We start from the raw sequence: 288,358 nt of genomic DNA, 5'->3' as shown, positions 1-288,358 counted from the left end.
GCTGCCCTCAGCACGCCCCACACAAGGGATTAAATTAAGCCCGAAACCCAGGCCTATGTGCCCTTGGCTGGAATCAAACCTGGGACCCCCCCCACTGAGCCAAGCCAGCTAGGGTAAGGGATGAGTTTTAGATGAAAAGTCTCATCTTGCTGGACATTGAATACAGCAGCAAGCAGTCAGACTGCAAAAACACACAGGAGGAAAATTAGAAAGAATCCCTGCAACCCAGACAGGCTGCGTAGCCGGGAAGTTAGGTTGGAAAGTCAAATAAAAAGCATCCTTGTCATCGTTTCCCTAACTTGTTGACTTGTTTTCTATAAACGGAATTGTCAGGAAGATTAGACAGCACGTCCTTTAACCTACTCACCGCCGTGGTTCTGCCGCAGCAGCTCATCGATTGCTGCCAATTCTCTGGAAGGGCCTCTGGCCTGGCTCAGTCTTGATTTGCCCCGCGTACGGCCCTGGAAGTGGCATTCAGGGCGCTTACCCTGCCACCAGCCAGCCGGGTCACTTCCACATTCAGGGGCCACCGCTGCGGCCACAACAAAACGGCTATAGCGAGACTCAGCAGGGCCCCCGGGGAGATGGTCCTTGCAGGCCTGGCCGGTGCCGGGCAGTGAGGTCTCTTCTCGTTCGGACCCGTGAGGTTTCTGGGCATAAAGACGGTCAGTCGTCCTAAGGAACACGGCGCAGTGCTGTTGGCAGCGACATGAATAGACAGTCACCCACATATCAGAAACCAACCGGCCGGCAGCTTAGTGTGTCCGCTGCTGGAAGGGCGGGCGCGACTGTCAGAAGAGCTTCTGCTGTAGCTATTGATGCTGAGAGGCAGCCACCAGGACGCCCGGGAAAGGGCAGGCATGGCCACGGGAGCCGCTGAGCCGCCTTTAGAAAACACATCGCATCCTCCTCCCGGACAGCGGCCGGCGGGTGACGTTCTTCCCAGAACGAACAGGATGAGTACAATTCTGATCGGCAGTAGGTGCCACTCCTGCTCGGCAAGGTGCAAAGCTGCCCTGCTCTCCTGAACGGCAAGAGGCAGAGAGATTAAGAACAACTTTGATAAATGGACCCAAATGTTTTCATCTCCACTTTTGAGGAATCGCCAGACTGCTTGCCATAGTGGTTGTACCATCTACATTCCCACCAGCAGTGAATGAGGGTCCCCTTTTCCCACAGCCTCTCCAACACTTGTCATTGCTTGTCTTGTTGATAATAAGGTATGTGGCTGTGGACAGAGAATATCTGGGAATAACTAGCTTATTTATGGCTCTGAGATTTTGTACAAATCTCCATCTTTTCCCATTTGATGTCTTTACTGGAATGATAGGAGAATTACAGGGCTCATACATGAAATTATAGGCCACCTCTTTTTATGGTAATTTTAATTTCTCCTAAACTTTTAATAAGAAGGGGAAATGCCTTCTTGTGTGGTCCTCAGAGCAGCCTGGTGCTTATTTCTGTTTTTTTTTCTAAGTCTATTTCAGTTTCCTGTAATCCTTAAAGTGGGCAGATGCCTCTTTAGGCGTTTTCCTACGATAATTTTGTTTTGTAATTCTTTTTTTGGTAATTCTGTTGCTTTTGCTCCCAGGAACCAGGAGGCATATTGGAACAGGCTAGAACAGCCAGGATTACATGTTCTAACAGTTACATTTCTTTGTGAATCTATCAGGGTCCCGGAGAAAAGCGGGAACAGTTCCTGGGTCCTCTCTGGCTGAGACCAGCTTTTCTCCCAAGGGGGCTGCTACAATTCCTATTCTCATTTTCCTGGAAGTCAGCGGGGGCACAGCGGGTCCTCGCTCACACGGGCACAGGCATGCTTACAGCAGTATATGCACATAAGCAGGTTCATTAGCTTCCTGTGAATTTCGGGGACAGTATGTAAGGCCAGAGTCTCTAGAGGAAGCTGCCTGAAGCCAACTCCTGACTCACTCACTGCCTGTGAGAAATCGGCAAGTTACTCAGCCTCTCTGTGCCTCACTGCCTCAGGGGGCTGAGCCCCGTAGATAAGGTTCTGAGAAGCGTGGCCGGCACAGAGATGCGCACATTGTGTGTCGGCCACCGTTGTCCACAGATGCTCACTGGGCCCTGGTGTAAGCCCCGGTGGAGGTGCTTTCTTTCTCTCTTGTGATGCGAGTGCCTGATTTAGGCTTAATCGCAGAGGCACCCACTTCAGCACACACTTGCAGCTGCGACTGAGGAGCCGGGCCCTCCCGCACTGAGGCTCCTTTGTTTTCGAAATTTAGGTTGATTTCAATAACTGACCATTTGGGCCAATTATCTCTTTCACTTCCTGTGCTTTTTTTTTTTTAATCCTCAACTGAGGATATTCTTTCCATTGATTTCTAGAGAGATTGGAAGGGAGGTAGGAGGGGGTGGGGGGAGAGAAACATCAATGTGAGCCTTCTGGGACTGAGGAATCTGCAACAGAGGTACATGCCCTTGACCAGGAATCCAACCCAAGACCCTTGATCCGAGGGCTGATGCTGTGATCACTGAGCCAGACCAGCCAGAGCACTCCCTGTGCTTAAATTCCTGTTCTTATGTTTAAACTAGAGGCTCAGTGCACTAATTCATGCACCAGTGGGGTCCCTTGGCCTGGACTGCGGGATCAGGCTGAAACCGGCTCTCCAACATCCCCTGAGGGGACCCGATTGCAAGAGGGCGAAGGCCAGGCACATGATCGGGGCCGGGGAGGGACACAAGAGGTTAGCCAGCTGGAAAGGGACTGCGGGAGGGCTCCAGTCTGGCCTGTCTCGCTCAGTCCTGATCGGCAGGAACCTAACAGCAAGCTAAACTACCAGTCAGGGCATCTGCCCCCTGGTGGTCAGTGCACGTCATAATGAGCAGTTGGGCAGCCTTAACATCTCATTAGCATATTATGCTTTGATTGGTTGAATGGATGACCGGACACTTAGCATATTAGGCTTTTATTATACTAGGTGTACCAATTAATGATGCGGATTTTTTAATAGATGGAGTTACACATATGTTGATATATATGTGATTTGATATGTATGCTATTTTGTTGTATTGACAGCAAGCTTCAAAATTTTAAATGTCAAATTTGCTAAAGGTGTTAACATCATAGATATTTTTACACTTAAAAATGTTGAATTTCGTGCCAAAAAAGACCATTTATGGGAAGTTTTAATTCATTACTTTATTTTGAAGAAAAAGTTAACGTATACTTCGGGAAGCTTATGGTAAACATGCTCCATCTCAAGATACTTGTGAACGCTGGTTTAAATGCTTTAAAAGTGATGATTTTGATGTGAAAGACAAAGGAAGTCCAGATCAACAGAAAAAGTTTAAAGACCAACAATTACAAGCATTATTGGATGAAGATGCATGTCCAACTCAAAAACAACTTGCAGAAAGATTAAACATTGCTCAGCAAACAATTTCTGATCGTTTACAAGCAATGGGAAAGATTTTAAAGGAAGGAAAATGGGTGCCACATCAACTGAACAAAAGACAAATGGAAAACCGAAAAGTCATCAGCAAAATGTTGCTTCGATGGCATGAAAGAAAGTCTTTTTTTGCATCAAATTGTGACTGGCGATGAAAAGTGGATTTATTTTGAGAATCCCAAATGCACAAAATCATGGGTTGATCCAGGTCAACCATCAACATCGACTGCAAGGCCAAATCGCTTTGGGAAAAAGACAATGCTCTGCGTTTGGTGGGATAAGGAAGGTGTGGTGTATTATGAGCTTCTAAAACCAGGTGAAACCATTAATGCTGATCACTACTGACAACAAATAATCAGTTTGAAACACATTTTGATCGTGAAATGACCAGAATGGGCCAGAGTAATTTTGGCCCATTCTGGTCGTTTGAGGCAAAGTAATTTTGCTTCATGATGACGCACCATCACACACTTCAAAACCAGTTAAAGGCACGTTAAAAGATCTTGCCTGGGAAGTACTACCCCACCCGCCGTATTCACCAGACCTTGCTCCTTCAGATTACCACTTGCTCTGATCGATGGCACACGCACTTTCTGAGCAGCCCTTCAAAATGTATGAAGAAGTGGAAAATTGGGTCTCTGAATGGTTTGCCTCAAAACAAGAAAAGTTCTATTGGGACGGTATCCACAAATTACCTGAAAGATGGGGAAAATGTGTAGCTAGCAATGGACAGTACTTTGAATAAAGCACTTTTGATGTTTCTCTTGCAATTATCATGTTTTCTTTGATTACAAAATCCGCCATTATTAACCAGTACACCTAGTATAGGATACACCAATAAAGAGTGAGACCTGAAGCCCTACCCCCCAATAAGTCTAGAACCCCAGGTGCTGGAATTCGTGCTGTGCCACCACCTTGCTGTGGGCTCCAGGTGTGGATTTCCAGGTTCTGTAGGGAATAAACCTTTATCTTCGCTAAGTTTCCTGATGATTATTGCTGAACAGCATCTTGCAATCATAGTAAGAACCAAAAAAGACGTCCAACCACAACACTGGCTGTTGACAGGGAGACCAGCACAACACAAGCCCCTACTATGTGCCAGGCACTGTTCTGGTGTTAGGGCCACAAGTAACAAGACAGTAAGGTTCCCGGCTACAGAAAGTGAGGTGAGTAGATAATAAACAAGTAAAAATAAAAGCCAGATCATTTCAGACACTGATCACTGCGCTGCAGAAAGCAAACTGCTGGGATAGAGACGGGCTCTATCATCTTTATCACCTTAGTCCCCGCAGGTCCCCCACCACAGGCCTTGGCACATGCGAGGCCCTCTCCTGGAACTCTCCTCTCCTTCCTCAGCCTGGTTAACGACCACTTCTCCTGTCCCGACTTTCTTGACTGGTCCCATTCCCCGCCACAGTTCCCGAAACAATAACATCATCCATCTCTCTGGGTGGTATTCATCCAACCGCCACGTTGTGGTTACCTAGGTCTTCTCTAAAGCGCATGTCCCAGGAGGTCAGGCCATGCCTCCTCTTCTCGGCTGTCACCCAGTGGTTAGCGGAGTTGGTGCTGAACAATTTTGAATGTATGCGTGAAGCAGACTTAGAGCAGACGTCGCAGTTCCTTGAGATTTCCCATCAGCCTCTGGCGTAGGAAGCATCTCAAGGGCAGGGAGTGCTGCCCTAGACCTTGCCTCACACCAACCCCCCCCCCCCCTAAATTCTAACTTCCTCCCAAACCCAATCACGGAGCAGCCTGGGGTTTTCTTCTGTATTCTGGTTGGCAGGAGGCCTTGCCTTTGTCATCGCCAGGGCTGTCCTCAACACAAAGCGCCCCTCGCCTGGCTGAGGGCGCAGGCCCTGGGAGGCAGAGTGGGCGGGTGCTGTCGGGCAGCCCTGGGGACGGGCCTCAGGCTCCTTTGGGCTAGCCCCTCCCTCCCCCCTCAGGGAGAGGCTTCTGTTGCCAGGTGGGCACTCAGGGAGCTGGGATCTGTGGGAGCCTGTGTGCCTTCCCTGAGGTTTGTTTCTTTGTTTTAATATATTTTTATTGATTTCAGAGAGGAAGGGAGAGGGGGAGAGAAATACCAATGTGAGAGAATCATCGATCGGTTGCCTCTTCCACTCCCCTCCCCCGCCCCCCACTGGGGACCAAGCCCGAAACACAGCATGTGCCCTTGACCAGAATTGAACCTGGGACCCTTCAGTCCACAGGGCTTCCCTGACGTTTTAAGGTTATTCCTGAGGGGTGGGCGCCCTCTGTCGGAGGGTGGCGGGACTTGCCCGGTGGGACCTGGGTGCCGCCCGGGCCACAGTTGGGCCAGGGTGACTGACCCAGCACAGGGCCTTCTCCACGGCCCTGCGGTGGGGCCTGCTGCTGACACCGTGGCTATGGGATCAGAGACAAGACCTCAGGAAATGATGTGTCTCAATTTACATACACACAGGGTTAAAATATCCATTCATTTCCTACTTTAAACACAGAAAAAAAGAGAGAACTAAAATGTTTATGGAGAATCAGCCCCACAGCAAGGCATTGGGACTTGGTGTTGCAAAGTCCACGCGCGTCAGTGCCGGCAGATGGAAAAGCGTCCGGGAAGGGTCTGTGTCCCGCCAGTGCCAGCGGGGAGAGCTGGTCAGGCAGCAGGGCCCGGAGTCCCGGCACACTGGGTCAGGGATCCTCACCTGGGGTTGGACCCATGCCCTGACAGTCAACTTCCCTGGAACCGGGATGTGGGCCAATCAAATCCCCGAGTTTATTAGCAGCCCCAGAGGCCTGTTCAGGGTGCAGGGTGGTTTCTGACGCCTACAGCAGGGCACCTGGACCAAATGGTTCGCCTGCCTTCCCCGCCACTCCCCTCCCAGTGCACCTCTGGAAGGAGGCGGTCAGGGTGCGCAGGTGTGGACCAGGGCGCTGTGCAGGGCCTGCGTCTGGCTGTCCAACCCCTCACATCGGCCTTCACCTGGTCATGGGAAAACTACTCCCCAAGCCCGTTTTTCCATTTGTAAAGGGAAGAACTAAGGGTTAGTATGAGAATCAAGTGAAGTAATTAACATTAGACACAAACATTTCTTTAAAACTGCCAGGTTGACCTAAAGGTCATTAAAGGCTACCTTGAAAGCAGGGTGCCTGGAGGAATAGCTGGGGAAGATGCTGTGTCCTTTTTCTTTTTTAAATATATATTTTTTATTGATTTTTTACAGAGAGGAAGGGATAGAGAGTTAGAAACATCGATGAGAGAGAAACATCGACCAGCTGCCTCCTGCACACCCCCTTGGGATGTGCCTGCAACCAAGGTACATGCCCTTGACTGGAATCGAATCTGGGACCCTTCAGTCCACAGGCCGATGCTCTATCCACTGAGCCAAACCAGTTAGGGCTCCTTTTTCTTTTAAATCCTCACCTAAGGATATGTTTATTGATATGAGAGAGGACTAAGGAGGGAGGAACATCGTTCCATTGCCTCCAGTTTGCACCCCGACCCATCGACCGATCGGGGGGTGGAGGGGTGTCAAACCTACAACCAAGGTATGCTCCCTGATTGGAAATCGAACTCACAACCTTTTGGTGCAGGGGACGAAGGCCTGAGTGACTGAGCCACCTGGCCAGGGCAAGAAGCTGAGTCCTTTCAGAAACTGTCTCGAGGATTGTGTTCCAGTGAGCCCTAAACCCAGGCCTGGCCTCACACACACACAAAACAGACGGTTCTCCAACTGGCTGCCCTGCTGATCCCTCTGGGTGGGGAGAAGAGAGCATGTGACTGTGGGAACCATCGGGTCCAGCCCAGGGCGTAGAGGCAAGTTCTCACAGGAGAAAGAGCCCATTAGCAATTCTCTGATTTACATGTGTGTGGTCAATAGCTTCCCAGGTAATGGCCCGAATATACGTGTCAACCATGAATGTCTGAGCTGTCAATTTCTACGTCATGAAATAGATGACATGAAATTAAAGAATACTCATGGAAACATAAAGTCTTTGTTTATTATTGCTATAATCAAGGCAAAAATCTCTTAAAACAATTAGCCTTGATAATGGAAATATAATCAGAACCATTATTGATGAATTTACAGTTTGATCTCTGCTGCTCAGACTTCAGTTTCACCAATACCACCTCCCGTAACCCTTCGTTACACAAGAGGAAGAGAGAACACGGGCGCCAGAGAGCACAGCGTGGCCTTCTTAGTGACCGGACTTCAGACCAACCATTCGCTCACTGCGAACCTGTTTCAGCCTCTGCTCCAAAACACCGGAGGAGAAAGGGGGAGAATGGCCGCCCTCCGAGGGTCCGCTGGGACAAACCCCACAAAAGGAGCTGGTGCCCAGAGCCCTGCGGGGGCAGCGGCCTTCTCCAGTCTGTGCTCCTGGCAGCCCCGGCACAGTCCCTGAGCTGGAACTGCTGGGGCAGGGGAAAGGGGACTCATGACCAAGTCTCCAGGCTCACTAGGGAACGACCTGGCTCGAAGAGCAGGGACAATGGACCCAGCTTTACCCTAGAAAGACTCTGTCCCGTTTATTTTACCTTAATTTACATCTGTACAGGCAATAATAAAAGGCTATTTATTATACAACAATTCAGTGAATTTTACCTAGTTTCAAGAATAATGCATGCAATTACAAATGAGAGGTAGAAACACTGTATTAAAGACCTAAGAATACAAACATCATATAAATAAGTGTTCAAATTAACTGCTGGAATTTCATACAGAAAATAAGTAAATTACATTACTTCGTCCAAGTAAAGGGAAGCCTTGTTTTTGTTTTTATCATGTCACTAAATTAGATTAATGCCAAAGAGCTCCTGTGCAATTTGTCAGTTCAAATTTATTATCTAAAAGGATTAAGATAAAAGGATTAAAACTGGAGAGTGGTTTATTCAAGTATTCAAGCAGGTAAATAAAAGAAACCAAATAATGTACAAGGTAGGAACCATTTCTGGAGGGATGTTAACTGCCACATTCTCCATAACCAGCTATTTGGTAAACTGTCAGGATTAACATGAAAAACACGTATTAGGCTAGAGCTGCCGTTTTCCTAAGAGAAAACAAACCTCACTTCTCACTAATTTCATGTAGGCACCCCCATCATTGACAAGCCTTAGATCCCCAACATGACTTGGCCCTGTTAGAATTCTAGACGGTATCCCTTGATTGACATTGTTTTCTAACACTGCCCAATAAACCAGCTGTTAAGAAGCCAAGAAGTCCCAGCCATCAATGACATTCCGCGTGCACAATAAAGAACGCAACCAAAGGCCAACAGCTGCAACTCAAAAACATCACGGGAAAACCTGGGGTGCAGATGAAGAGGTTAAACACACGCAAGGTTCACCTGAACACAGGTTCTTACCACTGAAAAGTCTACTAGCAATTACATGTGATTCTGGAAAGGGTGTGTGTGTACAATCAAGTAAAGTATTTTTCAAACAAGTCCATTGTGCCTCAGTTAGTTTTAGATTGCAAAATCCAATACAGAGTTGTTTTAATAAATTAGTGCAATATATAAAAGATTTGGGAAGATTAACAATAACAAGTGTCCACATTAGATGAAATTGAAGAGTTCACAATTCCTTTTAAGAGCCATCTTCCGCATCTCCTTAAGCTGTTTCTTCCTGAGCTGTTTAAGGGTCATGCTCAGACTCAGACAACATACCCCGGTATCAAGCTGCCTGGACGATGTCGACGTGTACTTTACACCAGTAGACACGTGGAATTCCACACACTGCTCTGGTGAACTGAGCGAAGAGCTACTCATTTTGTTCCATCTTAATTGTCCTTAAGAATACATGTACTAATAATTCTAGTTCTAAGGTACATTTATTTACCAAGTTCAAACAGAGCCGAGTGAAATGCTCTTGCTTCTGCTTCTACAGAGAAAAGGGGTGACTTTCCAATAAGGCAGGTTTCCTACAAACAAGTCGTCGTCGTTCTGAAACCACTGCTCGTCTTTGGTAGTGACCAGGCACAGACCAGGCCTGGGACACCTGCTGCTGCTCAGGGCGTGGGAGAGCTGCCGCAGAGCGCCGACAGCCTTCTTTCGATACTAGATTTATCTAGAAACAGAACAAAGTCCGTCACAATGAAGATCGTTTATATTCAAAACCAAGGAAAGGAAAACTAACAGAAAATCACTAACTCTCTACCCACATCCTCATCTCTGTTCTGTTTTAGCCCAAGGTTAACAATTCTGAATACTTTTTTTTCTTTCTGCCTGGTAATTGTTCAGATACGATTTGTAGTTTAGTACTGCACATTGGTCAAATTTAGATTAGGATGTTAAATAAAGGACATTTAGATTTTAACTGAAGGCTTGCTCACAATTGCAAGTAATTTTTACAACTTCCATCCCTTGTAGCTCCTCAAAATGTGGTACGACCACATGCACTCCAGTGGGCCCACCACCTCCACCTCAAAACCCATATCACTGTGCTTATATGTGACAAATGACATATGCTGCCATCCTGGCATCCTACCAACCTCCACTCTGCTATCTACACCAAATACGCAGTACATAGGGTCTTGGGATTCTTCAGTCACTAAGCCCACAAGGCTTAAAATAATTGCATGTATTATTATCCTACCTAATAAAATAGTAATATGCAAATTGACCACACCTTCGCCACACCCACCAGCCAATCAGGGTGAGTATGCAAATTACCCAACAAAGATGGCAGTTAATTTGCATACACTGAGGGAGGGAGGAGTGAAGACTGAAGACAACTTAGAAGGAAGAGGGAGGAAAAGCGGAAAGCAAGGTGGCTGCCAGAGGGAAAGCCCGGGCGGGGCGGGGCGGGGCGGAGCGGGGCGGGGCGGGTGGCAGCGGCAGCGCACGCGGCTGGCCGCAGCGGCCACTTGCAGGATTCTTCCTGCAAATGGGCTACTAGTCCTATATAATAAAGAGGTAATATGCAAATTGACCATCACTCCAACACACAAGATGGCCGCCCCCATGTGGTCAAAGATGGCTGCCCCTATGTGAAAACAAGATGGCCACCACAAAATGGCCAGCAGGGGAGGGCAGTTGTGGGTGATCCGGCCAGCAAGGGAGGGCAGTTAGTGGTAACCAGGCTGGCAGGGGAGGGCAGTTGGGGCGACCAGGCTGGTAGAGGAGGGAAGTTAGGGGTGACCAGGCCTACAGGGAAGTGCAGTTGCGGGGGACCCAGGCCTGCAAGGGAGAGCAGTTGGGGGGGACCAGGCCTGCAGTGGAGGGCAGTTAGGGGTGACCAGGCCTACAGGGAAGTGCAGTTGCGGGGGACCCAGGCCTGCAGGGGAGAGCAGTTGGGGGGGACCAGGCCTGCAGTGGAGGGCAGTTAGGGGTGACCAGGCCTGCAGGGGAGGACAGTTAGGGGTGACCAGGCCTGCAGGGGAGGGTAGTTAGGGCAAACAGGCTGGCAGGAAAGCAGTTAGGCATCAATCAGGCTGGCAGGCAGAATCAGTTAGGGGCAATCAGGAAGGCAGGCAGGCAAGCAGTTGGGAGCCAGCAGTCCTGGATTGTGAGAGGGATGTCCGACTGCCCATTTAGGCCCGATCCTACGGTAGGATCGGGCCTAAACGGGCAGTCGGACATCCCTCGAGGGGTCCCAGATTGGAGAGGATGCAGGCTGGGCTGAGGGACACAACCCCCATGCACGAATTTCGTGCACCGGGCCTCTAGTATAATAATAAAAACAAAGTGTTCTGCACATGCAGACACACACCCACCAGCACAGCCATGCGGAGGGGAAAGCTAGGCTAACGGCAGAAGCATCAGCACTTCACAAGCATCGTCTCTGAGCCTCACACAGCTCTGCTCCTTTATCTTTCAGAAGAAAATGAGGCCACAGAAAGGCTAAGTGATTTGCCCACGAGTGGAAAACCACCACTCAGACCCCGGCAGCATGACTCCGAACTCTAAGCCCTTCCTAATAGGCCCATGGCAGACACACCACTTTCTAAGACAACTTACACTTCTGCACGTTTTCCACGTCCGCAGGGTCCTGGAGGATCTTGGTCAGGCCTTCCAGGAGGAGGGCCGCCTTGTGATAGCGGTACGCAATGTCCTCCGTCTGCTGAAACATCTCGTCCAGGGCCGCAGACTGCACCTGCGCAGCAACAAGACCAGAAGAGCCAGCTTTTCCAAGACAATGCACCCCCGTCTGGGCAATGTGGCTCTACGGGAGGCTATCTAAAATTAATACCATCTACCAAACCATATAAGCTTAAAAGACTCATCAGGTGAGCAATAGCAAAAAGGAGCTTCCTGCCCTAGCTGTTCTGGCTCAGTGGACAGAGCGTCAGCCTATGGACTGAAGGGCCCTGGGTTCGATTCCAATCAAGAGCATGCACCTCGGGTGCAGGCTCCTCCCTGGCCCGGGCCCTGGTCGGGGCTGGTGTAGGAGGCAACCAATAGACGTGCTTCTCTCACATCGATGCTTCTCTCTGACTTGCCCTCTCTCTTCCATTCTAAAAAAAAAGGAGCTTCCTGACAAAAGAGTTATTCTGTATGCAAACACAGCCTTCTTGTCCTCAGACATTCGTGACGCACAGGAATTTGTACTTCCAAACTGGCCCTTCTTCAGCGTCACTACAGAGTTTATTTTAAATTCACACTAGGGTAACCTGGCATTTCATTAAAGTAGATTTTGTTACAATAAAACAAGTAATGTTAAAAGTCATTTCTCAGCTTCTTCTTTTAGTTAAACTATTATCTGGTAGAGGCACTCACTTCTTCAGAGAGAGTATGTGAGCACCACTAAGTGCCAGGCACTGGGCACACGAGGAAGAGCCCCCGGTCTGGGACAGAGGCCTGCAGGACATGCCACGCCATTCTGATTCCCAGGATACGTGGTGTTCTGGGAGGAAGCCCCAGGTGGCACAGGACACGTATGGAGTGCACCCCACATGACGACAGGAGGAAGAGGTCAGGGAAAGCTGCCATGAAGTGATGCTCAGGCCAAGTCACAGCGAAGCAGTAGGAGTCAGCCAGGTGACGGGGAAGGTGAGTAGGGGCTTGCCATAAATAGGGGACAGCAGACTTATTCACAGGGCTATGCGTTTTCCCAACAGCATTGGGATTTTCTCTCTCATTATTAAACGCCTGGACTGTCAGTAACCCAGTATCCTAATTTACTTGTCAATATGCACTGTCTCCATCAAAACTTAACTTAAAGCTACTTACAGTAAGATAAATACATCGCATACAGAAAATCAGAGCCAGGAAAAGGGAGAAGAAATACATGGTAATAGCTCTAAGCTTGCTAAGCATCCAGGGCAAAGGGAGGGACTAGTTGAAGTCACATGGCTCTTACTATCGGATGAGAAGGAGCACATCATTCCCTCGGAGAGGGCATTTCCCTGGCACAACTTCTATAACGAACTATCGTGTGAAGTCTTAATTCAGTATAGAGTGATGCAACGCATGCTATTCATACCAACAGTTTATATTCCAAAGTTATTTTCGTATGACTTTTTATTATAACGGCTTTCAAAGTTAAGTCCAAGGATATACTAGAACAGTGCAATGCAAAGTAAACAAATTTGAGGGGAAGAATGGAGGTCTGTTATGTTAATGTGGTAAAAATAAGCTCAGTCAACAATCAATTTTTCCCCCCTTAAACTATATTTTTATTGATTTCAGAGAAGAAGAGAGAGAGAGAGAGAGAGAGGGAAACATCAATGATGAGAGAGAATCATTGATTGGCTTCCTTCTGCACACCCACTATTGGGGATGGAGCCTGCAACCCAGGCATGTGCCCTAATCAGGAATCAAACTGTCACCTCCTGGTTCATAGGTCAATGCTCAACCACTGAGCCGTGGCAGCCAGGTTTAGCACTATCCTGTAACAGTCCATAATTTCATCTGCATTTAGAGCAGTTTCCCCCCCATGAGTCAGAAGACAAATTCTTCCCAACTGTAAAGCAGATTTTACATTGTGTCTATAATTAAGGAATCTGAGCACATGCATTTTCTATGGATTAACAGCAGTATTTTTTTCCAATGTTTATCAAGCCACAATTTCTTATACTGGGGAAAATGCAGAAACAGATCCACTAAAAGCCTCAGGATGCAAACTGTGGGATGATCAGATCATGCTATTAGCAATTTTAAAGAGGAATAATGGACTGTTACCAAATGTGGTAACATGACTTAATGTGTTACTTCAACATTAAGTCCAAGGTTACTAAGAGGTGAGCACAATACTTGGGACTTGGCAGTGGTGGGGCATAAGCCCTTTTTAAAGGGCTAGATAACGTCAAGCAGGCATTCGATTCAAAAGACCCTCTTCCAGACGAGTGACAGTGCCCGGCAGAGCCTAACGAGGCTTACCATTTCCACGGCGCAGTTATAGATGAGCTTCTCCGCAGTGACGCTGTTCACCTCATCGATAAACCTCTGTTTGTCGGAGAAGAAGCGGTTCAGCTTCTCTGTAAGCTTCTTGCACATGGTGATGCACAATTTGTATCGTTCATTCAGATTTTTGACAACTGAAAAAGAATGAATTTTAATTTTCCTCCAGAGATAAAATCGCAGTGACACGCACCTGTCCTGTTGATTTAAGTGGCACTAAACGATCGTTTAAAAAATGACTGAAGGTTCGTATGCTCTCTTTCCGTGAGAGGATGGAGATAAAGCGCTTCTGACTGCTCTCCGTATCAGTTAAATGGCAAAAACAAAAACAGAAAAGCCGGCACCTTCTGCCATGTCAGAATATTTAATAACTGATTCCTCACCCACAACCCGCCTGGAGTCACGCGGAGGGGCACCCCAGCACGCCACCCATACCTTGTTTCACCGCCGAGGACGGGCTCAGCTTCCCAGCCTTGATCTGGGCTTTAGCAAGATGCAGCGACGCCGCCAGCAGCTGGGCCGCTTTCATGTACAGCACCAGCTGCTCCACCCGCCTGCACAGAAGGCAAGTGAGCGTTAGCCTGCCAGCCCCGCCAGCCGAGCTCGGCACGTCCCAGCACCATTACAACAGCCCTCCACGGGAGGGCACGCGCCGGGACATTTTTAATGCACATAGGACTCCGAAGGGCAAAGTTTCGGCGTGGAAAAAGATGTGTGTACTTTGAATACAACGATACACTCAGATAAAAATCAGTATGCTCTCTTATCATCAGTACCTTCAACAATATAATTTACAGGGAAAAGGCAACACTAAGGGTGCAGAGCCTCAAGTCTTGGCTCCTGCGGTGGAACCTAGCAGGACAAGGTGACTCAGTGAGATGGGACCTTCAGCAATAGCAGGCCTCCCTCTCAGACAGGACTACAGAAAGCTCCAGAACATGGGAATAAATGCAAAGGGCACCTACCCCCAGTCCTTGCTCAGCTGGCTGATCTGGTCCACAAGCACACTCTCCTGGACCTGGTACAAGGAGACGGCGGACGAGCACAGCTCCGGGAGGCCGCCCCGCGCCGCAGTCAGGTCCAGCACACACTCCGTGAACATCAGCATCATGTTCAGGTGGCGCAAGGTGTCTGTGTGTTCTCGCTGCAGCAAAGCCAGCTTGTCTTAGAAACTCTTAAGTTAAGAAGAGGTGCGTGCTCACCTCTGTGTGTAAGCCACAGCACTGCTGACACTTTCTATACTTATGAACATCAGAATGAGCAAAGGAGATAGACATTTTTAAATTCCAGGAAACTAGTGAGAATATAGACACAAATAAACCAAATGTGGATGTGAGCACGTTTGTGTGTATATCTGAGCACCCACAAAATTTAGCTTCAAAGATACGAAGTCACCGTGCTTTTACCAGAAAATGAAACACCAAATGATTCAATCACTATACACGAGACAAAACCATGGCAAAATAGATACCAAGATTGCAAGGATATTCTGCACAGGAAACCGTTCTTCTTGATGGTTCAGTGAATGCTACTGTCTTATAACTTGACTTCTGGTGGTTTTCAAGTTAACAGCGATTCCTAACACCAAAGCTCTGAACCTCTGTGACCTTTTCCGTTAGAGAGGGAAGCACAGATACACAATAGCACGCAGGGAAAGTGGGTTTCAAAGTTAGTGTTGTTAGATTGATTTTTACTTATAAATATATTTTCAAATCTGAAATAAGACTAAGTCTCTTCCTCTCCCAGAGAATCGTTTTCCTAGAGACAAGAGCATGACCCAATCGACTCCTGAAAGTCGCTCCATGCCAGCACCTGGACCGTGGGCTCCAACAGACACACACCCATGACGTCCCACACACGGCGGGCACAATTTACGTCAAAGTTGATGGCGATGGAAAAACCTCTGAAGATTGCTTTGCCAGTCTCAGATTGTATTACACGTTTTCAAAATCACTACAAACCCTGCCGCAAGATCACTCCTAAAGCTTTGAGTGCAGTGTTATGTGAAATATGTAATTCCCATTCACACAAAATGGAAGTGTTAGAGGCCCAGCACTGAGAGGAAGTTTCTTCTTCAGCTGGTCCAGAGGACGAGCCATTGTAGACTGAATGCAGGCGAAGCTGGCACTGTCCTCAGGGACAGGACCAGCACAGCCCGGAACGCTGCCCCGGAGCCCAGCGGAGGAGGTGGTCTCTGGCATCACAAAACGCACCTCTTTTCTGGATGGTGCTCAGCAAGCTTGCGATCACGGCGTGCTTTTCCCCGCAGAGCTGGGTCCCTGGAGACACGATGCTGCCCTACAAACCGCAGTGAGCACCAGTCTGCTGGGCAGGGTTACTTTCCAATGTTAGTAACTCACCTGCCTCACGGTTTATTTTTTTAAAACCTGACTTTAAGTGTGTTACTTTTATCTTATGAAGAAAAAGCAGCTTTAAGAATAAAAACTATGATTTTAGGAGAAACATACTTCAGAAGTCCTATAAGTAGTAAATAAACTTCAGATTAAAAAATTAAGAACACAAAATCAACCAAAGCTTACTATGGATGAGTGCCATGGTCAACATTATTCTGAAAATATCTCAGCGATGTTTTTCAAATGAAAAAGGTCAGTTTCAGAGAGGAAAAAAACTTCAGAATTCCGATTCTCTTCCCTACCTCCATCAGTGTCTCCTCCGGCAGCTCAGGCGCTTCAAAGGTGATGAGCCCCTCCAGGCTGGGGGGCGAAGCCCCATAAGGCGTGTATCTCAGGCTGGGGGCTGCCTCTGTTCCCGGAGGGGATGGCCCCCAGCATGGCCCGGGTGGGGAGCCCACACACACGCGGCTGCTTGCGGAGCACAGGGAGCCCCCGGAGCTGCTGGAGCCCACTGCAAGGAGACAAGACACGGCGGCTCAGTGCCAGCAAGAGTGCACGGCCCCTCATGCCGGCTCGCACTACCAGAGAAACACAGGAAACATGTAACGAGAAGCACTGATCCTACTGAAACATACGAATAGCTTTTATTTTGCCATGTCAACCTTTACACCTTGTCATTATGTGTATCTTATAGAGGTCATCATAGCTACTTTTTAAATATTGTTTTAAACAAATTTATAGCATATACATTTCTTCCTGTTTCTCCACATTTTCATAATTATAAAACTCAGTGGATGCAATAGTTGTTAATTAAATTTATATACATAATGCTTATCTGAAAGCATTTATACTGTTTCTGATCTTTTAATATCACAAATAACACTAATAAAATCTAAATTTCCCCTTCTTTGCAGTAATTTACTTGTGATTAATGCTCCAAAGAGGTATGATAAACAGGAATGTGATTACCATAGAGCAAATATCATAAACATGTAACAGCTTTGTAAGAACTGCCACCACTCTCTGCAGCAGCTGGGAGTCAGCACAGAGCCCGCTAACCACACAGCCCTGGGAGCCTGCTCTAAACGCCGGCTGAGTTAACAGGCATCTAATGTTCCTTTCTTAGAATGAAAGCTTATTATTAATACTTTTTCAATCTTAAAAACAAGATGATTAGCTCTACTTGCTCTCTTGTCTGTTCATATCCTTTGATTATTAACCTACTGAGTCTTGCTTTGTGACTTATTTAGCATGCGAGAACTTGAAGGACACAAGGAGCAATCTTGTAATGGCAAATGACAGCTCGTTTCAAGTCCCATCTAAATGTTCTCTCCAGTGTTGGTATTAATAACCTGTTTATAGAGCATAAAGGATAACACCAATCTAATATCCTGTCTAAATGTAGGATTAAGTGTCAAGATCGGGACCCCAAGTATAAAGAAAAAAAAAAGGTAAAATTAGGTTTTGAAATACACAAAACAAAGATAAACCACCTGTCATTCTCAAAACCTTTCCTGGCTGCGCTAAAACCAGCCTTCAGTATAACCACAGTTATATAAGTATATAACACAGTACTTTTACTTCATAAAGGTTTTTTTTCACCAATATTGCCTCATTTATTTCTTATAACCCTTTAAGGTAAAGAAAATAGTTATTTCCATGTCATCGGAAAAAGAAACTGAATTCCAGAGAGGCTCAGTGACTTAGCTATCTAGGTCACACTATTACGTCATTCTCACAACACTGTACGCCAAGCACGAGACAGAGACTACAGAAGGCGATTCTTCACCTGAGGTTGTCCTTGGTCGAAGGACTGTGTGGGTCCGAGTGGGGGCCGAGGCGCTGTGTGGAGGAGACCCCACAGTGAACAGGACGGCCCTGGAGCTTGCTGCCGCTCCCCCGGGAGGCACCAGGGCCACACCACAGGCTCCTGCAGGGCGGCCACAAAGAGGCACATTACTTTGATAGTGTTTATATTTGGGGGTGGAATTACAGGGAGACCTTCACTTTTATATTGTTGGTTTGTTGTTGTTTTTTACAATAAGCATTCATTACAGATATCCATTAAAACTATTTTATAGTAATCTTTCATGGCTACGAATCTCTTTCACATCAAAGCCCAGTATTCAGTTACTTCTGTGTACTTTTAAAGTACACGAACTGCCCTGGCTGGGTGGCTCAGATGATTGGAGCATTGTCCCATACATTAAAAGGTTGCAGGTTCGATCCCCATTGGGGCACGTGCAGGAGGCAACTGATCAATGTTTCTCTCTCACATCAATGTATGTTTCTCTCTCTAAAAAATAAAAATATATATAGATATATATAGATATATATATAGATATATACATATCAATAAAAACATATCCTCAGGTGAGGATAAAAAACAAAACACATCAACTGCAGTCAATTATCCTGTTGAGGATAATTTGAAAAAGTGGAAACCAAGAACAGGGGATAAAAATTTGAGGTAAAGCTGAAGGTAGATCAGGAGTCTCCATAGCAATAGAGCTACAGAAGGATGTTGAAAATTGAGTGCAAGTACATTTATGCCTTAGAATCACACCCTTACAACTGCAGGAAGACAGGGAGCTGCAACAGTACATTTATGCCTTAGAATCACACCCTTACAACTGCAGGAAGACAGGGAGCTGCAACAGTACATTTATGCCTTAGAATCACACCCTTACAACTGCAGGAAGACAGGGAGCTGCAACAGTACATTTATGCCTTAGAATCACACCCTTACAACTGCAGGAAGACAGGGAGCTGCAACAGTACATTTATGCCTTAGAATCACACCCTTACAACTGCAGGAAGACAGGGAGCTGCAACAGTACATTTATGCCTTAGAATCACACCCTTACAACTGCAGGAAGACAGGGAGCTGCAACAGTACATTTATGCCTTAGAATCACACCCTTACAACTGCAGGAAGACAGGGAGCTGCAACAGTACATTTATGCCTTAGAATCACACCCTTACAACTGCAGGAAGACAGGGAGCTGCAACAGTACATTTATGCCTTAGAATCACACCCTTACAACTGCAGGAAGACAGGGAGCTGCAACAGTACATTTATGCCTTAGAACTGAAGGGCCTGATGGGCTGAACTTGGGCTGAACGAAGAGAAGGTGAAAAATCTCCCATTCACCAAACTAAGCAGAATCAAGAAAAGTTGCCCAAAGCGTTTCCACACTCAAGCATCTGAAACACCTTACATTTCTGAGACAACAGAATGGAGGCAGGAGTTAACAACATACATCATAAATTTAAAGGAGAGATTCTGAATCAGATACAGAAAAAAACTGCCTCTCAATGTCCATCTTCTCTGCAACAGAGCATAGCACACTTAAAGCATCGACTGAACAGCAGAAAAGTGGGTTCATAAAACCTTCTAGGGAGCAGGGGAATAATAAGTGGGAATTAATTAATAGTACCTGTTACACAAGATGTACAAAATGACATAGGTATTCTTGTCATTTAATGTAATATCTTCATGATTTTATTTTATTAGGTCTAAAAGTATTTAAAGATGGTCATGGGTATATTTTCAGAGCCAATGACCCTATTTTTTTCACTAAGGCTTAACTTTTTACTATTTCCTACTAGCAATAATTTTTATTTCCAGAAACTGAAACTTCATGATTAGAAAAAAATTATAATTTCAAATGATGATAATAAAGTTCATGTGGAAGAGAGAAAAAAGAATAAAAGTTATCAAAGATGCATTTTATGGCTAAACATTTTTTAAGTATGTTTTTATTTATTTTAGAGGGAGAGGGAGAGGGAGAGGGAGAGGGAGAGGGAGAAGGAGAGGGAGAGGGAGAGGGAGAGGGAGAGGGAGAGGGAGAGGGAGAGGGAGAGGGAGAGGGGGAGGGGGAGGGGGAGGGGGAGGGGAGGGGGAGGGGGAAGGGGAGGGGAAGGGGGGAGGGAGAGGGAGAGGGAGAGGGAGAGGGAGAGGGGGGAGGGAGAGGGAGAGGGAGAGGGAGGGGGAGGGGGGAGAGGGAGAGGGAGAGGGAGAGGGAGAGGGAGAGGGAGAGGGAGAGGGAGAGGGAGAGGGGGGAGGGAGAGGGAGAGGGAGAGGGAGGGGGAGAGGGAGGGGGAGAGGGAGAGGGAGAGGGAGAGGGAGAGGGAGGGGGAGAGGGAGGGGGAGAGGGAGAGGGAGAGGGAGGGGGAGAGGGAGAGGGAGAGGGAGAGGAACATCAATCAATTGCCTTCTGCATGCACCCTAATCCAGGATCAAACCCACAACCTGGGCATGTTCCCTGACTGGGAATCAGACCGGCGACCTTTTGGTGCAATGATTCTCTCTCATCTCTGCCCAACCAACTGAGCCACACTGGCCAGGGCAGGCCTAAAAATTAAGAAAAAAGATCTGGTTTCACATGCACAAACTTGGACTTAACACATATTCATGTAGAACTCAAAAGCTCTATGAAATTTAATTTTTTTTTCTAAAAAGAATCAGAAAAAGTCATTCTACATAATATACTCATTCAGGCAAGCTGTTTTCAAAAATTGTCCCAATTTCTAGTGACTTTTGGTAAAAAGCACATAGAACAGAGAATTCTGAAACTCTTCCAATTCTGACATAATTTGAAACAGAACATGGGGAAGTTCATGCCTAAGGGCACTGTCCCAAAAAAATTAAGGCTGTGATGGTAAGCAAATAAGGAGGCTGGTACGTCCATGAGAGGAACAAGCCAACAAACAGACCATCCCGAGTTTAACAGAGAGAACCAGGAAAAGAGAGCGCCAAGAAGAGCCCCCCTGTGGTCAGAACGAGGCTCAAAGAATGGCTTCAGAGACCACTTCTGTAAAAGGGCCAGAATTTAATGAAATTTATGCCCCAACAACTTGTTAAAAACAATAGAGCAACCCAGCTGGCAATTAGTGGAGACTACCAGCTGGGTGTGATACCGACAGAGGTTGACAGCCTGAGAGATCAGAGAAATAGAACTCCTAAAACCAGTCACCCCATGGTAACCGCACACATGCCCGAGGCGGTACCCTCTGAGGAATGACATCAGAGGCTTCACACTATGGGTCAAACAGACGTCACTAAAATAGTCCAGCCAAGACTAGACACATAAACACACCAAACCCAACAAGCTGAAGGGGGTGGGAGGAACTAGGGGATCAGAATCCAGAATTGCTACAAAAGTATTATATAAAATGTTCAGTTTCCAACAAAAAAATCAGGATATATGCAAATAAGCAATAAAGAGTTACCAGACACAGGGGGAAAAAGGGGCTCAAGACACAAAATTAGCAAACACGTTAAATAACTGAAGGAAACCATACTTAAGAAGTAAAGAAGCCTCGCCACAGTAGCTCAGTGGTTGAGTGTTGACCTATGAACCAGGAGGTCACAATTCAATTCCTGGTCAGGGCACACACCCAGGTTGCGGGCTTGATTCCCAGTGGGGCGTGCAGAAGGCAGCCAATCAATGATTCTCTCTCATCATTGATGCTTCTAGCTCTCCCTCTCTGAAATCAATAAAAAATAAGATATTTATTTTTTTAAAAAGTAAAGAAAAACATGATGACAATGTGTCATCAAATGAAGAATATCTATAAAAAGAAAAATATAAAAAAGAACCAAATGGAAATTCTGAAGTTAAAAAAGAATAATAACTGAAATGAAATCACTAAAACAGCATATTTGAATTGGCAGAAGAATCCATGAACCTGAAAATCAAACAATACAGTTAATGCAATCTGAAGAACAGAGAGAAAAAAGAATGATCTAAAACGAACAAAGTCTTAGATAAATTAAGACACCATTAAATATATCTATATATGGATAATGAAAGTACCAGAAAGAGAGCAGAGATAGAAAGAAGCAGAAAAAATATCCAAGTAAATAATGGTTGAGAACTTCTCAAGTCTGATGAAAAAACATTAACCTACATATCAAAGTAGCTCAACAAACTCAAAGTAAAACCCAGAAACATCAACGGTAAAGTAGTAAAAACCAAAGACTCAGAGAAAATCTTGAGACTTATCACATCCAAAGGAACCCAATGATATTAACAGCTAATTTGTAATCAGAAATCATGGAGGCCAGTGAGCAATGGGATGGAAGATTTAAAGAACTGAGGGAAAAACTTTTAATCAAGCAAAATCCTTTTTAAAATAAAGGCAAAATAACAAAAAGACAGTCTTAAATAACCGAAAGCTGGAAGAATTTACTAGAGGAACTGCATTATAAGAAATACCAGAGAAGTTCAACAAGCTGAAAGCAACTCACCCACATGAGACTTTCATCTACACGGGGGAAGAAAAGGAATGTTGGTAAAGGTAATTATGTCACTATAAAACAAAATGTTTTGCATATTTTATCACCTTTCTTCTCTTAACTGACTTAAAAACAACTATATAAAACAACATGTTTATAACTGTATCATAGGACCTGTAAGATAGAAATGTAATATATTTGATAATGACAGCACAAATGTGGCAGGTGGGAGCAAAGCTGTATTGGAATAAGCAAGTGACATCAAATGGTGCCTCAAATCCACATATGCACACAAAAATGGAAGTGGTAAATGAGAAGGTTAATGTATCAAGCTATAATTATATACTTGATGTCTTTTCTTAGCTCAGTGATGGCGAACCTATGACATGCGTGTCAGCACTGACACGCGTAGCCATTTCTGATGACACGCGGCCGCTGAGGCAGCCGCATGCCAAGGATGAAACATTTGCGAAATAATGTTTTTTCCTCAAAGTGACACACTACCCGAGTTATGCTCAGTTTTTTGGTGAAGTCTGACACACCAAGCTCAAAAGGTTGCCCATCACTGTCTTAGCTTCTTTAAAAAACAAAATTTTAACATTGCATCAGTGGGTTTCTAACATATATAGAATATGTACAACAATATTAGCACTAAAAAGGGGAGGGAATAGAGCTATATGAGTAATGTACCTGTATTTCATTGGAATTAAGTTAGTGTAAATCTGAAGCAGATTCAAATACCTTATATGTATACTATAAGCATCCTATATAATAAAACCCTAATACGCAAATCGACCAAACAGTGGAACAACCAGTCACTATGGCGCCCACTGACCACCAGGGGGCAGACACTCAACGCAGGAGCTGCCCTCTGGTGGTCAGTGTGCTCCCATTGGGGGACCGCTGCTCAACCAGAAGCCAGGCTCATGGCTGGTGAGCACAGCAGCGATGGCAGAAATCTCTCCTGTCTCTGCTGCAGGCGGACGGTAAGGAGCGAGGAGTCCTGGACTGCAAGAGCCCCAGACTGCGAGAGGGCGCAGGCCAGGCTGAAGGACCTCCCTGCCCAGTGCACAAATGTTGTGCACCGGGCCTCTAGTATAGTAATAAAATAACTCTTAAAAGGTGAAAAACATTATTATAATGAATAAAATGTTACACTGGAAAATATTCACTTAATGTAAAAGAAAGCAGTAAAGGAAGAACAGAAGAACAAAAAAGACATGGCATGCATAAAAAAATGAAATGCATATATAAATATAACACATCAATAACATTAAATATGAATGGATTAAACATCCAATCAGGAGGTAGAGATTGTCAGACTAGATTAAATAAACAAGACCCAGTTGTATGTCTTGTACAGAAGACATACTTTAGATTCAAAGATACAAACAGGTTGAAAGTAAAAGGATGGAAAATAACAGCTCATGCAAACAACCACCATAATAAAGCTGTGCAGGCTATAGTAATATCAAACAAACAGACCTTAAAATTGTTATGAGAAGAACATTTTATAATTTAAAAAATATCACTTAAGCCCAGACTGTGTTGCTCAATGGTTGACTGTCAATGATTCTCATCATTAATGTCTGTCTCTTCCCCCCATCCTCTCTGAAATCAATAAATATACAATTTGTAAGTATCACTTAACAGAAAGATGTAACAATTATAAATATACTAGAGGCCCGGTGCACAAATTCATGCATGGATGTGGTCCGGCTGGCCCGCCCCAATTGGGGCCGATCGAGGCCGGGACAGCCAGGGGGAGGGGACAACAGGTGGTTGGCCAGCCCTGCCCCCGATCATGGTGGGGGGGGGGCCAATCGGGGCCGCAGTGCGCGTCAAAGCAACTGGTCGTTCCAATAGTCCCGGTGTCCCAGTCACTTGGCTTTTATATATATAGATTGCACCTAACAATAAAACCCCAAAATACATGAAGCAAAATGAAAGACAAAAGAGAGTAACAGATAATTCAATTCCCTGCTTTGAATAACAGAATAAGCTGAGTATTATGAAGGAAATATAAATCAGCCGGATCTAATAAAGACCCCTATAGCACACTATCCCCAAAGCACGGAATATACTTTCTTCCCAAGCACATATGGAATGTTTCCTTAGATGGGACCATATTTTAGGCTAAAAAACAATCCTAATGCACTTTTTTTTAGCAGAGACTCTATTTTTATTGCTGAACCTCAGTGCTTATATGGTGGCAAACCCCTGTAGGCTAACAATAAGTGTTTGTTGGCTGAATGAACAAATAAATCTAAGGTTGAGCTAATTGTACAGTCTGCCAATAAGCATATCAGAAATAAGGTAAGTTTTGTCAGTCAAGATAACATTCATTACACACATGCTCACCTATATTTTTCCACATTAAAGTGATAAATTTACCCAAATGTAAGATACCAAAACATTAAAATACCCAATAAAATACTACTAAAATACCTAAGCATTAGAAGACAATGTCTATACTTGGTGAACTGTAAAGTCTTTTACAGCTGTGTGTTATTCGTCTGAATTAGTAACAGTAATGATAAATTACCTACACACCACGTTACTGAGAGCTCAGAAACATTTACACTTTCCTTTCTGTGCCTTGACACACAGCAGATGATCAAAATTTTGTTGAAAAAGAAAAAATTATACAAGAAAAATATCACAAGAATATTAAAATTTCTACTTCAGGGACCTATAACAATAAATTATCTCTTATTACTTTCCTTATTCTAACTTTCAACATGCTTCTTAATATCTTTCTTCCCTATTCAATTATAAAATCTATGAGAACAGGGACTGTATACATTCTCTTGTTTCATCACCCTATGTACAACAGCACGCAGAAAAATCTCAAACATTTATTGTATGAGTAATGAATGTTATTCCTATTGCTAACAAAGAAAATGCTAATCTGAAAGGAACTTTGGGTAATCACTTCTGTACTCTTTAAAAACTTAACAAGTATTAAAGTATGACTTAACTTGATCCCATACGGCATGCTCAAAACTGCTCCGAAAGGTTGCACCAGTTTGTACACAATTTAAGGACATAGACATCTTCCACTGTAGTTTTCTACTTTCATCACAGAAACCTTTCAAAAGTATCACCCCTTTTCAAACTTTTATTATATAAGCTGTTTCCAAAGGGCACAGGTCTCTAAAAATCTCCCAAAATCCATATGCTGCTTTAGAATTTTATAGAGAAACATGTTTTTGAGCAAAAACAGGCATGAAAATATGCAATTAATATAAATGCCTAAGCAGAAAGGGTTTTTTGGTTGTTGATGTTTAGTTTTATTTTTTTTATTAATTTACAGAACATTCATTGCTGAACCAACTCTGCTTACACACATATATATATATATATATATATATATATATATATATATTATTGATTTTTTACAGAGAGGAAGGGAGAGGGATAGTTAGAAATATTGATGAGAGAGAAACATTAATCAGCTGCCTCCTGCACACCCCCCACAGGGGATGTGCACGCAACCAAGGTACATGCCCTTGACCGAAATCGAACCTAGGACCCTTCAGTCCGCAGGCCAACGCTCTATCCACTGAGCCAAACCGGTTTCGGCTCTGTTTACTTTTGAAATAAATACTCTGCCAATTTGGTCTAGATTGTTGGCAGAGTTAAAAATTACTCTGGACATGCTGAAACCTTCTTATGCGCGTTAGTGATTCTTCCGCTTTATTCTTTATACTTAGCAAATCACAAGGTATTTGAGATATTGAATAATAATTTCTTTTGTGTTTTCTATAGAAATATAAACATTTCTTAAAACTTCCCACTTTCCCAACAGTAGAGATGGAGATATCTTTTTTAACACCATTCATTAGCACTTCCTTTTCATTATTTTGTTGGCATTCCTTGTGAATAGCTCAAGTTATTACATAAGGTTCAGTGATACCAAACAGCTCAGAACAAATTCTACATATTTGCAGAGGCAGTTTCTCCCACGTCACCCTCTGGCCAGGTGGAGGAGTCAGAGGCAGTAAATGCATCAGAGGATCCAAAAGAGGACACAGAGTCCACGTGAAGGGAATCAAGGTGCGCAGAGTGGGCTCATTCTTACTGCAATAGGCTCAAGATGCTGGCGAATTTGATGGCTTATCTTGTTAATGAAAGGAAGATGACCCAGTAACCATCCTGGTGACAGCAGATGCTCCAGAGATAGTTTCTTCCTCACGGCCTCCCTTGTCGGAAAAGCGCAGGCCACCTTCCCAGACTTGCATCAACAAAACAGCAGCCATCTAAATAGCCACGAAAACACCCTTTCCAACGCAAAGGAAAGAATGCCCCTCCTGGAGGAGAAACCAAGATGGCGGCATAGGTAAACACCGGAACTGCTGCCTTGCACAACAATTTCAAAACTACAACTAAAAGACAAATGGACATCATCCAGAACCACAGGAAAGCTGGCTGAGTGGAAATTCTACAACTAGAAGGAAAGAGTGCCGGAAACCGAACATTGTCACTAGGTAGTTATGTGAAAAGGGAACCCGGGAAGGCTGGTCAACCTTGAAACTAAAGGTCAGAGCAAACCACTCTCTATCTAATTGACAATGGTAACTGAGGCAACTTCCCCACCAAATAATCATGTAAATCCTTATTGATAAGATAATCTGTCTGTTACTGGAATTTCCTGCCTAAGGGCAATGGGTGTATCTCAGAACCCCAATAAAAGGGATGGCAAAAGCCAGAGCAGCGGCAGTCCTCCCACTAGAGGTGGGCTCCCGCCTGGCCCCCATTTACCCAAATTGATTCTTTTCTAGCTTCTTTTCATTTTGATTGCGGCCTTCTCCAGAAACCGGACCTGAACGGGAACCCTGAAACACGCGGGACGTGACAAGGGATTCCCACATCTGGCGCCCAACGTGGGGCTTCTGGAGGAGATGATATTTTTCGCCTAGAGCGAAGGAGGAAAAATACACCGAGAAAAGGTGTGGAGATTCACCGGAAAAAGGTGAGGGAAATTCACCGCATTCAAAAGCCCACGGCCAGCTGCAGAGTCGCGATCTGTAAGTAGGGTGGGAAAGTCTTTTTCAACCAGGCTAATGGGGAAGAATTAGGTTATAAATATAAAGTAAACTTTATTATAGAATTTTGGTTTGTATGCTTAAAGAATGTGGTTTCTTGTTCAAATTAAAATCTTAGTTTGTATTTGGAATTTAAAATCTGTAATAAGAAATGAAACTCCACTGCTGAAGCCGTCTCCAGTGTGGAGTAATTCAAAGGTGGCAGGAGAGGGCAAGGCTATCTGCTCTCCCGCAATGAGATTACTCAATGCTTTGTTTAAAAATTATAAAAGAACTCGAAGAGAAGTTCAAATCTTGGCCAAATTGGGTGTTAGTTATTATTTTGGAAAGCAAAAAAGAAAGAAAAAATTTAAGATCTGTCTGTCTTTTAAGCATGAAAAGAAATTCGGCCAGATCTGTTGCTGAAACTTCCCTCAAAGTAAGTAGGATGTGGGGGAAGGGAGACACGTGGCGATCCAATATGGACGCCACTCCCCAAGAAAGCCACTTCTTCGCCTCATCTTCGCCATCTTTATTTATTTTCCAGCTAATGACTTAAAGCTTTTTACAAATTCATAAATGCATCCGGGATTTCTGTGCACATGTAAAGGGAGAAGGCCAGTTTAAAAACGAGTGCGCATAGTTTTGAGCTGAACTTGACCTTTTGCTGCGTACAGAATAAAAACCCGAGACTCTTTTGGCCTTAAAAATGGCGGAGATGAACCGGGGAAAGAGATATAGGCGGGCTTCCCAAGGCTCTTTTGAAATTTCCCGCCCAGAGGCACGTAACCACCAGGAAGTAGAAAGCAAGCTTACATGTGAATAGCTATGGGTTTGTTTCTTGACTTCCTCAGCAGGAAAAATTCTTTAAAAATTTAGTGGCTGTGCCAAGCCTATTGGCTGGAAATTTAAAACTTTTAAGTTCAAATGATCTAAATGTATTGAAATTTAAAATAATGAAATGTTGATCTGAGTATGCCTAGTATGAAGTCTAGATGATATAAGTTAATCTATTAATTGAATATGCCTTATATTTTATTTGAAAAGTATCCTTAAAAATGTAAAAGTATTATTGATTTGAGACATGCTAAGTTTAAGGTCTCTTTCCTTGCAATGAAAAAGTTTTTAAAGCTACACCCTTTGTTAATGGCGGAAGGGGTATACTATGCCCTTTCCCCAGAAGAACCAGTAGCCATTTTTTAAGGACCTACAAGTTTGCTTCCCAGGCAGAAAAAACATGGTTTAAAGTTATTTATTAGATTTTAAAATTTATTCTTAAAAATATAAAGGGTTATTAATAAAGAACTGCTAAATATTTGACTTACAAACTCTGGAAGTTTAATGTTCAGATTGAATTGGGAGAACTTACATAATTGTGGTAACTAAATGCCTAGAGTGTAGTAAAATGTGTTTTTGAGAAAATAAAATGTTTTCTCTTAAATAATTAAGAATTCAAAATATGTTACTTCTTGGTCTGATTTAAAAGAGAGGATTAATTCTGTGATCCAGATTAAATTTAATTGATATTCTTTAAGATAATTTAAGTATATGATCTTTAAATCATATATATAAATATATATATTATATGTTTGATCTTTCCAAGGTATTTCAAGGTTTTGAGAATAGCTTTTAAGACATTTCACGGGCCCTGAAATGTATTACAAAAGTCTATTCTCTCTTAAAAGAAATATATATTTTTAATTAAACTGATTGATACTTAAAATCACATGGAAAGCTTTATCAAATAAAAATTAATTAATATATTTTACTTACATACATATATATTAAATGTTATGGAAGTTTTTGCCTGTAAGAAGGGTAAAAACAATTTATTTCTTAAATATAGTCAAAATTTTCAACAGCAGTAGAATTTCTAGAAAGACAAAAGCCTCAAGCAGCCTTCATTTTTGAATCGGCTGGAGGTGGGACAGTGTTTATACTTTTGGATCAGACCAATAAAGTATCAAATAAGTTTACTGAATAAGCTTCTTTGCCTTTTTAATTAAAGATACCTACTTAAGTTACTTTGTAAATTAGACTTTTTAAAATACAATCAAAGTCTCATATAAATTAAGTTACATGAGAAGCCAATGTTTTTATAAGTACTTGAATCCTAACTTTATGTAGCCCCTGCATTTTAATTAAGCTAGAGGTGGGGCAACATATTCGGCTTGTGAATTCAGATGTAAATTTGCTTTATTTTTTAAATGAAGATACCTACTTTAATTACTTAAAAAAATTAGCTTATTAAATTATAATCAAGGTTTTCAGCTAAATGAAAAGCCAATATTTAATAAATAATTCTAATAAAGACCAGAAACAGCTAGTGATTGTCTGCAATGTGATTGAGCAGCCGCCATGATGGCCACGTGGCTTACTGCTCGCCATCTTGAAATAACAAAGGCCAACCCTCTTCCTTTAAATAAGCCAATGTCTTTGTAAGCAATTTAAATAAGTTTTTTAAGAAAGTTACTGAAGGCTTCCCATGATCCCTCTGTAGATGCAAATTAGCCAATGGGAATACTCTTAAAAATAAATTTCTTAATAAAAAGGAGAAATTTGAAAATTTTGAAATCTCTTTCACTGGTATTCCAGGATAAACTGAGGATTGTTACTAAAATATTAAATCCAATCCATACTAGTGGTCACCATAACCTTAAGAGAAATTGTTTCATGTGGCAAAGATTTTTAAATGAAACTGTATAGCCTGAAAATTATTTTGGAAGGAAATAAAGAGAGGTTTCCTTCAAATATCTTAGGGATTGTAATTGATAGCTAATGCATTAGGCCTCAGAAGGTAGAGATAAGAAAAGATTGTCTTAAAACTTTAAATGACTTTCAGAAATTATTAGGGGACATTAACTGGTTAAGACCTTATCTGAAGATCTCTACAGGGGAAATGACAAATTTATTTAGTTTACTTAGAGTTGACTCTAATCTTTCCTCTCCCAGAACTTTAACAGATGAAGCTAGGAATGAGTTGCTACGAGTTGAGCAGGCAATTTCCTTAGCTCAAGTAGCACGGGTACAGCCCGAATTACCTTTATTGGGACAAATTAACCCCACTGCAAACAGTCCCACTGGAGTCATCTTCCAAAATAAAAATTCTCCTGCCATTATTGAATGGGTCCACCTAGAACATCAATCCTCTAAAACTGCAGTTACCTATGTAGAACTATTGGCTCAATTATTATTTCAAATTAGGAAATGTTGTAAACAGCTTAGAGGGGAAGAGCCCCAGTGTATCTACCTCCCCCTCACTGGGAAGCAATTAGAAATGTTATTTCAGACTGGTATAAATTTGGCAAATTGTGTTAAGTGGATATTCAGGGGAACTTAGCTGTCACCTATTAAAAGACAAATTGGGGTATTACATATCTCTGTAGATACCTTTTCAAAAGTCCTATGGGCTACTGCATCTACAGGAGAAACGGCAAAACAGGTTATTAATCATTGCCTAGCTGCTTTTGCCGTCATGGGATTTCCAAAAATTATTAAAACTGGTAATAGGCCTGCTTGCACAAGTTGTCAATTCCAGGAATTTTGTAAAAGGTGGAAAATTCAGCATATTACAGGAATACCATATAATTCCCAAGGACAGGTCATTATTGAACGACAGCATCAGCGGCTAAAATCCCAACTTGAAATAACAAAAAGGGGGGATAATGGAGAAATCACCTGCAGGTAGGCTGCACCAAGCCTTAATTACTTTAAATTTTTTCACTTGTGATGATGAAGGTAGGACACCTATGGAACTACATTGGTGCCAGAATAAAACAAAAGAAAATGGTCTAGTTAAATGGAAGGATCCCTAATCTGCTTTATGGAAGGGACCTGATCCATTATTAACCTTTGGCAAAGGGTATGCTTGTGTATTCCCAGAGAATTTTTCCAAACCCGTGTGGATTCCTGCTAGAAATATTAAACTGCAACAGGAATCCAAGAGAGAAACTAACCAGACTAATGAGGACCTTGCGCCTGGAGTCACACCATGCAGCTGCAGACAATCAACTACCTCAGCCACAGAGGGCAGCGACTCCAAGCAGTCAACTGAAGATGAGGAGCAGGAGGAGGACGAGTCGGACAACAAACAGCCCGGAGGTCACCTGGGGCATGGTAAAGAAGACGGTACAGACGCCTGACGCCTGAGGACGTCTTTCTTGCCACGCTAGCAGTAATCAGCTGTACGGTAATATTACCTGGGACAAATGTGGAAGTTTTTGGACTTATGTTCCTGACCCTTCATGGGTAAGACCCCTTACGTGGGCTGATCCTCTGACTAATGTAGTCACCAATAATACAAAACATCTTGGTCATCCAGGAGGAAAATGGGTGGGGCAAGGAAGTGTAATTACACAGGTGTAGCCACCCAGCTTCCCTTCTGTATGACACAAAATCAAACCACTGCCCCTTTGTGTGTAAAATTAGAGAGGTGCAGAAAATGTAACTAAGACCTTGTCTATACAAAAAGAAATTGACAGCCAGTTTGAAAATTGAATTGCCATGCCTAGAGCAAAGTATCCTTACATGATATTTTTCTACAATTTCATTATAAATTTTGATATTTTACAATAGCACATTGTACAATTATCCCAAACAAACTTAAAAATCTAATTTTTTGAATGTCTGGCAACAATTTAATAAAGACATGAAAGGATTTAAGGCCCCCTGGGAAGGCACTTATGCATTCTATATTGGCCCTTTTTGCCAAGAGGGACCCTCTTGTAACAATCCAATTGTCCACAGCTGTTGCCTGAGTTTCCAGTTCATGCTGAGGTTGAAGCCTCGTGATGGCTGGTACCACGGATCTGTCTCTCGCACAATGGCGTGAGCTGGGCCCTCCATGGAGAAGAAACCTGGGTTCCCCAAGACATGTGATCAGTGCCGGGGCCCCGCCAGCAGGCGAGGGGATCCCAAGGCAGGTGCTGGGCATGGAGGCCACAGGGGCATAGGCTACCAAGGAGACAGAACTGAACCTCACATCACCCTGCTTGGCCTCGGAGGATGGCTGGTTAGTCAATGACGGGTAAGATTCCTCAAGGGAGGAACAACCTAAGACAGGCACAGTCGCAGAGGGGCCATCAGGAGAGAACTTGGGGGTCAACAGAGGTGGGGCACAGAACCTCACCCCCCCAACATTGCAGGGGCTTGAACACTCGCCCCTTCTGAGGGAGGTCTCCTGCCCCATGGCTGCTTCGCGCTTCCCATGCCCAGCTCAGATCGGAACCCAGGCAACATACAGAGACTTGGCCGAGCTCAGATCCGGGAAGAGACCCAGATAACAGAAAGAGACTTGGCCCAGCTAAGATTGGGACCCAGGCAACAGAGAGTTGGCCAATGGCAGCTGCCCTATATCAAAATCCAGCCTAAATCCAGGAATGATCAGGGCTTTCTCAAGGATGCAAAATATTCCTTTTCATTGATATTTACAGTGTAAACTAAGATTTTTGTTAGAGTATTAAATTTGACAGTAAAATAGTAATCAAGTTTTTCAGATTAATTTAATTGGCTAAATGAAATAAGTGAATATTTAAGGAAATTTAATTGTACAAAAAGCTGTTCCTAAAGTATTAACCAAAATTTCTATTGGTAGTTCATTTCATGGTAAAATTAGTTAACATGCAATGAACCTAAAGCAGTCATATTTTTGTGCAAAAATTTAAAGTTATCAAGACTGTTATAAAAATTTTCCAAAAGCCTCCTAAAAATTTAATAAAAAAGGGGGATGGTGGAAAAATACCATGTAAGAAAAAATATCCTGTAAGTAAATTACATCTAAAAAAATTTTTTTTTACTTTGAAAATTAATTTTCATACAGCAGGACACCCATGAAAAACATACATGGTGTCAAAATAGCCAAAGGAAAATTGTTTGGGCAAAAAATAATAGGATCCCAAGAAAAATTTATAGAAAAGATTCCTTTATTAACTTTTGGTCGAGAATATGTTTGTATATTTTCAGAAAACAACTCCAAGACCATGTGGATTCCTGCAACAGAGAGGAATTAACAGGAATGCTCCAGCCATGAAGACAAGAGGAGAAACAGTCCAGAGATGAAGGACACTGACCGTGCCTTGCCATACTAGCAGTCAGCAGATGTGCGTCACTGCAGGTTGCCCAGGTCCAAACCACAGAGGTCGGACCTGCATCGCCACTGTTTGTCCACCATCCAGATATCGTTGCTGACATGTACACTTGAGGAACTTTTGGACATTGAAACGTTGGACTCAGAACTTTGGGACATTGAAATTGGGACTCAAACATATTTTGTTATTATATGTTTATTTCTGGTCTGTAAATGCAAGATTTTTTAAGGAAGGAATTGGGGGGAGATGCCGGAAACCGAACATTGTCACTAGGTAGTTATGTGAAAAGGGAACCCGGGAAGGCTGGTCAACCTTGAAACTAAAGGTCAGAGCAAACCACTCTCTATCTAATTGACAATGGTAACTGAGGCAACTTCCCCACCAAATAATCATGTAAATCCTTATTGATAAGATAATCTGTCTGTTACTGGAATTTCCTGCCTAAGGGCAATGGGTGTATCTCAGAACCCCAATAAAAGGGATGGCAAAAGCCAGAGCAGCGGCAGTCCTCCCACTAGAGGTGGGCTCCCGCCTGGCCCCCATTTACCCAAATTGATTCTTTTCTAGCTTCTTTTCATTTTGATTGCGGCCTTCTCCAGAAACCGGACCTGAACGGGAACCCTGAAACACGCGGGACGTGACAAGGGATTCCCACAAAAGAGAAAAGCACACTGAAACTCACAGGAGGTGCGGAAGGCAGAGGTACGGAGGCACACGTGTGTGGAGAGGGCTGGCAACTGAGTAGTGTCTGGCTTTCTCAATCAGGAGGGAGATAAAAATCAGAGCTCCTAACTGCTCTGAACTCCAGTTCCGGGTGAGACTCTGGAGACCCAGACTCATATGGGGAGAAACTGGACTGTCTGGCCGTGGGCAAAACTCGAGGGTGGCTTTCTCTCAGAGGTGCTTGCAGCCATTACCATGGGACACTGAGACCCGGGGCCTCTTAGGGCAGGGCTGACAGGAAGCCATTGCTGTTTGCTATGACCTGAGATCCCGCCCCATGAAGTCATTGCTGTTTGCTCCGCCCTGAGACCCCGCCCCATCCAAGCTGAGCGCAAAGGCTTTTGCATATGGATGGCCTGGTCCTTTGAATTCTAAACTTACCTAACAGACTGCAACTGAGTCAGTGAGACACAGAACATCCAAAAGAAGGCCCAAGGCCCCACAGCAGCTTGCATTGCTTCACAGCTGGGCCTCATCTGGGCACCTCCAAAACCCAAACAAAGAAGAGGAATCTGCAGATCTCTCTGTAGCTCCTGCTGGGTGGCCTCAGGCAGAGGCTAAATTAGCACCTCCAGGGAGATCCAAGAGCCAGTGTACCCAGGGGTCAGAGTGGGACCATCCAGATTACAACTCCTCAGATCCATAAGGGACACACTCAGGGGGCAGACTCAGTGAGCACCAAAGCCCCACTGAAGCAAGTCTTGTCTCATAAGGGTGTCTCAAGCACAGAAGTTCTCCCATTGTAGACACAGCTGATTCTCACAGCCAATTGGCCTGGAGGTCAATTCTTCCCAGTGATAACAACAGCAATCAAGGCTTAACTACAAGACTGTGCACACAGCCCACAAAGGGGTGCACCAAGAGTGTCTACCTCAGGTAAATGGGGAGGCTGAGCCACTGGGCCCTATAGGACACCTAGCACACAAAGCCACTCTATCAACTCAGGGAAGCAGCCAAAAAGCGGAGACAAAGAAACAGGTCACAAATGAAAGAAATGGAGGAAAGCAAATGACTGAATATAGAGTTCAAAACCATGGTTATAAGGTTTTTCAAGAATTTTCTAGAAAAGGCCAATAAATTTAGCGAGACCCTCGAGGATATGAAAAAGGACCAACTAGAAATTAAGCATACATTGACTGAAATAAAAAATAATATACAGAGATCCAACAGCAGACTAGAGGATTGCAAGAATCAAGTCAAAGATTTGAAATACAAAGAAGCAAAAAATACCCAACCAGAAAAGAAAAAAGAAAATAGAATCAAAAAATATGAAGATAGTGTAAGGAGCCTCTGGGACAACTTCAAGCGTACCAACATCCGAATTATTGGGGTGCCAGAAGAGAGAGAGCAAGATATTGAAAACCTATTTGAAGAAATAATGACCGAAAACTTCCCCCACCTGGTGAAAGAAATAGACTTACAAGTCGAGGAAGTGCATAGAACCCCAAACAAGAGGAATCCAAAGAGGACCACACCAAGACACATCATAATTAAAATGCCAAGAGCAAAAGACAAAGAGAGAATCTTAAAAGCAGCAAGAGAAAAACAGTCAGTTACCTACAAGGGAGCACCCATACGACTGTCAGCTGATTTCTCAACAGAAACTATGCAGGCCAGACGGGAGTGGCAAGAAATATTCAAAGTGATGAATAGCAAGAACCTACAACCAAGATTACTCTACCCAGCAAAGCTATCATTCAGAATTGAAGGTCAGATAAAGAGCTTCACAGATAAGAAAAAGCTGAAGGAGCTCATCACCGCCAAACCAGTATTATATGAAATGCTGAAAGGTATTCTTTAAGAAGAGGAAGAAGAAGAAAAAGGTAAAGATAAAAATTATGAACAACAAATACATATCTATCAACAAATCAAAAAAATCAAGTTAATAAAAAATCTGATGAACAGAATAAACTGGTGAATATAATAGAATCAGGGGCATAGAAAGGGAGTGGACTGACAATTCTCGGGGGGGAAAGGGGTATGGGGGTGCTGGAAGAGACTGGACAAAAATCGTACACCTATGGATGAGGACAGTGGGGGGGGTGGTAAGGGTGAGGTGGGAACCGGGTGGAGGGGAGCTATGGGGGGGGGGGACAAAAAGAGGAACAATTGTAATAATCTGAACAATAAAGATTAAAAAAAAAGCCCCTCCTTTTCTAAGACTCAACTGGCATGACCATGCTGCTTGCTGTACTGTCTGCTGCTCCTCGGTGACATAGGGCCCTTGGGTCCTCAGAGACAAATTTAGGGGTCAGACCAGACTTCATAGTTGGCAGAGTGTCTGGAAGATGCCAGTGTGCCTGGTGAGGCGGTGGGTGTGGCAAACACCCCTCGATACATTTCAAATGACTGAAATCCAGCAAAGTAGTTCTCTACCCCAAATAGAATAAAATTAAAACCAACAACAAAAGGAAATTTAGTGGACTCACAAATATGTGGGAATAGAACTTCCAAATAATCAATGGTCAAAGACAAAAATGGCCGAAACCAGTGTGGCTCAGTGGATAGAACGTCGGCCTGCGGACTGAAAGGTCCCAGGTTCAATTACGGTCAAGGGCATGTACATTGGTTGCGGGCACATCCCCAGTAGGGGGTGTGCAGGAGGCAGCTGGTTCATGTTTCTCTCTCATTGATGTTTCTAGCTCTCTATCCCTCTCCCTTCCTCTCTGTAAAAAAATCAATAAAATATATATTTTTTTAAAAGACAAAAATGACAAGGAAAATTAGAAATTAATGTAAATGAAAGAAAATACACAACATACCCAACCTTATGGTATGTAGCTAAAGCTGTGCTTAGAGGGGACTTTATAGCTATAAATGCCTTTTAAAAGTGAAGACTGCCTGGCAGGTGTGGCTCAGTTGATTGGGCGTCATCCCATGCACCCGAAGGTTGCCAGTTCGATTCCTAGTCAGGGTACATGCTGGGTTGCAGGTTCAATTCCCCAGTAGGGGGTGTGTAGAACAGGAGGCAGTCGATCAATGTTTCACTTTTACATCAATGTTTCTCTCTCCCTCTCCCTTCCTCTCATTCTAAAAATTTACCTACATATCCTATATAATAGAAACCCAGCAACTGAACCACAGAATTACCAGAACAACCGGTCGACCAGTCGCTATGACATGCACTGACCACCAAGGGGCAGACGCTCAATGCAAGAGCTTCCCGCTGGTGGTCAGTGTGCTACCACAGTGGGAGCGCCACTCAGCTGACCCGGATGAGCGGCTGCTCCCACTGTTTACCCCAGGCCGATGGGCAGGAACCTAGGCTATGATTGTCGTCTCCTCACCCCAGGCTCCACCTCCTAGCTCCCTGCTGACTCCGGACGCTGCCATGCTCGCAGAGCTGACCCCAGAGGCTGGGAGGCGAGTTTGTGGCCACCGCGGACTGAGGCCTACTACACCGCTTCTCAGTGCTAGTGTCCCTGGGCCTGGCCCCAACTGGGTCCCCTGGAGAGGCGAATGCTCCGGCTCCACGGAAGATGCCCGACCAGGGAGCAGCCGCTCAGAGGTCGGGTCCACAGCCACTCGGCAGACAGGGATGAGCAGCACTCCCACAGCGGGCCAATCCCTGCAGGCCACGCCCCCCACCAGTGCATGAATCCTGTGCACCGGGCCTCTAGTATATATATAAAAGCCTAAGCAACCGTTATGACCCGACAACCAGCCGGTAGCTATGACACGCACTGACGACCAGGGGGCAAACGCTCAACAGAGGAGCTGCCCGCTCGTGGTCAGTGCACTTCCACAGCCAACCTCCCGTGGTCCCTCCCCCAGCCAGCCGGCCCCAATCAGCCCCGATCACTGGCCTGGCCGAGGGACCCCACCAGTGCACAAATTAGTGCACCGGGCTTCTAATATATATATATGCAATATGGTGCCAGCATACATATAGACACACAGATCAATGAAATAGAATTAAAAGTCCAAAAATAAATATTTTATAGTTAATTGATTTTTTTAGAAGGCTAGTAAAACAATTTAATGAGGGGAAGAATAGTCTTTTCAATGAAATGTGCTGAAGTGTGAATATCCACATGCAAATGAATAAAGTTAGATCTCTACACCACATTATCCACAAGAATTAAGTTAAGTGGATCACAGACCTAAATGTAAGAGCTAATCTAAAAAACTCTTAGAAGAAAATACAGAGGTAGGCAAAGTTTGGGTGTTATTTAATGAGTATCTAGAGAAACTCAAAGACAACAGGGAGACAAAAACAAAGACACCAGAGAAGAGTTTAGCTTCTGACACCTACAGCTACAGCAAACACTAAACAGCCTAACTCTTAGCTAGATTAACAAAAAACTTCACACTATTTAACTCAATTCCTTTTATCTAGTGAATTATGTCTGGCTTTCAACAAAAAATTAAAAGGCAAGCTAAAAGGTAAAAACCATTTGAAGAGAGAGCAAGTATCAGAACTAGACTCAGATATAGCAGATACTGGAATTATCAGAACAGAAATTTAAAATAACTATGACGAACATGCTAAGGGCTCTAACAGAGAAAGTAAACAACATGTAAGAACAGATGGGTGACATAAGTAGAGAGAGGGACACTCGAAAAAAGAATAAAAGGAAACGTTACAAGTAAAAATCACTGAAACACCAATGAATAATGCATTTGATGAGCTCATCGTAGCCTGGACATGGCTGAGAGAATCAGCTTGGAGATATGTCAATAGGAACTTCCAAAACTGAAAAGCAAAGAGGAAGAATGAAAGAAAAGAAACAAAAACCACAGAATACCCAAGAACTGTGGACGACTATAAAGGAGTGCCATATGCACAATGGGAATATCAGAAGGCAAAGAAAGAGAAAAGGAACAGCAGAAATATTTGAAGTACTAATGACCAAGAATTTTTCAAAATTAATGACAAAACCGAACCACAGCTCCAGGAAGCTTAGAACACCAAGCATGATGAATACCAAAAAGTCCACACCTAGGCATATTCCCTTTGGATTAGAGATCATGTTCAATCAGTTATCTGCCAGTCCAGATATTTCCTCCTTCGGATTATCATGGGAAAATCAATTAAAAAATTACAGTGTGTCACAAGAGACCTCTGCCTGTAGGTTCCCAAGTCATAGCTCCTAGGTCATACAACACCTTGGCCCCAGAGGAAACCAATTCTCAGAAATTCTTTGTGGCTTCCTCAAATTCCTACACTAGCTCTATATATTTGGCATGCATAAAGATGTGTAAAATAGTAAAAACTCTCAGATTTTAAAGAGACTATATATTTACCCATTTCTTACTCCTGTGCAAAGATCTTGACAAATATGACTTTTAAAAAATTATAGCCCCATCCAGTTTGCCTCAGTGGATAGAGTGTCAGCTTGCGCCACCAAAGGGTCCCGGGTTCGATTCCGGTCAAGGGCACGTACCTCGGTTGCAGGCTCCTCCCCAGCCTGGGCCCTGGTCGGGGCTCATGCAGGAGGCAACCAATTCATGTGTTTTTTTCACATTGGTGTTTCTCTCTGTCTTTCCCTCTCTCTTCCACTCTCTCTAAAAGACCAATGGAAAAATATCCTCAGGTGAGGATTAAAAAAAAAAATGATAGAGAAAACAATACTAAAGAGGCTACAAGAGTGATTCTGAAATTTAGGTTTACTTAGTAATCATGTGAGGAGCTTATTAAAGATACAGATTCCTAAAATCCAAGTCTGGGTTAGGCCTGGAATCTAAATGTGGGTCTACAGATGTAACAGCCCTTGGAACAGCTATGCAAGAGCCAGAGATCTCAGTGACCTGTGGGTCTTTACAGGAACTCCTTGCTGTATAAGAAATAGTTAAGAATACATGAGTATTTAGCCTAACTTTAGCCAGTATTATCCTACTGATAAAAAATGATCTTGGTCAGAATTCCTTCTAACTCATAGGCCATTGGTCATCAAGATATGGAACAAGTCCCTGTCTTGATAGGCTACTGAGAAAGACAAAAGGACAAGGACAGGGTGAAGAAATCTGTGCCAGTAAGCTCATGCTCAAATCAATAGAAGCAGGTAAGTAGAATAATTACCTCCAGCCCAGCCTAAGAGGCCATGTCCTAGGCCCTGGAATCTTTGCATGGGCTACCTTACACGGCAAAAAGAAATTAAAGCTACAGGTGGAACTAGAATTGCTAATCAACTGACCTTAACATAAAGAGATAATCCAGTGGGTCCCATGTAATCACAAGGGTCCTTTAAGTGCAGAATAGGGAGGCAGGTCAGAATCTAGACTGGCCACTGCTGACTTCCAGATGGAAGGGGCCGAGGAGGGATGAGAGCAGCGTCCAGAAGCTGGAGAAGGCAAGGAAACGCACCCTCCCCAGAGCCCACAGGAGCCTGCTGGCGCCTGCACTTTGCCCAGAGAGACCAATTTCAGACTTCTGACCTCCATTAACTGTAAGGTAATACATTGATGTTGTTTTAAACCACTAATCTTGTGGTAATTTGTTATAGCAACAATGGAAAATTAATGAATACATTAACAAATTACTTGCCCCCACCCCTCTCCAAAAACAAATAGTTTTTTTTCTTACCTATATCCATTGGTCGTTCTGTATTTAAACTGTCTGTGCTGCCCTGATGTCCACCTAAAAGTGTCTTGACTTGTTGATCGGATAGTTTCCCAGTACTGACAGATCTAAAAAAGAGTGATTTTAATCATGAAAAACCCACACGTAAATAATAAGGATTTAAGCCAAGCCATAAAAGGGTTAATGAGAAGTCAGAGAACAAGGAGACAAAAATAGATAACAATTCAAGGTAGAGATAAACTTCATTAACTAATATAAACAAGAGGCAGAAATAGGCTATTCAGGAAATTCAGCAAGAGCTCTGTATTTCCAGCTACAGGAAGCATCTACGGTTTTCAGACTCTAAAAACTCTATACAGTTCATATCCAGCTACTAATCTGGTCTGGTTGTTTTGTAACAGAAATATATGCACTATGGTAGTTTTCATGTTTATTTTTTAATTTCCCAATACATTTTTATTGATTTTAGAGAGGAAGAAAGAGGGATAGAGATAGAAAGAAACATCAACTGCCTCCTTCACGCCCCCCTACTACCATCAAGCCAGGAACGTGCCCTGACCGGGAATTGAACCGTGACCTCCTGGTTAATGGGCCAATGCTCAACCACTGAGCCACACCAGCAGGGCAGTTTTCATGTTTAAAGCTGGAAGGAAACGGTGTTTTTTACCTGCCAAACACTGCCTTGCTTTGCTGCTCAGACGTCTGCCTCTCACTTCCTGGTAGTAAGAGACAATGAGAGCATTCTCGTGGGTCATCCCCATCTTTAGATTGCCCTTCAGAAGGCCCATGACGAGGAACCAACGCTAGCAGGTTGGAAGATGCTTGTGTTTTGGGGATTTTGAAAGGAGCTGTGGTCTAAAGAAACATGTAAGCTGGTTATTACGGTGTGTAAAGCATTCCCTACTGGCAGGCTGCACAGCCCAGCAGCCAGGAGCACTGACTGGAGTTGTTAGAACTGGATTAAAATACTGGCCCTCCCACTTACAGCCTCTCTAACCATGGACAGCTCAGTGGGATAATGCACATAAAGCATTCAGCAAGTCAAGGGCCTACACTGTACCTGGCACATAGCAAGTGCTCATTAAGTTGTAGCTCTTCTCATCATAAATCCTTTCCATACTAGTTCCTGACCTATTGTAGAGAGCTCAGGTCAGCTATTCCATGGTATTGCTGCCTCTGCATCCATTCTCTTTGGCCAAGTGGACTGCAGGGACCTTAAACTGACACTTGCCTGCCTGTTAAGTGCACGCCCTAGCTAGCAGCCCGCAGTGTCACGAGCAAATGTAAGCTCTTGATGTGACGCCCCACCTCCCAGGATCTTCTTCGTGTACCCCTTAGGTAAGACCCCCATGGAGCTTACCAGAACCCTGCTCTTTTGGTTTCAATTGAGCAATCTAGCCTTAGTAAGGAACCCTGAAACACTCTACCCATGAACCCTAATAAAGGCATGCGCCCAGATCCTGCCTCTCCCTGGCTGCACGCTGTCTGGGCATCCCTGTGGGCCCCACCCCCAGGTGTGCAGGGTATCTTTCAGGAGCTGTGAGTAAAAGACCTCTATTTCAATTTTTCTTGTAGTCTGTTGTTGAACTGGCTCTCCACCCGTCCACTTCACAATGTTAACTTAACAAAGTCATAACCCCTACAAAGATTTAATAAACACACCTTGGTAGGAGAGCCAATTATTGTTGGTAAAGGGGTTTTAAAGAACCAGTCAGAACTCCGTGGAGAGGACCCCAGGTGTTTGGTGGGAGAAGTCCCCAGGCTGCCAGGCCGACTGGGCTGAGGGGAGTGACTGCACCCAGCCCCAGTGTGGGACGGGCACACGGGGTCGGAGTGCTGCTTTCTGAGCTTCTGCTTGTGCTGGTAGATGTCGGTGAGGCTGGGGGCCCTCTGCAGTCTAGCACCCAATAAGAAAGACTGTGGTGACTGAGCCTGCAGCACTGAAGAACCTACCAAGAAACAGATGCAGTGTTAACCCAGTGGGAAGAAGTACATGGCAAAATCATAAGGATTAAGAAGACAAGTCTTGTCTTTTTTTATTTATTTTATTGATTTCAAAGAGGGAGAGGGAGAGAAACATCAATGATGAGAGAGAATCATTGATTGGCTGCCTCCCTATTGGGTATCAAGCCCGCAACCCGGGCACGTGCCCTGACCGGAATCGAACAAGGACCCTTTGGTCTGCAGGCCCACACTCTATCCACTGAGCCAAACCGGCCAGGACAAGAAGACAATTCTTAAAATGAGAATTTAAATGAACGCCTTATTTTCCATGAGATATTCTAAAAGTGTTTACTTGGCGGGAGACTATTTTTTTGGCATCCTTTACAAACCAGTGACAAGAACATAGTCACTGATATTCTCAGGAGACACAAGTGGATAACGGGTATATTAGCTGCTTTATCAGCAGCTAGCAAATAACTCAGATTAATGCAAGGTCTAATTAGGACCAAAACAACAAACACAATGCACAGGATCATTTCCATCCTTTACATAAACACATATTTGGGTTTAGCAATGTGATTATTCCCTTTTCTCACACCTCAACTAAAATAAACTTTTCAAACAAACCCAGAATAACCCCTTATTAAAAAAAAAAAAAAGGTATGTAAGGAGAATTAGATAATACACTGTTCCTGAATTTGATTTTATTTGTTTAAAATTAACAAGCGTATGCCCCTGGCCGATGTGGCTCAGTTGGCTGGACATCATCCCATGCACCAAAAGGTTGCCAATTCGATTCCCGGTCAGCGCACACACCCAGGTTATGTGCCCAATCCCCAGGAGGGGGTGTGCAGGAGGCAGCCGAGTGATGTGTCACTCTCACATCAATGTTTGTCTCGCTCTTTCCCTTCCTCTCATTTTAAGAATAAAAAATCTTCAGATATTCTTGACTCTAAGGGGATACCTACCAGGGGCCTGGGAGACAGTCTTGATATGCTGAGCAGTTGGCAACAATAAGGGACTTCACCCACACAAACCTGGTTGCTGCCAACTTAAGGTCCACTAAGCCTTGAGCTCCACTTACAAATTCTTTGGCACTTCTAAACCAAACTACCACCGATAACATTAAGAACATACAAATCTTCTCAGAGATCTATAACCATCATCTTTCTAAAAATGGACATCAATAGGAGCTTTTGCTACTGGCCATTCTTGGCTAATTTCATACTGAATTTGATATTTAACTTTTCGTAACTGGGTTCTGCCAAACACACACAGGCACAGGTACATATACGTGTGTGTGTGTGTGTGTGTGTGTGTGTGTGTGTGTGTGCGCGCGCGCGCGCGCGCATATGCACAAATAAGTAAAATTAGTGGCAAAGTGTTATGGACCGGAAAGCTAAGTTGTATGCTTTCCCAAGGATCAGAGTTCCTTTAACTGGCCAACTCCTCAAATGCATGCACAGTAAGATTTGACTTTAAAAAGCATGATTTACACACATCTTTGGAGGCATATATGGTACATAATAAAGCAAATAAACATCTATATTTGTTTTTTATTTGATGCTAACTAGTAGTTCTTATCAAGAATAGTATTACTTGGGGAGAGGGGTGAGTTAGAAGGGGTCAGCTACATCGGCATCTATGTAATACTTACAACAATAAAGATTAAAAAAAGAATAGTATTAAAGCAACAAAATTACATTTCCTAGATTTTCATTATCTGTGTGACAATGACCAAAATTTAGCTAAGTTACATAATTCCTAAGACTTATTTTCATAAAAGAATCATATACCCAAAAAGAGATGGCCACACCAACTGGACACTGATTCTATTTTTTTGATAAGACTAGAAAAACATAACTAAAATCCATCCTATATAATAAAAGGCTAATATGCAAATTGCCCCCTCTACTGGGAGTTCAACCAGGGTGCTGGGCCAGCCAACCGCCCATGGCCCCTTCCCCTAGCCGGCCCCACCCCACCCCCGCTCGCCCCCTGCCCCAATTGGGGGCAGGGCCAGCCCACCAACCACCCGTGACCCTTCTCCCTCCCCCCCACGGCTGGACCCCACCTGTGCACGAATTCGTGCACCGGGCCTCTAGTTCATAATAGGATTACAGTTATTAATATGCCAACTCCATCTCCTACCTGAAGAGTTCCTCCTCCCGGACTCCTGGCCCTGCGGGCGCCCACAGCAGCACTGACTCCATGGCTCTGGAATGGCACCAACTGCAAAGAGGGAACAGGGGCAGGACAGAGAAATGCTTCAAAACCAGCTAAGAATGGAGACAGGCAACATATGCACAGATTGCACAGTACATTGTAGTTTACAAAATTTACTCAGCAAACAGCTCAGCTAAGCAACCAATGTGCTGGGTGCTTGGCATACTAGGATCAAAAGTACCTATAATCTTAAAACAAGATCAATAGGAAAGAAAGCCACGTACACTCAGCATCTGCAACAAGTATGTCATTAAAACAGGGAAGTACAAAGAGTTTGTCCATAATGTTGGAGGCTTGTGGAGCTGAATGACAGCCCAGCTACTGTACCTCTGAATCCACCCGCTCCTGCTCCCCAGGGCTCCCAGCCACTGACTACATATGTTCGAGGCATTAATTCAGGCCTGTTCAAGCAGGTCAGAAAATTTGGACAACTCAGTGCATGGGGACACTCCTTCAGTCGGGCTAACCTCTCTGAGCCCTCACTGTAGCCAGGACTCCTCCTTCCTTACTTTCCCTCACAGGATCGCATCTGCATGGCAGTCGTAGGGGGCTCCCTGTGAACTCCTGCTTCCTCTCCTTTATCTAGCACAGGTGTTCCCCAATCTCTCTTGCACATCTCTGCATCTACCTTCTTTGCATGTACCTCTTAATGACCCAAACCAATAAAAAGGAGAGCTGGGGAAGACTTCAGGGGATTTAAGTAGGCAAGAAACATAGGTCTACAAAAAGGAAGAGGCACCGACCAAGGGGTTAGGTAGGCAGGCAAAGGGTTAGCAGACTCTGAGAAAGAGCCTTTTCCTTGAGTTCAAGGATAAGTTTTGGAACATGTCTCTGGAGACCTTGGAGTGCCTTAGGAGCTGCTGAGGGATGAAACAGAGCCAACATTTTGTTTGAAAAAAATTTCAGCTAAAAACAGCTTCAAAACCATTGCAACAGGTGAGGTGGTGACACGTTTTGTGTGTGTGTGTTTTTGTGGGTTTCTTTTTTAAATATTATCACTGTGGTTTTGAAATCAGGGCTTCTGGGCACTGTCCTTGCTCTGCCTCCTCCCAACCTTCCCATTCCCTCTGAATCCTACCCGGCAGTCTTGGCTGAGGGTGGTGGCCCTCTCCGTTTAGAAATGTGTGTGCATATAAAAAAGCTTTGGGTTTTTGTTGCAATTTTGAGATCTGCCACCACTGGGCCCTCTCTGTACTACCTTTTCTTCCCCACCATAGGGATGCTATTTTACACAAATTCTGCAATCCCAGTTGCTCTGGTCTCTCTTACATATATTCTAAAGTTGAAGCATTTTCTTTGTCTTATTTCCACTAAACGAGTGCTTTAAGGTTTTTATGTTTGGTTGGGTTTTGTTGTTGCTGTTGTGTTTCTGCTCTGTTTTAACTGTTCCTCTTTCTTACATGGTTCCCAGGAGGTGGCAGACTGTAACGAGGCTACCGCCACATCCCTCCCTGGACACAGGCAGTACTGTTATGTACACGACTGTCTTTTAATCCTCAGAAATCTGAGTAAGTAGGGTAGGCGTTTTATGTATTTTAACCTAGGTTTTCTGACTTTGTGTTTAGAGCCCAAACCCAAAGGAGATACTTTTTATCCAAAAGATCCATTTGTATTATTATATTTCCAATGGACACCCTAACAGATTTACCCAGAGGTTCTCGAGAGGGACTAGGGGGAAGGGTATACCCAGGGGGCGGGATATGGTCCCAGCCAGCTGAGACTCTCTGCCACGGTGAGCCAATGGTCCCAAAGAGAGTGCTAGGTCAGATCTGGCAGTAAAAAATGTTGAGGACAACTGCTTTAAACTCATACCCAAAGGGGAAGGTGAATAAGGCCTGGAAGACCCAGTGGAGAGTCTTCGTCCGACTGTCTGTGCTGCATCTGCGGGCGCTGGGGAGCCAGCTCCCACCCGGAGGAAGCCCATAGGACTGGTGTTGGACCTTCGCACCACTGCAGACCTGGGAAGAAAAAGAAAATGACTCCCTCTGACAGGTTCTCGGACTCTCTTTATTTTTGTCTTTTCCTAAAACTTCCTAGAAATATGCCATGGAGTAGATTTTTTTTAAAAATATGTAACACAGTCACATGGCACAAGTATAAAATGCATAAAATTATCTAGTGAAGTCTCCCTCTCAACCTAGTACCCTTTCTCCTAATTCCCAGCACTTCCTCCACCTGACGCACAAGGCTACCCGTTTTCAGTCTCTGACGTCCTTCCAGAGCTCCTAATTCACTGCCGGCACACCCGGCACTGCACACACTGCCAGCCCTAGGACAGCACAGGTTTGACTGCGCAGGTCCACCTACATACATTTTTTTTCAACAAATACTGTAAATGTATTTTCTGTTATGATTTTAATATTTTCTTCTCTCTAGCTTACTTTATTATAAGAATACAGCATATGATATAGTATATAACATACACAATATGTGTTAATCAACATATATTAATCGACTATTTATATGGTAAGGCTTCTGGTCAACAGTAGGCTATTAGTAGTTAAGTTTTGGGGGAGTCAAATTTTCAATCGCACAGGGCATTGGGGCCCTAACCTCTGTGTTATTCAAAGGCCCACTGTATAATCATACTTTCATCTTTAGAAAAGATAATGTTATACATACCAACCATTTTCTCTCTCATTTTTTAAATGAACTATCAGCCAATAGTTCTTTTCTTTAATGCTCAAACTGGTGTCTAGTGGATTTTTTAAATGTTTTTATTGATTTTAGAGTAAGAGGAAGGGAGAGGCAGAGATAGAAACACTGATGTATAGAGAAACATCAACATCAATCGGTCACCTCCTGCATGCCTCCTGCTGGGGACTGAGCCACAACCTGGGCTGTGCCCCAACCAAACCAAACCAGTGACCTCCTGGTTCATGGGTTGATGCTCAACCACTGAGTAGCTGGGCTATACCAACCATTTTCAAATTTGAGGGTGTTACTACCCCATTATACTCTTAAAATTACTGATGATCCCAGAGAGATTTTATTCATGCAACATACAAGCTGATACTTACTGTATTAGAAGTTAAACAGGAATTTTTGGAATTATCAATTCATTAAAAATAAACTTACCATAGGGAACATAATTATGAAAAATAATTATATCTTCCAAAACAAAATAAGTTAGCAAAAAGTGTGACATTATTTTACATTTTTGCGAATCTCTAATATCTGATTAAATAGATGACAGATGGATTCTCAGAACTATTTCTACATTCAATCTGTATAACACTAGGTGTAGTATATGAAGGAAACCCAGACTTACACAGATATGTAACTGGAAAGGGGAGAAATATTTTGGTAGCCTTTTCAGATACTTCTCTTTGATGCTACATAAAAACTCAGCAAGTCATCATTTCTGAAAGACTAGTCACAGCATGGAATTAGGAACCACGTCAGTGAGATTAGGTATTCTGTTACATTTGATCACTTGGGAAATATTGGTTGAGCCCAGCTGGTGTCGCTCAGTGGTTGAACATCGACTTTTGAACCAGAAGGTCACGGTTCAATTCCCAGTTAGGGTACATGTCTGGGTTTTGGGTGCAATCCCCAGCAGAGTCGTGCAGGAGGCAGCCAATCAATGATCCTCCCTCATCACTGATGTTTCTATCTCTCTTCTCCCCCTCCCTTCCTCTCTGAAATCAATAAAAATATATTTAAAAAAAGAAAATATTGGTTGACTGAGTTATGCAGATATTCTAAATGTTGACACATTATATAATATCAAAGAGTCACATTCACATCAAAAGAGCACCATTAATCTTAGAAATGGCTGTCAATATGTAACAGGAGCTGTCAAGATCACAATGATGAATACAAGTTGTCCAAAATTCTAATTTTTATTCAGGAGCTCAAATTTTATGCCACTTGTTTTCTAAAGTTACAGACTTATTTCATTTTTTACAAAATGACTGCCAAATATCCATAATCATAGTTTTGTTCTTAAAAAATGGTGTTCATGGAAAAGTGGCTAGTTCAGCTCGCAACTAAAACAATCATACAAGTGCTTTTCCTTAAGACAACTATTCCAATGTGCCACAGAAGTACTTTATGCCTACATTCCACTCAAAGCTAAGATTTTCAAAGAAAAATAATAATTTTTACTGCTTCATTGAAGACATTCTTTGGTACTGCAAGTGTGTGATAGTAAAGAACACAAAGACTAAGTATAGATGGGGGCCACTAGTTTGAGATGTTTTAAGGCACCAGCAATTTATCCATCACTGGTTTTGCACTATCAGTATATGCAGTGAAAAAGCAAACAATATTCTAGTATTATTATGAAAATAGTTTTTTCCTCATGGACCCTATAAAAAGGGAGCCACAAACCACACCTGAGAATCACTGCTAATAACACTCTTCATCACTTTTTTTCACTTTATAATAAACTAAACAATCTTCTACTTTAGGACATGGAGAGCTGCTTTACTCTTTTTTGGAAGATGTTCCATTGTCAGAGATAATCTATAATAAATCAGTCCCTTACTGGTGGGCATTTGGCTTATTTCTCATCCTCTGCTATTATAACAATAACTTTGTATACAATTTCATACACAGGCAAGGACTGATTATCTATACAATAAGTTACCAGAAGTTGAAGTGCTGCTTAAAAGATATCCTAATAGCCGAAACCGGTTTGGCTCAGTGGATAGAGCGTCGGCCTGCGGACTGAAAGGTCCCAGGTTCAATTCCAGTCAAGGGCATGTACCTTGGTTGCAGGCACATCCCCAGTGGGGGGTGTGCAGGAGGCAGCTGATCGATGTTTCTCTCTCATCGATGTTTCTAACTCTCTATCCCTCTCCTTTCCTCTCTGTAAAAAACTCAATAAAATATTTTTTTAAAAAAAGAGAGATATCCTAATATATAAAAACTCAGGGTCCATAACATCCACAATGACCGGAGGCTCGACCAACCGGAAGTCAGTGCTGGGTTGCCGAAGTCAGTGCTGCCTCAGCTGTGGGAGCCCGGACCCAGCACTGATTGCCAAGGGGGGCTGCAGATCAGGCCTGGAGAGAGGCCCAGGGACAGAGAAGCAGGGTCTGATCCGTAGCCTCCATGGCAGCTGTTGATCAGCACTTGCCTCTCTCTTTCGCTCCGGGCCTGGCCAGCAGCTGCGCCTCTTTCTCTTTGGCCTCCGCTGGGGCTGCTGATCAGCCCTGCCTCTCTGATCAGGCCCGTTGATAGGCCCGGAGACGCTGACTGGCATAGAAACCAACCAATCAGAACCAAATCCAGGTGAACTGCGAGGAGCCAATGGCTGCCTAGGAGGCAGAGCTTTTGACACTGACTGGCATAGAAACCGACCAATCAGAACCAAATCTGGGTGAACTGCGAAGGCAGAACCTAAGGTGAAGGCTGAGGAGGGGTTTTAAGGGCAACAGCTGTTTGGTGTAAGGTGTAAGAAAGTGGTTCAATTTTTTAATGACTAGTTTGGCAGTATAGTGCATATGGCTGGCTATCAGTCCAGATATAGGGATTATGTATTTTTGTCTGCCAAGAGTATCTCCTCCTGATGAAAAAGGCTCCCCCCCCCCCCCGCCCATTTAAGCAATCCTATCCTATATAATCTATCTATACTACTAAAAGGGTAATATGCTAATTAGACCAGGTTGACTGGCCATCTTTCGGACATCCGACTTCCTTCTGGAGAAAGCCATGGTGGTGGGGGCCGAGGCAGAGGCCATTAGGGGCAATCAGGCTGGCAGGGGAGGGCAGTTGGGGCGAGATCAGGCCAGGAGGGGAGGGCAGTTGGGGACAAGATCAGGCCGGCAGGGGAGGGCAGTTGGGGGCGACCAGGCAGGCAGAGGCAGTTAGGAGCAATCAGGCCGGCAGGGGAGAGCAGTTAGGGGCGAGATCAGGCCGGCAGGAGAGGGCCATTGGGGGCAAGATCAGGCCAGCAGGGGAGGGCAGTGGGGGGCAACCAGGCCAGCAGGGGAGGGCAGTTAGGGGCGAGATCAGGCCAGCAAGGGAAGGCAGTTAGGGGTGATCAGGCAGGCAAAGGCAGTCAGGGGCGAGATCAGGCCAGCAGGGGAGCAGTTGGGGGCGAAATCAGGCCAGCAGGGAAGGGCAGTTAGGAGCGATCAGGCAGGCAGGCAGGTGAGTGGTTAGGAGCCAGCAGTCCCAGATTGCGAGAGGGATGTCCGATTGGAGAGGGTGCAGGCTGGGCTGGGGGAACACGTTCCCCGCCCCCGTGCACAAATTTCATGCACCAAGCCACTAGTATACATTAATAATTTTCATACGTATTGCAAAATGCCCTTTGTAAAAGTTTTCTCAATGGTGAGGATCATTTTCCATTCATTGAGCTGTTTATTTGGTGGGCCCTTTTAACCTAAAATCTTGTATCCACCAATGCTGAAAAAAATTTTTGTGATTTCCTAGAAATTTTCTTCCTCATTATTTTCTTTTTCTTTCTGGAATACCTATAACTAACCCTTGAAGAATATTTTTCATTTATATTTTCCAACTTTATTTGGTTCACCTATTTCAGATACTTCAACTTTGTCTCCCAGCATTTATTTTAATTATTATAATTTGTATTGTCCAAGAAGAGAGCTTTTTAATTTTTATTTATTCAATAGTATTTCTTTCTTATTTATGGATGCAGTTTCTAACCTTTCTCTAAAGGTACTAATTTTTAAAATAAGTTTATTTTCTTTGCATTCTTGCTATTTCCTTCAGATTCAGTTTTCCTATTTTTAGCCATATTCCTCACTTTCACCTCTCCACTGAGTTCTCCAAGATTTCGGTTTCTGAGAGTACTATGGGGCACAGCTGTTCTCACTGTCAGCAGGCATTCATCTTCCATTCTCTTTGCTTCCCAGAAATTTATTGACATCTCCCACCCACTGAATATTTATTCTTATTTTACTTTTTCTTTGTGGACTTATACCATTGTCATTCCTTTGCTACCTCAGTGAAGTTTCAGAATGTAGAAAAAATAAATAATATATAAATAATCTGCTACTACTGGTGGGATTCCATTTTTTAACACACTTTTCCTCAATTCTTAAAAATAATTATATTTGTGGACAAAATATATACATACTATATCACCCTGCCAAGCTTAAATATTATCTAAATAGATCCATTACAAAAAATTTTTTATTCAATTTTTTGTACCATTTTGTACACCTCCATTATACAGGGTGGGGAAAAAGTAAGTTTACAGTTGTGAGTACATAAAACATAGAGCTTATTCTTGTATTATTTTTATTAATCATTGTCCATAAGAACAGCTTTTGACCCACCCTATACACATACATAAGGGACAAAGTTGATTTTTTTTGCAATTACAGTTTACATTCAATATTATTTTGTATTAGTATCGGGGGTATAGCATAATAGTTAGGTAATCATCTACTTTACAAAGTGTTCCTCCTGACATTTGCAGTACTCAAGTGACACCATAGTTATTAAACTACCAGAGGCCCGGTGCACGAATTTGTGCATAGGTGGGGTCCGGTTGGCCTGCCCCAATCGGGGCCGATCTGGCTGGGCCAGCTGTGGGGAGGGGACACGAGTTTGGCTGGCCCTGCCCCCTGGTTGAACTCCCAGTAGATGGGACAATTTGCATGCTAGTCTTTTATTATATAGGATTATTGGCTATATTTCCTATGTTGTACTTTACACCCAGATGACTATATTGTAATTACCAATCTGTACTTCTCAATCCCTTTACCATTTTCACCCACACCCCCAAATCCCTTCTGCCAACCATCAGCCTGTTCTCTATATCTACAAGTCTGTTTCTGTTTTGTTTGTTTATATTGTTCCTTTAGATTCCACATATGAATGAACTTATATGGTATTTGTCTTTCTCTGACTGACTTATTTCACTTAGTATAATACCCTCTGGGTCTATCCACGCTATCACAAATGGTAAGATTTCATAATTTTTTAAGGCTGTTTATTATTTGTATTTTTTATCCTTTTCTTCTTTTTTTTTAAATAGATTTCAAAGAGGAAGGGAGAGGGAGGAGGAGATAGAAACATCAATGATGAAAGAGAATCACTCATCAGCTGCCTCCTGCATGCCCCCTACTGGGGATCAAGCCTGCAACCCAGGTATGTGCCCTGAGAGACCCTTTAACATTTCTTATAATCCTGGTTTGATGGTGATGAACCTTAGCTTCTTCTTGTCTGGGAAGCTCTTTATCTGTCCTTTGATTCTAAATGATAGCTTTGCTAGATAAGAGTAATCTTGGTTGTAGGTCCTTGTTTTCATCACTTTGAGTATTTCTTGCCAATCCTTTCTGGCCTGCAAAGTTTCTATTGAGAAATCAGCTGAGAGTCTTATGGGAGCTCCCTTGAAGGTAACTAACTGCTTTTCTTTTGCTGCTTTTAAGATTCTCTTTCTGTCTTTAACCTCTGCCATTTTAATTGTGTGTCTTACTGTGGGCCTCCGTAGGTTCACCTTGTTTGGGACTCTGTGCTTCCAGGACTTGTATGTTTATTTCCTTCATGGGAAATAGGTTAGGGAAGTTTTCTGTCATTTTTTCAAACAGGTTTTCAATTTGTTCTTACTCTTCTCCTTCTGGCACCCAATGATGTGAATGTTTTTATGCTTGAAGTTGCCCCAGAGGCTCCTTACACTATCCTTTTTTAAAATTATTTTTTGCTGTTCTAATTGTGTATTTTTTGCTTCCCTATATTCCAAATTGCTGATTTGAATCTACTCTACTACTGATGCCTGTAATTTATTCTTCATTTCAGTTAGGGTATCTGTCATTTCTTATTGGTTCTTTTTTATGGTTTCCATGTCCTTTTTTATGCTGTGAAGTTCTCACCTAGTTCCTTGAGCATCCTTATAACCATTGCTTTGAACACTGTATCTAGTAGTCTGCTTGCCTTCATTTCATTTAGTTTTTTCTGGAGATTCCTCCTGTTCTTTCATTTGGTACTTGTTTCTTTGTCTCTGCATTTTGGCAGCTTCCCTAGTTTGTTTCCATGTATTAGGTAGAGTTGTTATGTCTGCTGGACTTGGTAGGTGTCCTGCAGGGCCCCATGTACAGCTTCCCCAGTCACCCAAGCTGGGCACTGCAGGTATACTTCTGTGTGGGCTGTGTGCACTGTCCTGTTGTTGTTGAGCCTTAATTGCTGTTGGCGTCACTGGGAGGAACTAACCCTCAGGCTGATCAGCTGCAAGGACTGGCTGTGACTACAGTGAAGGAGATGCTGTACAGGGGCCAACCCTATAGAGCAGGACTTGCTTCAGTGGGTCTTGGGTGCTTGCCAAGTCCGCCTCTTGGGTGTGTTGCTTGTGGAGGTGGTAGGGTTATAATTTGGCATGGTCTGAAGCTGTCCATTGAGTACACTGGCTCTGGGGCCTCCTGGGAGGTACAAGGTTAGCCACTACCTGTGCCCTGCCTGGGACAACATGGCACACGCTACAAAGCAACCTGCAGATGGCTACCACTTGTGCTGGGCTTGGAGATGCCCAGGAGAGACCAAGCTGCACACCAAGGCCATTAGTGCCAGACCTGGGGCCACTTAGCGAAAGGTATGGGGTATGCAGAGGCCAGATACTGCTTGTTTGAGAGATTTTAGGAAAGTCCAAAGCATGAGGTAAGAGATGCCATTTGTATAGAGAAGCTACTGGAAATGGCTTGGGTGTGCCCACTAGTTAGGTAAGGCAAGGTCTCGGGGAATCACCAGGGTGGGGCAGACAGTATGAGCCAGGTTGATAAGAGACTTGGCTATGTAGCCACTTACCAGCTCTGTGCAGGAAGAGCTCAGAAAAGGAACAATGGCCTTTGCCATCACTTTTGTCTGGGAGCTGCCCCTCCAGCTCTCACCCTGATGCCTATCAACTCAGTTCCTCCCCATATGTCCCTGCTGCCTTCAAGCTTCTTCCCCAGCGCTGGAGCTTAGAGCAAGTGCGTCTGAGTAGGTCTGTGAACAGGCTCCTTAAGATGAACTGCTTAGAACTCCAGCTGCCCTCTGTCTCATTCAGCCACAATCCCCTTAGTTTTTATAGCCAGAAGTTATGGGCACTTTTCTTCCTGGCATTGGAACCCCCGGCTATGAGGCCTGGTGTGGGGGCTGGGACCCCTCGCTCTTCAAGGGGACCTCCACAGCCAAGATATCCCTCCTGATTTTTACCTGCAACACATGTTGTGGGACCAGACATTCCATGTCTCTGTCCCTCCTACTAGTCTCGATGTGGTTTCTTCTTTATATCCTTAGTTATAGGACTTCTGTACAGCTTGGTTTCAGGTGGTTCTAAAGTATGGTTGTTCTGTAGTGGTAATTTTGATGAGGTTATGAGTAACCGCATTTACCTATGCTGCTATCTTGACTGGAACCCCCAACATATTTATAAGAAAAGCCCGTAGACAAAGGGTCCCGGGTTCGATTCCAGTCAAGGGCATGTACCTTGGTTGGCAGGCTCCTTCCCAGCCCAGGTGCGTGCAAGAGGCAACCAATCGATGTGTTTCTCTCACATCGATGTTTCTCTGTCTTTCCTTCTCTCTTCCACTCTCTCTAAAAGATTAATGGAAAAATATCCTTGGATGCAGATTAACAAAAAAAGAGAAAAAAATCCTAGCTTACCTTGGAGAACCATGTAGATTTGTGCCAGAGCTGGCAGTAGATGTGAGATTCTGCTCCATGCGCTGGTAATTCCTTATCTGAGTAGGAACTGGAATTGGTGCTGTTTCACTGTGAGGTGACACAGTAGGCACATACTGTCTGCAACCATAAATTATTGAAAAAGAAAGAAATCCAAGTTAAGACCCATTGGTAATATTTAGAGAAAAATTCTAGAAGAAGCAAAATGATCAGTTCTACATGTAAATAAGAAATGATCATCTTATAAAAATATATAAAGCAAAAAATTGTCATTTGTCATTAAAAGAACTCTCCTGGCATTCATATGCATATTTAAGACTAAGATTTATAACAAGAACTGAAAAAACATTCCTCTACAATAAGAAAATTAGGTTGGCAAAACTTAGTTTCATCTGCTCACATTCTGCTATTCATTACTCTATGAGAGAAAAATACATTTCTAGGAAAATACGTTGGGAAATGAACAGGAAGTTCAAAATCAAAGATGACTGGAATGTTTACAAAAGTTATGAATGCAGTAAACATTCCCAAGGAACTCTGACTTTTATGAAGACTGAAAATACACTGCAATTCTCAAAGCATAGAACTGATCTGAAGTCCACATTTTTAAATGTTAGAATTTCTTAATAGCCTCTTTTATTGATTTTCATAAATTAAGAAACAGTATGTCCTGAGATGATTTTCAATTCCATTTACAACATAATACTGTATAGGGCCTTAAGATAGATGACTTACTTCATTCTTTGCCCTTCTATAATTCTAAAAAACACACAAAAATCTCCCACTTTTCCCCAATTATAACATTACAGATGTAAGAGATTGTATAGTTATCTAAGCAAAACAAAGACTATCACCTAGCTTTATGGTAGAAAATTTTAAACCATTAGAGCGGTGGTTCTCAACCTTTCTAATCCCGCGACCCTTTAATACAGTTCCTCATGTTGTGGTGACCCCCAACCATAAAATTATTTTCGTTGTTACTTCATAACTGTAATTTTGCTACTGTTATGAATCGTAATGTAAATATCTGTGTTTTCCGGTGGTCTTAGGCTCTACAGCAGTGGTTCTCAACCTGTGGATCGCGACGCACAGGTTGAAAACCACTAGCAGGGTCGCCTAAGAGCATCGGAAACCACAGATATTTACATTACGATTCATAACAGTAGCAAAATTACAGTTATGAAGTAGCAACGAAAATAATTTTATGGTTGGGGGTCACCACAACATGAGGAACTGTATTAAAGGGTCACGGCATTAGAAAGGTTGAGAACCACTGCATTAGAGTATTTCCTATTTAAATCAAAAGAAAATCTCATCAGTAGCAGTGATATTAGTTGCTTTCCCAATATCCATTCACCTACTGTTTCTTACTATCAGAACTCAAATTTTTTGGAAGGTATGATATGCCCAGTTAAATTATGACATATCCCAGACTTCTTTGCAGCCATGAGTAGTCAATATGTCCTTCTTGGTCAATAAGATGTAAGTGGAAGTCTTTTATCTATTCTTCCTCCTACCTGGAATGTGGGTAGGCTTACTGAAGTTTCAGCAGCTAACCTGGAACCATGAAGGAAAGGCTAGAGCAGTGATGGCGAACCTATGACACGCGTGACAGCACTGACACACGTAGCCATTTCTGATGACACGCGGCCGCTGAAGCGGCCGCATGCCGAGGATGAAACATTTGCTGCTCCTGAGGATGAAACATTTGCGAAATAATGTTTTTTCCTCAAAGTGACACACTACCCGAGTTATGCTCAGTTTTTTGGCTAAGTTTGACACACCAAGCTCAAACGGTTGCCCATCACTGGGCTAGAGGAACTGCAGAAAATTTCCTTGAGCCACAGAAACGAAGGCAACAACTATTTACCTTGACTTCTCTTCATGCAAGAAAACAAAACCTTGCCCTAGCCAGTTTGGCTCAGTGGATAGAGCACTGGCTGGCCTGTGAACTAAAAGGTCCCAGGTTCGATTCCGGTCAAGGGCACATGCCCGGGTTGTGGGCTCGATCCCGTCGGGGACTTGCAGGAGGCAGCCGATCCATGATTCTCTCTCATCATGGATGTTTCTATCTCTCTCTCCCTCTTCCTTCCTCTCTGAAATCAATAAAAATATATTTTTTAAAAAAACCTTTAGTGTTCAACTACACTACAGTCAGGACCCTGTTAACAATCAAGTGGAATTTCTTATTGATACACCATCCAGTGTGTTTCTATAAGCTCTCCCTATTTTTCACTTACCTAATTCTATTAAGTATCTTTTAAATACAATGACTTAGTCATCAAGTATGAGAATGTGATGTGAATGAACAAATGCCATCTTTCTACGGTCCCAATTTAATCTTTCTACGGTCCCAATATAATAAGTACCAGTACACAAAGAGTTGGTGAAGCAAGTACATCTGGGTTTTTATTTAACTTTTAATGTTGTTTGTTGAATTTATTAGGGTTACAGTGGTTCATAAATTATAGTTTCAGGTGGACAAATCTATATTACATTATCTGTATACTGTATTGTGTTTACCACCTCAAGTCAAGTCTCTGTCCATCATCATTTATTCCCCCTCTCCTATCCCTTCCTACACCCCTTCTCCCTCTGGTAATCACCATAACTGTTGTCTGCATCTATGAGGTGTAGGGTTTTTTTCTTGTTTAATTCCTTCACTATTTTCACCCAGTCGTCCAACCCCCTTCCCTCTGACAGCTGCCATCTACAGATTTCTGTATCTATGAGTCTGTTTCTATTTTGTTTATTTTGTTCATTAGATTCCACATGTAAGTGAAATCACATGGTATTTGTCTTTCCCTGACTGATTTATTTCACTGAGCATAATACTATCCAGGTCCATCCATGCTGTCACAGAAGGTAATATTTCCTTTTTTTCCCCTTCTTTTTTTTAATACCCGAGTAGTATTCCATTTCATACATGCACCACAGCTTATTAATCCAATCATCTATTGATTGACACTTAGGTTGCTTTCAAATCTTGGCAATTGTAAACAGTGCTGCAAAAAATATAGGGGTGTATATATTCTTTCAAATCAGTGTTTCAGGTTTCTTCTGATATTTTTCAGAAATGGAACTGCTGGGTCATAAAGCAGTTCCATTTTTAGGTTTCTGAGGTAACTCCATACTATTTCCACAGTGACTGCACCAGTCTGCGTTCCCACTAACAGGGTTCCATTTATCCACATCCTTGCCAACATTTGTTATTTGTTGACTTGATGACAGCCATTCCAACAGGTATGAGTTGATACCTCACTGTGGTTTTAATATGCATTTCTCTGATGATGAGTGATACTGGCATCTTTTCAATGGGCATTTTTTTAACCTATACATTGTCAGGTTCTAACATCTTCCTGCTAATCACCAAAGGGAAATTAAAAACCTAGATAAAGATGCCTTAAGAAGTAAACTTAGCAACCTTATAATTCAAGGCACTCCTCTCGGGGAATCACAAGCAACCAGCTAGCTTCTCTTATACCTCTGGTGCCTCCCCCGCCCAGAACATCAGGAGATGAACAGCCATGGCAGGTGTTCTATAAATGTTGTCCCAGTTACTGAACAGGAGCTTCGAGCAGGTTACCCAAGGATCTTCATGAGAGCTTCAGGGGACTTAGTAAAACTTTCGAGGATCTCAATGAGAATGTCAAAGACATGGAAAAGGACCAGTCAAAAATTAAGCATATACTAACTGAAAGAATAATTTACAGGGATTCAACAGTAGCGTACAGGATTCCTGGAATCAAATCAACAATTTGGAATATGAGGAAGCAAAAAACACCCAGTCAGAAGAGCAAAAAGAATACAAAAATATGAAGATAGTGTAAGGGAGCCTCTGGGACAATTTCAAATGTACCAACATTCACATTATGAGGGTGCCAGAAGGAGAAGAGAGAGCAAGATATTGAAACCTATTTGAAGAAATAATGACAGCCCTGCCCGGTATAGAGCACTGGCCTGCAGACTAAAGGGTCCCGGGTTCGATTCCAGTCAAGGTCACATGCCCAAGTTGCGGGCTCAATCCCCAGTGAGGGGCATGCAGGAGGCAGCCGATCAATGATTCTCTCTCATCATTGATGTTTCTAGCTCTCTCTCCCTCTCCATTCTTCTCTGAAATCAGTAAAAATATATTTTTTAAAAAAGAAAAATAAATTTTCTTCCCCTACCTGGATAGAGGAATACACTTACAAGTCCAGGAAGCGCAGAGTCCCAAACAAGAGGAACAGTCAAAAATTAAGAGGCCCACACCAACTCACATCATATTTAAAATGCCAAGGGTTAAAGACAAAGAAAGAATCTTAAAAGTAGCAAGAGAAAAGCTGTTAGTTACCTAAAAGGGAGCGCCCATACGGCTGTCAGAAACTCTGCATGCCAGAAGGAAGTGGCAAGAAATATTCAAAGTGATGAAAAGCAAGGACCTACAACCAGGATTACTCTACCCAGCAAAGCTATCATTTAGAATTGAAGGTCAGTTAAAGAGCTTCCCGGACAAGGAAAAGAAGTTCATCACCACCAAACTAGTATTACATGAAATGTTGAAGGTTCTTCTTTAAGAGGAAGAAGAGGAAGAAGAAGAAAAAGATTTTAAAAAATGAATAAAATGGCAATCCTATCTAACCCTATCTAATAATAGACAAATATGCAAATTGACCATACCTCCAACACACCCACAAGCCACGCCCACAAGCCAATCAGAGCGAGTATGCAAATTAACCCAAACCAAGATGGCTACAGCCACAGAGAGCAAGGTTTCCTAGGTAACAGAGGAAGCCAAGCTTTCCGCCTGCCCTTGCCAGGCCTAAGCCTGCACTCAAGCTACAAAGTTTCAATTATAGAAGGTAAACAAATTCAAACAAATGGCGGCAGAATGGAGCTTGAGGGAGCAGGCCAGGGTTGCCGCCGGCAACAGGGGAAGCAAAGCTTTCCGCACACCCTGGCAGGGCCCACCCGCTTAAGGCAACAAAGTTTCAATTATAACCCCAACAGAAATGGCTGCCGACCTCGGAGGGAGCCCCAGGCTTGGCTCCGCTCCAGGCTACAAAGTTTCAATTGTAGAAGGAAAATAAATTCCAGATACCAGGGCCTCCGCTTGGGTTGCCAGGGGGCGTGGCCGGCCTGCAAACCACCACAGGCCCCTCGCTCAGGCCGCCCCACGCCCCAAGGGAACCCCCACCCTGATCAGGGACACCCTTCAGGGCAAACCAGCTGGCCCCCACCCCTGTACCAGGCCTCTATCCTATCTAATAAAAGAGTAATATGCAGATTGATCATCACTGCAACACACAATATTGCTGCCCCATGTGGTCAAAGATCCTGCCCCCATGTGGACACAAGATGGCCACCATAAGATGGCCAGCAGGAGAAGGCAGTTGGGAGGCACCCGGCCTGCAAGGGAGGGCAGTTAGGAGGCACCCTGCCTGCAAGGGAGGGCAGTTGAGAGGGACAAAGCCTGCAAGGGAGGGCAGTTGGAGGTGATCAACCCTGCAGGAGAGGGCAGTTAGGGGTGACCAGGCTGGCAGAAGAGGGAAGTTGGGGGGAAACAGGCTGGCAGCAGAGTGGTTAGGGGGTGATCAGGCTGGCAGGCAGAAGTGGTTAGGGGCAATCAGGAAGGCAGGCAGGCAAGCAGTTGGGAGCCAGCAGTCCTGGATTGTGAGAGGGATGTCCCACTGCCCACCGGGATCGGGCCTAAACGGGCAGTCAGACATCCCTCAAGGGGTCCCATATTGGAGAGGGTACAGGCTGGGCTGAGGGACAACCCCCCTCCGTGCACGAATTTCGTGCACCGGGCCTCTAGTAAATATATATTTATCAACAAATAAATCTAAAAATCAAAGTAAACAAACAAAGAATCAAATGAACAAAATAAACTGATGAATAGAATACAATCAGAGGCCTAGAAACAGGGAACAGACTGGGGAATCTCAGAGGGAAGGAAAGGTGGGGTGGGAGGAGATTAACCAAAGAACTTATATGCATAGATGCATGACCTATGGACACAGAGAGTAGGGTGGTGAACACCTGGGGCAGGGTGGGCACCGTGTGGAGGGGGAAAAGGGGAGATATCTGTAATACTCTCAACAAAAAAGACTTAAAATAAATCTAAAAAACATTAACTCAAAATGGTTTAAAAATCTAAACATAAGATCCAAAAGTATTAATACCTAGAAGAAAACATAGGGAAAATTTTTCAAGCCTACTCATTGTATCAGGCAATGATTCTTAGATATGGATACCAAAAGTAAACAAATGGGACTACATCGAATTTTAAAACTTCTGTGCTCAAAGGACACATCAATGGAGTGAAAAGTCAACCTATGGAATGGGATAAAATATTTGTACATTGCATATCTGATAAAGGGTTAATATCTAAAATATATAATGAATTCCCACAACCAGACAACAAAAAATAACCTGATTAAAAAATGGGCAAAGGACGTGAATAGACAATTTCACCAACGATGATTTACATATGGCAAACAAGTATATGAAAAGATGCTCAAAACCACTGATCATTAGAGAAATGCAAATCACAACCACAGTGAGATATCAGTGCATACCCATTAGGGAGATGACTATTTAGAAGAAAAAAAAGGTGGCTATTATCAAGGGGAAAAAATAACAAATGTTTGCAAGGATATGAAGAAATCAGAACCCTTGTATACTGTTGTAGGAATGTAAAATGGTGCATCCATTATAGAAAACTGTATGGAGTATCCTAAAAAATTAAAAATAGAATTATCATATGATCCAACAACCCCACTTTTCAGTAAATATCCAAAAGAATTAAAGCAGGGCCTTTTGCCCAGCCGGCATGAGATCATTCCCTGTCAGGGCACATGTCTGGGTTGTGGGCTTGGTCCCCAGTGGGGGCATGCAGGAGGCAAATGATCAGTGATTCTCTCTCATCACTGAGGTCTCTCTCTCTCTCTCTCTCTCTCTCTCTCTCTCTCTCTCTCTCTCTCTCTCCCCTACCCCCTTCATCTCTGAAATCAATAAAAATATTTTTTTTAAAAAGTAGGGTCTTTTAATTAACAGATATTTGCATATTCACATTCCTAACAGCATTATTCACAAGAGCCAAGAGGCAGAAGCACTCCAAGTGTCCACTGACAGATGAATGGATAAGCAAATGTGCTACAGACACACAATGGATTATTCTGCATTAAAAGGAAATTCTGAGACACGCTACAACATGGATGACCTTGAGGACACTGTGCTGACTGCACTAAACCAATCATATGAAGACATATATTGTAGGATGAGGTTATAGAAAGTAGTCAGATTAATGGAAACAGACATCAAATGGTCGTTACCAGTGTGCAGATACACACTGAGTTCTGCGTTTCAGTTCTGCACCACACTAACTATTCTTTACTGAACTGTAAACTTTAAAATGGTTAAATGGCAGATTTTGTGTGTTTTATTCCCCAACTAGAGGCCGGGTGCATGAAAATTCATGCACTGGAGGGGGGTTCCCTCAGCCAGGCTTACCCCCTCTCACAATCCAGGAGCCCTCAGGGGCGGGAGGTGACTTGGCAATCAGGGGAAGGTGACGCCCCCCTCACACCTCTGCTGCTGCCACTGCCGGCAGCACAAGCCTCAGCCAGCCCTGGTTACCTGAGCCTCAGGCAGCCCTGGGTGGCTGGGCAGCCGCTATCTGAGACTTGCCTGTGCCTCAGGCCAGCCCTGGATGGCTGGGAGGCTGAGGAGACTGGGGGACTCTGGAGGCAGCCATGTGTAGTGGTCCGACTGTGCCGCACGCCTGCTGCCCCAGCAGGGCTGAGGGAACTGGGCGCCACCATCTTGTGGCTGTGGGCGCCATCATCTTTGAGGGCGTGTCAGTCAATTAGCATATTCCCTCTTTATTAGATAGGATTATATATATTTTTAAAATAAAAAATTGAAAAACAAAATAAATTTTATACTCAAGAACACACAAAGTTCTATAACTGTACTTATAAAAAAAAACAAAATATAAAAAATATTTTAATTACTTATGTGTAAGCATACCCTCCAAACACCAAGAACTCATTTGAAGCTCGTCTGCCAGCAGTTCCCATTGGCATATCATCTAAAGGAGAAAGAAAAATGTAGTCAGTTCTGCTGTACCGTCTACTTAAAACGTAAACTGTTTCTACTTATCATTAGTGTGGACAAAAAGGGCCACATACTAAACCTGACAAGCTCAGGGGAGGCCTGCATGGCAGGACTGGCAACTCAGAGACCTAAAGGAACCACAAAGGATGGTCTGAAATCAAAACTTCCTAACTAAAAGCGAGCCATGGCCCGTAGCCATGGAGTGGGCCAGCATCTTCCCTGACAAAGGCCAGTCTTTACCTTCACTGAGCCTGTCTACTGTCTTTGCACCTAGGATAACATACCTTTGGAATGTCAGGGTAACCCCTTTTTCCAGACCCGTCAGGGCACAACCTCTCACCAGAGCAGGAGCCCACAGAGCCCCTCATTGTTACCCTGTTCCCCACATACCATCTCCATGTGCTGTAAATGTTAGCTGTTTACTATGCCCACCAATTTAAAAGAAACATGTATCTCTAGGGCTTACTTTTTATCCAATCCCAGAGATTTCCCCATTTTGCTTTCTCCCACCCCCCTAATCCATCACCAGTGGATCTCATATAATTCCCTTCCACCTTCTACTTTGGTTCTAATGTGTAAAATAAGGAGCACAGCTGCCATTCTCTGGAGCATTTTCTCAATCCACTGGGGTTTGCTTCCTCAGTGAGCCAAACTGTTGTCAGTTTGGCTCAAATAAACTCATAAAAATTATCTACAGGTTTGGATGTTTCTTATGTTGACATTTTGAGCACAACCATTTGTCTACATGCAATTTCGTCCATGAGTAACAACAGGTGAACACAGAACACTGTACGCAGCTGAATTCACAGGCTGCAAGCCTTTCAATGCCTACTTCTATAAGCAAATACCAGGTCTTATCAAGGTAAAGTGTCACACTTATTGCAGTATTTATATATTTCTTCACCACTTAACATGTGCAAAAACTATGCTATTTTATTGTGCTCCTTTTTATGTCACTGACAAAAGTTTTGAGTATTGTATCCCCTAATCTCAATTTGCCCATAAACTGTTTTTACTGAACTCTGCAGGTTATGGTGATTTTTAGGAACATACATCACATTCTAGCACAACTGAAGGTAAACAAAGCCTAGTTCACTCTAACACTGGAGCGCCTCCATCCGCATAATAAATACTCTCTTTGGTCTTGCATGGGTTGTTGAACAAGCTGTCATAGAAACTGGGGCCTCTCAGAGTCAGCAGCAAACACCACAGGCCATGTTCATCTACTCCTCAGTCATCTAGTTATGGGAATGGAGCACAGCTTGGAAGGCAGGGGGCCTTCATTCCTTGTCACTGCTATATCCACTATGTCACACTGCTCTGTGTGATTTAAATGGCTGTAAAGGTGTAAGTAATACATGTGAAATCAGTGTTGACCAAATAATATATATTTTTAAAAAGTAAACTTTTCTGCTAACTTGTGCTCAAAAAGGGGCAGGGGGTCACAAAAACCTCTTTGAATGGTCCTGAAGGGGAACTGAGAAATGCATTTATTTTGGCACATCTCAAATCCCTGCTCTAAGGAAGATTATATTTTTTGTCGTGAAAGAGGGTAATCATGTCACGAAGTATAAGAGGTATAAGAAAAAAAAAAAAGAGGTATAAGGAAAATAAATTAAAATAAGGGAATAAAGACCAGTGGGCAAGGAAGCAGTTCTAGTTTAAAGACAACAGTTGCCGATAGGGTAAGAGAGGGAAAGGGTAGATGGAGCAGGGATAGAAGCTGGATTTCACTACGTGTTCTTCATTTTGTAGCTTTGAGTTTCAAACCATACATAATTATGAAACAAAATTAAATTTAAAAAAAGAACAATCCCTAGAAATCAAAAGTAGAATGTAGCAAAGGAACCTAACCATATATTGATTTGATAGCATAATTACCAAAATTGAAACAGGCTAATAAGCCAGGACAAGCAGAATAAGGAAACAGACAAAAAATTAAATAGCAGTTTGCAGTCACCTAAAACCGTGGTCGGCAAACTATGGCTCGCGAGCCACATACGGCTCTTTGGCCCCTTGACTGTGGCTCTTCCACAAAATACCACAGCCTGAGCGAGTCTATTTTGAAGAAATGGCGTTAGAAGAAGTTTAAGTTTAAAAAATTTGGCTCTCAAAAGAAATTTCAATGGTTGTACTGTTGATATTTGGCTCTGTTGACTAATGAGTTTGCCGACCACTGACCTAGAAAATCGAAATGCCAAGCAGTTGGCCGCCATCTAAATCCTGTCTTCACTAAACCAAGGACACTTGAGAGGCAGACATGGCTTGCACTTCTCCTCCCCAACCAGAGGGTGATAGCCTAAATCACCCCACCCAGGGAGACAGCAGAAATCCAGTGAGTGCCATCTGCCAACCACACCCAAGGACAAATGAAGAGACTAAATCTCATCTTGGTACATCAGCATAAAGCTGACGAATATTCTATCGATCCTCCCCCTGAAACCTCCCAGCTTTAAAACAATGAATTTTTCAAGAGATCTTAAACTAGGTGATTAAATTAGACATTCCTAATGGTATTATCCTAAGGACAAAAATACCCACAAGCAGTTTTTTAAAGGTTTCTTAGTAATCATATTATTGTGATACCTTGTTGTTATTTTGAAACCATGGGAGAAAAGGATAGGAGAGATTAGAGCCTAAACTTACAAGGGCAAAAGAACAGAAAAGTCAACAGCCACAAAAATGTGGAAGCTAAAAAGTTGATATAAGCAGTATCTGCCCTAGTAGGCCGGAAAAGCCAAGTACAGTCTTATCAGATCCACAAGAGGCTGGTGATTAGCAGGGTCGGATCCCCCCTACAGGAAAGGCTGGGACAGAGGGAAGCACGGGTCTCAGCCGCAGCACCCCAGGCAGAGGTGAAGGCAGCACGATCCAGTGAGAAAGGGGTTAGTGAGTGAAATCGCACATGCTGACTATTGAGACCTCCAGCCTCTCCCCCCATTGGACTCCCCACGTGGCATCAGGCACACGCTCTTCAGGCAGAAGACGGGCTGAGTCTTCTCTGGGGATCCGAGAAGCCTCTCAGAAAGGAAGCACTCCAAGGCAGACACAGCCCTATCACCCAGAGCGCAGGCTCACTATTTGTAAGACCCACCACCTACAGAGCTTTCAGCTGTTTTAATTTCCCATTCTTAATTACGAGCATACATCACCACATATTCAAGGGAAGAATCTAATAGGAAGCCCAGATTCCAAAACAAACTAGGTAGAAAAAAAAAGAACTAAAATATTTTACAAGGAAAAGTTAAAATAAATAAATATACATTATATATAAAGCTAATGACTTCAGAGATAAAACAAAATATTTCACCCTGAGGTAAGAACAATACTACTCAAAGGGGGGAAAAAGAGCTTCAGAAAATTCAAAATATGAGAACATAAATGAAAAATGCAATAGAAGTGTTAGATAAAAACATTAAGGAAATTCCCCTAAAAATGTAAGACCAAAAGATGGAAAATCAGACCCCCCAAAAAAGGAAAGAAAATCAGAGAAGGGTATTCAGATATCTGTTATCACTTTTAAATTGTATAGATGTTTTAAATATCTTATATGAGTTCTTCCCATATCTATTTTCCCATGTCAGGGGCTTAAAAGTCATCATTCCAACCTATCAAGTGAAAAGCTGAACAAACTGAACAGTCAACAATTCTTGGATCCAAAAGAGAGGGGAGGACACAGGGCAAACCGATGCCCCCAAGAGGAGAGAGACAGACAGACAAGCCTAGGGAGCTCGGGCTTACCTGAGGGGAGACTCGCCAGCAGAAAGCTCCCTGGAATCAGAGCCAGGAAGGGAAGCTTGAACCGAAATTGATAATTTGCTGGACACTCAGTGCAGACAACTCCAAGAGTTACAAACCCCGGAGGACCGAATCAGAGGGGATCAGAGTATTGTCAGATTTACGTCTAGGAGCTCAGACTCCCACAGTGACTATCTGAGAAAAATCTCTTCTTGCTTCCAGCAGGGAGAGGAGAAAAGAAACATTTTTAAGTCAGAGCATTCTGAGCTTATTAACAAGGCCTGCCCTTGGGGGAAACTATTAATCTGCTCAGGTTAAACTCAGAGCCAACTGCCCTGGGGGGAGGGAAATACTCAATGCCAGCCGCCCTGGCCCTCCTGTCCCACCTAAGGAAGGAGAGAGAAACTGGAAAGCACTCTGAAGCTCACTGAGACTGAGCCTAATCACAGCCTACGGAAGGCTCCCGTCCCCCCACACCTTACCACCACATCACTGAAGGCCTCTCTACAGCAGTTCCTTTCACCTGTACATCAAGTATAGCTATCAAGAAAAAATTACAAGGCATACCAAAAAGCAAAAAACAGTATGAAGAAACAGGAAACATAAGAACCAGACATGGCAGGGATGTTAAAGTTACCAGGCCGGGAATTTGAAACAACTATAATTAATATGCTAAGGATGTTACCAGGGAGATGAGACTTTGGTTCTTGTCTTCTTGAGGGAAAGATCTCAATCAAGAGACAAAGTGTAGGAAAGCAAGCAGGAATTTATTGGCCGCAGCAAAAATAACACTTAGGAGAGTGAAAAAGGAAGAGCACAGGAGAGAGGCAGGGAGCCTAGGCTAGGCTGCTCTGGCTCACTGAGCAGTAGAGAAAAGGGGCCTTGCAGACAAGCTCAGGGGTAAGCCCGGGATGAGCTGCCACTGCCGCTGCCCTTTGCTCCCCTGGGTCCCTTAGAGGTTAGGGACACGTGCCTGAGGGAGAATGAGAGAGTGAAGGGAATGGCACAGACATGCCCCTCGAGGGAGAGCACCCTGGGAATGAGCTGCAGCCGCCCACTACTCCCTTGTTGTAAGTCTCATGGGGTCCTTAGATGGTGGGGGATAAGTGGAGGGAGGGGAAGGATGGCATGGGCATGCTTCCCAGAGGGACAGTGAGCTGGGACCTTCATTTTCAGGGGTTTAAAGGCTGGGCATTTAGGGGAGGTCTTAGGGGTGGATCAATAGAATATTTATCAGCTTTATGCTGATGTACCAAAATGAGATTTATTCTCTTAATTTGTCTGTCCTTGGGTGTGGTTGGCAGGATTTCTGCTGTCTCCCTGAATAGGGTGATTTAACTCTTTGCCCTCTGGTTGGGAAGGAAAAGTGCAAACTCTTTAAGTGTCCTTGGTTTAGAATAGACAGAATTTACTAGGTGGCTGCAAACTGCTATTATCTGTCTCAGTTTCCCTATTCCACTTGTCCTGGAGTTTTCCTAGCTTCTTACTGTGCTGTAAAAGGGATCTAATGGAAAAAGTAGACACATGCAAGAACAGAGGGGCAATATAAGCAGAGACAGAAATCCTAAGAAAGAACTAAAAAGGCAAGAGATTAAAAACAAAACAAAATTCTGTAACAGAAATGAAGAATGCCCTTGATGAGCTTATTAGGAGACTGGACACAGCTGATGAAGAATCTCTGAGCTACAGAATATATCCACAGAATCCTCATAAACCGAAAAACAGAGACCAAGACTTAGAAAACAAGAACAGCATATCCAAGGTCTGTGGAACAACTACAAAAGGTATAAACATACTTAATGAGATGACCAAAAGGAGAAGAAAGGAACGAGCACATATTTAAAACCATAAGTAATGCCAGACACCAAGGCACAGATCCTGAAAGCTCAGAGAAGACAGACCAAGCAAGATAAATGCTTACAGCAAGTACAGTCATGCATTACTTGACGACCCTGAGGATGCATTGTTAGGTGACTTCATCATCGTGGGAACATAAGAGTGCACTTACAAACCCTAGATGGGGTAGCCCCTACACACCTAGGCTATATGGCATGTCTTACAGTTCAATAGAAGACAAAAAATAACTTTCCCTATAGCCCTCTGGGTTCTTGGGTGAGACATCCTGTAGTAAAAGACAGATTAACAGAGAAAAAAAAAGCATATAACTCTTATATACATGGGAGAGACACAGGAAAACTGAGTAACTCACCAAAATGGCTGAAGCCACCACCTTAAATACCATCTTCAAGTGAAGACAAAAGACAATTCTTGGGGAGGAGAGTTAGTTATGGGAGGTTACCAAGAAAAGCACAGGTTAACAAGAGTGCGGTTGTTTCCAAAATTTAAGTCCTTGACTTCTGAACTGATAAGAATATCTAAAGATAAGGTCATCCCCCTCTTCCTGACAACCTTACAAGGGACACCTCCCTTACAAATGTCTTTTATAAACGTAACTTTTACCATGTCTGCTAGTTCTTAAAATTAACCAGCCTAAAAGAATCCTTATGCCAAAGAGATATATTTTGGGGCAACAAATTCTGTTTCCCTACAGCTCTTAGACTACAAATCTTTACAGCATGTTACTGTATAGGCAATTGTAACACAACGGTAAGTATTTGTTAAATATGTTGCTCTGAGATGTTACAAGACTATAAGACATTGCTAGGCAATAGGAATTTTTCAGGTCCATTATAATCTTACTAGTGGCCCGGTGCACGAACTCGTGCACAATGAAAGGAAATTAATTAGAAGAAATATTTTAATATCGCTATTCACCCTTTCTCTATAATAGAAGTATCAACCAAATTCACGATCGACAATGACAGACTGAAACACATGCATGCGATTGGCACCACCAAGAGCATTATATGTATCACACATGTGCGGGTCAACTTAGCCTTTTATATATATAGAACAAATTGCTTAATTAGACCTGCTTTCTGATGTAGCTAAACTTTTTCCAGCCCAGTGAAGCACCCCAACTTCTCTTTCAGGTAATTGTCAGCAACACAGCAGTAAATATCAACACGAAGCAGATTATTATTGTAGATCACGCAGGGAGAACAAAGGGTAAAATATTTAACTGCAGCAGTGTTTTGACTATATTCTGCACAGTGAGAAAACCCGAAGTCATTTTCAAGGTTCACCATTTCTTACTTCTTTTCAGCCAGGTCAAGTTTCTAAACTTTCTAAATCTCCATTTTCCAGCTAATGAAAAGAAAATAGGGAGAAGGAACCAAGATGGCGGCAAAGTTAAACAACTAAACTGCCGCCGCGCACAACAATTTCAAAAATACAGCTAAAAGACAAAGCGTCTATCACCCAGAACCACAGGAAAGCTGGCTGAATGGTAGATTTACAGCTAAGAAGGAAAAAGAAAGAACGCGGAAGGGCTGAGGTACGGAGGCGCGTGAATCGGGCTGGTGGCGGGCGACGGGACGCGCGGCTTTTTTTTTCCAACCCGCAGGAAGATAAGCTCCCGATCACTCTGAAATCCAGTTTCTGGGGACTCGCGGGGGACCCAGACACCTACGGGGAGAAGCTGGACTCTCGGCCATCGTGTCGGAAAGTGAGAGTGACTCTCTTGCAGAGGTGCGCCCAGCAATCAGTGTTTACTGCGCTGGAGCACGGGACACAGGGGCTTGGAAACGGGAAAGGCAGAAAAGGCAGACTAGCAGCCATTGCTGTTTGCCACGCCCTAGCCTAGTGACGCCCTGAGACCCCGCCCCGCCCTGAGACCCGCCCCGCACATTCTACAAACCCGCCCAGGCTCCAAACAGCAGCTTTTGCATATAAATGGCCTGCCCTGTGGCAGCTTAACCAAATAAACTGCAGCTCCAGTCAGACTGCTCCAAAACCACTCGAGCAAAGAGGAGAAAACTGCAGTTTTTGCTGTAACTCCTGCTGAGTGGCCTCAGACAGACAGTAGCTGACCTGCACCCCATTGGAGATCCAGAAACGAGGGCATCTAGTGGTCGGTGTGAGACGACACCAGATTTCAACCACTCGCATAAGGGACACATTCAAGAGGCAGACTCAGTGAGCGCCAAAGCCCTACTGCAACAAGTCCCGGCCCATAAACGTGTCTCCAGCACAGCAATTCTTCCTTTATAGACACAGCGGGTCCTCACAGCCAATTGGCCTGGAGGTCAATTCCTCCCAGTGACACCAACAACAATCAAGACTTAACTACAACAAGGCTGTACACACAGTCCACAAAGGGGTGCACCAAGAGCGTCCACCTCAGGTAACTGGGAGGCTGACCCGTGGAACCAATAGGACACAATAGGACACAAAGCTACCCTACCAACTCAGGGAAGCAGCAAAAATGAAAATCAGGAGGCAAGGAAACAGATCCCAAACAAAAGAAATGGAGGAGAACAAACGACTGGACATAGAGTTCAAAACCACGGTTATAAGGTTTTTCAAGAATTTCATGGAAAAAGCTGATAAATTTAATGAGATGCTCGAGGATATGAAAAAGGTCCAACTAGAAATGAAACATACACTGACTGAAATAAAAAATATACAGAGACCCAGCAGCAGACTAGAGGAACGTAAGAATCAAGTCAATGATTTGGAATACACGAGGCAAAGGACACGCCTCCAGAAAAGCAAGAGGAGAAGAGAATTCAGAAAGTAGAAGATAGTGTAAGAAGCCTCTGGGACAACTTCAAGCATCTGAATTTTTGGGGTGCCAGAAGAAGAGAGAGCAAGACGCTGAAAACCTATTTGAAGAAATAATGACAGAAAACTTCCCCCACCTGGTGAAAGAAATAGACTTACAAGTCCAGGAAGCACACAGAACCCCAAACAAAAGGAATCCAAAGAGGACCACACCAAGACACATCATAATTAAAATGCCAAGAGCAAAAAACAAAGAGTGAATCTTACAAGCAGCAAGAGAAAAACAGTTACTTACAAGGGAACACCCATACGATTATCAGCTGATTTCTCAACAGAAACTATGCAGGCCAGACGGGAATGGCAAGAAATATTCACAGTGATGAATAGCAAGAACCTACAACCAAGACTACTCTACCCAGCAAAGTTATCATTCAGAATTGAAGGTCAGATAAAGAGCTTCACAGATAAGAAAAAGCTAAAGGAATTCATCACCACCAAACCAGTATTACATGAAATGCTGAAAGGTATTATTTAAAAGGAGGAAAAAGAAGAAAAAAGTAAAGATAAAAATTATGAACAACAAATACATACCTATCAACAAGTGAATCTAAAAGTCAAGTGAATTAAAAATCTGAAGAACAGAATAGACTGATGAACATAATAGAATCAGGGGCATAGAATGGGAGTGGATTGATAATTCTCAGGGGAAGGGGGTGTCTGTGTGGGGGGTACGGGAAGAGACTGGACAATATCATACACCTATGGATAAGGATAGCGAGGAGGGGAGGTAAGGGCAAAGGGAATGGTGGGAACTGGGAGGAGGGGAGATGGGGGGGGGAGAAACAATTGTAATAATCTGAACAATAAAGATTTATTTTTAAAAAAAAAGAAAAGAAAATAGGATTCCACCAAGTCTCCTATCTACCCACTCCAGGACTTCTGTGAGGATCAAATGAGATGAGGCACAGGAAAAATGCTTCACAGACATTTGGTTAAAGTATAAAATGTTTGCACCTGGCTATAAAGCAAGTCGTGTTCCTGGGCTGAAGAAACTGTAAGGAGGCTAGTCCCTAGGGAGAGGAAGCCGGGCATTGCTACATGACATCATTACCCGGCGCCCACAGCAACCATTTCCGGGCTGGGCTGGGCTGGGCTGGGCTGGGGGCCACATTTTGCGCATGGAATCTCAGCAGCATTGGCTGTGATTTGGTGGGATGTCGCTCTGGGGTGGTGGCAGGGCCTGTGTTGGGGGAAGCCAAGTGTTGCTTTGTGGGCGCGAGGTCCATGGTGCCGTTTCTCTGTAAATGGCCAGTGCACATCATGGCAGCTCTTGCATTGAGCATCTGCCTCCTGGTGGTCTGTGAGTGTCATAGCAACCGGTTGGACAACTGAACACTTAGCATATTAGCCTTCTATATATATAGATGGGCCCACCTTTGTATATGTGGTCCATCACTGACCTAAACATCATAATGTGGTACATGACTATACCCCTAGGCATATCATTTTCAAAGAACAGAAAATAAAGAAAAAATCCTAAAAGATGCCAGAGGAAAAGAACACTAAACCTATAGAGGGACAAAGATAAAACCTTCACCTAAAACCTTCAGGAACCATTCAAGCAAGAAAAGAGTAGAATGAAATATTGAAGGTGTTGAGAGAAATAAACCACCAACTTAGAGTTCTGTATCCTGCAAAATTATCCTTCAAAAGTGAAGAAAAAGACTTCCTCAGACAAATTAAAATTGAGAAATTTCTCGCCACTGGATCTGCCTTGCAAAAAATGTTAAAAGTTCTTTAGAGAGAAGGAAAATAATATGTCAGAAAATTGGATCTACAAAAAAAAAAAGGAAGAACATCAAAGAAGGAATAAGTGAAGGTAAAATAAAAACTTACATTTTTCTTATTCTTAAATGACTAACAGTTTGCTCAAAATAATAATAGCAATAATGTATTCAGTTATGTATGCTTGTGTATACCTTATGTGTAACACATATGTAGGTTTATGAATGCTTATACTAGCAAAATGAATGACTGCAATAATATAAGAGATAGGAGAAAGGAATAAGGATTATTTTGTTATAATAAGGTGAACTCACATTACCTGTGAAGTGGTACAGTGTTATTTGAGAGTGAACGTGGATTATTTATAAATGTATATTGCAAACTTTAGGGCAACCACAAAAAAAGTTTTTTTAAAAAATATGAATTTTTTTTATACATTTCAGAGAGAAAAGAAAAGAGAGAGGTAGAAACATCCATGATGAGAGAGATCACTGATTGGCTGGCCCCTGCACACCCCCTACCAGGGATCCAGCCTGAACCCGGGCATGTGTTTTAACCAGGACACAGGTTCATAACCTGACCTCCTGGTTCATAGGTCGATGCTCAACCACTGAGCCACAAAACTATAGACTTTAAAGTTTTAAAAAGTATAATTGATATGCTAAGTACAGAAAGAAAATAAAATCATAATTGGAAAAACAAAAGAGTGAAAGACAATAATTGAAACAAAGAACAATGACAATAGAAAAAGGTTACAAATATGGTAGATATTAACCTAACTCTATCAATAATCACTTTTAACATTAATGGTCTAAATGCACCAATTAAGAGAAATTTCAGAGTGGATCAAAACATACAACCCAACTATATGTTGCCTATAGCAAACTCACGTTAAAACATAGAGACACATATAGATTAAAAGTAAATGGATGGCCCTGGCCGGTGTGACTCTGTTGGTTGAATGTCATCCCATGTACTGAAAGGTTGCTGGTTCAATTCCCAGTGAGGGCACATGCCCAGGGTGTGGGCTCAAACCTCCAGTAGGGGGTGTGCAGGAGGCAGCTGATCAATGATTCTCTCTCATCATTGATATTTCTATCCCTTACTCCCTATGCCTTCATCTCTGAAATCAATAAAAATATATTTTTTAAAAGAAAAGCGCTTATCTGCTCTTTATAAAAAAAAGAAAGAAAGAGAGAGAGAGAGAGAGAGGAAGAGAGAGAGAGAAAGAGAGAGGAAGGAAGGAAGGAAGGAAGGAAGGAAGGAAGGAAGGAAGGAAGGAAGGAAGGAAGGAAGGAAGGGAGAAAGAGAGAAAATATTGCCAGCCAGTGTGGTTCAGTGGTTGAGCATCGACCCTTGAACCAAGAGGACACCAAATGGATTACCAGTCAGGGCACATGCCCAGGTTGCAGACTCAATCTCCAGTAGAGGGCATGCAGGAGGCAGCTGATAGATATTTCTCTGTCTCATTGATCTCCCTTCTCCCTCTCCCTTCCTCTCTCTCTAAAAATCAATAAAAATATATTATTTTTTAAAAAAATAAATGGATAGGGAAAAAAATCGATGCTAATACTAATAGGAAGAAAGCAGGAGAACTATATTAATTTCAGACAAAGCAGACTTCAAAGTAAGAAAAGTAATCAGAGATGAAGAAGGGCATTACATAATGATAAAATTATATTTATGTAAATATAAATTCTTCAAGACATAACAATTCTTAACATGTATGCCCCTAACAACAGAATCAAACCATTAAGACAAAAACTGATACAAGTGCAAGGAAAAATAGATAATCCACTATTATAGTTGGAGACTTCAACAATCCTCCCTCAGAAATAGACAGATCCAACGGACAAAAAAATCAATAAGGACATAGTTGAACTCAACAACACCATCAATCAACTGGATATAATAGACATCTATAGGCTACTACTTCATCCAACAACAGAAGACACATTTTTCTCAAACTCACCAAAATAGATTACAGACTATAACATAAAACATATGTTAACAAATTTAAAAGAGTAAAAATCATATGTCTCTTCTCTCAGATAATCCTCTCTAATAAAATGGTAATATGCAAATTAACCATCACTCCGCTACATAAGCCACGCCCACCAGCCAAGCCACGCCCACCAGCCAATCAGGGCAGGAATGCAAATTAACCCCATTCCAAGATGGCTACAGCCACAGTGAGCAAGGTTTCCCAGGTAACAGAGCAAGCCAAGCTTTCCATAGCCATTGCAGGCCTAAGCCTTCACTCAAGCTACAAAGTTTCAATTATAGAAGGTAAACAAATTCAAACAAATGGCGGCAGAATGGAGCTTGAGAGAGCAGGCCAGGGTTGCCGGCAACAACAGGGGAAGCAAAGCTTTCCGCACACCCTGGCCGGGCTCACCCGCTTAAGGCTACAAAGTTTCAACTGTAGAAGGTGAATTAACTGCCACAGAGATGGCTGCCGCCCCGGAGGGAGCAGCAGGCTTGGCTCTGCTCCAGGCTACAAAGTTTCAATTGTAGAAGGAAAATAAATTCCAGATACCAAGGCCTCCCCTTGGGTTGCCAAGGGGTGTGGCCGGCCTGCAAACCACCACAGGTCCCTCGCTCAGGCCGCTCCACGCCCCAAGGGAGCCCCCACCTGATCCGGGACGCCCTTCAGGGCAAACCAGCTGGCCCCCACCCCTGTACCAGGCCTCTATCCTATCTAATAAAAGAGTAATCTGCAGATTGATCATCACTGCAACACACAATATTGCTGCCCCATGTGGTCAAAGATCCTGCCCCCATGTCGACACAAGATGGCCACCACAAGATGGCCAGCAGGAGAGGGCAGTTGGGACGCACCCGGCCTGCAAGGGAGGGCAGTTGTGAGAGACCAGGCCTGCAAGGGAGGGCAGTTGAGAGGGACCAGGTTTGCAAGGGAGGGCAATTGGAGGTGATCAACCCTGCAGGAGAGGGCAGTTAGGGGTGACTAGGCTAGCAGAGGAGGGAAGTTGGGGGCAAACAGGCTGGCAGGGGAGCAGTTAAGCATCAACCAGGATGGCAGCGGAGTGGTTAGGGGGTGATCAGGCTGGCAGGCAGAAGCGGTTAGGGGCAATCAGGAAGGCAGGCAGGCAAGCAGTTGGGAGCCAGCAGTCCTGGATTGTGAGAGGGATGTCCGACAATCGGGCCTAAACGGGCAGTCGGACATCCCTCCAGGAGTCCCAGATTGGAGAGGGTACAGGCTGGGCTGAGGGACAACCCCCCGCCGTGCACGAATTTCGTGCACCGGGCTTCTAGTGATGAAATAAAACTAGAAATCAATGATAGGCCCTAGCCAGTTTGCTCAGTGGTTATAGCATCAACCCACGGACTGAAGGGTTGTGGGTTCAATTCCGGTCAAGGGCACCTACCTTATACCTTGGTTGCAGGCTCAATCCCTGCCCTGGTTGGGGAGTGTGTGGAGGCAACCAATTAATAAGTCTCTCTCACACTGATATTTCTCTCTATTCCTTCCTCTCCCTGCCACTCTCTCTAAAAATCAATAGAAAAGTATCCTCAGTGAGGATTCATTTTTAAAAAAATCAATAACAAAAAGATAACTGGAAAATGCCAAAATATGTGGAAATTAAACAACAAACACACTTCTAAATAACTCATGAGTCAAAGAACATACCAGGTGTACTGGTTAATAATGCGGATTTTGTAATCAAAGAAAATACGATAATTTCAAGAGAAACATCAAAACTGCTTTATTCAAAGTAATGTCCATCACTAGCTACACATTTCCCCCATTTTTCAGGTAATTTGTGGATAGCGTCCCAATAGAACTTTTCTTGTTTTGAGGCAAACCATTCAAAGACCCAATTTTCCACTTCTTTGTATGGTTTGAAGTGCTGCTCAGAAAGTGCGTGTGCCATCTATCGGAACAAGTGGTCATCTGAAGGAGCAAGATCTGGTGAATACAGAGGGTGGGTTAATACTTCCCAGTTAAGTGTCTTTAACTGGTTTTGAAGTGTCATCATGAAGCAAAATTACTTTGCCTTGTCTTTTGGCCCATTCTGGTCGTTTTACCATCAAAGCATGGTTCAAATTGATTGTGATCAGTATTAACGGTTTCACCTGGTTTTAGCAGCTCATAATACACCACACCTTCCTGATCCCACCAAACGCAGAGCACTGTCGTCTTTCCGAAGCGATTTGGCCTTGCAGTCGATGTTGATGGTTGACCTGGATCAACCCATGATTTTGTGCCTTTGGGATTCTCAAAATAAAGTCACTTTTCATCGCCAGTCATAATTTGATGCAAAAAAGACTTTCTTTTGTGCCGTTGAAGCAACATTTTACTGATGACTTTTCTGTTTTCCATTTGTCTTTCGTTTAGTTGATGTGACACCCATTTTCCTTCCTTTAAAATCTTTCCCATTGCTTGTAAATGGATCAGAAATTGTTTGCTGAGCAACGTTTAATCTTTCTGCAAGTTGTTTTTGAGTTTGACACGCATCTTCATCCAATAATGCTTGTAATTGTTGATCTTCAGACTTTTTCTGTTGACTTGGACGTTCTTTGTCTTTCATATTGAAATCATCCCTTTTAAAGTGTTTAAACCAGTGTTCACAAGGATCTTGAGATAGAGCATGTTCACTATAAGCTTCCTGAAGTATACGATAACTTTTTCGTCAAAATAAAGTAATGAATTAAAACTTCCCGCAAATGCTTTTTTGCATGAAATTCGACATTTTTAAGCATGAAAATATCTATGATGTTAACACCTTCAGAAAATTTGACATATGAAGTTTTGAAGCTTGCTGTCAATACAACAAAATCGCATATATTAACATATGTATAACTCCATCTATTGAAAAAAAATCCACATTATTAACCAGTACACCTGGTACTTCAAGAGAAATTTTAAAGTATTTTGAAGTAAATGAAAATGAAAACAAAACTTATCAAAATTTGTGGGAAGCAGTGAAAGCAGTGCTTGAAAAGAAATGTACAGCGTTGAATGCATATATTAGAAAACAAAAAAGATCTAAACTCAATCTAAGTTTCCATCTTAGGAACTAGAAAAAGAAGAGCAAATTAAATTCAAAGCAAGTATAATAAAAGGAATAATAAAAATTAGAGCAGAAATCAATGAAAGTGAAAACAGCAAATCAATAAAATCAACAAAACCAAAAGTTGGTTATTTGAAAAGACTGAGAAAATCGGTAAGCTTCCAAGGTAACTAAGAAAAAAAGAGAAAGGATACAAATTGTAATTTTGGAAATGCAAGAAGGGACATGCCTAAAGGTCCCATTGAAATTGAAAAGACAGCTAAAGGGGGGGGGGGGGGGAGGGGGAAGATAGATAATAAAGTGCTACTATGAACAACTCTATGCCCACGAATTTGATAACCTAGATCAGTGGTCGGCAAACTCATTAGTCAACAGAGCCAAATATCAACAGTACAACGATTGAAATTTCTTTTGAGAACCAAATTTTTTAAACTTAAACTTCTTCTAACGCCACTTCTTCAAAATAGACTCGCCCAGGCCATGGTATTTTGTGGAAGAGCCACACTCAAGAGGCCAAAGAGCCGCATGTGGCTCACGAGTCGCAGTTTGCCGACCATGGACCTAGATGAAATGGACCAATTCTGTAAAACACACAATTTGCCAAAACTCACACATGAAGACACAGACAATATAAACAAGCCTAGAGTATTTAGTCAACTTGGATTCATCTTTCCTGATAAAAGTTCTTCCTATCGATCTAAGAAGTTCATTCCTGCCATTCTCTCTGAAGGCATCCAGATTGTTTTAAGACTCCTCTGATGCTTACGCTTTTTCCAAAAGAGGTCTTCCTTTAATTCCTCTCCTTAAATTTAATTTAATTTCTCTTATTATGTTGGCTTCTCTATTTCTTTAGACACAAACAGAATTTGAGATCATTTCCTATAGTTTTCATGTACCTTCAGAATCCAAAGTTATTGTTTTATGGAAGATGGCCAAGCAGATTTTAGAAAGGTAGGCATGTAATATTGGGAATTTAAACAACTAAATAATAAGAGAGTATATATAAAGGTTAAAAAATGCTAGTCTAGTAAATTAAAAAATAGAATGTGTACAAGTAGAAAAGATTCTCACATGAGTGGTCTGACGAGATGTTGTGTGGAACCAAAACAAAGTCATCCGTGTCACAAGAAGAGTTCTTGCTACTAGTACTGGCAGAATCTTTGGACACTTGTAGGTAGTTGGGAGGACCCAATGGTGGGGAGGATAGGTTTTCTTCCTGAATATGCTGCATATCTGCAAGGGACTAAAATTAACAACATCAAGTTAACACTGGCCTAATAATAAAGTGCAAGTCAGAACAGGCATATTAAAGAGTTGGTTTTGTGTGTTTTTTTCATTCAATTAGGCATAAAGTTCAATTCCATCTAAAATTTTAATAAATCTCTTTGGAAATCTTTCCCTTCAAAAAGCACAGTTTTTAATCTCTTTGCATAAAGACTTCTTAAATGTTTTCCAAAAGTGATACTTAAAAATATATAATGCCGCCCTAGCCGGTTTGGCTCAGTGATAGAGCGTCAAGCCTGGGGACTGAAGAGTCCTGGGTTCGATTCCGGTCAAGGGCAAATACCCGGGTTGCGGACTCGACCCCCAGTAGGGGGAGTGCAAGAGGCAGTCAATCAATGATTCCCTCTTATCACTGATGTTTCTATCTCTCTATCCCTCTCCCTTCCTCTTTGAAATCAATAAAAATATATCATGCCATTTAGCACATGTACCTGTATGCCTCGCCTACAAGTTTTGAGATGAGTCTGTACCATCCTAATATCCCCAGTTTCAGCTCATTGCCTAGCAAAGCAGATACTCAATAACTGTTTACTTAACAACAACAACAAACTGTCCAGGGACTTTAATGACATCTTGCAAGCACACACAGTTTTAAATCTCCAAATGCAAAAAACATTGTAAACAGGAAAGCAGACCATATTATGTAAAAATGTAAACAAACCAGTAAGGATAACTGCATTTAAGCCGAGAGATTTATTTACACTCACAAAAAGAAAGATCTGGAAAACCTTCAAGGGGAGGTTAGGGGAGGAGTTGGTCTGTGGGAGATGGGACAGCAAGGGAAGAAATCATATGAATATATGTAAACAAATACTCAGGTGTAAGTATTTCTTTACACCTTTTGGCACTTGCCTAGTTCAAGGTCTCTAGTGACAACTCTATTTGACTGTCTTGATTATGCAATGGTTTTCTAAAACATCGAAATGCATGAGTTATTATGTAGTAAGTCCCTGTTACGTTTAACCTTTGTTTCTATTTAAAAAGATAAAAAATACTTTGTAATGCTCTTTAAATTCACTGCTGGTGCTTCTTTGAAAGTTACTGTGCAATGAAATCAGTCTCAAATCTTATCTCTTCTTTTTGTGTGTGTGATGCACACTTGACATAAAATCTCCTTATTACTTTTTTAAAAATATGTTATTATTGATTTCAAAGAGAGGAAGGAAGAGGGGCGGAGAGATAGAAACATCAATGATGAGATACAAACATTGATCAGCTGCCTCCTGCATGCCCCCTACTGGGGATCGAGCCACAACCCAGGCATGTATCCTGACCAGGAATTGAACTGTGACCTTCTGGTTCATGGGTCAATGCTCAACCACTGAGCCTTGCTATCCGGGCCTCCTCATTATTTTTTTTAAGATAATTTATATCTCAAGGAAGGTAAGACGGAAGGATAACTATACTGAACATCAACCATGGGCTGGACACTGTGAAGAGCTTTCCTTGTATTAGTTAACTTCAGTCCCATTATGGAATCCATTCCATTTTTAATTAAACAGAACTCAGAAGGTCAGGATTTGCCCAAAATCACACAACTAAAAGCAATCGAGTTGAGATGTTATTCCAAGTATGTCTACAACGTCTTCCTAGTGGTTTAGGCAGAAACTTTCTGAATTTCTTCCTCTGCTATTTATAAAATTACCTGCATCCACAGCCGTTTTGGTGAAAGAGATGCTTCCCCTTGTTCAAAGCTAATCTCTCCACCATCTGTGTTCCAATTTCATTCTCCCCGCCTCTTAAAGCACCTCGGTCAACTTCCCTTTCTCCTGACACGTCTACCCTCTGCATATAAACATGTTTCATTTTCTCATATCTCAAATCCCTGCAACCCTCTCAATTACCATCTTCTCTTAACAACATTTCTTGAAATTATCCATCTTCACTGAATCAAATTCCTCAATTCCCATGTACCCCTCAACCAACCATAATCCACTTTCTGCCTTCAATGCTCAAATAAAATTGCCTTTATTAAGTTTACCAGCAACAACCACTGCCTACTCCTTAAGTTCCTTGAATTCTTTGCTGCAACTGAACTGCGGACCATTCCTTTCTTTGACACTCTCCCCCTTCATTCAGTGACCCTGCTCTCTCTTGCTTTTCTTACATCTCTTTTGTGAGTGCCTGCTTCTCATCAGCCCCTTAGAAGAGAGGAGTACAGAATTCCCCAAGGTGCCACCCTGCTCCTCTAGTCCTCACCTGCTTTCTACTTACCCCATGACCACACTTATCCTACCTTCAAGCACTGCTTACATCATGAGGACTCGGCAGCACAGATTCTCTCCAATGAGCTCTAGCCCCTCTGTTACTTGCCTGTACAATGCGAATTCATCACTTTTGTACTCCCAAGCATTCCTCCCCATGCTCCCTTACTCCCATGCTCCCTTCACCATCATCCATCTATCCATTGCCTTTAAGGTCTCCCTCCTCCTTAAGTCCCAAGTTCAAGCATCTCCAAGCTCTGAAAACTACCTTTCTCCCTCCTGCTTCCCATCCCCTTCTCCTTTTCTTACTACTGCCTTAGTTCAGGTCCTTATTCTTTTTTTTTTCTTTTAATACATTTTTATTGATTTCAGAGAGGAAGGGAGAGGAAAGGAAAGAAACATCAATGATGAGAGGGAATCATGGGTCAGCTGCCTCCTGCACGGCCCATACTGGGAATAGAGCCTGAAACCTCCTGGTTCACAGGTCAATGCTAAACCACTGAGCCATGCCAAAAACAAACAAAACAAAACAAAAAGCTTCCATAGTCTCAGGTTGTTCTCTTTCCTCTAGTGGAGGGACCTCTCTACTTGTCTCCAATCTAGTCCTCCACCCTGCTTGTAGAAGTATCTAGCTTAAAAAAGAAGAAGAATCTAGCTAAAACACACAGTGGAGCATATCATACCTCCACAAAAAATCATTCAAATACATCAAATAGCTTTAAGAATAAACTTGAACTCCTTAGCTCAATGCCTAAATTCTTTCAAGGTACAGCTTCTCCCTACCCCTTTAACTGATTTCCCCTCACCAATGCTCTTTACACCCACCAGACTGGACTGCTTAGAAGACTTGTCCAAGAAAACTTCCTGCAATGATGACAAAGTTCCAGATCTAAGCTGTCCAGTATGGCAGCAACTAGCTATATATGACTACCACGTACTTGAAATGTGGCTAGTGTGACTAAGTAACTCATTTTTAAATCTTACTTAGTTCAAACCAATTTGAATATAAGTGGCCATGGAGGGCAACAGAGTTCCTTCAGTGGGCTGTGCTTCCGTGACTTCATGAATGAAGATTCCTCTGCCTACAATACTCTTCTTTTACTAATTCACCTTGCTAATTCTTTCTTCTAATCTCAGCTCAATGCCCTCTTCTGAGCAGCCTTCCTTGGTTCTTGGTCTGATCTCATGCCCCTCATCCACATTCCCACAGGCAATAAAGACATAGACAGACCCACTTCTAATAGTAACTGATCAGCCTGCCTCTTCTCCACACAATTAAAACTCCTTACTGTCATATCATTCATCAGCATCAACCAGGACCTCACACAAAGCAGGCTTTTAATAAATGAATAAAACTAATAAATACATATTAAAGAGATAACATCTAAAAAGCATTTAATCTATAGCCAGTATCTTAACAAAAGAGTGATTTGGATTTACTTTAAGGTTGTTTTTTGTTTTGTATTTTTGCCTTTCAAAGATTTCTCTGGAAAAAGATGCAACTGGATATTTGTGTGAAAGTAAAAAAAAAAAAAAAAAGAATGTGCACACTTGTGTGCATTCACCCTGAGTAAGAGTCTACTCCAGCCACAGGAAGGGAGAGAACGCATGTATGAAATCATCTTACTTTTGGCAGATTATGTTAAAAACCAATCAAACCTGCCATTTTCTAATCTCACCAACTGGAAATTATATAGAGACATTCCTTCATTCTTTTTATTCTCCAGCTTCCCCTTTTACTTTCACTTTAAGCGTGAGCTTTTAATAAAGGCCTTCTAAAAATGGGTTCCCTCTGAATATGCCTTCTCTCTCCTCGTGTGCCTCTTCACTCCCATCAGCGCTTTATCCTGTCTTCCCCAGTAGCCCAAAGTCTCGCTCCTGTGTTGCTCTACTTTTCAATGCTACCTACCCAGCAAAAACACCACCATGCTCTCGCCAGGCAAAGCAATTCCCAGCTCAACGTCCTTCCCACTGGCCTCTTTCTCAACCCTTGGTTATTCTACCACCCACAGGCTCCTTTACTCCTGTTCCCACAGATTCGTCCTGTTTCCTTTTCCTAGCATAAACTTTGCTTTCTGTATTATGTATCATGCGTATCAAATATATACTTCATAACAGCTTATCAACTACTCACTATGCCAGGCACCCTGCACAGATTACCACGTTGCCTTTACACAAAGGTTAATTAGGCCTACCTCACAGACACGGAAGCCAGGCTCAGCTCTGGACCTGACTGGCCCGAAGTCACCAATGAGCAAGCGGCCACGGCACTGAGGCCAGTTATGAGGACTCCAAACAAAGCCTATCGTCTTTCCATGGCAATACACTTCCTCCCCACTTATCCCATCACTCCAAGTCCAGGGCTTGTCGCTCTTTAAACTTATGGGAATATGATGAAGTCTTGTTAGCCCACCTGCTTGTTCTATTCAGCTTGAGTCTGCAGGGCTTGTGAGAAGGATGTCTGCCACAGGCTGGCTAGCATCCCTGTTAGCTAAGGGTTGTTAGGTTTCCCTGGAAAATAATAATAGCAGTTGCCCTTCCTAAGTATTTATTGTGTGTCAAGCACTGTAGTAAGTGCTTTTGCTCACTTATCCTTTTAAAACCCCATGGAGGTAAATTATACTCACTTTACATATGAGAAACCAGTTGAGAGAGATTACATCCTTTGTCCTAGTTAGTATGGCAAGCAAGGGTTGTGAAGCTCCCAAGCCCCATACTTTTAGACCTCTGAGGGGCCTCAACCAGGAAATCATACAAGCACCTCCTTTTGTGGCTCCCCACCCTCCTGCCAGCAGAGTTGAAGAAATTCATGGTGCCAGGCTAACCTGGAACATACAATAGCTGATACACAAGCCCTTGGACCTTCAACTTGCAGAAAATCCTCAAGGTCACCACCCTCCCAGGCTGCAACAGAGGTCTGGGGAAGGGCCAGTCTGGGAAAATACAGAAGATGGTAAAGGAAGGCCTTGCGAGTAGAGGAAGCAGCAGTGACCAGAGTGAGCAGAAGTTCTCAGGGTCAGGAAGGAGCACATAGAGGGGAGGGAAGAAAGCCCTGAAGAAAGGGCTTGGGAACCTCAGCAGAAAGAAGAGGCTGGAGTGGACCAGTAACCACAACCAGAAGAGGCTGCAGGGCCAGTAACCACAACTAAGGGAGCCCAAGTCAGTGACGGGCTCCAGGGTGGCTCCTCCACACGGGCATTCCAGGCATAGTAACTATCCAAACTGTTCACGACATTCAGATAAAGTAAGTCTTATAAATTACCTCTCTGCCATGATTTAAGTAAGTAAGAGGCTCTCTTTGTTTGCAAGTATCATCCTGCCCAACCCCACAGAGCATGCAGAGACCAGAGCAGCACACTCAATGTTTAGAGGAAAACTGCCAGAAGGTAAAATTTCTTGCTGAAGCTAAAACAGGGTGGAGACCAAAAGCTAGGTCCATTTGACCTAAGCCTTGGCTGCTAGCAAACACTATATATAACAAGAATATCTGCAGTGTAGGCCCAGGCCCCATCAGGGAACAGACACAGCAGCACTAACTGCAAGTATTTTTAATAAAACCCAACTCACTGGTGGAGAGGCAAAGCGACAAGGCGGAGAGCTGCCGCAGGAGCTTCCCGAGGCAGAGCCAGCACACAGGGGCACGGGGACAGGGCAGGCTGTCAGAACAAACACAGAGAGGAGAAACACCACTTTGTAGTTCAATTACACGGCTTGACTAATAGAAAAACCTGTCGAAACTGCTGCATGTTTGTGTTGACCAAAAATGCACATTAACCTACTTATTAAATGCAGCAACAACTGAAATTATTTCAACTTGGCTTTAGAAGTAAAAAACAGAACTGTTATGAAATAAACACAACTACAGGTATTTAAAAAAAAGGTCAATGAAATCTTGAAAAGCACAATAAAAATTAATTTTGTAATACAAAATACTAATGTTTTCCTTAAGCTTGCATTCTCTCCTTAGTAAAAATGCAAAAAGTGGGTACTCACATTTTTTTACTGGAACTTGCTCAAGAAAAGGATGGCTAAAAAACGCTTCTGTAATAAAAAATGAGAACACAACCTTACTCAGCCATTGATCATAAATAATTATTAACTCATTTATGTTGCTTCCATTCCCTTTAAATGTAAAAGCATATTATTTTTATAAATCAAAATAATCAAATTATAAGTAATTCTTAATGAAAATTTTAAAATAATAATTGTGAATTTTCAAAACATCCATTACCAACACAACACAGCCTGAGGCACTGAAGTAGACGCATTCCGGTGTGTGGTGTTCTCAGCAGACCAGCAGGGGGCACTGGCTGCAACCAGCCCTTCCTCGGCATCTTTTTGAACTATGGCTGTTCACTGTCCTGAGAGGAAATCTAGGTAGCTGATCTGTACACTAAATTCTATCCTTCTATCCCAGAAGTAGTCCTGCAACTGGTTTCAAAAATTATTATTTTTTAACTATTTAAAAAAATACATTAATTTGATTTAATTTCTTCACTATCCACCAAGAATAAAAACTACACAATAAGCCTGATAATAAAGATAGTAAGTAACTCAGCCAGTGATGCTCAGTGGTTAAGCATCAAACTATGAACCAGGAGGTCAGGGTTCAACTCCCACACCTGAGCCAGCAGTCCAGGGCTCTCGCAGTCCGGGACATCCTCACTCCTTACTGCCCGCCTGCAGCTGAGGCGGGAGAGGCTCCCACCACTGCCGCTGCGCTCACCAGCCGTGAGCCCGGCTTCTGGCTGGGCAGTGCTCTCCTTGTGGGAGCACACTGAGCTCCTGCGTTGAGCGTCTGCCCCCTGGTGGTCAGTGCACATCACAGCAACCGGTTGTTCCTCTGGTCATTCTGCAGTTCGGTCAATTTGCATATTAGGGTTTTATTATATAGGATAGGATTACTACAGAAAAAATAGCAAATGCATTTTTCTCTAAAATATTTAAAGATTAATTTGATAAGCATCTTCATTAAACATGTTTTATGGGTTTTTTGGTCTGTCATTTTGGAGTCTTGCTATTTTACATAAGATTGATAACGAGTTAACAAACTATCCCCCAAAGATGAGATGACACCCAAAGAGTTCCAAGGGTAAATGTTCTTTCAAACCCTTTAAAAACTACATAATCCCTACAATATTAAGCACTCTAAGTTAGTTCATTATACATGAAGTGGTAAAATAGTATATGAAGATACACTGTGATATATTAAAGTACTGAGGGGGAAATTTTTCGCTTTAATGCTTATATTATAAAAGAAGAAAGGTTCAAAATCAAATGATAGTAGCTTCCACCTTAAGTATCTAAAATTCTGAGATAGCCCGGCCAGCACGGCTCAGTGGTTCAGTGTCGACCTATGAACCAGGAGGTCACAGTTGGACTCCTGATCAAGGCACATGCATGGGTTGTGGGCTCCATCCCCAGGGTGGGGCATGCAGGAGGTAGCTGATCAATGCTTCTCTCTCATCATTGGTGTTTCTATCTCTCTCTCCCTCTCCCTTCCTCTCTGAAATCAATAAAAATATATTTTAAAAAATAAAATAAAATTCTGAGACAGGCAGTGGCCTCTGAGAGGCCCCACAGCCCACTCCCACAACGCGCACTGGCGCTCAGCTGCCACGGAGCACAAGCACCAGGGCCGCCATGAGGAGGTGCCTCTCTGGGCCCTAAAACCTATTCTTAGAAGTTAGGAACTTTTCTACCAGGATTCTGGGGGTTTCTCCTCCATTCCTTCTTCCCAGATCTTTTCCCAAATATTTCACCAGCCTCAACCTCTCCCCTCTGATATCCAGGTGCCTTTGACATCTGTGCTTAGATACCAAATCTTAAATTTAACATGTCCCACACCTAAACCCTAATCTCGCCCCCACACCTGCTCTAGCCACACACTTTCCCAACCTGTAACTGACAGCTCCATCCTTTCAGTTGCTCATGCCAAAAATTTGGGAGTCGTCTTTAAGTCTTCTCTTTCTCTCACACCCCACATCCAATCCATCCAGAAATGCAGTGCCTCCACCTCCAAAAAGATCCTGAATTCACCACTTTCTTCCCACCTCCCTTGCTTTTGCCCCAGTCTAAGCTGCTTCATCTCTCACATGGTGGCTCTCTGGTCTCCTTGAGTCTCCCAGCCTCCTCCTGCCTCCTCATCCCCAGCCCCCACCACAGGCTGTTCTCACCAAGCAACCAAACCGGTCCTTTTCACATTAGTCAGATCATATCGTTCCTCTGCTCGAAACCCTCCAATGGCGCCCCATCACACTTTAAGCAAAAGCCCAAGTCTACAGGACCTTCCCAGCTCAGGGCAGTGGTATGGCTACTCACTCTGCCCGAAAAGCTCTCCCAGAGACACCCACATGGCTCACACACATCAATCAAGTCTTGATTCCAATGTCACTTTCTCAGAAAGGCCTTCACTGACTACCTTAAAATTTTAATCCCCTGTGCTGGCTTCGGCAGCACATATACTAAAATTGGAACGAAAATTTTAATCCCCACCCACCCTCATTTCTCTTCCCTCTTTTAGTTTTTTCATAGTACTCATCACTTCCTAATATAGCATGGAATTAGAGTTATAACTTGTTTGTGTCTCTCCCCCACTAGAATATATACATCATGAGGGCAGGGATTTTGTTTATTACTCTATCCCCATACTAAAACATAGCAGGCACTCAATAAATATTTACAAAGTAGATGAAAGAAAGAGATAGATAGAAAGAAAAGTGAAACTGACTTTAATTTTCTTTTGAAATCTCTATAGTCTTTTTTAAAAAATCTTTTCAGAATATACAAATAAAATCAGAAAGCATGAGAAAATAGAAAATATTACTTACCAAAGTCCATTCTATCTTTTTGGTTTTTCTGAAGCAAACCCAAAAGAAGATTAGCCAAATAAGGGGATGTTTCTCTGGGGATGCTGAGGGAAAGGGGAAAAAAAACAAACCTAAGTGGTGAGTTTATATACTACATTAACTACGCGACTTTTGCCTTAAATGTGATAAACAAAAATGTATATGCGATTTCACAAACACTACATCTCACACCAGTACCGTAGTAAAGCCTCAATCCTCAAAGGAAAAAATACAGTAAGGAACTGTCTTTGAGAATGATTCCTGTATGTGCTCTCCTGCGGTATGCTGGGATATCTACATGAATAAAGCACTTCACAAGCATAGGCAATCTTGAGTTTTAACACAACTGCAACCTGAGACTAACAGTTACTATAGAGTTCTCTATTAAAAAAAAGAGCTACCTCCAATTCGTCTGGAAAAGGCAGAGCTTAAATAAACATAAGTGAGAAATAATACAGCTTCCTGAAATCCAACAAGAGAAAGACAAGGCAACTGAAAAAGGAATAATAGAAATATGCAATTCACAGAATAAAACTACAAAAAGGACATTAAACAAATAAAGAGTCAGCCTCACTACTACAGAGAATAATGCGAAGTACGTTATAGCCACCTGTCCTTCCCAGTTGTGAGGCAGCAGTGTGATGGCCTCCCACCGTGGTAAGTGTGGGGAAGGCGCACGCTGTGCTGTATAAGCAAGGAGCAGCCAATCGGGAGAGCGTACCTTCAGTCCAGCAGGTCCATTTTAGGGGTCCATCCAAAGAAACGCACAAATGTGTGTACACTCTCCCTCTTTGTGCCCCCCACTAATGCCTATTTGTAGTAACCAGAAAATAAAAACAAGCATCTGATCAAACAAAATCTGATATTATATATAACTATTGAGACTCTGTGTAGCCATTTTTAAAGAATGCAGTAGTGGCTGAACAATGTCTATGCTATACTGTAGAGCAGAAAAAGTTGGACAATTTGCAAAATATGATGTAATTTATACTGAACTATACATGTGTATATAAATATATACAAAACAAGCATTCAAACGTGCAAAAGGAACTTGCACAAGAAAGATTTAGAAGAATACATAGCAAACTCTCATTATTCCTAGTCCGGGAAGGCCTAGAGGGAATTTATTTTCTACTTTATGTACATCTATTCTGTTTGCATCTCCTTCCTCTCACAGAACAAATATAACTTCCATAGTTTTTCTTTTCTTTTTTAAAATACGTTGTATTGTTTTTTAAATATATTACTTTATATACATATATTTAATTTTTTTACTTCAGAGAGGAAGGGAGACGGAGAGAGAGATAGAAAAATCAATGATGAGAGAGAGATCCCATTGATCAGCTGCCTCCTGCATGCTCCCTATTGGCAACCAACCCAGGCATGTGCCCTTGACCAGAATCGAACCCAGGAACCAGCTAGTGCTAAATATATTCTTATTGATTTCAGAAAAGGGAGAGGGAGAGAGAGAGATAGAAACATCAATTATGAGACAGAGATCCCACTGATCAGCAGCCTTCTGCATGCCCCCTTCTGGGGATTGAGCCCGCAACCTGGGCATGTGCCCTGACCAGGAAAATTAAACCGACTGACTGGTTTATAGGTCGATGCTCAACCACTGAGCTACACCAGCTGAGCAAAGTATGTTTTATTGATTTCAGAGAGGAAGGGAGAGGGGGAGAGAGACAGAAGCATCAATGATGACAGAGAAACACTGATCCTCTGCCTCTGCATGCCCCACACTGGGGATCGAGCCTACAACTCAAGCACATGCCCTGACCAGAATCAAACCGGAGACCTCTAGGTGCATGAGCTGCCACTCAACCAACTGAGCCACATAGGCCAGGCCCATAGTTTTTCTTTTAAATATAAAAAAGAAAGAAAAATGATACAGCACTACACAGGCACCTATGATGCACTGGTAATTTTCTAATTTCCTGTTATAACAAATGCTCTCATTGTCATTGAAAAAAAGGCTCAATAATGGCAATACATAAAACAGAAAGTTCAAATAAATAACACTGTATTCATTGTATTAACAAAGAGTAAAGCTCAGTGTAATGAAACATACCTAGGCATTAAGCTTCTGTGTTTTTCATAAAACATCCTTAAGTCTTGAGGACTATTGGCCTGTTTAAAAAAAATAAAGGTTTAATTTACTAAATAACAGGGGCAAAAATTCTAAATCATATGATAGATGTTTACATTCTTGCTACAGAACATAGATTCTGACTTAGAAGCCATAGATTGTTGAACAAGCCATAGATGCCACCAGGAACTTAAACTCTGAAATGATATGCAAATTCTACATATCTGGGCACTGAGGTCAAACACTCAAGAGGCCTGAAACTTAGAAAAGATTAAGAACCACTATTCTAGAGGTTTAGAACTAATATTCATGGCCTGTCCAACAGGTACACTGTTACTATGTAAAATCAGGGTGTATTTTAACCTTAAGACCTTCAAGGGATTCCAGGAAGAGAACTAAGAATCCCACTACTCTTCCATCTCTCCACAGGAGCAAGCAGCACCCTCCCAGAAAAAGCTGCCGCATTAGGGAAGCTGCTTGTGCAGAAAAACTGAATCTGAAAATTAACTGCCTGACCTGGCTGTGTCACTGAGTTTTAAATACCATCTTAGGCTAGTAAGTTCACTTTGATCTAGTATTCAGATTCAAAAAACCTCTATGCAATTATGCAATATGAACTCAAGAGGAATCCTCATGATTACATTCTAGAGGGCCTCTTTTTGACAGGATGTTAGGGCAAAGGAGGAAAGGGAGACAGACCCAAAATAATTTCCATAAAACCTAAACAACTAGCTCTCTCTGAGCCAGCAGTGATAGGAATAGCTATCTGTGGGCAGTTCCCAGTGGTATTCCCAGGCTAGCCCTAGCCCCTACTTGGATTCCAAGACCCCAAAACCAGGCTAAGCAGGAAACGCTGACATCACAATTCATACCCACTAGTTTTCAATACCCTGGAAAACCTATAACAGGCTCAGTCCAACTACAAAGGAAAGGCAGATAAAAAATAAAAAATGTTTTGGCTCACTACAGTAGTTTTTGCCTGTAACTAAATCAAAATAAGTCACAAAGGAATCAAAAACACTGCTTTCAAAGTATTCTCCATTTTATAAGGCAAAGGCAAATGCAAAATGAGAAGATCCCAAAACTGAGCACATAAGAAAAAGTCAGGGTACCTGAAAAGGTGGTTTTCCAACTAGGCATTGGTATATTACTGTTCCTATGCTCCACAAGTCTGCCTTAGCATCATAATGTTGAGACATAATAACCTCAGGAGCCTGTGGTAAGAAAGTTCAAGAGAGAGCATTATGTTATTTACATAATTAATATGCACATATTAATTAACTGGAAAAAAACTACTAAAATAAACATAAAACACTGTGATATTTTCCTAATTAAAATGAAACTGTAATGAATACAGAACTACTTTCTTACACTGACATTTACTGGTAAATCTCAAAAACAATGTTGCATGAAAATAAGTTGTAGAAACAAGCATCCTGTATAATAAAGAGGTAATATGCAAATTGACTGTCACTCCAACACACAAGATGGCCGCCCCCATGTGGACACAAGATGGCCACCACAAGATGGCCTGCAGGGGAAGGCAGTTGGGGGTGACCAAGCCTGCAGGGGAGGGCAGTTGGGGGGGACCAGGCTAGAAGGGGAGAGCTGTTGGGGGGGGACCAGGCCTGCAGGGGAGGGCAGTTGGGGGGGACCAGGCTGGCAGGGGAGGGCCGTTAGGGGTGACTGGGCCAGCAGGGGAGGGCAGTTGGAGGCAACCAGGCCTGCAGGGGAGGGCAGTTAGGGGTGACCAGGCCTGCAGGGGAGGGCAGTTGGGGGCAACCAGGCCAGCAGGGGAGGGCAGTTAGGGGCAATCGGGCCAGCAGGGTGGCAGTTAGGCATCGATCAGGCTGGCAGGGGAGTGGTTAGGGGGTGATCAGGCTGGCAGGCAGAAGTGGTTAGGTGCAATCAGGCAGGTAGGCAGGCGGTTGGGAGCCAGCAGTCTTGGATTGTGAGAGGGATGTCCGACTGCCCGTTTACGCCCGATCCCGCCTAAACGGGCAGTCGGACATCCCTCAAGGGGTCCCAGATTGGAGAGGGTGCAGGCTGGGCTGAGGGACACCCCACACACACACCCCCATGCACGAATTTCTTGCACCGGGCCTCTAGTTTCTATATATTATGAAATACAGTAAGAGTACTAAAATAATAAAGAAACACACACAGCAATTACAGGATAGAGGTTACTTCTGGGGGAGGAGAGAAGTGTGGGACATGGGAAAAGGGAGAGGTACAACAGGAACTTGGACCGTCTCTGAAATATTTTACTTCAAGGCAAACATGGCAAATGTTAACTTTGTTAAATATAGATGGTAGGAACACAAGTGTTTGCTATACTATTCATTTTCTTCTGTCACTTGAAAGCTTTTAAAATAACAGAAAAACTGTACTACAAAAACACAATAAAATTATCTTAAAAACAAAGGCATTTATTTCTCTGCTGCTTTGCTATAGCTATTTTCTCACTTCTCATTAGATGCTGCTTTTAAAAAATACCATCAATAAGGACAAGCATTAAACAGAAATGTGAAATATATTAAAGATAGTGAAATTTTATTTTCCAGGCATAACATTTTTATTGTCCCTTGTAAATTTCTTATTGAGTCAATTTCCTTTAAAAATCAGCTTAAGCACTCTCTCTACCCTTAAAGCTATTAACCCAAGGCTGGACTAATTTCATACTCAACAAGTGCAAAATAACTTCTAAATTATATTAAATTAATAATTTTGTATATAAGCAGTAAAATTATGATCAAGAAAGTAAATCTAATGTAAAAAAATTTTTGAACTTTGATTACTAGTTCCCTTGATTTCAAAGTTGATTTTAGATGAGACAAAATCCTAATTAGAAATAAATCCATTTTAACCTTTTGCACTTGGATGTCGAGTGTGACTCGACACAGTTAGCATTAGAATAAAGGAATCGAGAAAAAAACAAGCAAGTGCAAAGGGTTAAACTTAGAATTGAAACAGGTACATTTATTTACTACGCAGGATATTTCTAGGCTTAATACTTCACATTAGTTTAGAAGTTTCTAGCCTAACCCCATCAGACCTAGCAATATGTATATCCTATATAATAAAGAGGTAATATGCAAATTGACCCTCACGCCGTAATGCCGTCACAAGATGGCTGCACCCACAGCGAAGGCGGGGTTCCTGTAACAAGCCGTAATGAGCTATCAGCAGGGACCTGAGGCTGCGTGGCGCCAGGCCGGGGTAGGGGACCTGAAGCTGCGCCCCCTGCCTAGTAGGGCTTGATGGGGAACCTCAGGCCATGCTCCCCGCCCAGCGGAGCTTGACGGGGGAACTCAAGGCGCGCCCCCCGCCCCAGTGCCGGGCTGGGGACCTCAGGCCATGCCCCCTGCGCTGGCGCCGGGCTGGGGGACATGAGGGTGCACCGGGGGACGTGAGACTGTGCCCCACACACAGCACCAAGGTGGGGGACCTGAGGCTGCACCCCCCGCCTGGCAGGGCTTGATGGAGATGGGGCCAGCCGAGTCTGGATCTCGCCCAATGGGGGTGGGGCCGACCGGGTCTGGGTCTCGTGTGATTTCAAGGGTGGGGACTTGACTCTGAGTCCCGCGGTGCACCCCAGACTCTGACAAGGAGGAAGATTTTCATATACATTTTACTAATTTTCTTTCATCTCTGATACTTCTATTATAGAGAAAGGGCAAATAGCAATATTAAAATATTTCCTCTAATTAATTCCCTTTTAATATGCACGAATTTCATGCACCGGGCCACTAGTGAAAGAATAAAGAGGAAAGCTAAGATTGTTCGGCTTTAATTGTGACACTGAGTAAAAAAGCTTCTACAATATAGTAATCTCATCAAGAAAGACAACATGCAAAAAATTAATGTATCCTATAGCTGAAGAGATGCCCCAAAAGATGTTTTGTAAGTATTCCTAATATTACACATCAAGTATGGCATGACGATACTTCATCAATTTTTATTTTCAATTTAATCTAGTAGGAAATTTCTAACAAAATAATTAATTTTTAACTTACTTTGAAATATTTTTTGATTGATTTTAGAGAGAAAGGAAGTGAGAGAAAGGGAGAGAGAGAGAAACATCAATGAGAGGTATACTGATGGGTTGCCTGCTGCATACCCCCTACTAGGAATGAAGCCTGAAACCCGCCATGTGCCCTGACAGGAATGGAACCTGTGACATTTTGGTGCACAGGACGGCGTTCAACCGAGTCACATTGGCCAGGTCAATAACTAATTAAAGACAAAATTAAAACCAATGGGCAAAGAGAACTAACTTTTACAGTCCACTGTGCCAAAGCAAAAGGTGTCTGTATTATAGCATTATCAGTAGCATAATTAATGTAAGTGGCATAAATAACAATTCAGATTCTAAAAACTGATATCCTACTTGGGAACAAGCGTTATACTTACTATGCTATGGCTGTAAACACACAGAACACGGACACTCACTCACCATGTACATTGGGGATCCGCACAGTGTTGCAGCCATCATGTTACTATGTAGGTAACGAGCAAAACCAAAATCCGCTATTTCACAAAATAAAAAGGAGAAAAACAGATGATACTTTGCTCACACTTAACACAGATCATGTAATTCTTCAGGAGACAAGAGGGCACAAAAGAAATTAACAGCCATTGAGTAAGACTGTTTACCAAAGAAAAAGTAGCTACTTCAATTTTGACAAGCTAAGAAATAGTAGTAGTCAGCAATTGTACAAGTCAGTGCTCTGCCAGTTTTGTAACCAAGGAGAAAGCACCAAGCTTTGCAAGGGAAAATGCTAATTATAATAAATAATTCATTAACATAGCTCTCATTAAATATCAATACCAGGTGTAGAATCTGAACTGTTTTTGTCCAGCAGACATTAGATGCAACCAATATAACATTAGAACATTTTAAAATATTGCTAAGAAATTATTTTTCTAAAAACCATAAAAAAGTTTTTAAAAAATCTAGCATTACAAACTGCTTCAAATAATTTTGAGATACAAGAGCACTAAAAAACCTGCCAAATAAGAAGGCTGAACTAAAGGGCCTCTTAGATTTCTTCTTCTTCTTCTTTTTAAAATATATTTTATTGATTTTTTTACAGAGAGGAAAGGAGAGGGATAGTTAGAAACATCGATGGGAGAGAAACATTGATCAGCTGCCTCTTGCACACCTCCTACTGGGGATGTGCCCGCAACCAAGGTACATGCCCTTGACCGGAATCGAACCTGGGACCCTTCAGTCCGCAGGCCAACATTCTATCCACTGAGCCAAACCGGTCAGGGCCTCTTAGATTTCTTATGTTAAAATTCCATGAATTGTAGAACTGGATTATAACTTTGCCACCAACAACTGCAGTATTTCAGCTTCCCTCGGATGAGGAGGAGCAGAATTTCCTGTTGGAATTCCTAACCTGAGCCCCCTGTCCAAAATTTAGCATTGCTGCCAATAATGTAAAGTGTTCACTATCTCATACCTCACTGGACTCAATAAAAACTTTCAAAGTGCATCAACAAACTCACTCATTCTAACAAAGCTGAACTATAATTACCTAAAAACACTGAGTCTCAAAAATGTTCTTTGCATGAAACAATGCACAGCCATTTACCTATTTTGATGCGAATACCACTGACACCGGACTTCCTGCGATTGGCGTAAGACAGCAAGATGTTCTGTGGCTTGAGATCCCTGTGGATGATGCCTTTGCCGTGCAGAATTCGCATGGCAGCGGCAATCTGGTGCAGAAACACTCTGATGGTATCTTCACTGAGAGTTCCTTTAGCTGATAGGAAAGGAGTCGCATAAATATTTAACAACAAAAAAATTAAATACCATCTGTACATGCCAGCAATAGAAGTGAGTTGCTAAGGAGACCATGGAAGAAACTGGATTCAAATTTTTTCCCCTTTCTTTTACTAGTAATTTAAGGCTCTGAAGAGATATTAAATATCTCAAAAGTTGTAATTAGTTTGTTGTAAAGGGAACTGATTTACATTTGCATCTTGTTTTCACTGGTGTTCATTTTTGTTTTTCCTTTCTCATTTCCCTCAATATAATAGGTGCTCAATAAATGTGAGTCCCCTCTACAAGCCAAAAAATAAGTTCCCCTTCATTTTAGTCAAATATCTGGGTCAATGTCCACATTTAATTCCAACCATTTTATGAGCACAAACTTAAAACAGGTGAAATCCTTGAATGGAGAGACTTGGCCATTACTGCCACTTAGATCTGTCAGGAGTCTGTTGTGTTCCCACATCTGTCTCCTTTAACCTCCCTCCTGACTCACACTCCTGTCCCACCACAGAATCTTTCATAACTAAAGACACCTTTAAGAAGCAATGTTTTAACCTGTTTTCACTACTATAAAAAGGTAACAGGAATGTTATTTCTGAGGATAGTCGTTATCCAGTAAATGAACACTGCAGTGTTTCTATATGTACGCTGGATTGTGTAATGCTTAATTAACAGCTTGGTTTGGAGTCAGGGTGCCTTTGCTCAAATCCTAGCTCCTCACCTGCTTTCTGTGTGACCCTGGAAGATGATCCCACTGTGCCCACCCCACATCCATATAAAGCTGAAAACAGACCAACCACGTTGGATTTCTGCGACAATCAAACAGGATAGCACATTTAATAATAAAGACTTTAGATAAGTACTCAAATATAGTCAGTACACAAATATAAACTTCTTATTGCAATGAATCTAAAAGTCACAAGTAGCCCTGGCCAGGTAGCTCAGTTGGTTAGAGTGCTGTCCTGATATGCCAAGGTTACAGTTTGATCCTCCGTCAGAGCATATACAAAAATCAACCAATGAATAAATGGAACAACAAATTGATGTTTCTCTCTCCCAGCTCCCTCCCTCCCTTTCTCGCTCTCTAAAATAAATCAATAAATAAAAGTTAAAAAAATAAAAGTCACAAGTATAATTCCTTGAAACTCAAATCATCCATACAACTCTAGAATATGTTCTACATAACCTTTCCATATGCAATTAAGATAAAGAAGCTAAAAATAACATTAACACTTGGAACAAATTAAATATTATGGTTTCAAAATTATCTTAAAGGCATGTTAAATGACACTTTGTGTCTTTTTAACATCTTGAAATAAAATAAATCCCTTTGGTTTAAAAATTATGGAATACTGCCTGGCCGGGGTGGCTCTGCTCATCCTGGGATGAGTATCAACCCAGGAACCAAGAAGTCGTTGGTTCGATTCACTGTCAGGGCACACACCTGGATTGTGGGCTTGATCCCCAGTGGGGGGCATGAAGAAGGCAGCCAATCAATGATGTTCCTCTCTCACCAATATTTCGATCTCTCTATCCCTCTCCCTTCCTCTCTCTCTCTAAAAATCAATAAAACGTATTTGAAAAATAAACCTCAATTGGGGTGACCCCCTGCCAATAACAAAATCCATAGCCCCTCAGGGCCTTACAGAGCAATGTACACTGTTGGCACCTTGCATCTGTGGATTCCCAAGCTCAGAGTGAAAATGCTATTTCCAGGGATCTGGTCAAGATGACGAAGTAGGTAAACAGTGTGCTCACCTCTTCCCATGACCACATCAAAATTACACCTAGATTACAGAACAATCAGCATGGAGAGTTGCCTGAAGACAAGTAGAACACAAGTCCTATAACTGAGGAACTAAAAAAGAAGCCACAAAGAGACTGGTAGGAGGGGCAAAGACACGAAACGGGCTGGTCCCACATGCACAAGTGGTGGTTGAGAATCAGGATGAACATCTCAACTGCAGAGGAGGTCCCAGCCCCACACAAGCTCCCAGCCTGGGCACCACTGCCAGGAACCACATCTGGCTAAGAAGGTCAGCAGAGATTCTATGCATCCAGGTGAGACGGAAGGTTGCTGGTGTCTTCCTAAAGGCCCCCAACACCGACTCACCTGCTCACCGGCACTCGCCCTGGGCCCTGCCCTGGTGGAGGGCCAGCAGCTCAAGAGGCGCCAGAGACATACGGGGAAAAACTGAGTGTGGGGCTTCTGCAACGGTTATAGGGACAGCCACTATTTTAAAAAAAAAATTTAATTGATTTCAGAGAGGAAGAGAGAGATAGAAACATCAATGATGAGAGAGAATCATTGATTGGCTGCCTCCAGCCCACCCCACACTGGGGACCAAGCCTACAACCCAGGCATGTGCCCTGACTGGGAATCAAACTGTGACCTCCTGGTTCATAGGTCGATGCTCAATCACTGAGCCACACCAGCCGGACAGGACAACCACTGTTAAGTCTTTGTTGAAACTTCCTTGCACACAGCCAGCAAGCAGCACCATTTTTCCTGTGTTGAGCCCTCCCCTCAAAAAGAACTTTTTAAAAAAATCTGAATCTGCCTGGTAAACACCACAGGCTCCATCCTAATGACTCCCCCGAGATCCTGCCCCGCCCACTCCTCACACCGCTAGAGGCTCTTTCGGTGCCACACAGCCAGCCTTGGCCCACGCTCTAGTTTTTCTTAAAAAACTCAAGTTCCGCAGGCCCCAGGCCATGGTGTGTCCAGTGCCTTTTGCCAAGTGGCCTCAAACATAGCACTGCTGCCAAATCTAAACCTGCATTAACCTAGTAAACACCACTCACCCCACCTCACACAACTCAGGTACCAGCAGAGGCTCTTGCAGCGGCTGTGCCTCACGGGCAGCTGGCAGGTGGCAGCAGCAGTCAGGAGCCCTAGGTCTTTGGCTAAGCAGCCCAAGGCCTGGTACTGGTAGCAGCAGCACTGGTTCACAGTGTGGACTCTCCCATGCACCTCCAGGTCCGCCACAAGCAGTTAGCAACTTGTGGGTTGCTTTGTAGCTCCTACCAGGTAGCCTGGGGCCAGTAACAGGCAGCAGCTGACCTTGACCTGCACTGGAGACCCTCTCAAGAGACCTCAGAACCAACACACAGGGTGGCCAGCTTAGACCACCACAGGACAGCACAAGTGGCACATCCTAAGGGTGGTCTTGGCAGGCACTAGAGCCAGCTAAGGTGAATTCCATTTCTGTGGGGTCACCCCTAACCCAGCAGCTTGTACACTGTAGTCATGGCCAATCCTCACAGTCAGCCTGAGGGCCAATCCTACTCACTGAGGGACCAACAGCAATCAAGGCTCACCTACAACAGGAGGGACACACAAGCAACATAAGGACACTTCTGGAGGACCCTGCTCAGGTGATTAGGGAGCCTGTGCCCCGGAGCCCCATAGGACACTTACTGCGTAAAATTATCCTACCATGACTAGGAGACATAGTAGATCTGACTAATGCATAGAAACAAACACAGAGAGGCAGCCAAAATGAGGAAACAAAGAAACATGCCCCAAAATGAAAGAACAAGAGAAATCTCCAGAAATAAAACTAAATGGAGATAAGCAATCTACCAGATACAGAGTTCAAAACATTGAAACTTAGTAAAAACTTCAACAAAGAGATAGTAAACATAACAAAGAACATAGAAACCATAAAAAAAGAGCCTGTCAGAAATGAATATAACTGAAATAAAGAATATACTAGAAGGAATACAACAGATTAGCTGAAGCAGAGCACTGAATCAGTGATTTGGAAGGTAGGAGAAAACACTCATTCGCCCTAGCTGGTTTGGCTCAGTGGATAGAGCGTTGGCCTGCAGACTGAAGGGTCCCAGGTTCAATTCCAGTCAAGGGCACATGCCTGGGTTGCAGCTCAATCCCCAGTAGGGGGCATGTCGGAGGCCACTAATTAATAATTCTCTCTCATCATTGATGTTTCTCACTCTCCCTCTCTCTTCCTCTCCCTGAAAATCTAAAAAAGTTTTCTTAAAAACATTAAAAAAATAAAAAGAAAACACCCAATCAGAACAGCAAAAAAAAGAAAAAGAGAGAACTTTTTAAAAAATGAGGATACATTAAGGGACCTCTAAGGCAACATCGAGAGTGACAACGTCTGCATGATAGGGTACCAGAGGAGTAGAGGCATTGAGAACTTATCTGAAGATATAATGCCTGAAAGCTTCCCCTAACCTTCAAAGAAAATAGACAAACAAGTTCAGGAAGTGCAGAGACCCAAACAAGATGAACCCAAAGAAGCCCACATCAAGATACATCATAATTACAATGGCAAAGAATAAAGACAAAAAGAGAAACTTAAAAGCAGGAAGAGAAAGGCAGTTGGTTACCTACAAGGAAGCTCCCTTAAAACAATGAAACTAGACCACCTTGTTACACCATATAGAAGAATAAACTCAAAATGGATTAAAGACCTAAATATCAGACCCCAAACTATAAAACACCTAGAAGAAAACATGGGCAGTAAACTGACATTGCTAAACATTTTTTCTGGACATACCTCCTCAGGCAAGGGAAACAAAAGAAGAAAACATAGGCATTAAACACTAGAGGCCTGATGCACGAAGATTCGTGCAAGAATGGGCCTTCCTTCCCCTGCTGCCTTCGCCTGGCTGGAGCCGCCTTTCCGCCTTCCCAAGCTGCTCAGAGGCCCGGAGCGGCTGGGGTGGTGCCTGCATATGCAAATTAACCCACCATCTTTGTTGGGTTAATTTGCATACTCACTCCTGATTGGCTTGTGGGTGTTGTGAATGTATGGTCAATTTGCATCTTACTCTTTTATTAGTGTAGATTTTTTCTGACATATCTCCTCAGGCAAGGGAAACAAAAGTAGGAATAAACAAATGGGGGTACATCAAACTAAAAAGTGTTTTTAGTCAGATTAAAAATGGCAGCGGAGTAAGTGGATGCTGCATGGACACGCTTCCAGGACCAAACTGGAATTACAACTAAAATACAGAAAAACTTCCTGAATAATAAACTCAAGACTCACTGAAGAGAACCCTGATAACCAAGGATAAAGAGTGGAGACCGTATAGAGGAGGGGAGATGGCGCAAAAAGGCTGGCTAGGCACCCACAGACAGCAACTGAAGTTTGGGAGGGATATCTCAGCTGTGGGGGGTTGCCACTGAGAACTCTGGAGTCTTATCCCCAAGTTGGGCCCCCCAACAAAGAGCACGAGAACTGAGAAGGGTACCCACATAACACCTGGCTGTGAAAAGCAGCAGGGTTGCTGTCTGCCAGAAAGTGATGGCCGGAAATGCAGGCACCCTCTTAAAAGGGCCAACACATAAAATTCCCCGTGCAGCCACTCACATTGGGCTCTAGCAGAGGGAGAGCAGAGTGGACTGGAGCTGTGCCAGCAGAAGCCAGGGTTGGGGGCTCTGGGGCTAGAGCTCAGAAGGCAGACACCCGGGTTTCCTGTGCTGAGTCATTCCCTCCCACTGCACAGGTCATCTTTCTCACGAAGACAATTGCTATCTAGGTGGTTTTGCCTGGGGGAAGACAGATGACCCACCACATTGGAAAACACCTTACCCCATGGTGTGGACCTATGGAGGCCCATTAAGAGACTGAGATAATAATTAGCCTCTAGGCCAATAAATGAGGCATGCAGCTGGCCTCATGAAGTAATCGCCCCACCCTGTTAGGAAAAACTCTCACCACACCTGTGGACAAATGCCTGTGGGCTAGTCAAGTCTAAATCCAATAAGTCTTCTAGCAGAGGCAGTCTCTGGAGGCTTTGCCTAATCCAGCGGTCAGCAAACTCACTAGTCAACAGAGCCAAATATCAACAGTACGATTGAAATTTCTTTTGAGAGCCAAATTTTTTAAACGTAAAATTCTTCTAACGCCACTTCTTCAAAATAGACTCGCCCAGGCTGTGGTATTTTGTGGAAGAGCCACACTCAAGGGGCCAAAGAGCCACATGTGGCTCGCGAGCCGCAGTTTGCCGACCATGGGCCTAATCTAATTAGTCAGAAACAGCATTTGACACTTTCCAGCACTCAAGATTGAGAGGTGTAGCAGATCTACCTAATACACAGTCACAAACCTAAACAGGCAACCAAAATGAGAAGACAAAGAAACAACCCCCAAATGAAAGAACAAGAGAATTCTTCAGAAGAGATAAATAAAATGGAGTTAAGAAATTTATCTGATATAGAGTTCAGAATAATGATGGTAAAGATGCTCAACAACATGAGAAAAGATATAGTAACTACAAAAATAGAAAGAATGACATAGCATGAATAAAGAACACATTGGAAAGAATACACAGCAGATTAGAGGAAGCTGAGGATCGGATCTGTGAATTAGAAGACAGGGTTGAAAAAGATCAATCAGAGAACCAAAAAGAAAAAAAAATTAAAAACAGGACAGCTTAAGGGAGCTGTGGGACAACATGAAACATAACAATATTCACATAGCAGGTGTGCCAGAAGAGGCAGAAAGGGAGAAAGGAATAGAGAACGTGTTTGAATAAATAACAGTAGAAAACTCCCCTAACCTGATTAAGGAAAAAGTCACACAAGTTCAGGAGGCACACAGAGTCCCAAGCAAGAACCCAAACAGGCCGATGTACAGACACATCATAATTAAAATGTCAAAAATTAAAGACAAAGAGAGCATCTTAAAGGCAGCAAGAGAAAAGCAAACTGCTACCTACAAAGGCGCTCCCATAAGGCTGACACCTGATTTCTCACAGAAACTCTACAGGCCAGAAGGGAATGGCAGGAAGTACTCTCGGTAATGGGAAGCAAGGATCTGAGACAGAGATTACTATATCCAGCAAGACTGTCATTCAAAATAGACGGTGAAATAAAGAGCTTCCCAACAAAAAAGGCTAAAGGAGTTCATCACCACCAAGACAGCATTACAAGAAATGCTAAAGGGCTGCTGTAATGAGAAGGATAAATAGAGAAACCTAGGCATACAGAATTAAAATGGCAATGAACTAGCTATCTACACTAATAAAAGGGTAATATGCTAATTAGACTAGGAGACCTTCCGGATGTTCTTCTGGACAAAGCCATGGTGGTAGGGCCGAGGCAGAGGCAGTTAGAGGCCAAGAGGGGAGGGCAGTTGTGGATGATCAGGCCAGGATGGGACGGCAGTTATGGGTGATCAGGCTGGTGGGGGGGCATGGCCGTTGGGGGTAAGCAGACCAGCAGTGGGGCCAGTTGGGGGCAAGCAGGCCATCAGTGGGGGTCAGTTGGAGGTGATCAGAACAGTGGAAGGGGCAGTTTGGAGTGAGCAGGCCAGCAGGGGGGCAGTTGGGAGCAAGCAGGCCAGTGCGGAGGGTAGGTGGGGGTGAGCAGGCTGGCACGGGGGGGCAGTTGGGGATGATCAGGCTGGCAAGGGGGGGGCATTTGGGGGCAAGCAGGCTGGTGGCAGGGGGCAGTTGGGGGCGAGCAGGCCAGTAGGCAGAGGGGTTAGGGGCAATCAGGCAGGCAGGAAGGCAGGTGAGTGGTTAGGAACCAGCAGTCCTGGATTGCGAGAGGGATGTCCGACTGCCGGTTTAGGCCCGATCCCTGTAAACCAGCAGTAGGACATCCTTCGAGGGGTCCCAGATTGGAGAGGGTGCAGGCCGGGCTGAGGAACACGCCCCCCCCCCCCCCCAATGCACAAATTTCATGCACCGGGCCACTATCAATAATAACCTTAAATGTAAATGGATTAAATGCTCCATTCAAAAGGCATAGGGTAGCTGAATGGATACAAAAACCTGACCCAACTATGCTATCTACAAGAGACCCACCTCAGAACAAAAGACTCACACAGGATGAGAGTGAAGAGATGGAAAAATTTTCCATGCAAATGGAAAAAAAAAAAAAAAAGCTGGGGTAGCAATACTCATATCTGAGAAAATAGACTTCAAAATGCAGGCCATTACAAGAGACAACAAAGGTCACTACATAATACTTAACCCTTTGCACTAGCTTACTTTTTTCTCGATTCCTTTATTCTACTCGGGATTTAATTTTTTAAATACCCCAGATTTTACAAAGCGCGGCAGTAGAATAAAACACTGGAGTTTCTTTTCATACAAACTTATTTGGATTTTTTTATATTTCAAATTATTGATTCATTCAAAGAGTAATTTTAATCTCTATAATTTTTCATGGTGTGATATTTTTTGAAACATTCACCCACATGAAGACCTGGTTTACACTCACATGTTTCGCAAATATAAATTGTCTCTCTTCTTCCTCCTTTGATTTTTCTGTTAGAACAAACAACACAATCTTGTGTTTTTTGTTAGGGTGAGGTGTGATTATATGGAGCTTTCCATCTAAACGTTGCTCTAAGTTAGTGGATAATAATCTACCCCTGGAAGTTAGTGTACCATCTCTGAATTCTCTAACAAGATCATATACTAGTTTCCTAATAAATTTCACATGCGTTATCGGTTTTTCATTTTTGGCATTCTTTGTACAATATATAGGAATTTACAACACTGACCTCAAGCCCCCAGAAAAACAATTTACGTCACCATTTTAGAGTCTTCCTCATAAAACAGTATGTGCCTGTGTAGTGATCAGCTATATCAAACACCCCCCATAAACTTTGTATAGTTGGTCACGACCTTGGGTTTGAGAACTATTTCCTTCCCACCACCACGCACTCTCCTTTCCACAGACTCAGTCTCCGAAGTGTCCCATGTACTGAGCATTGTGACTATCCTCTTGTCTTTCCACGCAAGAAGCATTACGTTTTCATCCCTGAAAGCCACTATCTCTCCTTTCATTAGCTTTGGATGTTTGATAACAGGTGGATTATCTTTCCTATTGGGCATTATTGTCCCTGTCAAGTGTGTTTTTTCCTTGAACAATTCCTTTGCAAGAGTGACACTAGTGTAATACCTGTCAGTGAAGAAATGATAACCTTGAGAACCAGATACTGAGTTCTTCAATCTTTCATGAAGCTCTAAAACTAATTTGCTAGTAAAAGGGACATCAGGTCTCACCAACGTTTCAGATGTTATTCCTCCATACTAAGGGACAAATGAATGTACGTAACCACATTTTGAATCTGAGAGGACATATAAAGGAATACCCCATTTTGTTGGCTTTTTAGGATTATATGTGATGAAGTGTATCTTTCCCTTGAAACCAACAACAGCCTCATCAATAGCAATCTCTCTTCCAGGACAGAATCTCTCCCTAAATTTCATTTCAAGGTATGACAAGAAGCAGTTTACCTTCTCGGTTCTTGTTCTCAAATCTTTACTTGACTTTTGGTCGTTTTTCAAGTGTAATCCAAAATATTTGCAAGAACCTTTCTCTTTTGAAAACAGATCGAAAACTGGTATGAGACTAAAAATCCATGGACCAATAACTCTGCAAGTTGGGGTGATTCAATACACCCATATTTAGTATTACACCAAGAAAAGCCTTCATTTCCTCTATCGTCACATCTTTCCAATTATTCCAAGTGGATCGCTGGGATAGTTCTTTATGGCTAATTTTATGCCTAGCATACTCATTTGTCTTATCCGTTATATTTTTTATCAACGTCTCAGTAAAAAACAACTGAAAAAAGTCTATTGATGTGGCACATCCAGAAGGAACTTGAGGTCCAACATGTAACTGTCCAGTGGAGAAAGGGATTCTGCTAGGCTCTTTGTCATCCACAGATATAGATGTCCACTTTTCTTTTCCCTGTTTTCCCCTAGAAACGTAACTTTCACTGGGTCTTATACCCAAATTCTCAATGATATCACCTATATCTCCATCACTCTCACTCGAATAAACAATTGTGCGTCTTCGTTTTGCCTTTATGAATTCAATGTCACTGTCACTGTCAGTACTTTCAGCCAGATCTTTGGGCAAAGCAAGGGACTTTTTCCTTTCTGTAGTTCCACTAGGACCAGCGATTTGTTCATCATCTCCACTCGCATCCTCGGAGAACTCACTTTCGTCACTATTACATTTTTCACTTTTTTCTTCGTTTTCAAAGTAAAATTCATCATCGCTGCTTTCTTTTTTTTTTTTTAATTTCTTTATTGATTAAGGTGTCACATATTTGTCCTCATCCCCCCATTCCCATCCCACACCCCTCCCCATGGATGCCCCAGCCCTCTGTTGAACTTAAGCATTGGTTAGGCTCATATGCATGCACACAAGACCTTTGGTTGATCTCTCCCCCCTCCCCCCACCCTCCCCTATCCACCCTCTGAGGCCCGATAGTCTGATCGATGCCTCCTTGTTTCTGGTTCTGTTCTTGTTCATCAGTCTATGTTGTTCATCATTTCCCCTAGATGAGCGAAATCATGTGTCACTAGAGATATACTTATAAGAATTGAATGTGCGACGAGCAATAATAGTTATGCTGACAGGCAAATGAATCAGTCTGTAGTGAGTTTCTTTCTGGACCAACAGTTCTTTTGAGACCCAATATCAATGTCCACCAGTTCCTTATGAGTACATGTCGGCACTGACCCCTCAGCTCTGGATGGTGGACAAATGGTGGTAATGCAGGTCCGACTCCCTCTGGTTTGGTCTCGGCCGGACCCAGGGTCGCGTGGCCTCACCCGGATCCAGGGGCCCACGGCCTCACCCGGACCCGGGGCCCAGGCTCACCCGGGTCCAGGGGCCCACGGCCTCACCCGGACCCGGGGCCCAGGCTCACCCGGGTCCAGGGGCCCACGGCCTCACCCGGACCCGGGGCCCAGGCTCACCCGGGTCCAGGGGCCCACGGCCTCACCCGGACCCGGGGCCCAGGCTCACCCGGGTCCAGGGGCCCACGGCCTCACCCGGACCCGGGGCCCAGGCTCACCCGGGTCCAGGGGCCCACGGCCTCACCCGGACCCGGGGCCCAGGCTCACCCGGGTCCAGGGGCCCACGGCCTCACCCGGACCCGGGGGCCAGGCTCACCCGGATCCAGGGGCCCACGGCCTCACCCGGACCCGGGGCCAGGCTCACCCGGATCCAGGGGCCCACGGCCTCACCCGGACCCGGGACCCAGGCTCACCCGGATCCAGGGGCCCACGGCCTCACCCGGACCCGGGACCCAGGCTCACCCGGATCCAGGACCCAGGCTCACCCGGATCCAGGGGCCCACGGCCTCACCCGGACCCGGGACCCAGGCTCACCCGGATCCAGGGGCCCACGGCCTCACCCGGACCCGGGACCCAGGCTCACCCGGATCCAGGGGCCCACGGCCTCACCGGGACCCGGGACCCAGGCTCACCCGGATCCAGGGGCCCACGGCCTCACCCGGACCCGGGACCCAGGCTCACCCGGATCCAGGGGCCCACGGCCTCACCCGGACCCGGGACCCAGGCTCACCCGGATCCAGGACCCAGGCTCACCCGGATCCAGGGGCCCACGGCCTCACCCGGACCCGGGACCCAGGCTCACCCGGATCCAGGGGCCCACGGCCTCACCCGGACCCGGGACCCAGGCTCACCCGGATCCAGGGGCCCACGGCCTCACCGGGACCCGGGACCCAGGCTCACCCGGATCCAGGGGCCCACGGCCTCACCCGGACCCGGGACCCAGGCTCACCCGGATCCAGGGGCCCACGGCCTCACCCGGACCCGGGACCCAGGCTCACCTGGATCCAGGGGCCCACGGCCTCACCCGGACCCGGGACCCAGGCTCACCCGGATCCAGGGGCCCACGGCCTCACCCGGACCCGGGACCCAGGCTCACCCGGGTCCAGGGGCCCACGGCCTCACCCGGACCCGGGGCCAGGCTCACCCGGGTCCAGGGGCCCACGGCCTCACCCGGACCCAGGACCATCATCGCTGCTTTCTATGTCTTTGGAAAACTTATCCATCCTGAGGAGGGGAAATTCACTCAGAACGTGCAACTGCTAGGGGGCAAACCAATCATCCAACTAAACCCTGTGTCATGACAACATCTGTGATATGCTAATAGAAACCTAAACAAACCTAGGAGACGAAAAGATAAGGAAGGTTCTTTACCAAGGGAAGATGATGCAAGCTCAAAAAGGCATGATGCAACGACTCATGCCTTGGACCCTCCTACTCAAGATTGCTGCCTATGCAAAAGATAAGCTTAGGTGGTGGCATCAGTTGAGACGGCATTTACATTTTACTTGTCCTTTCATGCTAATGAAAACAAGAAAAGATACTGGAAAAATAGACAAAAATTCCCCTTTCCCCCACGGTGAAACTACGTGTCGAGTGTGGCTCGACATACGAGCTGCTACCGATGCTAACCGTCGAGTCACACTCGACATCTGAGTGCAAAAGGTTAAGGGATTGATCCAACAAGAGGATATAATCCTACTAAACATATATGCACCCAATATAAGTGCACCTAAATATGTGAAAAAAACTTCTAGTGTACTAAGGGAGAGGATTAACAATAATACAACCATAGTAGGGGACTTTAACACTGCTGACTTCATTGGATAGATCTTCCAGACAAAAATTAACAAGAAAACAGTGACTCTTAAGGACACACTGGATCAGATAGATTTAATCGACATTTATAGAACATTTCACCCCAAAGCAGAATATACATTCTTCTCATGGGTCATTCACAAAGATAGACCACATGTTAGACACAAAACAAGTCTCTACAAGTTCAAGAAAACTGATATCATATCAAGCATCTTCTCAGATCACAGAGAAATGAAAAATTAGAAATCAACTACAGTAGCTCTGGCTGGTTTGGCTCAGTGGACAAAGTGTCGGCCTGTGGACTGAAGGGTCCTGGGTTTGATTCCGGTCAGGGGCATGTACCTTGGTTGCAGGCTTCTTCCAGGCTCAGACCCTGGTCAGGGATTGTGCAGGAGGCAACCAATCCATGTGTTTCGCTCACATTGACGTTTGTTTCTCTCTGTCTTTCCCTCTCTTTTCCACTCTCCCTAAAAATCAATGGAAAAATATCCTCAGGTGAGGATTCACAAAAAAATAAAAATTAATTTTTAAAAAATCAACTACAATAAAAACACCCAAAAAGATTCAAACACATGGAGGCTAAATAGCATGTTATTAAACAATGAATGGGTTACCAATGAGACCAAGAAAGAAATCAAAAACTTCCTGGGGGAAAAAAAAAAAAAACTTCCTGGAAACCTATGAAAATGAACACACAACCACCCAAAATCTCTGGGACACAGCAAAAGCAGTCCTGAGAGGGAAGTTCATAGCACTACAGGCCTACCTCAAAAAACAAGAAAAATTAATAATAAACTATTTAATCCTAACAACTTAAAGAACTAGAAAGAGAACAACAGGAGCCCTAGCTAGTTTGGCTCAGTGGATAGAGCATCGGCCTATGGATTGAGGGGTCCCTGGTTCAATTCAGGTCAAGGGCACATGCCTGGGTTGTGGACTCGGTCCCCAGTAGGGGGCATGCAGGAGGCAGCTGATCAATGATTCCCTATCATCATTGATGTTTCTGTCTGTCTCTTCCTCTCCCTTTCTCTCTGAAATCAATAAAAATATTTTTTTTAAAAAAAGAGAGAAGAAGAAAAGCTCAGAGTAAATAGAAGGAAAAAATAATAAAGGTTAGAGCATAAATAAATGAGATAGAGACTAAAATAACAATACAAAAAAATTAATGAAACCAAAAGCTGGTTCTTTGAAAGGATAAACAAGATTGATGAACCGTGACAGACTCATCAAGAAACAAAGAGAGAGAGGACCCAAATAAATAAAATCAGTAACAAAAGCGGAAAAGTAAACACTGACACCACAGAAATACAGAGGATTGTAAGAAAATACTATGAACATCTATATGCCAACAAGCTGGACAATGTGGATGAAATGGACAAATTCCTAGAAAAATACAATCTCCCAAAACTGAATCAGGAGGAATCAGAAAACCTGAATAGGCCAATAACTGATGAAATAGAAGCAATAATGAAAAAAACTCCCAGCAAACAAAAGCCCGGGTCCAGATAGTTTCATAGGGGAGTTTTACCAAACATTCAAGGAAGAACGAACACATGTACTACTCAAATTGTTCAAAAAAAAATTCAAGAGGAAGGAATACTTCCAAGTTCTCTTAATGAGACCAACATTATCCTAATTCCAAAACCAGATAAAGACACTACAAAGAAAGAGAATTACAAGCCAATATCCCTGATGAACACAGATGTGAAAATCCTCAACAAAATATTAGCAAATCAGATCCAGCAATATATTAAAGAGATCATACACTATGACCAACTGGTATTTATTCCAGGGATGCAAGGCTGGTACAATATTTGCAAATCAATAAACCTGATACATCACATAAACAAATTGAAAGACAAAAATCACATGATCATATCAATAGACGCAGAAAAAGCATTTGACAAAATCCAACATCCATTTTTTATTAAAACTCTCAGCAAAGTGGGAATAGAGGGAGCATATCTCAACATGACAAAGGCCATACATGACAAACCTACAGCCAACATCATTCCCAATGGGCAAAAACTAAAAGCATGTCCCCTAAGAACAGGAACAAGACAGGAATGTCCACTTTCACCACTCTTATTCAACACTAGTGGTCCGGTGCATGAAATTCATGCACGGGTGGGGGGAGGGTTGTCCCTCAGCCCAGCCTGCACCCTCCTAAATCAGTGACCCCTTGGGGGATGTCCAACTGCCAGTTTAGACCCGATCCCTGCGACTGCCAGCTCGCAATCTGTAACCGCGGATTCCTAACCGCTCACCTGCCTGCCTGCCGGATCATCCCTAACTGCCTCTGCCTGCTTGCCTTATCGCCCCTAACTGCCCTCCCTGCCGGCCTGATCTCACCCCTTACTGCTCTCCCCTGTCAACCTGATCTCACCCTTAACTGCCTCTGCCTTTCTGATTGCCCCTAACTGCCTTCCCCTGCCAGCCTGATCTCCCTCCCAACTGCCCTCCCCTGCAGGCCTGATCTCGCCCCCAACTGCCCTCCCCTGCCAGCCTAATCTCGCCCCCAACAGCTCTCCCCTGCCGGCCTGATCTTGTCCCCAATGGCCCTCCCCTGCCGGCCTGATCTCGCCCCCAACTGCCCTCCCCTGCTGGCCTGATCTCCCCTAATGGCCTCTGACTCGGCCCCCACTACCATGGCTTTGTCCGGAAGAAAATCAGACGTCCAGAAGATGGCTGGTCGACCCAGTCTAATTAGCATATTACCCTTTATCAATATATATAGGTTATATAGGATAGGATTGCTTAAATGGGGGCGAGGGGGGGGGCCTTTTTCAGCAGGAGGAGATGCTCTTGGCAGGCAAAAATACATAATCCCTATATCTGGACTGATAGCCAGCCATATACACTATACTGCCAAACCGGTCATTAAAAAATTGAACTGGCCTGACTGGTTTGGCTCAGTGGATAGAGCATCAGCCTGCGGACTGAGGGGTCCCAGGTTCTATTCCGGTCAAGGGCATGTGCCTTGGTTGCGGGCACATCCCTAGCGGGGGATGTGCAGGAGGCAGCTAATCGATGTTTCTCTCTCATTGATGTTTCTAACTCTCTATCCTTCTCCCTTCCTCTCTGTAAAAAATCAATAAAATATATTTTTTTTAAAAATTGAACTGCTTTCTTACACCTTACACCAAACAGCTGTTGCTCTTAAAACCCCTCCTCAGCCCCCACCTTAGGTTCTGCCTTCACAGTTCACCCAGATTAGTCAGTTTCTATGCCAGTCAGCATCAACAGCTCTACCTCCTAGGCAGCCATTGGCTCCTTGCAGTTCACCCAGATTTGGTTCTGATTGGTCAGTTTCTATGCCAGACAGCATCTCTGGGCCTATCTCCGGGCCTGATCAGAGAGGCGGGGATGATCAGCAGCCAGCAGGGTGAACTGCTGACCTCTCAGAGAGAGAGAGAGAGAGAGAGAGAGAGAGAGAGAGAGAGAGGTGCAGCTGCTAGCGAGTCCCAGAGAGAGAGAGAGATAGAGGCAAGGGCTGATCAACAGCTGCCAAAGAGGCTGCGGATCAGACCCTGCTGCTCTCTCCAGGCCTCACCAGCACCCATGGCAGCTGCTGATCAGCCCTGCCTCTCTCTCTCTCTCTCCAAGAGGTCAGCAGTTCAGCCCGCTTGCCAGTCCCTGCCCACCCGAGCCTGATGTGTGTGCAGCCTGGTGTTTGGTCATCCCTTTGGTCATGTTGGATGTTACGGATCCTGGCTCTTTATATATATATAGATAGTACTGGAAGCCCTAGCCACAGCAATCAGACAAGAAGAAGAAATAAAAGGCATCCAAATTGGAAAGGAGGAAGTAAAACTCTCATTTTTCTCTGATGACGTGATATTGTACATAGAAAACCCTAAAGACTCCACCAAAATACTACTAGATTTTAATAAATGAATTTGGCCATGTGGCAGGATGGCTTTTTTATACACCAATAATGAATACTCAGAAAGAGAAACTAAACAAGCAATCCCATTTACCATTACAACAAAAAAATTAAGATACTAGGAATAAACTTAACCAAGGAGGTAAAATACTTGTACTCGGAAAACTACAGGATGTTGAAAAAAGAGACAGAAGGAGATATAAACAAGTGAAAGAATAAACAAGTTAAAATGTACATACTACCCAAAGCAATATATAGATTCAATGCAATCCCTATTAAAATACCAACAGCATATTTCACAGATTTAGAACAAATACTCCAAAAATTTATATGGAATCAAAAAAGACCCCGAGCAGCTGCAGCAATCTTGAGAAAGAAGAACAAAGTTGGAGGAATCACAATACCAGATATCAAGTTATACTACAAAGCTCCGTAACCAAAATAGCCTGGTACTGGCACAAGAACAGATCAATGGAACAGAACAGAGACCCCAAAAATTGACCCAAACCATTATGCTCAATTAATATTTAACAAAGGACGCAGGAGCATACAATGGAGTCAAGACAGTCTCTTCAAAAAATGATGTTGGGAAAATTGGACAGATACATGGAAAAAATGAAACTAGACCACCAACTTAACACCAGACACAAGAATAAACTCAAAGTAGATGAAAGACTTAAATGTAAGTCGGGAAACCATAAAAATCCTAGAAGAAACCATAGGCAGCAAAATCTCAGACATCTCTCGTAGCATGTCTGAGAGATACATCTCCAAGAGCAAAGGAAACTAAGGAGAAAATAAACAACTGGACTACATCAAAATATAAAGCTTCTGCACAGCAAAAGAAACCATCAACAAAATGAAAAGGGAGAACATGTTTGGCAATAATACATCTGATAAAGGGTTAATATCCAATATATATAAGGAACTCATATAACTTAACAAAAGGAAGTCAAACAGTCCAATTACAAAATGGGCAAAGGACCTAAAAAGACCCTTCTCCAAGGTGGACACACAGATGGCCAAGAGACAAATGAAAAAATGCTCAAAGTCACTGATCATCAGAGAGATGCAAATTAAAACAACGAGATTCACCTCACACCTGTCAGAATGGCTACCATCAACAAATGACAAGTGCTGGCGAGGATGTGGAGAAAAGGGAACCCTCGTGCACTGCTGGTGGGAATGCAGACTGGTGCAGTCATTATGGAAAACAGTATGGAGCTTCCTCAAAAAATTAAATAAGAAACTGCCATTTGACCCAGTGACCCCACTTCTAGGAATATATCCTAAGAAACCCAAAACATCAATCAGAAAGAATGTATGCATTCCTATGTTCATAGCAGCACAATTTATAATAGCTAAGATCTGGAAACAGCCAAGTGCCCATTAGTAGATGAGTGGATAAAAAGCTGTGGTACATCTACACAATGGAATACTATGCAGCAATAAAAAAGAAGGATCTCTTACCCTTTGAGACAGCATGGAGGGACCTGGAGAGTATCATGCTAAGTGAAATAAGTCAGTCATAGTAAGACAAGTATCACATGATCGCACTCATATGTGGAATCTAATTAACAAAATAAACTGATGAACGGAGTGCATCCAGAGACATGGAGGCATGGAACAGAAAGCAGAATCTCAGAGAGAAGGCAGGGCAGGGTGGGTGGGTGGGAGGTAATCAACCAAAGACCTGGGGTGTGTGTGTGTGTGTGTGTGTGTGTGTGTGTGTGTGTATACATACATATATATATATATATATATATATATATATATATATATATATATATATGCATAACCCATGGACACGGACAATTAGGTGGTGAAAGCCTGGGGGGCAGAGAGCATGGGCAGGCTGGAGGGGCTTAATGGGGGGAAAAGGAGACATATTTAATACTTTGAACAATAAAGGTGTTTTTTTAAGTGTTTTTAAAAAACCATTAACAAAACCAAAGGACAACATACTAATTGGGAGAAATAGTCACCAATAATACATCCTGTAAGGCAGTGATGGCGAACCTATGACACGCGTGTCAGCACTGACACGCGTAGCCATTTCTGATGACACGCGGCCGCTGAGGCGGCCGCATGCCGAGGATGAAACATTTGCGAAATAGTGTTTTTTCCTCAAAGTGACACACTACCCGAGTTATGCTCAGTTTTTTGGCAAAGTTTGACACACCAAGCTCAAAAGGTTGCCCATCACTGCCGTAAGGGATTAATATCCCAAACAGATAAGAAACTCTTATAACTTAACACACACACATATACAAAATCCATTTAGACATATAAAAAGATGGCTAACAGACATATGAAAAGATGCTTAACTTCACTAATCATCAGAAAAATACAAATTAATACCCAGTCAGGCATGGCTCAGTGGTTGAGTGTCGACCTATGAACCAGTGGTTGAGGTTACAGTTCGATTCCCTGTCAGGGCACATGCTAAGGTTCTGGGCTCGATCCCCAGTGTGGGGCATGCAGGAGGCAGCCGATCAATGATTCTCTCTCATCACTAATGTTTCTATCTCTCTCTCCCTCTTCCTTCCTATCTGAAATCAATAAAAATATATTTTTTAAAAAGAAAAATACAAATTAATTCAGAATGCGTTATCACCTCATACCTGTCAGAATGGCTATCATCAATAAATCAACAAACAACAAATATTGTCGAGGATGTGGACAAAAAGGAACCTTTGTGCACTGTTGGTGGAAATGAAGATTGGTGCAGTCACTATGGAAAACATTATGAAAGTCCCTTGCAATTCCATTTCTGGGTATTTTTCTGCAGAAATCCAAAACATTAATTTGAAAAGATAGTATGTACCCCTATGTTTGTAGTAGGGTTATTTACAATAGCCAATATATGAAAACCTAGTGGTCATCAATAGATGACGGGATAAAAAATCGGTGGTACATATATATGATGGAATATAACTTGGCCATAAAAAAGAACAAAATCTTACCACTTACAACAACATGGACGGACCTAGAGGGTATTATGCTAAATGAAATAAGTCAGAGAAAAACAAATACCATATTATTTCACTTATATGTGGAATCTAAAGAACAAAATAAATAAACAAAATAGGAAAAAAAACCCTCATAGATACAGTAACAAACTGAGGGTTGCCAGAGGGGAGAGGATGGGGGACTGAAAGAGGTGAGCGATGAAGAAGTACAAATCAGCAGTTACAAAACAGTCATGGGGATATAAAGCACAGCACAGGGAATGTAGTCAACACTATTCTAATGACTATGTGTGATGCCAGGTGGGTACTAGACTTATAAGGAAATTACTTCGTAAAAATATATATCAATTGTATACATCTGTATAGCACATCTCAACTCAGACTAGGCACGTTTCAAGAACTCGACAGCCCCATGTGGCTACCATAATGGACAGTATCAGTCTAGACAACTTTTTTATTATTTTTATGGTTTTCTTTCTTTCTTTCTTTCTTTCTTTCTTTCTTTCTTTCTTTCTTTCTTTCTTTCTTTCTTTCTTTCTTTCTTTCTTTCTTTCTTTATTGTTAATCCTCACCTGAGGATATTTTTCCATTGATTTTTAGGGAGAGTGGGAGAGGGAAAGACAGACAGAAACACTGATGTAAGAGAGACACATCGATTGGCTGCCCCCTGCACAAGCCCCGACCAGGGCCTGGACCAGGGAGGAGCCTACAACCAAGGGCTAGACAATTTTTTTAGAACAAAATTTATATTATGTCTTTTCTCTTTTTAAAATGTTTGTAATTGATTTTACAGAGAGGAAGGGAAAAGGGAGAGACAGAAACATCAATGATGAGAGAAAATCATTGATTGGCTGCCTCCTGCATGCCCCCTACCAGGGATTGAGCTGGAAACCTGGAGGAAACCTGGGCATGTGTCCTGACCGTGAATCAAACCGTGACCTCCTGGTTCATGGGTCAATGCTCAACCACGGAGCCACACTGGCCGGGCTGTAAGTCTTTTCAAGTGTTTTGAAAAGACAAAGACTGTGGCAGGTATTTTCAGCCATAGCGTCTTTGCAGTATGTATTTGTCACAAGCATTTTGGCTGCAAAACTAACTGGCTATAAGGCAATTTTGCTGTAAAAAAGGTAAAATAACCAGTTGAAAGTTTGGGTTTTTTTGTTGTTGTTACTGTTTGGTTTCATTGCTCTATTGATGAAATTCTCGCTATTACTCCCATTTTCGTATTATATATAAACCACAGCCAGCCCTCATAATGACCTATATAGTACCAAGTAGATGTGGTAGGGTCTTAAAATATTAGCATTTCTTTCAGATGATGATGATTTGCCCCAACAGTCAGTTTCCTATTTTAAAATACAGTACATTGGGAGACAGAGGGTGTGGGCCTTCTTTGGGGGAATATGGTTGAGCCCATGTTTCCCACAGAATAAAGACAAGTGCTTGTTACAATCCACAAAATAAAATCAGTTATTTACACAGTATTGCCATGAATCTACACACATTTTTTTTTAATTTTTTTTTTTTTTTAGAAACTGTTTATTTTCCATCAACCTTATTTCCGTTCTGTGAAGAATTTGTGGAAGAACAGCTTCGGACCACTCAGTGGTTGTTGCTACCCATTCGGTAGCCTGAGCAGTGGGGGCTGCAGACCAGTCTTCAGTGGCAGGCTGAGCACTCCAGTCGGTAGGAAACTGCTGAATGGGTACAGAGGGCACCTGCACGCCTTCAGACCAGTCTGCGACCTCAGGCTGAGCAGCAGTGAACTCAGGAGCAGGAGCAGTCCATTCACCCTGAAACTCCTCCTTGGTCACAGCCTTTTCAGCAGCGGCCTGCTCTTCCTTTTCAATCTCTTCAGGATCTCTGTAGAAGTATAGATCAGGCATGACTTCCCACGGGTGTTCACGGGAGATGGTGCCACGCATGCGTAGTACTTCCCGGGCCAGCATCCACCACATCAGACCCACTGAGTGAGCCCCCTTGTTGTTGCAAGGGATGGCAATGTCCACATAGCGCAGAGGAGAGTCTGTGTTACACAGAGCAATGGTGGGCAGGTTAACATAAGACGCCTCTGTGAGAGGCTGGTGGTCAGCCCTGGGTCAGTAACCACCAGAAGTCTTGGCTCCCGGAAGGCTGCCTGGATCTGGGTGGTGCAGGTTCCGGGAGTGAAGCGGCCGGCAATAGGAGTGGCTCCAGGGACAGCAGCAAACTTCAGCACAGCTCGCGGGCCAGTGTCCTGGACGATATGACACTGACGTCAGCTGGGTTTTCGATGGCAACAATGGCCCGAGCTGCCAGCAGAAGCTTCTCCCAGGTCCTCTTCAGATTGATGATGTAGATGCCATCGCTTTTCCTTTTGTAGATGTACTGTTCCATTTGGAAGTCAAGGTTGGTGCCACCTAAGTGGGTTCCTGCTGCAAGGAATTTGAGGACATCCTCCTCCTTCATTTGCAGGACATCAAGGGCTCCGGACATTGTGAAAAGTTTCCCTTTAAGTTACGTGGGAACCGAGAACAACGCCGTATGGAGCCCTCCCTGGGTAGCGCGGAAAGCTCTACACACATTTTAAATGCATATAATTATTTCATATTTCACAATAGGATTTTTTATTTTGTTATTCATTTTTTCATGTTTCATTATAAACTTTTAAAGGTGCCTTTTATTTTTCATGTGTTTACCTTTTTCATTGCAAAATTGCCTACAGGCAATTATCTATTTGGCAAAAATGTTTGTGGGAAAAATGCTCGCAGCAAAGATGTCTATGGAAAAGCTGATTATGGCGGAAGTACCTAGAACTGGGGCAAACAGGGCAGGGAGAGGTTAAATAACTTGACTAAGATCAGACACAATGAGTAACGTGAACAGTGAGAGTGCTGCCAACCTGCTGGCCTGTCTGACTCCCATGACCAAATAAGCTCTTCACGCTTCGGTCTCCTTTCTAACACTATGGCTCTGCAACATCAAACACAGAGTTCATATCACAGACACAGCACTGTCGAAGCTAACTTAAACCTGCTACACCAATACAAGCACCTATATGAGTGAATAAAACTTTTGTTAATGAAGGAAATTAATGTTCTAATGAGGGCTCTGAACTGACAAGCTGCCACTCGTTCTTACCCCAGAGAAAGGTGCTTTTATCTACATCACTAAGAATGCCAAGGAACTCAAGACTGAGACTGAGTCTTCCAGCTTCCACTCCTTCCCACCAGTAGTGAATAAAAGTTCCTGTCTCACTGCTTTCTACTGGTGAATGACATTTTAAAAAAATTTTAACCAAATTTACTATTTTTTAAAAAGAGACTCTGAGTTGGGAACAATACAAAAACACATGTGTAATAAACTACCAAATTCAAGGTAATGGTTGTCTCTAAAGGGGAAGGCAGGAATGGGCTACAGAAGGAGTTTCAGAGCCTCACCTGTATTTATAATTTTTCTTTAATTGTGGGGGTGGGGGATACCAGTGCTCTTTTTTTTTTTTTTTTTTTTTCATTGATTTCAGAGAGGAAGGGAGAGGGAGAGGGAGAGGGAGATAGAAACATCTTGATGAGAGAGAATCATTGATCGGCTGCCTCCTACATGCCTCCCACTGGGGATCGAGCCCAAAACCCAGGCATGTGCCCTTGACAGGAATCAAACCTGGGACCCTTCAGACCAATGCTCTATCCACCGAGCCAAACTGGCCAGGGCACCAGTGTTCTTTATATTATTCTCTACACAGCTTTTGAATTTCACCAGTATTTTAAGTTTTGTTGTTGTTATTCCTCACCTGAGGATATTTTTTCCATTGATTTTTAGAGAAAACAGAAGGGATGGAGGAAAGAAGGCGGGGTGGAGGGAGGGAGAGGAGGAGGGGGAGAGAGGAGAGAGAGAAAGAGAAACATTGATGTGAGAGACACATCAATTGGTTGCCTCCCACACACTCCCCAAACCTGCAGCTAAAGTACATGCCGTTGACTGGGAATCAAACGCATGACCTCTTCGGTGCACAGGATGACACTCTATAACCACTGAGATACCAGCCAGAGCCAATCTCACTTTAAACTGCATTCCCTGTTTACTAGGTGAAACTGAACATCTTTAATACATTGCTTCTCTTTTGTATACTGTCCATACTATCAATGTCTTCGTGTTTTTACCATCAGTTCCCATGATCTATTTATGGGTTGAATTATGAGCCTTTCACAATATTTTTGCATATTTCTCTTGCATCTTTGAGGGATAATCAAGTAGATGCTTACCTCCGCTAATATCATTTAAAAAAAACAACAAAAAACTTTTGCCCAGCCAGTGTGTCTCAAGTGGTTGAGCATCGACCTATGAACCAGGAGGTTACAGTTCTATTCCCGGTCAGGGTGGGTTGTGGGCTCAAACCCCAGTGGGGGGCATGCAGGAGGCAGCCAATCAATGATTCTCTCTCATCACTGATGTTTCTATTTCTCTCTCCCTTTCTCTTTCTCTCTGAAATCAATAAAAATATATTTTTTAAATACTTTTGAGAGACACAATTTGACCTGAATGCTTATCCTATATGTACACATTTTGGACACAGAATTTCAAAAACGATCTAATACTAAAATCTTATCTCTGTGCCACAAAATATTGTCAATGTTACTTTTATTCCCTTATAACATTTTTTAATTTACATAAAACATTCACATTAATCAACATATTCTTGGATTCATTCTCCCATTACAATTTTATTTTCATTATGAAAGAAACGCCAGGGGCGCCAGGTTCACTGATGGCAACCCCTGAGGAAGAGAAATCTATTTGATTTCTTTCTCTCTGGGGAAGAGGACCCACCTCTCCAACGCGGCGAAGGGAGGCATACACAAAGGAAGCAGCGATAGCCGAGCACAGTATGAGAACAGACTACAGTGAGTCAGCAAAGTGACTATAATTAACACACTGTGGACCAGTAGTTTTATTGCTAGCTTTACCCAGTGGCCAGATAAGTTTCTACTGAACAAGTACAAAAAACGTTTTACATTAATGTTAAAGGCACGCTTTAAAATTACAGTAGGTCCTCGGGTCACGTTGGAGATCCGTTCCTACGGCGTGACATAACGCGATTTTCACCATGAGTCGGAACCCACCTACATAAGCACCTACATCACTCACATGGAGCACATACACAGCAGTAATGAAGTGAAACAGTAAAAAAAATTTGAAAGATAATTCCTGACCTTTACTTGTGGTAAATAAGTAATAAAAAACATAAAGCACATATGTACATACGTCGAAATGACGGAACTTTTTATTTTCTTATAAATAAATGGGAGATGGCGACGTAACCACGAAACGACGTACGTCGAGTCCAACATAACCCAAGGACTGTCTGTAGATACCCACTGCGCTTTGAAGTTATTTATTACATGTTCTTACAAGCTAATATCTTTTTAAATATGATACTTTGTAAAACACTGTGTAATATGAAGCGAGAATTATCATGATCCGTCCACAATGTGTTAAGCAAATACACAAATATTTATTGACTATTTCTATATATAAGTGCAGAAAACAGAGATAGCATTTCAGAAGTAACTCTCAGGTTAAACAGATTAGAGTACATCTTTATTGAACACTGACACACACAAAAATTACCTTGCAAATAATCTGCCAGGTCTCCACCATTGCAATACTGATATATAAAAGAAAAAGTAATTAAAATAAGGACACCAGTTCAAGATTAATTCAATCCATTATCAGTTAACTTTAATTAAAAATTCATTTGTATGTAAGTCTAGTCTGAAAAACCTTAGAATAAAAAAAATTTAAGACTATTTTCCTTATAAAGTGAAATCTAAATCACTGAATCAACTTTATTAATTCAAAATTTCAAACAATTATATACTCTCAATTTTAAAGTGCATATTAATCAAAAGGAACTGAAATAAATTAAGCAGAAACTTGTATACTACCTACCTCCATCACCAGGAAGACAGAGTTGGGTAATTCCTGAAAAGTAAACAACATAAAACATCATTTAGATTAGAAAAAAAATTAAGCACAAATTTAAAAAGTAACTTTAACGAAAATACTATACTTGTTCATTATTAAACAAGTAAAAATAAATCACAATATCCACTAGCAAATGAAATTTTAAATCCCCACCACAGTGATTTAAGCATCTCAGCTTCAAAGCCAAATCTAATTTTGCTGACACTAATGTAGTCATCAAGAAGTTCAATTCTGGTCGTGGAAAGAACGAAAGAAAAACTCATCTTTTGGTCATGGTTATGGTTATGGTTATGGTTATGGTTATGGTTATGGTTATGGTTATGATAAATTTACCATAACCATAACCAGAGTCCTCAGGGAAGCACTGCTATTTGAAGGTTCATGGTCTGGAACAATGACTTGGTAATCCTCCCTCCAACACTAAATGCGCAGCCGGACTTCCGGAATACATCATCCAGGATACTTCATTTTTGTTTTTCTGGTTTTTATGTTTATTTGGAGGCAATCCCATTATCTGGGAATTTTTGGGAATTCTCTTGAAAACATTTCATCACATCTTGGTAACAAACTGATTTGATAAATTTTACCCAGTCTCTCAAATTAATATAGCTCCAGTTCTGTTGCTTGGTTAAGCAATTCAATGACTGATTAGCTGATTCTTCAAAAACAACTTTTATAATGTTAATTAAATTTTAAACTGGGCTTCCGCTTCCCTATGGCTTAACTTGAGCCATTGTTCAAATGTACTCAAGAGACAGCCCTTACAAGAAACACTTGGCTTCACCAAGATCCTAAATTCAAGAGTAAAGTATTCTGGGGACTCTTCCCCTCCCCATCTGGGAGTCTGTACTTGTTCTTCAATAAATCTCCACCTCTGCTATACAAAGAGAGAGAGAGAGAGAGAGAGAGAGAGAGAGAGAGAGAGAGAGAGAGAGAGAGAGAGAGAGAGAGAGAGAGAGAGAGATATTCTATGGAAAAAGGAGCAATGGGGCAACAAGAGGCAGGTCAAGGGCAGTAATCCTGAGAGTGAGGTCCACGGCCAATTATGTGGTACTGGCTCACAACGAAGTAACTACAGAAATTAGGAGTAAGGATTGTTTACAGTTTAAAGTAATTTAACAAAATAATTTTATGTCTGTTGAACCTAATAATAAAAACTCTGGACTGTTTGTAGGGCCTTTTACATTTCATTCTCAAAGTTCATTTTTATTGGATTTTATGAAAGTGTCAGTTCACACAGATTAGAAATAAAAACTGGTGTCTCACAACAGCTACTTCAGGGCACTTCTGTGCAACAAGCAGCAACACGAGGCGCTTGCCAGAGTGGGGTCACCATGTCCACCACGGGACGAGATGCCACAGGCCAAGACCTCAAGTAAAATTATGTCCTACTAGAATCTCAGTGACCTAGGGTGACTTGTTTTGCTTATTCCCCAGAGGACTAGATAAAAAATTAAAATATATCATGCCGAATTCTTTGACCCCAGCTTCCCAAAGGTATATGTTGTTTTGGAAGAATGGCAATGCCATCAGCTCTCTGCCAGGGGAGGCAGGGGCAGGCAGGGTCATGGTGCTGGGAGCCCAGCCGGCTGCCAGCCTAAAACATGCCGGACTTCCCCAGCAGAAGGGCCCCGTGACTGATAAGTCAGAAAGGAGAGAGAAGTCAGATCCCAGAAAGCTAGGAGAGTAAGTCTATAAGAAATACTTATTAGCCCTTATCATAAATAAAAACGAAAGTACTAGTATATTTTTGTTTTTATTCAATCATCTCCATTGTGAACTAGTCCTGATCAAATCCAGACCAAACTATCCTATCAACCCTAAAAATACCAAGAATTAAATATAACTTTCAACAAAATTTCTTCTCAAATCAGTATTATTTAATCATATAATAACTAGTAGCCTGTTTGCACGAAGATTCGTGCAATAGACCTTCATTCACCTGGCTGCCTGCACCAGTTTTCTGCCGGCACCAGGGACCCAGGCCTTGGCTGTGGCCACCGCCTTCTGCCTTTTTCAGGGTCGGGGCTTGGCCCCGGGCGGTGGCCTTGGGCTCGCCGCACCCAGCGTCCCTGCTACCGATCACAGGAGCCGACCCCCAGTGGTTTCCTGCGATCGGTGCAGGCTCCCCGCTGGTGCCCAAGGCCCGGAAAGCCTCCGCCCCTGGGACCCCCGGGAGCGGCGGGAGGGGCCGTGCCACGCCCCCCCAGGTGGCCGATCGACCCCCGGACCCCCGGGAGGGGCGGGAGGGGCCGGGCCACGCCCTCCCAGGTGGACGATCAACCCCGGGACCCCGGGAGGGGCGGGAGGGGCCTGGCCACGCCCCCCGGGGTGCCCATCGCCCCAGGCACCCTGGGGAGCGGTGGCATGGGCCCGGCCACGCCCCCCCGGGTGCCGATCGCCCCAGGCACCCCTGGGAGTGGCTGAATGGGCCCGGCTAAGCCCCCCACCCCCGGGTGCCGAACGCCCCAGGCACCCCCAGGAGCGGCAGCATGGGCCCAGTCACGCCCCCGCCGGGGTGCCCATGGGCCCGGCAACGCACCCGGGGTGCCGATCGCCCCAGGCACCCCCGGGAGTGGCGGCATGGGTCCGGCCACGCCCCCCCGGGGTGCCGATGGGCCCAGGCACCCCCGGGAGCGGCGGCATGGGCCCGGCCACGCCCCCCGGGGTTCCGATGGCCCCAGGCACCCCCGGGAGCGGCGGCATGGGCCCAGCCACGCCCCCCGGGGTGCCGATCACCCCAGGCACCCCCGGGAGCGGGAGCAGCGGCATGGGTCCGGCCACGCCCCCCGGGGTGCCGATGGGCCCGGCCACGCCCCCCCGGGTGCCCATCGCCCCAGGCACCCCGGGGGGGCATGGGCCCAGCCACGCCCCCCCGGGGTGCCGATCGCCCCAGGCACCCCGGGGAGCGGCGGCATGGGCCCGGCCACTGGGCACCGCCATCTTGATCTTCTCAAGAGCGGATATGCCACCCGGAGTCCCGCCCCCAGCCTCCTGCCAGCCCAATCGTGGGCATAGCGGAGGTGCGGTCAATTTGCATGTTTCTCTATTATAAGGTAAGATGCTTCATCCTAAGTGCTGAAGAGAAAAGAAAGCTAGGAGTTCCCAGGGGAATCGAAATGGCCCTGAAGAACTTCTGTCCACGCAGCACAAAATCAAACTTCCACTTCAGTATTCATGATTTGGGGTTATACATAACCACTTAGTTTCCCCCACTCAGATTCATTCACTCATTCGATAAACAAGATGAAAAAAGTGTCCATTTTTAATGAAACCATCAAGTCATCAATAAACAAAGTGAAGTTCAAATAACACTGGAGCACCAGGGAACAACTTGAAGAGAGGCTTGTTGGGTCAGAAAAGCTGAGAAGTGGGGCCAGTATAACCTGTGAGCCAGAACACGGAGGGTTTTCTGAAGCTGCACACATGTTTATCCTCCTTTCCTAATATCACGGAAACCTCACTCCCAACTACTCCCCCGCACTGCCATCAAAAAATTAAACATCATGAATTTCATTTAATTATTTCCCTACTCAAACGCCTTAATAAGTTAAAAAACAAATCTCCAAAAAGAAAACAATTTGGATACTATTGTGAACAACGTTATGCCAGTATTCCAAAATTTAGATAAAACGAACACATTAACAATTTAAAGAAAAAGACAACTTACTAAAATTGACAATAAATAGAAAATTTGAAAAGGGCCATATTCATTAAAGAAATCCTACCTAATAAAAAGGTAATATGAAAATAACCATCACTCCGCTACGCCCACGATTGGGCGGCGGGAGGCTGGGGGGCGGGACTCAGGGTGGCATATCCGGCCATTGGGAGGCGTGGGGGGCGGGACTCCTGCCCTCCCCACCCCACCCCCCACCCCCGCCGCGCCTCTCAACGGCCAGATTGGCAGCCGCTGAGGGGGGCTGCCTTGGACACCCCGGACACCCGGCTCCCCTGCCATCAGGCGGGGAGCCGGGTGTCGCGAGTGCCGGTTGTCCGCGCCGGCTCCAGGCCATTTTGGCCTGGTGCACACGTGTGCACCCGGATCCCCTGCCGTGCTCCCCTTCGTCAGCACCTCAAGCCCCAGCAGCAGCGGCAGCGGCTGGGGATGAGCTGGTGATCCCAACAGCCTGGCAGCTCAGTGGTGGCGGAGGCAGCATTGGGCCTGGGGACTGGCGAACAGGCAGAAGATGGCCCTGATCGCAGGAGGCTAGGCCTAGGGACCCTACCCACACGATTTAATCGTGCGCTGGGCCTCTAGTTAAATAATAATTTACAACCTTTCCACACAAAAATTCCCCTTGTAATCCCAATAAAAATCCAAGGTTTTGTGCACATGTGGAAATTGACAAGCTAATTCTAAAATTTATGTGGAAATGCAAAATGTCAAAGAATAACTAAATATAATATAGAAAAAGAAAAGTTGGAGGACTTATACTGAAGCATAGTAAGCTCCATCTTGTATAAAACTGCTATTTGAAATCCTCTGCTATTGTTAGATAGTCCCTTGTCCTGTAAACTCTGTCACTGTAAACTCTGTCACTTTAAGACAGTCTCTTATTCTATAAAATGACTTTGTTTTTAGTTTGAATAGAAAATAGATAAACTTAACTGTCTGACCTTGCAAGCTAGCCATCTAACATAATGGACTAATACTGATAATAATTCCCATATTCTTATGCCAAATGTTTGTTCTTTATGTATCCAAGATTACAAACTATCTGTAACAATAACTCACATGGAGCTCTCTGTAATATCTGCAAACAAAGAAGCTCAAAAAGTATAAATACAGGAAACTTCCTGTATGTGTTGCTCAGAGATTTGGAAGAGTCACCTCCCTCTGGGCCGCGCGCAATAAACGACTCCTAATTAATTGGCTCATTAAGGTGTCTTGTATCTCATTCGCTGATTTATGACAAAACATTTGGAGGCCCCCAAGAGATAAGAGACAGGTGCCTGCCCGCACCTAGTCTCGATGCCTGGGACGGACAGCCTCCCCTGCCTAGCTGCCAGGCCCTGAGGCTCTCTAGGGGAGGTGCCACCTGATGAAGTTCCAGGGCCACAGAGACGCTTCTCTGTGGTCGTGACAGCCGGACAAAGGACACCTGACATGTCCCTGCATCCTTTTGGAATCATCAGAAAAAAACCTCCAGAGGTAAGGGAATTCAAATTTAATTAAAGAATTTTGAGTTCACTTTGCTGTTTGTTTGCTTGGGACTAGCCATTTTGCTACTGAGAATGGGGACTGGACGCAGTCTTAAACCCTCCAGTAGGTTCTCACCGAGACATTGTCAAGAATTTTGTTCTGGGGCGTGGGTGCCGGGAGTGCCCCCACATCCATTTGGGGAGTTGGGCAGTGTTTCAGTTATCTGCTCAGCTCCCATTCGGGCTAGTCTACTGAAAGTGTGTGAGTACATATTTTTGCCTGTCTTGGCATAATTATCTGTTCATCAACTGGTCTATAAATATAAGTGTGAGAGCCTGCGTAAAAGTGAAAGCTACTTTGATTTATTCTGCACTTCTGTTGATTTGTCTGGCCAAAAACTTTTGATTTATTAAAGGCTGAACGCCATGATAATCTGCAAAGGTCTTAAGCAGTGCTGCTGAGATTTATTTTTCTCAGAGATGTTTGCTCTCTATCACGGAGGAAATTAGCCTACTTAGCTAATAAAAATTTCTGTCTATCGTTTGCTCTTCTCAGATGTGTGATTTTACTGTATTAGGTTGAAATTTTAGAATGCTGGGGCAGATTTAAAGGTATAAATTTGTAAGGAGTGTAGCCTAGAGTTAAAACAAAGGCCAGTTAGGTTCCAAGATTGCTTGTAAAAAGGCAAGAGAGAAGTCTTTTCAAGTTAACTATTTGCAACAAGTAGTAAATTTCAAAGAACAAAAGAACTTGTTATTTAGGGCTTTTCTTATCTCTTTTGGCGGATGGAGACTTCCAAGGGCAGGGCTTGCAAAAAAAACAAAAAACTCCCTAGGGCGGAGAAATTTACAGGGCCCCACTTCTGCCTGTGACATCATAGCCCGGTGGGATCGGGCCTAAATGGGCAGTCTGACATCCCGCTCACAATCTAGGACTGCTGGCTCCCAACTGCTAACCTGCCTCTGCCTGATTGCCCCTAACCGCTTCTGCCTGCCAGCCTGATCCCCTAACCACTCCACTGCCAGCCTGATCAATGCCTAACTTCTCCCCAGCTGGCCCGATTGCCCCTAACTGCCCTCCCCTGCCGGCCTGGTCACCCCTAACTGCCCTCCCCTGCCAGTCTGGTCGCCCCTAACTGCCCTCCCCTGCAGGCCTGCCCCCTCCAACTGCCCACCCCTGCAGGCCTGGGTCCCCCCCCGCCAACTGTCCTCCCCTGCAGGCCTGGTCCCCCAACAACTGCCCTCCCCTGCTGGCCTGGTCTCCCCTAACTGCCCTCCTATGCTGGCCCAGTCACCCCTAACTGCCCTCCCCTGCCAGTCTGGTCGGCCCCAACTGCCCTCCCCTGCTGGCCTGGTCCCCCCACAATTGTCCTCCCCTGCAGGCCTGGTCCCCCCCAACTGTCCTCCCCTGCAGACCTGGTCCCCCCCAACTGCCCTCCCCTGCAGGCCTGGTCCCCCTCAACTGCCCTCCCCTGCAGGCCTGGTCCCCCCCAACTGCCCTCCTCTGCCGGCCCGGTCACCCCTAACTGCCCTTCCTGTTTGCCTGATCACCCACAACTGCCCTCCCCTGCAGGCCTGGTCCCCCCAACTGCCCTCCCCTGCAGGCCTGGTCCCCCCCAACTGCCCTCCCTTGCTGGTCTGGTCCCCCCCAACTGCCCTCTGCTGGCCTGGTCACCCACAACTGCCCTACGTGCCAGCCATCTTGTGGCGGCCATCTTGTGTCCACATGGGGGCAGCCATCTTTGACCACATGGGGGCGGCCATCTGTGTCTTGGAGTGACAGTCAATTTGCATATTACTCTTTTATTAGATAGGACTAGAGGCCCAATACATGAAATTCGTGCAAGAGTAGGTCTTCCTTCCCCCAGCTGCCAGCACCAGCCTCCCTCTGGCACCCAGGACCCGGGCTTCCCTCCGGCCGCCAGCAGGCACCCGGGACCCAGGCAGCCCCAGCTTTGTCTGGAAGGTCGTCCAGAAGGATGTCCGGAAGGACGTCCAGTCTAATGAGCATATTACACTTTTATTATTATAGATATATCGGGAAAAGGATTTATATCCACAATACATAAAGAATTATAACAATTAATACCAAAAAGACAACCCAATAGGAAAACAGGCAAGAGACTTATATAAGAATTTCAAAAAGAAGATATTTAAATGACTCATAAACTTACAAGAGGTGTTCAAACCAGCAGTCATCAGGAAAGCCCTAATTAAAATCATTATCATAATAAGCTACCTCACCAGAATGTTCAAAATTGTCAAGTGTGGCAAGGATGTGGAGCACCTGGTGGCAGACACTTGGGCGTATAAACCAATACACTGGCAGGATCTACTAAAGCTGGGCCTGCACACACCCATGATCCAAGTACTCCCAGCAAGTGAGATCCATTTCAACAAGGAGGAATGGTGAGAGGGAGGAACCAAAGGAGAAACCATAGCAACAAGCCATTTTTATTGCTTCTTTTAGCCTCTTAACTCAAGGAGGCACTAGGGTGGGTGGAACACAACAGGGTTCCTTCTGAAAAAGAAAAAAGAGGCATCAGAAGAGGTACTTTATATACTGCTAGACCACTTGAATTGTTTTCCCACTTAGGGCCTATTCATTTTCTGGTTTAAAAAATAATGAAGTGAACTTCAAAATAATAAATAAAATAATAATAAAGTGAATTTCGAAGAGATGGTTATCTCCAGTAGAATTCAAACATGTGACAAGTAGAGAACTACAAGGTAACAAAAGAATTAAGTAAATAGCAAGAGAACTATTCAAAGAAAAATTCCTGGCTCTGAAGACTCATACTGCACATTTCTCTGCTACTTTTCCTAATTCCTTCTCTAATCCTCAGTGAACTCCTATGAGATTCTCTCACAGGAAAAGAGGAATGCAACACCATTACAGCAGACCTCAACTTACTCCCCTCAAGGTTACCGAGTACTGGACAGCCTCATAGCACCCTAAGGGTAAATAAGATTGGATTATCATTCCCATTACACTATTACTTAGGGGGGTGATGTTAGAAAAGAAAAATAAGTGTTTTATAAGAACAGTACTCTATACTCAGGTTCCCTTATTTCCATCCAGGACTCTTCCTCTCAGATTATACTCTAAGAAACTTAGAGATACAAAATATAATAGAGAAAGCCAGTTGGTTTAGAGCAGGGGTCCTCAAACTTTTTAAACAGGGGGCCAGTTCACTGTCCCTCAGACCGTTGGAGGGCCGGACTATAGTTTAAAAAAAAAAAACTATGAACAAATTCCTATGCACACTGCTAAGTCGGCTGCTAAGCAGGACAGGCAGCGGCGGCAAAAACACCCGGCGGGCCGGATAAATGTCCTCGGCGGGCAGCATGTGGCCGCGGGCCGTAGTTTGAGAACCCCTGGTTTAGAGCGTTATCCCCATACATCAAGGTTGCAGGTTGATCCACAGTCAGGACAACATATAAGAATCAACCAATGAATGCATAAACGAATAGAGCAACAAACTGATGTGTTTCTCTCTCTCTCTCAAAATCAATAAACAAATTTTTTTAAAAGAAAGCCAGACCCTAGCCTGTTTTCTCAGTGGTTAGGGCGTTTGCCCACAAACTAAAGGGTCCTGGGTTCGATTCTGATCAAGGGCACATACCTGGGTTGTAGGCTCAACTCCCGCAAGGTCATGTGGGAGGCAACCATCGATGTGTCTCACATCGATGTTTCTCAATGTTTCTCTCTCTCTCTCTCTCTCTCTCTCTCTCTCTCTCTCTCTCTCTCTCTCTCTCTCTCTCTCTCTCCCCTCCCCCCTTCCTTCCACTCTCTCTAAAAATCAATGGAAAAATATCCTCAGGTGAGGATTAACAACAACAAAAAAGAAAGCCAGTTCTAGCTTACTTGACCTGACACAAACCAACATAGGTTTGTAGAAAAGCCTTTGCCTTAAACTGTCTCTCAATAATACTAATTATACTAAGATTTCAAAATATTCAGAATACATTTATGGTTATGATTTATAATAAGATATATAGTATTTGGTCTATGTTCCTGTTCCTGGCACAGAGCTCCTAAAACCTTTGGAATTTCCAAAGTGATGTCTTTTGTTATGATAATGAAGTGACTTTCAGAAAGCTAAGATTGGGGGCTGGTTTCCTAGACCAGTGGTCGGCAAACCACTGCTCACAAGCCACATTCAGCTCTTTGGCCTCTTGAGTGTGGCTCTTCCACAAAATACCACGGCCTGGGCGAGTCTATTTTGAAGAAGTGGCGTTAGAAGAAGTTTAAGTTTAAAAAATTTGGCTCTCAAAAGAAATTTCAATCGTTGTACTGTTGCTATTTGGCTTTGTTGACTAATGAGTTTGCCAATCGCTGTCCTAGACCAACCATGTGATTAGAGGTTTGTAACTTTCAATCCCACTCCCTGACCTTCAGAGAGTAGATAGGGCTGGAGGTTGAGTCCAATTACCAATGGCCAATGAATTAATCAATCGTGGCTGTATAACGAAGACTCCATAATTACCCCAAAGGAGAGCTTCCTAGAGCTTCCAAGAGCTTCCAGGCTAGTGAACACACGAAGGTTCGATGAGAGTGCCATACCCAAAAAGCATACCTTGTTTATGCATCGCTCCCATCTGGCAGTTCCCGTTACAGAGGAACCTCGGTTCTCAAACTTAATTCGTTCCAGAAGGCTGTTTGAGAAGCGATTTGTTCAAAAACCAAATAGTTTTTCCCCTTAGAAATCATGTAAATTGAATTAATCCATTCCAGACACCCAAATGATTCCCTGTTTTAACCTTTCTTATACACAGTACATGCCTAATGTACTGTTTAATCTATAAGCAAACACTTGTTAAATTTACCGAACCACCCCTACGAGCCTTAAACAAATCACTTCTAGCCTCGGTCCAGGGATGTCTTTCAGGTCAGCATGCAGCCTCTTTGCTGGTTCATACAGCACTACCTCCAAGAAATGGCTGTCTCTGGCTCACTGCTTTTCATTTATCCAAATCACCAACAGTTTTCTACTTCTTCAATTGTCTGTGATCAGTTTCTTTCATACTCTTAGCAACATTAGCACTCTAGTAGCCTCTTTCTGCTTTAAAATTGTACTAATAGTTGATTTTGCCAGCAAAAAAAAAAAAAGCATTCCCTCTTGTTTGCTGCCTGAGAGATGCTTTTTGTCATGCTGAGGTATCAGCTTGAAAGGGCTGTCAGGTAGAAAACCTAAGTTTCATTCGACAACAGACATTTTCTCTGTGAACAACTTGGTCAAGAACCAAACTGTTTGAGATGGGAGATGTTTGAGAAATGAGTTTTTATAATTAACAGATTATCTGGTAAGTAACATGTTTCTTTGAGTTCTGTAAGCTGCTCTACCAAATTAACTGAACCCAAGGAGAGAGAGGTTGGTCAGAAGCTCTGGCAACAACCTGAACTTGGCCATTAGTGTCTAAAGGGGTGGAGGGGCAGTCTGTGGTACTGAGCCTTGAACTTGTGTGATCCGATGCTATCTCTGGGTAGATAGTGTAAGAATTAGGTTAGCTGGTTGGTGGTGCTGGGGAAAAAAACCTCTTTCGACCATCACTGACCTCAAATGAATTTGTAAGTTGATAATGAAGTACCCACCTACTCTGAACCTGATTTGCCCATAATTCTTCAAATGTCTAAAGTCCTAACTTTTTAATAGTCATATAGAAGACATCAGCTTCTTCCATAGTTACAGTCAAAAACAGTTTCTCAGTAGTTAGAGTATTGGCGCACGGACTGAAGAGTCCCAGGTTCAATTCCAGTCAAGGGCATGTACCTGGGTTGCAGGCTCGATCCAAGGCCCGGGTTGGGGCCCATTCAGGAGGCAACCAATGGATGTGTCTCTCTCACTTCCACGTTTCTCTCCCTCTCTCTCCCAGGCCCTCCCACTCTCTCTAAAAATCAATGGAAAAACATCCTCAGGTGAGGATTAACAATAACAACAAAAAAAAGCAGGTAAAAATTTGGAATAACTTTCTGGAAAATAAGTGAATCACCATATCACTCTTTTGCATATAAATAAATTCCAGAGATCAAAGATGTAAATGTGGGGGGGAAATGAAACCATAAGTACTACAAGAAAACATAGAAGGTCATTTTTACAATCTCAAGGTAGAGAAGTCCTTAACATGGTATGAAACCTAGAGATCATTAAAGAACAGACAGGTATGTTGTACTATGGAAGAACTTCAATATATCAAAAAGAGGCTAAAAAAAAGACCAAAGAGAGAGAAAGGGAAACTGGGGAAAACATTTTAATACATACAACAAAGAGCTACCAACTCTGATTCCCTCTTTCTTCCTAACTTCCCACAGTCTAAGTACCAGAGTCCTAAAAACCCTATCTTCTAAACATCTCCCCAACCTCTCCAGGCCTCTCCATTTCCAGTGTACCATCACCCACCCAAAATCCATTCTTGCCAATTCTCCAGAGTAGCCAGTGTTTTATATACTTCAATAAACTCCTATGCCAGTTAATTTATAATAGAGAATACTCCTTTCTCAACCACACGGTTAAGTCTAATACTCAGACATACATGTACTCCCTTACTAGCATAAAAGTACCTGGAATACTGATTTGTAATCAGAAAATTACCCAATGATTACAGAAAGAAAGCAAAGTGAATATTCCCCACACCCAAAAAAAGAAAAGGAAAACTGCTTTTTTTTTTCTTGACTATAAAAGTATGTGCTTGCTCTGGCCAATGTACTCAGTGATTAGATCATCAGCCCGCACACCAAGGGGTCGCAGGTTTGATTCTTGGTCAAGGGAATGTGCCTGGGTTGCGGGTTCAATCCCCGGCCCTGGCTGGGGCACGTTCGGGAAGCAAACAATTGATGTGTCTCATGTGTCTCTCTCACATCGATATTTCTCTCTCTCTTCCTCTTTCTCCTCCGCAGCCCTCCCCCCGCACCCCGCATCCTCCCTTCACTCTCTCTAAAAAGCAATGGAAAAAATACCTTCAAGTGAGAAATAACCAAAAAAAAAATTTAAGTGCTTACTGTGAAATCTTAAGATACATAAAATTTGAAAGAAGAAAGTTTTAAAAATCACATTTATCTCACCATCTGAAAGAAGCCCCATTAACATGTTAGAGAGCATGCTCCCATGCATCTATTTATAGACACCCTCCCCCACAAAGCAAGCATGTACTTGCTGGGGTGGGGGTTAATTTTAATGTAATCCATTTCCACCTTTTTGCTTATCTTCATCTCTCTAAGCAGCCAGTTTACATCTGGCATGTATCCTTACATAACTTTTTTCTGCTCATACAATCTTAAGTTAAACACACACACACACACACACACACACACACACACACACACACACACACATTCTATTTTGAAAAAGCGATCATAAGTAAATGTCTGAATCTTGCTTTCCTCACTCAATAATACACTACAGAAATCCCTCCAAGTCACAACTGTATATATACAACTCTTTAAGAACCGCATAATATTTCATAGTGTAACCATTTCACTATTTATTGAGCCATTCCCTTACTTAGGATCATTCACTTGTTTTCAGTTTTGGCCATTTTAAGCAATGCTACATTGATTCTTGGACATATATCCCAATTCTCAGGCTCTTACGGCTATAAGATAGATGCCAGGAATCCAGGTTGCTTAGTAAAGGGTTATCTCTAATGTTAACATATATATGTCTTCATTCAAATATTTGTAACTATCTACTATATACAAGACACTAACCTAGGCACTGAGGACACAGCAGTAAACCAACAAGAGTTAAATGCCCAGAGTTAAGCTTACATCCTAAGAGGGTAGGTTTAGAAGAGAGACAACATCAAAAGAAATACGTATTTAGAGTATGCTAGAGAGTGGTAAGTGCTTTGGAAAATAAGTATGAAAGCAAGGGTAAATAGGGTGAGGGAGGGACTGCCATTTTATTTAGGGTGGCTTAAGAAAGCTTCATTAAAAACAGCATTAGAGTAAAAAGCTAAAAAAGGGTGGGAATGTATCTGTGTATACTACAGAGAGGTAGCCATATCTGCACATAGATCCCTCTGGAGGAGGAAGGTCTAGGCAAGAGGAAAAAGGAGCAATGGGCCAGTATAGAGAGCTTCAGGAGCCATGAGGAGGCTGGTGTGGTGGAGCAGGAGCAGCGAGGTGCAGAGAAGATGGAGTTGGAAAGAGCAGGGCTAGCCTCTACTCACAGACATGGGGACACTGCAGGTCGGCGCAGAGATAGCATGCCCTGACTTGCATCACCAGGATTACTACAATTTCCATGTGGAGAATATTCTTCAGGATATGGAAGCAAAATATCACCTGACAGCATTCCAACAATCTATCTTCATATATAATAAAACCCTAATATGCAAATAGACCCAATGTCGGAATGACAGGTCGCTATGATGTGCACTGACCACCAGGGGGCCGACGCTCAACACAGGAGCTGCCCCCTGGTGGTCAGTGTGCTCCCACAGGGGGAGTGCCACTCAGCCAGAAGCTGTGGCGTGGTGGGAGCCTTTGCTGCCTCCGTGGGTCCCAGACTAGCGAGAGGACACAGGCCAGGCTGAGGGACCCCCTCCCCCCAGTGCACGAATGTCGTGCACCAGGCCTCTAACCTTAATATATAAAGAGGTAATATGCAAATTAGGCCAGGACGCCGTAATGGGACAACCAGACAGGAGGAGGTTGCGTGCACAGGTGAGGCCCAGAGCAGAGATGGAGACAGAGACGGGGGCCTGCCCGAGCTGGCACGGCAGCTCCGGCAGCCCGGAGCGGACATAGGCAGGAGGGCCAGAGGGCGGGGGGGGGGGGCCTGGGGCTGGCCGAGCCACCGTGCCAGCTCGGGAAGCCCCAGAGTGAACACAGGCAGGAGGTAGGGGAGGCCTGGGGCGGAAGTGAGGCGTGGGTCCCGGCTGTCCGTGGTGCCAGTCAGGTGCAGGTCCAGGCCTCCCGCGGTGGCAGTCTGGCCTGACTCTCGCGGCAGCCCGGCGCTGCACAAGTCAGGCGCAGGTCCCACTGCCCACAGAGTGCCCCCTCACAGGGCAAGAGGCGGGGCACCTCCTCGCGCGGCTGGGCCTCTAGTCCTACCTAATAATAGACAAATATGCAAATTGACCGCACCTTCGCTACGCCCAAGCCATGCCCACCAGCCAAGCCACACCCACCAGCCAATCAGGACGAGTATGCAAATTACCCCAACCAAGATGGTGACTAATTTGCATATCAAGACAGCATAGAAAGAAGCCAAGAGCTGCAGAAGGGAGCAAAGCTGCGGAGAAGCAAGCAAGCCGGGGGGAGGAGAAGGGAGGAGCGGAGGCAGGGCCAGGAGAGAGGAAGGAGAGCAGGCGGGCTGGCGGAGAAGGGAGAAAAGCAGGCGGGCTGGCGGAGAAGGCGGGGTGGGGGAGAAGGGAGGAGCCCAGGCGGGGCCAGGGGAGAAGGGAGAAAAGCAGGGGGGCTGGTGGAGAAGGCAGGCGGGGGAGAAGGGAGGAGAGCAGGCGGGGCGGGGTAGAGTGCAGCAGGAAACCCTAATGCAGGATTTTTCCTGCAACGGGAACGCTAGTATATATATATAAAAGCCTAAGCGACCGGCCGACCATTCGACCAGTCAACTGGTAACTATGATGCGCACTGACCACCAGGGGACAGTCGCTCAATGCAGGAGCTGCTGAGCTGCAGTGACTTGGCAGCTGCGGTTCTCGGGTGACGCACCGGAACCAGAGAGGAGGGAGCCCGATCCCAGGGTGCATCACCCAAAAACTGCCCTCTCGCAATCCAGGACCCCTCGGGGGATGTCGGAGAGCCGGTTTCAGCCCAATCCCCTCAGGCTGAGGGACCCCACTGGTGCACAAATCCATGCACCGGGCCTCTAGTCCATTGGATCCCCACTTCGGGTCTGACTCCCCACTGGGCCTCTAGCCCATTGCAGAGGTCATGGGTCTGGCCCTTACAAAAACTTTTTGACTCAATTAGCTAAATGATGAGACGTGCAGGACCTACTGGCTGCGGCCCCGATGTCTGGCGCCCACGCTGGCCCATCTGCTTAATATCGATTTCCAGTGGAGGCAGTGAATTTTCCTGCTACCACTCTTAGCTGGGAAACTGACCGTGGCTTCCCTCCTTCTGGGCGGACAGTAGCGCCAGTGGGAAACCCCAGGGGAGAGAAAGAGGCAAAGGAACAGCTCAGGTGGGAAGAAGAAGGCTCCCACCGCCACAGGACTCCACCTGGGCGGGAGCCTGACACTGAGCAGGGTCCTACCTTAGGCCGACTAGATTCCAGGCCAAGTAAATCCTGTTTGCTAAATAATTGCATTTTACAGCTAAATGCCCACAAGTCGTCAGTAACCGCCAAACTTAGGGTAAAGTGAGATGAAAGAAGCGAGACAGATACAAACAGATAATACCAGGAGAAGAGAGGAGGGAGCCCGAGAAGTGCCCTCTCGCAATCCAGGACCCCTCGGGAGATGTCGGAGAGCCAGTTTTTGCCCGATCCCCGCAGGCCAGGCTGAGGGACCCCACGGGTGCACAAATCCGTGCACCAGGCCTCTAGCATAATATAAAAGCCTAAGCAGCCCTAGCCAGTTTGGCTCAGTGGATAGAGTGTCGACCTGAGGACTGAAGGGTCCCTGGTTCGATTCCAGTCAAAGGCACATGCCCGGGTTGCAGGCTCGATCCCCAGTAGGGGACGTGCAGGAGGCAGTTGATCAGTGATTCTCTCTCATCATTGATGTTTCTATTTCTCTATTTCTCTCTCTCTCTCTCTCTTTCTCTCTCTCTCTCTCTCTCTCTCTCTCTCTCTCTCTCTCTCTCTCTCTCTCTCCACCCCCCCTTTCCTCTCTTAAATAAAAAATATATTAAAAATTAAAAATAAAAATAAAAGCCTAAGCAACTGGCCAACTGGCTGACCAGCCAGTAACTATGATGCGCACTCACCACCAGGGGGCAGACGCTCAATGCAGGAGCGGAAACCACAGGCATGGAAACATGGAACAGACTAATGAATCTCAGAGGGAAGGGGGATGGGGGGAGGGCAGGAAGAGATTAACCAAAGATCTTACATGCATACTAGAGGCCTGGTGCACGAATTCGTGCACCAGTGGGGTCCCTCGGCCAGGCCAGTGGGGATCGAGCTGATACCAGCTTTCTGACATCCCCCGAGGGGTCCCGAATCTGGTTTACTGCACACTTGCGTTTGCGTTTCACACCCTGTACAACAGCAACTTTGCAGAGTGCCCTCTTGTACTTCTGGGACCCCTCGGGGGATGTCAGAGAGCCAGTTTCAGTCCGATCCCCGCAGGCCAGGCTGAGGGACCCCACCTGCCGGAGGGACCCTGCTCATTTCGCAGATGCCCTCCGAGCCATGGCACTACCTCAGGTGCTGCCGGCCAGGGAGAGACCACAGGAAGTTGGCTCCAGGGCATGCCCGGCCCATCTCGCCCAGTCCCACCCCGCCAGCCACCTTCTAATTAATTTCCTTTCAATGTGCAAGAATCCATGCACCGGGTCACTAATACTCTAATAATTCACATTTCCACAAGTGATACGAGAATATTTTACATCTCCTACCCAATTTCACCACTAAGCATTACTGCACTTTTTAATTTTTCTAATTGAAGGGTAGGAAGTGACATCTCACTGTTACTTTAATTTACAATTCCCTGACTACTTGTTCATGAATATTATTTCATACATTTACTAGCCATTTTTATCCCTTATGATAGCAAACAACTTATATCCTTTACTTACTTTCTCTTCGGGTAACCTTTTTCTTATCAATTTGAGAGCAGATCTGTATATTTTAGATATTAGCCGAACTGTTGTGTTAACAATGCAGAACAATATTTTCTCAAACTATTATTTGTCAATTGTATTTTATTATGGTATAATTTACATATGCTAAACATACAGATGCAAGTGTACAATGAGTTGTAACAAATGTATATAACCATGTATAACTATCCTTTCAATCAAAATAGATAACATTTCCATCACCCCAAAGAGTTCCACCCTGGCCAGTGTGGCTGTTGTTTGAGTGTAATCCCATGCACCAAAAAGTCATAGGTTCAATTCCCAGTCAGGGCTCATGCCCAGGTTTCAGACTCCAGTAGGGAGTGTACAAGAGGCAGCCCATCAATGTTTCTCTCTCTCCCTAAAATTAATAAAAACCTATTTTTAAAAAAGTAAGTTCCCTCAAGCCCCTTTGCCCTAATCTCAGCTACCAAGAGGCAACCTATATTTTGCTTTCTGTGATTTCTGTCACCCTAGCTGAGTTTGGTATTTTCTTGAAACTCACAAAAATATAATCATACAGTAGCTGTATATAGCTGTCTTCCTTTTCTCAACATAATGTTTGAGATTTGTGTTATTATTTGCCATAAAATACAGTTTTTAAATTTTTATATGTCCCTACCTTTATAGCTTCTGAATGTCTCTTCTTGATTTAAAATATCTATCTCTTAGACTGTACATAGTCATCTAAATATTATTCTAAGATTGTTATTAGTTATTTTATATATTTAAGAATTTAATTCATTTGGAAATTATTTTAGAAAATGAGAATAGGGGTCCGACTTTATTTTTTCTCAGATGTCTGTTTTGCCAGCATCATCTATTAAATGAGCCATCTTTTCTTCCCTACGCTAAAAATTACCAAGAGATGGATATTTACCCAGATCACTGACCTTCATGCAGGTATTCCTATTGACAATACTTATCTCGTGCCCAGAATGCTCAAAGATTTGTAGCAGACATGAAACTACGCTTCTGCTTTTCAAACTGGTCCATGGCTCTGCACTGCCCTTAGAATGAAGATCACATGTGGCCCTGTGAGCCTCTCCAGCATCATCTAACACTGCTCTCCCTCACCTGCACTCCTACCACAGTGATCCTTCCAGTTCCTCAAACCCTGGCCTTTCCTGTCTGCTCTTCACAGAAGGCTTCATCTGCTGGGGAAGCTTAGCTTCCTTACTTGCTCTTCCCCCACCTACCCAAGCCCAGCCTTCTCTCCCTCTTCCATCAGGTCTGTTTAAACATACTTTCTTTGTGCAGGGAGTCTTCCCCAGCTGCACAGAGCGGATTTCCCTACACCCTAACCCCCATACATTCCTCCAAATCTCTCCTACAGGTCTCCTCACAGCACTGTGCACACTTAGGATTAGTACTATGTGTTCTTGCATCTTCCCCACTATACTGCTCTAAGTCTCACAAGGTCAAGGCCCATCTCTATTTTGTTCACCACCATACTCCTCTACATCTCCTTTCCTGGTTAAAGAAATACTGATCACAAAAGTCAGTAAGAAAAATGAAAACAACTGAAGCATCCCGGCACAGCAACAGGAAAAAGTCACAGAAGAAATATGAAAAGGCAAAACATGAAGATGGTCAGTGCACTAATGACTTACAAAATAAAAAGAAAACCTTGCCAAAACCGGTTTGGCTCAGTGGATAGAGCGTCGGTCTGCGGACTGAAAGGTCTCAGGTTCGATTCCGGTCAAGGGCATGTACATTGGTTGCGGGCACATCCCCAGTAGGGGGTGTGCAGGAGGCAGCTGTTAGATATTTCTCTCTCATCGATGTTTCTAGCTCTCTATCCCTCTCCCTTCCTCTCTGTAAAAAATCAATAAAATATATTTTAAAAAAAAAAAGAAAGAAAGAAAACCTAAGGTATTTTTCTCCTATGAGACTGTCAAAAAAGAAAACTAAAACATGGGCCATTATTGGTCAAAATAAATTGGTACAACCTTTTGGAAGGCAATAGCTACACTAATAAAAGAGAAACATGCAAATTACCATCACTCTGCTACACTACCAGCCAATCAGAGTGAGTATGCAAATTAACCTGAAAACATGGCAGCAGCCACCCGCCTACCGCTGCTCCGGGCCTGTGGGGATCAGAGAAGTCGGGCGCCAGCGCCTTGAGGCTGGCTGCAGCCCGGGAGACGAAGAAGCCTCCTGCCCCGTGATCCCAGGACGCAGCCAGCTGGAGAAGTCACCCACACTGCATCCCAGGGAAGACAGAGAAGCCGCCCACCCCACAGTCCCAGGCTCCAGCACTTGCGGCTGCAGCCCAGGCAAAGCCACCTGCCCACCATCGCCTGCGGCTGCAGCCGGCCTGGGCGCCTATGGCTGACTAGAGGGAGGGAAGCCCGGATCCCGGGTGCCTGTGGTAGGCTGGAGGAGAGAATCCTGGGTCCTGAATGCAGGGCTGAGGCAGAGGTGGTTAGGGTCAATCAAGCCAGCAGGGGAGCAGTTAAGGACAATCAGACTGGCAGGAAGAAGTTAGGAGCAATCAGGCAGGCAGGCGAGCGGTTAGGAGCCAGCAGTTCTGGATTGTGAGAGGGATGTCTGATTGCCGGTTATCCCCTGAGGGGTCCCAGCTTAGAGAGGATGCAGGTCAGGCTGAGGGATACCCTTCCCTCCCAGGCCCCCCCCATGCACAAATTTCGTGCACTGGGCCACTAGTCTATATATATAAAAGCCCAGAGACCGGAAAGACCAGAACGATCAGTGGCTACGACGCACACTGCGGCAGTCAACCAGCCTGACCTGGGCCCTGATTGGCCCCAACACCCCAATCGGGGGTGGGGCCAGCAGGCCAACTGCCCGCAGCCCCTCCCCGCCACTGGCCTGAGCACACCCCATCCTTGCACGAATTCATGCACCAGGCCTCTAGTAGTAATGTCTTTTATCAAGTAATCCCACATCAAGTAATTTGTTCTAAAGGAACATATACGAATAAGCAAAGATGTACGTACATAGCTTTCTCTGCAGCACCACCTCTAATAGGAAAACGGTAAGAAACAATGCAAATAGCCACAAAATGGTCTTAGGTAAATAAGATTGTAATTTAGCCCTGTAGTATTATACTGATATAAAAAGATAGCCAAGATACATTAAGTTTAATAAAAAGTTGTATTTCTGTAAAAAATGCTATTAATTTCCTCATAATGAAAAGCTGAAAACCTAAGTACAAATTATTATAGATTCATATATGTATTTAGAAAACTCTAAAAAAAATATAACAAACAGTGGCTATCTCTGAGAATTGCCATTTCTTTTCTACTCTCATTTTGACAATGTTTAATTACTTTCACTATGGGAATATATTATTTTTGTAATTAGGAAAAATGTGTTTCATTTTAAGTGTCATCTAAACTGAAACCTAATTTTGATAAACAATGTCAAAAGTTCTCAGTTTCATAAAGGGTGTACAAAAAACTTGAGATGGATCTCCAAAACTGATGGCCAGTAAAAATGATGCTCAAGTTGATAAAATTACTGTCTCAATCCTTACAAACATACTGTACCCCTTGATAACTAGTTAAAATCAAGGAAGCAAATTTAAAATATTAGATCAAAACTGTTTACTCGATAGCCAAATGCTCAAGACTATATTCATTTGACTATTTCTTAAATGTATAAACTAGTTCCAAAATAATAAACATTTCAATGGAGTCACCTTGAAATTCCTATTTGATAATTCAGGGTTTTTAGGACATATTCTCCCTAATGAAATGATATTTCATTCTATAACCAAGGAGGATAATACTTAAAAACATTTTTCATTCTGATACACTAATTTAAGTACACTCTACTCAGAAAGCAAAACCTACTCTGCAATTAAATTTTCTGTGCATCTCAAAAAATTGGAAAAGTAAGAGTTAATACTTAACAATTTTTATTCTAGGCAAGGACTTGTACCACTGGATGCCCGCTCCCAACAGAAACTAAGACCAATTACACAAACAGCTCTGAGGAGAACTGACATTCCCACTAGGAATTGTGAGATCAACTTAGTTTTGACTTTAAACTTTTTTCCACTTTGTTTTTATGCTGCTTTGAATTTCTGAAATGAAGGAATGAGTTATACCGCTTTAAACAGGTAATGAAAAACTCCCCACAGCACTCACCTATTCTGTGCATGGAGTTTAAATTGCATTGTTTTCTAAAGCAATCACACTCTACAATCAAAGAACTTTAAAACTGGGTCTGCTATTTGCCCGGGTAATTACAATTCTAGAAACTGAATTCAAAAGAAATTCAGGTATGTTCAGTAGGTATATACAAGGTGGGGCAAAAATAGGTTTACAGTTGTGAGTACCCAAAGCAGTTTATTCTTGTATTATTATTAATTATTGTATTATTTTCCATATAAACAATTGTAAACCTATTTTGCCCCACCTTGTATTATCCTCACTGCACTTTTCTATAATAGGAAAAACCTAAACATCTCACAACATGGGTTAGTTAAATATTTTGTGATGTGGTATGACTTCATGAAAAATGACTATCTGGAGAAAAATGTACATCTAGTGCTGTCCATTTTTTCTCACCCCACTAACATTAAATACACACAGAGCAAGGACTTTGTTTTACTCACTGCTTTATTCCTAGTTTAGAACAATGTCTAGCATATAGTAGCCACTCAAAACCTTACAAAGTGAATGAATTTGAGTAATCCAAGTACATACAGAAAAGATTCTAGCTAGAAATGTAGTATAATAGCAGAATCACATAACCCATCCATTTACTGAGATTCAACTGTCCAGCAAAACAAAAGAATGACATCATGTCAGTGATGCACTGGCGGCTCTGCAATGAGAATGGATCTCGGATCCCGCGGCGCTCACAGGGTGAATGCCACACTAGCCAAGTGTGATTCTCATATTTAAAGAAGGATTTTTAAAATACAATATGCCCTCTAAATATAAGCCAACTACTGGCTCTGCAGCTCCACCCTAGAAATATTAAGTTGCTCCAAAGATGGGCTTTTTAAAAGGATTCCCAAGGGTAATTCTGACAACACAGAAACCCTGCCTTAGAAGATAACGTCAGAAACCAGCCTTTCCACCTCTAAATAAAATGCAAATCTACATTATGCCACAGAGATAACCTCAGATATATCCGGGATATGAATACGCAGTTCCCTTTTTATTTAATTTATTTTCTAATGTTTCTATAATTAGCAAATTGCTTTTGCAATAAGAAAAAAGCTCTATACAACTTTTTATTAATCCACAATAGTCCTTTCTACATTTACCACAGAAATGCTAGATCTGGTTTCGATGCTCCTCTACTTGACCTTTAAAACAGCACTACTCCTTTAGTACATTATCACTTGCTAAAAAGTCTGCCCATGCAGCACATTGTTTAGTTTATCCTATTGCTCTATGCTATTTTAAACAATTTCTTAATAAGTATACAACTCAAGTTACATATATTTTCAACAAGAATAAGGCCATTTCTATTAAGAGTCACTTAAATGTCTATAGAAATAGAAAATAATGTAAGTTCCTTATTTACATGAAAGTTTCTTTTTAAAAAAATCCAAAATAAGGTACCTGAACATCATAGAGTGCTACGATATTTTCATGCTGAAGTTCCTGTTAAGAAAATTAAGAATTCAAAATATTTGTATTTATCCTAATAATGTTAATATATTTCAATATGCAAACAAAAATTAATTTAAGTATACACACACATACACATGCATCTATGTTATTTCTAGTATACTACAGTTCTTTTACTAGATTACAACATTCAATCTACTAGACAGTAAGAAATGTGCCTCATCAAAATTTACTTGGGGCCCAAATATTTTTTCACCACTATTGTTTTTTAGACTTTTAACAAGGTATTCTCATTTACAAAATAAATGTCAGAGTAAGTATGACTACCGACTTTCTGCCAGTCTTTTAAATTTAATATACAATGTCTAACAGCAATAGAGTCATGAAATTACAAAGTGCTTCTTAAAAGCACATTATGCCCTAGCCTGGTGGCTCAGTTAGTTGGAGCGTCGTCCTTGCACAAAAAGGGTTTCAGATTCCATTCCTGGCCAGAGCACATACCTAGGTTGAGGGTTCGATCCCGGGTTGGGGTGCACACAGGAGGAAACTGATCAAGGTTTCTCTCTCAAATCGATGTTTGTTTCTTTCACTTTCTCTCTCCCCCTCCTCTCTCTCTAATTGACTTTTCTTTTTTTAGAGAAGAGAAAGAGAGACGTCAATGTGCTCAGACCCAGGAATGGAACTGGCAACCTTTCAGTGCAGGGAAGACACCCAACCAACTGAGCCACACTGGCCAGGCCTTCCCCTCTCTAAATCAGTAAACATATCCTCAGGTGAGGATTAAAAAAAGAAAAAGGCCCTGGCCGGGTTTCTCAGTGGTTAGAGCATCGGCCCGCAGACCGAAGGGTCTTGGATTCAATTCCCAGTCAAGGGCACCTCGGTTGCAGGTTCAATCCCCAGCCCCCGTCAGGGTGCAAGTAGGAAGCAACCAATCAAAGTGTCTCTAACACATCAATGTTTCTCTCTCTCTCTCTCTCTCTCTCTCTCTCTCTCTCTCTCTCTCTCCCCCCTCGTCCTCTGTCTTGTTCACTCTCTCTAAAAATTAATGGGGAAAATACCCTCACTCCTTGGGTGAAGATTTAAAAGGAAAAAAAGCCCTAGCCAGTTGGCTCAGTGGATAGAGCATCAGTCTGCGTGCGGACCGAAGAGTCCCGGGTTTGATTCCGGTCAAGGGCACGTACCTCGGTTACAGGCTCCTCTCCAGCCCCGGCCCTGGTCAGGCTCGTGCAGCGAGGCAACCAATCCATGTGTTTCTCTCACATGGATATTTCTCTCTTTTTCCCTCTCTCTCCCACCCTCTCTAAAAATCAATGGAGGAATATCCTCAGGTGAGGATTATAAATAAATAAATAGAAAAATTTTAAAAGAAGCATATTATTTGCCGGGAAGAAAATGAAGTGTAATTCTTTGCTCAAAGAGCTGTCCAAAGCCTAGCAGTGTTGATGAAAACTGGTATTAGGTGACGGTTCCAGGTTCACAGCAGTCTGGGACACACTGGGTTAAATACACCTACACCAGTTTCTTCACTGCATCACTCTGAAACTCTCCAGTAAGTATTTAGTAAGAAGGACTTATCGAACCCTAGGACTCTTTTTGCCCTTAAAGCATCTCACTCGGATAACAATGCTTGTGAGTGATCTAAAAAGACCACTTCTAAGGAAAATAACTTTCTTCCATTTGCAAGGAAAATAAGATTTCAAGTGCACCCAGTTCTCCAACTGTTCCCTGAAGGGATCAACAGAAGAGGGAAGTGACGTATGAGGGAGGCCTGCCTCTTCCCAAACAGCAACACAACAAGTAGGGGAAAGAAGAAAAGAAATTATGAGTTTTCACAAAATCACTCTAAGCATTAGACAAGAACCGAAAACACCTATTTTTAAAAAATAGCTTCCCAGTTTCAATGTTTCAAAAAACTGAACATGCAAAAATAAGAGCAACAGGTGAAAATTCTCAAACTTGAGTCCAACTACCAAAATTACAAAGTATGTCATCATGTATTCATTTATTTTAAAATCAGTTTTAACCCAGTATGAAATATCACATAAAGGAACATACCTTTAAGATTTTAATTTCCTTCCCAAGCAGTATTTGTGATTTTGACAAGTTCTTTTTATTAATACTTTTAATAGCTACCTCCCAATCAGTTTTCTGAAAAGAAAAAAAAATAGTGTTACTTCTGGAAATTACTTCATGGAAATAATTCAACGGGGGAAAAAAATCTATAAGCTTAAAGATGCTTTTAGCAAATTCATGTACAGCACTGAGGGAATAAATGGAAAAGAACCTGCATCTCCAACAACTGGAAAGTGATTTCATAAATTACAGTGTAACAGCTAATGTCCTACAAGGCAGCCACTAAAAAATAATACGAAGATCACCCAGTAACCAGCAGAAGGTGAAAAGAAGAACAGTTTACAACTACTAAAGTTATGGAGAATTGCGGATAATAAAAGAAGGTAGTGTGTTTAATTGAAAACAGTATTTGATAGCTTGGCAGGATTAAGCCGTGTTTTAACTATTTTTTCTTGAGTTTTAAGTGATTTTCATAACAAATGAAAAGCAATATTTATTACTTGATCAGATAAGCAACAAAGCCAGCCCCTTGGCAACCATCAGCACTGCCAAACCCTTTAGGATTATTTCCACTCCCGAGGTGGCTTTCCAAATTCTCTGGATTCTAAAACCTTGGATGACCCTAATTTTCAAAACAGGAAAAACTTCAAAAAAAAAAAAAAAAAAAGCTGAACCTGCTTTCGTGTTTATTTGGATTGGAAAGGGGAGCGTCCAGCCATCTCTTCCACTCGGACCCCAATAACCCCAGGCGCTCGTCAGGGGGTCGAGGAACCCCTGCCGGGAAATGGGACACCCCGCGTGTGAGGGAGCCTCGGGCTAACGGAAAACCAGCCTGTTTCCGTGGGGGTGCGATCTCGACCTCAAAGGGCCCCGCGCAGGCCGCCCAGGGAGGGGTTAAAACCAAAGGCGCGTCCACACCCGCGCCGCGCCGGCCCGCACGCCCTGGGCGCCCCCGGTGAGGGCGGGGACAGCTCCCCGGCGCCCGAGGGGCGCGGCCCCCGCACCTGTCCGGGCGCTCGGACCCCGCGGGGACACGCCGGCCGGGCGGCAGGTGGAGCGCTGCCCGGCGCGGGGGCCGCCGACACCCCTCGCCGACACCTGCCCACACGCGACGCCGACGGCGCGCACAATGGCAGCGCGGCCACCGGCAGCCCCGCCTCGCCCACTTCGGGACCCCGGTCCGGCTGCGGCCGCGCGGGCGGGGGGGAGGCCGGCGCGGAGGCCCGCGGACGCCGGCCTCGCCCGGCCCGGCTCACCTGGCGGTGCCGCCCCCGGAAGACCACCGCGAAGGCCCCGTGTCCCACGAGGTCCCTCTTGCTGTACTCGAAGTCGCCCACCACCTCCATGGCCGCCCCGAGTGCGGCGGGGCGAGCGGCCGGGATCAGCACCGCGGGCCCGCCGGCCGGGAGCGCGCCCGCGGGCTGCGGGGTTGGGGCAGCCGCGGCCCCAGGGCCCGGCGGACGCTCATGCCGAGAGGCCGGAGCGAAAACGGGGGAGGCCGCCGCGCGCGCGGGGCCGGGGTCAGCGAGGCCTGGCCCGGCCCCGGCCGCTCCTCATGCCCGGCCGCCGCGGGCCGCGGGCTCCCTGGCGAACGGCCTGGCGCACCCCGACCGGACCGTCACTGGGCGCCCGCGGAGCCGCACGCGCGCCCGGGAGAGGTGCGGGGTCCGGGCCTCCCCATCCCCGGCGCGTTCCGCCGCCCGACCCTCTCCGCCCGGGCGCTGCGCCTGCAGCCGCCGCCCTGGGACCCACACAGCCGCGCGGCCCTCGCGCCTCCCGGCCTCACGGCGGCGCCCCGCGCGCGCCGCTCCCGCACGGACCGCCGGCCTCGGCGACGTCACGCGTCCCGTAGGGCGGCTCACGCGGCCGGGCGCGCTCCCTCCGCCAGGAAAATGAGTGCGCGCTCCCCGCGGGGGCGGCACCTGGGCGGTGGCTCCCGGCCGCCCGCTGCCTCCGGGAAGGAGGGGACTCGCCACTACGGCCACCACTGACCCGCGCAGCCTCGGGGCAGCCAGGCCGCCGGCCGCTGGAGCGGTTCGGAAGCGGCCTTGAACTCCAGCTGTCAGAGGGACTGGGAAAGAGCTGGTGCGTGCGCAGCCCAGAGATCCCGAGGGCACAGGAGTGGCTGGGTCCTAAGGCAGTTCCATTTTTAATCTTCTGAGGTAGTTCCATACTGCTTTCTCCAGTGGCTGCGCCCGTCTGCATTCCCACCAAATGCACCCCTCTGTTCTTTGCAGCCAAGATCTGGAAGCAGCCCAAGCATCCATCAGGAGAGGAGTGATAAAAAGTTGTGGTAACTTACACAATGGAATACTACTCAGCCCTAAAAAAGGAAATCTTACCCTTTGCCACAGCCGGGATGGACCCGGAGAGTATTATGCTAAGTGAAATAAGCGAGAGAAAGACAAGTACCATGTGCTTTCACTCATATGTGGACTCTAATGTACAAAATAAACAAAATAGAGACGGACTCATAGAGAGCAGACTGACAGCTGTGAAGGGAGGAACTAAGGGGGTGGACAGACTGAGCAAAAAAGAAAACTCACGAACACGGAAACAGTGTGGGGGCTCGAGGGCGGGGCAGGTATGGGAGGGATGAAGGGTGACCCAGGGAGACTTGACTTGGAGTGGTAAACGCATGATACCGTGTACAGGTGATGTGTTGTGGAGTTGTGCACTTGAAACCTGTATGATTTTGTTAACCAGTGGAGCCCAAATAAATTCAATAAAAAGGGGGAAAAGAAAAAGAAAGGAAATAGGACACAAAAAATAAAACTATTAGGAAAAGAAAAAAAAAACTATTAGGAAAAGAGTCTCAAGATCTAGACCATTCTTACTAAATGCTGTTCTTGCTAAGTGTAAAATGTAGCACAGTACTTTGCAGACCAGCTATAAACAGGATAAGATTGACAGGAATCCAGCCTGATTAAGTAGCCAACTGCAAAGAAGACCTAAACATGTGATTAACCAAGTTAAGCAATGCTGGCTCCCTTCCCGCAGGCAGAGCTTGGGATGAGAATCCGGTCTCCTTTACTTGCTGCAAGTAAATAAAACTTCCTTGCGACAACCACATCTCATTTTTTAATAGAGGGCCCCAAGAAGTGAACACCTGAGTTCAATAACAAAACCAGAATGAATTCTTACCATTTGCAGCAGCATGGATGGATCTGGAGAGCATTATGTTAAGTGAAATAAGCCAGGCAATGAAAGAAAAATACCACATGATCTCACTCATTTATGGAAAATAAAGAACATTATAACCTGATGAACAAAAAGATAGATACAGAGGCAGTAAAGCACCGAACAGACTGTCAAATTACAGCGGGAAGGCCGGGGAGTGTTGGGGAGGGGGGAAAGAGACCAACCAAAGGACTTGTATGCATGCATATAAGCACAACCAGTGGACACAAGACACTGGGTGGGTGGGATGAGGGCATGCGACAGGGGGTAGGCGAGGCTGGGGAAGGTCAATGGGGAAAAAAAAAGGAGATATATGTACTACTATATGTAATACTTTAAACAATTAAAAAAAAAACAAAAACCCAGAAGTCTTGGTGCTGAAACTGCCCGTCTCCCCCCACCTCTGTGTTTACTGCCCAGGCCCCTGAAGAGATGGTGTAGAGCAGGGATCATGCACCTTTTGGGGTGCTATGGTGTCTATAAGAAGCTGAGGACAGCTCAGAACCCTCTTCCCAGGGAAACGCCTGTGCACGCAGACTCAGTATTGTAGACAGTGGCTGTAATGAGAAGTCCTGCTTCCTTCCCTGCTTCCCAGCTTCCCGCGTCCTTTCAGTTTGACCTCAGGCTCACCCTGAGCGGGTGAAGGGAGCTTTCTTTTCTACCTGATTATGTTTCAAATGCGGGGGAACTCATTTGTCAACTTACCCCCAAGGATAATTAATAAAGAATAGCTTGAAAATGTCAGAAAACTCAGACTCCATACTATACTGTATGTTCAGTTGGTTAGCATATTCGCTCTCGGGCTATCCCTTACTTCCAGAATTACATTTCCCACCCGGGGCCCAGGTCTGCAAACTGACATCTGCAGGCAGGAAAGGGTCCTCTGCCGCCCGGAGGCAGCCAGCCCTGGAATTCTGGGAGGAACCCCCTCCTTTTCTCACACCTTCAAAATGTAGGGTCAAGGATTTCTGCTCCCACTGCTGTGCAATTCTCTGCCTCCTTCAAAATCTGCCCAGGTGAGTGCTAGACACTGAAAATTGGGAGGCTTCGAAAATTAAGAGTAAATGAAGCAAGTTTGCACATACACACAAAAATTAATTTGGAGATGACTTCTTAACCTCTGAAAGATTCTCTATAGTGTATTTTATAAGTATTTAAATAGGCTACAGGATTAAATGTATCAAAATTCACTAAAAAAATAGCTCTTCCAGAATATGTATCTTATGGGTGTAGGACCCTGAACGTCACCTCCCATGCCTCAGTTTCCTTATCTGTAAAATGAAGATAACAGCAACTTCCTCCTTGAGTTGTTAAGAGGATTAGGTGAGTTAAATGTGAAAGATCCTAGAGCAGTGCCCGGCTGGTACACAGCACTATTTAAACATTTGTTAGGTAAGTCAAGTGAGATCAAAGCTGGCCCTAGGCAGGATCCTCCCCGCTTCCGTCCTCGGCCCACTCCCAGGTGGATCTTAGGTGAACGGAAGCCAAGCTTTCTCCTTCTAGGGTGAGCCATCTACACCCATGTGAGTGGTTTATCTAACCCAATGTCTGGAGAATTCACTTCTGTTTAAAACATTCAACTGAGTAAATTTTAACTATCTTGTTGGTTTCATGCAATGACTCACGAATCAGGCAGTCTTCCATTTAGCAGATGGAAGGAGCTGCAGCAAATGAAAGACTTAATAGGCAGAGGGACAAGAGATTATAGTGGCCAAAATCGAACTGGTCGTTGCAAGGTCACTTAGTTTAGGGAGTGGCAGGGTCTATCAGGCAGATAACCTCACTGGTGCTGACCACGTGATTCACGATTGACTGGCTAAGATTCCGTTTCTGGGAAACCCCGAACTAATTACACCTCCACTTGGGGACATGGAGCTTAAGCGTAGCTACAAGATTTTGGACCTGTTGTCTTATTTTAACACTGCCCATAAACTTTCTCTGAGGAGGCGATAAGTATAACACTTTGGACAGCAGGGGAGAAAGGGGAGTGGCTAAGACACCTGAGCCGGGCCTGGCAGCCTTTCCCACACAGTTCCCAGCGGCAGCCAACCCCAGGGAGACGGGGAACCCGCCCACGCTCCCAGAGGCACGGAAGCTGCCGGCTGCAGGTCTGTCCCTGAGGCCCTTCCTTGGTCTCAGTACCTGAGGGAGCAGCATGCCCACCTCCTGCTGGCTGCCTCCGCATCCAGAGGAAGACAGGTGTGCCTTTGCCAGCTAAACTGATGCATAATTCAGGGCATCAGCGTCTCGGAGCTTGTGCTGTGGGATATGATTCATAACCTGGCCCTGTTCACAAGGTCATATCCGCCAGGAAATGAAGCTAATCCTATCTAATAAAAGAGAAGCATGCAAATTGACCATACCTCCACTACGCCCACAAGCCACACCCACCAGCCAATCAGGAGTGCGTATGCAAATTTACCCAACAAATATGGTGGCAGCCATAGAGCTGGAGCAAGCAGGAGGCTTGGGTTGCCCCTGGCAATGGAGGAAGCCAAGCTTCCCACCCTCCCTGGCCGGCCCTGGCCTCCGCTCAAGGCTACAAAGTTTCAATTATAGAAGATAAATAAATCCCAGATACCAGGGCCTTCGTTTGGGTCGCCGGGGGGCGTGACTGGCCTGCAAACCACCACAGGCCCCTTGCCCAGGCCGCCCCATGCCCCAAGGAAACCCCCACCCTGATCCAGGACACCCTTCAGGGCAAACCAGCCAGCCCCCACCCATGCACCAGGCCTCTATCCTATCTAATCCTATCTAATAAAAGAATAATATGCAAATTGACCATCACTCCAACACACAAGATGGCTGCCCCCATGTGGTCAAAGATGGCTGCCCCCATGTGGACACAAGATGGCCGCCACCAGATGGCCAGCAGGTGAGGGAAGTTGGGAGGGACCAGGCCTGCAAGGGAGGGCAGTTGGGGGCGATCAAGCCTGCAGGGGAGGGCAGTTAGGGGTAACCAAGCTGGCAGAGGAGGGAAGTTGGGAGCGACTGGGCCTGCAGGGAAGGGCAGTTGCGGGGGACCCAGGCCTGCAGGGGAGAGCAGTTAGGGGTGACCAGGCCTGCAGGGGAGGGCAGTTAGGGGTGACCAGGACTTCAGGGGAGGTCAGTTAGGGGTGACCAGGACTGCAGGGGAGGGCAGTTAGGGGCAATCAGGCTGGAAGGGGAGCAGGGGCAATCAGGCTGGAAGGGGAGCAGTTAGGCATCGATCAGGCTGGCAGGGGAATGGTTAGGGGGTGATCAGGCTGGCAGGCAGAAGCGGTTAGGGGTAATCAGGAAGGCAGGCAGGCGAGCAGTTGGGAGCCAGCAGTCCTGGATTGTGAGAGGGATGTCCAACTGCTCGTTTAGGCCCTATCCCGGAAGTCCTGGTCACCCCGGTAGGATAGGGCCTAAATGGGCAGTTGGACATCCCTCGAGGGGTCCCAGATTGGAGAGGGTGCAGGCTGGGCTGAAGGACACCCCCTCCCTGTGCACGAATTTCGTGCACCAGGCCTCTAGTAATTAATATACAATTTTGAACTGTTTATATTTAATGTCATCAGAATTACAATCCCACTCGAGGACATCATGGAGATGTTTAAGAAGTCACAGAGGCCCTTAATTCAGACCTGCATCACATCTTGTGCGCACAGACCAAGCATGGGTCCCCTGGCACACCACTGCTTTAAAAAGAAAATGTGCAGCTTACACACTGACAGAGTTCTGACCTTGTGGCTCATTACTGAAGAGAAGTTGTACGGGGAGCTTTGCTGAGGAAATATTTAGTTAGGACTCTATCAGTAGCAAATAACAAACACCAAATGTGATAAAGCAAAAAAATAACAAAGGAATGTGGATAAAGACACAGGTGTGCGCCTCAGTCTCAGACGGATCCTCTGCAGCAAGCTTCCCGCAGACGGGAGCCCACAGAGGACTGCTTCTGGCAGGCCCTGGCTCCTGCTGCTTTGCCTCCACGTGCCTTCGACAAGGACGGAAGCACTAACAGGGGCCAGCCTCAAACCCACATTCTTCAGGCGGGGATCCCAGGTGGCCCGCTGAGGCGAGGTGCACTGATGGACCTTAACCAAGTGTCTCCCAACGGCGCCGGCCCTGCTCGCACCGGCCGAGTATGGGGGTTCAAGTTGCTCTGCGGTCCCAACACTTTGAGCGCGGTCAGTCCTTTTACCCAGTTGGTGGCGTGTATTTGTGTGTCCTAGTCTCTGGGGATGTGGTGAAGGGAACTGTTCTTGGAAGAGCCTCTCACACTTTCCTCTGGGTGCTCGTGAAGTCAGGTTGTGGGGGTTCTCCAGAGGAGGTGCCCGGCGAAGGCTCAGGGAGGACAGCAGGCCTGCCGCTCCTCCTGCCGCTCCTCCTGCGCTCCACCCTCCCACCCTCCCTCCCAGCCCCGTCACCCAGTGCTGAGAGCGGGCCTCAGTGCGTCTCAGGGCTTTCCCTCTGGTTCCCTGGTCTCTGCTTTTCCTGCACCACACGCAGTTAGAACCCATGAGCTTCCTTCCCAAGAGGCCTGCAGTCAGGACACAGCATTCACTTCCTCTTGAATTGGGTGAGGACATGGATCAGCAATTCTCACCACAGTGGGGAGGGAAGGAAATCGGTTTGCCGTCTTGGCAATTACACAGCTATAAATAAGTTCTCATGGTCAGAGCGGCTTCTAATGAGGAACCCAGGTCCGCACAAATGTTGGATCTTCGTTATGAAAGCAGACGGCACAGGGTCCAGAGAGGAGGCAGGGCCGAAGACCCCAGCAAGCATCGGCCCAATGTGGAACTGGACCCACTTCCATGCAAAGAGCACTGTGGAGACAAGCTCTGGCCTCTTTGGTGTGGCTTCCACCACTAGCCTGAGCTCCCCAAACGTTTTCATCTCAGACACCCTTCTAATTAAAATTTTCTTTTTTCATTTTTAAAATGTTTTGAAGATCTCCAAATAACTAGTTTGTGTGGGTTTTACCTATTGACATACACTGTATCAGAAGTTAAAACAAAAATGCTTGCCCTGGCCAGTTTTGCTCAGTGGATAGAGCATCGGCCTGCAGACTGAAAGGTCCTGGGTTTGATTCCTTTCAAGGACACATGCCAGGGTTTTGGGCTCAATCCCTAGTAGGGGGTGTGCAGGAGGCAGCCAATCAATGATTCTCATCATTGATGTTTCTCTCTCTCCCTCTCCCTTCCTCTCTGAAATCAATAAAAATATATTTTTAAAAAACATAAAAATGCTTAAAATATTTTTATTTAAAAATAATACATATTAATATTAACATAAATTACATTTTATATGTAATTATCTTATATAATAAAGAAGTAATATGCAAATTGGCCATCACTCCAACACACAAGATGATCGCCCCCATGTGTTCAAAGATGGCTACCACAAAATGGCTGGCAGGGGAGGGCAGTTGGGGGGAACCAGGCCTGCAGGGAAGGGCAGTTGTGGGGGACCCAGGCCTGCAGGGGAGGGCAGTTGGGGGTGACCAGGCATGCAGGGGAGGGCAGTTGGGGGCGACCGGGCTGGCAGGGGAGGGCAGTTAGGGGCAATCAAGTCGGCAGAGGAGCAGTTAGGCGTCAATCAGACTGGCAGGGGAGTGGTTCAGGGTGATCAGGCTGGTAGGCAGAAGTGGTTAGGGGCAATCAGGCAGGCAGGCAGGCGAGCGGTTGGGAGCCAGCAGTCCTGGATTGTGAGAGGGATGTCCGACTGCCTGTTTAGGCCGGATTGGGCCTAAATGGGTAGTCGGACATCCCTCGAAGGGTCCCAGATTGGAGAGGGTGCAGGCTGGGCTGAGGGACACAATTTCGTGCACCGGGCCTCTAGTCCTATATAATAAAAGGCTAATATGCAAATAGACTGAACAGCGGAACAACCGAACAACTGATCGCTATGATGTGCGCTGACCACCAGGTGGCGCACGTGGAACATGGTCGACGTCAGCAGCAGGCAGCAGAGTGCGGAACATGGCAGGCATCGGCTGTGGGGAGATGGTGGAGCAGGTGGGCAGGGGTGCCAGACCAAGGCAGGGCGCCAGTCACTGTCATCGGGGCGAGCCTCTGGTGGTTACTGAAAATTATTTGCTCCTGCATGCCACGGTCCTGCCCGGCGCTTGCACCTGCTGCCGGCGCCGGCCCCGCTCGCACCCACTGCCAGCGCCGGAGCCGCTACTTGCACCCACTGTCAGTGCTCAGCGCCATCAGGGGATGTGAGTGGTGGCTGCCGGCCCCCATCGCCCCTCAGGGCTTCTCCACCTCCCCCTGCTCCTGAGGGGTGTTTGGGGCAGCAGCTGCCACTCATACCCACTGATGGCACCGGCCCTGCTCGCACCCGCTGCTGGCACAGAGTGATTGGGGGAGGTGCCAGCAGTGCATGGGAGCAGTGATGGCAGGAGCAGGGCTGCTGGCAGACGGGACTGGGGGCCGCAGTGGGAAGGGCCGGGCAGGGGCACAGAGGATGGGCTGAGACCCAGCCCTGTGCCCACCGCAGCCTCACAGCCCAGTTCCTTTCAATGTCCACGAATTCATGCACTGGGCCCCTAGTGAAAATAAAAAAATATATACTTTTAAAACAAAAAAATTTAGTTGGATGTTGTTGTTTGGCATTTTTGCAAATCTTTTTTATCTGGCTAAACAGAAGACAGCTGGATTCTCATTCATCTGTTGTTTGGGCTGAACATGAAGAAATTCTGGGCTCAACTATGTAGTTAGAAAAGGGAAGAGTGTTTTGATAGCTTTTTGGAAATTATCAAGCTCACAGTGGTAAATAAGTTTTCCAAAATTCTAATTTTTGCATGAAAATTCAAATTTTATCCTTTGCAGTAAATACTGTCAGTGTTTTCTTCTTGAAGTGATGGGCTCACTTCACTCATTTTCAAGAAAATGCCTTTTAAACACCCAAGTCCGCACGAACAGTTGTCAGTTCTTTCCAGGTGCCCAGGGCAGCAGTGGCGAGTGCTGCTCACACGCAAACACGCGTGGAAGTGCGTTTCCTGGAGACAACCATGATACTCCCGTGTGCAGATGTGTTTTATGCGTGCTTCCCTTTTACCCCACATTTAAAAAAGTACTTGCAGATTGAAATTTAATGAAATAATTGTTACTGCTTCATCAGGACATTTTTTTAAAAATATATTTTATTGATTTTTTACAGAGAGGAAGAGAGAGGGATAGAGTTAGAAACATCGATGAGAGAGAAACATCGATCAGCCGCCTCCTGCACACCCCCCACTGGGGATGCGCCTGCAACCAAGGCACATGCCCCTGACTGGAATCGAACCCGGGACCCTTGAGTCCGCAGGCCGACGCTCTATCCACTGAGCCAAACCGGCCTCGGCTCATCAGGACATTCTTATGAGAAATTGGCTTCTTAAAAATTTTGTCAATCCTCACTCAAAGATATTTTTTCCATTGATTTTTAGAGCAAGTGGAAGGGAGGGAGGGGAGGCAGGAGAGAGGAAAAGTGACAGAGGAAGAGAGATGTGAGAGCCACATCAACTGGTTGCCTCCTGAATGATCCCTGACCAGGGCCTGTGATCGAACCTGCAACCCAGGAATGTGCCCTTGACTGGTAATCGAACTGTGACTTCCTGGTTCACAGGTACTCAACCACTGAACCACACTAGCCAAGGCCTGGCCTTTTTTCTTTTCTTTTCTTTTTTTATGTCAAGTGCGTGGTGGTGAGAATACAATGATTAGGTACAACTTGGTGTCACTGTCTAGATTCCTGCTACAGTGCCGGAAACTTTACCCACCATTGCTTCTATACGATGAGAGCAGATATTCACATGGTGAAAAGGCAATTAATGTCCTAGTGTTAATATGAAACAGTTTAACGTTGTGGACCTCCCGGAGGGTCTCAGGGACACTCAGACACCTGCAAATCACACCTTGTGAACTGCTGAACCAGCACAAGAGAGACATACAGTGTTTGTTTTTAAAAATATTTTTATTGATTTCAGAAAGGAAGGCAGAGGGAGCAAGAAATAGAAACATCAATGATGAGAGAATCACTGGTGGGCTGCCTCCTGCACGCCCCACACTGGGGACTGAGCCCACAACCTGGGCTTCTGCCCTAACCAAGAATCGGACCTCTTGGTTCATAGGTGGATGCTCAACCACTGAGCCAAGCAAGCTGGGCGAGACGTACAGTATTATCAGCCATTGCTAGAACAGGTAGGGACCCCTTCAGCTTCTACTAGTAAGTCTAAGGCACAGGAAGGCTTAGTTCAGGTCCTGGGCAGATGGAAGGCCATTAGCTGGGCCTGGTTCATTTAAAACAGACCCGCCCCCCAGCCCTTTCCTGGGAAGCGCTCACACATTTGCTGAGCAGCTGGGGCCAGAACTGACCCACACTCATGCCCAATTGGATGCTGTTTGAGGTGTGCTCAGGGGAACTCAGATGGAAATCAGGGAGGTTCTGGAGGATAGGAGAAAGTGAGCCAGGACTTCCTTAGGCAGATTGTGGGAAGGGCACTTTAAATTGTGGGCACTGTTTGAGCAAAGGCATCGGCTCTGAAGTGTAAACGGCCCCTGAGGAAAGAGTGGGGAGCAGTGCAGTTTAAGGTCTAGTGGCCCAAGATGTAGGATGCTAGGTCAGTTAGGGCTGTAAATGCTAAACAAGGAATTTGGACTTTACTCAGCAGGCAACAGGGAGTTTGTTAATGATATGTGATCTTATATTTAAGGCAAATGAAAAAAAATTAAGGTATCGACCTGAGTAAACGTTTAGGAATGTTGACAAAATAGTCAGATGTCTAGTTATAATATCTAATTTATTTAGTTACACATGCATGTTTAAAATAACATTATATACAATACAGTAATACAAAATATTGCTTTTTCCCTCCATTCACATTTCAAGTAAAAATTTTATTCAAACTCTCTACATGCATCCTGGTGTCAATGTCTTCATCATAGAGCCACAGTCCTGCAGCGCCTCTCCCTCACTGCGTCTAAGTTGTCTGGGAGGCAGCATTTTAAAACACTTGAACGACAGTCATTGGGAAGTCTGATCCAGGCTATGACGTTAGGACAGCCCCGCCCCAACTTATCATGGAGGTGCATGTTTGTGATCCTTACAACAAACTACGTACTCACTTATTGCTTTTGAAATTGCTCTTTAAAAGGCCGGTGTACAAAACTTTACTCTTATAATAGTGAGGGAATACCCCCTGGAATAGTTACCAAATTTCTTACCTCCCCTCCTTTAACTCACCCATAGGAGGAGCTGCTAACCGTGCCTGGGCTAAAATAAGAGGAGAAACCGGAGGTAGAGCAGTTGTGGAGGACTGCGCCTGGTTATGGGTGTGTCTGCGAGGAAAGTATGTTTTGGGAACAGAAAAGGAAGGAGCTCTGGGTCAGTTTCTTGGGGTGAGAAGGAAGGAATGACAAAAGGTGGGCGTGGACATCAAGGACTTGGAGAAAGGCAGTGAGGGGTGGACGACGGCCTCCCCAGGGAGCGATGGAGGAGGGAGCAAGGATCCAGAGTCACCGGCCAGGAGTGGGTGGCCACGGACAATGCTGAGACCAAGTCCTGGTCTGGTTGGGGAGGAGTGGCCCGCCCATGTCAGGGCTGGGAAGGAATTACACTCTCTTGAGGGAAAAGACATGCAGATGTCCTGGGGAAAGACTGTGGATTACAAAAGGGGGGGTGGTCCACCTAGACTTTGCAGGCCCCCTGCTCCCCAACAGGTTCCTTGCTCACTTCCATAATAGGCAGCTGATGAGTTGTCATTATTTGCTTTCTAGACAGCAAGGAGAGCAGGCAGAATGTATGTCCTGGTTCTGCTGCTGTATCCGCAAGTAAAACAGGCACAAAACAGGCCTCAGGAAGCATGTGCTGAAGAAGGAAAGAGGAGGGACAATTGAAGAGGGAAGAGAGGAAGGAGGAGGTACCGGCAGCCTAAGTGAGGGACTTGCAAAGGACAGCAGGAAGAGACAGGTCAGGAAAGGCACGGCCAGGACCTCAGAGGGCAATTGGCATCAAGGCCCTGGGGGACACGCTGAAAGGAAATGGACCAGACTGCATGTGAGCAAAAGGTGCCACTGGAACCTGGGTGTGGTCCCAACAGCCTCAAGGCTCAGCCAGGAGGAATGTGTCACCCGCACCATCTCCAGCAAAGGCACTGGGGCTGGGGAGCTGAAGATGGTGGGGCTGGGACTGGCTTCTGTGGTCTCGGACCTGCGCACTGACTAAGACAGTGAGGTGTCTGGGAGCTCTGGGCTTTAATGAATATCTGAATACTAATAAAGGATTTATGTGCTTGTTTGAGTGGATCATGAGTAATAGGTCTCCAATTACATTTCTGAAAAGCATGGGCTTTTCCAATAAAAAGGAATAAAAATATTCACTTCCCAATTTAGAGACTTTAAGGCAGTGATTCTCAAGTGTGGTCTCTGGAGCAACAGGGGCGGCATCTGGGAATCTGTTAAAAACTCAAAGTCTCAGGCTCTACCCCAGACCTACTAAGTCCCACTAAAACCCTGGGGTGAACAAGTTCTCCAGGGAACCCTGATGCATGTGAAAGTTTCAGAATGACTTCACGGTAATGGATGAAATGTATTTAATTTGCATGTATGTGTGTGTGGAAAGAGCATATACTTTATTTTTTGAAATTAAATACTCTGGGGAAATATTGGTTAATAAAATTATATAGGTTTCAAGTGTGTAATTCCATGCGACATCATCTGTGTACTGCATTGTGTGCTTACCACTGAGAGCCAAACCTTCCGTCACCATATATGTGACCCCCTTTATCCTTTACATAGGTACTCAACTTAGGAACTTTGGTCTTAGAGAGGATTTTATGAATTTGACCCCAAAGCCAAGGGAAATAAAAGCAAAAATAAATTAATGGGACTATTTCAAACAAAAAAGGTTCTGCACAGAAAAATAAACCATCAAAAAACAAAAAGGCAGTTGAACAAATGGGAGAAGATATTTGCAAACAGCTCCAACAGGGGGTTAATATCCAAAATATATAAAGAACTCAAACAACTCCACATCAAAAAGACAAATAATCCAATTAAAAATGGGCAGAGGACCTGAACAGACACTTCTCCCAAGAAGACATACAAGTAGTCAACAGATATATGAAAAGATGATCAACTTCACTATTAGGGAAATGCAAATCAAAACTACAAGGAGATACTCACAACTGTTAGAATGGCCATCATCAACAAGACAAGGAGAGGATGTGGAGAAGGAGGAACCCTCATTCACTGTTGGTGGGAACGTAAACTGGTACAGACGCTATGGAAAATAGTATGGAGGTTCCTCAAAAAATTAAGATTGGAGTTACCATGACTCAGCAACCCCTCTTCTGGGTATTTCCCGAAAAACTTGAAAACATTTATTCTTAAAGATACATGCAACCCTATGTTCACTGCATTATTCATGGTGGCCAGGACATGGAAACAACCAAGTGCCCTGCGCTAGAGGACTGGGTAAGAAGGTGTGGTACAACACACAATGGAACACTGCTCAGCAGTAAGAAAAGACGAAATACTGTCATTTGCGACAACATGGAGGGACCTTGAGAATATCATGCCAAGCAAGTAAGTCAGACAAAGTCAAGAACCATATGATTTCACTCATGTGAGATACACAACTGAAAGCAACAAATGAACAACAAGACAAACAAAAACTGAAAGACACAGACAAAAGTATGGTGGTTACCAGAAGGAAAGGGGGATGTGTTTAATTTTAAAGCCACACCCCTAAATTTTTCTTAAGCATTGACATCTGCTGTACTAGTCTTTAGTGAGTACCAACCAGCAGCAAAGGAGAACAGCCAACAGCTGCAGTAGAGCAGAGCAGTGGGGAAGAGGGCAGTTTTGCCGCCAGACTTGATCCCTGGCTGTGAGACCTTGGAGAAATGCCGTTACCTCTTAAGCCTCAGCCTCCCTACTTACAACACGGGAAAAGTGCCATTTTAATATTGTCACACAGGTCAGGTGAGACGGTTATCACTGTCATCAGTAAAGTGCAGCTCAGGAGCCCATCACCGCATGGCATCAGCTCAATAGCTAGCTAGGCTTCCCCAAGGCCAGGACTTTGTGTCACAGGCAGAGACTAACTTCACAGTTCTTCTATTTGTAGTTCCTAAGAATTCACACATCCCCTACCCCTGCGGAGCCCCGGGGCTGAGAGGGGCTGAGATGATCCGTGGCCTCCTCTAAGCCTTACCCTGTGCAGAGAGACTTGCCACCATTCAGCCTCAGACAGCAAGGTGCCACCTCTGACTGTCAACCAGGGGCTCAGCACCGAGGGTCTGGTCTTGCAGTGAGCAAGCCGAGTGGCACAGCAATGGGTCCTGAGGGGCTCTGGAAGGCAGGTGCTGAAAAAGGGTGAGGTCAGAGGTCACGGGAGGGTGGAGCCCTCTTCTTGAAGGTCTCCCTAAGGGTTAGGAAAACCTGATGACTTCCAGTAGGACTTTGGAAGGACAGGGTGTTGAACAGGCTCAAGAGGTCATTTTGAGTCAAAAATACCAGCACACATTTTTGATGGAACTTCCAACGTTTATCTCCTCCTCAGTAGAATGGAAGCTCCAAGTGGCCCAGGCGTTAGTTTTACTCCTTCCTGTGTCCTTGCACCACTGCCTGGCACTTAGGAGACATTAACCCACTTCTGAGAGGGTGAGCACTTGCTAAACCAGTGGTTTTGTCATCGGAAGGAACAAAGGTTGCTCTTTGCCAAACCTCAGGTCTGGGAGGAGCCCTTGGACTCTGGTGAGCCCTCAAGGCTAGGCCCTGCTAAGAGCCACCCACGTTGGTTGGCGGCCCAGGTGCTCCTCAGCTAGAGCCCTTTTCACGAGGTGGGTGGCATGAGGGGCTCTTACTGTGATGCAGGCAAAGGCCAGCCTAGAATCATTTAGGGGTGAGCCCAAAGGTACATTCCAGGCAGGGACCTCGGCACTTGCTCCTTGGCAAGTCCTGGCTCCCTTCAAGCTGAACTTATGCCCACTCTTTCTAGGCATCGTGCCCACCCCACAGGGCCCAGCTGCCCAGCCTGTGTTCCTGTAGGTGCCCGCTGGTGTCGAGGGGTAGGGTGGGGTGGATGCACTATCACCCTGAGGCAGGGGCTTGTTTATTCCAGGTGAGTTCCAACACCCTGCCTGTGCCTGACTAGGTGGTTTGATGTTTGCACAAAATTACGAAGGCGGAAACACCACCCTGTGTGACAGGCAAGCAGACAGCTTCTGCCTCTGAACATAAAGGCCCCCAGACCCTTTGCTGCTACTGGTCCCTCCAATGCCCTCCATGGCCATTTCCACGTGCCCCAAAGCCATAGTACCAAACTTCCTACTACAAGCCAACCCCAATCCTGCCTCAGCAGAGGCCTAAGTGCCGCAGCGCTCACAGAGTGACTGTCAGTGTGGGTCTAAGTTGTAACCTTGAAGGGTTTTTCTGGGATCTACGTCCACTCAGCCAATGGCCAGAGACCGTGATCAGCATTTACAAATTTTCTAATTATTGCCCTCCACCATCTTAAGTTTGTATCAGTTACTCATTAATAGAAATGCCTTCTATTTTGGGGGGCTTATTACAGTTGCTAAAAGTGGCGATGGTTTGTCCTTCAGAAGGATGCTGGGAAATATGAAAGGCCTGAGTGCTAATGGGGACTATCCCACAACAGGGCAAGGACTCGCCCTTTTCCTGGGCAGGGAACTTGTCCCTAAAAAAGAGGGAGTGTCTTTTAGTTCTATTAGTTTAGGATTCCATTTGGAGAGAATACACAAAATGACCAAGACTGACTAAGGAAATATTCTCCAGAATTCAGTGGTACTTGGCACACACAATCATTAGTAATTAGAGCAGCCTGGTAGCATTTTACTAAGGGCCTTTTGAGCGCATGCAACCAAAGTTCACTTTAGACTGGTTTCAAAAAGCCAAAATTCATTCTAAGGCTGCCTGAGGGGTTAATGGAGTCCACAGCAAGGCTCTCCAGCTGGACCTCGACCCCAGCAAGTCCTCAGGGCTACCAGGGCAGCTGCTTTCTGAGACCCGCTTTCTCTCTGTACGTCTACTTCTAAACCTCTCTGCCTGTCCATGCAGTGCTGGCTAAAGTGTCCTAACTTTTTTTTTTTTTGCAAAGTCTGGTATCCCTTATTCCCCCTGCAAAATTCTTAAGATAAAGAATTTTCTTGGGCATGTTTGGACGAGAAGTTCAACCCTGGTCCAACAGACTGCTTGCTATGTGGGAGAGGGGAGGGAAAAGGTCAGTGTATGCGAACATGGTCCCTACTCCTGTTAAGAGTGAGGGCACAGTCCAGGCGAGCCAGGCAGGTACCCCAAACAAAGTCATTAGAGTGAGGTCAGCCACTTCAGGTGCTTAGCTATCAGTACTTAAATGAAACAGCAAAAAGTATGTAACTTTCTACAGTTCAGTGACCTTCCCCTCCAAATCCCTACTGAACTAGTCAAAGTTTTAGTTCAGTAAATTACTTACATTTCATAAAGCTCTAATGAATACTGAAGCCAAGTAGAAAGCTACAAAGTATTGCTTCCTGTTTATTGCTCTTCACTGGACTGGGTTCTATCTGCTTCTTACTTTTATCAAATCTTTCAGGAGTGATAAGGACAGATCAAGTTGCAAAGCTATCACTTTCTTACTATTTTCCTAACAATTTGCATTGATCTCAACAACGTAAGGATCGATATTTAACTAATTCCTTGAACTTATAAAAACCTTTCCAGGGAATCACATTTTTTTTTTTTTAATCCTCAACAAGAATATTTTTCCATTGATTTTTAGAGAGTGGAGGAGGGAAAGACAGAGAGAAATATTCATGTGATAGAAACACATAAATTGGTTGTCTCCTGCACAATCCCTGACCAGGGCCTGGGCTGGGGAGGAGCCTACAACCCAGGTACGCACCCTTGACAGGAATCAAACCTGGGACCCTTCAGTCAGCAGGCCGATGCTCTACCTACTGAGCCAAACTGGCTAGGGCAGGAATCACATTTTGTGGGCACACTGCACATAGCCTGGAACACAGTGGGTAATCAAAGTAAGTACAAGGATCTACTTTAGATCACATATTAAATCTGGCAAATATTTCAGGTCACATTCTGCTTCTGTCCCATGGCAGGTGGGGCAGACAAAGTAACCGAGTCTCGAACTTACTATCCTTCCTAGAAGAAGCCTATAACTACTAACATCCCTAGCTCAGAGGCACAAAATGTACACAAAGAATTGATCAGATGATATCTTAATGAAAAGCACTAATTTAAATAGCCTAGAGCTTCACAGAAATTGTTATTCCAAAACATGCAGAGGCAGCAAGAGTCACCCAAAACCACACTTTATCCTATGACCTTTATGTTGCTTTTCTTTGATTTAAAGATTGAAGCAAAGTGAAATAGATGGAAATATTTTGTTAAAAGAACAAAATTAGTCACAGAACATACACCTCGTAAAACATTAGGTCTAAGTCCAGTAGTGGCTCATGTTCTGGGGTTTTGTAAAGCAAATGGAAATATTTGGAAGAATCTACAATTTTAATAGAAGAGCTGTAAATGCCCTGAAAGCAGAAAGTTGACACAATTTTAAATATAATTCAGATATATATTTAAAATCAAACACAATTAAATAGAATATGGTTTAAGTACATGAATACTTCAGCTCTAGAAGAATAACAGAGGTGGTACATAGTACCAAAAACTTACACACAGCCTCTTGCTTCTTCTGTTGATGAAACAGTGTGCCTCTCTCTATACAATCAAATATTGCAGTGGAATAAATTCTCTATTCATTCAAGACTTTCTCAAGGACAGAGGTGATTAATAATTATATATATATACACACACACACATATATATATATATGTGTCTGTGTTTGTGTTTTTTTGCAAAGTCTAAGCACAAGCAGTCATACCTAAGAATACTCTTTCCCCTAAAGCAGTCTCATGTGGTGGGAACCACTGCATCGCCTGGCCAGCGGAGTGTGTTCACCAATGTGGCAGCCCATCAGCAGACCCAGGAGCCAACGGAGCAGAAGAGCAGCTAGGCATCCTCTTACTGTCCTAGAGACAGGCGTACTTTCCAGCTCAGAGCAAAGAAAGGGGAGGCAATTAAAAGTGAGTGCTTTTCCTCCCCCCAGACCCCGCCCTCTCACTTTCTTAATAAACATTGCTCAGGGTACCACAGAGGGACACTGGAGTGACCGTTATGATGTATTCTGAAGGGAAGTTAGATGACCCGGAGCACGGAACTCCAGCGGAGCAAGTCCTAATGCTTGCAGCACAAGAGATTCGCCCTTTGGTTAGCAGGTGAGAGACCGGCTGTAAGTATACTGCATCTCAGGAGCCATTAAAATGTGAAAATTGGATACTGTCACCAAAAGGAAGGACAATGTCACTCGGACTTGACCTGTGACATATCAGCTTCCTTCCAAACCAATACCTTTGTGCAGGCAGACTACACAGTGAGCCTCGCCCCGTGCCACTGAGGAACAGGGTCTGAGCACCGCACCACCACCCCAGCTGCCCGGCTCTCTCAGAGGGCTGACTCCCACTTGTTTCAAGAGGCCAAAGCAAAGCACCTCTGGTACCTACTTTACGATGCCATTGAGGGTGGGTGACCACTACAGAATGTGCATCAACTATCAGCTCTCCGCTTACCTGCCCGCCACAGTATGTGGTCCCTGTCTATTCCAGTGGACTAAAACTCTCTCATTAATGGGTTATTGCCATTAGAAAACTACTAATTTTCTAGTAATGTAAACAATACCACTTTGTCTCTTTATGACTTTCGCTTGTGAACATCATGTGCAGCAAATACGTCTACGTGTCACTCTGCTTATGGTGGAAGTCCAAGATTGTCGGCCATTCTTGTTGGGAACAACAGCTGATACACCAGAGAAAAGAAACACAGAGCTTTGTTTTCACTGGCTGTGTTAAAAATCCAACCAAAGGAAAAACGTTCTTATTTTTCAAAAGCAGATTTCCTTTATCTCAGGGATTGAATCATAGCTGGAAAAGAAAAAGAAAAAGAAAAAGGTCAGGTATATTTACAACCAGGGATACAGGATGTTACAGACTAAGGAAGAAGGGAACCAACACTTAGTGAATGTTTATTACACACCAGTTCCGACTACTACCCGTGAGGTAAAACACTACTATCTTTATTTACAAATGTGTGAACGAAAGTTTAAAGAGGTTAAGTAATTCACTCTAAGGTTACTACGTAACAAGGACTGGCACCCAGAATTGCTTTTATCTTTCCGTTTTGGCAATAGATATTAGAACAAAATATCTACTTTCTGACAGTCTAATTCTGCCTCTAGGAATGAACTCAACAGCATACTTCTAAGAGAGGGCAAGGACTTGCATACACAGACACTCATTAGAAGATTGTTTGTAACAGGGAAAAACCCAAATCAACCTAAATGACCATTAAGTGAAGGAAGAACCACGATATGAAAGTCAAATGCCCTAGGAAGAAAAATGACCACACTTGTGAGGCCGAGTGCCAGTTTGCTCGCAGGACTGGGAGGAGACAGACATCATGGTCCGTGTTATTTGTGAGATGGGACAACCACACAGGAAACAATTCAGTAATGCTTGTAAGGCAGTTTATGTTCAATGCCAAGTACTCTTTAGGCAAATGCAAAGTAGCAGATTCAAAACAGAGAGGTAGCAACACAGGATAAAGAGGACTTCTCACGTTCATAAAATCATGGAATGAGAGTTAGAAGGGGATCTTATGAGATTTTTCTTGTCCAATTTCTCTGATCTACTTACTGGTGAGAAAATAAGAGACAGAAAAAGGATAATTTGCAAAAGGTCACACATATTGACTAAAAATGCGCTAAACTAGTATTGCTGGCCTCGTGCTTTTTCCACGCCAGTACACTGCTGATCCCCAGAGGACATGCAAGACAGACACCCTGGCTAGCCAAAGAGAAGGCCCAGCAAGCTTAAAAAAACCCCAAATGCTGCAAAATATATGTGTATCTAAAAAATGAAAAGCACATGGTAATAAAATCTGAATATACCTCAAATGAAAAGCCTAATTTTATACATCTGCTTTCCAAAAATGGTTTTTCTTTTCTTTTTTTAATCCAGTGGAACCTCAGTTCTTGATCTTAATTTGTTCCAGAAGGCTGTTCGAGAAGTGATTTGTTCAAAAATCAAATCATTTTCCCCCGTTAGAAATAATGTCAATTATTTCGTTCCAGACCTCTAAACAATTCCCTGTTTTAATCTTTCTTATATTCAGTAAAAGTCTAATGCACTATTTAATCTATAAACAAACACTTCATTTCTTAAATTTATAGCCTTAAAGGAATCACTTCCAGCCCTCATTCCAGGAGTCTTTCATGATTCAGCAGGTGGCTTCTTCTCTTGCTGTCACTGGCTACCTGCTTTTCATTTATCCAAATCAACAACAGTTTTTAAAAAAAGTATATTTTTATTGATTTCAGAGAGAAAGGGAGGAGCATGAGATAGAAACATCAATGATGAGAGAGAATTATTGATTGGCTGCCTCCTGCATGCCCCACACTGGGGATCGAGCCCACAACCTGGGCATGTGCCCTTGACCGGAATTGAACCTGGGACCCTTCAGTCTGCAGGTTGATGCTCTATCCTCTGAGTCAAACCAGCTAGGGCTCAACAGTTTTTCTACCTCTTCATTTGCTTGTGATCATTGTTTCCTTCACACCCTTAGCAACTTTAGCACTCTTGATGGCCTCTTTATGTTTTAACTAGAGACTCGGTGCACGAAATTCGTGCACTTGGGGGGGGGGGTGTCTGTCAGCCCAGCCTGCACCCTCTCCAATCTGGGACCCCTCAGGGGATTGTCCGACTGCCGGTTTAGGCCCGATCCAACAGGGATCAGGCCTAAACCGGCAGTCGGACATCCCTCTCACAATCTGGGACTGCTGGCTCCCAACCTCTTGCCTGCCTGCCTGCCTGATTGCCCCTAACTGCTTCTGCCTGCCAGCCTGGTCACCCCCTAACCACTCCCCTGCAAGCCTGATCAACGCCTAACTGCTCCCCTGCTGGTCTGATTGCCCCCAACTGCCCTTCCCTGCCGGCCCAGTTGCCCCTAACTGCCCTCCCCTGCCGGCCTGATCGCCCACAACTGCCCTCCCCTGCTGGCCATCTTGTGACCACATGGGGTGGCCATCTGGTGTGAGGGCGTGATGGTCAATTTGCACATTACCTCTTTATTATATCGGAAATTGTGCTCATTTCTTCAGCAACAAAACAACAAAAAACCCACAAAAATATTCACAGCACAATTTCCTGAGATGTTATGATAAACTGACTCATACTAGCACATTCTCTCTTTTATTTGTGGCCTGAGAGATACTTTCTGTCATGCTGATGTATCAGCCAGAAAGGGTTGTCAGGTAGAAAACCAAGTTCTTTTAATAACTGAGACATTTTTTCCCACATGAACAACTTGGTTGAGAACGCATTGTTCGAGATGTGAGATGTTTAAAAACAGAGGTTTGACTGTATTTTTATTGATTTTTAGAGAGAGATGAAGAGAGATGGAGGAAGAGAGAAACATCGATGTGAGAGTGCAACATTGATTGGCTGCCTCCTGCATGCCTCCCATTGGGATGGAGCCCAAAACCTGGGCATGTGCCCAATTGGAAATCCAGCCAGCAACCTTTCAGTGCACGGGACAATGCCAACCAACTGAGCCACACCTGCCAGGGTCCAAGATAGTTTCTAAAAAACATTTTCATATTCACAAACATTTGACCATCAACATAATGGGGAATCACAAAAACAACTACACACTGCACTTCTTAATACACCTTTATCTTGCTCTCAGCTATTCTAGGTTTGACAGAGCCAATAACATTAAATATAGAGAAAAATTATCACCCTCATGAAGAAAAGAGAGTCTGCAAAACTGAATAGAGCTTTGGCAAGAATCAGCTCAGTAAAAAAGAGAAAAATTATATCAAGCTCTGTATATCAACTGTAATTGAAAAATTAAAGTTAACAAAGTTAAATCAAGCTCTGCTAACTACAATTCTTAGAGTGAAAAGTTGGCTAGAAAGTTAACAAGGAAAAAGTGGTATTGAACCTAAATCTAAATTCAAGCCCTCCAAACTATTGAGGGTTATATGGGATGTTATTTGAACACAATTAATGATTCTTAATTTTTGGTAATGTAAATGATAGAGGAGTTTAATGACTTCACAAAAAATATGATGAGAAATTCTCCTATCACATTAAGTTTTTGTGAATCAACTGAAGTTAGCGAAAGTAACATGGTTGAAGGTTGAACTGAGAATGTTTGGCTTGAAGAACAGACCAGGAGGGGACTAAGTGGCTGTCTTCAATTTTCTAAAGGTTTACTTGTGTGGTTCTTGTGGGCAAAGCTAGAACTAGCTGGTGAAGCTACAGAGAAACAGAGTATTACCTCCTGGCAAGTCAGAATTTCCTAACCACACCCATTCAATTCCCTCCTTCTTCAAATAGCACTGCTAAAACCCACACTAATTCAGGGAATGAAAACACTGACAGGAGAGGAAACAACAACAAAGCGCAGAAGCTGGAAGCAAGTGGAGTGGTGACAGAAAAGGGAAAAGCGCTGAGCAGCAGCTATTTACAACGTGGAGCTCCGCACAGCCTGGGGATTGATGTTACCAGTAGTTACATGGTAAAGGGAGTAGGGGGGATACAAACATAGGGATTTCTTAAAAGCCTGTTTTTAGAAATTAACACTCCACAGCTATTCTACAATTCTGATCAGCCCGAAAACCAACACAAGCAGAATAATCTGAGACTGCTTCTCTGAGCAGATTAAAATTTAGGGTCATATATTAGGCATGACCAAGGACAAGGGTGCTATACTGAAAAGAGAGCGACTGGGGCGGGGAAGGGGAGTGTGTGCTGTAAATAATGAATACTGAGCCTCCTCTAGCTTTTTTCCACTTGGCTCCCAGAACATAACATTGGCAGTCTGATCTTTGTCCTCCAGGCAGGAGACTGGTACAGTTTTCTCTGGGGAATATGATCAGGCCAACAATAAAGAACTTAGTTCCCTAAGGGAACCTGGGTAGTTTATGTTTCACTTATTAAGAAACTGCCAAATGGTTTTTCAAAGTGGCTGTAGCATTTTACATTCCCACCAGTAGTGTATTAAAGTTCAAATTGCTTTACAACCTTGCAAACACACGGTACTGTCAGTCTTTTTAATTTTAACCATTCTATTGGATATGTAGCTTATATCACTGTGACTTTACTTTGCATTTCCCTAATGACTAATGATGTTGAGCTAGCTCTTTGCATGTGAATATTGGCCATCTGTATATCTTTGTGTAATGTCTGTTCATATCTTTTGACCATTAAAAAAAACATCAGATTGTTGCTCTTCTTAATGAGTTTAAGAGTTCTTTATATTATTTTGGATACAATTTCTTTATCAGAAGCATGTTTGGCAAATATCTTCTCCCAGTTCATAATTTGCTTTTTCATTTTCTTCATAATGTCTTTTAATGAGTAGTTTTTAGTTTTGATGAAGTTCAGTTTATCAGTTTTTCTCTTTTATGTCTCATGCTTTGTATGAACTAAGAAACTTTGCTTAACCTAAACCACAGAGATTTTATCCTATAAGTTTTATTGTTTTAGTTCTTACATTTAGGTCTAAGATCCATTTGGGGTTGATTTCGTATATACTATAAGGAACAAGACTCATTTTCTCCTCCCATGTCCATATGTATATCTAGTTGTTTCTATACTATAAACTAAAAGGACAATATTTTTCTCATTGAATTACCCTGGCACATACAGGGCAAAAGTAGGTTTACAGTTGTTGGTATGGAAAATAATTCAATAATTAATAATAATGCAAGAATAAACTCTCTTTTGTACACTCACAACTGTAAAACTACTTTTGCCCCACCCTGTTTATAAAAAATCTACTGACTTCATAATTAGGGTCTTCTTCTGCACCCTATTTGTTCAACCATCATTATGTCTGCCCTATGTAATATTACACTGCCTTGATCATGTAGCTTTACAATACGTGTAAAGCCAAGCAGTGTTAGTCTTACAATTTTGTGCTCTTTTTTCACAACATTTTTGTTATTTTAGTTCATTTACATCTCCCATAAATATTATGATGATCTTGTCAATGTCTATAAAAAATACCTGCCAGAACACTGAATCTATTAGTAATCCTATATAATAAAAGGCTAATATACAAATTGTCCCCTCAGGAGTTCAACCGACCAGCAGTTCAACCACTTGATATGATGTGTGCTGACCACCAGGGGGCGGCGCGGAACGAAGGAAGGCTCTGGTCAGCACATAGCAGCCGGGGGAAGGAAGGCCCTGGTCAGCCCTGATTGCCGGCCAGGCCTAAGGACCCTACCTGTGCAAGAATTTTGTGGACCAGGCCGCTAGTCTTGAATAATGTACAACATAGTAACTATCCTATCTAATAAAAGAGTAATATACAAATTGACCGTCATTCCAAGACACAAGATGGCTACCTCCATGTGGTCAAAGATGGCTGCCCCCATGTGGACACAAGATGGCCACCACAAGCTGGCCTGCAGGGGAGGGCAGTTGTGGGCAGTTAGGGGTAACCAGGCCAGCAGAGGAGGGCAGTTGGGGGGACCCAGGCCTGCAGGGGAGGGAGGGCAGTTGGGGGGGACCAGGCCTGCAGGGGAGGGCAGTTGAGGGAGACCAGGCCTGCAGGGGAAGACAGTTTGGGGGGACCAGGCCAGCAGGAGAGGCCAATTGTGGGGGGGCAGGCCTGCAGGGGAGGGCAGTTGGGGGGGGGACCAGGCCTGCAGGGGAGGGCAGTTAGGGTTGACGAGGCCAGCAGGGGAGGGCAGTTAGGGGGGACCAGGCCTGCAGAGGACAGTTTGGGGGGACCAGGCCAGCAGGGGAGGCCAGTTGGAGGGGGCAGGTCTGCAGGGGAGAGCAGTTTGGAGGGGCCAGGCCTGCAGGGGAGGGCGGTTGAGGGGGACCAGGCTGGCAGGGGAGGGCAGTTAGGGGTGACCAGGTCAGCAGAGGAGGACAGTTGGGGGAGACCAGGCCTGCAGGGGAGGCCAGTTGGGGGGGCCGGGCCTTCAGGGGAGGACAGTTGGGGGGGACCAGGCCTGCAGGGGAGGACAGTTGGGAGGGACCAGGCCAGCAGGGGATGGCTGTTGGGGGGGGGACCTGGTCAGCAGGGGAGGCCAGTTTGGGGGGGCAGGCCTGCAGGGGAGGGTAGTTGGGGGAGGCCAGGCCTGCAGGGGAGGGCAATTGGGGGGGACCAGGCCTGCAGGGGAGGGCAGTTTGGGGCAACCAGGCTGGCAAGGGAGGGCAGTTAGGGGTGACCAGGCCAGCAGGGGAGGGCAGTTAGGGGTGACCGGGCCAGCAGGGGAGGGCAGTTGGGGGCGACCAGACTTGCATGGGAGGACAGTTAGGGGTGACCAGACTGGCAGGGGAGGGCAGTTAGGGGTGACCAGGATGGCAGGGGAGGGCAGTTAGGGGCAATCAGTCTGGCCGGGGAGCAGTTAGGCATCGATCAGGCTGGCAGGGGAGTGGTTAGGTGATCAGACTGGCAGGCAGAAGCGGTTAAGGGCAATCAGGTAGAGGCAGGCGAGCGGTTGGGAGCCAGCAATCCTGGATTGTGAGAGGGATGTCCAACTGCCTGTTTAGGCCCGATCCCTAAATGGGCAGTCAAACATCCCTCATGGGGTCCCAGATTGGAAAGGGTGCAGGCTGGGCTGAGGGACACCACTCCCCCCGTGCACGAATTTCATGTACCGGGCCTTTAGTAGTTAATAACATTGTATTGTGTATTTGAAAGTTGCTAAGAGAGATCGTCAAAGCTCTCATTACAAAAACAATTGTAACTGTGTATAATGAGTTAAGTAGACTATTGTGGGGATCATTTCCCAATGCAAACAAATATTGAATCAATATGCTGTATACCTGAAGCTAGTATTACATGTTTATTAAACCTCAATCATCCTCATCGGGAGAAATAACACCTTAACCACATTCTTTTGATTCACAAACATGATGTTTTTATTTAAATCTTTAATTCAGCTCAGTTGTTTTATAGTTTATATTGTACAAATGTTATACATATTTTGTTAAACATATTCCTAAGAATGTGATGGTTTCCAATGCTACTATAGATTGTATTGTTTTTAAATTTTCAATGTCCAATTGTTAATTGCTAGTATATAGAAATGCAATTCATTTTTTAATATTAACCTTATATACTGCAGCATTGCTAAACTTAGTAGTTGTAATAGCTTTTCTGTAGGTTACTTAAGACACTACTGTCCAACAGAACTTTCTGTAATGTTCTGTATCATTCATACATGGCTCGTCAGTCACTACCATATTGGACAAAGCAGCCTTAGGAATTTCTAAAGAAATAATGATGCCTTCTGCAAAGACAGCCAGTTTTAGTCCTTCCTTTATGATCAATATGCCTTCTTGCACTGGCTAAGATCTCCAGTGCAAATGTTTTAAAATGGACATCCTTGCCTTCTTCCTACTTAAAAAGAAGTATTCATTTGTATGCATATATGCACAACCCATGGACACAGACAATAGGGTAGTGAAGGCCTGGGGCAGGCCAGAAGGGGTTAATGGGAGGAAAAGGGGATGTATGTACTACTTTCAACAATTAAGATTAAAAAAAATAGACGCATTCAGTCTTACCCATTAATATTTTAGCTGTCAGTTTAATTAGATTTAGGAAGTTCCTTGTTTCCGTAGAGTTTTGTAAGCAATGATTGTTAACTTTTGTCAATTTCTTTTCTGCATCTATTGAGATGATCATGTTTTTGTTTTTATGATGAATTACTGTAACTCATTTTCAAATATCAAAACAACCTTGCTTTCCTGAAATGTATTATCCCTTTTATATATTCCTGATGTATTTCCTTACATATATATATATATATATATATATATATATATATATATATATATATTTTAAATATATTTTATTGATTTTTTACAGAGAGGAAGGGAGAGGGATAGAGAGTTAGAAACATCGATGAGAGAGAAACATCCATGAGCTGCCTCCTGCACACCCCCTACTGGGGATGTACCTGCAACCAAGGTACATGCCCTTGACCAGAATCGAACCTGGGACCCTTGAGTCCGCAGGTCGACGCTCTATCCACTGAGCCAAACCAGTCAGGGCAATTTCCTTATATTTTGTTAAGAATTTTACATGTATGTTCATGAGGTATATCCTATATAATAAAGAGGTAATATGCAAATTGACCCTCACAAAATGGCTGCCTACGACCAGGCCAGCAGGGGGGTAGTGAGGGACGACCAAATGACCAAACAAGCAGGCTGCGTGGGGCGACCAGGCAGTTGGGGGGGCCGTTGGGGGCGACCAGGCCGGTGGGGGGAGGGGCAGTTAGGGGCAACCAGGCCGACAGAAGGGGGCGATCAGGCCGGCGGGGGCGGGGGGCAGTAAGAGGCGACCAGGCCAGCGGGAGGGGGTGCAGTTGGGGATGAGCAGGCTGACGGGGGGGGGGGCAGTTGGGGGCGAGCAGGCCAGCAGGGGGGGCAGTAAGAGGAGACCAGGCTGGCGGGTGGGGGGCAGTTAGGGGCAGGTGTGCAGTTGGGGGCAACTAGGCCGGCAAGGGGAGGGCAGTTGGGGGCGATTAGCCTGTCAGGGGGGGCAGTGAGGGGAGACTAGGCCGGCGGGCGGGGGGCAGTTAGGGGTGACTAGGCTGTTGGGGGTAGGTGTGCAGTTGGGGGCAACCAGGCCGGCAGGGGGGGGCAGTTGGGGGCAATTAGGCTGTCAGGGGGGGCAGTGAGGGGCGACTAGGCCGGCAGGGGGGCACAGTTGGGGGCGAGGAGGCCGGCAGGGGGGTGGCAATAAGAGGCAACTAGGTTGGCTGGGAGGGCAGTTAGGGGCGAGCAGGCTGGCCAAGGGGGGCAGGAAGGGGTGACCAGGCAGGCAGGTGAGCGATAAGGAGCCAGCGGTCCAGGATTGTGAGAGGGATGTCTGACCGCCGGTTTAGGATCGGGTCTAACCTGGCAGTTGGACATCTTCCAAATGGTCCCAAATTGGAGAGGGTGCAGGCTGAGCTGAGGGGACGAATTTTGAGCACCGGGCCTCTAGTTAGCCTATAGTTTTCTTTTCTTGTAATTTCTTTGATGTTTGGTGTTACGGTAATACTGGCCTCATTAAATGCATTGAAAAATATTACCTCTTTAATTTTCTGGAAGTCTGTCTAGAATTGGTACTATTTCTTCTTTAAATTCTATCTAGGCCTGGAGTTTTCTTTGTGAAAAGGTTTTTAACTACAAATTCAATTCCTTTTATCTCCCTGTCCCTGCAATTTGACTGATATAACTGACATAACATAGTGTAAATTTAAGGCATGTAACATGATTTGATACACATATGTGATGCAAAATGATTACCACAATAAGATTAGTTATTATATCTATCACCTTACATAATTATTATTTTTTAAAATATAGAATCTGATTCCTTTTTTAAATATATTTTTTAAATTGATTTCAGAGAAGAAGGAAGAGGGAGAGAGAGAGAGAGAGAGAGAGAGAGAGAGAGAGAGAGAGAGAGAGAGAAAAACATCAATGATAAGAATCATTGATCGGTTGCCTCCTGCAGGCCCCACACTGGGGATCGAGCCTGCAAACTGGGCATTTGCCCTGACCAAGAATTGAACTGTGACTTCCTGGTTCATAGGTTGATGCTCAACCACTGAGTCACGCCAGCCAGGCCATAATTATTTTTTTAAATAGTGAGAATATTTAAGATCTTCTCTATTAGCAACTTTCAAGAATATAATACAAAATTTCTAGAGGTGGGATTGCTGGATCATGTGGTAGTTCTATTTTTAATTATTTGAGGAAACTGCAAGTGGCTGCACCAATTTACATTCCCACAAACAGTGAACAAGGTTTCCTTTTTTCTATATCCTCACCAACACTTATCTTTTTTGTCACTGCCATCCTAACAAATGTAAAGTAATATCTCATTGTGGTTATAACTAATTTGCATTTCCCCGATGATTAGTGATATTCATGTACCTGTTGGCTACGTGTATGTCTTCTTTGGAAACGGGTCCTTTGACAATTTTTTAATCAGAATATCTGGGTTCCTTTGGGCTACTGAGTTGTCTAAATTCCATATATATTTTGGATATTAACCCCTCAAGTTCAATTTTTTTATATTAACCCCTCAAATTCAGCATTTAGGTTATCTGTTTCTTCTTGATTGAGAAGAAATTTATGTTTTTCAAGGAATTTCTCCATTTCAGCCAAGCTGTTGAACTTATTAGCACGAAGTTCTAATATTCCCCTATTAGAATTTTAATAATTGTAGGATCTGTATTGATGTCCCCTTTCAATCCTGGTATTGATAATTCATGCTAATCTCTTCCTCCTCCCTTCCCCCAACTAGTCTGGCTAGAAGTTTATCAATTTAATTGGTGTTTTCAGAGAGCCAGGTTTTGATTTTTCTCTACTGTCTGCCTGTTTTCTATGTAATTGATATTCACTTTTATCCTTATATAATTTCCTTCTTTCTGCTTTCTTTGGGTTTTACTCATTTCCTAGATTCTTAAAACAGACTGAGACCTTTCTTCTTGTCTACTAAATTTAACGCTGTAAGTTTCTCTCTAAGAACTGCTCTAGCTGTATCCTCCAAATACTGTTTTAATTTTAATTCAATAAAAAATATTTTCCAACTTCTCTTTTAATTTCTTCTTTGACTAATGAGTTACCTTGTCCAAATATTTGGGGATTTTCCACATATCTTTCCATTATTGATTTCCTGTTTAATTCCTTTATGGTCTGAGAACTGTATGACTTAAATCCTTTAAAATTCATTGAAACTTGTTTTATGGGCCAGAATATGGTATATTTTGGTAAATGTTCCATGTAAATGCCAAAAGAATATATGTTCTGTTGCTGGATGCACTGTTTTACAAGTGTCATTTAGGTCCTTGAGGAACTGACCTTTTTATCAGATAAACTAGAGGCCCGATGCACGAATTCATGCAAGGGGCTCGACCCTCGTGGCCCCGGCTGCCTCGCGGTCCCGCCCACTGGTCATTTGGAAGGTCATTCTGGTCTAATTAGCAATTCAGCTCTTTATTATATAGGATGTCCTTTGTGCCTGGTAATATTCCTTATTTTTTTGAAGTTTACTCTGACTTGTAGTAACATAGCTATTACAGTTTACTTAAAAAAAAAATGTTTTTATTGATTTCAGAGAGAGAGGAAAGAAGAGGGAGAGAGAAACATCGATGTGAGAGTGGAACATCGATCAGCTGCCTCCTGCACGCCCCGTCAGGAACTGAGCCACAACCTGTGCATGTGCCCGACTGGGAATCAAACGAACAACCCCTCGGTGCGTGGGACAATGCCCAATCTACTGAAGCACACCGGCCAGGGCTAGTGGGTTCTTATAGTATAGGTGGACCCTTGAATGATACTGGGGGGCAAGTGGCCACAACTGCTTGTACAGCTGAAAACCAGCATATAACTTAAGTCAGCCTTTCACATACATGGATTCCCAACTGCCAGTTGACTCTCACTGAACACCACAGGTATTTTGTTTGTTTGTTTGTTTGTTTTTTAATCCTCACCCAAGGATATTCCTCCATTAATTTTTAGAGAGAGTGGAAGAGAGAGGGAAAGATAGAGAGAAATATCGATGTGAGAGAAACACATCAACTGGTTGCCTCCTGCACAAGCCCTGACCAGGGCCCGGGCCGGGGAGGAGCCTGCAAGCAAGGTCTGAGCGGAATCAAACCCAGGACCTTTCGGTCTGCAGGCTGATGCTCTATCCACTGAGCAAAACCGGCTAAAGCCAACACAGGTTTTTCAACTGCATGGAAAAACTGAACTGCAGTCAAAGGAAAAAATTTTGTGTATAAGTGGACCTGTGCAGATCAAATCATGTTGTTCAGGAATGAACTGTATATAACTGGGTTCTGCCTTATCAATCTGATGTCTGTGTTTCAACTAGACTATTTAAATCACTTATGTTTAATGTAATTATTAATATGATTTAGTTTAAAACTACCATTTTGCTATTTATTTTCTATTTGTCCCATTGATTCTTTCTTCCTTTTCCTCCCTTTTCCTGAGTTCTTTTGTATTCAATATTTTTTATATACTGGTAGTTTGTTTGCTACAGATTGTGTTTCTCCTGAGTATGAGTCGTTTTTCTGCTTCCTTGTGTGCCTGGTAATTTTTGATGGGATATCAGACATTGTATTTTTACACTGTTAAGTGCTGAATTTTGTTGTTCATTTAAGGAGGGTTGGCTTTTGTTCTGGCATGCAGCTGTTACTTACAGAGCAGTTTGATACTTCCAAACACTGCTTTGAAACTTGGTTAAGGTGCTTTATTCTGGGGCTAAATGAGCTCAGGTAGTAAGGCATGTTTCTGAGGACACTCCCCAATGACTTGTGTATTACAAGATCTGTCCACAATGGTCAGTAGAAACGTCAACTATTCCTACCCCCATGTTCCAGGAATTGTTTAGCACGCTAATTTCCGGTATTCTTTCCCTGGCCATGGACATTTTCACCTAACACATGTACACAACCAAGGCTTGATGGGACCTCTCTAAATATCTTTGGAGCCTTCTTTCTGTGTAGCTCCTTTTTCAGTACCCTGTTCTATGACTTCTAACCACCTTGGCTTGGGCTCTCCAAACTTCAGTTTACGACTCGTTAATTCAGCAAGACTATGAACTCTGTTAGGTTTTCCCCTACCTGCACTTTAGAAATTGCTTCTGAGCAGTGAGCTATGGATCACCTCAATGTTATCCTTCTTTTAAGGATTGTAGCCCTCTACTTCCTGTTGCCCAAATCTGGAAATGGTTGTTTCATTTAGTTTGTCAGTTCTCTAATTGTTTATAATGAAAGGTTAATTCCTATGGTAATTAATCCTTCAAAGGCAGAAGCAGAGGCTCTTTTATGTCTTTTTTTAAAATACATAATACCTGGAATCTAATGCTTTTCAATTTTAAACAAGCTATATCAGAACAGAAACCATCCTTACCTTTGTAGACTTCTCTAATGGTTGATCATATTGCGCCTGCTGCATAACATCACTAACTATCATTTTAGCAATTTTCCAAGCTAGCTCTTCTTGGGCCTAAAAGAAGTAATGGAAACTGTTGATAACAGTTATTCATTAAAAGAACCAAGACATACATTTCAGTGCTCTAAACACAACTGCATATGCATGTAATTTCTACCTGTTTAAATAAGCACTCTGCCATGTCTGGGCCACCCTCTGGCTATGATATATTAACATGCTATACAATGTCTTCCAAAATCAGCCACCGGTACCTAACATCACACAATCTTCATGTTAGTTCTCAAAACAAAACATTTTTCTTTTTCTACTCCCATCTCTCAATGTACTTTACTATTCAAAAAGGAGGCCTCCATTCCTGAAAGTAGAAATGACAGCAAGAAAGGAAGCTTTTGTGTCTACACTGATTACTGATGCCTGCTGTTTGATAGAAACTTGATTACAAGGTTATCTGCCAGTGGCCAGAATCTCTGGGCTGAAGATACCTCCATAGCCTCCACCAGGCAATTATTAGTTGTTAAGAAGGCCCACCCTTTCCTGTTACATTCTGGGTGAGGGAGTAATGATGTGCCATGCTGGTTCACCATGGCAACTAAAGAAAGCAATCTTGAAACCTTAGTTAGACAAGGTGCCACTTACAAACAGGAATCTCTTTACACTAAAAGTAGAATTTACCTCATCAGTATTTCCTTGCACCCATTTCTTCATAGCTTGTGAGAACATGGATCCTAGTAAACAAAGCCAAAGTTGAATGTAAATTTCATGCATAATTTGACATTAAAAATGCTGTTAGTTACAAGCTACTTCCAGATATGGACATTCTTTTTTTTGTGGGGGTGTACAATCTTCTCTAAAACATTAAGGAATACTACTATTAACAGAAACTGATTATGATGTCTCCATAACAGAGTATTTAACTGGCAAACATCATGCCTTGAAAACCTGTTTCTGAGTTCTGGATTTTTCTTCTATTTGATACAAGAAACTTTCATCTGGTGTTAGATTTGCAGCAAACTAAAAGAGCAAAAGCAAACCATGGCTTAGATTTAATTTTGGGTAAGAATCTAGCAGATATAATCTACTTGTTTATGTAAGCAAACCTTCCCGAGCAACTACTATACAAAAGGGCTTCAAGTGTAGATTATGCTGCTACATGCTGAAAAATTAGCTGGGTAAGTCGAGTTTTAAATAGTCATCCTCTGTCCAACTCATAGTACACCTCAACTTCCTAGTAGACACACAAGCCTATCTCCAACTGTACTCAGATGCTGAAAAATCACCAAGGCAGTAGGCTAGCCTCTATCTCCATGAATGAAATACACAGCTTACCCTTTCATTAATACTAATAGGTTCAAGTCCTAACTTTGCCTTTAACCAAGTGGTTGGTAGATTATTTCTTAGGCAAGGTCCTGATTAATTCAAGGACTGGGATAGAACTATACATAGCATTCATGAAAAATACAAAACCTGATCCTTTGCCCTTAATGATTTGTATTTCTAGCTAAAAGTTTGAATACTGTCTAAATTTTATGGCCAAGCAGAGTCAACAGAGCCACATCACATGCTCTGCCTAGCATTTCAGATGGCTGTCACTTTGCCCAATGCACTGCTCTCTCCAGGCTCACCTGCAGAGTCACACTGTTGACAAGCTCCTACTTGCTAATACTCTCCCCTTTACTTTTCATACCCACACCTCTGACTCTCCTCTGCGTACTCCCTCTTCCTTTAACCTGGGGCTTCTCAGGGTCCCATTCCCAGCCTTCTTTACTCCCTCTTTGCTCGGTGGGGCAACTCATCCCCTCCTGTGTGTTTAACTTCCTTCAAAATGCAAATAACGAAAACTGGTCCTTGGGTGTCAAACCCATACTTACAAATTCTCCTAAATGCATCCCAAACTTAACATGTTCTGAATGGAGCTCATCTGTCTCCCACCTACTTTTTCTCATCCTCCACCTCAGAAATTAACTTAATCCTCTATTGAAAATAAACATAATTTTTCATCCAGAGAACCCATGTTTAAAAACTCAACCTACCCCTCTCATTTACTTTCCATATGAAATCTGTCACCAAATTCTACCTTAAATGCAGTCTCTTAAATTCCACCTTAGAAGTCTTATAAATCTGACCTTCTTTCTAATTCCTGCTACTATCTACCTTTAAATCCTCTTTTTTTCTATCTATATTATTAGCTAAACCTACTACCTGACTGGTTTCTCTAATACCAGTCTTTCCTCAACTCCAATTCATTCCTATACTACTGCCAGAAAAATGCATCTAGTCAGTATTCTGCTTAGAAATCCCTGATGCCAATATGACAGGACTTGAGTTTCTCAGTATGATATGCAAGGGCTTTTGCAATATATGGCAGCTTCCTCTCCCACCACTGCATCCGACACCAGGAACGGCCACTCCAGGGACCACATGTTCACAATATCCTTTACAATTCCTTCTTGATACACTTTCACATTTAAATTTACCTTGCTTGCCCACAAGCAAAGTTCTCATACTCTCAGAAGCCTCTGAGATACACCCTTCTCAAAGTCAACCCTTTCTTCTGTGCTCTATTATCAGGGTTTCAAAACCCAAACTGGCCTGGCCAGTGTGGCTCAATGGTTGAGCATCGATCCAGGAACCAAGAGGTCACCAGTTCAATTTCTGTTCTATTCCCGGTCAGGGCACATGCTGGGGTTTGAGGCTTGATACCCAGTAGAGGGCGTGCAGGAGGCAGCCAATCTATGAAATTTCTCTTTCATGAATCGTTCTATCCCTCTCCCATCCTCTCTCTCTAAAGTCTAAACTCCAAATTGAACCTATAGACTGGCAAATAATGAACACACTTTACAGCAGCCCTCAGCAAAGGAGAAGGGAGAAGTGGAGCTGAATTGCAAACTGTTGTCAAAATGGTATTCTGAACCAAAGCTGGAGTTGCTCTTAATCTGCCATGTGATCCCTAACAAGTTACAATTTCCCTCACCCTTGACTTCTTCATATAGAGATTAAGGAGGTGGTAACCACAGATATATCATCTAACTTTTGCATGAGCTTGAAAATGCTAAGAAATCTCTACTGTATTGGGGTCTGAGAAGGGGGAGTGTGACTCTGTGAATAGTCTCAGATAAGAAAGTAATCTGAATAAGAAAATTTAGTGTCCATGTCAGTTTTAAAAATGACTTTTATATTAAATAATTAAAATAAATATGACAGAAAATCTCTACCAACTCTTCTAGATTAATTAATCCAATCAACAAGTATGTAATGAGTGCATGGCTGTATTTTTGAATCAGAGAATATAGTGTCAAATATGATAGACAAAATCCCTACTTCCAGAAAGGTAATATTCTAGTCATGAAAGAGAAATAGACTATAAAACAAGGATGCAATAAGTGAGCAAGACAGCTTCAGCACCCTCCCTCTGGGAAGCATGCCGACACCTTTCCCGCCCCTCCTTTTCCAAACCCTCCTCTCCCCTAAGCTCCCAGAGCCCCTCATTTGCCTCTGTCACTTGTTTCCTGAACCCACTTCTTCTACAATTCACTTCTACCTCTGTGACTTTATAAACAAACTTTCTCTTATAAAATAAGTTCAGACAGTGACTAGGAAAATGAAGAAGTGGTATGTTAATGGTCCGAACGACGTAGTTCATTTGGGCTGGGGAGTCCTCTCTGAAGGGAGAATGCTGCGATGAGAAGGATCCAGTCGTTGTGAAAGCCATGAAGTCTCCATGGCCAGGAAACAGCTATGTGGAGGCCCTAACAGGGAAGAGACTTCAGAGAGAGCTTAGTCAGTGGAAGGAGGAGTGGTGAAAGGTAGACAGGGGGTACTGATAGGTTACATACAGCCAAGAGTTGATAGGAAGGCAGGGGGGGAAAGAGATGGGTGGGTGATTAAGCAGCAAAACATGCCGGTTAAGAAAATTAAAAAAGTAAAGGAAAAGGCTATACCGAAAAGTAAAAGGTACCTCCCTCTCCTCATGCTATACTTTTGAGTGTATCCTTTTAAAAATACCATACACAACATCACCTAGATGCACTCTAACCAAATCATCAAGACCTCAGGTACAATTATGAGTTTATAAGAAATACAGGAAAAAAAGGAATAAACTAAATAATACAACCCCCCCCCCAAAAAAAAAATCCAGAAGGTTAGACATTTTATAGGAAAGCTAGGTGATAGACTTAGCAAGTCAGGGTCACAAAAAATGGGAGTAAACTAGATTAAAATAAATCGAGACTACTGGGAACATCTTCCTGTTTATATCTTTGGCATCTACAGAGTCCGCACCCAGGAATCATTTAAGTGCCTTCTGAGTGAATGAACTGAATCTGCAGGCTCCTACATTACATCATTTACTTGCCAAAAAAAAACACACCCCAAAAATACATCACTTAAAGAGACATCTGAACAACTAAAGGAAGCACCAGGTATACAGACTTATTTCGTCAACTGCAGACATGACTAGTCATTGCTCTACATAGGCATGTCTCAAATTAATAACGCAAGTAACTCAATGGATGGGCTTGCTGTTGGAGATACAATCCTATTGCCTATACCTTCAAATATAACCCAAATTTAGCCATTCTTCCACTACCGAATCCACCACCACGCCTTACGTAGAACATGGAAAGAATGTTGCTGCCCTACTTTTCCTCTTAAACTCCTACACTCTATTTTCCAAACATCTGTTAAAACCACCCCTTTAGTCCTGACCGGTTTGGCTCAGTGGCTGGAGCGTTGGTCTGCGGACTCAAGGGTCCCAGGTTCGATTCTGGTCAAGGGCATATACTTTGGTTGCGGGCACATACCCAGTGGGGAGTGTGCAGGAAGCGACTGATCGATGTTTCTCTCTCATCGATGTTTCTAACTCTCTATCCCTCTCCCTTCCTCTTGTAAATCAATAAAATATATTAAAAAACAAACAAAACCACCCCTTTAAAACATAAATTGCATCATGGTACTGCCCTGCTCCAACTTGCAATGTGTCCCCTGCACTTTAAAGTCCCTACCATGGTGTGTGGTAACCCCGCACGCTCATTTGCCTTCTGCCGCCTATCCTTTTCCTCACTCCTCTTCAGACATGGGCCTTGCTCTTCCCTGAGCTCTTAAACTTCAGGGCCTCTATTGTTCCTTCTGCCAAGAACACCCTTCCCTCCAGAAACTGCCAAGGCTTATTGCCCCATTTTACTTGGGTCTCTACTCAAAATGCTACCTCATTGTGAGACCTCTCCTGACAACCACTGCTAAAAGAGCACCCCCCGCCACACTTCCAGTTGCTTGCTCTGCTTGCATATGCTTATGTGTAAGTATATAAACACATGCACATGCCCTGCCTGTGTTTATCTACTTACTGTCTCTTCCACTGTAATATAACTCCTGAGGGCAAGAATTTTATTTTCTCCCCAATACCTAGAATGGCAGATGCATATAGCAGGCATTCATATTTTAGAATTAATGAATAAATCAAATGAAGAGACTAAAGGAACAGAATGAGCAGAGATATTATTATGGGGAAAGTTTTCTTATATATCTTTAACTACTTATAATATACTTTAATTCACATAAAACAAACAGCAAATACTCTAGAGCAGTAATACTTCTTCATGAACTGTCAGAGGAATAAGACCAGCTTAAAAAACCCAAAACAGCTCGGAGATTCTATTAATATTAGAGACTCTATTATCCCCGCTGACAGAAGCTACTCTACAATGCAGAATGCTTCCTGGCCAGTACCTCCCAGAGGTTCTCTAGCACTTCCTCTGCTCCAAGGCCACCAGTACCTTGTCCTGGTATTCATCTTTTACCCAATAAGAGACACTACAAGACTGAGTTTCTTAATGGCAAGAACTGTATCTCCTAACCTGCCCTGAGCATATGACTACAGTGGCACTAAAAATTATTTAATGAATTAACTGTTGTATACCGTATTTTCCAGCGTATAAGATGACTTTTTAACCCAGGAAAATCTTCTATACGCCCAGTCGTCTTATACGCCGGAAAATACGGTACTTCCTTTAGTCTTTACATTTTCCCCAATTGTGTAGCTCAGACTTCTCTGGCAAAACAGAAAATAAAAATAAATTATTTGGATAAACTAATAAGGTGAAACAGGCTCCTTTTTTGGTATATATTATTTTAATAATTGTATTTTTTGCATACTCTATCAATGTATATCTAATCCACAAGGAGATTGTTCATCAACATAAGTGGCATGATTCATTAGTCAAACAACAGTTGCATTAAAAAATAAGATAAACATAATAGGGATGCAGTCCTATTAAATTCAATAGGAAAAATTAGTAACAGCTCTTAATTTTAAACATACATCAAAATGGAGCATTTTCTTCTTATAAAAGTCAGTATCTTTTACTCAAGACAATTCAGTCAGTCCAATTACACTGAATAATTAGTCAAAAAGGATGTGTGTTGCCCTATCTGGTTTGGCTCAGTGGATAGAGCATCAGCCCATGGACTGAGGGGTATCAGGTTTGATTCTAATCAAGGGCACATCCCTCGGTTGCAGGCTCAAGATGCCCAGCCCTGGTTGTGGGTGCATGCAGGAAGCAACCAATCAATATGTCTCTCTCACATAGATGTTTCTCTCTGTCTCTCCCTCTCCCTTCCACTCTCTAAAAATCAATGGAAAAATATTCTTGGGTGAAGATTAACAACAACAACAACAACAAAAAAGGATTTGTGTTTAACTCTTGGAATTGATCAAGTACTCTTCTGCCAATTAAACAAAGGATTTGAATTTCACCTACTAATATTTCACACATATATTTCATAATAACTTTCAGCAATTTGGAGAAAATTTAACAAGATAAAGGACCCCAAGATAAATCTCAAATCCAATCTGGATTGGGTATTTCATCATTAAATAAAGAAGTGCTAAATATTTTTTCATATAGATGTCTTCTGAATGGTAAAGCAAGTTCAATAACTGATTCACAGAGAGAGAGAGAGAGACTATATAGACCTGTGATTACATGAAATCCTTGTATTCACTTATGACTATAAATAGCAAGGTGAAATATATGGCAATTATTTCACAAAATAAACAGTTTAAATCTTAAAGGATCCTTCACTTACAGTCAATGACTAATTTGAGTAAAGGCTTAATATTAAGTATAAAAACAGCACAAACCTTTTGATTTCTTTACATCAGGTTCAGGCTCAGATTCTCGGATGAACTGCCCCACATCACTGACTCTTCCAAATGTCATCTTCCTATGTAAGTATGAGAAGAATATAATTTCTAACAATTAACTTTAAATTAAAAAGAAAAAATCAATTTTAAGTATCTCATGTTATTCAAAGTGAGGCTTATTTTAAATAGAAAGCAAAATAATCTTTAATTCAACGCAATTCTATTCAAAATCCTAAAAAGATTTATGAAATATGCCGAGTTAAAAGGCAATTCACATTTCTAAAATTCAAAGAGAAGAGAAAAGACACAAGAATAGCCAAGGTAACTTTGTAAAAGAAGAGATAAAAAGGTAGGACAAAATGTCTTATAAAACTAGAGCAACATATAATTACTAGTATATAGTATGCTATAAAGCTGTAGTAAAAATGCAAAGTTAAAAGGCAGAGAACACAGTAGAAGGTCTTATTTTTAAGAGACTACTACTAACAAATAATTAATATTCATAAACATACAGAATTCCAACAAGTCATCATGAAATCACCCAACAGCCCAGCTGGTGTGGCTCAATGGTTGAGCATCTACCGCGGTTTGATTCCTGGTAGGGGTAGATTGTGGGCTAGATCCCCAGTAGGGGGCATGCAGGAGGCAGCCAATCAATGATTTTCTCTCATCATTGATGTTTCTATCTTTCTCTCCCTCTCCTGTCCTTTCTGAAATCAATAAAAATATATTTCAAAAAAATCACCCAACAGAAAAATGTGAAAACGAGATAGTCAATGCACAGAAGAAACACCTCAACAACCAACAAACATGCCAAAAGAAGCTCTATCTCATGAGCAATAATACAAGATTGGTAAAAGAAATGTAAAGTTTGATATTATTTAGCACTGACAAGGATGTGGGGAAAATTAGTACCTTTATTAATGACTGATAAGAATGTAAAATGTACAGGTACTTTTAATGGTAAATTAGTAAGATTTATTAAAATTTCAAATCTGCTTTTTGGTACAAGGAAGTATATAAAAGGAAGTGCTTTGCTATACTGGGTATAAAAGTGAAAAATAAAAACAACTGAAACACTCGATATCAAAATGATCAAATAGTGGCACAACACATTATGTGGAATATTTTGTCAGAGTTATAAGTTATAATTAAAATTACATATAGAAACTATGACACAGTTAAAATGAGGTAAATCTATATACACTAACAGAAAAATCTACAAAACTCACTAAGAATGAAAGCATAAGATACATACAGTGTAATATTAACTACATAAAAATAAGCAAACAAAAAATACACTATAATGTAATAATGAGGAGGAAGATGAGAAAATAAGAACAGGTGTGTGATCAAAGAGACATTAGCCTTATCTACAAATTAATTTTTATAAGACACTAGAGGCCCGATGCATGAAATTCGTGCAAGAGTAGGCCTTCGCAGCAATGGCGGCTGCCTGCATCCCTCCCTTGCAGCCACGGCCGCTGCCTCCATCCTGCAGCTGCAGCCCTGGCTTGTCCGGAAGGTCGTCCAGTCTAATTAGCATATTATGCTTTTATTATTACAGATTAATATATTTGTACTTAAAAGTTAATTAAAAGAAGAAAAACAGATTTTATGATGTCTCTATATTATCTCCTTTCAGGCAAAGTGGATCTTATTTTAGAGAAAGCCTTCCTAATAAGCCATCACTTCATATATAAGCTTCACTATCCCAACTGCTACAATTTGTTTGCCTTGATAGAAATTTCAGGAAGATGCTGAAATCACAAAATTAAAACAAACACTGGAAACTAACTTTAAAGATGGGAGAAAAATCATCTCTACTTATGACCCACTTTATAAATTAGAAAAAAAGAGAACTCATGGGCATGGACAACAGTGTGTTGATTGCAGGGGTGGGAGGTGGAGGTGAAAGAGGGCATAGAGGGGATAAATGGTGATGGAAAAGAATGAAAGTTAAAAATAAAATAAAATTCACAAAAAGTTATATTTTATACACAAAAACATCTATGAAAGTAAAACATTGCAATTGATACTTTCTTAAGCAAGGTTTTAAACAAATGAGCCAACCATTCCTTAAGAATAAATATCTTTGGAAATTAACTCATCTAAGCTTACTGTCCACCATTTCCTAAAAGAAGAAATAAAGCTCACTACAATGCCGACACAGCTGAGGTGTGCTTTCCAAAAACAATGTGATCCAAGGACCTTTCATTTACCTCAAGTACCTGTACCTTTCAGACTCCTTCTCTCAACTATCATTGTTACTTTCAGAGAAAAACAATTAAGCATGTTGAAATCCCTTTTATGTGGCACTGCTAGGCCTGGGATTGGGGTGGAGTCATTACGCCTTTACACAGGCTTATGTGTTAATCAAGCCATCTTTAGGGAAGAGGAATGATTTTATGATTTGATCTGTAGTGAAGTTTAATAAGTGGCATATCCTATGAATCACTATCTTTTTGTTATAGTATGAATAAAATACAAAGGAACAATTTTATTCCATTTTCCAAGTATTGTTATACAGTCCATATAGATGATATTGGCATCTTTGTACTGTATTTTTCTTTTTGCTTTTAAGACAGGAACTTTGAAATCGCTAACATATGAATCAAATGAAATATGGATGAGACAGCCCAAAACATACCACACAAACATGACACCTCATCAATATCGCCTACGGTGATGGAATAATGATGTAATATTTGTGGAGTGCTTACTGATACCAGGCCATGTGCTAAATTCTTTTATGTGTGATCTCATTTAATACCATCAACAACCCAATGAAGTAGTAATATTATCCTCACTTTATAGATGAAAACTGAGACACAAAGAGATGAAGTAGTTTGCCAATAAGAGGCTGAGACAAGACTAAAACCCAGGAAGTCATTCCTAAGCCTTCACTCTCACCATGTTCTACTGCATACTATATGTAAACCTTTTGTGCACATAATTATAGATTAAAATAGCTTAGATTAAAATGAAAAAAGATGAAAAATTTAATATACTTGATAAAATTCTAGACATGTGCCAAGCTTACCCTGCATACGTCCGTTGATATAAAGATTCCGGATCCAGACTTGCAGCATCCACAATTATTGCTTCATCAAAATTTTTCAGAATTTTAACACTAGCTTTTTTCATACTGGACTACAACAGAAATTGTAAAATTAGTGGTATATTATTTAGGAATCAAATAACTCCTGGGTTTGGAATATGACAGATTGGTACAAATCTTCAGTGTTTGAAATACATGTAATTTTCACTTAACCCATCATTACTGTGATAAAACAGCAATGATTTTGAAATGTAACATCAATATATAACTACAGGGGGAAAGCACAATATTAAAATGCCCACTATATGCACTCACATGCCAAATGTTTTTCTCAAGTTCCCACAAATGTGCTGCCTTACAGCATTATGTTCCCATCTGTGCAAAACTCCCATCCACCCATGCATATGCATCTTAACTAATACATGTGACACCCAACTTTTACAAGATAAACCTGAATGCTTCTGATTCTCAGTGAGGCCATGTGACAAAAGAGAAGCTCAAGTTAACTTTCTAAATTAACCAGTTAAATAAGTGTAATAAGTTCCCCTTCACCATTCTATGTCCCCACTCCTCACTCCCACATAAAAAGCAAGTCAAAATTGATAGATCTATGAAATACAGAGCCATGGTTTGACCCAGAAATTCCACTTCTAAAAATTCAATTACAGATGCTCATGCAAAATGACTTATATACAAGATTATTCACTGCAGCATTATTTAAAATAACAAAAGACAGAAACACGCCTAATATCCACAACTAGGTATAGGTTAAATTAATAAAATAAATAATTGAACAGATACTTATAAACATTCTTTGGGGGTGAAGGTGAGGAAAGAGCTCTCTTTTTGTAGCCAAAAGGGCACAGAATTAAAAAGAAAAGAGCCCTAGCCGGTTTGGCTCAGTGGATAGAGCGTTGGCCCTTGGACTGAACGGGTCCTGGGTTCGATTCCAGTCAAGGGCACGTACTTTGGTTGCAGGTTCCCCAGTCCTGGTTGGGGTGCATGTAGGAGGCAACCAATCGATGTGTCTCTCTCACATTGATGTTTCTCTCTGTCTCCCCTCTCCCTAAAAATCAATGAAAAAATATCCTGGGATGAGGATTAACAGCAACAACAAAAAAATAAAATAAGAAAAGAAGCATCAGAATAAAGGAGAGGGAATACTTCTATGAGACCATTGTTACTCAGATTCCCAAACCAGACCAATCTCTGTAGTGTAGACCCAAAATCCTCAATAAAATACTAGCAAACCAAATCCAGAAACATACGGAAATAATTATACACCACAACCAAGTGGGATTTATCCCAGGAATGCAAGCTTGGTTTAACAACTGATAGTCAATTAACGTTTCGAGAGTAAAAACGAAAAGCCTGCACAATCATCTCAGCTAATACAGAAAAAGCATTTGACAAAACCCAACATACTTCCTCCCCCCTTTTTTAAATCTTCACCTGCGGCCTTAGCTGGGTTGGCTCAGTGGATAGTGTTGGTCTGCGGACTGAAGGGTCCAGGGTTCGATTCCGGTCAAGGGCACATGCCGGGTTGTGGACTCTATCCCCAGTAGGGGGCGTGCAGGAGGCAATCGATCAATGATTCTCTCTCATCATTGATGTTTCTATCTCTCCCTCTCCCTTCCTCCCTGAAATCAATTTTAAAAAATCTATTTTTTTTTAAATCTTCACCTGATGATATTTTTCCATTGATTGTTAGAGAGAGTGGAAGGGAGGGGACAAGACAGAGAGAGAGAAGCATCAATGTGAGAGAAACACATAGATTGGTTGCCTCCTGCACACACTCCAAACAGGGCCAGGGATCGAACCTACACCAAGGTATGAGTCTTTGACCGGAATCTAACCTGGGTCCCTTCAGTCTGTGGGCCAACGCTCTATCCACTGAATCAAACTGTCTAGGGCTCAACACACTTTCTTGATAAAAGAACATTCAACAAATTAGGAATAGTAGAGACCTTCCTCAACTTCATAAAGAGCATTTATTCATGAAAAACCCACTCTGAACATCTTACTAATTGATAAAAAACTGAAAGCTTTCCCCCTGGAAGTTCTAGCTAGAGCAATTAGGCAAGAAAAGGAAATAATAGGCACCCGAAGTGGATAGAAAGAAAACTTTCTATTCACAAATGACGTGATCTTATATATAGAAAATCCTAAATAATCCACAAGAAAACTATTAGAGCTAACATCAATTTAGTAAAGTTGAAGGTAGATGACACACAAAAAGCAATTATAGTTCTATGTATTATCAATGATGAATTAAAAAAAATTTGATTAGCCTGGCTGGTGTGGCTCAGTGGTTGAGGGTCAACCCATAAACCAAAAGGTCACCAATTCAACTCCCTGTCAGGGCACATGCCCGGGTTGCGGATTTGATCCCCAATAGGAGGCGTGTAGGAGGCAACCAATCAATGATGTTTCTCTCTCAATAATGTTTCTTTTCTTTTTCTTTTTTAAATATATTTTTAAAAATTGATTTCAGAGAGGAAGGGAGAGGGAGAGAGAGGTAGAAACATCAATGATGAGAGAGAATCATTGATTGGCTGCCTCCTGCACACCCCCTACTGGGAATCAAGCCTGCAACCTGGGCAATTGCCCTTGAACAGAATCAAACCTGGGACCCTTCAGTCCGCAGAATGGTGCTCTATCCACTGAGCCAAACCAACTAGGGCTCTCTCATTGATGTTTCTATCTCTCTACCCCTCTCAGTTCGTCTCTAAAAATCAATAAAAAATATTTAAAAAAAGATTAATTACATGTAATCAATGTTCCATAATGTTTTTAGAATAGGAGGATATGGAAGGTTTGCTCTCCCAGACCTCAAAATAAATAAATAAAATAAATTTTAAAAAAAGAAAGAAAAGAATAAATATCAAAAACATTTCTGGAAAGAAAGAATTTGATCCAATACAAGATAAAAGAAGTGATAGCTTGAGGGAAAGCTTTAAAAAATATTTACAAATTCAGGAAAAACAACGTAAGCACAAATGCTGAACTGCAAAACTTCAATTGCCTAGTCTTAATTAACTGCTAGAAGAAAGTTTTCATTAAGAACCCTCTCAGGGAGAGGAACCAAGATGGCGGCAAAGTTAAACAACTAAACTGCGCCGCGCACAACAATTTCAAAAATACAACTAAAAGACAAAGCTTCTACCACCCAGAACCACGGGAAAGCTGGCTGAATGGTAGATTTACAATTAAGAAGGAAAAAGAAAGAACAAACGCAGAAGGGCTGAGGTATGGAGGCGCGTGAATCGGGCTGGTGGCGGGCGACGGGATGCGCGGCTTTTTTTCCAACCCGAAGGAAGATAAGCTCCCGATCACTCTGAAATCCAGTTTCTGGGGATGCGCGGGGGACCCAGACACCTACGGGGTGAAGCTGGACTCTCAGCCATCGTGTGGGAAAGTGAAAGTGACTTTCTTGCTGAGGTGCGCCCAGAAATCAGTGTTTACTGCGCTGGAGCACGGGACACAGGGGCTTGGAAACGCAAAAAGGCAGAAAGGGCAGAAAAAGTAGACTAGCAGCCATTGCTGTTTACCACGCCCCAGCCTAGCGACGCCCTGAGACCCGCCCTGTACATTCTACACACCCGCCCAGGCTCCAAACAGCAGCTTTTGCATATAAATGGCCTGCCCTGAGGCAGCTTAACCAAATAAACTGCAGCTCCAGTCAGACTGCTCCAAAACCACCCAAGCTAAGAGGAGAAAACTGCAGTTTTTGCTGTAACTCCTGCTGAGTGGCCTCAGACAGTAGCTGACCTGCACCCCATTGGAGATCCAGAAACGAGGGCATCTAGTGGTCGGTGTGAGACGACACCAGATTTCAACCACTCGCATAGGGACACATTCCAGAGGCAGACTCAGTGAGCGCCAAAGCCCTACTGCAACAAGTCCCGGCCCATAATCGTGTCTCCAGCACAGCGATTCTTCCTTTATAGACACAGCGGGTCCTCATAGCCAATTGGCCTGGAGGTCAATTCCTCCCAGTGACACCAACAACAATCAAGACTTAACTACAGCACAGTCCACAAAGGGGTGCACCAAGAGCATCCACCTCAGGTAACTGGGAGGCTGACCCGTGGAACCAATAGGACACAAAGCTACCCTACCAACTCAGGAAAGCAGCAAAAATGAGGAGGCAAGGAAACAGATCCCAAACAAAAGAAATGGAGGAGAACAAACGACTGGACATAGAGTTCAAAACCACAGTTATAAGGTTTTTCAAGAATTTCATGGAAAAAGCCGATAAATTTAATGAGACCCTCGAGGATATGAAAAAGGTCCAACTAGAAATAAAACATACACTGACTGAAATAAAAAATACTATACAGAGACCCAGCAGCAGACTAGAGGAACGCAAGAATCAAGTCAAAGATTTGGAATACAAAGAGGCAAAGGACACGCCTCCAGAAAAGTAAGAAGAGAAGAGAATTCAGAAAGTAGAAGATAGTGTAAGAAGCCTCTGGGACAACTTCAAGCGTACCAACATCAGAATAATGGGGGTGCCAGAAGAAGAGAGCAAGACACTGAAAACCTATTAGAAGAAATAATGACAGAAAACTTCCCCCACTTGGTAAAAGAAATAGACTTACAAGTACAGGAAGCGCACAGAACCCCAAACAAGAGGAATCCAAAGAGGACTACACCAAGACACATCATAATTAAAATGCCAAGGGCAAAAGACAAAGAGAGAATCTTACAAGCAGCAAGAGAAAAACAGTTAGTTACTTATAAGGGAGCACCCATACGATTATCAGCTGATTTCTCAACAGAAACTATGCAGGCCAGACGGGAATGGCAAGAAATATTCAAAGTGATGAATAGCAAGAACCTACAACCAAGACTACTCTACCCAGCAAAGTTATCATTCAGAATTGAAGGGCAGATAAAGAGCTTCACAGATAAGAAAAAGCTAAAGGAGTTCATCACCACCAAACCAGTATTACATGAAATGCTGAAAGGTATTATTTAAAAGGAGGAAAAAGAAGAAAAAAGTAAAGATAAAAATTATGAACAACAAATACATACCTATCAACAAGTGAATCTAAAAGTCAAGTGAATTAAAAATCTGAAGAACAGAATAGACTGGTGAACATAATAGAATCAGGGGCATAGAATGGGAGTGGATTGATAATTCTCAGGGGGAAGGGGGTGTCTGTGTGGGGGGTATGGGAAGAGACTGGACAAAATCATACACCTATGGATAAGGATAGCGAGGTGGGGAGGTAAGGGCAGAGGGAAGGGAGGGAACTGGGTGGAGGGGAGATATGGGGGGGGGGGAGAAACAATTGTAATAATCTGAACAATAAAGATTTATTTAAAAATAAATTAAATAAATAAATAAAAGAACCCTCTCAGCAATAAGCAACTGACAAATAAATATAATCACAACTTAGTATTACCCAGGTCTTGATATTAAAAAAATATAAAAAATTACAGAATCGCAGGCCTGCACACTGAAGGGTTGAGGGTTTGACTCCCAGTCAAGGGCATGTACCTGGATTGCAGGTTTGATCCCCAGCCCCACAGTTGGGAATCAATCTATGTGTCTCTTTGACACTAATGTATCTCTCTCCCTCCCTTTCACTCTTTCTAACAATCAATGAAAAAAAAAATCCTCAGGTCAGGATTAAAAAAAGTAGTAGTACAAATTGGTAGTTACAAAACAGTCATGGGGATGTAAAGTACAGCATAGGGAATATAGTCAATAATACTGCAATAACTCTGTACAGTGCCAGGTGGGTACTTGAAATACCAGGGAGATCACTTTGTAAAGTATATGATTGTCTAAACCACTCTGCTATACATCTGAAACTAATATAAAAGAATATTGATGTAAACTGTAATTGAAAAATTAAATAAAAAACAATCCTATTTGTAATAGCATCAAAAAGAAAAAAATTCTTAGGAATAAACGGATCCAAGAAGGTATACAACTTATACTCTGAAAACTATAAATGTTGCTGGAAGGAATTAAGGACAACCTAAATTAGATAGAATGTCATTCCATATTCATGGACTGGAAGACTTACAATTGTTAAGATGACAATACTCCCAAAGCAATCTACAGATTCAGTGTAATCCTGATCAAAATGAAAAAGCTGATCCCAAAATTTACATTTGAAACTGCAAGGAACTCAGAATAACCAAAACAATCTTGCAAATGATAAAAACAAAGTTGAAGGACAAATACTTCCTGATTTTAAAACTTACAAAGCCATAGTAATCAAAACAATATAGTACTGGCAAAGGGGTAGACATATAGGTAGGGTAATAGAGTAGAATTGAGAGTCCAGAAATACACTCATATATCTAGTTAGTTAAATGACTTTCGACAAGGTTGCTAAAACCATTCAATAGTGAAAGAATAGTTTTTTTCAATAAATGATGCTGGGAAAACTGGATGTCCACATGCAAAAGAATAAAGTTGGACCCCACCTCACATAATATACAAAATTAACTCAAAATGGATCAAAGGCCTAAAACTTAGAAGAAAACATAAGTGGCCATGGGAAGTGACTGTTCAATGGGCATGAGGTTTCCATTTGGGACGATGTAAAACTCTGGAACCAGATAGTGGTGATGACTGCATAACACTGTGAACATTCAAAATGTCACTGAATGGCTAAGTTATGTTAAATGAATTTTACCTCAAAAAAAAATTACTTGCATTTCTATACACTTATAATATGAATATGAAATTAAGAAAACAATTCCATTTATAATAGCATCAAAAAATAAACTATTTAGGAATGCTTTTTTTAGAATAAAAAACTTACACTTGAAAACTACAAAATATTGTTGAAAGAAATTAAAAGAGATTTGAGTAAGTGAGAAGATATCCATGTTCATGGACCAAAATATTTAATATTGTTAAGATGGCAATACCCCCAAATGAATCTATGGAGTCACTGCAATCTTGATCAGAATCTTTACTGGCTTCTTCATAGAAATGAACAAGCTGATCCTAAAATTCAAATGGAAATAGGAGGATTCCAAATAGTCAAAACAATCTTGAAAAAGAACTAAGTTGGAGGAATTTCACTTCTGATTTCAAAAGTTATTACAAAGCAACAGTAATCAAGACAGAGTTAAATAGTTATCAACTGATTCAGCCCTTCTATTCCTACGTATAAACATGACAGAAATGAAAACATATATCCATACAAAAACTTGTATACGTATATATAAAAGCCTAAGCAACCGTTGCGACCATTATGACTGGCCGGTAGCTATGAAGCACACTGACCACCAGGGGGCAGACACTCAATGCAAGAGCTGCCCCCTGGTGGTCAGTGTGCACTCACAGCCAACCTCCCGCGGCCGGCCAACCTCCATGCCTCCCCCACCCCCGCCCCGACAGGCTGATGCAGATCGGCCCCAATCCGGCCAAGCCAAGGGACCCTACCTGTGCACGAATTTTGTGCACCGGGCCTCTAGTTATTCATTAACTAGGGGCCCGGTGCACAAAATTCGTGCACGGGTGTGTGTGTGTGTGTGTGTGTGTGTGTGTGTGTGTCCCTCAGCCCAGCCTGCATCCTCTTCGATCTGGGACCCCTAGAGGGATGTCCAACTACCCTCTCACAATCCAGGACTGTTGGCTCCCAACTGCTCGCCTGCCTGCCTTCTTGATTGCCCCTAACCGCTTCTGCCTGCCAGCCTGATCACCCCCTAACCACTCCCCTGCCAGCCTGATTGACGCCTAACGGCTCCCCTGCCAGCCTGTTTGCCCCTAACTGCCCTCCCCTGCAGTCCTGGTCACCCCTAACTGCCCTCCCCTGCAGGCCTAGTCCCCCCCAACTGCTCTCCCCTGCAGACCTGGGTATCCCCCAACTGCCCTTTCCTGCAGGCCCGGTCGCCCCCAACTTCCCTCCTCTGCAGGCCTGGTCACCCCTAACTGCCCTCCCTTGCAGACCTGGTCCCTCCCAACTGCCCTCCCCTGCTGGCCTGATAGCCCCCAACTGCCCTCCCTTGCAGGCCTGGTGCCTCCCAACTGTCCTCCCCTGCTGGCCATCTTGTGGTGGCCATCTTGTGTCCACATGGGGGCAGCCATCTTTGACCACATGGGGGCAGCCATCTTGTGTGTTGGAGTGATGGTCAATTTGCATATTACTCTTTTATTAGATAGGAGAGCCAAAGGTAAAAAAAAAAACCCAAATATTCATCAACTGATGAATAAACAAAATGTGGCTGTGTCTGCATGATGGACTATAGTATGATTTAGCCATAATAAGGAATAAAATTTTTACATGCTTAACAGGTTAAAACTTTAAAATATTATGCTAAGCAAAAAACCACATTATGCTAAGTAAAATAAGCTAGTCACAAAAGACCACGTCATTTGGGTCCATTTATATGAAATATCTAGAATAAGCAAATCAATGGACACAGAGCAGTAGCCTGCAGAAATGGGAGATTTGGAGGGTGACAGTTTAAGGATACAAGGTTTTTTCCAGGGTGAAAACCATGTTCTAAAATGGATTGTGGTGACAGTTAAGCAACTCTGTAAGTATACTAAATGCCATAGAATTATACAATGTAAATGGGTGAATTGTATGGTATATGAATTATATCTCAATAAATCTGTACACACACAAAAAATAAAAATAAGACACACAGTTATAAAATGACAAGAACAGATCACACTAACCTAGGCCATCAAAAGTTGGATTGTAACCACCCTTGCAGGGGGAGGCTAGTGACCGGAAGGGGATATAAGAGAGTTTCTGACATACTGATAAAGTCCTGTTTCTTAATCTGGATGCTGCTTATGTGGGTAGTTCTGTCTATGAGAAGTCTTCAAACTGTATATAGTTATGATAGCGCCAACTTTTCTGTATGTATATTATAAATGTAAAAATATATTTTATAGTTAACACCTAGGTCTTTAAAGTGCCTTAAAGCCCAAAACATTCCATCCAGCCTGTATGAAAAACAAAGTGGCAACCACATGCAGCATGTTAGCTCCAAGGTAACCTTAAGAGCAGGGAAATGTACAAGGAGAGCCTATTAATAGCAATAAAATAGTTCCGTTTTATAAATTAAGAAAATTTGTCCAAGGCCCAGTGTCAAAAATTCAAAGTATTATTTGTCAAAAGAGATGAAAAAATAATTATGCTATATTATTAAACTTGTGGTGAGAAACACTAGACAGGAAATAGAGTTCTGGCTCTCGCACTTGCTGTGTGACTTCAATAAAGGCAGTTAACTTCTTAATACCTCTTTAGATCTCTTCTCTTGAGGATAACCCACTTCCTGTGATTTTGGGGAGACTCAAGTAAGGTCTGAGATATGAGAGCACTCCAAAACCAAACCAGAGATTAGGAAATATACAATAGCACTATAATTCAAATGAAATCAAAAGCTCTTCAGTGAAATACACAATAAGAAATCTAACAGTTCACTCAATTATTTTATAAAATGCATCCCAAACAATTGCATAAAGAGCTCTTCAGAGGCTATAAATGTGTATTATATTTTGTGATTATTGAAAGGAACAGCTAGTGTCAAGCAGGAAAATGGCCTGAAACAGCATGATACCTTACATTATAATATACACAAATACTTTGATTAGAATATATAGTAAGGAGGCTAATTTTATTTCACCTTTGTTTCTTCAACAACTTAAAACTTACAAATGGGATCTGTAACTGGTATTTAAAGGAAAGGATTTGTACACCTTTCTTTTCTAATGGCAGAGGCAAATTGGTGAATACCTGAGATGCTGAGCTGTCAGAACCACCCTGGTGAGAGTCGTCAGGAGCACCAACAGAGCCATGAGCAGTCAGTGAAACATTCCCTCCCAGAAATTCATCCCCTCGAACCGAATGGATGAGATCATTCAAATATTTATAATATAGATTGCTGGACAGAAAGCCAGGCAAAAACACCTGAAAGAGAGGACAAGCATTATTTTAAATGCTGAAATCAAATACAACTAAAATTCTATTTTTAAAACAAAATTTTACAAATGACTTTACTTCTCCTTTTTACATTCCAAGTAATATCCTTTTATACAGAGTTTACACTGTAACGAAAATTACAACATATATAATTTATATTTTTTTTCCGCCAAAAAACACTTTACTATGAAACTATTACATAGAATAGATATTTAGATTTCTGGGTGACCAGAAAATTGTCTAGGGAGTGGATATACATTGAAACTAGATTTTTCTGGTTTGTTATAAATATTAAAATTTTTGTGCATGTATATTGATATTTATTTTTGAACTGATTTCCTTATGATAAATTACTAGGAGTATGATTACTGAATTAAACAGTATGAACATTTTAGTTTTAATATACAGTATATGGGCAATTTACCCTTCAGAAGGATGTTGTCAATTTGTTCCACTAGCAATATATCAAGGTATCTGTTTTTTTTTAAAAAATTGATTTTAAATTAAAAAAAAAAAAAGAAAAACAGATAGAGGAAGGGTGAGAGAGAAAGAGAGAAACATTGATGTGGGGGAGAAACGATGATCGGCTGCCTCCCACAAGCACCCCTACTGGGGATCAAACTCAAAACCTGGGCACGTGACCTGACCGGAATCAAACCAGAATCCTTTCAATGCACAGAATGATGCTCAACCAACTCAGCCACCTTGGCCAGGGCAAGGTATCTGTTTTGACACAGGCTTTCAAACACCAGGTTGTGTTTTTCTTTTCGTTCTTTCTTTTTTTTAACCTTTAATTTAATTTATTTTTAATCCTCACCTGAAGATATTTTTCCACTGATTTTCAAAGAGAGAGGGAAAGACAGATAGAAACATCAATGTGAGAAAAACAAAGCCCAGGCCGGGGAGGAGCCTGCAACCAAGGTATATGCCTTTCACCAGAATCTAACCCGGCACCCTTCAGTCCACAGGCTGATACTCTATCCACTCAGCCAAACTGGTTAGGGCCAGGTTGTGTTTTTCAAATTATCTATACTAATAAAAGAGTAATATGCTAATTAGACTGGGAGACCTTCTGGACATCCTTCCAGACAAAGCCATGGTGGCAGGGCCGAGGCAGAGGCAGTTAGGGGTGAGCAGGCCGGTGGCGGCAGGGGGGGGGTGTGTGTCAGTTGGGGCGAGCAGGCTGGCAGGGGGGGCAGTTGGGGGCGAGCAGGCCGGGGGGGGGGGGGGGGGGAGGTAGGGGCAATCAGTCCGGCAGGGGTGGGCAGTTAAAGGTGATCAGGCCGGAAAGGGGGGGGACAGTTGGGGTTGATCAAGCCAGCAGGCAGGCAGGTGAACCGTTAGGAGCCAGCTGTCCCGGATTCCGAGAGGGTGCAGGCCGGGCTGAGGGACACCCCCCCTCCATGCACGAATTTCATGCACCAGGCCACTAGTTGTTAAATAAATGTCTAATAACTATGGGTGTTTTTATTTGCATTTAAAAATTATAAAAGATAGCCCTAACCAGTTTGGCTCAGTGGACAGAGCGTCGGCCTGCGGAGTGAAGGGTCCCAGGTTCGATTCCAGTCAAGGGCATGTACCTTGGTTGCAGGCACATTCCCAGTAGAGGGTGTGCAGGAGGCAGCTGATGGATGTTCCTCTCTCATCGATGTTTCTAACTCTCTATCCCTCTCCCTTCCTCTCTGTAAAAAATCAATAAAATATATTTTTTTAAAAATTAGGAAAGATGCTGAATAAGTTCCCATGTTTATTACTGGCAGTTGCTATTACCAACTTTTCCTGCACAGCACTTAGCACGGCTGTAAGCATTTATGTCTGTGTGTAGTTGTGTCTTTTCTTAGACAGAGCCCTGGGAGGGCAGAAACCATGTTTCTTTTGTCTACCACTCTAACACCAACAGCCAGCACAGAACTACGCAAAGCACTGGCGAATGAATCACCTCTGCCTTTTCTCCATTTATCTACTTGATTCTTTAAATTAGTTTAAGTTCTTTACATACACATACATATTTAGTAAGAAATTTTTTTAGATTTTGTTTTTCTCTCTTGTTTTAAAATGTAATGCAGACCTGAAACGTTTCCTTTAAGATCAGAAAGAGTATAATTTTAAACATGAAAATATTATTTTCCCAGGCCAATAGCTGATACTCTATTCAGTTTATCACTAGCTTTCCAATGATTTGATTTTTATATTGAACTCTTCCCCATCCCGGAATTCCCTTGTTACGTGGGTACTATGTTACAGTGCGTACTTAACCCCTTCCACCTAGATACACATGACATACGTAGCAACCTAACTTCATGGGCTTCTCCTGGACTCTGCAATTCCTGGCAAAAGCTGCTCTAGTTATTGGAAGAATAAATCATTCACAAATTCTAATACTTCACTGTTAATAAGCTACTACTAATACCCTAATTAATGATCATGATACTACACAAAACTAATGCTCCAACCCTGTTGAGGGATATTGGTGAAATATTTGGATATTTCCTAAGCTAACTTTGCCCAATTCTGATATCTAATTAATAAGCACTTTATTCATATACACCTTACCTCATTTTTATCCTCAAAATAACTTTAAGGTAAGTTTCTATTACCCGTAACATTCCCATTTCACAGACGAGGCAAATGGATTCAAAGAACTTCATTAACTTCCTGAAGCTACTCAGCCTGTCAAGATGAAGATTAATACATACCGAATCTGATTCAAAGACTCTGCTCTTAATCGCTATGCTGCACTACTTCAATTTTCCACTGTCCTGTTGCGTATCGTTTTTTCCCCATGCTCTATTTTCTGGGTTCCGACAGTAAAAACTTCTTATAGGTTAATACTTTTGATGTTCTTGGTTACCTTCTCCATGGTTGTCCAGGCCTGACGTAATGGAGTTGTAAAACAGTTGGGGAGTGGCCCACCTTCCCTGCAGATATTAGATTCAATTTCTAATCTTACAATATCATCAAATCCAAGAGGATGTGTAGCCTGCAGGGAGAAGTACCTATGACAGAAAGATAGCCAAAGTAAAACCAAATTCCAAAGCAAATACAAGCAACTTCTGACACCTACACCAGAGAATCTTCTGAAGGTACTTGATTCAGCCTGCAGACCTGGTACTATCACGGCCTTGCTGCAACTGTTATCCCCATTCCCCAAAGATATCTGAGTCAACTTGCTACCTCCCTATCTGCCTTCCATCCTACTTGGCTCTTGTTTAAGATTTTCAAGGGCCAGGCTACAACTGAGGCAAAGAAATCAATCAATCACACATCCTATATATCCTTTATATAATAAAGAGGTAATATGCAAATTGACCATCACTCCAACTCACAAGATGGCCACCCTGATGTGGTCAAAGATGGCCGCCCCCATGTGGACATAAGATGGCCACCACAAGATGGCTGGCAGGGGAGGGCAGTTAGGGGCAATCGGGTCAGCAGGGGAGCAGTTAGGTGTCGATCAGGCTAGCAGGGGAGTGGTTAGGGGGTGATCAGGCTGGCAGGCAGAAGCGGTTAGGGGCAATCAGGCAGGCAGGCAGGCAGGCAGGCAGGCAAGTGTTTGGGAGCCAGCAGTCCTGGATTGTGAGAGGGATCCCAGATTGGAGAGGGTGCAGGCTGGGCTGAGGGATACACACACACACACACCTCCTCCCCACCCCGTGCACGAATTTTGTGCACTAGGCCTCTAGTATTTAACCTTTTGCACTCGGATGTCGAGTGTGACTCGACACAGTTAGCATTCGAATAAAGGAATCGAGAAAAAAGCAAGCGAGTGCAAAGGGTTAATAGGAACCTATGTTCTGTTCAGCACTTCATAGAAAGAAATGGATTGAAAGAGGGTAAGACACTGTCATTTCTTCTAGAAACAGAGCAGAAAAAATCCCTGCACAGGATTTAATGAGAACACACCATCGTAACTAGGAGGCATACGTAATTTACCTGTAGGAATTCAAACAAAATAGTACTGAGGTTAAAGTGGATGTATTTGATGTATTTGGATGAATAATAGGACTGCTGATGATTTGGTATATAAAGGAAAAGTAGTAATCAATATTCTCAAATATTTTTTTAAAAATCTTCCTCTGAGAATATTTTTCCCATTGATTTTCGAACAGAGTGGAAGGGAGGAGGGGAGGGGGGGGGGAGAGAGAGAGAGAGAGAGAGAGAGAGAGAGAGAGAGAGAGAGAGATGAGAGAAACACATTGGCTGCCTCCCCATGTGCCCCGAGTAGGGCCGGGGATTGAACCCTTTGGTCTAAGGACTGACACTCTAACCACTGAGCAACCAGCCAGGGCTCAAAGATTAAAAAAAAAAAATCCTCACCTGAGAATATTTTTTCCATTGAGGTTTAGAGAGTGGAAGGGAGAGGGAGAGACAGAGAGAGACACTGATGTGAGAGAAACACATCAATTGGCTGCCACCCGTATGCCCCCGACCAGGGCCAGGAACCTGCAACCGAGATACATGCCCTTGACTGGAATTGAGCCTGGGACCCTTCAGTCTACAGGCTAACGCTCTATCCACTGGGCAAAACTGGCTAGGGCCAAAACCTTTTTAAAAATCCTCACCCAAGGATATGTTTTTATTGATTTTCAGAGAGAAAGAAAGGCGGGGTGTGTGAGAGAGAAACACCAACTGCTGCCTCTCACACACGCCCTGATTGGGGATGGAACCTGCAACCTAGGTATGTGCCCTGACCAGGAATTGAACCCTCAACCTTTTGATGTATGGGATGATGCTCCAACCGAGCCAATAACTCTAAGATTTTTAACTTAACAGGACATAATGCAACTGGTGTTTTGGTAAGCTGATTATAAAGTGGATACTAAATAAAAGCATTAAAGGAGAAAAACATATATAGGGTATCCCAAAAGAACATATACACACACTGTGAATAATTATAAAGGTAGTGTTTATTAAAATAAATTTCATTTGCAAAATTAAGCTATCAGCTGTTCAAGTGAGTACACTTTTTTGGGGGAAACCTTGTTATGTTCCCTTCCAAGCATTCTAGAGATGTCTAACTCCTGTCTATAATACAAATACAGAAAGACTGATGATGCATGATTATGATGATGCATAAGTAAGATATAAAACAAACAAGTTGAAACTGTAAAGTCAAATTTGGCACAACAAACTTGCCAAAATGACAGTGCAGCGGGATACGAACTAGTAACCTTCATTTAGAAATGGCTCCTAAAGTGAGAATGGGATCCATTGGGAAAACAGGGTCTCTGCTCCATGTGGGACTGAGTTCCAGCCAGTGCTTGCTAGTGCACTCTCCTGCTCCAGCATACAGAAAACACTTCTTTTTTGTTATCAATGTTTTCTTAACAAAAAGCGAGTCTTCCGTCTTATAACAAGTTCATCAATATTCCTCCATGATTTGAATTTTGGGGCACCCCAGACTAAATTTCTAAATGTAAACACCTGCTGTTTCTATGACCATATAACAGTTTCCTACATAATATTTTCCACAAATATACTAAAATAACACTGCACAAGCACAAAGCATTGCATTCCAGTCCAAGTGCAGCCACTAACTTACCCTGTGACTTTGAGAAAGTCACTACCCCTGGACCTTAACTTTCTTATCTGCAAAATAGGAAAATCAGACTTGATCCTTAATCATTAGAGTCACCTGGGGTGTTTTCTAAAGCTAAAGCTTCCTAGGTCACACCTCAAACCTGCTGAGTCGGTATCTCAGAGAGGACTAGAAACCTATCTTAAATCAGCTGCCGGGCAATTCCTAGGGATCCAGATGCTCTCAGCTCCTTCTAACCCTGACATCCATGGATTCTTCTCTACCCTCCAGTTATCCTTAGCACTTGCTTCTGGATACAAATAACACATTACTTTTCTTTACAAAATAAGAAAAGTTCAGTGAAGCTGGCCACAGCTTTATCACTTGCCTGATGTTTTCAATTCTGTTCACTGTAAGATTGTGCCACCCTCTGCTTTTCAGTGAAGACTAATGAAGAACTATTATTCACTGAATAGTTAAACTGGCCGAGCAGATTTGCACCAGAAATTATGATACATCCATACACAGATATATAGGACCCTTTACAATATATTCTAATTACTTGCATCTTTAATATTCCTTACCCAAGCTTCAATTACCAAACTTGTTTCTTGAAAGTGCTACATTGTGCAAATTTCCATGTCTTTGCTTGTGCCTCTGCCCAGGATGTTCTTGTCTGCCTTCTCTGGCTAGCAAAGTTCAATTCATTCTTCAGAACCCATTTTAAATCTTTCTTCTGTGGAACCCTCCCTGAACTACACACCACTGTCCTGCCTGCCACACACAAACCTCCCCTCTTCTCTAGCAGAAAGTTTTATTCCAAGAACCTCCAAAACTTTACACACACCATATGAAAAGCAGTTTGTATGCTGCTGCCTGTGAGTTCCTTGAAGCAGAGATTGAGTTTATGCATCTTTATTTCTGAAGTGCATATCAAATCCTCAGTAAATAAAACTCACTTGTCATATAAAATCATGGCATCATTTTGTGCCTCCTGTCCATCATACTGGCCCTTCTTGGCAGCAAGCTGAGACTGGAAGTTATCTGCTGCCAACCAGAACTGCAAGACATTCACTGCATCTTCTTTTTCCATGTACTAGGAAGGAAAAATACAAAAGAGGAAAATGAGACTATAAACAGATTTCACTTACCATCCCTAATTTATAAGCCCTAACTATTAATATATAGGATATAAGTAACAAAACAAAGCAAACACAAAAACCTAACAGGTACATTTGCTCAGTTAATGCCAGTCAGCAATGTACAGTCATTTGAGATAGAAAAGTTTAAAAACATTCTTTCAGAGGGGTAAAAAACAAAAAAAGTAACAAAAACACAACTAGTACACAGCTGGATGCAGTGTTAGTGAACCGGAGTAAAAATTACAATAAGGCGCAATAGTGGTTCCTCACTGGCAAACATGCGAAGAGTAAAGTAACCAGACCAAATCTTTTATACTTGATCATTTCCATCACTCCATGCAGCCATATTAACCTGAATAAATGCTGACGTAGCCCTGGCTGGTGGTGCTCAGTGGTCAGAGCATTGGCCCTTGCACCAGAGGGTCACAAATACAATTCCCGGTCAAGGGAATCCACCTGGTTACAAGTTCGATCCCTGGCCCACGGGGGAAAGGGCGGGGGGGGGGGGGGGGGGGCAACCAATTGATGTGTTTCTCTCAAATGGATGTTGCTCTCCCTCCTTCTCTCTCTCCCTCCCCCCCTCCTTTCCACTCTCTCTAAAAATCAATGGATAAAATATCCTCAGGTGAGGAATAACAAAAATAATGCTCACTTCAACTGTGGCAAACAGAGGCAGTGGAAAAAAAATCATTCTTGTGAAGAGACAGGATGCAAGTGTGTATTTCAGTTACTGCTTTGTGAGACTGGGGATTCTCTTATCTCTACTTAATAGTCATGTGCTGTGCAACAAAAGATTTCATTTTCTGAAGCCTACAAATACAATTACACTAAAATGTACGCCTCAAAGACATTAATACACTCACTGCTTTTTGCAAATGCTTTCCTGGGCAATCCTATGAAATGGCTAAAGCAAAGGTAGTACATGTATTTTTCCTTCCTAGTGGCTAAAGCAAAGGAAAAAAATTTTATGACTTTTCTTTCTCTCTTCTGAAGTCTGATCTGAAAATAGTTGCACACTGGGATCAAGTATCAATCTCTGTGATTTTAAAACAACTACAAATAATTTAAAATAAACATTCTCTTAATTCAATTTTTCCAAATTAGAGTTATTTTACATTGCATTTTCATGGCCTCTCTTTAATCTGACTAATATGTCATTAAAGCTCTCTTGCCACCACATACAACTTAAAACAATAATCCAATTATTTAAATCCAGCTATGTTATTTTCTATATACAGGGCCCCAGCATTTACAGTTTAGAGGCTGAAATGCTCTAACAGAGTATGAGAGGAAACACAGACTTTACCTCAGAGAAATAAAAGAGGGCTGACTCACAGAAGAGAATGTCAGCCAGGTAAACAGTTCCACTGGTCAGCACTTCAATCTGGTATTTACAGAAATGGTGACTTCGCAGAAACTCACTAAAGTGCCTGCACATGGACAAAAAGGGACACTTTGAGGGAACGACCAAGGGAAAGAACTTAATAGGGAAAAATACACTCGTTCCACATTGTGCCTGTTTTATCTTAAGAGCCTCGGTCAGCAATACCTCCTTCCCATGGTGCTGTTCCTGACTCCCCTACTTCTGATGGACTCTGTAGCTGCCCTCTGATACTCAATACACGTGTAAAAGAAGAACATGCCCTATTTCTCCTATTAAGCTGTAACTTCCTTGCACAAAGTACCAATTTTCACAAATGCTGAATGAATATATAGGTTCTTTTTAGGGGTATGAAGCAGTAATTAATAAAAAGAAAAAAAAACCTTTGGAGGCAGTTTCAACAAATCTATATGGATTTAGTATTATGGCATACATTAACCTTAAAGCATGCACTAACAAATTAGAATATCCATCTGAAGACATGCATTGTTTAAATAAACAAACCAATTCTAATAGTCACAATCACCCCCAAATGACTTTAGAATTAAAAACAAATTATTTTAACTTAGGAGGTATTAACATTAAAAATGAAATTTGTTTTATTTATTTTTATATTTTATTTACCAATGTCATGCCAATAAACTTAATGAAATAAAAATGTTAAAATAAAACAAAATATAAAAAAGAATACAAGAACAGTCCATTAGCCTGAATACCTAATTGTGGCAAACTAATACTCTACATTGCATTTCCAAGTTAACTTGTTAGTCACTTTAATTTACTTGTAAAACAAAATACATTTTTACAAGGAGTTTCTTTTAAATATGTTCCCAATTTTAAGGGAATCCTCAGTCTTTTTATATCAATTGTATCAATAACAACAAATCAGTGAAGTAAAAGTTTTATTTTTAATAGAATTCACAATTTACTTGTTTAAAAAATCCATTAAAGTATGCTTATAAGATCCTGTAAACAATCAAAATACTTAAATCCTCAAAGATAGTTTGTTTTTAGTTGTGTGAAGCCCATTCCAACACTAAACCCAAATTCTCAAGAATGCACAATGTGAAAGTACGACATAACTTACTCTTGCTCCATTGCACTAAAGACTACGGACTGTGCCAAAATGAAACAGTTGGGGTCCACCTGCCCATCTTCTCCACAAATCTTAGCTGTAAAAGAAACGGTAAATAATTCAATTTCTATTAAATCCAAATGCACACATTTGTGAATCAAAGTAGGAAATGACTGTAAGGGCATATAAATTAGGTTTTATAAGGAACTAAGAGAAAATACAGGTGAATAGCTGATCTTGAGGTACAGGTCTTTCTAAAGCATATAGGTACATATGCAAAAGCAGAAACCAAGATTTAACATAAGCTTAATTCTATACATTAAAACACCCCCCCCCAAAAAAAAAATAAAAAGGCAAATTTGTAGCATGTATAACAGGTTCTTCTCTGTATAAAAGAGTATCACTCATCTATCAAGACATTTCTTTTACAAATTAATAAAAAACATCTCAAAAGGAAAACTGAGCAAAGGACATGAAAAGACAATTCACAAAGAACAAATATAAAAGGGGCAATATGGAAAGATATGGATGCACACTAGTAATTAAATAAATATAGTTACAGATTAAAATAAGAAGGCACTCCAACTTTTGTCTAGAAAACAGGCACAAGTGTTTTAACAATCCATATATTTAATTGCTTATGTACATATGTTTTAGCAAAGGCATGGGAAAAGGAACACCAGTGCTAGTGGGAATATAAACTGGTGTGTGTTTCTGGAACGCCATTTGACAATTTCTAGCATAAGCTTTAAAAATGAACATACCGTTCCAATCAGCAATTTCATTTCTAGAACTGTAACACAAAATTACGGATTTGTGGAAAGATTTATCTACAAAACAGTTTATTAATAAACAAATGGGACTAAAAAGTTTTTACACAGCAAAGGAAACCACCAACAAAATAAAAAGACAACCCACTGAGTGGGAGAACATACCGTATTCACCAATGATACTTCTGATAAGGGGTTAATATTCACAATTTATAAAGAACTTATAAAACTCAAAACCAAAACCAAACAATCCAACTAAAAATGGGCAAAGGGACTAGAATACACTTCTCCAAAGAGGATATACGGAGAACCAAGATGGCGAGTAGGTAAATGCTGGTACTTGCATCTTCAGACAACCACATAGAAATTACAACTAAAATACAGAAAAACCATCATTCAGAACTGCCTGAAAGCTGGCTGAATGGAAGTCCTACAACGTGAGAGGTAAAGATGGAAGAACATAGAGATTGGTAGGAGGGGTGGAGGCACGAAAGCAGCTGGTCCAACATCCACGTGTGGCATGGTTTTAATCAGAGGGATATCACCGCTGTGGAGGCCTCCTGCGAGAAGCAAGAGGTCCCAGCCCCACACCAGACCCCCAGCCCAGGGTTCTAGAGCTAGGAAGAGAAGTCCCCATAACTCTGGTTGTAAAAACTAGCAGGATTGTGACTGAGTGACATGGAGGCTGCTGGAGAACCAGGCAGTTCCTCTTAAAGGGTCATGCACAATCTTACACTGTCCTGCTTGCTTTGAGCTCCATAGCCAGGTGCCAGCATTGGGGGAAGCAGGGAAATATGGGGAGGAACTGGATTGTTGGGATAGAAGCAGGAACTTGGGGGTGGCTTTTTTTCAGACGGGGGTGCTCGTGGGGGTCATTGTTCCTATGCTGGCACCTCCTTCGTCACAGAGCTGACTGGCAGCCATATCTGAGTTTCCATCAGCATGCCCACACTGTTTATTCTGCCCTGGTGATTCCCTGAGACCCTGCCACATCCAACCTGCAGCCCTACCCAAACTGTTTGCAGCTTCCATATGAATGGCCTGTCCTGGCTCAGGACTTTCCTAAAATCTCGTAAACAAGCAGCAACTTGCATCAGCATGCCCAAGACCCAGCACTAGCACCAGCCTGCCTTGCTTCAGAGCTGGGCCTCACCCAGGCACTTCCAAACCCAATACAAGTAGCAGCCATCTGCAGATCGCTGGGTAGCTCCTGCAGGGTGGCCCCAGGCAGTGATTGATTTTGCACCTCCCAGCAGGCCCTAGAGCCAGTGAACCCGGTGGACAGCTTCAGACCATACCATACAACTCTACACAGCCACAGCAACACACTCAAGGGGCAGACTCAGTGAGCACCAAAGCCCCACTGAAGCAAGTCCTGCTCCAAAGGGTTGTATCCTGCACAGCAGTTCTCCCACTGTAGTGGCAGCTGGTCCGCAGCCAATTGGCCTGGAGGTCAATTCTTCCCAGTGACACTAACAGCAATCAAGGCTCAACTACAACAAGACTGTGCACACAGCCCACACAGGGGCTAGAGTGCCCAGCTCAGGTGACTGGGGAGGCTGAGCCACTGGGCCCTAAAGGACACCTATTGCACAAGGCCACTCTACCAATTCTATTGATATAATTTTACTAAACACAGCTGATGATCTAATATATAGAAACAAACACGGGGAATCAGCCAAAATGTGGAGACAAAGAAATAGGTCACAAATGAAAGAATGGAAGAAATCTCCAGAAAGAGAAATAAATGAAATGGAAACAAGTAAAATACTGAATACAGAGTTCAAAACAATAGTTATAAGGTTGCTCAAGGATCTTAATGAGAGCTTCAAGGGACTTAGTGAGACTTTCAAGGATCTTAGTAAGAGTGTCAAAGATATGAAAAAGGACCAGTAGAAATTAAGCTTACACCAACTGAAATAAAGACTAATTTACAGCCAAAACCGGTTTGGCTCAGTGGATAGAGCACCGGCCTGCGGACTGAAAGGTCCCAGGTTCGATTCCGGTCAAGGGCATATACCTTGGTTGCGGGCACATCCCCAGTAGGGGTTGTGCAGGAGGCAGCTGATCGGTGTTTCTCTCTCATCGATGTTTCTAACTCTATATCCCTCTCCTTTCCTCTCTGTAAAAAATCAATAAAATATATTAAAAAAAAAAAGAATAATTTACAGGGATTAAACAGTAGAGGATTCTGAGAAGCAAATCAACAATTTGGAATATGAGGAAGAAAATCACCCAACCAGAGGAACAAAAAGAAAAAAAGAATCCAAAAATATAAAGATAGTGTAAGGAGGCTATGGGATAACTTCAAGTGTATCAACTTTCACATTATGGGGGTGCCAGAAAGAGAAGAGAGAGCACAGGATATTAAAAACCTATTTGAAGAAATAATGAGCCTGGCCGGCATGGCTCAGTGGTTGAGCGTCGACCTATGAACCAGGAGGTCATGGTTTGATTCCTGGTCAGGGCACATGCCCAGGTTGCGGGCTCGATTCCCAATGTAAGGTGTGCAGGAGGCAGATGATCTATGATTCTCTCTCATCACTGATGTTTTTATCTCTCTCCCTCCCTCTCCCTTCCTCTCTGAAATCAATATATTAAAAAAAAAAAGAGGTTAAAAAAAAAAAAAGAATGAATGACAGAAAACTTTCCCTACCTGGTGAAAGAAATAGACTTACAAGTTCATAAAGCCCAGAGAGTTCCAAACAAGAGGAACCCAAAGAGGCCCACACCAAGACACATTACAATTAAAATGCCCAGGGTTAAAGACAAAGAGAGCAAGAGGAAAGCAGTTAGTTACCTACAAGGGAGCACCCATATGGCTGTCAGCTGATTTCTCAACAGAAACTTTGCAGGCCAGAAGGAAGTGGCAAGAATATTCAAAGTGATGAAAAGCAAGAACCAAAGACCTACAACCAAGATTTCTCTACCCAGCAAAGCTATTATTTAGAATTGAAGGTCAGATACAGAGCTTCACAGACAAGAAAAAGCAAAAGGAGTTCATCATCACCAAACCAGTATTACATGAAATGTTGAAGAGCAAGAAGAGGAAGAAGAAATATGAACAATAAAATGGCAATAAATACATATCTACCAACAATTGAATCTAAAAGTCAAAATAAACAAACAAGGAATATAATGAACAAAATAAATGGATGAATGAAATAGAACCAGAGGCATGGAAACATGGAACAGATTAATGAATCTCAGAGGGTAGGGGGTAGTGGGGTGGGGAGAGATTAACCAAAGAGCTTATATGCATAAATGCATTACCTAAGGACACAGACAATAGGGTGGTGAAGGCCTGGGATGGGACAGGAACCATGTGGAGAGAGAAACTGGGGGGAAAAATGGGGACATCTATAATACCTTAAAAAATAAAGATTTTAAAAAAAAGAAGATATACAAATGACCAATAGACATATGAAAAGATGCTCAATGTCACTAATCATCAGAGAAATGCAAATTAAAACTACAATGAGATGTCACCTCCCATTGGGCTGAATGGCGTTCATCAATAAATCAACAAAAACAAGTGTTGGTGAAGATGTGGAGAAAAGGGAACACTTGTGCACTGTTGGTGGGAATGCCGACTGGTGTACCCACAGTAAACACTGTGTGGAGATAACTCAAAAAATTAAAAATGGAACTGCCTTACGACACAACGATTCTACTTCTGGAAATATATCCGAAGAAACCCAAAACACTAATTTGAAAGACTATATTCACCCCTATGTTTACTGCATCATTATTTACAATAGCCAAGATTGGGAAGCAGCCCAAGTGTCTAGCAGTGAATGAGTGTGTAAAAAAGTTGTGGTACATTTACACAATGGAATACTAATTGGCTGTTAAAAAAAAGAAAATCTTACTCTTTGTGACAGCATGGATGGACCTGGAGAGCATTATGCTAAGTGAAATAAGCCAGTCAGAGAAAGACAAGTACCACATCATCTCACTCATATGTGGAATCTAATGAACAAAATAAACTGACAGACAAAATAGAAACAGACTCATAGACAGAGAAAAGACTGACAGCTGTCAGAGGGGAGGGGGTTGCAGGGCTGGCTGAAAAAGGTGAAGGTAATAAGGGGAAGAAAAACACACCCTCATAGACACAGACAACAGCATGGTGATTATCAGAGGGAAAGGAGGATGGGGGAGGTACAAGAGGGCATAGAGCAGATAAATGGTGATGGAAGGATACTTGACTTGGGGTATTGAACACATAATACAATATACAGATGTGTTGTAGAATTGTGCACCTGAAACCTATATAATTTTACTAACCAATGTCACCCCAATAAATTCAATAAAAAGATTATCAAAATGTTATTCAATTGAAATTTAAAAACATAAAATATGCTAACATTCGGAACTGCCTAAATAAACTGTAGCACATCAATAACCTGGTTAGCTAACTATTAAACACTAGTAGCCCGTTTGCACGAAGATTCGTGCAATAGACCTTCATTCACCTGGCTGCCTGCACCAGTTTTCTGCCAGCACCGGGGACCCAGGCCTTGGCTGTGGCCACCGCCTTCTGCCTTCTTTCAGGGTCGGGGCTTGGCCCCGGGCGGTGGCCTTGGGCTCGGCCGCACCCAGCGTCCCTGCTAGGGATCGCAGGAGCCGACCCCCAGTGGTTTCCTTCGATCCGTGCAGGCTCCCTGCTGGTGCCTCGGGCGGAGGCTTTCCCGGCCTTGGGCTCCGCCACACCCCAACATCCCTGCAACAGTTTCCTGGTGGGCGTGGCTTGGGCATAGCGAAGGTGCGGTCAATTTGCATATTTGTCTAGTATAAGGTAAGATGGCTAAAAAACCCCATACAACCATGATGGCTGGTTTCACTTTAAGTTCATGACGTCAGTGGAACCTAAATGAAACCCAACGATTGTACTACAGTTTCCTGGTCCATTTACTCTCATATTCTCCTAGACCAGGCGTCCTCAAACTACGGCCCGCGGGCCACATGCGGGTGTTTTTGCCGTTTTGTTTTTTTACTTCAAAATAAGATATGTGCAGTGTGCATAGGAATTTGTTCATAGTTTTTTTTAACTATAGTCCGGCCCTCCAACGGTCTGAGGGACAGTGAACTGGCCCCCTGTTTAAAAAGTTTGAGGACCCCTGTCCTAGACAATACAGGGCATACCTTACCCTCTCTCCTTAAATGTCTTAACACCTCTTCTCCTATTGTCTTTGTTGATGACTTTGCTTCCTACTTCACTAAGAAAACAGAAGCAATCAGAAAAATTATTTCTATCACTTCTCACCACATCTATCAACCAACCTGCACCTCCACCCGTCTGTCCTGTTACTACAGATATACTGTCCTCACTCCTATTTGAGTAACTTTATTTGAGCACTGGACCTCATCCTCTTCTGCTTTTTCAAGACTTCTTTCCTACAGCAACTGTCCCCCTTTTCTCTTGCATCAAAATTTTCTTCGTTATTGCCTTATTCTCACCAGCTATATACAGTGTACATTTGTTTGTATGCTATCATACATCTTATATGTTTATTAGAGGCCCAGTGCATGAAATTCGTGCACGGAGGGGGGTTGTCCCTCAGCCCAGCCTGTACCCTCTCCAATATGGGACCCCTCAAGGGATGTCCGACTGCCCTCTCACAACCCAGGACTGCTGGCTCCCAACTGCTTGCCTGCCTGCCTTCCTGAATGCCCTTAACCACTTCTGCCTGCCAGCCTGATCACCCCCTAACCACTCTGCTGCCAGCCTGTTTGCCCCAAACTTCCCTCCTCTGCCGGCCTGGTCACCCCTAGCTGCCCTCTCCTGCAGGGTTGATCACCTCCAACTGCCCTCCCTTGCAGGCCTGGTCCTTCTCAACTGCCCTCCCTTGCAGGCCGGGTGCCTCCCAACTGCCCTCTCCTGCTGGCCATCTTGTGTCCACATGGGGGCAGGATCTTTGACCACATGGGGGCAGCTATATTGTGTGTTGCAGTGATGATCAATCTGCATAGTACTCTTTTATTAGATAGGAGAGAGGCCTGGTACAGGGGTGGGGGCCAGCTGGTTTGCCCCGAAGGGTGTCCTGGATCAGGTGGGGGTTCCCTTGGGGCGTGGGGCGGCCTGAGCGAGGGGCCTGTGGTGGTTTGCAGGACGGCCACGCCCCCTGGCAACCCAAGCGGGGCCCTGGTATCTGGAATTTATTTTCCTTCTACAATTGAAACTTTGTAGCCTGGAGCGGAGCCAAGCCTGGGGCTCCCTCCGAGGCCAGCAGCCATTTCTGTTGGGGTTATAATTGAAATTTTGTAGCCTTAAGCGGGTGGGCCCGGCCAGGGTGTGAGGAAAGCTTTGCTTCCCCTGTTGCCGGCGGCAACCCTGGCCTGCTCTCTCAAGCTCCATTCTGCCGCCATTTGTTTGAATTTGTTTACCTTCTATAATTGAAACTTTGTAGCTTGAGTGGAGGCTTAGGCCTGGCAAGGGCAGGCGGAAAGCTTGGCTTCCTCTGTTACCTAGGAAACCTTGCTCTCTGTGGCTGTAGCCATCTTGGTTTGGGTTAATTTGCATGCTTGCTCTGATTGGATGGTGGGCGTGGCTTGTGGGTGTGTCGGAGGTATGGTCAATTTGCATATTTGTCTATTATCCTACATAATAAAATGGTAATATGTAAATTACCATCACTCCGCTACGCCCACGATTGGGCCAGCAGGAGGTGCAGGGGGCAGGACTCAGGGTGGCCGGGGTAGCTGATTGGGCCAGCAGGACGCTGAGCTCGCTGGCGCCGCGAGCTCAGCGTCTGTGCCATGGCTGCGCCGGAGGCTTTCGAAAGGCCTGGTGCACCAGCGGATAGACAGCCAGCTCCCCCGCGATCAAAAGCCAAAGCGGGGGAGCTGGCTGTCTGTCTGCTCCGGCACAAGGCCTTTCGAAAGCCTCCGCCGCGCCGGAGGCTTTCAGAAGGCCTGGTGCACCAGCGGACAGCCAGCCAGCTGGTGCACCAGGTGCATGATTAAATCATGCACTGGGCCTCTAGTTAGGTAGGATAACATGTCACCTTAAAAACAAAAAACAAAAACCATTGTTCCTTGGCTTAACATCCCCTTTCAGCTCATCTTTAAAGCAAAATGCCTCATAAGAGTTGCCCATACTTGGTATCTTCATTCTTCCTCCCTTTCTCTCTGAAGCTCCTCCAATTAAGTTTTTGCCCCTAAAGGTCCACTCTAATTAAAATGACCAGTGGCCCAGTTGCCCACAGGGTTGCCAAATCCATTCCATTCCCACTATTCATCTTACTTAACTTATCCGCATGATTTAACACCTTTGATCACTCCTTTTTTCCCAGAAACATTTTTCACTTGACTTCCAGAAAAAACTTCTCTCTTGATACTAATGGCTAGTCCCTTTGCTAGTTCTTCCTCATCTCACAGACTCTAAATGTTAGGCCTGTCCCAGAATTTGGTCCTTAGACCTCTTGTCTTCGCTCATTACACTCAGTCCGATGGTAATCCAGTTTAATGACTCTGAACCCATCTGTATGCTGATACTTTCAAACATGTATCTCCACAACCTGGACCTCTCTCATGAACTCCTAATGTCAATGTCCCACTGCCTACTGGGCATTCACCATTTGGATGTCTAAAACCCAAACTCCTGGTTTTCCCCACATCTTATAAATGGCAACTCCACTCTCCCAGGTATTCAGCCGTGCTTGATTTGTTCTTTCCTCTCACACCACTCACTTCCAAACTAACAGCAAATTCAGTCAACTGTACCTTCAAAGAATTTTTTAAATTCTACAATAGGTTAGAGCGTCAGCCTATTCACTGAAAGGTTGGGGGTTCGATTATCGGTCAAGGACACATACCTGGGTTTTGGGTTCACTACCCACTCCCACTCCCTCCCCTTCCCATTGAGGCTTGTGCGGGAGGCAACTAGTCATATCTCTCCCTCTCCCCTCCACTCTCTCTGAAAAGCAATGGAAAAAATATCTTCAGGTGAGGATAACAAAATAATAATAAAAATATTCAACAACCTCAGGGATTTGTGGAAAATGGAAGAGGCTGTGGTAGTATAGTTTTGGGGTTATTCTGAATCACCACATAAAGACAGAGTAATTAGATAGCAACACCAAAAACTCACTGATAACATTTACAATAAAACTAGGCCGGTGCAACACAGAATAATAACAGCTAAAGTGGAGACTTCTTCAAATGGTAACTTAAAATACAGCTATATTATAATATTCCACCTGAAATAGGAGACAAATAATTAGGACAGGATTTAGAAGAATGAATTTCAAGAAGTTAAAGTGACTCTATAAAGATATATATGTAATTAACATCTAAAAATGCATAACAGACACTGGATGGACACTTTCTCAGAACACTTGATCCTTCAGAAGATGTTCCCCCTCATGGGATTACATCATTAATTTGATAAAGTTTAAGAGAAGAAAAATTAGAATTGCAATGACATTTTATTTCAAATGTTTTACTTGGCTCAAAACTCCTTCCTTTTCTCCCTACCCCAGCCTGGTTATCAATTGGTACAAACAAACCTCCTTAGGAATCACTAGCCAACCAATCCCTTAAACAGTCAAATTCTAATCAGCTAAGACACCCCAGTTGTATTATTAGAAAAAGTCAGTCTAGGGAAGTCTGGAAGATGGTAGCAACAAATTCCTACATAAAAACAGACAAAGGAACTACACAAAAAAACCAAAATGCCATGACAACTCTGCAATAAAACTGGGTGAAAATCCCAAAATATAAGCAGATAAGGACAAATGACCAAGAGTCATTAAGACCTGTGCTAGAGGATCTGTTTGGGAGAAAGAAAGGGGACACAATGGGGGCATCTGATGGACCCCAAAATAGCCAACAGTTGTTCACTAGAAAGTATGGTGGGCCAAGTAAGAGCCACAGCTGAGACTGGAGGAGGTGTTGCTATTTCCAAAAATGAGTGAGTACAAAGGATTTGCAGTCAAGACTGAAAGAGCCTCACACGTGGAAGAACCTACTAGGAATAGAATAATATGCTCTATTTTGTAAATCAAAAGTATCATTTTTTGGTAATAAAAATACAAAACTTACTACTAGGACTTGATGGAATATATTTGTTCAATGAATATATGAACCACTTTTGTCTGTGATTACAAGTACACCTAAACCTGCTGACACAACACAGTAAAGGCTTCCAAACTGTTTTTTTACTATGGTTTACAGAGCAACATATTTATGTGACTCAGTACACACACACACACACACACACACACACGTAATGGAAATAATTCCCTGAAATGATATTCCTTTAGCCATCATTTGGATTAGGACAGAGAGATTGATCTCAATACACAGTTTGAAAAACACTGCCAAACATACTACTTAACATGTGGGGGTCTGGTTTCAAATCCTGCTGCCATGTCTGAGCTCTACTAAATTAGGAAAACTACTTACCCTCTATGCTTCGGTTTCCTCATTTATAAAATAACTAGAGGCCTGGTGCACGAATTGGTGCACAGGTGGGGTCCAGCCGGTGCGCCCCGATCGGGGCCAATCGGGCCAGGCCAGATGGGGGGAGGGACCACGGGCGGTTGGCCGACCGGCCCCTCCCCCTGGTCAAACTCCCGGTCGAACTCCAAGTGGAGGGTTCAATTTGCATATTAGGCTTTTATTATATAGGATAACTATATCTATGCTGCAAGATACTTTTTTTTAAAAAAAATCTTTATTGATTTCAGAGAAGAAAGGAGAGATAGAAACATCATTGATGAGAGAGAAACATTGATTGGCAGCCTCCTGCACACCCCCTACTGGGGATCAAGTTGGCAACCCTGGCATGTGCCTTTGATGGGAATCGAACCTGGGACCCTTCAGTCCGCAGGCCAATACTCTATCCACTGAGCCAAACCTGCTTGGGCTGCAAGATTCTTTAGAAGAGTAAATGAGTTTATCCATGGGAAGTACTTAGAATATTGTCTGGGACACAATAAATACTCAAGAAATGTGTGATATTGTTGTTCTTGCTGTTGTTATTCAAATAAAAGTTTAAGAATTTGGTCTAACATGAGAGAAAGTTTGTGAGTGAGCTACAACCAGATATCTGAAAACAAACTAGGAAAGGGTATATTAAATTCCATGTTCATAAAAAATTCTCTTCATCGATAACAAAAAACAGGCAATTTTTTTTTTTTTGCCATAACTTCAAGCACTGCTTACCTATGATATCATTTCTCATTGCTTCTGTAATAGGTATTGGTTTAGCAGCATCTGGAGATATATATTTGGTAAAAGTATTCACTGCATCTTGTTCTATACCTGCAAGGGAAGAAGGGAAAAACTTCAAAAATCAAAACGCAACTTGAACTATAATGAACTATATTCATGAACAGCAGGGCTTAGGTTTGCTATGAGCCCAAGCATACATGCATGTGCGTGTGCACATACACACACATACCTATGAACCAGGAGGTCACGGGTCTTTTCTCAGTCAGGGCACATGCCATAGATGTGGGTTCGATCCACAGAGAAGTATGTGTGTATGTATACATATATATTACAAATATAAGCATATATACTAGTAAAAGTATATTTAGGACAAAACAAGACTCATCCTAATATCGCTTTTTCACTATGTGGTTGTGGAACAGAGGAATGGTATGTGAATTCCCCTACTCCTCACCTAAGGGAACAAGCTCCTTAAGAGCAACGATGCATGCATGTTCTCTTCCCAGGGCTCTTCGTCAAAGTCTGAGCTTGAAGGATTTGCATAACAATTTAATAGTAGGAGCTCAAAAATTATTTCTAAATCTACATTTAAAATATTTTTCAAATGATTTAACATTCATGAATATTACATTCATTTGATCTTTATAACCCTTTAATGTTAAAACAATGAATCTCAAACTTTGTATTCTCAAGACTTTGATATTTTAAAAATTATTGAGGACCCTAATGAGCTTTTGTTTATGTTTTATGTCTAGATATTAAAATCCACTGGTCTTTTACTCATAATTTTATAACATCATATATTTCCAAATATTTTGGAAAAATTGGTTTACTGGCTTATGCAGATTTTCCAAATGTTGAGACATTGCATCATATAGGGTAGAAAAAAAAATCACATCATTAGAATCATCAATGATCTTGCTGGAACACTCTTTAAAGCTGTCAAAGCACAGTGGTGAATACAAGTTTTCCAAAATTCTAATTTTCACTTAAAAAGCTTTAATTTTTATCACTGGGCAACAAATACTGTCAGTCGTTCTCGTTGAATAAGAAGTTTACTCCATTCATTCCCAAGAAAATGTCTGCCAAATATCCAACTCTAAATAACTGTAGTTTTCCAATAGTCATTCTTACAAGTAAAAATCATATTCTATTAAAAAAGCAGCTACTTTAACTCACAAAAACAACCAACTACCCATGTGCTTTACCTTAACACAAGTGTATGCTTCAGTATGCAGAAGTGCTTCTGCATATTTCCCACATCACACATATTAAACAGGGTTTAGATTTAATAAAATTATCTACTTCTCCAAAGACAGCGTGAGTGAAGGTGGCACTGTTTTCCTGGGAGTATGTGGCAGCACCGTGACTACTAGTACAATGTGGTTCAAGGCCAGCAGGTTTTCCCACAGCTGCCACCCCAACACCATTGCAAATGTTAACAGAGTAAACAAAATTTACAGGCTGAAAATTCATGCACCGGGGCTCTACTATATTTTAAAGACAAGTAATGAAAACAGTATGGTAGTGGAAAAGACAGACATATAGACCAATGGAACAAAAGCACAATGAGATATATCTCATACCTATTAGGATGGTCATTTATCAAAAATCACACAAGAGTTAGCAAGTGTTGGGGTCTTGTGGAGGAATTGGACACCTTGTACACTATTGGGGAGAATGTAAAATGGTGTAGCTACTATGGAAAACAGTATGGTGATTCCTCAAAAAATTAAAAATAGAACTATTATATGATCCAGCAATGCCACTTCTGGAGATCTAGCCAAAATAATTGAAATCAGAAACTTGATGCGATATTTGCACCCCCTTTACATTGCAGCATTTTCACAATAGATAAGATATGGAAATAACCAAATGCCCATCAATGGATGAATGGATAAACAAAATGTGACATATAATGGACTACTGTACTACTGCTCAGCCATAAAAAAGAACAATATCCTGCCATATGTGACAACATGGATGAACCTTGAGGACATAATGCTAAGTGAAAAAAGGCAGTAACAGAAAGACAAATACTGCATGATTCCACTTATATGTAGTATCTAAAATAGTCAATCTCATAGAAGCATAAAATATAATGGTAGTTGCCAAGGAGTGAAAGGAAGGAGAAAAAGAATTGCTGTTAACAAGAATCAAGTTTCAGTTACTCAAGAAGACTAAATTCTAGAGATTTGCTGTATAACATCTTACCTAATAATAGACAAATATGTAAATTGACCGTACCTTCGCTATGCCCACAGCCAATCAGAGCGAGGGAGTATGCAAATTAACCCTCCAAAGATGGCGGTTAATTTGCATACGAAGGCAGGGCGAGCAGCACCATGGCCTGCTTCGGGGGTACGGGTCCATCAGAGGCGGAGGAGGCCCTGAAAGCAGCGCCAGACACCGCCCACAAGGTACCAGTCCACCGGCAGGGGAGGTGGTGGGGTGGGCAGCGCCAGACGGCACGGGAGGGGTCCGGGTCCATCGCAGGCCCCAGGAGGGGCAACGGCCTGCCTAGCCACTCCCCAGGGTCCCTGGGAAGATCGTGGGGACGCGAGGCCGGACCGCCTACCAGTTCCTGGGGGTCCCTGGGAACAGCGCTGCCCGGGGGAGGCAAGACTGGACCCGCCTAGCCGCTCCCGGAAGTCCCTGGGAACATCGCAGGCATGGGGTTGCTGAGACACAGACATGGGCCTCTGGCCACAGATTCATAGCTTCGCGGAGATGGAGGGCAGGGATCTGCCTCATCTGCACAGAGACAGAGGTTCTGCAGTGCCCCCAAGACGCGGGTGGGCCCAGCCAGGGATCAAGGGGCATGGAAGGACTCCTGGGCAGAAGGGCAAGGACCCTCACTCCTGAGGCCGGGGTTGAGGGGTGGTGCCACCTCAGTGGAGGGGTGCTGCAATGCAGGGTACTGGACTGAATGACGTGATTCAGAGAAGCTCCCAATGCTAATGGGCCTCGCTCAGGTGGCCTTCACACTTCAGAGGCAGCGACTCCTGCTCCCGCCTTGACCCAAAAGCAAGCCCGGGGTGCCCTACCCCATGGCAGAGCATGCCTAGGCAGTGAGTGCGAAGCCTTCCACCTGCTCCGGAGAAGCAGGGGCAGTAAAGAATGGGGGGCAGGGGACGGGGAGAGGAAAGAATGTGGAGCATCCGCAATGAAGAGGTGCTCGAGAAAGAGGCTAGGAAGCCTGACTGGAAGGTTTGTTCTTTTTGCTGGGCGGCTGCCCCTTAGGAAGCGCAAAGAGCATGGCTCTGAGGGCTTCCTGTATGCTGAGTCAAGTTCCACAGCCAACTGGAACTGGCCTCAGTTTCCTGCTCTGTAAAATGGATGAAGCGTGTCCCAGTGCCTTCACTGAGCTTTGATGGCCAATTGAGATACTATATAAAGAAAATGAGGGAAGAAGTGAGAAAGAAAAGGAAGGATGAGCAACACAAAAGAAACCCTGAAAGGAACCTGTAAACCCATTGTCACTTAAATAGGGAATATAGTCAATAGTGTTGTAATGATGGTATGATGCCAGGTGGGTACTAGAAATATCGGGGGACACTTTGTAAAGTATATGATTGTCTAACCACTATTCTGTAACTAATATGAAACCTGAAACCAATACAAAATAATGTTGAATGTAAAGAAATGAAAATTGGAGTGAAATTTTTATAAATTTCAAAGTTTAAATAAAAGCTGTAAAGGAAGGAAGGGGAGAATAAAAATAGTGTTTTTCATTTTACCACTTCATTAAAAAGACAGTTGTCTTTATATGGTGCTTTTATACTTTTCTTTTTTTTAAATTTTATTTATTTATTTTTTTAAATTTCTTTATTGATTAAGGTGTCACATATTTGTCCTCATCCCCCCATGCTTTTATACTTTTCTAAGTCATTATCTCATTTTAATTTCCAGGCAACTTAAAGACAAGATAATTATTCCCTCCACTATTCAAAGAAAAGAAATCTTGGTGTCTGGTCCTAATGATTCAATCGTCAAGCCCTTATTGTACAGCAGGGTTAGTAAAATTTTCTGTGCAGGGTTATATCTATACTAATAAAAGCCTTGGGGGTGATCAGGCCAGCAGGGGAGGGTATTTGGGGGCAATCAGGCCCGCAGAGGAGCAGTTAGGTGTCAATCAGGCCAGCAAGGGAGCAGTTAGGGGGCAATCAGGCAGGTAGGTGAGTGGTTAGGAGCCAGCGGTCCCGGATTGTGAGAGGGATGTCCAACTGTAGGTTTAGGCCCGATTCCACAGGGATCGGGCCTAAACCTGCAGTTGGACATCCCCCGAGGGGTCCCATATTGGAGAGGGTGCAGGCGCTGGGCTGAGGGACACCCTCCCCGGTGCACAAATTTCGTGCACCGGGTCTCTAGTCATATAATATTATACTACACACTTAAAAATAAAAAAGAATTCATAATAAAGAAAACAGTGCCGCCCTAACCGGTTTGGCTCAGTGGATAGAGCATCGGCCTGCAGACTCAGGGGTCCCAGGTTTGATTCTGGTCAAGGGCATGTACCTTGGTTGCAGGCACACTCCATTATGGAGTGTGCAGGAGGCAGCTGATCGATGTTTCTCTCTCATCGATGTTTCTAATTCTCTATCCCTCTCCCTTCCTCTCTGTAAAAAAATCAATAAAATATATTAAAATAAAAAAAAAGAAAACAGTGCCAAAGTTAGCTTTCCGCCTGCCCTTGCCAAGCCTAAGCCTCCACTCAAGCTACAAAGTTTCAATTATAGAAGGTAAACAAATTCAAACAAATGGCGGCAGAATGGAGCTTGAGAGAGCAGGCCAGGGTTGCCGCCGGCAACAGGGGAAGCAAAGCTTTCCTCACACCCTGCCCGGGCCCACCCGCTTAAGGCTACAAAGTTTCAATTATAACCCCAACACAAATGGCTGCGGGCCTCGGAAGGAGCCCCAGGCTTGGCTCCGCTCCAGGCTACAAAGTTTCAATTGTAGAAGGAAAATAAATTCCAGATACCCGGGCCCCGCTTGGGTTGCCAGGAGGCATGGCCGGCCTGCAAAGCACCACAGGCCCCTCGCTCAGGCCGCCCCACACCACAAGGGAACCCCCACCTGATCCGGGACACCCTTCAGGGCAAACCAGCTGGCCCCACCCCTGTACCAGGCCTCTATCCTATCTAATAAAAGAGTACTATGCAGATTGATCATCACTGCAACACACAATATAGCTGCCCCCATGTGGTCAAAGATCCTGCCCCCATGTGGACACAAGATGGCCACCACAAGATGGCCAGCAGGAGAGGGCAGTTGGGAGGCACCCGGCCTGCAAGGGAGGGCAGTTGAGAAGAACCAGGCCTGCAAGGGAGGGCATTTGGAGGTGATCAACCCTGCAGGAGAGGGCAGTTAGGGGTGACCAGGCCGGCAGAGGAGGAAAGTTGGGGGGAAAACAGGCTGGCAGCAGAGTGGTTAGGGGGTGATCAGGCTGGCAGGCAGAAGCAGATAGGGGCAATCAGGAAGGCAGGCAGGCAAGCAGTTGGGAGCCAGCAGTCCTGGATTGTGAGAGGGATCCCATATTGGAGAGGGTACAGGCTGGGCTAAGGGACAACCCCCCTCTGTGCATGAATTTCGTGCACCGGGCCTCTAGTTAAAAAATAAACATTAATATATTTTAAATATTTTAATAAATTATTTTTAACTCAATAAGTATGGGGCTAAGATAAATGGTTTGGTCCAATTTCTAATACTCTTTAATGAAAGAACATGGAAGTTACTTAAAACATCTGTTTTGTTTTTAAAAAAACATAACTTTTAAGAATCTGATGCCAGATAACTGGAAGTAAAGAAGTTCCCTTCAATTATTTGGATGATGTTTAAAACTACATTAATTTAGTATTTTAGTAAGTTTTAAAAAAGTTAAATGGCTCAAAGTTTGTATTAACTGAAACTAATCCTTAAACAAAACAAACATCAAAACACAAAATACTGACTCCATAAGATAATACAAATATATCTAGTACTTTATCAAAGACTTTCATGTAACCAAGATACTACAGAATTTCACTAAATTTTAAAGACAAAGCTGTGATAATGCAGTTTCAGGGCACATAAAGTAACAAATCCTATCTAATAAAAGGGTAATATGCAAATTAACTGTCACTCCATCACAAATATGGCGGCGCCCAGTTTTCTCAGCCCTGCCAGAGTCCCCTGGTCCCAGGGGAGTGGGGGGGTTGCAGCCGCTGAGAGTGGGCAGCATGAGCGGCCTGGCGGAATGCGTGCTTTGTCGTTGAGGTGACGAGGCAAGCGTTCCACCCTGGCCGCGGAGGGCCTCTGGCCAGGCCGGGGTGCAGATGGGCCTCTGGGCAGCGGGCGTGGAGCGGCCAGGCCCTGCAGAGAGCTACTGGCGCACAGATTTGTGCACAGGGCTACTAGTTTAAATATGAACAGTTACAGTACAAAAGATGAAAGTTTTACATAATTTTAAAAATAAGTTCTTTGGACTATAAAACTTCATGCAATGGTCAAAAATTTTCCTGAATGTCCAATCTGTGAAATTTCATTTATTTTTGCATCCTTGGTATGTGGTATTATATAATAGGTGCTTAATAAATATTTGTTTAAAGGATAGACTTACCAAAAGTATCTATTGAAAGAATAAATTTACCTCATATATTACCACATTTTTTTCTATTTTAAATTATTAGCAACATCTTTTTAAAAATGTTTTGTTTGTTTATTGTTTACTAGCGTTCCTGTTGCAGGAAGAATCCTGCAATAGGGGTTCCTGCTGCATTCTATCCCGCCCCACCTGCTCTCCTACCTTCTCCCCCGCCCCGCCTTCTCCGCCAGCCCGCTTGCTCTCCTTCCTTCTCCCCAGGCCCCGCCTCCGCTCCTCCCTTGGCTTCTTTCTACGCTGTCTTGATATGCAAATTAACTGCTATCTTGGTTGGGGTAATTTGCATACTCGTCCTGATTGGCTGGTGGGCGTGGCTTGGGCATAGCAAAGGTGCAGTCAATTTGCATATTTGTCTATTATTAGGTAGGATTTATATTTCAGAGAGGAAGAGAAAGGGGAAAAGAGAGATAGAAACATCAATGATGAGAATCATCGATCGGCTGCCTCTTGCACACCCCTTACTGGGGGTGGAGCCTACAACCGGGTATGTGCCCCTGACTAGAATCGAACCTAGGACCCTTCAGTCCATAGGCTGATGCTCTATCCATTGAGCCAAACCAGCTAGAGATAATTATTGATTTTTACAGAGAGATAAAACATTGGTTTGTTGTTCAGTTATGTATCCATTGGTTGATTCTTGTATGTGCCCTGACCATGTTTTGATCCCACAACCTTGGTGTATGAGGATGGTGCTCTAACAACCAACTGAGCTACCTGGCCAGGGCCTATTAGCAGAATCTTTATGGGGAAAAAAACACACACAAAAAAACCCGTGAGGTCAGGAATTGTTTTGTAGTCAGACGGAAGATGTCTTATGATAAAGACAGCTTAAAGCAGAGAAGATAACTAAGGAAATGAAGCTCCAGGACAAGGCACATGCAAGCGTATTCCTAAAGACCATACATTAGTCAGCCAACTAAGTGGCTATTAAGGAGAATAGGTATTAGCAAAATACAAAATTAATATATTTCTCAAAATCAACTCTGCTCAGAAGAAATTATTTTGTTAACTTCTACTACTATGAATGAATATCCTAAAATGAAACTTAGCATCTATTTATTTATTTATTTATTTATTTATTTTTATATTTTATTGATTTTTATAGGGAGGAAAGGAGAGGGACAGAGAGCTAGAAACGTCGATGAGAGAGAAACATCGACCAGCTGCCTCCTGCACACCCCCTACTGGGGATGTGCCCGCAACCAAGGTATATGCCCTTGACCGGAATCGAACCTGGGACCCTTCAGTCTGCAGGCCGACGCTCTATCCACTGAGCCAAACCGGTTTCAGTAACTTAGCATCTATTTAAAGGAAGTATAAAACATCAGTACATCCTCAAGAACTTACTCAAATGAAACAACACACTGCTTTTAAGTTCTTAGTATTGATCTTCAGTTACAAAAACAGTAGGTCATTACAAATCCCTTCACTGGTAAAATAAGTTACAAGGTCATATTCAGAAAACCCAAGGCCACCTGAGTGATATGTACAAATATAAAAAGGTTTACTCAAGAAAGTGACTTTCACCCTAGCTGGTTTGGCTCAGTCGATAGAACATTGGCTTGTAGACTGAAGGGTCCTGGGTTCAATTCCGGTCAAGGGTACATGCCCGGGTTGCGGGCTCGATTCCCAGTAGGAGACGTGCAGGAAGCAGCAGATCACTGATTCTCTCTCATCATTGATGTTTTGATCTCTCTCTCTTCCTTTCTCTCTGAAATCAATAAAAATATATTGTTTTAAAAATAAAGAGACTTTCTATTCTTTATAAAAAATGAGAGCTGGAACCAGAAGGAGAAAATTAGGAATTCCTAGGCTTCATAAAAGGTTTAAGAATAAATATGAGATGTTAATATATGGCCACCTTCTATAGCTTGAGGTTTTCATACAATAAAAATAGAAACCACCAGAGGCAAGTGTTAAACCAGCATCTATCTAATGTATTCGATTTCTCATGTGAAAAACGCAAATCCATATAAAAAACATTATCCTTTGATTTGATTTGAAATACAAAGTAGGTCAAGATGAAATAAGCACACTCCATTTCTCCCACAGAATGCAACTAAAACCACTGGAGAAATGTCTATGAGAATCTGAAAACATAAATGGCAGCAGGCAGATGGAAAATGGAAACCAGAACTCGAAGTACCACCATACTACAGGCAAGTTTCCCAGTATCTCCCAGTCTTGACTCAAAAGTTAAAGTGGCGCCCAGATGCACCAAGAAAAAGCTCCAGAGAAGCCTTCTATCTCTGGCCTAAGGAGCAGGAAAGGGGGCTCCTCTGGGTAAGGAGAATGGAAGAAATCAATCCCCTGGGCTTTTTTGGCCCCAAGCAAGACCAGTGTAGCAATGGAGGCAATGGCAGCAGCCCAGGCAGCTCCCAAAGCTCCAAAAACCTTATTCTTTGATGGAAAAATTTAGTTCTAAGTAGAAGGGGAGAATCCCTATTTCTTTTATCCTTTACACGCTTGTAGCTTGGCCAAAGAGGCTGACATAATTGTGAAAAATGTTTTGAAGTAAAAGGAAACAAAAGCCCTAGCTTTCCAGCCAGACAACCAGGAAGGTGGTGTCCCTAGGAACAAAAATAATGTCCAATCACAGAAAGGAGGGAGTTCATGAAAGCTTATAAAGTTGTGTGTGTACTCTTGGGCTCACCCCTGAGCTGAGCACGCATGAACCTGACTATAAGATCATTCTCCAAGGGTTTGAGCACTAAACTATGACCTGCCCACCGGCGAGGACTGACACTAGACATTGGGAAGGGTATATGCAAGTAAGATCCAAAATGGAACTGACTCTGGACCACAACCTAAGGAATGCCAGTTGGAAGTGGAAGCCTAAACCTAACAAGATGACACAGATACTGGGATTACACAACAACAAAAATTGTTTTAAAGCTCTGCCAGCTGTGACTCAGTTGGTTGGGTGTCCTCCTGTGTATCAAAAAGATGGCCAGTTCAATTCCGGATCAGGGCACATGCCCAGGTGTGTTTTCGGTCCCCAGTTGGGGCACATACAGGAGGCAACCTATCGATGTTTCTCTTTCACATAGATATTTCTCCCCCGGGACCTTCTTCTCTCTCTGAAATCAATAAAAACATACTTTTTAAAAAGTTAAGTTCTTAATACTATAAAAAAAGAAGATATTATAATCATGCTACAAGAAGGTCAAACACTCTTGGAACAAATGAAGACTGCCTCCACAGAGAAATAGAGAATTAAAAAAAAAAAACATAAAAAAACTTAAAATTAATTGGAAAGACAAAGCACAATAAAAACAGAGGAAAGATTCAGTAAATTTGGGGATAGATGACTCGAAATTTTTCAAGAAAAAAATTTAGAAAATTGTCAATAGAGCCTCAGAGACTTACAGGGGGATGGCAAAAGTATAACATTTGGGTCATTAAAGTTCCAGAAGAGAGAACCAAGATGGCAGGGTAGGTAAATGCCTATACTCACCGCCTCCCACAACCACATCAAAATTACAACTAAAATACAGAACAACCATCATTCAGAACTGCCTGAAAGCTGGCTGAACAGAAGTCCTACAACTAGAGAGGTAAAGAAGAAGGCAGAAGAGACTGGTAGGAGAGGTGGAGGCACACAATGGGCTGGTCCGACACCCACATGTGCCGTTTTTTCAATAGGTAGGGAGATAGTCTCTGAGGAGGCCATCCGTGAGGAGCAAGGGGTCCCAGCCCCACATCAGACATCCCCCCTCCCCCAGGCCAGAGTCCCAGAGCTGGGAAAAGAAGTCCCCACAACTACAGGCTGTAAAAACCAGCAGGGATTGTGTCTGAGTTACACGTGTCATAGGTTCGCCATCACTGCCCTAGGTCCATTTATGCTGTCGCAAATGGTAAGATTTTTTTCTTTTATGGCTGAGTAATATCCCACTATAGTATATACATGTACCATCTAGAGGCCCAGTGCACAAATTCATGAATGGGTGGGGTCTGGCCTGCCCGGCCTGAAGATTAGGGCTGGGCCTGTCGGGAGGAGGAGACGGTGGGAGGTTGGCCAACCGGCCCGCCCCTCGGGGCAGATCAGGGCCGGACAGGCTTGGGGAAGGAGCTGTGGGCAGTGGGCTGGCCGGCCCTGCCCCCAAATGGTGTGGGAGGGCCAATTGGGGACCTGCAGCCTGGGGGAGGGGCCATGGGTGGTTGGCTGGCCAGCCCTGCCCCTGATCAGAGTGGGGAGGAAGATTGGGGGCGGAGCTGACTGGGAGGAGGGGCTGCGGGCGGTTGGCTGGCCGGCCGTGCCCCTGATCAGGGTGAAGGGGCCAATCTGGGGTGGGACCAGGTGGGGGGAGGGGCTTCAGGAGGTTGGCCTACCTGCCCTGCCCCCTATTGGGGTGGGGGGCGATCAGGGAGAGGGCCATCGGGGGGGCGGGGGGAGGGAGGCGCTGCGGGCTGACTGGGGTGGGGGAGGCAATCAGGAGCAGGGCCGGTAGGGGCTGCGGGAGGTTGGCTGGCTGGCCCCACCCCCTGATCAGGCTAGTTCGTTGGCCACAGTGGGCGTCATAGCGACTGGGTTGTTCTGGTAGTTACTGCGTTCTGCTCACTGGCTTTATATATATATATATATATATATATATATAGACGAGAAGCTCTGTGCACGAATCCATGAGCCAGTAGCTCGCCAAAAGTCCACTGCCACCCTCCAGTAGCTCTCTGCCCGCTGCCCTGCCCTCCTGTAGCTCCGCCAGCTCCCCCTCATAGCTTGCTGCCCTGCCCCCTCCTGTAACTCTCTGCCGCCCGCTTGTAGCTCGCTGCCCCACCCTCTTGCTGATCCGTGACCCGGTTGTTACGTGGTCAGTCGTTACGCTTCACGGCGTAATGACCATTTGCATATTACATCTTTATTATATAAGATTCTTTTTACAATCATCAGTTGATGGACACTTGGTTTGCTTCCATATCTTGGCTATTGCAAATAATGTTGCAGTGAACATAGAGGGGTGCATAAATTTTGTGGAATGAGAGTGTTTTTGTTTCCTTCAAATATGAATCGAGAAGTGGAATCACTAGGTCATAGGCAGTTTCATTTTTAATTTTTTGAAGAACCTCCATATTGCTTTCCACAGTGGCTGCACCAAACTGCATTCCCACCAACAGTGTATGAGGGTTCCCATTTCTCCACATCTTCACGAACACTTCTTTGTTGACTTACTGATGACAGCCATTGTGTCAGGTGTGAGGTGATATCTCATTGTGGTTTTAATTTGCATTTCTCTGATGATTAGTGACATTGAGCATCTTTTCATATGTATACTGTCCATCTGTATGTTGTCTTTGGAGAAGTGTCTTGTTATGTCCTTTGCCTGTTTTTAATTGGTTTATTTCGTGTTTGTTTTTTTGTTTGTTTTTTGGAATTGAGTTGTATGAGTTCTTTGTAAATTTTGCATATCAGATGTATCATTGGTGACTATCTTCTCCCATTCAGAAGGTTGTATTTTGATTTTTTGCTAATGGTTTCCTTAGCTGTGCACAAACTCTTTAGCATAATGTAGTCCCATTTGCTTATTTTTGTTTTGTTTCCCTTGCCTAGGTGATGTATCAGAAAAAAAAAAATTACTTAAAAAAAAATAAAGCCAGAAATGCTGATACCTAAAAGTTTCTTCTAAACGTTTTATGGTTTCAGATCTTACATATAAGTCTTTAATCCATTTTGTTTTTATTCTTGTACTAGAGGCTCAATGCAAGACATTCGTGCACTGCGGGGGAGGGCAGGGATCTCAGCCTGGCCTGCACCCTTTCGCAGTCCGGGACACCTTGGGGGATGTTCCCGCGGGGAGCAGGCCTAAGCCAGCAGGCGGACATCACCTGAGGGCTCCTTGGCGCTGCCTTGGAGGTGGGAGAGGCTCCCATCACCGCCGCTGCACTTGCCAGCCGTGAGGCTGGCTTCTGGTTGAGTGGCGCTCCCCCTGTTTGAGCACACTGACCACCAGGGGGCAGCTCCGGTGTTGAGCATCTGTCCCCGGTGGTCAGTGTGCTTCATAGCGACCAGTTATTCCACTGTTCAGTCTATTTGCATATTAGGGTTTCATTTTATAGGATACTAGAGGCCCTGGTGCACGAATTCTTGCTCCGGTGGGGTCCTTCAGCTGGGCCTGCAGGGATCAGTGACCTCCATGCCACCGCAGCCTATCCTTACCCAGCAGCTCATGGAGCTCCAGCCCGCTGTCCATGTTGATTTTGCACAGCAGAAAGTCGTGTGCCACTGCTCGGGGCAGGGAGGGGGAGTGTCCGCGGGAGAGGCTTGTGCCGCTGCAGCTGTGCTCGCCAGCCTGACATCTGGCACCTGTCAGCTGAGTGGCGCTCCCGCTGTGGAAGTGCATTGACCACCAGGGGCCAGCTCCTGCATTGAGCATCTACTCCCTGGTGGTCAGTGCACATATAGCTACTTGTCGACTGGTCAACTGGTCGCTTAGGCTTTTATATATGTAGATGGTGTCAAGAAGATGGTGTAGGTTCATGTTTTTGCATCTATACAATTTTCCCGGCACCATTTATTGAATAGACCATCTTTATTCCATTGTATGCTCTCCTCTTTTGTGAAATATTAATATATCATATAGGAATTGGATTTCACTAAAGCTCCCTATTTTGTTCCACTGATCTGTATGTCTATTTTTTTGCCAGTACAATGATGTTTTGATTATTATAGCTATAGTATAGTTTGATACCAGGTAGCATGATTCCTCCAACTTTGTTCTTCCTTCTCAAGATCCTGGTTCCACTGAAATTTCTGGATTATTTGTTCTAGTTCTATGAAAAACGCTATTGATATTTTGATAGGAATTGTGCTGAATCTATAGATTGCTTTGGAAAGTATGGACATTTTTATGATGTTAATTCTTCTTATCCATGAGCACATTATATGCTTTCATTGACTTCTATCATCTTTAGTGTCTTATAATTTTCCCAGTACATGTCTTTTACCTTCTTGGTTAAATTTATTGTATGTAACTTCTAAAAAATCCTCACTCGAGGATCTGTTTATTGACTTGACAGAAACATCGATGTGAGAAACATCTATCAGTTGACTATCGTATGCAACCCACCAGGTTTGAACCACAACTTACATATGTGCCCTTACCAGGAATCAAACCAGTTACCCTTTTGGTACACCAGAAAACACTCCAATTAACTGAGCCACCTGGGTAGAGGAGGTAGCTAATTAGGGGGAGTGTCCGCGGGAGAGGCTTGTGCCGCTGCAGCTGTGGCGCTCCCCCGAGCAGTGGCACACGACTTTCTGCTGTGCAAAATCAACATGGACAGCAGGCTGGAGCTCTATATAGAAGCAGGTAGAGGAGATCTTGGGGTGCCTTAAAACTTTCGCTGACCTGCAGGTGGAAGCAGGATTTGGTGCACAGCTTGGCCCTTCCACACACACCAACGCCCAGCAGAGGTAGCTACAAAACTGGATTGCTTTGTGGCTCAAAACTGGTTTCCCTAGTCCCAGGGTGAGCTAATTTTTTTTAATGCAATTGTAAATTGGATTGTTTTCTTGGCTTCCCTTTATAATAGTTCATTACTGGTGTATACAAATGCAACCATTTCTGAATATTTATTGTATCCTGCTAATTTACTGAATTAATGATCAGTTCTAGTAGATTTTTGGTAAAATCTTTAGGGTTCTCTATATACAGCATTATGTCACCTGCAAATAATGACAGTATCATTTCTTCCTTTCCAATTTAGATGTCTTTTATTTCTCCTTCTTGCTGATTGCTGTGACTAAAACTACCATTACTAACCTATCTAATAATAGACAAATATGCATACCTCTGACACACCCACAAGCCACGCCCAGCATCCAATCAGAGCAAGTATGCAAATTAACCCAAACCAAGATGGCTACAGCCACAGAAAGCAAGGTTTCCTAGGTAACGGAGGAAGCCAAGCTTTCCCCCGGCCCTTGCCAGGCCTAAGCCTCCACTCAAGCTACAAAGTTTCAATTATAGAAGGTAAACAAATTCAAACAAATGGCGGCAGAATGGAGCTTGAGAGAGCAGGCCAGGGTTGCCGCCGGCAACAGGGGAAGCAAAGCTTTCCGCACACCCTGGCCGGGCCCACCTGCTTAAGGCTACAAAGTTTCAATTGTAGAAGGTGAATTAACTGCCACAGAAATGGCTGCTGGTGGCGGAGGGAGCCCCAGGCTTGGCTCTGCTCCAGGATACAAAGTTTCAATTGTAGAAGGAAAATAAAGTCCAGATACCAGGGTCTTCGCTTGGGTTGCCAGGGGGCGTGGCCAGCCTGCAAACCACCACAGGCCCCTTGCTCAGGCCGCCCCACGCCCCTAGGGAACCCCCACCTGATCCGGGACGCCCTTCAGGGCAAACCAGCTGGCCCCACCCCTGTACCAGGCCTCTATCCTATCTAATAAAAGAGTACTATGCAGATTGATCATCACTGCAACACACAATATAGCTGCCCCCATGTGGTCAAAGATCCTGCCCCCATGTGGACACAAGATGGCCACCACAAGAGGGCCAGCAGGAGAGGGCAGTTGGGAGGCACCCAGCCTGCAAGGGAGGGCAGTTGGAGGTGATCAACCCTGCAGGAGAGGGCAGTTAGGAGTGACCAGGCTGGCAGAGGAGGGCAGTTGGGGGCAAACAGGCTGGCAGCAGAGTGGTTAGGGGGTGATCGGGCTGGCAGGCAGAAGTGGTTAGGGGCAATCAGGAAGGCAGGCAGGCAAGCAGTTGGGAGCCAGCAGTCCTGGATTGTGAGAGGGATGTCCAACTGCCCGTTTAGGGATCCGACTGCCCACCAGGATTGGGCCTAAACGGGCAGTCGGACATCCCTCGAGGGATCCCATATTGGAGAGGGTACAGGCTGGGCTGAGGGACAACCACCCTCCGTGCACGAATTTCGTGCACCGGGCCTCTAGTCTATATATATAAAAGCCTAAGCGAACTTCAGACTGGTCAACCAACCAACCAGTTGCTATGATGTGCACTAACCACCAGGGGGCAGACGCTCAATGCAGGAGCTTCCCCCTGGTGGTCAGTGCACTCCCACAGTCAACCTCCTGTGGCCAGCCAGCCTCCTGTGGTCCCTCCCCCTGGCCGGCCCCGATTGGGACTGGGCGAGATGGCCCCAATCAGCCCTCATTGCCAGTCAGGCTGAGGGACCCCACCTGTGCACGAATTCGTGCACTGATCCACTAGTGTTGAATAAGAGTAGTACAAGCAAACATTCCACCATTGTTCCTGCTCCTAAGGGAAAAGGTTTCAGATTTTCCACACTGAGTACGATGTTACCTGTGTGTGGTTCTGTCATATATGCCTTTATTATGTTGAGATATGTTCTTTCTATGCCTACTTTGCTAAGAGTTTTTATCATAAATGGGTGCTGAATTTTGTCAAAAGCCTTTTCTGCTTCTACGGATATGATTTTTATCCTTCAGTTTATGTAGTGCAGTGGTCGGCAAACCATGGCTCGCAAGCCGCATGCGGCTCTTTGACCCCTTGAGGGTGGCTCTTCCACAAAATACCACGTGTGGGCACGCACGTACAGTGCGAATGAAACTTCATGGCCCATGCGCAGAAGTCGGTTTTCGGCCTGGGCGAGTCTATTTTGAAGAAGTGGCATTAGAACACTCAAGGGGCCAAAGAGCCGCATGTGGCTCACAAGCTGTGGCTTGCCGACCACTGATGTAGTGTATCACATTAATTGATTTGCAAATATTGTACCAACTTTGCACCCCAGGAATAAATCCTACTTGATCATGCTGTATGCATTTCTTAATGTATTGCTGAATTCAGTGTGTTAATATTTTGTTGAAGATATTTGCATCTATGTTCAACAGGGACATTGGCCTATGAACTTCTTTCTGTACCTGGTTTTGGAATTAGGGTACTGTTGCCCTCATAAAATAAACTTAGGAGTCTTCCCTCCTATTAAGTTTTTGTAATAGTTTGAGAATAGGTGATAGTTCCACACTTCTAAAAACATTCTCACCCATGGATATGTTTTTGAAATTTATTTTGAGAGAGAAAGCAAGAAAATGTGAGAAAAAAACGTGAGAAAGGAGCACCAACCAGTTGCCTCACATACATGACCCAACTGAGAATTGAACCCATAACATTTTTGGTGTACCAGACGACGCTCCAACCGAGCCACCCGACCACAGCTGTAATATTTCTTACTAGAGGCCCGGTGCATGAAATTCGTGCACTCAGGGGGTTACCTCAGCCTGGCCTGTGCCCTCTCGCAGTCCAGGAGCCCATAGGGAGCGGCCTAAGCCTGTCAGTCAGACATCCTTAGCGCTGCTGCGGAGGCGGGAGAGGCTCCCGCCACTGCCGCTGCACTTGCCAGCTCTTAGCCCAGCTCAGGGCTTCTGGCTGAGTGGCGCTCGCCCTGTGGGAGCATACTGACCACCAGATGGCAGCTCCTGCGTAGAGCATCTGCCCCCTGGTGGTCAGTGCACGTCATAGCAACCAGTCATTCCGCCATTTGGCTGATTTGCATGTTACCCTTTTATTATATAGGATAGTTCTTTGTGTTTCCGAAGTATCAGGTATTACTTCTCTTTCATTTCTGGTATCATTTATTTGAATCCTCTTTTTTCCCCGTGATGAGTCTGGTAAAAAGTTCATCAATTTTATATTTTCAAGGAACCAGCTCTTGGTTTCATTGATATTTTATATCATTTTAGTTAGACTAATTTGTTTATTTCACTCTGATCTTTATTATTTCCTTTCTTATACTCATTTGGGGCTTTGTTGTTTTTTTTCTGGTTCATTTGGTAAGATTGCTTGACATTTTTCTTATTTCTGTAATGCTATGAAGTTCACTCTTAGAACTGCTTTTGCTGAGATCCATCAATTTGGAGTAGTGGTTTTACTTTGCTTTGTCTCAAGGTATCTTTTGATTTTTCTTTTTTAAAAATATATTTTATTGATTTTTTTTACAGAGAGGAAGGGAGAGGGATAGAGAGTTAGAAACATCGATGAGAGAGAAACATCGATCAGCTGCCTTCTGCACACCCCACACTGGGGATATGCCCTCAACCAAGGTACATGCCCTTGACCGGAATCGAACCTGGGACCCTTCAGTCCGCAGGCCGACGCTCTATCCACTGAGCCAAACCGGTTAGGGCTTGATTTCTTTCTTGATCTAACTGTTGAGCCATTCATTGTTCAATAACGTTATTTATCCTTCATGTGTTTGTGTGTTTTTCAGATTTTTTTCTTGTAATTGATTTCTAATTTCATACTATTATGGTCAGAGAACATGCTTGATATGATTTAAATCTTCTTAAATTTAGAAGATTGTTTTGTGGCCTAACGTGGTCTATTTTGGAAAAAGTTCCATGTACACTTGAAAAGAATGTATATTCTGCTGCTTTCGGGTGAATGCTCTAAAAATATCAATTAAATACATCGGGCCTAGTAAGTCATTTAAGAATGCTGTTTCCTTGATTTTCTGCCGGTAAGATCTATCCACTGATGTCAATGAGGTGTTAAAATCTCTACTATGACTGTATTGCTGTTCCTCTCTCCCTTTATGTCTAACTTTATATATTTAGGTGCTCATACACTGGGTGCATAAATATTTACTAGTTATATTCTCTTGTTGCATTGCTCGCTTTGTCATTATGTAGTGTCCATGTTTCTTAATATTTCCTTTGTTTTAAAGCCTATTTTGTCTTGTGTATTTGTACCCCAGCTTTTTTCCTTTACCATTTATTTGAAATATCTTTTCCCATCCCTTCACTTTCTTTTTAAAAATATATATATATTATTGATTTTTTACATAGAGGAAGGGAGAGGGATAGAGAGCTAGAAACATCAATGAGAGAGAAACATCGACCAGCTGCCTCCTGCACACCCCCTACCGGGGATGTGCCCGCAAACAAGGTACATGCCCTTGACCGGAATCGAACCTGGGACCCTTCAGTCCACAGGCTGACACTCTATCCACTTAGCCAAACCAGTTTCGGCACCATCCCTTTACTTTCAATCTGTGTGTCTTTTGTTCTGAGGTAGGTCTCCTGTAGACAGCACACATTTATGGGTATTGTTTTTTTTTGTTTTTTTTTATCCATTCAGCTACTCCACTCATTGGAGTATTTAGTCACTTACATTTAAAGTGATTATTGATAAGTGTTATTTATTGACATTTTATTCTTTATAACTAAATTCTTTTTTCCCCCCTTTTTTCTTCTTAAAGTTAAAAGTCCCTTTAACTTTTCTTGTAATGTTGGTTTGGTGGTAATGACCTCCTTTCTTCAGCATTTTCTTCTCTGGGAAGCACTATTTCTCCTTCAATTTTATTGATTGACTGATTGATTGAGTTTAGAGAGGAAATGAGAGGGAGAGAAACATTGATGATGAGAGACTCATTGATCGGCTGCCTCCTACACACCCCACACTGGGTATCAAGTCTGCAACTCAGGCATGTGCCCAGACTGGAAATCAAACTCGTGAGCTTCTTGTTCATAGACTGATGCTCAACTACTGAGCCACGCCCGAGGATATTTTTTCATTGATTTTTAGGGAGAATGGAAGAAAGAAAGACAGAAACATTGATGTGAGAGAAACACATCAATTGGTTGCCTTCTCCACGAGTCCTGACCAGGGCCGGGGCCCAAGCTGGGGAGGAGCCTGCAACCAAGGTACGAGCCCTTGACCAGAATCAAACCAGGGACCCTTTGGTCTGCAGGCCTGAGCTCTAACCACTGAGCCAAACCAGCTAGGGCTTACCTTTAACATTCTAATTCTGATATGTCTTAGTGTGGATCTCCTTAGGTTCATCATATTTGGGATTCTCTGTTCTTCTCAGACATGTGTGTTTTTCCTTCATCAGGTTAGGGAAATTTTCAGTCATTATTTCTTCAGATAGATTCTCAATCCCTTGATCTCTCTTCTCCTTCTGGTAGTCCTATGATGTGGATATTGTTATGTTTGATGTTGTTCCAAAGGTCCTTAAACTATCTTCATTTTTTACATTCTTTTTTCCTTTGGCTGCTCTGATTGGGTATTTTCTGCTTCCTTGTCTTCCTAATCACTAATTCGATCTTCTGCTTCATCTAACCTACTGATGATTCCTTCTACTATGTTCTTCATTTCAGATATTGTTTTCTACATTTCTCACTGTTTCTTCTTTATGGTCTTTATGTCCATTTTTATTCTATTGAAGTTCTCACTAACTTCCTTGCGCATCCTTATAACCATTGTGTTGAACTCTATATTGGTAGATTGCCTGCCTCCATTTCACTTAGTTCTTTCCTGGAGATTTCTCTTGTTCTTTCATTTGGGGCCTGTTTTTTTTTTTCTCTTTCCATCTTGGCTGCCTCTTTGTGTTTGTTTTTGTGTATTGGGTAGATCTGCTATGTCTCCCAGTCTTGGTAGTGTGACATTATCTAGTAGGTGTTCTATGGGACCCAAGGTGCAGTCTTCCTGATCACCTGATATGGTGCTCCAGGATTGTACTTTGTGTAGATTATGTGGGCCCCCTGTTGTAACTGAGTCTGGATTACTGTTTGGCTGACCCTACGCTGGGTTGAACCTCAGGCTGGCTTGACTGTGAGGATGGACTGACCCACCCCAACCACAGTGTATGAGCTGCTGTATGGGTGTGGACCACATGAAGCAGAATTTGATTCGGGGGGGGGGGGGGGGGGTGAGGAGGCATTCTGGTGCCTTTGAGATCTCCTTCTGGATGTGCCATTTGTGGAGAAAACTGCTGATATTGTCAGAAGCCCACCACAGGGTGTGTTGGTTCTGGGGCCTCTTGGCAAAGACTCGGTACAGGTCAAAGTCATACACTGCCTGGGACTGTCCCTGGGTAAACTATTTTGAGCTACAAAGCAATCCAGTTTTGTAGCTACCTCTGCTGGGCCTCGGTGTGTGTGGAAAGGCCAAGCTGTGCACCAAATCCTGCTTCCACCTGCAGGTCAGCACAAGTTTTAAGGCACCCCAAGATCTCTACCTGCTTCTGCCTGCCAGCTGCCTATTTAAACTCAGTCACTAAAAGAGCCTGAGTACATGAGTTGCATGAGTTAGGTTCTCAGTGAGTCACCAGGCAGGGGTGACTAGTCATCAACAGATTGATTCAGGTTCAAACTCGGTGCCAGTGCTGGGTCTGAGGTTACTCTGCAAAACTCCCAAGGTACACCAAGGCCAGATGCTATCCACCACATACCTGGTAACCTTTGTGGTGGGGCAGAGTCTCAGGGAGTTGTCAGGGTGAGACCAGCAGAGCTTATCATGCCCAAAGATATAAAGATTTGGCCATGTGAAGGTAGGGCTCTGGATGGGTCAGGCAAGCAACAGAAAATTGAACCCTGCCCTAGAGCAACACAACTCAGTCTGTCTAGGATTCTGTCTGGAGTGCCTCGAGAACTCAAGCTTGAAGCATGGCCTCAGGAGTCAAAAGGATAAAGCTAGTAGATCTCCAATGGGGATGGAGGGAGAGCTGATCAGGCTCCTGGAGGGGTTGGGGATGGCCCTCTCTCCAGAATCATATAACTCAGTCTATGAAACCTTGAGTCTGCCCAGATCTCTATACCAGGGGCCCAGGCAGCTAATTCCTCTGCAGGACATGAGCTCCATGTGGCAGGGCAACAGGGAGTTGGGAGAATGGGGCTAGAGCCTTCACCAAGGATGATGCCATATGGTGGGGAGTGCTCGACCCAATAAAGATGGCATCTGTGGTGGGGAGAGAAACTCAGCACAAGGAACCTGCAGCTGTCCCTTCAGCACTTTCCCCAGAGCTATCCACACAATCTCTCCTCACATGACTATAGTCCACTCCCAGCCACCTTCACTATACCTGAGCCCTACGTGAGTGGCTGCAAACGAGAGTCTGTGCACTGAACCTTTAAGAAGGCACTGGGTTGTAGCCAGCACTTTTCACATCTTCACTCTTCCTACTAGTCTTGATGTGGCTTCTTCTATAAATTCTTGGTTGTAAGACTTGTTCAGCTAGTCTTCAGTTGGTTATTCAGGTTGATTGTTCTATATTTTAGTTGTAACTCCAGTTTTGTCCTGGGAAGAGGTAAGTGTAACTTCCACCTCCTCTGATGCCATCTTGAATCCTCAACATATTTCTAAATAATGCATGGGCAAAAGGTAAGAACCAAGGGAAATGAGACATTTGATTTTTCCTTAGTTCAAAATATCTGAATGTGTGGGCTGTACCTAAAGCAGTGGTTAGAAGGCAATTCATAGCATTAAATGATTCTCTTAAAAAAAGAAAATTCTCGCCGAAACCGGTTTGGCTCAGTGGATAGAGCATCGGCCTGCGGACTCAAGGGTCCCGGGTTCGATTCCGGTCAGGGGCATGTACCTTGGTTGCGGGCACATCCCCAGTGGGGGGTGTGCGGGAGGCGGCTGATCGATGTTTCTCTCTCATCGATGTTTCTAGCTCTCTGTCCCTCTCTCTTCCTCTCTGTAAAAAATCAATAAAATATATTTAAAAAAAAAAAAAGAAAATTCTCAAATCAGCAATCTAAGTTTCTACCTTAAAATAAAATAAATCCAAAGCAAGGAAGGGGAAAGAAAAAATACAGAGCATAATACTCATGAAATTGGCCCTGGCCAGGTGGCTCAATTGGTTGCAGTTTCTGGTACACCAAAAGGTTGCGAGTTCAATTAACAGTCAGGGCACATACCTAGGTTGTGGGTTCGATCCCCAGTCAGGGTGAGTATAGGAGGCAACCAATCGATGTTTCTCTCACATCAATGTTTCCCTCTCTCTTTCTCTCTCCCTCTCTCTAAAAAATCAATAAAAAAAACCCCCCACACACCAAAAAAACACTCTACCAAACATTTAACAGCAATTCTACACAATCTCTTTTGGAAAACAACAGAGGTGGGAAACTTCCCAACTCATTTTATGGGGCCAGCATCACAGTGATACCAAAACAAGCCAAAGGCAGTAAAAGAAAACTACAGCCGGAACCGGTTTGGCTCAGTGGATAGAGCGTTGGCCTGCGGACTGAAAGGTTCGATTCCGGTCAAGGGCATGTACCTTGGTTGCAGGCACATCCCCAGTAGGGGGTGCGCAGGAGGCAGATGATCAATGTTTTTCTCTCATCGATGTTTCTAACTCTCTATCCCTCTCCCTTCCTCTCTGTAAAAAGTCAATAAAATATATTAAAAAAAAAAAAAAAGAAAACTACAGACTCTCAAAGGAGGGAGGCAAAGATGGTGGAATAGGTTAACGCAGTACTCACTGCCTGCCACAACCACATCAAAATTACAACTAAATCACAGAATTACCATCATTCAGAACCACCTGAAATCTGGCTGAATAGAAGCCCTACAACTAGGGAATTAAAGAAGAAGCCACCTTGAGACTGGTAGGAGGGGTGGAAGTGTGAACAGGCTGGTCCTACATCCACATGTAGTGTTTTTTAAATCCCAAGGAATATCTTGGCCTTGGAGGTCCCTGTGAGGAGTTAGAGGTCACAGTTGTACACCAGACCCCTTAGCCCAGGATACCAGTACTGGGAAGAGAAGTCCCTATAACTTTGGGATGTAAAAACCAACAGGGATTTTGGCTGAGAACTATGGAGTCCGCTGGAGTCCCAGGCAGTTTCTCTTATAGGGCCAGCGCACAGATTTACCTGGACTCACTCCCTCTGAGCTCCAGCGTTGGGGCAGCAGCTTGAAAGGATTCAGGGACATACATGGAGGAACAAAATCATATGGCATCTAACCAAGATCTTGGGGGCACATAAGAGTGCTGGCAGAGGTCATTGTTCCTTTTCTGAGACCTCTCCATCACAGAGCTCACAGGCAGATGCCATATCTGAGTATCCATCAACCTGGCCCACACAGTTTGCCCCACCCTTGTGAGTCCATGAGACCCTGCCCCATCTAATTTGCAGCCCCACCCAAGCTGTTTGCAGTACCTTTTGCATATGAATGGCTTGTCCTTGCTCAGGGTTCAAATCTCCCAAACAAGCAGCAGCAGTGTGCCCCACACCCCTTGTTAAGTGATCCCAGGCCCAGCACCAGCAACAGCCTGCACTGTTTCACAGCTTGGCCTCTCCTGGATACCTACAAGCCCAGCATAAGTAGCAGTCATCAGGACGTCGCTTTATAGCTCCTGCCTGGTAGTCCCAGGCAGGGCACAGGCCGTAGCTGACTTTGCACCTCCCTGTAGGCCCCAGAGCCAGTGAACCCAGTGGTCAGCTTCAGACCGTGCCAGATTACAACCCTACCACATCCACAAGCGACACACTCAAGAGGCGGACTTGTTCAGCACCAAAGCCCCACTAAGGCAAGTCCTACTTCACAGGGGCATCTCCTGCACTTCAGCTCTTCCTTTTTACTCACAGCTGGTTCAAGCAGGTGATTGACCTGGGGGTCAATCCCTCCCAGTGACGCCAACAGCAATCAAGGATCAACTACAACAGGACAGTGCACACAGCCCACATAGGTGCACAACTAGAGTGCCCAGCTCAGGTGACTGGGGAAGCTGAGCCACTGGATCCTAAAGGACACCTAATAATCAAGGCGACTCTACCAGTTCCAGGAGACAACTCTACCTAATACATGAAACAAATAGAGGGAAGCAGCCAAAATGTGAAGACAAAGAAACATGTCACAAATAAAAGAACAGTAGGAATCTCCAGAAAAGGAAGTGAAATGGAAGCGAGCAAACTACCAGATACAGAGCTCAAAACAATGGTTTTAACCCTTTGCACTCGCTTGCTTTTTTCTCGATTCCTTTATTCTAATGCTAACCGTGTCGAGTCACACTCGACATCCAAGTGCAAAAGGTTAAGGATGCGCAAGGAATTTAATGAGTACTTCAAGAAACTTAGTGAGAACATCAAAGACATAAAAAAGGACCAGTTAGTAATGAAGGATACACTAACTGAAATGAAGAGTAATTTACAGGGGATCAATAGTAGAGTAGAGGATTCTGAGAATCAAATCAGCGATTTGGAAATGAGGAAGCAAAAAACACCCAATCAGAAGAGCAAAAAGAAAAAAGAATCCAAAAATATAAAGATAGCATAAGGAGTCTCTGGGACAACTTCAAGCATACCAACATTCACATCATGGGGGTACTGGAAAGAGAAGAGAGGGAGCAAGAAATTGAAAACCTATTTGAAAAAACAGTGACAGAAAACTCTCCTAACCCAATGAAAGAAATAGACATACAAGTACAGGGAGCCCTAAACAAAAGCAACCCACACCAAGACACACCATAATTAAAATGCCAAGGGTGCCCTAGTTGGTTTGGCTCAGTGGATAGAGTGTCAGCTTACAGACCGAAGGGTCCCAGGTTCAATTCCGGTTAAGGGCACGTATCTCAGTTGCAGGCTCCTCCCCAGCCCAGGCCCTAGTCAGAGTGTGTGCAGGAGGCAACCAATCAGTGTGTTTCTTTCACATTGATATTTCTGTCACTCTCTCTTCCATTCTCTCTAAAAACCAATGAAAAAATATCCTCAGGTGAGGATTTAAAAAAAAAAAAAAATGCCAAGGGTTAAAGACAAAGAGAGAATCTAAAAGCAGCAAGAGAAAAGCAGTTACCTACCTACAAGGGAGTGCCCATACGACTGTCAGCTGATTTCTCAACAGAAACTATGCAGGCAAGAAGGGAATTGGCAAGAAATATTCAAAGTGATGAAAAGCAAGGACTTAACAACCAAGATTACTCTACCCAGCAAAGCTACCATTTAGAACTGAAGGTCAAATAAAAAGCTTCACAGATAAGAAAAAGCTAATGGAATTCACCACCACTAAACCAGTACTACACGAAATACTGAAGGTCTTCTTTAAGAAGAAAAAAAGATGAAAAATATAATATAATGGCAATAAATATATATCTATCAACAACTGAATCAAAATAAACGAACAAGGAATGTAATGAACAAAATAAACTGATGAATAAAACAGAACCAGAGGCATAGAAACATGGTATAGACTAATGAATCTTAGAGGGAAGGGGGAAGGGATTAACCACTCTTTTGCCATATTTTGGGATAAAGAACTCTTATGCATACATACATTAACCATAGACACAGACAATAAATAGGGTGGTGAACACCTGGAGTGGGGCAGAATCTGGGTGGAGGGGGGAAACATGGGATGGGGTGAAAGGGGGGACATCTGTAATATTTTCAACAATAAAGGGTTTTAAAAACCCACCAATTACAGTCCAATATGCATCATGAGCATAGAAATAAAAATGCTTAGGAAAACAAATCCAGCAACATAAAGAGAATAATATACTACAAGCAAATGAGTCTTACCGTGAGAATGGAAGCTTATTCAATATTAAAAAAATAATAAATCACTGTTATATTAACAGACAAAAAAAATTACATGGTCATATAAAATGATACAGCTAAAACATTTGACATAATTCAACACCATTCATGATTCAACAACTCTCAGTAAAGCATTAAGGTAAAAGAATTTCTTAAACCTGATAAAAGGCATTTTCAAAACCCCATAGCTAGTCTCATTCTTAATAGTGACTGTGTTCTCTCACCACTCCTAATCAACATGGTACAGGAAGTCCCAGCTAGTGCCAATAAGGTAAGAAAAAAGAAAAAGAAGTTTGAAGAGGAAGAAATAACACTGTCTCTATTCACAGATAATGTGAATGTCTATGTAGAAAATCCTAAGCAATCTACCAAAAAAGCTCATAAAAGTAGTGAGTTTATTAGGTCACAGAATAGAGGATCAATATATAAAATCATATTTCTATAAACTAGCACTGACAAAATTAGAAACAAAAATTTTTTAAAATACCACTCACAATAGCACCAAAAAAGAAATGCTGGACATAACTAACAAAACATGTAAAGAATCTTTATGCTGAAAAGTATAAAATGCTGATGAAAGAAATCAAAGACCTAAATAAATGAAGAGGTACACCATATCTATGGATTATAACATTCAATACAGTTAAGGTGTAAATTCTCCTCAAACTGATTTATTGTTTAAATGCAACTCCAATAAAAATTCCAGCAGGGTTTCTCATAGATACAGATGAGATTATTCTAAAATTTATATGAAAGTAAAAGAAACTAGAAAAGAAAGAAAAAGCATAGTTGGAAGACTCATACTACCCAAATTTAAGACTTACTATAAAGCTACAGTGCCGTATCAGTGAAGAAACGAACACATAAAGCAATGGAACAGAACAGAGTCCAGAAACAGACCTAACTAATAGGGCCAAGTAGAGGCAATTAATTCAATGTAGTAAGAACAGTCCCTTCAATTAATTGTGTTGGAACAATCAGGTATCCACATGTAAAAAGAAAACAAAAAACTTGACCTAGCCTTCACACCTTACACAATATTAATTCAAAACAGATCACATATCTAAATGTAAAGTATAAAATACGATAATACTTTCAAAAGAAAACACAGGAAAAAAATCTTCATGACCTTTGGTTGGGCAAAAAGAACTCCTAGATATGACACCAAAAGCAAGATCTATAAAAGAGAGGTAGATAAAGTGGACTTAATCAAAAGGTTCTTTTGCTTTGTGAAAGACACCGTTAAATGGATGAAAAGTCAAGCTATAAACTAGGAGAAAGCATTTGCAAATCAAGGTATTATATCCAGTACATATAAAGAACTCTCAAAATTCAATAATAATAAAACAAGCAATACAACAAAGTATGACAAAAGATCTGAATAATTCACCAAAGATATATAGATGGCAATTATGTCCATGATTCAATATCATTCATTAGCCATTAGGGAAATGCACAGGAAAAGCAAAATGAGATACCACTACACATCTGTTAGAATGGCTTTAAAAAATCTAAATAAACAAAAAGCCAATTATACCAAGTGCTGACAAGGAAACAAGAAATAGAACTCTCATATATTGCTGACAGGAATGAAAAATGGTACAGCCATTCTACAAAACAGTCTGGCAGTTTCTTAATCAAATACACACTTATCACATAATCCAGCAACTCTATGAAGAATTTGCCCTAGAGAAATAAAACTTTGTTCACACAAAAGCCTGTAAACAAATGTTTATAACAGCTTTATTCATAATCATCAACAACTGGAAACAATCCACATATTATTCAACAAGTAAATGGATAGTACACCCATACAGTGGAATACTACTTAGCAACAGAAAGCAATGAACTATTGATATAAGCAACAGGGATGACCTTCAAAGCTATTATGCTGAGTAAAAGAAACCAGGCTCACAAGCTACATAATATAGCCTGGCTGGTGTGGCTCAGTAATTGGAGGGTCCTGGGTATAATTCCTGGTTAAGGGCATGTACCTGGGATGCAGGTTTGATCCCTGGTCCCAGTGGGGGCATGTGTGGGAGGCAACCAACCAATATCTTGACTCACATAAATGTGTGTGTCTCTCTCCCCCATCTCCTCCTACTTTCTCTAAAAATCAATGGAAAAAATATCCTCACATTAGAATTAACAAACAAACAAAAAAGCTACATACTATACAAATTCACTTATATGGTACCCTGGAAAAAGCAAAACTAGAGATATGGACAATGGAAGGCTGCAAGTGGCGGGATACAGAGGATTTGACTACAAAGGTCTTCCTGCTTGTGATGACAGTTACAGGAATCTATGCAGATGTCAAAATTCATACAAGTATACATCAAAAAAGTCAATTTACTGCACATAAATTTTAAAAATAATGAAAAAGGAGAAAACAAATACTTTAAAAATAACTCCACTACTATTTCTATTTTTTATTGAAATTAAGTACCACCCAATGACAGTTTTAAAAAACAATACAGTATATTTTAATGAAAGAAACAGATGCTGGACTTCCATTTGCAGAAATAGGCCAGATTAGGTGTTCAAAGAAACTCCCATGATGCTTTTTAAAAAGTGTACCAGAGCTTGTGGTAAAGTAAGGGAAACGAGAGGCAGAAACAAGTACAGCAGCTCCTTTGTCTGAACCCTCTGGGGCTGGTAATCTTTTAGAATTCAGAACTAGGGTATGCATTACAGAGGTAATGCACTGTCTTTATATATACCGCTATCATAATCCCAGCATGTAGGACAATACCCCAGAATAAAACACATTCATATTTCTGCAATAAGTCCATAACAGTTCAGGTCAAGTTTTGTTCAGTTTAAAAAATAACTTGTGGCAGTCAACGCTTTCTATATTTCTGAATTGCAGACCTGTAGAAGCCAGTGGCAAATCAAGATGGGTAAAAGTGCAAGCCCGGGAGGGATAGATGTAGTGATTGGATTCACCTGAGAAAAGCAACCAATTTCAAAAGACTTAGAGGTTGCAGTTTCAAAGACAGTTGCCCCAGGACCCCAAAAGGGTAGAAGATTAAAACAAAACAATGCCTAGGCAGTACATGGGAAATCTGTACCTTCCCCAGAATTTTGCTGTGAACATTAAACTGCTCTTAAAAAAATAAGCAAACAAGAAAAACAAAACAGAAAGAAAATCACCTAGCCCTTTGAGAAACAAAGAACATATAGGATAAAAAACACAAAGGCTGTCTAATTAGATTTCCAGATGGTGATAACTGAAAAATAAGAGTGTGTAATTTCCAAACAGAGAATAAAAAAAAAGAAAGTTTGCTGCTGTAAAATGCCTGGGCTATAATTCTAGCTTCCTACTTACTATAAAACCTAGGGCAAGTTACTTAACCTATCTAAGCCATGGTTTTCTCATGCAAAACAGAATAATAAAGCCTACCTCCTAGAGGTGTTGTGACCACTAAATGAGAACACAATAACTGTCTAGCAATTAAAATATAAATTTATTTGCAAAGTACAGTAGAAGTGTAATAAAATCAAGACAGAGAGGATGGACTAAGTCTATCTGGACAATTCTTTGATTTAAAAAATCTATGGAAGGATAAGCAGGATGGTACTTGACCTTTCTTCATTTGTTAATTCTGCTAACATTCTTCTTTGAGAATCCAATCACTACATCTATCCCTGCTGATCCTACTCCAGGACACTCTCCAAATCTTTCCAAATTTAAAAGTAAATATAGTTTGATCCTTTTATTATCCATCTCAAGTTCCACTTTGTACATTGATTAAAAAAAAATAGGATAAAGAGAAAGATGGAAATCACACACTTACTTTTCATTAGTTTTCCTGATAATTCCTTTAGTGGAGAAGAAAGACTATTTCTACTGGCTACTGTAAGTCTGGGGGAGGATTCTTGGGTTTCCATGGAAACTTGATGAGCTTCTCTTCTGGCCATTTCAAGATGGAGAGAATGGGCACTGTCACATTCCTCGGAAAGGAGCAAGCGATTCTGGGTGTTGCTAGTTCTATTATTCAGGTCACTTTCTTCTGATTGAGTCACAAGCAACTGGGCTGAGCTAGAATCCTCTAGTCTCTTGTCAAGAGACTCGGTCACAAAAGGTGCTGCCGTTTCTTGCTTTTTAGATGGAGAGACAGGCTCAGCCAATGAGCTCTGCTTCACTGTGTTCAGACTGTGTGCTCTTATTCGGGACCAAGTTGTAGAGTGAAAACTTTCAGCTTCTAACCAAAATTTAACCAAATGCTCCATTCTCCGAAGTTCCATGAATTGAATGAAATAAGGGAGGACAATAGTGTCATGCAAGACTTGTTCAAGAGTCTTTGAAAGACTTGATTTGGCCTCTTGAATCTGGTAGTCCAGACAAGACCTGCCTAAAAAAAGCAAAAAAATTAGCAGTTCAGTAACAAATAGTTTAAGACTGACCTATTAGTCAGGCAACTTTAGCATCAAAGTTTTTAAATAAAGTTTATTTCCTAGCTATTTAAATGGATAAACAACTAGAAATACAATGGTTTTTGTTTCTAAACAAGCAAAGAAACAACTGTCCAAAACTTAAATTATTAAAAAGTTTTGTTACTCAAATAATCCTCATCTTTTTAAATGGAAATTCAGGCTGTTATTGGTGAAAGTGGGGTATCCCCTTTCCCAGTGGGTACTGGGAGTCAGGTTCTTACAATTACTCAAGAAAAAGAATTATTGCCCTAGCTGGTTTGGCTCAATGGGTAGAGCATTGGACTGTGGACTAAAGGGTCCCGGGTTTGATTCCAGTCAAAGGCACATGCTCAGGTTGTGGCTCGATCCCCAGTAGGAGGCGTGCAGGAGGCAGCCCATCAATGATTCTCTCTCATCCTTGATGTTCCTATCTCTCTCTTCCTCTCCCTTTTTCTCTGAAATAAATAAAAATATATTTTTAAAAAAAAGAATTATCTGAGACTTGCACAGAAGAATGAATGATTTTTGTTTGTGTGGAATTATCTCTGCGTTTCCAATCCCATTTCTCTTAATCCAGTCCTGGAAGATGTGCAGCTGGGGATTCAGCAGAGCTGGGAGCAAAGTCAGCATCCAAAGTTCCCATTTCATGGGGTGCTGAGTCCAGTTTAGATCAGGCTAGTTGCAGTCCATTGGTCCACTGTGTGTGGTCCACAAGGCCATGAGCCACGTGGGCGAATGCAGGGGAGTCAAGAGAGCGTGCCTCTGCAACAAGAGTTCCAAGAGTCCCAAAAACACAAGCGAGCAAGAGCGCAGAGAGCAAACTCCTTTGTTTAGGAGATTAAATATCTCAAATCTTCCTGAGCTTGAAGTGGCTATGCTTACTCTTGCCAATGACCTCTTCCCAGGTTTGACTGACAAACAAGTACCTTCCCTATGCCACCCAGACTTTACTGGGTATGCGTCTATTCTTCCCCCGTCTAGTCCCTTTCCCCAGAGATCTGTGGCAAAGCACACAAATGGAGTGCCTAAAGTATTTGGCCTCCCCACTGCTCCTTTCCAGTTATTAATAACTAGATTTACTACAATGATCAAGACTATATAAATTCTTTTCTTAAAATCTTATGGCCTGGCCGGTGTGGCTCAGTGGTTGAGCATCGACCTATGAACCGGGAGGTCACGGTTCGATTCCCTGTCAGGGCACATGCCTGGGTTGCGGGATTGGTCCCGTGTGAGGCGTGCAGGAGGCAGCCCATGAATGATTCTCTCTCATCATTGATGTTTCTATCTCTCTCTCCCACTTCCTTCCTATCTGAAATAAAAAAATATATATGTTAAAAAAAATTTTATGGTACTAGTCTCAAAGAAAGAAAAAGGCTAATAATTTTTTTAAAATATTCAACATCATTAAAAATTCCAGAAAAGCAAATTAATACAAGATAACCTTTTAGCTTGTCAAACTGGAAGATATTTTTTCAAAAAATAATAGCCCGGCTGGTGTAGTTCAATAGTTAAGCATCGACCTATGAATCAGTAAGTCGAGGTTCGATCTCGCCCAAATCTGATCAGTGATTATCTCTCATATCGATGTCTCTCTCTCTCTCTCTCTGAAACCAATAAAAAGATTTTTTTTAAGAAAAAAATAATAACAAGCACTAGCAAGGCACAATGGAAGAGGAAGCACTCTCACCACTGATAATGAGAGGTTTTTGGAGGAGCATTCAGTAACAGATAACAAACCTTAAGCAATCGGCATGATTTTCAATTTAATAACTTCATTTCTAGGAAATTATCCTAGGGAACAATTGTGGTTGTGTGGAGATAGCTAGAAAAGTGTTATGAACTCTCAATATTATTTAAAACAGAGCAGCTCTGGGATTTTATCTTAAAAAATAAAACCAAACTTAATAAAGACAAGTTTATTTTACATTTAACTAAATTTAGTTGTGATTATAACCATAGCTATTAAAAAACAAAAAAGCAAATCTTGGTGTGTTTTTTAAAATTTTTTTCACAGGATGACATAAAGAGGTTTATTTTCATAAAATTAACTGATGGTTACATCAATTTTTCAAAAGGGCTTTTCTTGATCCTTTGCTACTCAAATAATTTTCTTTTGAAGCATTTTACATATCATCATCCTTGCTGACTATCTTATTGTCAATGTTAACTAATCCATCTTTGTAGACATCCATTTCATGAACTTCAAGAAATCCTGATCCCCTGCAAGACTTATAATTTTTAATTAAACTTTTAATTCTGAGATATAGTAGATTCATGTGCAGTTGTAAGAAATCTCCTGCATATCTTTTTTTTTTTTTTTTTGCATGTGCAGAGGGTGGGGAGAGAAAGGAGTTATAATTTAAGGGATCCTACTTAACAGGGATCCTACTATACATACTGCTATATAAGCTGCTTTTTCACTTTAACATAGCAGACATTTCTCCATGTCTTTTTCAGACTTTAAATGGCTACAAAGTATTCCAGAGTATGGGTATTATCAAAATTTGACTATTTCTCTATCAAAGGTTATTTATATCTTGTTCCTAATTCTTCCCTATCACAAACAATACTGCAATGAATAGCCTTATACATATTTATGTATACATCTTTGTGCATACATGTGACCATACCGAGGACTAGATTGTATATATTTTGATAAATATTCCAAATTGTCTTTTAAAAAATCTTCACCAATTTGCACTTCCACTAAAAAGAAGTCGCTATTTTTTTGCATCTACATTAACAAATTATCAAACTTTAAATATTTATTTACTTAAAAAATTTACCTATTTTAATTTTCATTTCCCTGCGTATCAGTGAAATGAGGCATCTTTTTCACACAGTCAGGTCAAATGTATTTCTTCTTCTGGACATGGCCATTTTTTTATTGTGTGTCCTTTATATTTTGTATTTATAGGAACAAAACACAGTGCTTCCATTACACTTACAGCTATTATTTTAATTTGTATACATTTTTTAATTATACAGTTCAGTATCCTTTGGCAGGAATTCACATATTATACTGAACTCCTTCCTCCTATTGTAAGTTTAACAAAAAGTGATGGTCACTTACCCAAGTCACCAAAATGAGCGGCCTCCATGTGGGTTGGCTGCTTCTTAAGTGTTGCCGTCCTGCTACTTGAAAAGGAGTCCATGTTGGCAGAAATGGCATTGATTGCAATATGACTTGGTCCTGCAGCCTCCAGCAAGGCATGATTTTTAGTGCTTTTTTGTGGGGAATATACAGGATTTGAGGCTATAATTTTTCAAAAAAATTGTTAAAAATTAAAATTTGATAATTTTTCAAAACTATCTTAAAAGTTCTCTTAAAGCCCTCTGTTTTCTCAAAAGAGGGCTTTAAGAGAACTTTAAAAATTAAGTTTTTTGCCCACCGGCATGGCTCAGTGGTTGAGCATCCCAGTTCGATTCCTGGTCAGGGCATATGACCAGGTTGCAGGCTTAATCCCCAGTATACCCCCTACTGAAAATCGAGCGCACAATGCGGGCATGTGCCCTGACTGAGAATCGAACCATGACCTCCTGGTTCATGGGTCGACATTCAACCCCTGAGCCACACTGGCTGGGCAACACCACTTATTTTATTGAGCAGTCAACAGACAGGTGCTTTCTATCTTAGTAAATACTAGTAGCTCCCAGACACAGAATCTGAGTAATACTTGGTAACAGTTCTTATGAAAGACAAATTACATAGTGCTGTAATTTAACCTATTACTCCTCGAGATGTGTTTATAGAATAAAGCAGATAAAAACATGAATGTCCACACCTGTTTCCAGGTATCTATATTTATCAATTATTCAACAAGAGTTGGGAGAATTATGCAATGAGGCTGTCTTCAAATTATTTTTTAAATTATGTCAGGAATGCTAAGCACAGATTATATACAGTCATAAATAGAATACAAGCATGGAACTTTTTTTTAGCCTGGTACAAATGTAGAAGTTAGGTAGGCCAACCCTCTTAACCTACAAATGAAGAATCTAAAGGAAGTTACATGACTTCCAAAGTTATACTGTTAGTGTACAAGACTGATATGCCTGAGCCATCACGATCCCTCCTTCCTACTACAATCAAATCTAGTCACAAGCCTCTGCTTGCTAAGGGCTTTTAGCCTCTATCAATGCCAATCAAATTAGAGGGCAGTATCACTAACATGGAATTCAACTGGCTTTAAATGATCAGAAATAAGCAGGAAAACACCTTACAAATCTCTTAAGTTATAATTAGTCTCTGGCAAATTGAGCATATGGAGTTAATACTCAATGCCAGTCACACAACATATAAACATTTGAAAGAAAAATCGAAATAAGTGGCAACCCACAGATTTCATGTAAATAAATTCTATTTATAAAATTTATATGTAATGGCTATGGAAATAATTTCCATTATAATTTTCCCATTATAATCTTTGTACATTGAAAGAATGAAATCAGTCAAAACTACAGAAAAGAGTATAACCTAAGAATGTCTTATAAACAGGAATAATATACTGATTCCAATAAAGTACTCAGAGTAAATTTAAGTTAAGGCCATTCATCCAAAGTAATGAAGTGAAAACTGTTACCATCCACACTGGTGGACAAACAGAAAACCAAGGAGTGCTTTCACTCAGATAAGAGCATTTTTTGCTTTTTGCTGTTTTAAAATAAAATCAACTAATCACTTTTAGGGAACAATCAAATGTGTGATTAACAAGGAAGGCACTGATTCACTGTAATCACTAGAAAAGCCAACAGATGCTTAGTGAAAACCTATTTATTATATGCTAGATGTTTGGGGTATATAAAAGTTAAGCAGGAAAATAAGTCAATCACAAATAATTCTAAAAAAGGGCAGAAATGATGAATGGCAAATGAAGGGAGAGAATAACAGGATTGGAGAGCTCATAAATGCAAAGCACATCCCTTTTTAATACAATGGAATATTGCTGAACTCACCTTTAACTGACTTGGCATCTGAAGTCTTATCTTGTTCTTTGCCTTTCACTAGAAGAAAAAAGAGCTTCATGACCAACCTTTACAGTAAAAAAGATACATTCTATACATTGTAAAAATTAGATGAGCTTTATTATAACAGATAAGTATTCAAAATTCTACATGGAGGACAAAGTCAAGGACACTGAGTATGCTATGGAGAGACAATGTGAGAATACCTGGGCCCAAATTCTGACTCTGCCGCCTATTAGCCATGTGATCATGGAAAAGTACTTGGGCATATGCTAGGGTTGCGGGCTCGATCCCCAGTAGGGGGCCTGCAGAAGGCAGCCAATCAATGATTCTCTCTTATCATTGATGTTTCTATCTCTCTCTCCCTCTTCCTTCCTCTCCGAAATCAATAAAAAAAAATTTAAAAAAGAGTTCTTTGGTTGTACGTCATATCTTATTTATTGTGTATTCCCCCACAGCATCAAATACAAACATTCCAAACTTAAAAACACTTTAAACTTCTAATACTCAAGGTTTAACAATTTGTTTCTTAAAAAATTATACATTCTCTCCTCTATCATACAAAACAGTGGAAATTCTACTGCAGATACGCTACCAATATTTCCAAGAAAGGAAGGTGCATGGCAGCCTAGGCCAAGTGTGAACTCTTACAGGATCTAACATAAGACTATTTTCAACCCTCCTTAGTTTTCCTGTGTTTTTCCAACATTAAATTTTCTTTAACCTCATCATGAAAAGCCTATCAAAATAAATCCCAAAATGTACTCATCTCTCTATTTGTGCTCTTAAACATTAAAGGCTACTAGGAGGAAATAACTAGCTTTCATAGTATCTGATAAATCAATCCATCAACAAATATTTGAGTGCCTATTATGTACCAGGTACTTGCCTGGCTCGGAAAAGATAGTCCTGCCTTCAAGAAGTCCACATGCAAGTATATGGAGACAAACAAGGACAAAAATAAGTTAAGATCCTTTCAAGTACTGATCACTGCTGTCAGACTGAGGTGAAGAAGCTGCAGAAGAAAGTTCGAAGCCAGCCGAGGTTGGTTCATGAGGCTTAAGGAAAGAAAGCATCTCCATAACAGAAGCGCAAGGTGAAGCAGCCAGTGCCGATGTAGAAGAAGCGGCAAATTATCCAGAAGATCTAGCTCAGATGATTAATGAAGGTGGCTACATTAAACAACATATTTCAATATGTTTCAAAATAGCCTTACATTGGAAAAAGATGCCATCTAGGACTTTCATGACTAGAGATAAGTCAACGCCTGGCTTCAAAGGACAGGTTGACTCTCTTGTTAGGGGCTAATGCAGCTAGTGACTAAGTTAAAGCCAATGCTCATTTTCCACTCCAAAAATCCTACGGCCCTTAAGATTTATGCTAATCTACTCTGCCTGTGCTCTATACATGGAACAACAAAGCCTGGATGATAGCACATCTATATATATAAAGAGGTAATATGCAAATTGTCATTACTCCGTCACAGTAATGACTGTTCAACAAGGCCGCGTGCGCAGCAAGAGCTGGTGGGCAGGGAAGGGGGTGGGGACTTGTGCCGCTGGGACATGAGGCTTCCTCCCAGCCCGGCGCCCGGCGCCCGGCCGGGGACGTGAGACTGCCTCATTGGCTCTTCATGTGAAAGGTAAGCTCGGATCCTCATTCTTATTCAGTGTAGTGGAGCGTGGGGATTGGTTTATAGGATCCAGTCCCACTTGGGGAAATGTTACTACAGTCTGAGAGTAGATGTAAAATGGGGATCGTATTTGTTCGCTCACAGGCTTGCTGTAGAACAGACAGAGTCACCAGCCTCACAGAATTCAGGATGTCCCATGCGCAAACCTAGAATGAAAAGTCAGCAACACTCCACATGGCCAAGAACTAGAAACTGCCCTTTGAAAGGAGCATATGCAACAGAACTGTGAGTCCCGGGAGGGCGAAGAGGAAAGCTGCTCTTGCGGTTAATTTAAGAGTTTCAGGTGCAAAACTGGCATCAGAAAGTAGTGGCATAACACCAAGGCCATGCAGTCATGCGGCAACACTAGGACTATGGGACCCTTGGGACAAGTGGTTTCCAACAATGTGGAAACCTGTCCCTACCCCGGCCTCTGGGTGCCTGTTACAGATGACCATGTGTGCAGGGATGAGGGATCCGGGCCTGCGGTGGTGGGCTTAGGGGACAGAGGACCTCCTCCCATAAAGTCTCCCCCAGCCCACGCAGAATCAGGCTGTGTGGCGCACCCCCGCTAATGTCGTCACCAGGTGATGTCACCTAGAGGGGCCGCTCAGGCGGTTTCCCTGAAGAGGGGGGTGCGCTCAGCTCAGAGGAGAGGAGGTACAGGCTTCGGGGCCACGTGACCTCCCGCAGCCCCTGCAGCGCGCTGCGGCTGGAGCAGCTCCGTCTGGCTGTCGCGGGGCCTGGACAGAGCGGTGGCCCCGGCGCTGGTGGCGAGTGCTGGGCACCTGAATCTGGGAAGCCGCCCAGACCCACAGGCCTTCCCAGCTAGACCGCTCCCCTCCTGCATCCCTCACCAAACCTGGGTCTGACCCTCATCCTCCCAGCAGACCCCAGGGGCCCAACCTCCCAAATGGTGACCTTTGACTGCGTGCCCTCACCCTAACATTTCGGTCTCAGAACCGAACACCTCCCTTAACCCCCTCACCTCCAATCTAACCTTTAACAGGAGCCATTTCCAACGACATCTGGTCCAGCACCACTTTTCTCCCTCTAGCCCCCCACCTTCCTCCATGGAAGCCGCTATTGCTTCCCATGAACTGAAACAAAATAAGATTACTCAAAGAAGAATATGTCTGAGCAAAGACCTTGAACTAAAGAAGAAATAAAGTAACTAATCTATCTAATAATAGAGTAGTATGCAAATCATCACTCCGCTACACTCACAAGCCACGCCCACCAGCGACGCCCCAGCCACGCCCACCATTCAATCTGAGTGCGTTTGCAATTAAACTGAAAACATGGCGGCAGCCCCGCCCCCCAGCCTCTCTGGTCTCTGGGAGTTGGAGAAGTCAGGCGCCAGCGCCTGAGGCTGGCTGCAGCCACAGAGACCAAGAAGCCGCCTGCCCCATGATCCCAGGCTGCAGCCAGCCTCAGAAGCCTCACGTCTGCCCGCCCCATGTCCTGGGGAGACGGAGAAACCGGGCCCCAGCACCTGAGGCTGGCTGCAGCCACGGAGACCAAGAAGCTGCCTGCCCCGTGATCTCAGGCCTCAGCCAGCTGGAGAAGCGGTTCACCCCACGTCCTGGGGGAGACAAGAAACCAGGTGCCAGTGCCTGAGCCTGGCTGCAGCCCGGGAGATGAAGAAGCCGCCTGCCCTGTGATCCCAGGCTGCAGCCAGCAGCAGAAACCTCAGGTCCGCCTGCCCCACCTCCTGGGGGAGACTGAGAAACCCGGCCTCAGCGCCTGAGGCTGGCTGCGACCTGGGAGATGAAGAAGCCGCCTGCCCTATGATCCCAGGCTACAGCCAGCTGGAGAAGCTGCCCACCCCATGTCCACCCACCCCATGTCCACCCGCCCCACGTCCTGGGAGAGATGGAGAAACCGGGCACCAGTACCTGAGGCTGGCTGCAGCCCGGGAGATGGAGAAGCCGCCCACCCTGCGGTCCTGGGCACCAGTACCTGAGGCTGGCTGCAGCCCAGGAGACAGAGAAGCCGCCCACCCTGCGGTCCAGGTGCCAGCACCTGCAGCTGGCTGCAGCCCGGGAGATGGAGAAGCCGCCCACCCTGCGGTCCTGGGCACCAGTACCTGTGGCTGGCTGTGGCCTGGGAGACAGAGAAGCCGCTCACCCTGCAGTCCTGGGCGCCAGCACTTGCAGCTGCAGCACAGGCGAAGCCCCCTGTCCACCATCCCCTAAGGCTGCAGCCAGCCTGGGCGCCTATGGCTGACCAGAGGGAGGGAAGCCCGGATCCTGGGTGCCTGTGGTCAGCTGGAGTAGGGAATCCTGGGTACCAGGTGTGGGCCGAGGCAGAGGTAGTTAGGGGCAATCAAGCCAGCAGGGGAGCAGTTAGGGACAATCAGGCTGGCAGGCAGAAGCAGTTAGGGGCAATCAGGCAGGCAGGTGAGCGGTTAGGAGCCAGCAGTTCTGAATTGTGAGAGGGATGTCCAACTGCTGGTTATCCCATGAGGGGTCCCAGATTGGAAAGGGTGCAGGCCAGGCTGAGGGACACACTCCCCGCTGCCCCTCCCCGTGCACGAATTTCGTGCACCGGGCCTCTAGTATACATGAGAAAAGTTAACTTCAAAGGTAATCAAATAATTGCAAAGAAAAGATACCTGGAACTTTTAAGAAATCACAATATTCAGTACTGGAGAGGGTGTGATGAAACAGACACCTGATAACACTGCTCTGGAGTACAGGGGACAGCATTTCTGGAGACAGTTTCACAGGATGTAGCAAATATTCAGGCTCCTGGGCTGGGTGATTACATTCCCAGGGATTTATCACACATAATGATCAAAAAGTTGGGCCAGATATCATCATCATCTTACTTAATAAAAAGGTAATATGTAAATTACCATCACTCCGCTACGCTCATGATTGGGCCGGTGAGAGGCGCAGGGGGCGGGACTCCGGGTGGCCGGGGTAGCCGACTGGCCGGTGGGAGGCAAAGGCCGGGCGGCGGGGACGGAAGGTCCCGCCCTTGCCTCCCTCCAGACCCAATTGGCGGAAGCAAATGGAGGAAAAGGCCGGGTGGCGGGGACTGAGGGTCCCCTCCCCCCGCCCTTGCCTCCCTCTGGACGCGATCGCAGCCCCCCCCCCACACACACACACACACCGCTAAGCGGCGAAGGCAAATGGAGGCAAAGGCCGGGCGTGGCCGAATGGGGCCGGCTGGATGCTGAGCTCCCATCGCCAGCTGGGGCGCGAGCTCAGTGTCTGCGCCATGGCTGTGCTGGGGCACAGAAGGGGCCTCTGGGGCAGCGAGCCCATGCCCCCGTCCTGGCCAGCCTTGCGGCAGGAGTGAACGGGCCTGTGGGGCCCGGAGCTCAGCATCTGCGGGGCAGAGGAGGAACCAGAAAAATGAATCTTTCCAGTTCCTGATGCTGACAGCCCTATGGGTGCCGGGGTCCTCCACCTGCAGCCCTAGTCGCAGCCTATCAGCCCAGGTCACAGACTGGAAGCCCCCTGCCAGCAGTCCAGACGGGACCAGTGTTGTGCCGTGGTAGTGGGTGTCAGTGGGCATGCTACAGACATCAAATCACTGCCACCGAGGCCACACACACACACACACACACACACACACACACACTCGCAAGTAGTACGGTCCAAGGGGGTGACTCCTAAGGCAAGGCTCCCATGGCAGCTGATGCTCACCATGCCAGGTGAGGAAGCCAGACCTGAAAGCCCAAGCCCCTGGGTACCCGAACTGCAGGGCGTCGTGGGCCAGGGCCTTGAGGAGGCCCCAGGACAAGCATCTTCCCAGAGGCTGTGCAGAAGGAGGGGAGGTACCTCTAGCTATAGGCCAGGGTGAGGGATGCTGGTGTATTTGCAGACCAAGACAGGGCTGAGGGACCCCCTCCCCCGCACCCCCGTGCACGAATTTCGTGCACCGGGCCTCTAGTCATAATAATAAAAGGCTAATATGCAAATGGTCATCACGCCATGATACCGTAAGGACTGAACAGCAGGAGGCTGCGTGCGAGGCAGGCAGGGGGTCGCACGGGGACTTGCAGCGTCGGTGGGCGGGGACTTGCGCAAGCCTGGGATGTGAGGCTGCCTCCCAGCCTGGGGATTGGCCAGGGATGTGGACGCGAGGCTGTCTTCCCGCCTAGCACCGCCAGGCCGGGGGATGTGAACAGCAATATTAAAGTATTTCCTCTAATTAATTCCCTTTTAATGTGCACAAATTTCATGCACTGGGCCACTAGTCTGTTTGTTTTTTTGTTTTTTTTAAAATATATTTTATTGATTTTTCACAGAGAGGAAGAGAGAGGGATAGAGAGTTAGAAACATCGATGAGAGAGAAACATTGATCAGCTGCCTCTTGCACAACCCCTACTGGGGATGTGCCCGCAACCAAGGTACATGCCCTTGCCGGAATCGAACCTGGGACCCTTCAGTCCGCAGGCCGACGCTCTATCCACCGAGCCAAACCGGTTTCGGCACTAGTCTGTTTATAACATAGTTTACTGACTATTTTAAACTCACTGTTGAGACCTACTGCTCAGAAGAAAATACTCCTTTCAATATATTTCAGTAAACCCTCAATTTTTTGGACCTCAATTCAACGAACTTCAACTTAATGGACAAAATTTCTGGCCCACATGTCATATGTGAAAATTAACACCCTGTTAATTTTAAAATGTTTTGAACTAAGATTTGCTTATAATTAAATCTACAGGTTATCTTTGTTATTAATTCACTGTTATTTAAAAAAAAATTTAGCAAATAGGCCTTATGTTAGAAAAAAACACTGTAGTAATTTCACTGCCATAAATAAATATTACATATCCACAACTATAATCTACATATTTAAATCCAAGAGTCACTGCTCTTAAATAATGTTCAGGGAATGGTTAGCATGTGTGGTAATTGGTTCTGTTGTCCCACGTCAAGACTTTCTGCAGCAGGTTTTTTGTTAAAACTCACCTGAGGATATTTTTTTCCTCATTGATTTTTAGAGAGAGTGGAAGGGAGGGGGAGAGACAGAGAGAGAAACAATCAATGTGAGATACACACATTGATTGGTTGCCTCATGCATATGCCCTGACTGGGCCAGGGATTGAACCTACAACCAAGGTACATGCACTTGACAGGAATCAAACCTGCTACCCTTCAGTCCAAGGGCCAACACTCTAACCCCTGAACTAAACTGGCCAGGGCTCTGCCGCAGTTTTAATGAGTGCTGGTCAAGGTTTGGATGTGTGCTAAGCCACACCCCAGCCATATGCATTTGTTTACTTACAGTGACTAGTAAATGCAAGCATTTACTAGACCTATTCAATATAAATTTAAAATTATGATAATATGTATAGAAAACATTTCTGTGAAATTAAACTTCTCATACATACTTAATTACACAAATGTATCTACATAAGTAAAAACAGGTAAACTAATTTGTCAAATTTTTAACATATGCATTCAGAAAACCTATTTTATTATATAAAAGACTTTTGGCTTTAATGGAATTGCCTGAATTAGTCCATTACATCAAGGTTTTATTGTACTGCACACTGACAATGCACCTGGCCACCCAAGAGCTCTCATGGAGATGTACATTGAGATTAATATTGTTTTCATGACTGCTAACACAACATTCACCCCATAGATCAACGAGTAATTTCAACTTTCAAGTCTTATTAAGAAATACATTTTGTAAGGCTATAGCTGCCAAATAAAATTAAAAATCTGGAAATGATTTACCATTCTAGATGCCATTAAGAACATTTGTGATTCATGGGAAGAGGTCAACATAGCAACTTAACAGGAGTTAGAAGGTGATTCCAGCCCTCATGGATGACTTTGAGGGGCTCAAGACTTCAGTGGAAGAAGTAACTGCACATGTGGTGGAAACAGCAAGAGAACAAGAATTACAGGTGGAGCCTGAAGATGTGAATGAATTGTTCCAATCTTGTGATCTTGAACAGATCGGATTTGCTTCTTATGAATGAGCAAAGAAAGTGGTTTCTTGAGATGGAATCTACTCCTGGTGAAGATGTGAACATTTTTTAAATGACAACAAAGGATTCAGAACATTACATAAACTTGATATAGTAGTACCATGGTTTGAGAGGACTGATTCCAATTTTGAAAGAAGTTCTATGGGGGTAAAATGCTATCAGACAGCATTGCATGCTACCGAGAAATCATTCACAAGAGAGACAATCAAAGCTGCAAACATCATTATTGTTGTACAAGGACCACCACCCTGATCAGTTAGTTAGCAGCCACCACCAGAGGCAAGACCCTCCACCCTGCACTAGCTCAGACAATGGGTAGCATTTTTAGCAATAAAGTATTTTTTAGTTAAGGTATGTACATTGTTTTTTAAACATAATGCTATTGCTTACACACTTCAACTTTTATATGCACTGGGAAACCAAAATATTTGTGTGACTCACTTTGATATTTGCTTTATTGCAGTGGTCTGAAACCAAACCTACAATATCTCTGAGGTATGCTTATGTTCTTCTACACATCTTACACTTGTATTCATATAATAATTCGACATTTGTCTATATTGATGCAATTCTAGTTTTCATGTAGCTCTAGTTCATTTTAGCTGCTTAATTCCTTTAAATAAATATGCCTTTATTTATCCATTTTCCTGTTAACATTTAGATTTTACTTTCTAATTTTCACAAAGATTGATGTGATGAACATTCTAGTACATGTCTTCCTATGTGTATATATAAGAAATTCTCTAGCCGAAACCGGTTTGGCTCAGTGGATAGAGCATCAGCCTTCGGACTGAAAGGTCCCAGGTTCGATTCCGGTCAAGGGCATGTACCTTGGTTGCGGGCACATCCCCAGTAGGGGGTGTGCAAGAGGCAGCTGATCGATGTTTCTCTCTCATCGATGTTTCTAACTCTCTATCCCTCTCTTTCTCTCTGTAAAAAATCAATAAAATATATTTAAAAAAAAAAAAAGAAATTCTCTAGGGATTTGGAGCTGCTAGGTAACATATTATGTGTTTGTTTTTTCTTTGTTTTTTTACAAAAGTAGCTATATCAATTTACACTACCTCTGTACTTCATATTTATATCCTTGGTACTTCTAATTTTTGCCAACTTAACAGTTCCCAAATGGTATCTGATGGTGTTTTTAATTCATTTCCTTGATTTTCTTTGATGTAACATCCTTTTATGTTCATTGGCTATTCAGGTTTCCTCTTTTATGGACTGCTTATTCATGTTGTCTTTTATTATTTGTAGAAATCCTATACATATCCTGGATATTAACCTTTTGTTTGCAACGCAAATACCTTAGGTATATTATATGAGTTTTTTTATTTTAACATCAAATTTACATTATGTGGACTGTATTTCCCTGCCCTATTTTTTGAAATATCCTTTCCTGCCCCAAATCAGATTCTCCCCCCCACCCAATTGTCTTCTATATGATTTCAAAATTTGCTTTTTCAAATTCTGGCTCTTATCTACTTGGTATTTATTTCTGTATATCAAGGACTGGCAAACTATATAGCACATGGGCCAAATCCATCCCACTACCAGTTATTTTTTAATATATATATTTTTATTGATTTCAGAGAGGGACAGTGAGAGATAGAAACATCGATGATGAGAGAGAATCATTGATTGGCTGCCTCCTGCATGCCCCCTACTGGGGATCGAGCCCTCAACCCGGGCATGTGCCCTTGGCCAGAATCAAACCCAGGACCCTTCAGTCCACAAGCCGACACTCTATCCACCGAGCCAAACCGGCTAGGGAGCCACTACCAGTTTTAAAAAAAATCATGTTTTATTTTAGCACAGCCATATCCATTTGTTTATATACTGTCTATGGCTACAAGGATAGAGGAGAGTGAGACAGAGACCATATGGCCTGCAAAGCCTAAAATATTTACTATCTGTCCTTTTACATAAAAGTTTGTTGAACCCTGAATGTATATAATAAGAGATAGGGAATCTTATTCATTTATTATTTATTTATTTTGCCAGAGGAATAACAAGCATCATTTAGTCCCCAGTGAATAGGAACTCTTTATTTACCAAGTTCCCATGTATACATGATCTGTTTCTGGGCATTCAATTCTACTGTCTTAATTACTAAACTATATAATAAGCCTCTGGCAGGGCCAAGTCCTCTATCTTATTCTTTTACAAAACTATCTTCAATATTAATTATATGATCAACTTCTTATTCTAAACTCCCAGGGGAATTTCTTTTTAAACAGCACTAACTTAATGATTAAGTTGGGAGAGTTCACATCTTTCTGGTATTAAACCTTTTTATCCACGAGTATAGTATACCTTCTCATTTAGTTGGTTCTACTTTTATGTACAATTAGAGGCCCAGTGCATGAAATTCGTGCACAGGGAGGGTTATGTGTCCCTCAGCCTGGCCTGCACCCTCTCCAATCTGGGACTCCTCGGGAGATGTCCGACTGCCAGTTTAGGCCTGATCCCACAAACCAGCAGTCGGACATGCCTCTCGCAATCTGGGACCTCTGGCTCCTAACCGCTCGCCTGCCTGCCTGCCTGATTGCCCCTAACCACCTCTGCCTGCCTGGTCGCCCCGAACCACTTCTGCCTCAGCCCCTCACCTGGGACCAAGGCTTCCCTCCTCCGGCTGGCTGCAGGCGCCCGGGACCTGGGGCGGGCAGCTTCACCCAGGCTGCAGCCACAGGAGCCCTGGACTGGGGGTGGGCGGCTTCGCCTGGGCCCAGCTTTGTCCGGAAGATGTCAAGTCTAATTAGCATATTACCCTTTTATTAGTATAGATTCTGTTTTGTAAATTCCTTAAAATTTTGAGTCTTTTGTTTTAACTAGAATACAGGGAGATACAATTGAGTTTTATTGTATTTTAAATATATTTTTATTGATTTCAGAGAGAAAGGGAGAGGGAGAGAGAAAGAAATATCAATGAGAGAGAATCATAGATTGGCTGCCTCCTGCATGCCCCACACTGGGGATTGAGCCTGCATGTGCCCTGACCAGGAATCGAACCATCACCTCTTGGTTCATAGTCCACGCTCAACCACTGAGCCACGCCGGCCGGTCACAATTGATTTTTAAATACTTGGATATTTTTAAAACCCAGCCAAGCTCTTTTGAGTTCTAATGGTATGTGATTTTCTTGAATTTTCTATGTATAAAATCATATTACCCCAAAATAATGGCTCTTTTGTTCCCCTCCCCTTCCAAACTTAATTTTTCCTTCTTTTTTCATGTATGTGCCATTGTAAATATTACATTAACTTTCATTTTTTAAAAATATAGTTACTGATTTCAGAGAAGAAAGTAGAGGGAGAGAGAGAAACATCAATGATCAATGATGAGAGAGAATCCTTGATCAGCTACCTCCTTCAAGCCCCTACTGGGAATGGGGCCCATGACGGGGCATGTGCCCTGACTGGGAATCGAATCATGACCTCCTGGTTCATAGGTCAATGCTCAACTACTGAGCCACACCAGCTAGGCTAGCTTTCTTTTCGTTTGTATCTGTGATGGTATTTTCCCATCCTTTTACTTTTAACCGTCCCGTGATCTTTTCTATATTTAAACTAGTGGCCCGGTGCACAAAATTCATGCACGGAGGATGGGGGGGGGGGTGTCCCTCAGCCCGGCCTGCACCTCTTCAATCTGGGACTCCTCGGGGGATGTCCGACTGCCGGCAGTCGGACATCCCCCTTGCAATCCGGGACCGCTGGCTCCTAACTGCTCACCTGCCTGCCTGCCTGAGTGCCCCAACCACTGTGCCTGCCGGCCTGCTCACCCCCAAATGCCCCCCCTTGCCGGCCTGCTTGCCCCCAACTGCCCCCCACTGCTGGCCTGCTTGCCCCCAACGTCCCCTCCTGCCAGCCTGATCGCCCCAAGTGCCCCCCCCCCGGCCGGCCTGATCGCCCCAAGTGCCCCCCCCGACCTGTTTGCCCCCAACTGCCCCCGCCTGCTGGCCTGCTCGCCCCCAATTGGCCCCCCCTGCTGGCCTGCTCATCCCCAACTGCCCCCCCCCACCAGCCTTCTCGTCCCCAACTGCCCCCCCACCCTGCTGGCCTGCTAGCCCCTAACTGCCTCTGCCCCGCCACCATGGCTTTGTCTGGAAGGATGTCACGGAAGGTCTCCTGGTCTAATTAGCATATTACCCTTTTATTAGTATAGACAGTACATAGCAGAAATCCAATCCATATTTTTACTGTCTGGGTTAGTCCATTTCTATTTATTTCTAAAACACAGCATTCCTAAAACTCTAACTATGACTACGAATTTGTTGATTTCTCTTGGTAACTGTATATTTTGCTTTATATATTTTGAGACTGACATTAGGTGCAAACTAGTTCGGAATTTTATCTTCCTAGTACCCTGTTCATTTTATAATGTAGTGACCTTTTGGCCCTAACAGAAAAAGTTTTGCTTTATGCTTTGAAATATTTCATCTGTGACACAAACTTTCTTCTGGTGAACATTTGTCTAGTGAATTTACCCATTTATTTTAAATTTAAATTTCATTATGCCCTTATGTTTCGGTTGTCTCTCTGGTCAATGGCTTATGGATGCATTTCAGTCTATCATCAAAACTGAGTCTTTACCTTTAGCTACGTGGACTTTTACTATATATTTAGCCATATGGATTTTAGTCTATTTAAATTTATTGTGATTACTGATCCATTTAGGTTTATTTCTGCCACCTTATTTTGTACTACTAAGCTTTTTCTTACCTGTGTATTTATTTTCATTATGAAACATTTAAAACTATATAAAAAAAAGACCTTAATATGAGGCATATTCCAATTTATCAAATCTTAACATTGTCAGATTTGTTTCAGAAGAACTTTTAAAAGAAATAAAACATTGCAGGTGCAACTGAAACATCGCCCTGATTTCATTACAGCTCTTCCAAAAGAAACAATTTCATGAATTGAATGTTTATTGTTTTACTGCATTTTTATGCTTTAAGAGATTTATGTATATATGAACAATACAGAGTACTGCTTGAGATTTTTAAACTTCATACAAGCGGTAGTACTGATTGACATTTCCAGCAGCAGTGGATTCTAGCCAATCTTGGTATAGTCAGGTTTTAATCCCAACTCCACAGGTCTTCTTAAGAACTTCACTCATGCAAGCTACACCCTCTCTTATATATCAACCTCTCCCTCTCTAATGAATCATTCCTATCATTATACAAACATGCTCTGGTATATTTTATCTTAAAAATAAAACAAAAACACACCTCAGCCCAATATCCCCTTCCAGCTATTGCCACTTTTTGTTACTTTTCACTGCAAAGTTTCTTGAAAAGGTGTTCTTAATTACTCCTATTTTCCTCACTTCACTCTTATATAAGTCATTGATTACTTACACATTATCAAATTGAGTAGGTAGTTCTATTTATCTTGACCTTGCAGATAACATTCCACACAATACTCCCTCCTTTTTGAAATATTATCTACCCTTAGCTTCCATGACATTGCACTCCTACATCCCTGACATTTTATTTTCAACTCTCCTTTGCTAATGGTGTATGTTCCTCAACTTCTAAAATCTGGATTAACCTCAGAGCCTTCTCCTAGACTCCTGTCTTGTCTACAGTATGGCGGGAGATGCTACCAGGCCACTGAACACATTCTCCCTTATCTACAGCCTGGCACATAACTGGCCCACTATTTTTCATTTCTCAGAAACCTTTGCAGTTATCTATGACCATATAACTAAGCTCTCACCAACAGAATGTGAATAGAAATGGAATGTGCAATCCTTCATACTTTTTCCCCTTACCATGGATGAGAGGACTAAGGACAGACAGAAGAGGCTATGACCTGCCTTTGATGAAACAGCCCACAATCCAAGGGAAAGAGAAATAAGATGGGAGGAAAACGATCCTTGAATGATCATGAAGCAAAGCCACCCAATGACCAGGAACCTGGACTGTTGCACAAGAGAAAAATAAAGGTCTATCTTTAGTGTCTATGTTTTGGTAGCTTAGCTGTTCAACCTAACTCATATATTATATGTAGTCCTTAGGTGATATATAGTTCCATGTCTTTATCATTTATGCATAGTACTTCTAAATCCACATCCAGATCTTGAGTTCTAACCTCCTTCCAGAACTACAGAGTGTACATCCAACAGCTTCTGTGACATATGCATATGGATGTCCGAAAGTTATAGCAAGCTCACAACAGCCAAAAGAGAATTCCTGATTCCTTTTACCCCAAACTCTGAGCCCAAAGCTTTCCTAGTTTTTCTTCACTCCACTCACTTATTAAAGTGATTCCCCTCCTCTCCAAGTGAGTTCCAGCCTTCTTTCTGTTCCTTGAACACAGGGAACTCATTCCTGTCTCAGGACATTTGTACTACTATTTAGTTCTCTCTAGCTAGAATGTAGTTCCTTTTATCTTAAAAAGGCTGGCTCTCTCTTCATTCAGATCTTAGTTAAATACCATTTGTCCCTTTAATGTAAATTGTTATTCTCCAGGTCTGCTCCCAAATCAGTTTAAATTCACTGCATAGCACTTATTGCTACCTGATATTTTTTATTTTTTATTCACTTATCAACAAATATTTACTAAATTCCTAACTATATTCCAGGCACTGACCTAGACATAGATACAGTCATAAAAAAAAAAAAGTCAGCTTTCATCCTAATAAAATACATAGTAAAGCAGATGGTGATAAATGCTATAGAGAAAAAATAAAGTAAGGCAAGGGGATGGGAGTGCAGGGGCCAGTGACTGCAATGTTAAGCAGATGGCCAAAGAAAGCTTTACTAAGATGACCACTGCTCAAAAACCTGAAAGAGCCGAGACCGGTTTGGCTCAGTGGATAGAGCGTCGGACTGTGGACTGAGGGGTCCCGGGTTCAATCCCGGTCAAGGGCATGTGCCTTGGTTGCGGACACATCCCCGGTGGTGGGGGGTGTGCAGGAGGCAGCTGATCGATGTTTCTAGCTCTCTATCTCTCTCCCTTCCTCTCTGTAAAGAAATCAATAAAATATATTAAAAAAAAACACACACACAAAAAAAAAACCCTGAAAGAGATGAGGAAGCAAAATAGGTAGGTATCTGTGAGAAGTTGTTTCCAGCAGAGAAAACAAGTGCAAAGGCACTGAGGTGGGAATACACTTGACAAGGAGGGCAATATAAATGGAAGAGTGATGGTGGAGAGCAGGAGATGAACCTAACGAGGAAATGGGACCTAGATTATGGAAGCCACTAGAGCAGTGGTTCTCAACCTTTCTAATGCCGCGACCCTTTAATACAGTTCCTCATGTTGTGGTGACCTCCAACCATAAAATTATTTTCGTTGCTACTTCATAACTGTAATTTTGCTACTGTTATGAATCGTAATGCAAATATCTGTGTTTTCCGATGGTCGTGACCCATAGGTTGAAAACTGCTAGCAGGGCCAAAACCGGTTTGGCTCAGTGGATAGAGCATCGGCCTGTGGACTCAAGGGTCCCAGGTTCGATTCCGGTCAAGGGCATGTACCTTGGTTGCAGGCACATCCCCAGTAGGGGGTGTGCAAGAGGCAGCTGATCGATGTTTCTCTCTCATCGATGTTTCTAACTCTCTATCCCTCTCTCTTCCTCTCTGTAAAAAATCAGTAAAATATATTAAAAAAAAGAAAAAAACCGCTAGCAGGGTCGCCCAAGACCATCGGAAAACAAAGATATTTACATTACGATTCATAACAGTAGCAAAATTACAGTTATGAAGTAGCAACGAAAATAATTTTATGGTTGGGGGTCACCACAACATGAGGAACTGTATTAAAGGGCCGCGGCATTAGAAAGGTTGAGAACCACTGCGCTAGAGGAATCTGAACAGATATTTTGAAAATATACCACAGGGGTCAAGGATGAAAGAAAGGAAACCAAATTGTAAGCAAAATAATGCTGCTTCCTCAATTTTCATAAAACCAGCTTCCTCTTGACATTTAAACTGAGATTGGAATGGCATCCTCTCAGAGGACTTCCTTAACCACCCAATCTAAATAGAGATGACTGCCTAGACGAGGGTGGTGAGGAGTGGTTGAATTTGGATATGTCCTGGGGTAGACCTAACAGATTTGCTAATAAATTAGATAGAGGAGTGAAAAAGTGGTCTAAAATGTACTAAAGTTTAGCCTGAGCAACGAAAAGGCCAGAAATTACATTTATTGCAATGAGAAAAGCAGATGAACAGGTTTAGAAGAACCAAATATGGAGTTAAATTTTAGATAATAATTTAAAGATGTATCTATTATCTATATATCAATAGTAATAACTAACAATAATCTACTAATTAGATATTGTGCACAGGCATAAAGTGGACTGACAACAGATTAGCCAGTCTGAATTCCGTGGAGGTGTAAATTTGGGAATCATCAGCATATGTGTATTATTTAAAAATGGTATTTAAAGACAGGATGAGAGTCCTAAATAAATAAGACCATCTCAGCTTCCATTCTCGTCACATTCAGTCTCCAAAATATATCTAGAATAATCTTTTTAAAACATAAAATAAGATCAAGTCACTCCTCTTTAAAATTTTAAAAATAATATTGTCTCTGCACTTGGAATAAAACCTAAACATGGCCCACAAAGCTCTGACTCATCTACGACTCTAAGCTTGAGCCACATGGCCTTTCTTTACGTTCTTGAAGGACACCAAATTTTCTTGCCTCCCGACCTTTGAAACCGCTATTCTGTGCCTGGAATGCTATTCCCTGGCCTCTACATGCGACCTCCTGCTGATCCCTCAGCTCTAAATTTCAAGGTCACCTGCAGAGGCCGTTCTCTAACACCCAACCTAAATGTTTCTTCAGTCAAGTTACCACTTTCAAAGCACAATCCTCAACTGAGAGAGATTTACTGTCTACTCCAGCAGACAAAAAGTTCCATGGGTGCAGGGACTTTGTCTTGTTCCGTGCTCTATACTGAGGGCCTAGCACAGTGCCTGGCAAACAGCAGACATTCATAAGTATTTGCTGAATAGAGAAAACAGTCCATTGTGCAACACGCAATTTGTCTCACTATACATAGAATGCTCCCCCGCCCCCCGAAAAAATAAATGACAAAAACCACTTAAAAACTGTCACACAGCCCTAGCTGGGTTGGCTCAGTGGCTAGAGCGTGGGCCTGTGGACTGAAGGGTCCTGGGGTTCAATTCAGGGTTGTTGGCTTGATCCCCAGTAGGGGGCGTGCAGGAGGCAGCCGATCAATAATTCTCATCACTGATGTTTCTATCTCTCTCCCTCTCCCTTCCTCTCTGAAATCAATAAAAATTTAAAACAACAACAACAAAAACCTGTCAAACAAATTACAGTTATTAAGGACAAGGTACCTTACTTCCTTGTACCACTTTATTGGGTTTCATTTATTCAGCACTGTTTTCATTCATTCACCAAACTCAGTATGTACTTAAAAGGAATCCTTTAATGCATAGTCATAGTTGAATAAAGCTGTTAGGGAACAACTAATTATCAGTTGACAGAGAAGTTACACAGTTGCTGTCAGGTGAACCGAAGTCCCTGATTTGGTTGAGTGTTTTTTCCAAAACCAGTTTTGATCTGGGACATTTTCTCTGAAGCAGCAAGAATTTATACAAGAACCACTGTCATCCCAAGACATTTGTTCACTTTGGATATGTATGTTTTAAGTAAAATGCAACAATCCAGTATACATATACACACAAAATCAAGCTGCCTCTACTGAAAACTGGGCATCTGACATTGGAATTGAAAATCAGAAATATAAGTAGTTTGTTTATAAAATTAGCGTTCCAGTAGTTAGTAAATTTACTAGGTCATCAAAAGGAGTTTTCTTCATTAGGGAACTTTTAGCAATACGTAATGTCATTTTAGGAACAGCAGGACCTCCTCCCCGCAAAAATATGAATGGAAAGAAGCACTAGTTGAAAGAATTTCATGTGTTGCTTTCCGACAAAAGCTCGCAATATTCTGAAAAGTCAGAGACTTCCGCAACAAGGTACCAAAGGAATTTCCTTTTTCTGGATCCACAGTGTACATACACACAGTACGCACACGCACCCGAAAAGCGATTCTCACGCGAACAGTCATTAGCTTGTATACGTTTCCGCAAACAATTTTGGGCCAGTGGGCAATTTCCCAGTGACCTCGCGCGAGGAGGCCGCCTTCCCTCCCCGCAGCCCGGAGCAGAGCGAAGCACGCACTGGCGTCTGCGCGGAGGCCCAAGGCCTCGCTGCCCGCAGGAAGCCCCAGTGGACCCACCGCCCACCGCCGCCCGAGGCCGCACTGGTTCTTCGCCCGCGCCCCCTCAGCTACCTTTCCGCCGGAAGAAGGACATGGCGGGGCCAGGGTCGGGGCGGAGGGCGCGGGGGGACTGTCGCGGGGACGGCCCAGCTCCCCTCATTCAGCAACCGGCCCTGACTTCCGGCCCGCAGCGGCCGCCGCACTAGCCCGAAAAGAGACCCTTCCTCCAGGCGTGGGCTCCGCCGCCTCCTCGCGACGCCCAGGTACCTCCTACCGCCATATTATCAACCTGCCGCCGGCCGGAGTTCCGGTCCTTCCCCGCGCGAGGCTTCACGGGAGGCCCCGCGCGCCGGCCCCGCCCCGCGCGCCGGCCCCGCCCCGCGCGCCGGCCCCGCCCCGCGCGCCGGCCCCGCCCCGCGCGCCGGCCCCGCCCCGCGCGCCGGCCCCGCCCCGCGCGCCGGCCCCGCCCCGCGCGCCGGCCCCGCCCCGCGCGCCTCTTCCGGAAGGGCCGGTACTCGGCTTGCGCCGGAGCGCCCGCCTGGCCCTGCGCCTGCGCGGCCCACGCCCTCCCTCACCCAGGGTCCTGAGCCCGCCCGCGGTCTGCGGCCGCAGCTCTCTGTGAGCGCGCCCGCCCTCGGCGGAGCGGGCACCTTTCCCTCAGAGCGAGCCCTAAAAGGCAGGGCTAATCCCGCCGCGCTCCGGCTTAGCCCCTCCCGCCCTCCGAGTTTGGCTAAAAGGCCATGGCGGGCAGGAGCGGCTTTACCCTGACCTGACCGCCTTCGCGTGCTCTCCCAGGGGAGCCGACCACCGCCCCACCAGGCCGAGGGTTGGAGGCGATGGGCTTTCCGGATGGAGACTGGGAGGCATAGCCGGTTTCATGCGGCTGCACTGGCCCCTCCGTCTGTGACCTTGGTAATGGAAAAGGATGGACTTACCGTGTTCTCAGAATGCAGGCTCTGCGAAAGCTGAGGTTTGAAAGGCACCTAAAACGAAAGCCTCGCCAATATTGACCCGGCAAACTCCAGCGAATCATCCTTCAAGCGCTGTTCAGATATCATTTTCCTGTGAGTCTGATGACAGCCCATTTGTCATAACCCAGAGTGAAACACCCTCCCCACTTTTAGTGCCCCTCACCACCCCACGAACATGCTCAGGGCCCGGGTGATTATTGTAACCTTGAGCTCCTGCTGCAGAGAGCTGGAAAATCATAGCAGCTCAATAAATGTTGAGTGGGTTTTTTAAATTTATGAAGTCCATCAGGTGATGGATAGGGAATCTGAGGTCCAGAGAGAAGAGGCAACTTGTCTAAGATTATTCAGTGTGTCAACATTGAGACTGTAACTAGAACTCAGGCTCTTTTCACCTTATAATTAGAGCAAATTAATTGATTTGTCTGTTTTGGTTTTGTTACCAACTCAAGGGGTTTGAGCTTGGAGTGATCTATTCAAACGAAATGTTGCAAAGTAGTGTTTGTTTTTTTTCTTGTAGCAAGTAAAGGAGACAGGATTCATATCCAAAGCTCTGTCTCCCTGAAGGGAGGGTTAGTTGGTTGGGACGGGAGGAGAGACTGCAAGAAATCCCCTAGCAAGGGACAGGGACAGGAGTGCAATCACTATCAGTCTGACGCCAAAGTCATTTGCTTATAACATTTTCTCCCATCTTTCCCTTCACCTCCAACTAATCCTCATTTATCTGAGGTTCCAGCATGGGAAATTATTTATTGGGCAAATATAAGGGAATGAGTGATATCTAACAGTGCAAATGCCTTCTGAATCATCACCCATTAAAGTGTGTATATATTTAGGGAAACTTTAATAGTTTTGTCATTTAATCTTTTGAAATTTGTTGACCCACATATGAATAAAGTTAAAATAGAGAGGAATGGGGGCATGAGAGATCCCCTTAGTTTATCCCCTTGAAGTTTCAACAATTTGAACAGCTATAACTCAACAAAGGATTCCCTGCTCAACAATTCAAGCACGAAAACATCTAAAGGTGGGCACGCGGAGCAAAATAGTAAGGTCAGGGATGCAGCCAGGCACCTGGGAGCTCAGGGTGGGACTCTGCGGGAAAGAGGAGGAATTGGGTGGTGGCTGACCCTCCTTTCAGCTGGGAGGAGCAAAGAGACTCAGTAGGCCCTCCTGCAGGAGTGAGTAGTATGAGCTGTGACAGTCCAGTGATCTGGGCAGACACACAACGAAGAGTACAGCCATAGTTGTAGGGGAGGTTGGCATTTCAGACAGAGAAACAAAGCCACAGAGCTTAACTGCCTCTCTTTCACCTCCCAGAGCATATCTCCCTTTGCTCTTGATGTCAGGTTGTGGAACACATTACCTGTGAACCCGGAAACCATAGAATCATATTTCTTCCTGAGCAAAAGGGGTGCACTCTGTGACCAGTCCTGGGGTCAGGAACCCCCTGGAGGACTGAGGTTACCATTACTGGGAGAGCAAAACAACAAAGAAGCTGGCAGGTTCCTCCAGCCCTCCCAATCCCCAAGCACCATGGCTATGTTAATGGCAGCCAGAGAGGGCAGCAGGTTGGCACTGGAATTTCACAGAGCTAAAAAACAAAAACAAAAAAACACACACAACTCAGTGCCACCTACTGAAAAATAATAGAAGGACCTTTTCATGTTAATCTAGAAAAATGCCACTCACACATGGTTGCCTAGGCAAAGAAAGAACACATCAAATACCACGAATAACCAAGGTAGCGAGGCAGAACAAACAAACAAACAAAAAATTAAAAATCTCCAGAAAACAAACTTAGAGACATGGAAATATGTGACATAAATGAAAGGCAGTTCAAGACTGCAGTTCTTAAAATACTCAAGAAGATGCAAGAAAATACAGAAAGGCAATTTAACAAGCTCAGAAAACAACCTACTGAATAAAATGAGCACCTCACCAAAGAGACTGGAACTTAAAACAAAAGAGAAATTCTGTAGATGAATAATTGAATAAAAGAGATCAAGAATGAACTAGGGCCCAGCTGATGTTGCTCAGTGGTTGAGTGTGGACCTATGAACCAAGAAGTCACAGTTTGATTCCCTGTCAGGATACATGCCTGGGTTGTAGGCTCGATCCCCAGTGTGAGGCCTGCAGGAGGCAGCCAATCAATTATTCTCTTTGATCATTAATGTTTCTCTCTCTCTCTCCCTCTCCCTTCCTTTCTGAAATCAATAAAAAATATATTTTTTAAAGAATGAACTAGAGCCCTAGCTGGTTTGGCTCAGTGGATAGAGTGTCAGCCTGTGGACTGAAAGGTCCCAGGTTTGATTCCAGTCAAGGGCACATGCCCAGGTTGTGGGCTGGATCCCCAGTGGGGGGCGTGCAGGAGGCAGCCAATCAATGATTCTCTCATCATTGATGTTTCTATCTCTCTCTCTCCCTCTCCTTTCCTCTGTGAAATCAATAAAAATATATATATATATTTTTAAAAAGAATGAACTAGGAGGTATAGGAAATAGAGCAAACCAAATGGAGAAAAGGATCAGTGATATCAAAGATAGAAATCTAGAAATGCCACAGAGGGAAAAAGAGAAACCTGAGCATAAAAAAATAAAAGAGCTCTACGGGAGCTACATGACTCCATCAGTAAAAGCAATATAAGAAAAATAGGTATGCCAGAAGAAGAAGAGAGGGAGAAGGGAATGGAGACCCTATTCAAATAAATAGTTGATGAGAACTTTCCAAACCTATGGAAAGAATTAGATCCTCTAATCCAAGAACCAGACAGAACACCTAGATAACTTAATCCAAAGAAGCCTTCTTCAAGGCACATTGTATTAAAACTGTCAAAAATTAATGACAAAGAAAGAATTCTCAAGGCAGCCTGGGAAAAGAAGAAAGTAACCTACAAAGGAAAGCCCATTAGATTACCATTAGACTTCTCAGCAGAAACTCTACAAGCCAGAAGAGAGTGGAACCAATTATTCAAATTACTGAAAGAGAGAAATTACCAGCCAAGAATAATACATCCAGCAAAGTTATCTATACTAATAAAAGGGTAATATGCTAATTAGACTGGGAGACCTTCCAGGAGACCTTCCAAATGTTCTTCTGGACAAAGCCATGGTGGCAGGGCCGAGGTAGAGGCGGTTAGAGGCCAAGAAGGGAGGGCAGTTGTGGGTGATCAAGCCAGGATGGGACAGCAGTTGTGGGTAATCAGGCTGGTGGGGGGTGGGGCCGTTGGGGGTAAGCAGACCAGCTGGGGGGCCAGTTGGGGGTGAGCAGGCCATCAGTGGGGGTCAGTTGGAGGTGATCAGGACAGCGGGGGGGGGGCAGTTTGGAGTGAGCAGGCCAGCAGGGGGGCAGTTGGGGGTGAGCAGGCCAGTGGGGAGGCAAGGTGGAGGCAAGCAGGCCAGCAGGGGGGGCAGTTGGGGTGAGCACACTGGCATGGGGGCAGTTGGGGGTGATCAGGCTGGCGGGGGGCATTTGGGGTGAGCATTCTGGTGGCCGGGGGCAGTTGGGGGCAAGCAGACCAGCAGGCAGAGTGGTTAGGGGCAATCAGGCAGGCAGGCAGGCAGGCAGGTGAGCGGTTAGGAGCCAGCAGTCCCAATGGCAAGAGGGATGTCCGACTGCCAGTTTAGGCCTGATCCATGTAAACCGGCAGTAGGACATCCTTCGAGGGGTCCCAGATTGGAGAGGGTACAGGCTGGGCTGAGGGATACCCCCCCCATGCATGAATTTCATGCACCGGGCCACTAGTCTATAATAATAAAAAATATGCTGATTAGACCAGATGTCCTTCCGGACGAAGCCAGGGCTGTGAGGGAAGCCTGGTCCCGGAAGCCCATGTCCCGGGTGCCAGAGGTAAGCCAGTGCCTGCAGCCAGGGGAAAGAAGGTCTACTCTTGCACAAGTTTTGTGCACTGGGCCTCTAGTCCTTAAATATGAAGCTAAGGAAATTCATTATCAGAAGACCTCTATTGCAGGAAATACTCAAAGGGGCTATTCTACCTAAATCAAAGAAGTAAAGGTCACAAAACTATAAGTAAGATCACCAACAAACTTACAGCATTAAGAACAGTGGTTCTCAACCTTTCTAATGCCGCAACCCTTTAATACAGTTCCTCATATTGTGGTGATCCCCAACCATAAAATTATTTTCGTTGCTACTTCATAACTGTAATTTTGCTACTGTTATGAATCGTAATGTAAATATCTGTGTTTTCCGATGGTCTTAGGCTCTACAGCAGCGGTCGCGACCCACAGATTGAGAACCGCTAGCAGGGTCACCTAAGACCATCGGAAAACACAGATATTTACATTACGATTCATAACAGTAGCAAAATTACAGTTATGAAGTAGCAACGAAAATAATTTTATGGTTGGGGGTCACCACAACATGAGGAACTGTATTAAAGGGTCGCGGCATTAGAAAGGTTGAGAACCACTGATTAAGAAGGATAATTTGCAACAACAAAAACAGAAAATAGGAGGGAGACAGTTTGAATTTTCAAAGGAGAATGGAGAACAGATGCATTCAAAAGAAAAAGGACTACTGTATAAATTAACCTTTAAAAAAAATAAATCTAATGGTCACCACACACAGAAAAACCATAATTGCGGCACATAACATAGAAAAAGAGGAAACGGGAAAGAAGTATGGAATACCATCAAACGAAAACAACAGACAGAAACACAAAGGAAAACAACCAATGTAGGTATAGGGCTACCAGAAAACAAAAGATAAAATAGCTATAGGAAATTCTCATACATCAATAATTACCCTAAATGTCAACTGAATTCACCAATAAAGAGCCACAGAGTACCAGATTGCATTAAAAAAAATAAAACCCAACCTATATACTGCCTTCAGGAGACACATCTAAGCTGTAAAGACAAAGGTAGATTCAAAGTAAAAGGATGGAAAATGATTTTCTAAGCAAATAAAATCTATAGAAAAGCAGGTGTAGCCATACTTATACCTGACAAAATAGATTTCAAGATAACAAAACTAACAAGAGATAAAGATGGACATTTTATAATGATAAAGGGGACACTGCATCAAGAAGACATACCACTTCTTAACATATATGCACCCAATCAGGGAGCACTAATATATATAAAGCAACTACTAACAGAATGAAAGAGAAAACATAATCATAGTTGGGGACCTAATACTTGATTGACAGCTCTAGATAGATCATCTACACAGAAAAATCAATGCAGAAATATCAACCTTAAGTGACACATTAGACCAAATAGACATAATTGACATTTACAGAGCCTTTCTGTGCCTCTCCAGCACATGCAAGGGTGAACCTGAGGAGGGGTGGTGAAGGATTGAAGAAAAGACAGACAAGAGAATACAGCTGGGGCTCGGTGGATCTCCCATGCCTGGATGAGAACACAAAAGATCCAGACTGCAAGCCGATGCTTTATTTTATAGTCTGGTTAAAACAGGGTAGATTAACATGTATACAAATGTTCTTGTTTTGGCAACACTTGCTGCACCTCCCACAGCGCATTAGCTACTTAGGAAGGAATTAGGGAGGGCTACAAGGTCAGGCTTAATTATGCTGGGAGAGCTCTGCCCTCCAGGCTGGGACTTGTTTGTGGCCCTGCCACAGGTCAGCCTGAGGCTTTACCCTAGAGCCTCTCCCTACACCTTTCATCACAGAACATCAAATTATGCATTCTTCTCCAGTGTACATGGAACATTCTCAAGAATATACCATATGTTGGGTCAGAGAATTAGCCTCAACAAATTCAAGAAGATTGAAGTTATACCAAGCATATTCTCTGACCACAATGCTTTGAAAGTAGAAATCAAGCCCTAGCTGGTTTGGCTCAGTGGATAGAGAGTTGGCATGTGGACTGAAGGGTCCCAGGTTTGATTCCAGTCAGGGGCACATGCCCGGGTTGCGGGCTCATCTCCAGTAGGGGGCGTGCAGGAGGCAGCCAATCAATGATTCTTTCTCATCATTGATGTTTCTGTCTCTCTCTCACTCCCCCTTTATCTCTGAAATCAATAAAAAATATTTTTTTAAAAAGAAAGTAGAAATCAACTGCAAAAAGGAAGTAAAGAAATCCACAAATATGTGAATATTAAACAGCACACTACTAAAAAATGACTGGATCAAAGAAGAAATGAAAGGTCAAATAAAAAAGAGAGAAGTGATAATGACAATTGCAACATATCAAAATTTCTAGGATGCAGCGAAAACAGTAATAAGAGGGAAATTTATATCATTGCAGGTCTGTCTCAACAAAGAAAATATTTTCTAAGTAATCAACCCACATCACATTTTAAAGAACTGGAAAAAGAAGAGCTAAAGCAACCCACAGTCAGCAGAAGAAAGGAAATAATAAAAATTAGAGCAAAATTGAATGAAATAGAGAACAAAAGTACTATAAAAAATACAACAAAGAGCTGGTTCTTTGAAAAGATTAATAAAATTGACAACCCCCTGACTAGACTTACAAAACAGAAAAGACTCATAAAAATCAAATCAGAAATGAAAGAGAAGTTACCACAGGCATCACAGATTGGATACCTATCCTAATCGAACTAAAAAAATTGAAGAAGAGGCAATACTTACTAACACGTTTTATGTGCTCAACATAAACCAGATACTAAAACCTGGCCAGGATAACACTAAAAAAAGAAAACTGCAGACCAATATCTCTGATGAATACAGATGTAAAAATCCTAAACAAAATACTAGCAACTTGAATATAACAATACATTTTTAAAAAATACAACATGATCAAGCGTGGTTCATTCTAGGGGCAAAAGGATGGTTTAACCCACACAAATTGATCAATGTAATACACCACAGTAACAAAACAAAGGACAAAGGAAAAAGCATTTGGTAAGACACATCATCCATTTATGGTTAAAACACTGAATAAAATGAGTATAGAAGGAAAGTATTCAGCATAATAAAGGATATATATGACAAACTCTCAGCTAATATCATACTCAATGGTGAAAAACTGAAAACTTTTCCTCTAAAATCAGGAATAGCTAAGGATGCCCATGTTCACTAGTCTTATTCAATGTAGTGCTGGAAGTTCTAGCCAAAGCAATCAGGCAAGAGAAAGAAATAAAAGGCATCCAAACAGGGGATTAAGAAATAAAAGTGTCGGAGAAACCAAGATGGCGGCATAGGTAAACACCTAAACTGCTGCCTCGCACAACAATTTCAAAACTACAACTAAAAGACAAAACGGACATCATCCAGAACCACAGGAAAGCTGGCTGAGTGGAAATTCTACAACTAGAAGGAAAGAGAAAAGCACACTGAGACTCAGAGGAGCTGCAGGAGGCAGAGGTACTGAGACGCACGCGGAGAGGGCTGGCAACTGAGTACACAGCTGGCTTTCTCAAGCGGGAGGGAGACAAAAGCTCCCGACTGCACTGAACTCCAGTTCCGGGCTAGATTCTGGGGACCCAGACTCATATGGGGTGAAACTGGACTGTCAAGAAAGAGAAAAGCACACTGAGACTCAGAGGAACTGCGGAAGGCAGAGGTACCGAAGTGCGCGGAGAGGGCGGGCAACTGAGTACGCGGCTGGCTTTCTCAAGCAGGAGGGAGACAAAAGCTCCTGACTGCACTGAACTCCAGTTCCGGGCGAGACTCTGGAGACCCAGACTCATTCGGGGAAAAACTAGACTGTCTGGCAGCGGGCGGAAATCAAGGGTGGCTTTCTCTCAGAGGTGCTTACAGCGATTACCTCGGGACACTGAGACACAGGGGCCTATTAGGGCAGGGTTGATGGGAAACCAATGCTGTCTGCTTTGCCCTGAGACTCCGCCCCATCCAAGCTGAGCACAGAGGCTTTTGCAGGTCTTGTCTCATAAGGGTGTCTCCAGCACAGAAGTTCTCCTATCATAGACACAGCTGATCCTCACAGCCAATTGGCCTGGAGGTCAATTCCTCCCAGTGATACCAACAACAATCAAGGCTTAACTACAACAAGACTGTGCACACAGCCCACAAAGGGGTGCACCAAGAGTGTCCACCTCAGGTAACTGGGGAGGCCGACCCACTGGGCCATATAGGACACCTAGCACACAAAGCCACTCTATCAACTCAGGGAAGCAGCCAAAATGCGAAGACCAAAAAACAGATCACAAATGAAAGAAATGGAGGAAAGCAAACGACTGGATATAGAGTTCAAAACCACGGTTACAAGGTTTTTCAAGAATTTTCTAGAAAAGGCCGATAAATTTAGTGAGACCTTTGAGGATATGAAAAAGGACCAACTAGAAATTAAACATACACTGACTGAAATAAAAAATATTATACAGAGATCTAACAGCAGACTAGAGGATTGCAAGAATCAAGTCAAAGATTTGGAATACAAAGAAGCAAAGGACACTCCTCCAGAGAAGCAATAAGAGAAGAGAATTCAAAAAGTTGAAGATAGTGTAAGGAGCCTCTGGGACAACTTCAAGCGTACCAACATCAGAATAATGGGGGTGCCATAAGACGAGAGAGAAAGATACTGAAAACCTATTTGAAGAAATAATGACTGAAAACTTCCCTACCTGGTGAAAGAAATAGACTTACAAGTCCAGAAAACGCAGAGTTCCTGTGGGAACCATACCAGAGTTCCCGGATGCTCAAGGCCAATTAGGGTGTGAAAGGCCCTGAATATAGTACGCTGGATGGCCAAGGCCACTTTGAGCATGGGAATCTTAATCAGAGTGTCCAAGGACTATGCAGGTGCAAGGACACAGCATTCTCACAGTACACAGTGCCCTTCTATAACCAAAATATGATGTTACTATTTGGCAAGAAGCCTCTTTTGTCTAAGTAGTATAATACATGTTACTGACTAGCCAGTGTGCTAGAGAGAGCGCTCAGAGGGAGCTCAGGTGTGACTACTAAGGCTACAGAGTGCTCAGATGCAGCTACTCTGAGAGGCTGTAGGTCTAGAAGCAACACACGGCTGTTCAGATAATGGCTATGAGTACAGAGGCTACGGCTTTGTGATAAAGATGTATTTATTTATCAGCCAGTGTGCAGCTGCCTGTATAGAACTGTTGTGAAGAACTGTTTTGTTTAGTGGCTCCTTATTAGCAATGGCAATAAGGCCACTGGCTCCTACAATAAGGACTTTCTTATACACCTACAGCTTCTCAAGGCTTCTCCATCTGATACCCGGTGTTCAAGGAGGTCCAGCCCCTGGCGGAAGGCTCAGACCCAACAATCCCAAACAAGAGAAATCCAAAGAGGCCCACACCAAGACACACATAATTAAAATGCCAAGGGTTAAAGACAAAGAGAGAATCTAAAAGCAGCAAGAGAAAAGCAGTTAGTTACCTACAAGGGAGCACCCATGTGACTGTCAGATTTCTCAACAGAAACTTTTCAGGACAGAAGGGAGTGGAAAGAAATATTCAAAGTGATGAAAAGCAAGGACCTACGACCAAGATTACTCTACCCAGCAAAGCTCTCATTCAGAATTGAAGGTCAGATAAAAAAGTTCACAGACAAGAGAAAGCTAAAGGAGTTTGTTACCACCAAACCAGCGTAGCAAGCAAAGTTCAAGTGCTTTCTTGAAGAAGAACAAGCAGAAGCAGCAGAAGTAGCAGAAGCAGCAGCAGCAGAAGAAGAAGCAGAAACAATAAAATGGCAATAAACACATATCTATCGACAATTGAGTCTAAAAATAAAAATAAACGAACAAGAAATCTAATGAACAAAATAAACTGATGAATAAAATAGAAACAGAGGCATAGAAACATGGAACAGACTGATGAATCTCAGAGGGAAGGGGACAGGGAGAGATTAACCAAAGATCATATATGCATAGATGCATTACCTATGGACACAGACAATAGGGTGATGAAGGCCTGGGGTGGGACAGAAATTGGCTGGTGGGGGCAATGCAGGGAAAAGAGGGACATCGATTATACTCTCAACTATAAAGATTAAAAAGAGAAGAGAAGATCATAAATATGAACAATAAAATGGCCATAAATACATATCTATTGGAAATTGAATCTAAAAATCAAAATAAATGAAAAAGGAATCTAATGAACAAAATAAACTGATGAATAAAATAGAACCAGTGGCATGGACACATGGAACAGACTGATGAATCTCAGAGGGAAGTGGGGGAGGGTGGGAAGTGATCAACCAAGGAACATATGCATATAGGCATTACCAGGAACACAAACAATAGGGTGCCGAAGGCCTGTTGCGGGGCAGGAACTGGTTGGAGGGTTGATGGGGGGGGGGGGGGGGGATAGGGGGAGACATCTGTAATACTCTCAACAATAAGATTTTTAAAAATTAAATTAAAAACTCACAATGTCACAATTTTAAAGGAATAGAACAAAAATCTTCAGATTTGTATAGAACCACAAAAGACCCCAAATAGCCAAAGCAATTCTGAGAAAATAGAATGAAGCCGGAGATATCACACTACCACACTTCAAATTATACTACTATACCGAGCTATGAAAATCAAAACAGCACGGGATCAGCAGGAGAACAGACACACAGACCAAAGGAACAGAACTGAGAGCCCAGAAATAAAACCACAGGCATATGGGCAAATAATTTTTTTTTGAACTTGTGTCGTTAAATCCACAGAAGTAAAAACCCGTATTGTGAGGGGCCAGGGAATGGGGCTACCAAGGAGTGGGAGCCAGGCCACCGGAGGGGAAGGGCAGGGGGTGACAGGACACGCCAGGCTGAGCTGGCTCAGGGGCCATCACCAGGGCCACCGGACAGCCCCTGGGAGCTCAGGCCGGCCAGGCAGGCTCAGTGGTAGGCGCTCCACCAGCACAGCAGAGAACTTGGTGTCACCACAGGCCTCGTTCATCTCCAAGTCTCAAAGAAGCGCTGCAGGCCGATGGTCGCCTGCACGTCCGCCTTGTCCTCCGTCAGCTTGTTGAACTGCTTGAACATTCGGCCCACATCCTGGGCAAACTCTTGAGGGGACCTGTAGGGGGCGACAACCTCTCCTGGAGGCGGCGCGGATCAGGGTCAGGTCCAATGTGCCGCCAGGCTGATCCCCAGAAAAGCTGGAGTTGGTAGCCGGGTGGCGCAGGGGCCGACAGGGCTCGTGGCAGAGAAGGGCCAGCAGGACAGGCTCGCGCTTCTGCTAGTTGTCTGGCGAGAGCTCGGCCACCACACCGCCGCCGCCCAGGCTCAGGCTGCATCCTCCTCCTTCAGGTCGGGCAGCACGTGGCCGAGGGCAGCTCCGCTCCGGCAGGTGGCAGTCCAGGTGGAAGCTGAACTCGCACTGGTTGCACATGACCAGGTCGCCTGGCTTCTGACACACGCGGCAGATGGTGGCGCTGTCATCCAGGGCACCGGGGCCGCCAGCTGGGGCCTAGGTGCCCTCTGGAGCCACCACCTCCAGGCCGGAGCTGGTGCTGTGGCTGGGTGAGACCAGGCGGGGGGCCCTCCGCACCGGGGCCCTCCCCCAGAGCCATTAGCACGGGCTTGGTCTTAGGGCCGGGGTGGCAGGCCTCTGTCTCTTCCTCCTTGACAATGGCCATGCCAGGCAGGGGCTGGGCACCAGGGGTGCCCGGCAGCAGCCGCTGCAGCTCCGCGCTCAATGACAATCAGGTTGTAGTCCTCAGTGGTGCTCCCTGGGAAGACCTTGAAGACTGGCGGCTGGCTGTCAGCTGTGAGGTCAAGATCCAGGCGCTCGAGGCTTACCCGGGCCACCTTGTGCATGAGGCCGCTCACTTCTCCCTCACCTGAGCCGGACCTGTGGGTGCAGCTAGGCGAGAACACCCCTATCCCTATGCCCGCCGGCTCCAAAGGACAGCCACACTCACCGTTTCGTGGGCAAATCATTTCTGACAAAGAAGCCAAAAGCCCACAACGGAGAAAAGAGCCTCTTCAATAGATGGTGCTGGGCGAATTGGGAAGCCACATGCAGAGAATGAAACTAGATCACAGCGTGTCCTCTTGTACAAACTTTAATTCAAAATGGGCCAAAGACCTAAATATAAGATCCGAAACAATAAAGTACATAGACTACAGCATAGGTACTAAACTTATGGACCCGGTTTGTAGAGACATTTTATGAATTTGACCCCAAAGGCAAGGGAAGTAAAGAGAAAAAATAAATGAATGGGACTATATCAAACTAAAAAGCTTCTGCACAGCAAAAGAAACAGACAACAAAATAAAACGGCAATGGACTAAATGAGAGATGATATTTGCAAACAACAGCTCTGAAAGGGATTAATACCTAAAATATGTTAAGAACTCATACAACTAAATACTGAACAAACAATCCAATTAAAAAACGAGTAGAGGATCTCAACAGAACCCTTTCCCAAGAAGACATACAAGTGGCCATCAGATATATGAAAAGACTAGAGGACCCCACTCTTCTGTTCCGTCTGCCAATCCTGGGCTTCCTGTTAGGTTCTGAGGTGCTGACCACTGTCAGGCACTGTCTTTTGGCTTTTAGCGCCCTGCTTGAAGCTCCAAGTGACCCACCAGTCCATTGCTTGTGTCTGTCCTCACAGGCCTCGGCTGCCAGCAGGCAGGGCCAACTTTCCCTCTTTGCCTGTCTGCCAGCTGTCAGTCTTAATCACTCAAACGTCTGTTTCTGACAGGGCTTTAGGTGGGGTAGGTGCCGTTTTGCTTTCAGGGAGTAATATGGGTGTTTTCTCCCTGCCCCAGAGCTACTCCTCCAAGAGTGGCCCAAAATATCACTCTGGCCTTGGTTGGTCAGAGGTCCTTGTATGGAGACCAATGGGGTTGGCTGGCAACCTGGAGTTGTTATCAGTCTGGTTCCCAGAATAGCCAGGTGGATGGCCCCTCTTCCAACGCAGTCATTAAGGGCTCTTTGGGGCTATTCAGACCCGTGAGCTTGGCCTCTGCCTTTGTTTTCTTTGTGAAGCTCAAAATGCAGGGTGTGGCAGGCTGTCACCTGCCCCGAGGCTACTGGGCGGGGCAGCTTCTCTGGGGAGAAATGGCCACTTAGGGTTGGAGGCTTAAGAACGTCCCAGTGCAGGACTCCTGGCCACGTCTCTCTCTGCCTTGCTTCCTTCCTCAGCCTCTTCTCAGGCACCTCCAGTCCGTGCCTCCCTCCCTGCGCCAAAGCCTCGGGAATTGAAAAGTCCCGTGTTCTGATGTTAGAGAATAAACACAAAGACAAAAGAAAACAAAACCAACCACGAACCCCGGCTTTCTCCCCCACAGCCCCACGCTGCTTTCCCCTGGTGGCACCGCCTTTCGAGGGGCAGCTGTGGTCTTGGGTGCAGACTCCCTGGCTGCCAGCAGCCCTGTGCCTTTTCCTTTTCACAGCTGAGTGTTACGCCTGCCGCCAAGGGGTGCGGCTTTGGTGCAACACAGCTTCCTCCTCTCCCTCTGGGCCCGCTGCCCCTCTCAAGCCCACGTCTCTGTTCCTACTGGTCTCCAGCCATCCTCTGCCCTTTCTTGTTGTCTCCTCAGCTCTGCCTAATTTGTTAATTACGGGTGGATGTTCTCCACTTCAGTTGTATTTACAGTCTGGCCCCAGGACGAGGTGCACGACACATCTGCCTGTTCGGCTGCCATTTTTTCTCCCCCCACACTGAACTCTTTGAACCCGTGAATAATTTACCTAGAGGATTTTAAATTAGTGGCCTAGCTCATCATAAGAGATGATCAGAGATAACTTTTGACTTATCTATAGGGCAGGGCAAACTACTAATTATGTGCACCTGCTCTTCTAATTGTCCCGCAATGACTTCCTCCCCCCTGAAGTCCCAAGGCACTTACCTTATTCTCATCTCAGAATGCCATATATACTTCATTTTTCCTTTTCTGACCCTGGACTTCTCATGTATGTGGAGGTCTCTGACTCTCATGTATGGGGGGTTCCCAAACATATATGGGTAATTGAATTTGGTTATTTTCTATTGTGGCTCTGTCTCATGTGGATTTAATTATTACACCAGCTGAAAGAACCTCCCAACAACACATTCTTTCTACTTGTTCCTGAGTTTTATTGACAGCTAACAATTAAGTTTAAGGGAGAACTTAATCTTTCTTACATTCCCTCCTTAATTCCAAATGTACAAAAGAAACTGCCAAACTGTCATTCTCCAGAACATTTGAGATCTTGCTTCCCAGAATTGTCATCAGTTTGGCTCAAATAAACTCAGGTTTGGATGTTTCTTATGTCAATATTTTTTCCCCTCTCTTTACATCTCGTTTTTGCTTCTATAAC

At 43.6% G+C, this 288,358-nt stretch overlaps 2 protein-coding genes and 1 pseudogene across 6 annotated transcripts; all 3 read right to left on the bottom strand.

Annotated features, from left to right (window-relative positions):
* Positions 1 to 5,671: 5,671 nt before the first annotated feature.
* Positions 5,672 to 148,544, bottom strand: ULK2 (unc-51 like autophagy activating kinase 2). 3 transcript variants are annotated; one of them, XM_079797268.1, is made up of 27 exons: positions 147,951 to 148,543; positions 146,677 to 146,769; positions 144,613 to 144,654; positions 122,125 to 122,157; positions 121,804 to 121,840; positions 96,749 to 96,922; positions 95,605 to 95,678; positions 92,261 to 92,362; positions 91,131 to 91,189; positions 89,042 to 89,124; positions 86,205 to 86,252; positions 85,779 to 85,867; positions 79,795 to 79,966; positions 63,452 to 63,512; positions 55,421 to 55,558; positions 46,673 to 46,818; positions 44,786 to 44,866; positions 42,353 to 42,639; positions 41,358 to 41,545; positions 40,694 to 40,797; positions 17,877 to 18,017; positions 16,390 to 16,598; positions 14,699 to 14,877; positions 14,169 to 14,287; positions 13,713 to 13,870; positions 11,352 to 11,487; positions 5,969 to 9,459 (listed from the first exon to the last, which is right to left on the bottom strand). In XM_079797268.1, the coding sequence occupies exons 1-27, from the start codon at positions 148,038 to 148,040 to the stop codon at positions 9,401 to 9,403; spliced, it is 3,102 nt and encodes a 1,033-aa protein (XP_079653394.1). In that variant the 5' UTR covers positions 148,041 to 148,543; the 3' UTR covers positions 5,969 to 9,400. The 3 variants fall into 3 exon arrangements, with proteins under 3 accessions (XP_079653395.1, XP_079653396.1, XP_079653394.1); XM_079797269.1 differs by lacking the exon at positions 17,877 to 18,017 and having other exon boundaries at positions 5,672 to 9,459; positions 147,951 to 148,544; XM_079797270.1 differs by lacking the exon at positions 79,795 to 79,966 and having other exon boundaries at positions 5,672 to 9,459; positions 63,436 to 63,512; positions 147,951 to 148,544.
* On the bottom strand, positions 114,994 to 118,750 carry LOC307114657 (small ribosomal subunit protein uS2-like; annotated as a pseudogene). Its single transcript has one exon. The product of its transcript is annotated as a small ribosomal subunit protein uS2-like (transcript).
* A 10,060-nt stretch (positions 148,545 to 158,604) lies between the features above and the next one.
* Positions 158,605 to 273,531, bottom strand: AKAP10 (A-kinase anchoring protein 10). Of its 2 annotated transcripts, XM_079797271.1 has the most exons (15): positions 273,277 to 273,531; positions 255,345 to 255,392; positions 253,462 to 253,644; positions 249,770 to 250,327; positions 220,078 to 220,176; positions 209,147 to 209,231; positions 207,985 to 208,108; positions 206,496 to 206,632; positions 202,870 to 203,014; positions 199,833 to 200,006; positions 190,087 to 190,196; positions 187,041 to 187,123; positions 180,575 to 180,627; positions 179,861 to 179,956; positions 158,606 to 166,831 (listed from the first exon to the last, which is right to left on the bottom strand). In XM_079797271.1, the coding sequence occupies exons 1-15, from the start codon at positions 273,362 to 273,364 to the stop codon at positions 166,826 to 166,828; spliced, it is 1,989 nt and encodes a 662-aa protein (XP_079653397.1). In that variant the 5' UTR covers positions 273,365 to 273,531; the 3' UTR covers positions 158,606 to 166,825. The 2 variants fall into 2 exon arrangements, with proteins under 2 accessions (XP_079653398.1, XP_079653397.1); XM_079797272.1 differs by lacking the exon at positions 220,078 to 220,176 and having other exon boundaries at positions 158,605 to 166,831.
* Positions 273,532 to 288,358: the final 14,827 nt, after the last annotated feature.

Source organism: Cnephaeus nilssonii, assembly GCF_951640355.1.
Source record: "Cnephaeus nilssonii genome assembly, chromosome: 19".
Classification (NCBI taxonomy): Eukaryota; Metazoa; Chordata; class Mammalia; order Chiroptera; family Vespertilionidae; genus Cnephaeus; species Cnephaeus nilssonii.
Note: the sequence above shows the minus strand (reverse complement) of the source record. Positions and strands in the feature narration are given on the sequence as shown.

Bases quoted from the DNA above. Each gene is read 5' to 3' on its own strand.
- ULK2 (XM_079797268.1), bottom strand. From the start codon at position 148,040: ATGGAGGTGGTGGGCGACTTCGAGTACAGCAAGAGGGACCTCGTGGGA. The intron at 92,363-95,604 runs GTGAGTGAGTGT...TTCTTACCACAG, and splicing joins GCGGATCCCCAATGTACATG to GCTCCTGAGGTTATTATGTC. The intron at 86,253-89,041 runs GTAAGTAATATT...TTTTTATTACAG, and splicing joins AAAAGATAGAATGGACTTTG to AAGCGTTTTTTAGCCATCCT.
- AKAP10 (XM_079797271.1), bottom strand. From the start codon at position 273,364: ATGAGGGGAGCTGGGCCGTCCCCGCGACAGTCCCCCCGCGCCCTCCGC. The intron at 253,645-255,344 runs GTGAGTTCAGCA...GAAAAATTATAG, and splicing joins AGATGCCAAGTCAGTTAAAG to CCTCAAATCCTGTATATTCC. The intron at 187,124-190,086 runs GTAAGCTTGGCA...ATACTTACATAG, and splicing joins TATCAACGGACGTATGCAGG to GAAGATGACATTTGGAAGAG.